Source organism: Rhizophagus irregularis, chromosome 18 (genome assembly GCF_026210795.1).
Source record: "Rhizophagus irregularis chromosome 18, complete sequence".
NCBI classification, from domain to species: Eukaryota; Fungi; Glomeromycota; class Glomeromycetes; order Glomerales; family Glomeraceae; genus Rhizophagus; species Rhizophagus irregularis.
The window spans coordinates 1905664-2194021 of NC_089446.1; the positions used below are offsets into that span (position 1 = coordinate 1905664).

At 28.1% G+C, this 288358-nt stretch overlaps 53 protein-coding genes across 56 annotated transcripts; 27 read left to right on the plus strand and 26 right to left on the minus strand.

Moving 5' to 3' along the window:
- Window positions 1-17521: 17521 nt before the first annotated feature.
- OCT59_010068 (uncharacterized protein) lies at window positions 17522-19587 on the plus strand (the record flags this gene model as incomplete). Its single annotated transcript, XM_025314779.2, has 2 exons — window positions 17522-17740; window positions 17899-19587. The coding sequence occupies 2 exons, from the start codon at window positions 17522-17524 to the stop codon at window positions 19210-19212; spliced, it is 1533 nt and encodes a 510-aa protein (XP_025184496.1). The 3' UTR covers window positions 19213-19587.
- A 10570-nt stretch (window positions 19588-30157) lies between these two features.
- OCT59_010069 (uncharacterized protein) lies at window positions 30158-31276 on the minus strand (the record flags this gene model as incomplete). Its single annotated transcript, XM_066132787.1, has 1 exon — window positions 30158-31276. The coding sequence occupies one exon, from the start codon at window positions 31274-31276 to the stop codon at window positions 30158-30160; it is 1119 nt and encodes a 372-aa protein (XP_066000400.1).
- A 404-nt stretch (window positions 31277-31680) lies between these two features.
- Window positions 31681-32919, minus strand: OCT59_010070 (uncharacterized protein; the record flags this gene model as incomplete). The annotated part of the gene is made up of 1 exon (XM_066132788.1): window positions 31681-32919. One exon carries the CDS (start codon window positions 32917-32919, stop codon window positions 31681-31683), a length of 1239 nt encoding a protein of 412 aa, XP_066000401.1.
- A 946-nt stretch (window positions 32920-33865) lies between these two features.
- OCT59_010071 (uncharacterized protein) lies at window positions 33866-34387 on the minus strand (the record flags this gene model as incomplete). Its single annotated transcript, XM_025329545.2, has 1 exon — window positions 33866-34387. The coding sequence occupies one exon, from the start codon at window positions 34385-34387 to the stop codon at window positions 33866-33868; it is 522 nt and encodes a 173-aa protein (XP_025184494.2).
- Window positions 34388-56555: 22168 nt separating this feature from the next.
- On the minus strand, window positions 56556-56984 carry OCT59_010072 (uncharacterized protein; the record flags this gene model as incomplete). Its single annotated transcript, XM_025324790.2, has 1 exon — window positions 56556-56984. One exon carries the CDS (start codon window positions 56982-56984, stop codon window positions 56556-56558), a length of 429 nt encoding a protein of 142 aa, XP_025184492.2.
- A 19033-nt stretch (window positions 56985-76017) lies between these two features.
- On the plus strand, window positions 76018-76221 carry OCT59_010073 (uncharacterized protein; the record flags this gene model as incomplete). Its single annotated transcript, XM_066132790.1, has 1 exon — window positions 76018-76221. One exon carries the CDS (start codon window positions 76018-76020, stop codon window positions 76219-76221), a length of 204 nt encoding a protein of 67 aa, XP_066000402.1.
- Window positions 76222-76934: 713 nt separating this feature from the next.
- Window positions 76935-78353, plus strand: OCT59_010074 (uncharacterized protein; the record flags this gene model as incomplete). Its single annotated transcript, XM_066132791.1, has 4 exons — window positions 76935-77039; window positions 77109-77235; window positions 77384-77771; window positions 78101-78353. The coding sequence occupies 4 exons, from the start codon at window positions 76935-76937 to the stop codon at window positions 78351-78353; spliced, it is 873 nt and encodes a 290-aa protein (XP_066000403.1).
- Window positions 78354-88581: 10228 nt separating this feature from the next.
- Window positions 88582-89241, minus strand: OCT59_010075 (uncharacterized protein; the record flags this gene model as incomplete). Its single annotated transcript, XM_066132792.1, has 1 exon — window positions 88582-89241. The coding sequence occupies one exon, from the start codon at window positions 89239-89241 to the stop codon at window positions 88582-88584; it is 660 nt and encodes a 219-aa protein (XP_066000404.1).
- A 1718-nt stretch (window positions 89242-90959) lies between these two features.
- Window positions 90960-92249, minus strand: OCT59_010076 (uncharacterized protein; the record flags this gene model as incomplete). The annotated part of the gene is made up of 1 exon (XM_025310243.2): window positions 90960-92249. One exon carries the CDS (start codon window positions 92247-92249, stop codon window positions 90960-90962), a length of 1290 nt encoding a protein of 429 aa, XP_025184489.2.
- Window positions 92250-92475: 226 nt separating this feature from the next.
- On the minus strand, window positions 92476-93058 carry OCT59_010077 (uncharacterized protein; the record flags this gene model as incomplete). The annotated part of the gene is made up of 3 exons (XM_066132793.1): window positions 92476-92646; window positions 92727-92764; window positions 92833-93058. The coding sequence occupies 3 exons, from the start codon at window positions 93056-93058 to the stop codon at window positions 92476-92478; spliced, it is 435 nt and encodes a 144-aa protein (XP_066000405.1).
- A 2417-nt stretch (window positions 93059-95475) lies between these two features.
- Window positions 95476-96345, minus strand: OCT59_010078 (uncharacterized protein; the record flags this gene model as incomplete). Its single annotated transcript, XM_066132794.1, has 2 exons — window positions 95476-95862; window positions 96049-96345. 2 exons carry the CDS (start codon window positions 96343-96345, stop codon window positions 95476-95478), a joined length of 684 nt encoding a protein of 227 aa, XP_066000406.1.
- Window positions 96346-102439: 6094 nt separating this feature from the next.
- On the plus strand, window positions 102440-105502 carry OCT59_010079 (uncharacterized protein; the record flags this gene model as incomplete). The annotated part of the gene is made up of 9 exons (XM_066132795.1): window positions 102440-102597; window positions 102706-103454; window positions 103558-103700; window positions 103775-103877; window positions 104016-104722; window positions 104801-104892; window positions 104975-105089; window positions 105171-105341; window positions 105422-105502. 9 exons carry the CDS (start codon window positions 102440-102442, stop codon window positions 105500-105502), a joined length of 2319 nt encoding a protein of 772 aa, XP_066000407.1.
- A 203-nt stretch (window positions 105503-105705) lies between these two features.
- Window positions 105706-106556, plus strand: OCT59_010080 (uncharacterized protein). 2 transcript variants are annotated; one of them, XM_066132796.1, is made up of 3 exons: window positions 105706-105865; window positions 105930-106236; window positions 106306-106556. In XM_066132796.1, the coding sequence occupies exons 1-3, from the start codon at window positions 105754-105756 to the stop codon at window positions 106316-106318; spliced, it is 432 nt and encodes a 143-aa protein (XP_066000408.1). In that variant the 5' UTR covers window positions 105706-105753; the 3' UTR covers window positions 106319-106556. The 2 variants fall into 2 exon arrangements, with proteins under 2 accessions (XP_066000408.1, XP_066000409.1); XM_066132797.1 differs by having other exon boundaries at window positions 105930-106556.
- A 324-nt stretch (window positions 106557-106880) lies between these two features.
- On the plus strand, window positions 106881-111201 carry OCT59_010081 (uncharacterized protein; the record flags this gene model as incomplete). The annotated part of the gene is made up of 7 exons (XM_025334017.2): window positions 106881-106902; window positions 107176-107792; window positions 107975-107996; window positions 108070-108129; window positions 108215-108447; window positions 108542-108640; window positions 108741-111201. The coding sequence occupies 7 exons, from the start codon at window positions 106881-106883 to the stop codon at window positions 110832-110834; spliced, it is 3147 nt and encodes a 1048-aa protein (XP_025184484.2). The 3' UTR covers window positions 110835-111201.
- Window positions 111202-117559: 6358 nt separating this feature from the next.
- Window positions 117560-118588, plus strand: OCT59_010082 (uncharacterized protein; the record flags this gene model as incomplete). The annotated part of the gene is made up of 1 exon (XM_025330118.2): window positions 117560-118588. One exon carries the CDS (start codon window positions 117560-117562, stop codon window positions 118586-118588), a length of 1029 nt encoding a protein of 342 aa, XP_025184483.1.
- A 16505-nt stretch (window positions 118589-135093) lies between these two features.
- Window positions 135094-135324, plus strand: OCT59_010083 (uncharacterized protein; the record flags this gene model as incomplete). Its single annotated transcript, XM_066132798.1, has 1 exon — window positions 135094-135324. One exon carries the CDS (start codon window positions 135094-135096, stop codon window positions 135322-135324), a length of 231 nt encoding a protein of 76 aa, XP_066000410.1.
- Window positions 135325-136533: 1209 nt separating this feature from the next.
- OCT59_010084 (uncharacterized protein) lies at window positions 136534-137955 on the plus strand (the record flags this gene model as incomplete). Its single annotated transcript, XM_025310242.1, has 1 exon — window positions 136534-137955. The coding sequence occupies one exon, from the start codon at window positions 136534-136536 to the stop codon at window positions 137953-137955; it is 1422 nt and encodes a 473-aa protein (XP_025184481.1).
- Window positions 137956-139706: 1751 nt separating this feature from the next.
- OCT59_010085 (uncharacterized protein) lies at window positions 139707-141416 on the plus strand. The gene is made up of 2 exons (XM_025330117.2): window positions 139707-139735; window positions 139819-141416. The coding sequence occupies exon 2, from the start codon at window positions 139829-139831 to the stop codon at window positions 141311-141313; it is 1485 nt and encodes a 494-aa protein (XP_025184480.1). The 5' UTR covers window positions 139707-139735; window positions 139819-139828; the 3' UTR covers window positions 141314-141416.
- Window positions 141417-141672: 256 nt separating this feature from the next.
- On the plus strand, window positions 141673-143245 carry OCT59_010086 (uncharacterized protein). Its single transcript, XM_025314775.2, has one exon. It carries the CDS (start codon window positions 141715-141717, stop codon window positions 143110-143112), a length of 1398 nt encoding a protein of 465 aa, XP_025184479.1. The 5' UTR covers window positions 141673-141714; the 3' UTR covers window positions 143113-143245.
- A 232-nt stretch (window positions 143246-143477) lies between these two features.
- On the plus strand, window positions 143478-144860 carry OCT59_010087 (uncharacterized protein; the record flags this gene model as incomplete). The annotated part of the gene is made up of 1 exon (XM_025314774.2): window positions 143478-144860. The coding sequence occupies one exon, from the start codon at window positions 143478-143480 to the stop codon at window positions 144858-144860; it is 1383 nt and encodes a 460-aa protein (XP_025184478.2).
- Window positions 144861-145407: 547 nt separating this feature from the next.
- On the plus strand, window positions 145408-145821 carry OCT59_010088 (uncharacterized protein; the record flags this gene model as incomplete). The annotated part of the gene is made up of 1 exon (XM_066132799.1): window positions 145408-145821. One exon carries the CDS (start codon window positions 145408-145410, stop codon window positions 145819-145821), a length of 414 nt encoding a protein of 137 aa, XP_066000411.1.
- Window positions 145822-146586: 765 nt separating this feature from the next.
- On the plus strand, window positions 146587-148727 carry OCT59_010089 (uncharacterized protein). The gene is made up of 2 exons (XM_066132800.1): window positions 146587-148292; window positions 148365-148727. The coding sequence occupies exon 1, from the start codon at window positions 146635-146637 to the stop codon at window positions 148078-148080; it is 1446 nt and encodes a 481-aa protein (XP_066000412.1). The 5' UTR covers window positions 146587-146634; the 3' UTR covers window positions 148081-148292; window positions 148365-148727.
- Window positions 148728-148795: 68 nt separating this feature from the next.
- OCT59_010090 (uncharacterized protein) lies at window positions 148796-150427 on the plus strand (the record flags this gene model as incomplete). The annotated part of the gene is made up of 1 exon (XM_025324786.1): window positions 148796-150427. One exon carries the CDS (start codon window positions 148796-148798, stop codon window positions 150425-150427), a length of 1632 nt encoding a protein of 543 aa, XP_025184476.1.
- Window positions 150428-151554: 1127 nt separating this feature from the next.
- Window positions 151555-153270, plus strand: OCT59_010091 (uncharacterized protein). Its single transcript, XM_066132801.1, has 2 exons — window positions 151555-152725; window positions 152807-153270. The coding sequence occupies exons 1-2, from the start codon at window positions 151575-151577 to the stop codon at window positions 152967-152969; spliced, it is 1314 nt and encodes a 437-aa protein (XP_066000413.1). The 5' UTR covers window positions 151555-151574; the 3' UTR covers window positions 152970-153270.
- A 699-nt stretch (window positions 153271-153969) lies between these two features.
- On the plus strand, window positions 153970-155436 carry OCT59_010092 (uncharacterized protein; the record flags this gene model as incomplete). Its single annotated transcript, XM_025331656.1, has 1 exon — window positions 153970-155436. The coding sequence occupies one exon, from the start codon at window positions 153970-153972 to the stop codon at window positions 155434-155436; it is 1467 nt and encodes a 488-aa protein (XP_025184473.1).
- Window positions 155437-156579: 1143 nt separating this feature from the next.
- Window positions 156580-157682, plus strand: OCT59_010093 (uncharacterized protein; the record flags this gene model as incomplete). The annotated part of the gene is made up of 1 exon (XM_025314771.2): window positions 156580-157682. The coding sequence occupies exon 1, from the start codon at window positions 156624-156626 to the stop codon at window positions 157680-157682; it is 1059 nt and encodes a 352-aa protein (XP_025184472.1). The 5' UTR covers window positions 156580-156623.
- Window positions 157683-158708: 1026 nt separating this feature from the next.
- OCT59_010094 (uncharacterized protein) lies at window positions 158709-159044 on the minus strand (the record flags this gene model as incomplete). Its single annotated transcript, XM_066132803.1, has 1 exon — window positions 158709-159044. The coding sequence occupies one exon, from the start codon at window positions 159042-159044 to the stop codon at window positions 158709-158711; it is 336 nt and encodes a 111-aa protein (XP_066000414.1).
- A 35-nt stretch (window positions 159045-159079) lies between these two features.
- On the minus strand, window positions 159080-160503 carry OCT59_010095 (uncharacterized protein; the record flags this gene model as incomplete). Its single annotated transcript, XM_025331655.2, has 2 exons — window positions 159080-159431; window positions 159488-160503. 2 exons carry the CDS (start codon window positions 160501-160503, stop codon window positions 159080-159082), a joined length of 1368 nt encoding a protein of 455 aa, XP_025184471.2.
- A 3682-nt stretch (window positions 160504-164185) lies between these two features.
- Window positions 164186-164802, minus strand: OCT59_010096 (uncharacterized protein; the record flags this gene model as incomplete). Its single annotated transcript, XM_066132804.1, has 4 exons — window positions 164186-164232; window positions 164318-164449; window positions 164571-164690; window positions 164796-164802. 4 exons carry the CDS (start codon window positions 164800-164802, stop codon window positions 164186-164188), a joined length of 306 nt encoding a protein of 101 aa, XP_066000415.1.
- Window positions 164803-165680: 878 nt separating this feature from the next.
- OCT59_010097 (uncharacterized protein) lies at window positions 165681-166488 on the minus strand (the record flags this gene model as incomplete). The annotated part of the gene is made up of 5 exons (XM_066132805.1): window positions 165681-165709; window positions 165896-165953; window positions 166035-166166; window positions 166260-166382; window positions 166456-166488. 5 exons carry the CDS (start codon window positions 166486-166488, stop codon window positions 165681-165683), a joined length of 375 nt encoding a protein of 124 aa, XP_066000416.1.
- Window positions 166489-167520: 1032 nt separating this feature from the next.
- OCT59_010098 (uncharacterized protein) lies at window positions 167521-169154 on the plus strand (the record flags this gene model as incomplete). The annotated part of the gene is made up of 6 exons (XM_025310241.2): window positions 167521-167575; window positions 167863-167958; window positions 168024-168464; window positions 168540-168597; window positions 168664-168830; window positions 168903-169154. Exons 2-6 carry the CDS (start codon window positions 167935-167937, stop codon window positions 169152-169154), a joined length of 942 nt encoding a protein of 313 aa, XP_025184469.1. The 5' UTR covers window positions 167521-167575; window positions 167863-167934.
- Window positions 169155-169889: 735 nt separating this feature from the next.
- On the minus strand, window positions 169890-172037 carry OCT59_010099 (uncharacterized protein; the record flags this gene model as incomplete). The annotated part of the gene is made up of 1 exon (XM_025314769.2): window positions 169890-172037. The coding sequence occupies one exon, from the start codon at window positions 172035-172037 to the stop codon at window positions 170103-170105; it is 1935 nt and encodes a 644-aa protein (XP_025184468.2). The 3' UTR covers window positions 169890-170102.
- Window positions 172038-174949: 2912 nt separating this feature from the next.
- OCT59_010100 (uncharacterized protein) lies at window positions 174950-178791 on the plus strand (the record flags this gene model as incomplete). Of its 2 annotated transcripts, XM_066132806.1 has the most annotated exons (5): window positions 174950-177348; window positions 177675-177727; window positions 177906-178005; window positions 178092-178376; window positions 178464-178791. In XM_066132806.1, 5 exons carry the CDS (start codon window positions 174950-174952, stop codon window positions 178789-178791), a joined length of 3165 nt encoding a protein of 1054 aa, XP_066000417.1. The 2 variants fall into 2 exon arrangements, with proteins under 2 accessions (XP_066000417.1, XP_025184467.2); XM_025334016.2 differs by lacking the exons at window positions 174950-177348; window positions 177675-177727 and having other exon boundaries at window positions 177980-178005.
- A 380-nt stretch (window positions 178792-179171) lies between these two features.
- On the minus strand, window positions 179172-182261 carry OCT59_010101 (uncharacterized protein). Its single transcript, XM_025314768.2, has 11 exons — window positions 182051-182261; window positions 181741-181937; window positions 181575-181663; window positions 181448-181486; window positions 181041-181382; window positions 180847-180963; window positions 180595-180746; window positions 180437-180527; window positions 179949-180347; window positions 179774-179866; window positions 179172-179696 (listed from the first exon to the last, which is right to left on the minus strand). Exons 2-11 carry the CDS (start codon window positions 181911-181913, stop codon window positions 179515-179517), a joined length of 1677 nt encoding a protein of 558 aa, XP_025184466.1. The 5' UTR covers window positions 181914-181937; window positions 182051-182261; the 3' UTR covers window positions 179172-179514.
- A 1297-nt stretch (window positions 182262-183558) lies between these two features.
- On the plus strand, window positions 183559-187931 carry OCT59_010102 (uncharacterized protein; the record flags this gene model as incomplete). The annotated part of the gene is made up of 5 exons (XM_025331654.2): window positions 183559-186663; window positions 186732-186756; window positions 187004-187103; window positions 187199-187453; window positions 187532-187931. The coding sequence occupies 5 exons, from the start codon at window positions 183559-183561 to the stop codon at window positions 187929-187931; spliced, it is 3885 nt and encodes a 1294-aa protein (XP_025184465.1).
- Window positions 187932-195283: 7352 nt separating this feature from the next.
- Window positions 195284-195619, plus strand: OCT59_010103 (uncharacterized protein; the record flags this gene model as incomplete). The annotated part of the gene is made up of 1 exon (XM_025310240.2): window positions 195284-195619. One exon carries the CDS (start codon window positions 195284-195286, stop codon window positions 195617-195619), a length of 336 nt encoding a protein of 111 aa, XP_025184464.2.
- A 7247-nt stretch (window positions 195620-202866) lies between these two features.
- On the minus strand, window positions 202867-204416 carry OCT59_010104 (uncharacterized protein). Its single transcript, XM_025314766.2, has one exon. The coding sequence runs from the start codon at window positions 204365-204367 to the stop codon at window positions 203006-203008; it is 1362 nt and encodes a 453-aa protein (XP_025184462.1). The 5' UTR covers window positions 204368-204416; the 3' UTR covers window positions 202867-203005.
- Window positions 204417-204654: 238 nt separating this feature from the next.
- Window positions 204655-206118, minus strand: OCT59_010105 (uncharacterized protein; the record flags this gene model as incomplete). 2 transcript variants are annotated; one of them, XM_066132809.1, is made up of 2 exons in its annotated part: window positions 205160-205169; window positions 205241-206118. In XM_066132809.1, the coding sequence occupies 2 exons, from the start codon at window positions 206116-206118 to the stop codon at window positions 205160-205162; spliced, it is 888 nt and encodes a 295-aa protein (XP_066000419.1). The 2 variants fall into 2 exon arrangements, with proteins under 2 accessions (XP_066000418.1, XP_066000419.1); XM_066132808.1 differs by having other exon boundaries at window positions 204655-206118.
- Window positions 206119-214909: 8791 nt separating this feature from the next.
- OCT59_010106 (uncharacterized protein) lies at window positions 214910-215325 on the minus strand (the record flags this gene model as incomplete). The annotated part of the gene is made up of 3 exons (XM_066132810.1): window positions 214910-215025; window positions 215091-215176; window positions 215321-215325. 3 exons carry the CDS (start codon window positions 215323-215325, stop codon window positions 214910-214912), a joined length of 207 nt encoding a protein of 68 aa, XP_066000420.1.
- Window positions 215326-216020: 695 nt separating this feature from the next.
- On the plus strand, window positions 216021-216458 carry OCT59_010107 (uncharacterized protein; the record flags this gene model as incomplete). Its single annotated transcript, XM_066132811.1, has 3 exons — window positions 216021-216109; window positions 216233-216367; window positions 216449-216458. The coding sequence occupies 3 exons, from the start codon at window positions 216021-216023 to the stop codon at window positions 216456-216458; spliced, it is 234 nt and encodes a 77-aa protein (XP_066000421.1).
- Window positions 216459-218461: 2003 nt separating this feature from the next.
- Window positions 218462-219564, plus strand: OCT59_010108 (uncharacterized protein). The gene has a single exon (XM_066132812.1). The coding sequence runs from the start codon at window positions 218963-218965 to the stop codon at window positions 219311-219313; it is 351 nt and encodes a 116-aa protein (XP_066000422.1). The 5' UTR covers window positions 218462-218962; the 3' UTR covers window positions 219314-219564.
- Window positions 219565-222318: 2754 nt separating this feature from the next.
- Window positions 222319-223848, plus strand: OCT59_010109 (uncharacterized protein; the record flags this gene model as incomplete). Its single annotated transcript, XM_066132813.1, has 1 exon — window positions 222319-223848. One exon carries the CDS (start codon window positions 222319-222321, stop codon window positions 223774-223776), a length of 1458 nt encoding a protein of 485 aa, XP_066000423.1. The 3' UTR covers window positions 223777-223848.
- A 5869-nt stretch (window positions 223849-229717) lies between these two features.
- OCT59_010110 (uncharacterized protein) lies at window positions 229718-231169 on the minus strand (the record flags this gene model as incomplete). Its single annotated transcript, XM_066132814.1, has 1 exon — window positions 229718-231169. One exon carries the CDS (start codon window positions 231167-231169, stop codon window positions 229718-229720), a length of 1452 nt encoding a protein of 483 aa, XP_066000424.1.
- Window positions 231170-233283: 2114 nt separating this feature from the next.
- OCT59_010111 (uncharacterized protein) lies at window positions 233284-234738 on the minus strand (the record flags this gene model as incomplete). The annotated part of the gene is made up of 1 exon (XM_066132815.1): window positions 233284-234738. One exon carries the CDS (start codon window positions 234736-234738, stop codon window positions 233284-233286), a length of 1455 nt encoding a protein of 484 aa, XP_066000425.1.
- Window positions 234739-246249: 11511 nt separating this feature from the next.
- On the plus strand, window positions 246250-246602 carry OCT59_010112 (uncharacterized protein; the record flags this gene model as incomplete). The annotated part of the gene is made up of 2 exons (XM_066132816.1): window positions 246250-246328; window positions 246409-246602. The coding sequence occupies 2 exons, from the start codon at window positions 246250-246252 to the stop codon at window positions 246600-246602; spliced, it is 273 nt and encodes a 90-aa protein (XP_066000426.1).
- Window positions 246603-248211: 1609 nt separating this feature from the next.
- Window positions 248212-248628, minus strand: OCT59_010113 (uncharacterized protein; the record flags this gene model as incomplete). The annotated part of the gene is made up of 1 exon (XM_025314762.2): window positions 248212-248628. One exon carries the CDS (start codon window positions 248626-248628, stop codon window positions 248212-248214), a length of 417 nt encoding a protein of 138 aa, XP_025184456.1.
- A 3649-nt stretch (window positions 248629-252277) lies between these two features.
- On the minus strand, window positions 252278-253862 carry OCT59_010114 (uncharacterized protein; the record flags this gene model as incomplete). The annotated part of the gene is made up of 8 exons (XM_025314761.2): window positions 252278-252298; window positions 252382-252546; window positions 252640-252813; window positions 252894-253007; window positions 253077-253209; window positions 253300-253526; window positions 253619-253714; window positions 253797-253862. 8 exons carry the CDS (start codon window positions 253860-253862, stop codon window positions 252278-252280), a joined length of 996 nt encoding a protein of 331 aa, XP_025184455.1.
- Window positions 253863-257565: 3703 nt separating this feature from the next.
- Window positions 257566-258558, minus strand: OCT59_010115 (uncharacterized protein; the record flags this gene model as incomplete). Its single annotated transcript, XM_025324785.1, has 2 exons — window positions 257566-258075; window positions 258304-258558. The coding sequence occupies 2 exons, from the start codon at window positions 258556-258558 to the stop codon at window positions 257566-257568; spliced, it is 765 nt and encodes a 254-aa protein (XP_025184454.1).
- A 792-nt stretch (window positions 258559-259350) lies between these two features.
- Window positions 259351-260781, minus strand: OCT59_010116 (uncharacterized protein; the record flags this gene model as incomplete). The annotated part of the gene is made up of 1 exon (XM_066132818.1): window positions 259351-260781. One exon carries the CDS (start codon window positions 260779-260781, stop codon window positions 259351-259353), a length of 1431 nt encoding a protein of 476 aa, XP_066000427.1.
- A 6674-nt stretch (window positions 260782-267455) lies between these two features.
- Window positions 267456-268913, plus strand: OCT59_010117 (uncharacterized protein; the record flags this gene model as incomplete). Its single annotated transcript, XM_066132819.1, has 1 exon — window positions 267456-268913. The coding sequence occupies one exon, from the start codon at window positions 267456-267458 to the stop codon at window positions 268911-268913; it is 1458 nt and encodes a 485-aa protein (XP_066000428.1).
- Window positions 268914-280276: 11363 nt separating this feature from the next.
- OCT59_010118 (uncharacterized protein) lies at window positions 280277-281038 on the minus strand (the record flags this gene model as incomplete). The annotated part of the gene is made up of 1 exon (XM_066132820.1): window positions 280277-281038. The coding sequence occupies one exon, from the start codon at window positions 281036-281038 to the stop codon at window positions 280277-280279; it is 762 nt and encodes a 253-aa protein (XP_066000429.1).
- Window positions 281039-282857: 1819 nt separating this feature from the next.
- OCT59_010119 (uncharacterized protein) lies at window positions 282858-283376 on the minus strand (the record flags this gene model as incomplete). Its single annotated transcript, XM_066132821.1, has 1 exon — window positions 282858-283376. The coding sequence occupies one exon, from the start codon at window positions 283374-283376 to the stop codon at window positions 282858-282860; it is 519 nt and encodes a 172-aa protein (XP_066000430.1).
- Window positions 283377-287595: 4219 nt separating this feature from the next.
- On the minus strand, window positions 287596-288051 carry OCT59_010120 (uncharacterized protein; the record flags this gene model as incomplete). The annotated part of the gene is made up of 1 exon (XM_025331653.2): window positions 287596-288051. The coding sequence occupies one exon, from the start codon at window positions 288049-288051 to the stop codon at window positions 287596-287598; it is 456 nt and encodes a 151-aa protein (XP_025184453.2).
- Window positions 288052-288358: the final 307 nt, after the last annotated feature.

Here is a 288358-nt window from a genome sequence, read left to right on the forward strand (position 1 = left end):
AAACGTTTTAATATTGGACAATCAAATAACCATAACTCTTCTGCTAATCGCAGTAGACACCGTTCTCGTTCTCAATCTAAAGATCGTTCTAACTCTTGACAACGTAACCGTTCTGCCAATAATACTGGTCGGAACAATAATAATACCAATAATACTTCTTCGCCCAATTCTCTTAACTCCAATAATTCTACCTAGTCTGCACAACGACCTCAATCTAATGAGCGTAAAGGCAAAAACCGTTCCGTTTCCTTTTCCACTTCTCAACGTAATAGTACCTCTACTTCCAACTCATCTGGCCATAAACCTCCCTTGGTGGATCCTAATTGTTCCCAAATTCAAGAGATCCTTTCGGTGCTCAAAAGCCTTCAAGAAAATATGACTAGTGTACGTGCTAGAATTCATGCTCTTGAATTAGCTGATCAGAGAATGTCTCGGCTGGAACTTCGTGTTTTTGGACATATGCAAGACGATGTTCTCCCACCTGATCCCAATGATTCTTCACATATGCTTGTTGACAATCACCAATGCATCCCCCTTATCTAACACAATCCAACCCGCCCGCCTCGAACAAGCCTCTTTACTGGCCCCGGTTCATCTCTCCAATGGTTCCTGTTCCCCGTTCCACTATTTCTTATTCCCCCATTCCCGAAACTGCCGATGAAGCTACCATCAATAAAGAACGTGCTGAAATTTATTCCTTTCAACGATCTTTACTAAATAACAAATTTGATCACTTATCCAGCTCTATTGAAAGATTCATTAGCTCCATTTCTGGTGGCTCTTCATCGGACTTAGTCAATAAAACTTCGTCTGATTAATTTGTTATCCTTCTCTTTCATTCCGTAATTTCTATCATAGTGTAATAATGATGAACAATAATATAGATTATGATACCTTTGTGTGAAATCCCCCTAACCCCGTTGATTTTAGTGATATTTTTAATGATCCTTTATCTGATACATTATTTTCTTCCTCTTCCTCTACTTCACCCATCCCCAATTCTTTTAATATTTCTTCTTTTTAATATTAATGGTCTTAAAACTCCTGGTCAAGGTTCATTTAAAATAGACCAAATTTTTTCCTTCTTTTCTCACAACCATATTTCTTTTGGTGGTATTGTTGATACTCATTTATCACCTAAACAAATGAAATTTTTATCTAAGCGAGTTTGTGATTATACTTCTTTCCATTCTGATTTGGATTCTACTAAACACGGCCGTTCTTCTGGCGGTGTTTCTTTGTTTATACACAACTCTTTAGCTACCCACGTCCAATTTTATCAATTCCATTCTTCCCGAATTCTTTCTGTAGACTTATTTTTTAAAGGCAATGTTAAATTGCGTATATTTGTAGTCTATATTCCCCCTACAAATGATCTTGTTCTTCGATACGAAGTCATTGATCAATTAATTTCTCTTATTTCTCAAACTTCTTCACAAAATTTTCACTATGCTATTTGCGGTGATTTTAACATGAATTTGGAAAAATTTTACCCCATATTTTTGCATCAACTTCAGGTTGCTGCTAAAAGAATTCATAAATTATTTCATTATTTGCTTTCTCATAATTATGAGGATTGTACCCCCCTTAATTTATCTAGTACCTTAGGTACTTATCACCACTTGGACACTATTACCCGAATTGACTTTGTTTGGTCTTGCCCGCTTCTTCGTCGTTATATGTTAACATCAACCATTTTTAATGCCTATGATTTACACATTTCTGATCATAACCTTATTATCACCTATTTTGACGCCTCTTTACTGTCAGATGCTATTAAATCTGCTCATGCTCATCAACTTTGTCGTAATACTTGACGCGTTTTTAAATACGATTCTATTTCTACAGAACAGTGGACTGCTTTTGCTATTGACTTGGATAAGTTATGTCCAATTGATCCACTTGTCTTTGATGCTTGGCCTCTTAATCAGAAGTGTGAATATCTTCATTCTAGGATTATTAAAGCTGCAAAGTCCCAGCTGCCCTCAATTACTGTGGGTAATACTTATGCTCTGAAGAAGCCTAAATATCTAGAAAGTTTATGCCAGTCTTATCGATTTTTGTCTAAAGTGGCTAAGACTATCCGTTCCCTTCACAAAAACCCTACTTTATATTCTGTTAGCTTTGAGTCCAAATGGTCTTCATATTATATACGTCTTAATCAACTTCTTTTTAGTTATAAACAAATTTTTGTTACTCCTATTGTTCTTCCTCCTTCTCTTCGTGATGAATGAATTGACGATTATGCTAATTTACTTCAAATGTTAGAGAATATGACTTTGCTTTTGCGAAGCCTACTTTTGCTTAAAGAAAAAGAATTCCAAGCTTCCTCTATTCAGGCAAAAATTGATGCTCAGAATGATAACTTCACCAATGATATCTCTACTTTTATTGAATCTGCCTTGTCATGAATTAGACGACGAATCGTTCTTGATCGTGTCTTTATTGATCATCCAACACGCCCTACTTTATTAACTTCTCCAGATGCCATTGATCAAGAAGTCATTGAACATTTTCAAAATTTTGTTCCAATTACCTCCACTCCTCCTTCTTCCATACAGGATTTGCCTGAACGATGGTCTAATGCTTATGCGCCGCTTGCTGATGTCTCTCCAACTATTTTTGATTCACTTATGGATCCTCCTACCCTTGAAGAATGAATGGTCTTCGACGATTTCCTCTATGCCTAATGATAAAGCCCCAGGACCTTCTATGATCTCATATGAGATGTTGAAACATTTAGGACCTTCTGCTTCTGCTCTTCTTTTTAACCTAATTTGCGCCTGTTTATCAGACGCAAATATCCCTGATTTATGGAGACAAGCTACTGTCTTTCCTATTCCCAAACTGCATGAATGGAAATGCCAACTTAAAAATACTCGTCCTATTACTTTATTGGAAGTGATTCGCAAGGCTTTGGTTAAGCTTTTTTACAATCGTCTCGCTTCTTTGCTCGCTTCCCACCATGTTCTTCAAGGAGGAAACTTTGCTGGTTTACCTGGAGGTTCCTGCCGTAATCCTATTATTACACTGGAATCTATTACCCATGATTCGGTAGTTACCAAACAACCTTTATGGATTCTCTCTCAAGACATTTCAAAGGCGTTTGATTCAGTTGATCTATCCATGTTGCGTTTTGCTCTCCAGCGCTTACGTTTGCCACAAAATGCTATTCAATTTCTACTTTTCTTGTTTATGTCACGTTCCAATCGTGTTATTACTGCACATGGCCCTACTCCATCATATAGAGTTAGAATTGGGATTGACCAAGGTGAAGTTATCTCTCCGCTTTTATGGGTTATTTATTTAGACCCTTTGCTCACCGCTCTCCAAAATGAGAAAAAAGATTCTTACCGTTTGGTTTCTCCAATGGCTTCCGATTTTGTTTCATCAAACTCTCGTTCTCTAGATGTTTTAGAAATCAATAATTTGGTGTTTATGGATGATTCTACTCTGATTTCTTCTTCTAAAGAAGGAATAGAACATATGTTGTCTATTACTGAAGAATTTTATTGTTTGAACAACACTTCAGCTAACCATGATAAATATGTTTTAGCCACCAATGCAATTGCTACTTCTCGCGATTTATCTCCTATAGCCTTTAATTTGATGACTTCATCACTCAACACTACAACCAATATTACTGTTACTCCTATTCTTATGTCCTCATCTTTCTGTTTCTTGGGCGTTTGGTTTAATATTAATGGCTCTAGGAATTTTATTCGACAACAATTTAAGTGAGAATGTAATTCTTTCTCTGCAATTCTCCGCCCGGCAAAATTGACTGTTCAACAAGTGGTATATCTTTATAATACTGTTTTAATCCCAAAATTGGATTATCGAATGCAAGTTACGCATTTATCTGAGGTTGAATGTTCTACTATTACTTCTTCAATTCGTGCCTTAGTTAAACACAAGGCCAAATTATCACGTTCTGTTCCTAATGTGGTGTTATATTTAACACAAGCTTTGGGTTTGATCAATTTATTTTCGTTTTAACAACAAAGTCATTTTACTAACTTATTTTTATTAGCAAATTCTTCTTCTGTTTTTATGAAGTCACTTTTTAATTATAGGTTGAGATTTATTGTTTAATTCCTATTTCTCCTTTGATGGTTTTGGATTGGTCTTGTTGGTCTTCTCTTATAATTTTTAAACAAGATTACATCGCTAATACTTTAGCTTCATTGCTCTCAACTCCCTTCCGTCTGTCGCGTACTAATTTATCGCCTGTGCCTGATTTAACCTATCCTAATGGCCATACTCCTATTTATCAATGTCTTTCCTTGGATGTATTTAAGGCCAATTTAACAAGACTTCGAAAACGTAGCCTTTTTTACCTTTCGCAACTTTTGACACCCCAGGGAACATATTTACTCTCTTGGTCTGTCATATATGCTAACTCTATTCAAAAGCGTGATAATGCCCGTCTTCCCAATTGGTACAAAAATCTTTCTGCTAATGTCACGATTCCAGATAAACCTGGTTTATTGAAAGATCAATTTATGACTAAACAACGACCTGTGAGCCAAATTGCAAAAGAACTTGCTCCTTGTACTTTTCCTTCTGGTTATAAAAAGAATTGGATTGTCACGATGAATGATGATGGCTTCCCTATATTCGGTAAACAGATTCAGATCCAACCCAAGCATTCCACCTGTACTATTGTACATTGGACTTCAGACTACTTATCTCGTCTGAGCGACTTGATAACTCTACAACCTTGTCCTGGCTGCAACTTGAATATCAACAAATCTTCCTACTCAAAGAAATTTGTTGCTACTAGCTCTGTGTCTTGCTCCTATTCGGCCTCTCTTCATCACTCATAGATTTTATCTATGAAGAAATCATCCATTATGAGTCACACATCCAGCTTGACTGCTACGGTGTCATGGGCGGAAATCATGGATTTTGTTACTTTAACTTGTAATCCTTCAGTTTGCTCAGTGTTAGCTACTAATATTCCCAATATTTCCTTTAATACTGTTGACATAGCTTCACCTACTACACATTTAATTACAGCTGGCGAGGTTGCCGCATCATCATCGGTCATGTTTTCTCCAGATTCACATTATACCTTTTACACTGATGGTTCTCTTATTAATTTAGGAACTAGTGATGTTTCTATGGAATGGGGCTGGGTTCAAATTGTCAAAGATTCTGGTTTTCTTAATTCTATTGCCACTTATAAGCGGGGTATTATTCACGATTGGCTTTCCTCTTCTCGAGCCGAAGCTGCTGCTATTTATGCTGTTTTATCAGCCTCTCCTGCCAACTCTGTTGTTCATATTTATACAGATTCACAGTCTTCCATCGAGAGTTTGAAACATTGTTTCTTATCTGATTATTCAAATTCTCGTTTTTATTATAAGACTACCAATTTTGAACTTTGGGCTATCATTCAACAACTGATTGTGGATAAACAACTTTCGGTTTTGCCTTTCAAAGTTAAAGCTCACTCTAATTTTTATTGGAATGACTTTGCTGATTCTCTTGCCAATACTGCCCATACATCTGACGACGCTGTTCTCATCTCCCGTCTCGATCTCGCCGCGGTTCATGATTATATTATGATCTATGATGACGTGGTCTGTGAATCCAACCCAAGACATCTATTCAAACAATATCATCAAATGTTGTATATGAAAGACCTTTTAGCTCTTTCTCACTTCCGTTTTATTTTTCTCTTAACGGACTCATCTCAATATATGGTTGATTGGACTCTTACTTGGCATACATTAATGTTCCAACCTAAATTTGATAATTCTTTCACCAAGGAGAATATCTCTAGATATCACACATTAAAATTTCAACTTTTTCTGGAAGACCTACCCACTTTGGAATCATTGAAAAGGACACGACTTGATTTATACGTGGAAATTCTAACTTGTTGTTCTTGTGAAGACCACTTAGAAGATTTTATGCATTTATTTTTATGCAAAAAATGTCGTGTTAAATTACACCATATTTTAACATCTTACCTTCACCACCTTACCCAAAAAATCAAAGAAGCGGGTGATAATGCCAATTGTGACTATTCTTCTTTAGTGGATAGAATTACTTCCCTCCCTTGTTGGTCTTTCTCATCTAGCAGTAATGCTATTAATCTACAAAAAATTAAACATTATTATTTTAGTTACAATAAAAATAATATTATAGTTATTAACTACTTTACCTTTTTTGAAATATCATATAAATTTAATACCGTAATTAGCTCTTCTGCAATATTTTTTCCAGTATGAGAACCTTTTAATTCAATAAAATCAAGAGTTATTTGTTGAAGGTGCCAAGAATTATCAATAAATGTACAGTATTTCCATATATGATTTGACAACAGTTGAAGTCCAAATATCTAATGATAATGATAATTTTCCTAAAGTTTTCTTTAAAATTTTTTGAATAGTTATTCGTATATCTATATGATATTGTATAATATCACGTCTAATTGTATCTGCCGATACAAGATGAAATCCACCAGTAACTTTTTTAAGAATCCATTTAAGCCATCCCTCAACAATTGTAAATGGAAGATCTTCAAGAATAATCCAATTTGTTAACCATTTTCGTAGATTTTCTTCTTTACTAGCCTATATTAAAAAAGTTGTATTTAATTATTTTTACTAAATATAATTATCAGTTATCTGTTATATAATTATTAATTAATTACCCCTGTAAAAATTTCACTGTTACTATTTATCGATAAACCAAATTGTTCTAATGTATGTTGAGTAGTTGATAAACCAAGAAGAGACACGTGTATTTTTTTAATATGTGTCCAAAGATTTGTTGTTGCACCTTTAACAACAACATATTTGGCATTACAATAATTGCATTTTGCAGTAATTTTATTGTCTTGCCCTCTTTCTTTAGTGAAATACTTCCAAATATTAGATTTAGATTTTTCGGAAGTTTCTGTATCTATACGCTATATTAAATTATAATAACAAAATTTATATTTAATTAATATAATTTATTTTAAAATAATATAAATATAAATTTAAAAATTACCATTTCTAACGACATATTTAAAATGATAATGCAAAATGCTTTCACAAGTATATTTAAAGTTTATTAAAGTAAAGATTTTTTTCGATACAATAATTAAAAAAAAATGATGATCTTTATTTATTTACATTTATCGATAATATGTCATATGTGTAACTAAATTCAAATCAATCAAATCAGATCAAATATTTGAAATATTTGATAAGTCAAATCAAATCAAATAAACTCATTATTTGAATTTGATTAAATCAAATAAACATAAATTTGAATTTGAATTTGATTTGTCAAATTCAAATCAAATATCAAATATCAAATCAAATTGCGAATCCCTAGCTATTATAGCACCTTAATTTGTACCAATCATCACATCTCTATATTTTCCTTGTAACCAGTTTAGAAATTCTGGTTCTGTATTGATAGGTGCATTACCATTATATGGATTATTTACAGGAACAGGAATAAATCTACCAGACATTTTATTTTTCATGACATTGCACCTCATAGCAGCATTAAAACCAGCAAAAGCTAGTGGATGAGCCATCTCATTAACAGCTCTAAGCTTTTGGTAATAAGAGTCTGGTGGCTCTTGTCCATCATAAAATGATAACTGTGCAAGACCTGGTGATATAGTATGCATGACATCTTGTATTGTAGCCATGTTTGGGGATTGTTTTGTAATGCCAATATTTGTTGTTGCAAAATTAAAATATTCTGGACCTGTGCTTGCACCTGGATTTGTGAAATCCTATATTGTCTTTGCCAGTTTCGCGCCTGACGTATACAACCTGCATGTCTTCTTCTCCAGCACTCTATATCAGCATTATAGCGTAACATCAGCCTGTGTGCATTCCTTCTATGCTCAGCTATCCGGTTCTGTTGGTTTGCTATCTGATTCTGCTGATTTACCAGCTGATTCTGTTAGTTTGCTAATTGAGCATCTTTGCGTCTATTCAGAAAATGTATATCTAAATTGGCTATTTGTATTCCTGCAATACGTGCTTGATTCTGTTGAGCAATAGTTTCCCAGTGCCTACAAGCATTTCTCTCATATGTAAAATCATCACATACTCTTATTAAGTCTTGATTAAGAGTATTTGTACGATCTAAAGATTCTCCAAGTAGTGTCTGCAATCCTTCTATCTGATTTAGTTGGTCTACTCCAATTTCTTGCATTAGAGCAGCTTGACGAATAATTTCATCAAGATTTTGTGTGGTAGCATTAAAGACATCATCTATGTCTTGTGGAATTAGAATCCTATTCTGATTAAAAAATAGTCGAATCTCGGACAAATAAATATTTACATACAAAAAATCATATTGTCTTTATTCTTATAAATTATTTAAATGCTGGAATTCTAATTAAATCATATAGAAAGTATTGCTGAAACGCCAAAACAGTTTCAGCAAGTTACGGCAGTTTCACGATTTTAATAGGTTTCGCAGTTTCGGCATTTTTTGATGATTTCACAAAACTAGTTTTGGCAGTTTCACATATGCCATTCTGCTGAAACCCTCTAGTTTCGATAAGTAACCTTAGTAGAGGATCTTCGTAACTTTTTCTCTGTTCCTCTATCTTCTGGGGTTAAATAATTAAAACAAATTTAAATATTTTCTTCATCTCTATAGGGTTTCTTGGCAGTTACCTAAGATAATTTTTCCCTTTTTATTTACTTTTGTTTAATATTATGTTATTTGATAATATTGAGTGATTATGCATCTTGATAAAGGTTTACACGAAGAAGATTCTGACGATGACGAGAATGACCCTTGCCTTATCCTCCAGCTCATTTCTCTTCAAGTTCAATATTCTCGCGACCTTCCTTATGTTAGAAAATATCTTTTATTTCATAGAGCTCATTATGAGCCTTTTATTAACACTCCTTTTTGAAATACTTTATCATTACCTACTCAGAAATTTATTTCTGATGTATATGCAGAAAAAAGGATATTCAGTTTACTTTAAGGTTGCTTGTTTAAATCTCTTCAAAATCCTACAATTAGTTTCGTTAAAATTTTACTATAGATTTATTATAGTTTCAGCAGAGTTTCAGCAATTTCGGCATTTATAATAAGTTTTGGCAGTTTCGCCTTTCTTTAAAATTTCACCAGTTTTTTAATATAACTTTAATATAGTTTCAGCAGAATTTCGCTTTTTGGCGAAACGTCATCTTGCCTAAACCCCTAGGTTTCGGCAAGCAACCTTAGATCGACCTTTGATTATTCTGTTACACTAATCAGTTTATCTACAGATATTTTTATTGATGACTCATTTGAGAGTTCCCTTTCTGCCGATCTGAATTCCCATGATGTAGATCATTTGGATAGTTCCTTTAAAAATATAGGTTCTTTAAATATTTCTTTTGGTGATATTATTTCTCTGGCAATTAATTAATGTTGATGAAAATGATTTAATTGAGGATGACCTATAATAGCTTAATTTTTGGGTATCATGTATACTGCATGTAGTCTTCTTCCAGTTCTATCAACTTTTTTTTGTTCTTCCTCTCCTGTTTTAGTTTCCTATGATGATATGAGTTTGATGTATGTATCTGACTCAGATGATGAATTCTCAGATTCTGATGATGAATCCTCTTTCCTGTCTTTTGATAATGAAACTTAACGTATTATGAAACTGAATAGTTAGAGTTATTTTTCTGTTCAGTTTGTTTTTCCTTTATTCCGCTTTATATATGGCCTCCTTCCTTTAATTTGGATTTGACTGATATCTCTTTAAAACAACTTCCTGCTCCTTTGCCTCCACCCTCATTCTTCAACTTAAGGGTCACTTATAGACGTTAGTCATTTTGGAAGCTTTTTATACGATTATTGGATTTTGGAGCGGTCTTAGTTCCTCCTTCTTTTTTGTCTGCAGATTTTAAATTTTATGATAGACTGTATTGTCTTCATCCTTCCATTTATGATCAAATAATTCGCTTTGCGTGTTTATTTGAAATATATGCTAGACTTCTTGTATTTACTCACAGAATATTGAGTTTTCTGCATTGTATTTATATAGTGTCGTTTTCTATTAAATTTCTTTTTATAGTTAATATGCGTTACTCTTCCTCAGCCGATGTGCTTCCTTTCTCGCTACAAATTTGCGATCTCAGCCTTTCCAGAATTTTATTATTTGCTGAGGTCATCAGAGTAGTTGAATAGTTCTTGTCTGAACTTGTATTTTAATCTTTGTTGTCGTAGGTTGAAATTGTTTAGACTTGGGTAGTTGACCTGAAATTTTGCTATTTGTGGTTTAAAGTTGGGTTATACAAATTAGGAGTTTATAGTTTAGTTTCTTCTCTATATGTACTTTTTTATGCGACTATTTCATTTTTGTTTTTTCTTATGTTTGTTATTTCTTGTATATGTTTTGAGTGCTTATAATAATTAATAAAGTATGACTGTTAGATCTTCAAATAATGTGAGTTGTATCAGTATTGTTTGGGGTTCTGTAATAGTAACTATAGATAAATTGTAATTATATAGAATAAATTTCAATGATAAAATGTTTTGAATATCCAACTGGTGTGACTATATAATAGAATGTAACTATAATGAAAGTGAATTAACTGTATAATTCATTTCCCTTTTTTACAAAAAAAGAAAAACATTCAATTAGAATGTTTCTTAAAAATAAAACAAAAAAATAAAAGTTTTATAATAAAATGTATGAAACTTACTATTTTTCAAAATTCCAAGTTCTGGAGATCAGCTAAATTTGCAAAAAAAAGAGAAACATTCAACTAGAATGTTTCTTAAAGAAAAATTAAAAAAAATGGAAATTTCATAATGAAATGTATAAAACTTACTGTTTTCCAAAATTTCAAGTTCTAAAAGTCAGTTGAACTTGCAAAAAAAAAAGAAATGTTCAGTTAGAACTTTCTTAAATAAAAAATTAAAAAAATAAAGTTTTACAACATCTATTGTAAAATTTACCATTCTATTCTAAAGTTTGATACTTATATAAAAAGAGAAAGAAAGAAATATTAACATCATTTCTTTAAAAATAAAAAAATAAAGTTTCATAACATTTTATTGTGAAACTCACCATTTTATTTACTTGAAAACTTGTAGACCTACAAAAATAAAAAAGAAATATTAGTAAATATTTTTTAAAAAAAAATTAAAAAATAAAGTTTTGTACCATTTTGTTGCAAAACTTACCAAAAGTTTGATAAAAAAAGTTAAACTATTTTTTATATTTCAATTTTTTTCTGTAAAAGGCTTATATTTCCAGAATAAATAATCTTATATTACAGAATTTATCAAATTATTGACATTTTCTGTAAATAGATCTGTAAAAAGCATATATTTTTATTAAAAACCTATTGTAACTTGCTACAAATTTCTTCATAAAGTTATTTGTTAGCTTTTCCCTTGATAAAATTATACTTTTTGATATTTTGTATAATAGTTTTAGTGTTTTATTTAATAAAGTTTTATTGCTCATTTACAGGAAGAATGAAAGGGTTATGGAAAAATAAAAAGAAAAGGAAGAATAAAAGAATAATAAAAAACGATTAAAAGAGAAGAAGAGAATAAAAGAAAAAGGAAAAATGAAGAGGAAGAGGAAAGTAAAAGGAAAGAGAAAAATGAAAGAAAAAGGAAAACGAAAGGGTAATAAGAAACAAAAGAAAAAGAGCAAAAAAAATCAAGCTTTATTAAAAAAAGCTACTATTATGTAATATATATGATACATTATTATATAAAACATGTAATGCTTAATATTAATTTAAATAAATGTATATAGTAGTTAGATCGTGAGATATAACATATTGTAAGTTGAGATAACTGGTTCAATTTTTAAGGTAAGTAAAAATAAATATAATTTTTTTTTTTTCTGCAGCGCATTTGAAATTTTATTAAAGTAAAAAAATAAAGAAAATATATACAAAGTAAAATTTCCTAATAACTACTACTCTAATATAATTAAATTACAAACCACTCGTTATACCAGTAGTACCTCACATATGCACTGTCGAGTGATCATTTAACTCCGTAGGTAAACTTTGTTTAGTAACGAGACATCTTACCCATAAAGGCCCTATTTTCAATGTCTGGTGATCACGGGACTCAAAAATAAATATAATTTAATTAAAATATATATATATAATTATATATATATGCGTTAACATTGAATTACGTGCATAATGTGTTAAGTTACATATTAAAGTTGAATAACACATTATATATTAATACTTTCTTATCTTTATTTTTGTTTTATTTTTTCATTCCTTTTTATTTTTGTTTTATTTTTTTTATTTTTTTTACTTTTTTTTACTATTTTTTATTAATTATTAAATCAGTATTAAAAATAACCAACTTTTTCTCTGTGTGAAAATCATTTAGAATGATTTTATCTAGTTGATTTTACTCACAATTAATTAATTAAATTTATTAAATTTGATTGATATAAATTTTAATATTTTTAATTTCGTAATTTGCATATAAATCCTCTGTAAATTTTTTAAAATTTTTTATATTTTTGCACTAAAAGTTTATAGTAATTTATTAATTTTTAATAGATTACATATATCATTGATTGAAAAAAATAAACTCATATTATTCAAAATACTAAATTTTTTGATAGGAATAATAAAAAAATGAGTCACAATGATAAAGAAAAAGAATATGTAAATAAAAAAGGAAAAAAAAATGAAGGTAAATGAAAGATAGAAATAGGAAGAGTGAAAGGTAATAAAAGAAACAAAAAGAAATTGAAGGAAAAATAAATTGGAGTAAAGGAGAAGTAAAAGAAATGAAAAAAATGAAAAAAATCAAGTGGAAATGAAAAAAAAATGAAAAGAATGAAGGGATAAAAGGACTTAGTGTAAAGAAATGAAAAAGATGAAATGGAAATGAAAATAATAAAGGATAGTATAAAAAAATAAAAAAGATAAAATGAAAATGGAAAAAAAATGACAAAAATGAAGGATAATATAAAAGAATAAAAAAGATGAAGTGGAAATAGAATAAAAGTGAAAAAAATGAAGAGTAGTGTAAAATAATAAAAAAAACAAAAGCAGAACAAAAAAAAATGAAAGGAATGAAGAAAAAATAAAAAATAATAGAAAAAATAAAGAAAGGAAAGAATAAAAAAAGCAAAAGAAATAAAGAGATAAAATGAGAACAAAAAATAGAATAAGAATGAAAATGAAATAAACAGAGGTCTAAATAAAAACTAAATCTATAAAATAAACAAAGAAATAAAGTTAATAGAAAATAGAAATTACATGTAATAAATAAACAAAATAAAAATATACTTTAGTAGTTGCAGAAAAGAATTGAAAAAACTAAAAAGTGTGAAATATAAAATGTAATATAAGAATAAAATAAAAATAAGAAATGGCCATATAGTATTGGATATATATATCTTAATTGCAAAACCAAGAAAATTAAAGGATCTAAAAAAATGAAATAAAGTTAGTAAAAAACAAAATGCAAGAAGCAAAATGAAGAAAATATACTTTGAGTGCTATGTAAAAAAGTGAAAGGACTTAAAAAAAAAGATTATTTAAGTACATTTAAAAAAATAAATAAACATAAAAAATGATTGGCATATTAATTAACCAATAAAACTTAAATGAGGTGATATTACCAGGTAAATTATATAAAAATATATAAAGTTAATCACTTTAGATAAAAAATTGCTAAATGAGTGCCTAAATCACCCTAGGTAAAGATTAATTATAATCAAAAAATAAATATATAGTCAAACCTTGATATAGTGAACTCTTGATATAGTGAATTTTTCAGACAACTATAATAAATTTCCCCTCGCTATAACGAATTAACCAATTAAATCTCTTAAAATCTTCACTATAACCTTATAGCGAAGTTGAAGTCTGGACCCTAGGGTTCGTTATAACAAGGATTGACTGTAATCTTATTAATAGTAAGACATATTTTTAAATTAATAAATTATTTATTATAAATATATAACTTTTAGTATTTAGTTTACAAATAAAATATTATTACATTAAATTATTTTGAATAAAATAATAAAATTTTTTTTGTTATTTTAAATTTTTTGTTTAAAAAAAAATTATTAAAAAAAAACTGACAATTTAAAAAAAAATTTTTAATAATAATTAATAGTAATAATTACTATTAGCAATGTTATTATTATTAATAAAAATTTAATTTGTAAAGTTTTGTATTTTATAAAATATTAATTTTTATATTTTATATCAGGTTTTTTTTATAAATCATCAAAATCATCAAATTAATATTTATTTTTTTTCAAAAAAATTTATTTTAATTTAATATGTAATTCATTTATGAAATGCAATATAGATGTAAAAATTAAAAGAATTTAATATTTAAAAAATATTTTAAAATGTATAAATAAGCTATAAAATATTATAAATTACATTTATCAATCTAAAAAAATATTAAAAATTTATTTAAATAATAAAAATGCAGAAAAAAAAAATAATTTTAAAAATTTTTAAATTAAATTAAATTGACTTTATTATCTATTAGTTTAAATAAATTTAGTTTAATTTGTACTTAATAATTATTTTATTAAAATTGTATAATTTTATTTTTTTGATTTATTTTAGTAAATTGCATTCTTAATCTTTAAATATAATTTTTATTTTTGGATGTATGGTATTTTTGTATTATATTCTTTACTTTTTGAATATTGCATTGAAAATATCACATTAAAATTGGTTTGTAGTATTATGTAATTTTATCTTAATCCTAATTAATAGTTCATAAAGAGTCATACTTTTTTAAATTAAATATTTATTCTTAGCTTTATATATATTTAGTAATGCAAAATTTAAATTAAGACGTAAAATTTACTAATAACCATTATTCTGTTTTATATATCTGTTTTTTAAATCTCCTTCAAGATACTAAAGAGGTACTTTATATTATTTAAAAAGGTATTTTTGATTATTTTTAAATTTTCCGTATATTGTGCAAGGATAACAATGGCTTGTATCCTGTGGCTAATTCAGTTGATAAAAACTTATAATGTAATACATTTTTTTTTTGTGAATAAATAAAACAAAATGACCAGAAAATTACCCGTTATCATTTTTTAGAAAGTACCGCTCACATGAATGATGAATCTCGTAATAAATATATGGAGAAAAAAACCTTTTTTAATTATCCAAATTAATTTTGCTAGAACTAAAAATAACTCAAACAATATAATATATTTCAAGACAATATATTTATCATCCAATGATTATTCTTGTTATCTCAAATATGGAAATATTATGACCAAACTTTTTTTGTTTTCTATCCTTTTTTAAACATCGATTGTGCACAGCCGGAAGAGAAAAATAACCTGTTCTTATCTTGCTTGAAAAATGTCTTCAAGCAAACTGCTAATACCACAGATTGCAGATTTTGTCTCAATTGCAACAAGTTTGCTATTGTTGTACTTACGGTTTTTGGTAACTAAATGCGGATGTTCATTCATTTCTGTTTGTGGCTTTTTTTTTTCTCCAAACGACGAGCATATAAAGTTGAGACATTGACGTAAATAATGGATACGCAACAAGAATGAATTGTACGACATGACGAGCTAGAATATGTTGTATCAAGATTCATATTTCCGAAATTGGAAAGATTTACTTAGGGCGCGTATTAACCGTTGTACTACATTTTGTGTAAAACGTAATATTTTCAAATCATCAAGAAAAATTGTCCCGAGTAGTGTAACAATACTAAACCAGCGATGAGGAATAATGACAACTTTTTAATGTATTATCTTCAGGCTATGTTAAAACTTATATTAGACCATTAGGTGTTGTATTTGAATCTTTAGTGACAATACTCTCATTATTTTTTCATATTTATTTAACTTTGTTGTCTAAAAATCATTTTATTATTTTATGCTTGTGTTACTAGTTTTTTTAAATATACCCAATAAAGGCATCAATGTCTATACACTTTAATCGGATATATCTTATCATCATCATCAACTATTTTTACCTAACAGATTTATTTTAATTTTTAATGAATCAGAATAATTTATTTAGCAAGTTACAAGCGTACATAATTGCATCTTCTGTTAGATAACTTTATGTAATTTTGAGAACAAGAGCCGAAAGTTATTATATCGCAAATTGAATTAAAAATTATTTTTTTTTTTTTAAAAAAAAAAAAAAAAAAAAATGGGCGTTTTAGAATCACTAGACGAATATGTTGAAGATTATCCTTGTACTAAAACTTATTTTTTTTTTCTTGTCGTGATATTTTCGTTTCTCAAGGCACATAAAAATTAATTTCGGCAAATTGGATTTCAAATTGTTTTCGTCATGATAATGGTTGTTATCAATTTTACCCCGCATCTTTTTCCCCATCCTTTTTTCCCCACTTACAATTAATTGTAATTATTATAATTTACTATTTTGTGATAAAAAATAAAATGGTAGGTGATTATAAGGAATTATTTAAACTAAAAAGACCCTAAAAATTGACCAGTCAATGCAATTTATGACAATGCAAAGCAAGTATTGATCTAAAGATCATTGAAAAATTATTATTCTGGCTGATTATAAAACGATATAAAACAGTCAACTTTTTATCCAACCCCCAGACAAACCCCCCTTTTTTTTGAATTTGTACTATACTGTGTATTATTTTTCAAACATTGTATAACTGGTCATATACCTGCCCGTGTTTGCAATAAAAAGGCCGCGAACTCTTTGCTCTCTAGTTCTGGCATTTTTTGTTCGCTCATCACTTCATTGGTCTTTTAACTATTCGCGTCTTTACAGTGTTTCACCAGGTAATTTTCATTAATTCATTATTGTTTTTTGTGTTTTATTCGCTGTGGTTGTGATCAGTGTAAACTTGTGTTTGCAAATGAGGCTCGGATTTTTACAAAACGTTGCGTCATATTAACAAATATATAATTAAATTCTTTTAGTTGTCAGCACTAGCGAAGTGTATTGATCTCTTCGCTACCTTCCAACTCATCTCTCACTCCGCAACACAATTTCATATTTGCATATATGCCTTATTGTACATAGCAACAACCTAAACTTCATTATAATTCAAGCAAAAACTTAATTTCAAACAATAGAATTAGCATCTTTTAAAAAAAAAAAAAATTAAAACCATATTGCACTAAAGCATACTAAAAAATAAACCATAGTTCCTTTTCCACTTTACATTTGTTCCGTAATCTTCTGCATTTTTTACTTTCTTTCATACTAGTTCATTTCATTTTATTCCCTATTATATTATTAGGTCACCTTACCAAATATCAATTCCTAATTGTTATATAATTCGTAGCATTGTAACATTCACACATAAAAACTCCTCTTCCCCCTCCCCTAAAAAAAAAAGAATAATAATAATAATTCCATATTCTATTAATATCATTTTCGGCATTTTAGTAGAAAAAGTTGTTTGCCTTCAAATATCGGCTATCAACTTCCTATTTTACATATTGTAATTATTATTCCCGGCTTGCTTCGATCTCTTTTGCATTTACCGGCTTCTTGTACATAAAATTATTGTATAATTTCAATTTCCATAACTCTTAATCATGATTAACGAAGAAATATCAACGATTTTTGTTGTCGGGTTTCCTGATGATATGCAAGAACGTGAGTTTCAAAATATGTTCATCTTTTCACCAGGGTTTGAAGCTGCAACCTTAAAGATTCCTCAAAAAGATTCTTCGGATGATGATGCATCTGCCAATGGTAGCTCTATTGGAAATGGAACAATTAACGGGAATGTAAATAATGCAAGAAAGCAAATCGTATGTAATTTATTTTATCACTATTATTTGTTTTTCATTTTATGATTATCTATATTATAGAAACCCATTCCCAAGTTTTAAGGATTAATTAAAACGAAACTTTTATCAGTATATTTGTGCAAATTACTCATTTTAAATCCTTTGTTTTGCTGTCTCAGATCGGCTTCGCAAAGTTTCGTACTAAACTTGAAGCACTTGAAGCTCGAGACATTCTTAGTGGAAGAAAAGTCGATGCTGAAAAAGGTTCCGTTCTCAAAGCTGAAATGGCGAAGAAAAACTTGCATACCAAACGTGGCCTTTCGAATGAACAAAACACTCCATTCTCTCTACTTCCTCCTACTAAGCGCTTTTCAACTCCAAACACCATTAATACCACTTCTACCTATGATGCTTTTCATTCTGTGCCTCCTTTTGCAGCCCCACCGCTTCCAAGTGATTTATTGTCTCCTCAAGATTATGGGTATGATTTTTATTCAGACGTCAGCGTTTATACTCCCACAACTCCTACTACTCCTGTTTTTGATCAAACTCCTTTCTCTTCTACCCGTGGCTCTTTTGATGCAACTAATGGTGCTATTGGTGGTTTGGTTGGTGCACCTTCACGTCCTCTTAACGGTGTCAGATATGGGAAAGGCATTTTTGATGAAGATTTGAATGGTTACTCTCTTTCATCAAAATCAAATCCTGTCGAAATAGTTTCTAAAACTGCAAAGAACCAGTCAAATGGTTTTAATACTGCTTTACTTGTTGGTGAAGAGTTGCCCCATGCAATGTCTGCTCTTTCTATCAATACCACTATTTCACCATCGGTCGTTTCTTCATCTCCATCAATTCCTTCTCCTGGTTTTCGTCCTCCTAATCCGGCTGACCAAAATCCGCCATGTAATACTCTCTATGTCGGTAATTTACCAATGAACACCTCCGAAGAAGAACTAAAAAATATGTTTTCATGTTGCCCCGGTTACAAACGTATGTGTTTTCGTACGAAACAAAATGGGCCAATGTGTTTTGTTGAATTTGAGGATGTTCATTATGCCACTCAGGCAATGAACGAACTCTATGGTAATCTACTTAGCAATTCGGTCAAAGGAGGAATTCGGTTGAGTTTCTCAAAGAACCCATTGGGAGTAAGAAGCAATAATAATGGAAGTCATACGAGTCTTAATAGCTTTAATGGAGAAAGACGAGGCTCAACCTATAGTCTCAGTGATCGCAGGGATTCCACTTTCAGTTTGGATAGACGAGATAGTACTTACAGTTTAACTGATCGTAGAGATTCTTTTAGTTTGGAAAGACGGGATTCTACTTTCAGTTTGGGAGGTAGAGATTCTACTACTTTTGGTCATGCTGACCGTATTAATTTGGAAAGAAGAGATTCTTTCTTTACTCCTGAAAGAAGGGATTCTTTGAGGGATGCCTTCTTTGCTCCGGAAAGAAGAAATTCTTTTTCTTTTGATCCACAGTTGGCATAATAATTATTTATTAATTATCAATTTAATTTTATTTTATTTTATTATCATTTTTTTTTTATACTTTCTAATTACCTGTTTCTTGAATACAAATATACAAATATTTTGTAACTCCTGGTTCTTTTATATTTTTTACAAACTTTTCACGAAGGACATTGGAAAATATTATTCATAACGCATATATCATTTTTTTTTAGATTATTTTATCTTTAAACACATAAATGGATTTATGAAAATGGATCCCAAAATTGAACTCTTTTTTTATTGAATGTTACATTTATTTTTTTTCATTTTTTTTTTAATCAACTGTTTTTTTTTCTTTTTTGTAAATTTTCCCTTTTTTCCCTTGTTTTTCTTTTATTTTATTTTATTTTTTTTTTACTTTTTACCTTTGCATTTACTGAAAAAAAAAAAGAAAAGAAAGAAAAAATTACCAAAATTTTTTTTTTTAATTATAAATAATAAAATCTGTAGAAATTATTGTGAATTCTGTATATGGAGGTTAAAGTGTTAATTTATAAATAATTATTTACAAAGTAAAAATAAATATTTATTTTTTATTTTTAATTAAAAATAGTTTGTTTACTGCTATTTTAAAATATTTAATAAATTATATTTATAATTAAAATCAATTATTTAAACTAAATCTATTTTACTAAATCCAATTATATTAAAAGTACTTTTTCAAATAGCTATTTTAAATAACCATTTGACTAAAGAACTTTTTTATAAAATATTTAGAAATAAATTCATTTAATTCATAAATCTCACAATAATATTATATAAAATTATAGTAAAAATTAAATTATTTTTATATTTATTATTTTTTTTTTGTTTATTTAAAGAAAATTTATATAAAAAAGAAAATTGAAAATTTTACAACTATTTTTAGTAAAATATCTATTTAGCAAAATAGTTTTTAAAAAAAAAATTAATGAAATATTTATGAAATTAGTTTTAATAAAAAAAAAATATTTTTTATTTCTAATTTCTATTCTGATTGGTTATTCAGAATTTAAAAATTTCTTTTTTTTTTAAGTTTTTTAGTTTCGTCTTATATTGAAAATATGCAGATATTAGGTATTTCATTTTATTATTTTTTTTTTTTTATACAGATGGTGACCAAAATTATGTGGACACTTTGTTTTGCCAAAATTATACTGATCATCACGTGTTATTATGATGTAAACAAACAATGATTTTGTACTTAAGATCACAATAAATCAATTCCCTGCGCCACATTTTTTCTGGAACTTTCAGAAAAATAAAGCCCTTACCCTAAAAACTCGTGGTGCAATCATATATGGTTACGATTGTAGACATTCATGTCGTACAATTGCCAAACAACTGGGGTGTGAGAAATCAACTGTTAATAAAATAATTAAATGTTTTCATGAAACACATTCTTTAACACCAAAAAAACAAAGTGGCCGTCCACCACTCTTTGACTTACCAGCTCAGCAAAAACTTAAGGCTTTTGTTAAAGAAAACAGTGAAAATCGCCAACTTTGTTCCACAAAACTTGCAACTGTCAATGGACGTCGAAATAAAGCAATCTATTTCTGAGTACTATACGTCGCAATCTTAAAAAAGTTGGACTCACAGCCTGTGTTCCTCGTCATAAACCTGCAATGACAAGCACATCGAAGCGCTCATCTTAAGTTGTACTTTTATAAACATGAAAATTGGATGGTAAGACAATGGAGAAGAGTTCTTTTTTCAGACGAAAGTACCTTCACACAATTTCAAAAAGTTTGTCAAGGAATGGTGTAGCGTGAACCTGGTAAGAGTTAAATCCGATTGTATTGCTGTTACTGTAAGCGCAGTCAAAATTTAGCAAATGTTATGAGGGTGCTTTTCCGGCCAACAGTCTTTGACCAATTATTTGATTAAATGGTTCAGTTACTGACAAACACATGTTAAGGTTATTAATGATTATGTTGTGCCTACCTTACACAGATATTTTCCACGGGGTAATGGAATCTTTCAGGAGGATAATGCTGTTCCACACTGTGCAAAAGTTGCTGTGTTCACGCGTAAAAATGCTGGGATTATGATGCTTGGCCCAGTTACCAGATCTCAATCCAATTGAAAATCTATGGGCTGAAATGAAGATGATAGTTCGTCATCGTTTCCTACCACCATCTAGTATTAGTATGCTTATAGAGTATGTTAAAGATGCATGGAATGACATCCCTCCTGAATATTATAGAAAATTAATTGATAGTATGCCTCGAAGGATTGATGCAGTTATTTTCGCAATGGAAATAAAATTAATTATTAAATTTTTATAAAATTCAATAAAGAAAGGCATAATAAACATGTTAAACTTAAAATTTTATTTTTATTATATTTAACATATATAAGTTTTTTAATTTTGAAAAGTGTCTATATAATTTTGGTCACCATCTGTATTTTTATTTTTTTTTTGTTTTTAATTTCTTTATTATTTTCTTTTAGATTTTTAGAATTTTCCAATTTTACAGTTAAAAGTTTATATTAAAAATATGCAGATATTATTACATTTTTTTGTTTTTTTTCTTTGAGTAAATTTATTCATCGCACGTGCGATGCATCGCCACTTTCCTTTTTTGTAAATTATTTATGTTGATCAACCTGCTTATACATCGCCATCCCCCTTAAAATGGCAATGATAAACATAAAAATTTGCATCGCACGTGCGATAAATAAATTATTTCTTTTTCTTTTATATTTATATTTTTTTTTTGCTTCTAATTTTTTTATTATTTTTTTTAGGTTTTTTTCCTTTATTTCATTTTTTTTTATTATTTTTTTTATTTTTGTTTTTATTGATAAACCTATCAAATACTTTAAATATTCAAAAAAAATTTATATTATTAGACATTTAAGATTATTATATCTGATTTTTATTTTTTTTTTTAATATAAAAGACATATAAATATATAGTACATTCAATGCATTCTATTACAGTTAATATATCTAATATAGAATTCTCTTTTACTTTTATCCTTTTTAAGCTTTTAGATTTTTTTATTTATTTTACTTCTTTTTATTTTTAGAATTTGTTTTAACTCTATTTTATTGTTTATTTTTATTTTTATTTTATTTTTTATAGGTATTAGATTTTTCAGTTTTTTTAAGTTTCAGTATTTCCTATTTTTTTTTAGATTACTGATTTTCTTTGAAATAGGAAGTATAGCAGACATCCCTATTTTATTACAATTTTGTTGATCATTTGTCAATCATTTGTATGATTTTATCACATAATACAAGTGCTGTTTGTTATTTATTAATAGATAATAGGGAAAATTTTTACTTAATATATGGTAAAATAGAATAAAATAAATAATTTACCCTTATATTTTCAAGATCTAAACAAAAAGATTTTGTTCTTTTATTAAAAGTCCATTAATAACAAATAATTAGCTAAATTCTCTATAAGCAAAAAATCTGTATTATAGGCCAAAACTCTGTATTATTTTTTTTGTAAATTATATATGATAAAAGGAATGTTTATGCAAAGTTTTAAGTTTCGGCCTTGCATATTCAGCTTTGGCCATCAATTTTTGTTCAGTGATCAGCCAAAATTTCAAATTATCACATATTAATAATATAGTATATAAAATTAAAGAATTATATTATAATTATGTAATTAAGTTATTATGTAATAATTAAGATGCCATACTTTTGATTTATTTTGTTAGAAATTTACTTTACTAGATACTTTTTTAAAATTTTTAATTGTTTTTAATAATAAGAAAAATATGATTGGCAAATGATGGGCAAAGTGATATAAAGCATGTCCGCTATGCTGAAATAAAATAAATGAATATATTATTTTTGTTAATTTTTATTTTTTATTTATTATTTTTTTTGTTTTAATTACTAATAATCTTTTATTTTTTTTATTTTTTTTATATTCCTTTTGTTTTATATTCTTTTTTTTATTATTTTCTTTTATTTTCATTTTCTTTAATCATTTTCTTTTTTATTTTTTATTTTATTTTTACTTTCGATCCTTTTTCCTTTCGTCTTTATTTTTTTTCTTTTTTATTTTTATTACTTTTTTTTATCTTTTTATTTCCTGATTTTTTTTATCATTATTATTAAAATTTCTAAATAAAATAAATTTGCTATTTATTACCAGTAGTGATTTTTACCAGTATATGGTGGTGTGGCTGTATTATATAATATACTAAACTGACACATCCTATTGATGTTCATTATGTTTTTTACACTGATGGCTCCCTTATACGCTTAGGTACTCCTGAGGTTTCTGTGGGAAGGTTTCAATATATATGGATTTTTAAGCCATTATTTTTAGCTTAGATTTGTGCCATTCACGCAGAACCCCGAATAATACTAATATAACTCACAAGTAAATTTTAAGTACTGAAGTAAAAATACATTTTATGACATAACTCTGTCAATATTAAAGCTAAGAATTCGATTTTACTATCATTAGAATCCTCTTATCGAGACGAATCTAATGATATAAAATTTATTAAAATCGAATCACTGGTTGTGTTAAAAACAGGGGTGGGTATGTAGGATAATGAAATTTTGAAAATACCCCTGTAATATGAAACTTTTGAAAAATTTTAATATGTATAAACTCTACGCAAACTCAAATATGAGTTGTAAGGGTTGATCACCCTATCTCAGTGGTATGTGACTGAGACCCTCATTAAGCCTGAATATGGTGAGGTTGCAGGTTCAATTCTGCCGATCACGATAACGACCACATATTTCAACAAAGAGTCTTGATGTCCTTTCCACATTCCTTAAGAGGTCATTGGTAGGTTCAGGTGGTGACTTGTCTTAGTGGTCACTGGTAAGAACTATACCACTAAGGGTATGGCAAGCTTTACTGCATGGGGTTTGTCATGCTAGATGGGTACCATAGATGGTAAAGTCAGGTTGCAATATCTTTATGGTAGTTTACCTTCTAATAGGTTTAGACTACCTGTACATTTCTGAATCAATGGTATCGGTCCTAAAGTTGCTTGCTGAAAATGAAAAGGCCATTGTCAAAATGGTAAAAATAATTTCAACATTTTGACATGACAAAATGACAAAATTATTTTATTATTAAAATTAACCAAAATGCAAATGATGAAATGAAAAAATAATTTCGACAATTTCGACATGACGAAATTCACTAATTTTGACAAGCAACTTTAATCGGGACATAGGTATGGGTTTGATTCCCCACTGTACTCAGCTCCTGGTTGGCGATCCTTGCAGGCGATGTAGCTACTATAAAAGGTGCGTTTATCTTGGCATTCCTTCAAGCTTTCCTATCCCTACACTTAAGGCCTACGTTGGGTTTGAACCTTCACAACTACCACTAGGGGTTCACAACTATACTATTGGTAGTAGGTAATCGCGGGCTGTAGTGGCCTTTAAGTGAGACCTAGTACCTAAGATGGTGGTATGGAAGGGTTAGATGGTTACTTGACGTCGTGAAAGCCATCGCTTTGTACTATTGCTTAGGGAAGCTTGGGAATAAATATACTGGTAGAGCTACTTTACAGTGGGTGAATGGTTAGTAGAAAAGGTCACATGAGGTTGGGTCTTGGCCCAAGATGGTTTCAAAACGTGCTATACGACCCCACTTAATGTTAGTATCCTATATGGTGCTGATAAGCATAGCGAATATGCTTTTATCACTTTGCCGATCATTTATTGATATCATGTCACATTAATTTTGAAGCTATGGTTAAAGCCATAAAATTCTTAGCCAAACTATACTAATGTCTTTTTAGTAGTATAATTTATGAAAAATAAAAAAAATTATATTGTTAAAGTTAACCTTAAACTGAAATTTTCAATAATTTGATATTTGCCTATATTTGCCGATCATCTGTTAATTTGACTTTGGAGCTTCGGGCGAAGCCACAGATTTATGGGCGAAACTTGAAATTTTCAAAATATATTATTTAGGTATTCAAGAATCAATAGCCAAAATAATTATGTAGAATTTTAGGTAATCAAAATGTTATCATTGAGCAAATGTTTATGAATATTATTAAAATATACATAAACAAAATTTGTAAAACTTTATTAACTGTTTAAAGAATTTTTTTTGATAAATTTAATATGCAGTAAATTTAAATGAATGTTAAATTGTCTGTAAAATTATTATTATGTAGGATTTTCAACCAAAGTAATTATAACGAAGTGATAAAATTGAATAAATGATCAACAAATGATCGACAAAATTGTGATAAAGTAAAGATATCCGCTATGCTGTACTGACCACTTTAGGGGTTGTGACATGTGCGATGGGGTCCTTCTTAGGATGACCATTCCTTCCAGAGTATAATAATATATCCTCAAATGTAAGTTGTATCAGTATTGTTCAGGGTCCTATTCACGCTCTTATATGAATCCTCACCTTTATTACAAAACTAAGAACTTTGAGCTTTGGTCTTCAATTGAACAGCTCATTTTCTCAAAACATCTTATGATCATAGCAAAGCTTATGCTGTCAACTATTGGAATGATTTAGCTGATTCGCTTGCCAATTCTGCATATATTGCTGATTCAGCAATTCATATTTCACAATTTGAATGTACCTATAGCCATGATTATGTTCTTCTTTATAATAATCTGCTAATAGAAGTTAATTCATAACATTTACTTAAACAAATCAATCATTTAAGGTTCATGTCTCAACTTGCAGAATTATCTGATCTTACTTGAAGAACTTTAAATTATGATCTGATTTATGATGCGTCTTAGTTTAGCTCATCACACTGCTTTCAAGTACCAATTGTTTTTGGATGACTTGCCAACTATAGAAAAACTTAAATGTTTACGGCCAAATTTATACATTAATAATCTGTTATGCCATTCTTGTCTTCATCATTACGAAGATTTAATACATATTTATATGTGCAAATGTTGTCGTAACGCCAATCACAGATGCAGCTTATGATGTCAATATGTTTGTTCATAGTCTTGTGTGAGATTATATCCCCACGCACTTTTCCAAAATTTTTGCTGATCTGGCAGTGCCGCACTCTTAGAACCCTGAACAATATTGATATAGGTAAGCACTGGTAAAAAAATGATTTATCCTACACATATCTTACACATATTGGGTACTCAAAATGTAGAAAATCATACACAAATAATACACATATCATACACATATCGGGTACTAATATATATATCATACATATATCAGGTCACTGATATGGTATACTATATATATAAGTTATTCGATATGTATATTTATACGTGTATTATTTCATGATGATTTTCTACATTTTGAGCATTCGATATATGTAAGATATGTAGTGATATGAGTAGATGTAACCATTTTTTTACCTTGTTAAGGCATTGATTTGAATCATGTAACAGTTATTTGAATAACTCGAGTATATTTGAGTATTCGAATAAGCATAGTGGTTATTCGAGTATTCATTTAGCCAGATATAGTATAGTTAAAATTCTAATTGGGCATTAAATTCTTAAATTTAACTGAGTTAAAATCATAATTCAGGCTAAAAATTATGTAAATCATTACTATAAAAGGAAAATTTAACTTATTCGAATATTATTCGAATACACTTTATAAATTTAAATGAATACTCGAGTATATTCGAATATATTCGATTCTAAACACTAGGTAAGGTCCAGGAAAAAAATTTACTATTAGCTGTACACAGCACTTTTGACTATGATCAGTGTGCATTTATAATTCCTAATCCTGAAATTTTTGCAAAATACGCATTCTAATCCTCTAACTTCAAGTCAGTTTTTAAAATTTTAATTAGCTCTTTTATTAGTTTTATCAGTACATTTTATTAAGATTTTTCAATTATCTTTTCAATAATTTCTTCTCTTCCAAAATAATCAAAATAATATTCTTACTAATCTTAAAATATTACCCAATAGAAATTTCTAATGTCTCCAAACATGCTACATGTCTATTTAAATAATCTATCTACTTCATATCTGCGGTTTAATTTGATCTTTCCCACATATACATTCTACTTTTTTTGCATTAATAATATGAGCAACGTATTTATGTTTAGCCAATCGTTTTTTACCATATTTCTGATAAAACATTATGTATGAAGATTTTTTTTTCAAAAAAAAAAAAATCCAAAAATGTACTAATAATAAGCTAATCCAATATCTTACCATCCTAAAATCCAATTAAAATTACGCAAAATCAAATTCTAACCTTATCAAAATTTTTTGATAATTGTACGCATTCTCAAATTTTAACATATTAATAGCCACTAAGATGGTAACACATCTTCAGCTTCTACCTATATTAGTATTGTTTGGCTTTTTTTATTAGGCTGTGAGTTTTTACTTTTAGCTTTTCGTTTATTATCTCATAAAATGTTTTGTGAATTTTCAGTTTCTTCTTCTTAAATACCAGCTATCAAATATAATATCATTGAGGTTTTCATTATTGCCATTTTTGAATTAGTGTGATCGGCCATATTTTGCTATATAAATAAAAATATTGATTTTGGAATTACAAAAATAACTATCATATGCACATATAAAGTAGTAAATCTTATTTGATCTACGTAATGCTAAGCCACTGTTGCATCACCTTCAACATGATTTTTTATCATGATCACGTTCATTTTGATGATAGCATATAAACTGGCATGTACCGATTTCATAAATTACAAACAATTACAAACAATTACAAGTATAACTTACAACAAATGCCTCAAGAATTTAGTGAAGATTTATACTGGTGTATAATTTACCTTCATGCAGGTGTTGTAAATAAAATAAAAAAGATATATATCTGTTGGGCATGTGTTATAAATCCTTTCAAAGGTGTACCTGGTTGAAGAAAACTATTTAGTAGAAGGGACATGACTATACTTAAAAGTCTTGTCAGAGAAAAAGTAGACTGGTACTTAGACGAATTGATATATGAAATGGAATGTCTAAAGCTCTTTGGAGATCGCTTCAATATTTAGAAATTACTCAAAAAAAGGTAAAACATTATATTTTAAGCAATTGATGTAAATTATCTAAAAAAAATTTTTTATATATAGTTGCAAAAAGCAGCACTAGAAAGGAATGAAATTGTATGAGCACATTATTTAGCTACAATTGGTGAATATTATACCCAAAATCAGCTTATTTTTATTGATAAAAGTGCTAAAGATGAAAGAAGTTTGTCGAATATTCCCTCAGAAATACATCTGCTCAAAAAAAAGTAGTTTTCGTATGAGGAAAATGATATACCATTTTACCTGCACTTATAATGGAAGGATTTGTTGCTATTGATATATTTGAAGGATCTTGTGACAAAAAAAAATTTGTTGATTTTGTTTTTGATCAAGTTGTAAGTAATAATTATGCTAATTACAAGAATTTGAGTTATTTTTATAATGTGATTGATAAATTTGTTACTATTTTAGGTGCCAATAATGAATCTGTATCCAGGAGACAATAGTGTTATTGTAATGGATAATGCAAAAATCCATCATGATAATGAATTAGTAGCTTTGTTAGAGGGATTAGGATGTCAGGTTGTTTTTCTTTCACCTTATTCCCCTGACTTTAACCCATTGAAACTGCATTTTCAACCATAAAATCATGGATTAGATATAATTGTGATTTTATGAAAGCTTGTAATGATCCTGTATATGCATTATTAGTTGCATGTGGTCAAATTACACCCCAAATGGCAAAATCATATTTTGAAACATCAATTTATATTTAGAATAATTAGTTTTAGAAAATTTTATTTAGAAAATTGATTTATTAGAAAAAATAAAATGTACAGCTTCTGTTTATAGAAAAATATCAAATTTTATTATTATTTGTTATTATCAAACATTCAATACTTTTCTGCCACCCAATTTTTACTACTCCTAATTTTTGCAATTGATCATCTGATAAATCTTTTATTATATCTACAGTAATTTCTTCTTCAAGAAAAGCATTTTCAAAGTTAGAATATACATTACAGTTATATTTTTGATCTAAACTATGGAAAAATTAATTGGATTATAATGGGAGTAGAAGTAGTAGGTAATTTCTGACTTACTTGTGTTTGTGTTGTCAAATTATTTTTATTGCAATCTAGCAGGATTGAGTTGCAAATGCTGATTATCTTGAATAAAACATGGTGTTGTATAGCATAGCGAACATCCCGATTTTATCACAATTTTGCCGATCATCTGTAGATCATTTGTCGATCATTTAATCAATTTTATCACTTCGCAATAATTAAGTTAATTAACTTCGATTGAAAAATTCAACATAATAATATATACTCAAATTTTGCATACAGTTTAATATTAGTTTGAAATTACTGTATATGAAATTTTATTTGGATCGCATTACTATTGGATAACTTTTACTAGTAGAAACTTTTAAATTTTAAGCATTTTTATTAAAATTAAAAGTTTCTATTAGTAAAAATTATCCAATAGTAATGCGATCCAAATAAAATTTATATACAGTAATTTCAAACCAATATTAAACTGTATGCAAAATTTGAGTATATATTATTATGTTGAATTTTCCAATCGAAGTTAATTAACTTAATATAATAGCATATTTACTGTTATGTTAAGTTAATTAACTTAAATTGGAAAATTCTACATAATAATATATGCTCAAAATTTCCAAACAACTTATTATTGATTTGAATTTACTGTGTATCAAATTTTATTTGGATCACATTATTATTGGATAACTTTTATTAGTAGAAACTTTAACTTTTAATAAAATGCTGTCATATTAAGCTAATAAACTTTAATTAAACAATTCTGCATAATAATATGGCTCAAATTTCAGTTACAAAATACTTAATATTGATCTAACTTTACTGATTTATGAAACCTCATCATCATTGAATAAGATTTATTAGTAGCAACTTTTTAAATTTTAATAAAAATGTATTTTTATTATAAATTAAATAATATTACATATAAAAATCAAAATATATTCTAAGTTAAATAAATTATAAGCTATCATAATTTGACCATTCTTGATATAAAATTTCAAATTGATTATCTATATTTTGCTCTAATCTTTCTAAAATACTTTGTATATTTTCATCATTATTTTCATTTGAATTGTTATTTATTTCCTCTTCAACTAAAGGTATTTCATTATCTTTTAGTGGAGTAGTTAATCTTGCTGTTAAGGTATTAATATTTTTTTGAGCTTCAAATGATAAATAATTAAAACAATGATTACATTTATCATTATATAAAGTTAAACATTCTTTATGAAAACCATGCCCACAAATTAAAACAATACCATTAGATGAATCTATATTATTAGGTAATAAACATTTTTCTGCATCACAAAAATTATCATTAGCAGGTTTATATGCTGTATTCCATGCTAATGGAAGAACTTTTATATCTACATTAATTTCAAAGCTTGGAAGCATAAAACTTGGATATTTACTATTATTAATTTGGGTTGTATTTCCAATATTATGATAAATTTTATCAAAAAGAGAAAACAAAAATAAAGAAACTTTTCTTTCTAAATAATTTAATTTATCTTGAGAAATAGTTGGATTTCTTGAATTAATAAAAGATTCTTTAAATGAATTATTATTTCTTTCAGCATCAATAATTTTTGCTTTTTGAATAATTTGCAGTGCATTATTTGATTCAGCAGTTTGACTTCTAATAGAACTGTGGAAATTTTCAACAAAATAATCATTAAAAATAGGTAAATTTTTTTTCAAAACATTTGCCATTGGATGATTATTAAGCTCCCAATAAAACACATCACTTAAAAATACAAGTGGTGCTTTATTATAATTATGTCTCCTTAATCTTTGAAATAATACCCAAACTCTTACAACACTTTCTAAATATCCCTCAAAGTATCCACTTCTAAAAAGTACTGCATATATATCTAAAGTAAGTGGTATAGAATTATCTAACAAATCAATCATCATTCTATATTCTGCATCTTTAGAATTTTTAAAACGATTCATAATGACTTTTCTAATCTTTTTCCAACCATTAAATGTTAAATCTAAAATAAGATTAATTACAGTTTGTTTTGGCTTTTGAGACAATACTTTTTTATCTCCAAATAAATCATGATACAACATCTCAAAGAAAAAATGGTAAGTTTGAAACAAGGTTTCTCTACTATTTAAAGAAATATGAAGTGGTCCAATCATAGGAATTAAACTTAATATTTGTTTTGGAATTCCAGATGCAATTCCTCTATTAATTCTTAATGTTATAGCTCTTCTTATATTTACTTGTCCTGGCCAATCAGCAATTATAGGAATAATGTAATGATCTAAATAATCAGTATTTTCTAACCTTTCAAATACTTTAAATAAAAGATTTGAACATTCAATATAATCTTTAGTACTATGTAATGGGTGCAAAATAAAATCTACTAATTTGCTATTATTTAATGATCTTAATTCCTGATGTTTTTGAATGCGACCATCATAATTATGAACATTAAGATTTTCAATTCTATTTTCATAAGAATCTTCAATTAACAAATTTTTCCATAATTCATTTTGCTTTCATAATAACTTTTGCCTATTTGGTTCATAAAATAATTCTCAAACTTTTTAATAATTAATTTAGAGTCAATTCCTTTAGGATTATGTATTAAAATATTATTTGAAAAACATGGTATTCTTGGAATATTAGGATTAGAATTTAATAATATTGTAACAAAATGAAAGATATTATGTGTTTCCAATAATGATGGCATAGTACGTCGATGAATATTATGGTAATCATCAATATTCAAAACAAACATTTTTTCTATATTTTGTAAACAATAATTATCAACAGATTGTTCATGTTCATCTGAAACAATTTTTTTTTGTCGATTTACTGTCATTCTTGATACTGATAATCCAAGATTTGCAAGTGTATCAATAGAAGTAGCTGATGCTCCAGAAGTTTGTAAATATGATCCAATATCAGCCTTAATTCCATTAATGTATTTATTATTAATACTAGCTAAAAAATAGCATAAAGAAACTAATTTTTTCTTATTACTATTATTTGTTTTATCAGATTTAGTTTTAGGATTAGTTCCTTGATATAATTCATCAAAAAAACCAATTAAATCTGCATCTTCTGTTTCTAACATATTATTAAATTTATCAGGATCATAAATTGTTTTTTGTTCTAATATTCTTTGATTTTTATAAAGAATATTAGACATTTTTTTAATTTTGTTACTTAAACTAATTTCATCTGTAATTGTTAATTGTGATATAATTTCTTGATAATCTGATTCAAATTGTTTTAGTTCTTCACCATTATATAAAATATCTTTTCTAAATGAATAAGTATGATTTCCCATTGTTAAAATATTATCATCATCCTTTTTTTTGGAAATTGGTGCAGTATATTCTTCTAACATATTATAATCAGGATCATTATCTGTTTTTTTTCTGCACAAACTACAAATTTTAGCAGTCTCATCTAAATTTAAAATTGGTATTAATCTTTTTGGTATCTTTTCAAGATTAAGGTTTTTTGATCTCTTATTTGCATTTTTTGATTGGCTTTTATATTCATCATGCTTTGGATGAGAGCAAGTTTCATTATGTTTTAGGCTATAAGCCTCATTAATAATAAATTTATTATAGTGAGTTTGACATAATTTCATGCCAACTAAAATAGTTTCTTTTTGTGTTATTGGAATTTTTGTATTATTAGTCATTGTCCTAATTACTCCTTTGCAATCAGTTGAGTTAAAACTGCAGGACATTTTTTTTGAATAAAATTTCAGAAATTTAAAGTTAAAAAAGTATTATTTTGTATTAAGTTAAAAAAAATAATATTTTTTATATTAAATTGAATAATAATATTTTATATTGAAAATGATGTTAATTTTATAAATATTTCTTGTGAATTTTTTAAAGGACTATTTATAAAAAAGTGAACCATATAAATTTTAATCATTTTACTTTATTTATTTATTTTATATTGTTAATGAATTAATTCTTAAAATAGTTCATAAGATGTGCCAAAAATTAACCTTATTAACCTTATAACAATTGCAAGTCTTTATTTAATGATAACTTCTTGATTATTAAAAATTATTCTTGGTTATTTTAGCCATTAATTCTTGAATACCTAATTAATATATTGTAAAAGTTTCAAATTTCGCCCGAACATCTGTGGCTTCGCCCGAAGCTCCAAAGTCCGATTAGGAAATGATCAGCATATATATCAAATATTGAAAATTTCGGCCTAAAGCTAACTTTGGCGCCACATTTTATTTTGCTACAAAATTTTTATACTAAATTATTAATATATTATACTATTAAAAAAACAATTTAAAATAATTTTTTAGAATATTTATGGCCTGGAATAAAGTCTCAAAATTAGTGTGATATCACATATAATATGATCGGCAAATGATCGGCAAGGTGATATAAGCATGTTCGCTATGCTGTGTTGTATGTATATTACATTTATACATTTTACATAAAGTAGAAATTACTTTGGACCTTTCTCTCTCTTCCTTTGATAAATCTTCTTCACGAATGGCACATGATTTTTTCTTCTTTGTATATTGCAATTCTTCAGAAGAAACTTCACTTTCATCAGAACATTAAGAAATAATAAATGTTAAAAATTCATTTGTTATATACTATTACACTATAAGTTGTGTAAAAACTTTACCTTATTACGTGACTTTTTTTTCTTTGTCAAATTTTTGCCATCCTTTTATACTCACTAATAAATTCTTGAAAATCTGATTCATCTTCAAGTTCATTTGAAGGTCCATGTGCATTTACTGCCTTGTATGATATTGTATAATCTTTTGATTTGACTTTTTTTTTCAAAGTCTTTTGAACTATTGAACTTATTTTTTCCATAACTTTTTTATATCTAATAGGTTCAATATTCAAAGTTTTCGCCATAGGTACCTTTATATTGTTACTTTTAACAAGTATCTGCACTTTTATTTCTTCAAGATTACTATCTTCATAATCAATTTCTACATCATCAACATCCTCTCCCTTTTCAGAATCACTACTCACCAAAAAGAATATTCGATGATTCTCTTTTTTATCAACATTTTCAACTTCTTTTTCATTTGATAAATCACTTGGAGTGATGGTTTTTCTTGTCAATACTTCTGTACCATTGAGTTTTGCTATTACAAGTACTACAAAAGGTGTAGGAAAATGATTTTTCAAAGTTACTATTATAACCATACTTTTCATTAGCGTCAAACAAAAATTTATTTGCTTCTGGAAATAATGAATCTGGCTTGAAAATGCGCTGGTATATTTGTTGTGCACGTTTTGGATTTTTAGTTCTTGTAGATTTTTATTTTTATTACATTTACATGACTCTGGTTGTGGAAACTCAAAGTAGTATAAGCATTTTTGACAAGTATAACATGTACCTAAAAGGTATTTGCAATTGAGTTCTGTCATTTGAACTGGTAATTTTTAACTGACGCAAAACTTTTTTTTCGCGTAGCATTTTTTATTATATAGAACTAAATTAGGGAAATGATCAGGAACACAGATAATAATGAACCAATAATCACTCAAAAAATTGGTTTCGGTTGTTTTTGGTGTTTTATCAGAATAATTTTAATTGATGACAAATCACCTAATCACACTAATTTGAAAACGGTGATAATATATGTCATGTTTTAATACCCGATATGAAAAAAAACAAAGAAAAAACGTGTATCATTAAAAAATGCAACTATTATTTAATTTTAAGGACAGATAATAAAAGCCACAAGTCACAAGCAGTAGATCATTCATCATTATTATATGATATACAAATTTATTCGAAAATATCTGAAAATATCCATAAAATCTGTTTATCATCCAGATATTCATATAGCTGTATAAGTATCCAGATAGGTCATTCATGGATCTCAAGGTTTTCCATCAACTACTCCCATTAATACTGGTCCCTCTCCTATAATTGAGGATTCCTCGCCCATTCAAATGACCATCAAGTTTATACCCATTATAACCTCTACACCGCTTTATCCTTTCCATCTAGTATTGTTATTGCTTCTAATGGTTCCCTCACCTCACATCATATCCCATCACATAGTCAAGAATATATCAATGTTCATGTTACTCAAACTAACATTAAAAACAAAATGGATCTTCTCGATTTTGATACCTTTGTGCGTAATCCCCTAACCCCTTTGATATTATTAATGATCCTTTATCCAATTCTTTATTTTTAAATTTTCCTAATAATTCTCTTATCTCTAATTCTTTTAACATTTCCTTCTTCAACATTAATGGTTTTAAATCCTATGGCCATGGTTCTTTTAAAATAGATCAAGTCTCCTCCTTTTTTTCCCAGAAGCATTTTTCATTTGGCGGTATTGTTGATACCCATCTCCCCCTAAACAAATGAATTTTTTTCTAAGCGAGTTAGTGATTATTCTTCTTTCCATTCTGACCTTGATTCCTCATGACACAGCCATTCTTCTGGTGGTGTCTCTTTATTCATTTACAACTCATTAGCTACCCATGTTCAGTTTTATGAATCACATTCTTTCCATATTCTATCAGTAGATTTATATTTCAAAGGCAATATTAAGCTTCATATTTTCGTAGTTTATATTCTGCCTACTAATGATCCTATTCTTTCCTCTGAAGTTATTGATCAATTAATTTCTTTTATTATCTTCACTACTTCATAAAATTTTCATCATGTTATTTGTGATGATTTCAATATGAATTTATTAAATAAATTTTATTCTATTTTTTAACATTGCAAGCCGCTGCTAAATGTGTTTATAGGTTGTTTTATTACCTTTTATCCCATGACTATGAAGATTGTAGATGTAATGACTTGTATCGACTATGTTTAATCCTGCCCTTTTCTTAGATGATACATGTTAACTGCATCAATTTTTGATGCACAAGACTTACACATTTCTGACCATAATCCTGTTATCATCTATTATGATGCTTTATTACTTTCTGATGCTATTAAGCCTGCCCGTGCCTGTCATAACACTAGACGATTTTTAAATTTGATTCAGTTTCCCTTTCTCAATGGGATAACTATGCTGAAAAACTGGATTCTCTTTGTCAGATTGATATGGTTCAATTCAATTCATGGCCTCTTAACCAAAATTAAAGCAGCTAATGCTGAATTGCTATCTATTACCATTGGTAATACTTACGCTCCAAAGATTTAGAATCTTTAATTCTGTCTTATCAATTCCTCTTCAAAGTGTTTAATACTATACGTCTTCTTCATAAAAATACTTTGCTCTATTCTTCCCATCATAAATACAAGTGATCTACATATCTTATTTGTATTAATATGATTTTATCTACCTACAAGAATACATTTACTTCTCCTTTAATTATTTCCCTTCTCTTCATGAATGCAGAAACAATGATTTTTCTGATTTACTTTCTTTGTTGAAGCAAATGACTTTACTTTTGCAAGGAATTTTTTTGTTAAAAGAAAAAGAAGTAAAAATTGATGCTAGAAATGATAATTTTGAATCTGACACCTCCACCTTTATTGAGTCCACTTTTCATGCATCAGACACAAATAACTTTGGACAGGGTTTGTGGACCATCCTACTCATTCTACACTCCTCACTTCTCCTGAAGACATTGATAAAGAAGTCATCAATCACTTTCAAAATTTTGATACTTTGCCAGATAGATGGTTGGATGCTTACAAGCCACTTGATAATTTTTCGTCTAATATTTATGATTTTTTTATAGACCCTCCCAGCCTAGATGAATGGTTATTTACAGTGTCTACCATGTCAATGATAAGGCTCCATAATTAAACTATGTTATGTTTATGACACTGTTTTTCGATTTGCCACCACAACGAATGGAAATGTTAACTCAAAAACATGTGTCCAATCACTTTGCTTGAAGTGATTCGTAAAACCTTGGTTAAACTTTTCTCTTCTATCTTGGCTTCTCATGATGTTTTACACGGGGGTAACTTTGCTGGTCTTCCCAGATTACTTTGGAATCTATTATTCATGATTCTATGGTCACCAAATAACCCTTGTGGATCCATATCAGCAGATTTATTTCATCACCTAAATATGCATTATGCAAGTACAGCAAAGTTATGGATGCATTGCACGATATCCATAAAGATGTGTGATTAAAAAAAATCAATTTTGATACGATTTTAATTTTGGCTGGAATTAACATAATTTTGGCCAGATTTATGATATGTAGATCAGTGTAACATCATATGATAACGCTAAGGCACTCCAATAAAATGTTTTTTTTTTATTTTTGCTTCTTTTTAATTTAATTTCTAATTTTAAAAAGTACACAAGTAGTATACGAGTCTTCAAGTTAAAACTAAAAAATTGATTTTTAAATTATAAATTTAATCTATTACAGTATTTATAAAACTTTAAATTTAAGTATAATAAGAAACATAAAACATTTTGAATGCTCAACACTTGTGACAAAAAAATAGTGAAATATAAAGATAACCATCCAAAATCTTTTTAAAAATTCACTTTCAAAATATCTTTACAATAAGTCTTCTCAAATGAACCTATATAAGCAAAAAGGGAGAATTTAGAACAATAATTATTATTTAAAAAACTTAGATCTAAAAGGTAAAAAGAAAAAAAAAAAGAAATAGAAAACTAGCCAAAAGAATAAAAAAAACTCCAGCCCTAAATATTCATACAACTCACAGACTGACATACCTTAAATCAGATGGGTTGTAACTATGTCAAATGGGTTAAAACACGGTTTTTTTTTAAAATATTTTTTTTTTTAACATTGGCAAGTTAAAAAAAAAATTTTTTTCAATTGATCTACAACTCACCTGATGTGAAATCTTGTGTTTGCTGATCAGTTTAGTATTACGCAAAAGGACCAATGAGGCAATAAAGCAATTTTATCCTGTGAATCAAATCCGCCTATATGCCTTTCTCATGATATCTCAAAGGCCTTCGATTCTATGGATTTGAACATGTTATGTTTCGCTCTACAACGCCTTTGTTTACCAAAATCGAGTTATCATAGCACATGGCCTATTCCTGCATATAGAGTTCATATTGGTCTTATTACTATTACTATAATCTGAAACTCTTTCTCCTTTTCATTTTTACAAAAATTTCTGTACTAAATTTTTTTAAATTTTTTCACTTTATTAAAATTTTTTACATAAAATAAAAATGTCGAACATGGGAGACTCAGTTAGAACTTACTCTGAAGAAGACTTTTTACAGTTTATTTCAGAAGAATGGGAGTCATTTTTATCTTACACAACTTTTCAGCTTGGACGGTTTGTTGAGAACGGCTTCCTAAAAACTTTGTTTGATAAAAACCCACAGCAACCTGTGGATAAAGCACAGCTTTTAGTAGATATGTTTGGTGAGTCTTCCAATCCAAACAACTTCGCTCAACAGGCGGCAGCGATGAATATACAACCAACCACCCTTTCACTTTTATTTTCTATAGCTCTTTACGCTTTGTCCAAATTGTAGGATTTCTTTGCGACCCACGCCTATACTAGATTTGGTGATATGGGTGACTCAGAATCAGAATGTCCCTCCGCTGATGACGAATTTCTAAAACCAGTATATGTTATACCCCAATACTGCCAGATGTGGAAATGACCCCTGTTGATCAAACTGTGACACCCGAAACTTTCTGGAAGAAAGATAAACAAAAGGCGCGTGTTACAGATGATAAACAAGTCATATACCAATCATATACGGCAAAACCTGAGGCACAAACCCCAGACAAACAAAATACCTTATTTTTGGGGGCAAAAACTTCCACACCTGGGGCCACACATATACTGATCGGATAACGAGAAGCCAAAGATGAGCGAGAGCAAGTCAGAGACATATTGTATACGACATTCCGTATATCTGGGACGTTGAAAAAATCTTAGGAGAATTAACGTTATGGGGCAAAACTATTAAGTTGTCATTAAAACGGCAACACAAATACCAGACTCTTAGAGTCAAAATAGTTTTGAACTCATTTATCCTTCCCCAATTTACCAAATTCTGGACGACTGGCCTAGAAGGTATACCTATGAGATGGTTCCCTGCAAGTTGGACTTTACGAGAAAGAAAACAACGTGAAAAGTTCCAAGCTGTCATTCACGATATTCCGGAAGACATGATGATGGTACCTTGTAGGCTGACCGTAAACCACAATCATTTTTAATGACGTGCGGTGCTAGCGCATTTAAAATTATAAAAACAAGTAAAGGTAAGAGGAAGCTTGTAGGATATTTTGAGAATTAGGATTGGCTGACAATACCCTAGGAATTCTGCAAGCTTTCTGGAAGAATTCTCAGGAGTTGTGATGGTGTCGACACTCTTTACCTACCTTGAAGAAAGTACCAACCAAACAAAAGGCAAAGAATGTTCCTGACAAAAAGCCCAGGAAATCCGTGCAATAGTCTGGTAACGTTAACCTTAAGAAGAAGGACCTGAAATCCTCGACTAGTACTAAAAAGCAAGCCAACTCTACTAAAAACCTGTTGAAGGATCCCAAATCCCAGAAGTCGAAGTCCAATAAGAAGTCTAGGGATAAAGGAGGTAATAAGGATAACTTGGTGGTTTTAGCAGAAATTTTATCCTTACTGTGAAAATTAGTTTAAGTATTCTACTCGGCTGATGCTGGGTGGTTGTCATCCTTTTTTTTCTTAAAGATTTAGTAGCTAATAGAATAATAGATTTTATTCAGAATAGGCAGAATAATTTTTTTTTTCAGGAACTATCACTAAATTAGTGTTTGAGTGTCTTTTGTTCTATTTGGTTCGTAGCTTGAGTTGTGGCTAAGCCTGTGTTCCTTGTGGAGCGAGACTGGGTGATCCTTTGATTCGTTTGAGAGGTTGGGTTGATCTTTAGCTTGGAGTAATATGATCTTACTATGTTTGTATCATTTCCTATGTATAGTGCGACCCCAGTAACGGTCTTCATTTTAAAAATAAAAATAAAAATAAAAAAATATTACTATAATCTAACTACTACCATCATATAATCTAGATACCATCTAGTCTAACTACCACCATCATATAATCTAGGTACCACCATATAGTCTAACTACATCACCATATAATCTAACTACAATTCCCTTATACTTAGAAAAAATGTAATTGAATAATGGGTAAATCAGTAGTAGAACGATACCTAAAAAGCAATATGTATACAGCAGACAATCTTCAGCTGCACAGTCTCTGATCTTATAGCATAAATTCTGGTACTACTATTGTAAGAACGAGTTATGGAAACAGCATAAAGAAGCTGAAAAAGCATATGACAGGGCAGTAGATGAATATAAGAAAGCCACAAAGGTTTACTATAAATCAGTATTACGGATTAGGAATGAGAACATTGAAAAATTTTTTGGAAAATATGATAAAGCTTGTAAAAAAAGACATACCAGGTTTGCAGAAATGGTAGCAGTAGAACAAGCTATTCTCCGTTGTAGCTTTGTAACAAGAGAATCTGATTCAGGAGAGTACATCTGAATGACGTACACCATCCAATTGCTTAAGGATGGGCTAACTCCTGAAGACATAGAATATGGTAGTGATGATTAGGATTAGTTTAGAGAGGCGGTATTAATCCATCTTCTTTTTTTTTTACCTTCATAAGGTGGGCAAGCAATTAATTGAAAAAAAATATTTGTTTACAAAATGTTACAATACAGACCATCACTAAGACGTTTACTAAGTCAGATAGAATACAACATAGATGAATGGATAAAGGAAGTAATGTGGTATTTAGATATAGCATATTTAAAAGCTTTAGATTCCAAATTTAGCAATGAAAGTAAATGTAATGAGATGCTAGAAGATGGTATATGTATACGCCCCTCACTTTATCGCTAATAAGATATTCTAGGTAAGCCTTTTATATTTCTTGGTGCTTCCTGAGATTTTCCATAGTTTTACCAACAACGAAGTCATTGATTTCAGCCCATGTCACTGGTCAAAATTAATACTATCGGGTACCTATCGGGTACCTGATATGTGTACAATATATGTGATATATGTATATTATATTTAACAATGCTACACATATCAGGTACCCAATATGTGTAGTAGAAATGTAGAAAAACGGTGACACATCATGTACATATCACATATACATCTTACACATATCGGGTAGTTAAATATTGGTCACATATCATAGACTTATTGGGTACCCGATATATTATGATATATATCATATAGATATCATACAGATATCATACAGATATCAGATGGATAGATATAGGATAATGATTTCGTATTAATACTAGTAAATTTATTATAATTTAATTCAGGCAAAAAAATTATAAAATGCAATCATAATTTATATATTTTTTTAATTTTAATTCAAAACTTTATTACAATTTAAATTTATTTACACTTTTTAATTAAAAAAAAACAATTATACTAATTATACTTGAATACTTGAATAAATATATATAATATATAACTTCTACTAAAAGTAGCATAAAAATAAAATCACTTGTTTGCTTATACCTGTTTGATTATTAAAAGAAGCATTAATGATAAATATATTAGTAGGAGAAAAGAGAATGTTATTAAAAAATATTAGTATAGATATATAAATATAGAAAATATTAGTAGAAACATTAGCAGAAAGAAAAAGTTAGTAGAATAAAAAATGTTAGTAGAAAGAGAACGTATATCAGTAGTAATATAATATTAATAGAAAATATTAAATAGTAAAAATGTTAATATAGTAGAAAAAAATAATAAAAAATATATTAGTAGGAGTATTAGTAAAAGAAAAGAAAGAAACGAAAAAAAAATGGTAGAAAAACATTAATAAAGAAAAGAAATATTAGTAATATATACCTTTTTATGCATTTCTAGATATAACAAATAAAAAAAATATAAAAATATGTATTTCTGGATATATTAAATAGATAAAAAATTGTGTTTTTAAGTAAAAAAAAATTGAGAACGAAGAAAAGGTTTTAATAAGATAAACAAAAATGCGAAATGTAAATATTTAAATCATGTGATCACATGATAACAATATTACGTAACGTAACTTACCACATGTTATTTTATAGCCTGAATACATTTATAATTAAATTTGGTAAAATTACGTCGTAAAACAAAAATTTCTCAATCCAAATGACCCCTTCGATTAAAAAATTATCAAAAAAAAAATCTTTCCAAATGAACCCTTAGAAAATTTCTCATCAAAAAAATATTTGAAATGACCCCTCTAGTTAAAAAACTTTTTTAAAAAATTTCTTCAAATGAACCCTTAGAAGATTTATTAAAAAAATCTCAAAAAATCTTCCAAATGAATTCTTAGAATTTCTTTATTAAAAATAAAATGTCCTAAATGATCCCTTTAGTTAAAAAAAATCCCAAAAAATAATTTCCCCAAATGAACTCCTAGAAATTTTCTGTCAAAAAATGTCCCAAACGATCCCTTTGGTTAAAAAATTCTCGAAAAACTATTTCCCAAACGAACTCTTAGAAAATTCTCTATCAAAAATGTTCCAAACGTTCCCTTTAGTTAAAAAATTCTCAAAAATAATCTCTCCAAACGAATTCTTAGAAAATTCTCTATCAAAAAATGCCCTAAACGATCTCCTTAATTAAAAAATTCAAAAAATAATTTCCTTAAACGAACTCTTAGAAAATTCTCAATCAAAAAATACCCTAAATGATCCTTTTAGTTAAAAAATTCTCGAAAAACCATTTCCCAAACAAATTCTTAGAAAATTCTCTATCAAAAATGTTCCAAACGTTCCCTTTAATTTAAAAAATTCTCAAAAACAATCTCTCCAAACGAATCATTAGAAAATTCTCTATCAAAAATGCCCTAAGCGATTCCCTTAATTAAAAAATACAAAAAATAATTTTCCTAAACGAACTCTTAGAAATTTCTCTATCAAATGATACCTTCAGTTAAAAAATTCTCAAAAAATAATTTTTCTAAACAAACTTTTAGAAAATTCTCTATCAAAAAAATTCTCTATCAAAAAATGTTCCAACAGTCCCTTTGGTTAAAAAATTCTCAAAAATAATCTCTCCAAATGAATCATTAGAAAATTCTCTATCAAAAAATGCCCTAAACGATCCCCTTAATTAAAAAATTCAAAAAATAATTTCCCTAAACACACTCTTAGAAAATTCTCTATCAAAAATGCCCTAAATGATCCTTTTAGTTAAAAAATTCTCGAAAAACCATTTCCCAAACAAATTCTTAAAAAATTCTCTATCAAAAATGTTCCAAGTGTTCCCTTTAGTTAAAAAATTCTTAAAAACAATCTCTCCAAACGAATCATTAGAAAATTCTCTATCAAAAATGCCCTAAGCGATCCCCTTAATTAAAAAATACAAAAAATAATTTCCCTAAACGAATTCTTAGAAAATTCTCAATCAAAAATGCTCTAAATGATCCTTTAAGTTAAAAAATTCTCAAAAAACCATTTCCCAAACAAACTCTTAGAAAATTCTCTATCAAAAAATGTTCCAAACGATCTCTTGGTTAAAAAATTCTCAAAAATAATCTCTCCAAATGAATCCTTAGAAAATTCTCTATCAAAAAATGCCCTAAACAATCCCCTTAATTAAAAAATACAAAAAATAATTTTCCTAAACGAACTCTTAGAAAATTCTCAATCAAAAAATGCCCTAAACCATCTCCTTAATTAAAAAATTCAAAAAATAATTTCCCTAAACGAACTCTTAGAAAATTCTCAATCAAAAAATGCCCTAAATAATCCTTTTAGTTAAAAAATTCTTGAAAAACCATTTTCTAAACGAATTCTTAGAAAATTCTCTATCAAAAATGTTTCAAACGTTCTCTTTAGTTAAAAAATTCTCAAAAACAATCTCTTCAAACGAATCATTAGAAAATTCTCTATCAAAAATGCCCTAAGTGATCCCCTTAATTAAAAAATACAAAAAATAATTTCCCCAAACGAACTCTTAGAAAATTCTCAATCAAAAATGCCCTAAATGATCCTTTTAGTTAAAAAATTCTCAAAAAACCATTTTCCAAACAAATTCTTAGAAAATTCTCTATCAAAAATGTTCCAAACGTTCCCTTTAGTTAAAAAATTCTCAAAAACAATTTCTTCAAACGAATCATTAGAAAATTCTTCTATCAAAAATGCCCTAAGTGATCTCTTTAATTAAAAAATACAAAAAATAATTTCCCCAAACGAACTCTTAGAAAATTCTCTATCAAAAATGCCCTAAATGATCCTTTTAGTTAAAAAATTCTCGAAAAACCATTTCCCAAACAAATTCTTAGAAAATTCTCTATCAAAAATGTTCTAAGTGTTCTCTTTAGTTAAAAAATTCTCAAAAACAATCTCTCCAAATGAATCATTAGAAAATTCTCTATCAAAAATGCTTTAAGCGATCCCCTTAATTAAAAAATACAAAAAATAATTTCCCTAAACGAACTCTTAGAAAATTCTCAATCAAAAATACCCTAAATGATCCTTTTAGTTAAAAAATTCTCGAAAAACCATTTCCCAAACAAATTCTTAGAAAATTCTCTATCAAAAATGTTCCAAACGTTCCCTTTAGTTAAAAAATTCTCAAAAACAATCTCTCCAAATGAATCATTAGAAAATTCTTTATCAAAAATGCCCTAAGCGATCCCTATAATTAAAAAATACAAAAAATAATTTTCCTAAATGAACTTTTAGAAATTTCTCTATCAAATGATACCTTCAGTTAAAAAATTCTCAAAAAATAATTTTTCCAAACAAACTCTTAGAAAATTCTCTATCAAAAAAATTCTCTATTAAAAAATGTTCCAATGGTCCCTTTGGTTAAAAAATTCTCAAAAATAATCTCCCTAAATGAACTCTTAGAAAATTCTCAATCAAAAAAATGCCCTAAACGATCCCCTTAATTAAAAAATTCAAAAAATAATTTCCCTAAACGAACTCTTAGAAAATTCTCAATCAAAAAATGCCCTAAACGATCCCCTTAATTAAAAAAATTCAAAAAATAATTTCCCTGAACAAACTCTTAGAAAATTCTCAATCAAAAAATGCCCTAAATGATCCTTTTAGTTAAAAAATTCTTGAAAACCTATTTCCCAAACAAATTCTTAGAAAATTCTCTATCAAAAATGTTCCAAACGTTCCCTTTAATTAAAAAATTCTCAAAAACAATCTCTCCAAACGAATCATTAGAAAATTCTCTATCAAAAATGTCCTAAGCGATCCTTTTAATTAAAAAATACAAAAAATAATTTTCCTAAACGAACTCTTAGAAATTTCTCTATCAAATGATACCTTCAGTTAAAAAATTCTCAAAAAATAATTTTTCCAAACAAACTCTTAAAAAATTCTCTATCAAAAAAATTCTCTATCAAAAAATGTTTCAACGGTTCCTTTGGTTAAAAAATTCTCAAAAATAATCTCTCTAAACGAGCTCTTAGAAAATTCTCAATCAAAAAATGCCCTAAACGATCCCCTTAATTAAAAAATTCAAAAAATAATTTCCCTAAACGAACTCTTAGAAAATTCTCAATCAAAAAATGCCCAAATGATCCTTTTAGTTAAAAAATTCTCAAAAAACCATTTCCCAAACGAATTCTTAGAAAATTATCATCAAAAAATGTTCAAATGGTCCTTTAGCTAAAAAATTCTCAAAAATAATCTCTCCAAACAAATCTTTAGAAAATTCTCTATCAAAAATGCTCTAAATGATCCTCTTAGTTAAAAAAATAATTTTTCCAAACGGACTCTTAAAAAATTTCTCAAAAAAATCTATCTAAAAGTTTCTTAAATAAAATCCCTATTAAATATTATTCAAATGGACTTTTAAAATTTCTTAGAAAATTATTTATAAAAATTATCTAAAAAATGAATTTAAATAAAAAATTTTAGTTGAAACGGATTATATACAATACAGTACGTTGTACAAAATAAAAATCTTACGTATTAAAATTTACATATCGGGTACCTGATATGTGTAAGATAGATCAATGCCCGATATACAATATCAGTGACTAATAGCTTAGCTATCGGGTACCCAATATGTAAAAATACCCGATATTTATCCGATTAGCCACCGATATATAGGTACCCGATATGTACCCGATAGAATTGATTTTGACCAGTGTGATACTGTAGCGGTTAATCAGGATGTGTGATTCGTAATAGATGATTTCTTTATAGGTAAAATCCATGACTGACGAAGAGAGGCCAAATAGGAGCAAGACACAGAACCAGTAGCAACTGATTTCTTTGAGTAGGAAGATTTATTTATATTTAAATTGCAGCCAGGACAAGGTAGTAGAGTAATCAAATCGCTCGGATGAGATAAGCAGTCTGAAGTCCAATGTACAATAGTACAAGTGGAGCGTTTGGGTTGGATCTGGATCTGTTTACCGAATAAGGGAGGCCATCATCGTTCATTGTGGAAATCCAGTTTTTCTTGTAACCAGAAGGAGGAGTACAAGGGACAAGTTCTTTTGCAAACTGGCTCACAGGCCGTTGATCAGTCATAAATCGATCTTGTAATAAACCAGGATTATCTGGAATAGTAACGTTAGCTGAGAGATCTTTGTACCAATTGGGAATACGGGCATTACCACGTTTTTGAATGGAGTTGGCATATATGACAGACCAAGAGAGTAGATGTGTTTCCTGAGATGTCAAAAGTTGCGAAAGATAAAATAGACCACGTTTATGAAGTCGTGCTAAATTGGCCATAAACACATCCAAAGAAAGACATTGATAAATGGATGTATGGCCATTAGGGAGATCAGCGAAGCTAAGGTATAAGCAATATAATCCTGTTTAAAAATTAAAAGAGAAGACCAACAAGTCCAATCCAAAACCATCAAAGGGGAAATGGGAATTAAACAATAAAATTGAATAAATCGCAACCTATAATTAAAAAGAGATTTCATAAAAGGGGAAGAAGAATTTGCTAATAAAAATAAATTAGTAAAATGACTCAAAGCTTGTGATAAATATAACATGACATTAGGAACAGAACGTGATAGTTTAGCCTTGTGTTTAACCAAGGTACGAACTGAAGAAGTAATAGTGGAACATTCAGCCTCAGATAAATGCGTAACTTGCATTCAATAATCCAATTTTGGGATCAAAACAGTATTATAAAGTTATACCACTTGTTGAACAGTCAATTTCACAGGGCGAAGAATTGCAGAGAATGAATTACATTCTTGTTTGAGTTGTTGTCAGATAAAATTCCTAGAGCCGTTAATATTAAACCAAACTCTTAAAAAGCGGAAAGATGAGGACATATGGATAGGAGTAACAGGAAACCTGACGAAACTTATTATAAATGCCGAAACTGCTGAAACTTTGCCAAAACTATAATAAAACTATAGTAAAATCTTGGAGAAACTAATCGTAAAATTTTGGAGAAGTTTAGGCAGGCAACCTTAATAAAGACTCTGGCTCTGATGTTTCGACCTCTGACACTGAACAAACAAACAATAAAAACAACCCTTCCAAACGTACGCGTACACACACTGATAACTCTATGGAAGAAGACTACGTCGCTGACTCAGCGGCTGACACTGGAGGCAGTAATACTACTCCTCCTCAACAAAATAATGCTGACAATTTTTCGTCTCCCTCCCAAAGATACTGCTGCGCCTTCTGCGCCAAGTTCTGTCACGTCTGGTACTGACGCGTCTATTCATGCTCTAAAGGACAAAGAAACTTCTCCCTTAGACGCGTCTCCTAATAAGGATATTATGGATACCAATGATACTTCTCCTCTTCCCCTCGACATGCCCACTATTTCCATTCTTAGACGTGAATATCAGGCTGCTGCAGCGCCTAATGCTTCCCCTGAATTTGTTAAAAAATATCCTACTAATCGGGCTATGATTAATGCTGTCAACAATCTCCTTTTGGAAACTTATCACTTTTACACTGGTCATGCCTGCATGTCTAGTTCTGGTGACCTTAAAAGATTGGTCATCCACTTTAATTCAACTAAAGAACGTGATGCCTGCTTTTCTCTCCGACATGATGATCTTGCCGATCTCCAATTTTTCCTGCACGACCTGCAGCAACTCCGAACTTATGAAGATCTTAGTGCTATCCAAGTCACTGACATTCCGTTCTTCATCAAGAAAGATGATATTACTGCTCTTTTCAAAAAATATGGCAACATACAATCCTGTCACCTTTATACACATCCCAATGCTAAAGTTCAACAAGCTCGCATCGTTTATGATGATGTTTCTTCTATCCAGCATTGCAGTGGGCGATTTATTGTTATTCCACTTATTTATGTATTACGCAAAAGAAATCGTGACATGAATTCGTAGCAGTTTTATCTCAGCTCCCTCCTAACACAAAAGATGTGCATTTAGCGCCCTTGGTATAAGCAATTGGTGCTATGGCTGTTAATATTCCCCTGTCCCTCAACTCGTATAAACCTAAAAGATGGGCTTACATTACTTTTAATTCACAACAAATGATGGACACCGTAATGGAACAATCAATTGCCTTGCAAGGTCATAGACTCCAATGGGAACTTCTCGAGAATACCAACAAGCTTTGCCATAGATGCGGCAAACTCGGCTTCGCTCCCCATTGAACAACTCTAGAGGTCACTCACGCACTCGTAACCCTATTGCACACTTAAAAGAACGTTTCAATATTGGCCAATCTAATAACTATAACTCTTCTGCTAATTGCAGTAGACAACGCTCTCGTTTTCAATCCAAGGATCGTTCCAACTCTCGACAGCATAATAACTCGGCTAATAATACTGGATGGAACAATAATAATATCAATAATACCTCCTTGCCCAATTCTTCTGATTTCACTAATTTTACTCAATCTGCTCAATGAAATCGATCTAATGAGCGTAAAGGCAAGGACCGTTCAGTCTCCTTTTCTACTTCCCAATGTAATAATATCTCTGCTCCCAACTCATCTGCCCACAAACCTCCCTTGGTGGATCCTAATTGCTCCCAAATTCAAGAGATCCTTTCGGTGCTTAAAAGCCTTCAAGAAGATATGGCTAGTGTCCATGCTAGAATACATGCTGTCCTTTTCCGGCCCAGTTCTCCCTTTTCCAACGGTTCCTGTTCCCCATTCCACCATTTCCTCCTCACCCATCCCCAAAACTCCTTTCAATGATCTTTGGATAACAAATTTGATCATTTATCTGGCTCTATTGAAAGATTCATTAGCTCCATTTCTGGTAGCTCTTCCTCAGACTTAGTCAATATGACTTCGTCTGATTAAATTGTTATCCTCTCCTTTCACCCCGTAATTTTTATCATGGTGTAATAATGATGAACAATAATATAGATTATGATACCTTTGTGCAAAATCCTCCTAACCCCGTTGATTTTAGTGATATTTTTAATGATCCTTTATCTGATACATTATTTTCTCCCTCATTTTCCACTTCCCCATTCCCAATTCTTTTAACATTTCTTTTTTTAATGTTAATGATCTTAAAACTCCTGGTCAAGGTTCTTTTAAAATGGACTAAATTTCTTCCTTTTTTTCTCATAACCATATTTCCTTTGGTGGTATTGTTGATACTCATTTATCACCTAAACAAATGAAATTTTTATCTAAGCGAGTTTGTGATTATACTTCCTTTCAACACGGCCATTCTTCTGGTGGTGTTTCTTTGTTTATACACAACTCTTTAGCTACCCATGTTCAATTTTATCAATCCCACTCCTCACGAATCCTTTCTGTAGATTTATTTTTCAAAGGCAATATTAAATTGCGTATATTTGTAGTCTACATCCCTCCTACAAATGATCTTGTTCTTCGTTATGAAGTCATTGATCAATTAATTTCTCTTATTTCTCAAGCCTCTTCACAAAAATTTCATCATGCTATTTGCGGTGATTTTAATAAAATATTACCCTATATTTTTGCGCCAACCTCAGGTTGCTGCTAAACGTATTTATAAACTATTTCATTATTTGCTTTCTCATAATTATGAGGATTGTACCCCCTTAATTTATCCGGTACTTTAGGTACTTATCATCACTTGGACACTATTACCCGAATTGATTTTGTTTGGTCTTGTCCGCTTCTTCAACAATATATGTTAACAGCTTCCATTTTTGATGCTCATGATTAGAGATGGGCATATAACGGTTATATATGTTATATAACGGTTATATAACATATATAACATTATATAACGGTTATATAACATATATAACGTTATATTCATAAATTTGTTAATTTGACTATTTTAATCAGTAAATATAAAAGATAAAGTAAAGATTAAACTATTACAATCAAAATTAACATTGTTAACTATACATTTAAATGACTTTTATAATTAAAATTACTTAAATTACAAATTAAAAAATTAAAAATTTATTATACTTTTTAAAATTAAATAAACTCTATTTCAAAACACCTAGAAAATAAAACTTTTAATTAAAAGGATTTAAATAAATCAAATTTTATAAAAATTAAGCTAGTAGTTAATTAGAAATTAGCTGTTAAAAATGATAAATAATTGTTTTTTATATAATTAATATTTTTTAAATACAGATATGTGATTATTATCATATTTTTATATATTTTCACTTTTTTTTCACATTATTTATATGTATTTTTATATGCTCTTCAAGTTTATTTAAGGCACCGAAAAAGGTTATAAATCCAAAATTTGATTTTATCTATATAAAATAAGAAAAAAAATCAAAAAAAATTAATTTTTCTTAAAATTTACCTTTAAAACTTATTTTAATATTTTAAGTAAACTTGTAAAGTATATGAAAATACATACAATTTTTGATTTTAAAAGTTATATTATTGGTAAAATTTTAATAATTAAAATTTATTATATAATTATATAATATTTAATATAAAAAATTTATTTATTAATAATACATAAAAAATATAAAATATAAAATTTTCAATAAAATAAATAAATAAACTATAATCTTATATAATATAAAATTTATATTATAAATATTTAATGTTCAATATTACTTTCTTCAGATTCTTCAATTACTATAATTTCATCTAAATTTTCTAATTCTTCTTCATTTATATTATCATCATTTAATTTTTGACCATTAGCTAAACGAAGATTAGAATATATAGATACTAATTTAAAAGTTCTTTCATTTGTTAATCTATTTCTTTTTATATTTTGAATAAAACCAAAATTTGACCAATTTCTTTCTGAAGCAGCATTTGATGCTGGAATTGACATTAATTTTACTGCAAACTTACTAAGAACTGGTACTTCTTTTTGAAATCCATTCCACCAATCAATTGGATCATTCATTGCTTCTAATTTCCAAAATATTGAAGAATTAAATGGTCCTGTTTTATTATTATACCATAATAATTCTTTTACTAATTGACCACTTAAATCCTGATTTACAAATTTTGATGTTTCTTCCTGCAATCATTGAAAAAGGATATTCATCTGTTAAATTTTCGACCATGATATCTTGGATCTAAATAATAAGCAATAACAATTGCTGGATGATACATTTTTTCCCAGCGTAGTGTACATTTATCAAGAATAATATCTTTTAAAGAAGTATTAGTTAACTGTTTAATTTCATTTTTTAATTTTGTAAATCTATAATAAAAAAATATTACTTATTATTATATATATATTAAATTAAAAATAAAAAAATTTTAGTAAAATTACAAACCTATTATAAACTAATGATAAATTAGGTTGATTACTTTCAAATTCTCGTATAATTTTTGTAAATGGCTCTAATAATTGACATATTTCTTCAATATCAACCCAAAATCCCTCAGTATCTATAAGTTTGGAATTAAGTGATGATGGTATTGATTTTCTAACACATTCTTCAAAAACAACATTCTATAATATAAATATATAATAAATAAATAATTTTTAAACTTTCAAATTTTTCAAAAATAATATATAGATTTTACCTGTAATGCTTTTTTACTAGCAAGAAAAGATTGTAAACAAATGTGATGTGAACCCCATCTTGTAATTACTGGCAAATTAAATTTAATTGTTTTTCCTATTTTTTCAATTTGCAATCGTTCTAAACAAGCATTTTCAATATGGTGCCTTTTAAAAAACTTGATAATTTCCTGTACTGGTGTAATAATTTCTTTAATTAAAAGTCAATTCAATAACGGATTTAATAAGAAGATTGATATTATGTGCAAAACAACCTTAAAAAAAATTAAAAAATTTTAGAAATAATTTTAAAAAATTAAATTAAATAAAAATTATTACCTAAAAATATTATATTTGGATAATCTTTTTGAAGAATACTATGTGCTTTTTTCATATTACTTGCATTATCGGTAATTACTGCTGCAATTTTTGATATACCAATTTCTTTAATAACAATATCAAACTGCTCAGCAATATATTCGCCAGTATGTGAATTTTCTTTAGATTCTAATGCTTTCCAGAAAATTGGTTGTGGTGTAGTAATCATAAAATTAATTATAGGTTGTTGATGTATATTTGTCCAACCATCGCTTGTAAGACAAATATAATTAGAATTTTTTATTTGTTTTTTCATATCAGCAGAAACTTGTTTATATTCTTTCTCAAGTAAAGTTGTTGACAATGATTTTCGTGAAGGAGGATGATATTCTGGATTAATTTTATGTAACGCTTGAATAATAAAAGGATTTTCAATAGTTGCTAATGGAATTCCACTAGCGTAAAATGCACGTGCAATTGCAGTATCAATTTCTTCTTTTTCATTACTAACATTATCTTCAGTATTATCATTATCAACATCAGAAGATTCTTGTTCTTTGTCTTTATTTTTATATTGATTTTTAACTTCAAGTGGTACATTTAGACAATTTTTATTTAAATGAATTTTCATTCTTTTAGGTTGTCCAGTCATTATAGTATCACAAAAATTACATGTTGCTGTATAATGCTGCTTTGTTCCAGCTTGATCTGTTTTTCTTTCAGTTGATTTTTTAAAATAATCCCAAACAGGGTCAAGAGTACGTGTCATAATAAAAATTTTATAAAAAAATTAAAAAAATTAAAAAAAAATAAAAAAAATTTTTTTTACAAGCCGTGGGTAAAAAAAAATGCACATATATATATATGGAAAATTTGTGTAAAAGTTTAATTTTATATTAAGTTAAAGCATTTGATAATCAATTTCCAAATTTAAATGGTGATACATTTAAGATCAGCATTAATTTATTATATAAAATAAAAATTAATAAAAAAAAATCAATTTAAGATATTATCTTGTGATCCAATGATCAGATTTTAAAGATCTTTTTTTTATTTTATAGCTCTCAATGCACTCTTCAAGGTAAAAAAAAGATCATTGAAATAGGATTTGTAGATCACGAGATATTAGCGTTAAATTATTATATAAAATGAAAGTTAATATTAAAAAAATCAATTTAAGACATTATCTTATGATTTAGTGATCAGATTTTAAAAATCTTTTTTTTATTTTATAGCTCTTAATGCCCCCTTCAAAACAAAAAAAAGGTCATTGAAATAGGATTAGTAAATAACAAGATAATTGCAAAAAACAATTTTTTTAAATAATAAGTTTATTTGATATATATTTTGACATCTAATAATTATAAAAATCTAAAACACATTACATTAGATTTAATTCACAAATATGCATTAAATGTAATTATTTTATACTTCTAGTACTAATAAATTTTAAGATATCTTTAAATGTTTTAAAATTTTTAAATTATAATAACTTATTTTATATTGATATTAGAGGCATAAAATTATCGATATTTGATTCAACTTAATAAGACAAATCTAATAATATATATTTTATTTTTTTATAATTATTAGATAGTAAGATATTATACAAAATAATTATATACCTTAAAATACCTCTTGGTTATATAACCGTTATATAACCGTTATATATGTTATATAACATGTTATATATGTTATATAACATTTTGTTATATAACACGGCACATCTCTACTCATGTCATGATATGCATATTTCTGACCACATCACCTATTTTAACGCTTCCTTATTATCAGATGCTATTAAATCTGCACGTGCTCGTCAGCTTGGTCGTAATACTCGACGCATTTTCAAATATGATTCTATCTCTACTGATCAATGGTCTGCTTTTGCTGTTGAGTTGAACAATTTTATGTCCAGTCGATCCACATGGTTTTGATGCTTGGCCCCTTAATCAGAAGTGTGAATATCTTCATTCTAAGATTATCAAAGCTGCTAATTCCACATTACCTTCAGTTACTGTAGGCAATACTTATACTCCGAAGAAGCCTGAAGACTTGGAAAGTTTATGCCAGTCTTACAGATTTTTGTCTAAAGTGGCTAAGACTATCCGTTCCCTTTACAAGACCCCTACATTATATTCTATACATCATGAAACCAAGTGGTCTTCATATTATATACGTCTTAATAATCTCTTATCCCTTTATAAACAAACCTTTGTTACACCTATTATCCTTCCTCCTTTTCTTCGAGATGAAAGAATTGATGATTTTGCTAATTTACTTCAAATGTTAGAAGTTAACTCTTGCTTAAAGAAAAGAATTCCAAGCCTCCTCTATTCAAGCTAAAATTGATGCTCAGAATGATAATTTCACTCATGATATTTCCACTTTTATTGAATCTGCTTTATCACGAACTAGACGACGAATCATCCTTAATCGAGTTTTTGTAGACCATCCATTGCACCCTATTTTATTGACATCTCCTGATGCCATTGATCAAGAAGTTATTGAACACTTTCAAAATTTTGTTCCAATCACCTCCACTCCTCCTTCTTCCATACAGGATTGCCTGAACGATGGTTCAATGCTTATGCGCCACTTGCCAATGTCTCTCCAGCTATTTTCGATTCACTTATGGAATTTCCTACCCTTGACAAATGGTCTTAAACGATTTCCTCCATGACTAACAATAAAGCCTCAGGACCTTCTATGATCTCATATGAGATGTTGAAACACCTAGGACCTTCTGCTTCTGCTCTACTTTTTAACTTAATTTGCGCCTGTTTATCAGACGCAAATATTCCTGATTTATGGAGACAAGCTACTGTCTTTCCTATTCCCAAACCGCATGAATGGAAATGCCAACTTAAAAATACACGTCCTATTACTTTATTGGAGGTGATTCGTAAGGCCTTGGTTAAGCTTTTTTACAATCATTTTGCTCCTCTACTTGCCTCCCATTATGTTCTCCAAGGTGGTAATTTCGCAGGTTTACCTGGAGGTTCCTGCCATAATCCTATTATTACTCTGGAATCCATCATCCATGACTCAGTAGTCACTAAACAACCTTTATGGATCCTTTCTCAAGACATCTCAAAAGCATTCGATTCTGTAGATCTATCCATGTTGCGATTTGCTCTCCAACACTTATGCCTGCCACAAAATGCTATTCAATTCTTACTTTCTTTATTTATGTCACGTTCTAACCGTGTTATAACTGCGCATGGCCCAACTCCGCCATATAGAGTTAGAATAGGAATAGACCAAGGTGAAGTTATTTCTCCACTCTTGTGGGTTATTTATTTAGACCCTCTACTCACAGTTCTCAAACAAGAGAAGAAAGACCCTTATTGTTTGGTTTCTCCAATGACTTCCTATACTACTTCATCAGATTCTTGTTCTCTTGATGTTTTAGAAATTAATAATTTGGTGTTTATGGATGATTCTACTTTAATCTCTTCTTCCAAAGATGGAATGGAACATATGCTGTCTATTACTGAAGAATTTTACTGTTTAAACAATACTTCAGCCAACCATAACAAATATGTTTTAGCCACCAATGCAGTTGCTGCTTCTCGTGATTTATCTCCTATAGCCTTTAATTGACTTCGTTACTCAACATTACTCCCAACAATAGTCTTTCTCCAGAGTTTCGCCAACTTTTTAATAAGACTTTCATATAGTTTTGGCAAAGTTTCGCTATTTCAGCATTTCGCCAACTTGCCAAAACCCCCTAGTTTCTCCAGCAACCTTAGTCTTTATTATTATTGTTTCATTTGTCTTTGCGCTTAGCAGGGCCCCTTTCGGGTTGCTGCTAGCTTTATTAGCACTTTTATTAGTTATGGTAGTAGAATATAAGGTTGTGTTAGTATGAAGAGATAAAAATTTCTTTTGCGAAATTTTTGACCAAGGATCTACAAGAAAGAGTTGGCAGATCGGGATCTCAAGTCATACTTTCGGCAGATTGGCCCATTTTTCAGGGGCTCAAAAAATCGTTTTTTGTAAATATCTCGGCATCTAGTGGTCCAAATTTGATGATCATTTTTTAAATTATAGAGCTAAATGAGGGCTACAAAATAAAAAAAAGTTCATTAAAATTGAATTACTGGATGCTGAGATATTTACAAAAAATGATTTTTTGAGTTTCAGCAAAAAGGGTGTTTTTGGCCAAAAGTCCATTATGACTATACCATTTATCAAAAGCACGTTTTGTATTGCTCAATACATTATAGAATTTACATAAAGGTACCAGTAAGATACACGCATACATGCATGTACATAATTAACCAAATTCATGATGCAAAACGGAAAACGTGTTCTCTCCTTTTCACTTGATAACTCAAAGAATACCTTCTCAATATCTGAAATACTTTTTCCTATTTTTCTTTTTTCTCCAGTTGAGACATGACATTTTTTGCAATATGGTAACTCATTTTCTACCTGTATTAAATCCTCTGATATACCACATATGTTACAAATTTGAGGAAAAATTCTGGCTACAAAGTATGGTTTCTCAATAACTGAAGTACAAGTATGTTTTTTGTTGATTTGTACTATTTTGAATAATTCAGCTATAGGATCATCTTTATTGTTATTTTCTTTTTCACTATCTTCATTAACGTCTATATCTCTATTATTATTCATCATTATTAACGTCTATATCACTTTCTTTCCTACTTTTAGAAGAACTCAACTCAGAAAGGCCTTTAAATGTAACACCACAGGTATATTCTATTGATTCCAGAAAAGATTGAAGTAGGCGAAATTCTTCCTCTGATATTTTATGACGAGCATATAATACACGAGGTTTGTTACACTCTACACATTTTACAATTGTTCTTACATTTTTTCCATATTGAACAGTTGGACTAAAGTCCATGCCATTTCCTCCTTTTTTTTCTACATCTTTTGATTTATTTCTAGGTTTCCTATTTTGTAAAAAAGGACAATATTCCTCTGTTGTTACCTTTTCATATGCCTCTAAAAATGAAATATAGTGCCACGGTCCTATGGTTCTACACCATAAAAAGACAGACTGGTCTGTCTTAGTGTAGAACCATGGTCTTTCAGTCCTGTATTATAATAAGACTGTCAGTCTTTTTAAGGACTGCAGTCTTTTTAAAACTGATCAGTCTTTTTTCTTTTTTTTTACAAATAAAAAAATTTTTTTCCTTAACTTTATTAGGAATAGCCTTGTTTTATAAATATGAACACTAATCGGGATGTTTTTAAATATACAAATTTTTTTTTTTACAAATGATCATCACATGTGTCATGCACTTACTATTATTGTATTAGTGATAATAATCATGATATCTCGTCATCCAGTGATTATAAAAATGTGAAACTACTACCATTTGAATCGTCTCAATAAGACGTGTCAAATGGTATCAAAATCACGTCAGCAAAACTATTTGATAACAAATTCAATAATTGCTGGCTATCTATTGATCCTGAAAATATGATTTAGCTACCATTCGACGCATCTCATTGAGATGATTCAAATGATAGTGGTTTTATCATTTTATGATCACTGGCTGATAAGATATTCCATTTAAACACTTTTTTTGAAGTTTTGGAATTTCAGCATTTTGACAGGCAACTCTACAAGTGGGAAGAAGTGATTGTCATTATTTATTGGTTTAGAATTGGTCAGTCTTTATATTATTTTATAAAGACCTTCATCAGATTAATAGATTTATTCAATATAAAAATCATTTATTATTTGAAGATTGATATGAGGACTGGTCGGTCTTCAGAACTGGTCCTACTGAACCACAAAAAAATGCAAGAACGCAGTCTGATCCTACAAGTCCTAGGACTGACCGGTCTAGGACCGAGTAGGACCGAGTAGGACCAGTAGGACCGATGACCATCCTTATCTGGAAAACATGATGATATTAACCCAGAAAGAATAGACTGTTGTGCTAGGGTGTCCAGGATGGAGTGATCACACTTTTTTCGCATTTTTGCTATTTTTTCACATTTTTGGTGTGACCGCATTTTTTGGCAAAATTTCACATTTTTCACACTTTCCGCAGTAAATTAGATTTGATTGGCTGTAGATCTTATAAATCGATCTATTTTTTTTTCGTACAATATAATCAACTTTTTACAAAGATGGTTAGCACTCATGTACGTTTATCTCAAAGTTCCATATATCGAGAAAATTATATTCTTCAAGGCAGTGTATTGTGGTGTCGATTTTGTAATATAAAAGTTGACCATGAAATAAAATCCATTATCGATAAACATCTTAAACTTTAAAACATAAAAATAATAAAAAAAATGCAATTATTTAATTCAAAGAACCATACCTTCATTAACTGGAAATACTTTGAATGAAAGAGAAAAAATTAATATTGAAGTTGTTGAAGCATTCACTTTTGCAGATATTCCATTAGAAAAGATTGAAAAACTCAAACCATTTTTGATTAAATATTGTAAAAATGGTATGTAATTTTTTAATTTATGTAATATTTTAATTCAATAATTAATTAATGAATTAATTATATTTTTAGGAGGGTTAATTACTGGAGCAAATCAGCTTCGTGAGAAATATCTTCCATTATTATATGAAATAGAACTTCAGAACTTAAAGAATAGTATTATTGATAAGATTATTTGTATAACAATTGATGAAACAACAGATCGTTGTGGTCGTCATGCTGTTAATCTTTTATTTAGTTTTGATAATCAAACTAAATTGGCTAGGACTGAATTTTTATCTATTGTAAATGCTTCATCTATTTCCCAATTTGTCATGGATATACTTCATTTTTACAAAATTCCTTACAAAAATATTATTTTTTTTATATCTGATAATGCTTCTTATATGAAATTGGCATATTCACATTTATCTCCTTTTTTACCAAGAATGAAACATAATTGCTGCTTAGCACATATTCTTAATTTGATTGGGGAAACATGGGTTGATTTTAAAAAATTTGAATTAGTTGATAGATTGGTTGCGAATTTTAAAACAATATTTGTTTATAATTCACAAAGAAAAATTCGTTGGAAGGAACATTTATCACGAAATAATATTGAATCTCCTACTTTAGCACTATTACCAGTAAAAACACAATAAAATTCATGGTTCTCATGTTTACATTGGATTAAACCTTTATATCCTCATGTTATTACATTTATTAATGCAGAATATTCTATTAATCATGATTCAAAAGCTATTCAATACCTTAATACTTTTTGTCAACACCAAAATCATATTTTATATGTTAGAATTTTTATTTGTTTTATTACATATAATTGTGGCAGGTAAGAGAAAATTATCAAAGTAATTATACAATTGATAATGTTACTAATCATTTATTGAATTTAATTAGATTGGTTAATGATTTGGAATTCTTTAAAATACGAAACAAAGCAATAGCTCCATTTGTTTATTCAAGAATAGTTAGCCTTCAAGCTTTTCTTTTATCAGGAAGAAGCACTCCTCCAATTTCAAATGAATTAGATCAAATATTAGCTGAAGCAAATTGTGATGAGGAATCATTTGCCATGATATTTTCTCAGGCTTTTTCTTTGGCATATGAAAAATGCGAAAAACACTTATCTCATCATCCAGCTTTATCATTATTTAGAGCAATACAATGCTTTGATCCAAGATTTATTCAATCTAATATAGCACATCATAATATGACAGATTATGGAATTATTGAAGTGCTTCATTCTCCTACTGATAATTTAATCCAAGAATGGGCTATTTATTGTGGGCTTAATGAATCAGTTGAGGAATTAATAGATTTAGATGTATATTGGCGAGGTAAAACACATTTATTACCAGAACTTAGTGCTTTAGCTTTAGTATATATTTGGTTACCAGTGTCTGGGGTAGATGTTGAACGTAGTTTTTCTAGCTATAAAAGCATTTTATCAGATAAAAGGATTGCACTTAAAGAAGAAAGTATTCAGATGCTCAATTTTCTTTATTTTAATTTAGGTGGTAATGTTAATTATGATTTATTAGATAGCGAATAATTAAATTTACTGTATTATGTTAATAAATAAAATAAATAAAATAATAAAATTTGCGCTATTATAATATTATTAATTCCGGCCAAAATTACACTAAATCTGGCCAGAATTAAAATCACACCAAATCACACTTTTTGTCTAAATCACACTATACTTTTTGGGTCATCGTACCATGAAATCCTGGATACCCTATGTTGTGCATGAAGGATTATGTCACTGCAACCAGATTTTTGTGAACAATGGTCAAAAAGAACCATATTTTTGAATGTTACCTAAAATTTCATTGTGAGTGCAATTTTATAGAATGATACTGGGGCTTTGCAAAATGAGAGACCAGACGAATATGCAGTTATAATTTTGCGGATTTAATGAGAAAAGTTCCAGAAGTTCTTGTTGGTGTCTCTATAACAGCCATTCGTAAGTTTGCACGCAAATCGTAAAGGTATATGAATGCATACAACAAAGATTAATGGATTAATGGACTAGTAATTTTTTTTTGTTTATTCATAATTCACCTTCATTAATGACTTTCTTAATTAGTTAATATTAAACTAATATGTATTTTTAGTAATACAATACCATGTAATTCAAATATTAAAGAAATTCAATGAATAAAATTTTTCATTTTGACATGTATGAACAGTGTAACTTTTATTTATTTATTTATTTTAAGGCTGGCCAGGAGAGTACATTGATGAGTTTTTAGACTAATAAAAATACGTAACCTAATTGAATACACAATATAGAAACATTGCCTAATAAATCGGACCCTTACTAGAATTTTTGTAAAAAATAACTATTCTACAACCCAACCATTGAGAATAGCAAAAACGGGAAAAAGAGGAAAAGAACATTTTAGAATGTAAGTAACTAAGCCCTAAAATGCTAAAATTCTAACAGAAAGAATAATACTAATTAGATTAAACTAATCTACGTAACAGGGACAAAATTTCTGCTAAAACCACTTAGTTGTCCTTGTCATGGTCCTTGCTCTTCAAGGTATTCTTTGCCTTCTTCTGAACGTGTGAAGCCTTCAACTGGTTATTATTCTGTTTGTTTGGTTTCAAGGACGGAACTTTATCCTTCTTCTTAGGCTTATTACAAATCGAAACTTTACCTGTATTACCAGATAACTTCTTGATCAGGGCATTTTTAGCCTTTGTGCTTTCTTCAGATTAGAAATGGAGTGTCAACACCATTTCAACTCCTTACCAGATGGCAAAGTAACTGGGGCTGCATTTAAGGCTTTGAGTGTGGTCTCCCAATTCTTAAAGTAACCTACCAGTTTCCTCCTTCCTTTACTTGTTTGAATAACTTTAAATGCGCTAGCACCGCACTGCATTAAAAATTCACATGGTTTACAGTCAACCCACAAGACTCACAAGGTAACTATTATCAATTCTTCTGAAAATTTCATGCATAATGGCTTGGAACTTCTCACGTTATTTTCTTTCTCGTGAAGTCCAACTTGCGGGGAACTATCTCACAGGTATACCTCCCAGGTCAGTCATCCAATATTTATTAAATTGGGGAAGGGAGAAGGAGGATAAAGCTATCTTAACTTGAAGAGTCTGATACTTGTGTTGATGCTTAACCGAAGACCTGATAGTATTCCCCAAAGTTTTAACTATGCTATAATTTTGTTGCAGGTCCCAGGTATACGGAATATTGTAAATTATAATGTCTCAAATTCGCTCTTACTCCTCTCCAACAGCTTCGTATCCAGTCAGTATTTGAGTGGCCTCATGTTCAGAAGATTTCTTATCCTTTTGGAAATTTTTAGCTGATATTTTTGCATCAGGTTTTGCCATTATTGATTGGTGTTTGACTTGTTTATCATCTGTAATATGCATCTTTTATTTATCTTTCTTCCGGGAATTTTCAGGTATCACAGTTTGATTAACAGGGATCATTTCCACATCTGGCAGTATTGGAGGCGTTTCAAGTACTGGTTTTGGAAAGGAGTTAACAGACTCAAACTTTATGGCCGACATCACTATAGGAACACCGTGAGAGCATAACTATGTTATTTCTTGCGGCACAAGGTCAGATAATCCAGAATATTCTTTGGGATGAATGAAATCGATTGGGGTCAATCAAAGTAAGGATTGGAATATTTGCCACAATAAGATGTTTAAATTGTTACCAAGAGGGATTATTCAGAAATCAACTTTATTGAAGATGATGAAATAGGATATATCTACAGATATAACATACCATGTAAAACTAGCAATATGCCAATCCTTCCAGCAACAGATATTAATGGCACATTTAACTTTGCATTAGCAAGAATCATGCAGAAAGTAGAAAATTATACAAATCATGGATCAGGTTGGAATATTCATGGAAATTTCACAATTCCAACCAGCCAATAATAACAACAAATGCTTCCAATAAGCAGCATTACGTATTAACCAATATCATAAGTATGAAAATGAGTTAAACTTTGAAGGTATTTCTGATGAGATAATTCTAAAAAGGTTTGAGTGACAGAATCCTCTGCATCTGTGAATGGCGCGATGATGATGCAGAGGGCCGTAAAATAATTGATTTAATCCTTATCAGTAATGGGGAAAAGTAGCACACTTAGTAAATAAGTGTACAAAAAATGAGCATGCAACATTTGTCTGTTGATGGTGTATTTTTTCACTTCACACATCGACAATAAGTTCATGACAAATGTATTGTGATATGTCATGGATTAAAGAAAACCCTGTTACAGGCAGACCGTAAAGTAAGAAAATGATATATACGAATTCAAGAACTGGAAATGCTGCATGCAAGTCCCATATTACTTTGTTGCAGACTTTGAAGCAACTAGTAATGGACATACTACCCCAGATGCAGACAAAGATAAGAAAACCAAGAAAGTAAAAGAGCAAATCCCTGCTCGTACTCATATATTAAGGATAGATATGATGGTACAAGTGAATCACAGAAGATATTTACAGGAGAAAATGCAGCACAGAATTGTAATTGAAATGCTAAATGAGGCTGAAGCAATCCGTAACAAATTCAGAAATCCAATGGAAATGATGTCAAGAGCAAGCAAACTTAATAAACTGCTGGATATGTCACAACCAACGTATTAAGGCGCAGCACATAGAGGATGACTTCCCTAGCGTAATGGCCGGCATTACGCAACTTGACTGAAATTAAGTGTGGCACACATGTGACGAATAATGTGTGACGAATAAGTTTTTACCTACTCGAAAAAAACTAAGTCCCTCAGATACTTATAGAAAATGGAAGCGCAGTGGGGTGTGACGGTTGTGACAAAAAATGGCACGTGATTTTTCGTGACATTTTTTTCAGGTTATGCTGGGAAAGTCATAGAGGATTTAATCTTGACTTATCCATAAAACCTCACGAAATGCATATTCCTATAATCTTCCAGGATATGATGGTCATATAATTATTCAAGAGATTGGTGCAATGGGATGTGAGGATGATATTGACCCTATCCCTTATAAGTTATAACATGGAAAAGTATATGGCATTCAAGTTAGGTTCCCTCTGATTTATAGACAAGCTTACAATTCATAAAATCAAGTCTTGATAAATTAGCATCCAACCTAGGTGCAGAAAAATGTAAAGTACAAGAATGTAGTAACCTACAACACTTATGGTGAATTGATGCAGGTAGATGCTTTGTACACCCTGAAAACTTTAAGATAACACAAAGTCAAATACCATCTGAATTGCTTGAGATTTATCTTAAGAAAGGTGTCTACCCATATAAGTACATGAATGACTGGAAAAAGTTTGAGAAAACTAGTTTACCACCTAAAGGAGCATTCTATAGCAAACTTGAGGAAATCCACATTAGCAATAAGAATACAAATATGCATAGTATTTATTTATTTATTTATTTATTTTATGTGAAGCCGGCAGGGGATACAAAAAAAGGCATGATTCTGAAGTAATACAGCCCAACTAAATCCTACCATCGAATTCCAGAGGAGCTAAGGCCCAACCCAAACTTCTTGAAAAGAAAAAGACCTGCACTACTACCACTACTGATAATAATCCAGGCGAACACACTGGGTAAAAAAAAAAGGGGGGGAAAAAGTGGAGAGGACAAGTCCCTTTCGGTGCAAACACATAAACCTATTCTATCCTAAAAAATAATACAATTCTGAAATTCGTAAAACCGCTAATTAAAGCATAGGCTAAACTAGTTTCTGTAATAAAGTTAAAATCTCTGCTAAAACTGCCTTGTTATCTTTAATCTTCGAGGTATTCTTTGCCTTCTTCTGATTCTTCGGGTGTTTCTCCTCCTGGTTATTATTTTTAGGGATTTTCTTCGAGGATGTGGGTTTATCCTTCTTCTTAGGCTGTTTACTTTCCAAATTTTTATCAGACTTACCTGACTTTTTTGTATTCGGTGTATTTTTAGCCTTCGGTTTACTTTGTGCTTTCATCAAGGTAGGAATAGAGTGTCAACACCATTTCAACTCCTTACCGTCAGGTATGAAAAACTGAAATATGCACAGTATGTATGGGAAAAAGCAGGATGTAAAACAATGCGTGATTATCATGACATTTATCTCAAAACTGACGTCCTTCTACTAGCCGATATATTTCAGAATTTTTGAGAAATGGCCTTGAAAAAATATGGCTCAACACCAGGCTTTGCATGGGATGCACTATTCTTTATGACAGGGCAAAGATTAGATCTTATAACTACTGACCAGGATATGTATATGATGGTAGAACAACGATTACATAGTGGAATCTCTATGGTAAGTAAACAATATGCTCATGCAAACAATCCGGATGTGGGAGAAGATAAATGGATAGCAGATAAACCCAAGTCAACTATCTTATACTTAGATGTGAATAATCTGTATGAATGGGCTATGTTGCAATACTTACCTACAGGGAACTTCTACTGGGTAAAGGGGGAGGATGAGTTAGCTGCCATCCAATACCAGATGATTCTTCTGAGGAATATATCCTTAAAGTTAAACTGGAATATCCCCAAGCTCTAGAGCAAATGAAGGTTAAGAAGGAATAGCTTAGTAAAAAGCAGCAGGAAATAATAGCATACTCGAGATAATGATACACACCCATATTCAATAAGGATGAATATGTAGTCCATTATAGAAATCTCCAGTATTATATCAGCCAAGGCTTAGTAATAAAGAAGGTCTATAAAGCCATAAAATTTGAGCGGACTCTATGGATGAAACCATATATAGAATTTAACACTGCTGATTTTGAGAAGGATTTTTATAAACTCATAAATAATAGCGTATTTAGCTGCTGATACTCCCTGTACTTCCATTGACACTATTGACATGGCTTCACCTGCTCCACCTTTACTCACGGCTGGCAATGTTGCCACATCATCATCGGTTGTGTTTTCTTCAGATTCGCTTTACACCTTTTACACTGATGGTTCCCTTATTAATTTAGGTACAAGTGATGTCTCCATAGGTTGGGGTTGGATTCAAATTGTTAAAGATTCTGGATTCCTTAACTCCATTGCCACTTACAAACGAGGTATTATCCATGACTGGCCTTCTTCCTCTCGTGCAGAAGCCGCTGCTATTTATGCTGCTTTATCAGCCTCTCCTGCAAATTCTGTTATTCAGATTTACACCGATTCACAGTCTTCTATTGAGAGTTTGAAACGTTGTTTCTTATCTGATTACTCAGATTCCCGTCTTTATTATAAGACCACCAATTTTGAACTTTGGGCTATCATTCAAAAACTGATCGTAGATAAAAATCTTTCAGTTCTGCCTTTCAAAGTTAAAGCTCACTTTAATTTTTATTGGAATGATTTTGCTGATTCTCTTGCCAACACTGCCCATACATCTGATGACGCTGTTCTTATCTCCCGTCTCAATCTCGCTATGGTTCATGATTATATTTTGATCTATGATGACATGGTCTGTGAATCCAACCCAAGACATCTGTTTAAACAATATCATCAAATGTTATATATGAAAGACATTTTAGGTCTTTCTCGCTTCCGTTTTATTTCTCTCTTAACGGACTCATCTCAATACATGGTTGATTGGGCTCTTACCTGGCATACGTTAATGTTCCAACCTAAATATGATAACTCTTTACCCAAAGAGAATGTCTTTAGACATCACACGTTGAAATTTCAACTTTTCCTGGAAGATTTACCGACTTTGGAATCATTGAAAAAGACACAACCTGATTTATACGTGGAAATTCTAACCTGTCGCTCTTGTGAAAATCATTTAGAAGATTTTATGCACTTATTTTTGTGCAAAAAATGTCGTGCTAAATTACATCAACTTCTAATATCGTACCTCCACTACCTTACCCAAAAAATTAAAGAAGCGGGTGATAATGCCAGTTGTGATTACTCTTCTCAAATTGATAAAATTACTTCCCTCCCTTGTTGGACCTTTTCATCTAATAACTGGTCCTCCTATAGTCTGGTCTGTAACTGTTTGCCTACCGCCTTTCTGGAAGTCTTTGAATACTTTGGTATTCCTCGCCTCACTGCCATGAATGTGGTTGCCGCCATACATAACAATTTTGTCAACAAATTCCGTAAACAAATTTGGAATCCGTGTTTGTATGATAAAGGATTATGGAACATGCGATGAACATTTCTTCAAAACTTAAACAATCTTCAAGGCCTATTTACCTTACTCATCTTTACCACCTCTGACCCATGTTGATTCACATGACTCTGGAATTGGTTAAAAAACTCGATGCAATATGGATTATCTTGGTTTAATCACATTTCAGGTTTTATGGGTCATCTAACAATGCTACTTAATAACCGCTTTTGCAGGATGGAGTGTCAATTTTAATAGTGGACGCATCATGCATTATTATGTTAGCATAGTTGCTTCTACTTTGGTTGGAATATATCAAGGGGAAGATCTAGGAAGTGTTAGTATTAGCGATTTTTCTTTTGAATTTTCTTTTAATTTTAATTTCTTTCTAAGAGACTATATAGCTTTGTTTTTAGTTAGTTTTTATTTTATTTTCTTTTTCTCATATGTAATTTTGTAAAGTTTGATAAATAATTAATAAAGATAAAGGCTACTATGCCATGTTTGACTGAAAGTGTGACTTGGATCCCGATCTGCCAACTCTTTCTTGTAGATCCTTGGTCAAAAATTTCGCAGAAGAAATTTTTTATTCTTCATATTAACATATCTCTTATTTTACTACTAACATGCCTCCCAAAGGTAACAAAAAAGCTGGCAATAACCCTAACGGGGACCTGCCAAGCGACAAGACAAACGGAACAAAATAAAGACTCTGGCTCTGACGTTTCAAACTCTGACAACAAACAAACAAACAATAAAAACAACCCTTCCAAATGTACCCGTACGCTCTCAGATAACTCTATGGAAGAAGACTACGTTGCCGACTCAGCAGCTGATGCTGGAGGCAGTAATACTACCACTCCTCCTCAACAAAATAATGCTGACAATTTTTCGTCTCCTCCTCCCAAAGATACTGCTGCACCTTCTGCACCTGGTTCTATCGCGTCTGGTACTGACGCGTCCATATATGCTCCAAAGGACAATGAAACTTCCCCCCTAGATGCGTCTCCTAATTAAGGATATTATGGACACCAATGATACTTCTCCTCCTCCCCTTGACACGCCCACTATTACCATTCTTAGGCGTGATTATCAGGCTGCTGCGGCGCCTAATGCTTCCCCTGATTTTGTTAAAAAATATCCTACCAATCGAGCTATGATTGATGCTGTCAACAACTCCTTTTGGAAACTTACCATTCATATACTGGCCATGCCCGCATCTCTGGTTCTGGTGACTCTAAAAGACTGGTTATCCACTTCAATTCAACCAAAGAACGTGATGCCTGCTTTTCTCTCCGACATGATGATCTTGCCGATTTCAGGTTCTTCCTACACGACCCACAGCAACTCCAAACTGATGAAGATCTTCATGCTATCCAAGTTACTGACATACCATTCTTCATCAAGAAAAATAATGTTACTGCCCTTTTCAAAAAATATGGCAACATTCAATCCTGTTGCCTTCACACACATACTAATGCTAAAGTCCAACAAGCTCGCATTGTTTACGATGATGCTTCTTCCATCCAACATTTCATTGACAAGCAATGGGCGATTTATTGTTACTCCACTTGTTTACACATTATGCCATGTTCCGTTACTCTTGATCGAAAGAAATCACGACGTGAATTTGTTGCTGTTTTATCTCAGCTCCCTCCCAACACTATAGATGTGCATTTAGCACCCTTGGTACGAGAAATTGGTGCTATGGCCATTAATATTTCCCTGTCCCTCAATTCTTATAAACCTAAAGGATGGGCCTACATCACTTTTAAATCACAACAAATGATGGACACCGCGATGGAACAATCAATTGCCTTACAAGGTCGCAGACTCCAATGGGAACTCTAACAAACTCTGTCATAGATGTGACAAACTCGTCTGCGCCCCACTGCATGCCCATTGAACCAATGTAGAGGTTGTTCGCGTACTTGTAATCCTGTTGCACACCTAAAAGAACGCTTCAATATTGGCCAATGTAATAATAACAACTTTTGCGGAGCCTGAGATCAACCAATCAAACTTGATTTACCCGATATAACAAGCTACTTTTAGGTAGCGTTAGTAAGACCTTTTAGCTCTTTCTTGTTTCCGTTTCACTTCTTTACTAATGGACTCATCTCAGTATATGATTGATTGGGCTCTTACTTGGCATGCATTAATGTTCCAACCCAAATATGATAACTCTTTCACTAAAGAAAATGTTTCCAGACATCATACGATGAAATTTCAACTCTTTCTGGAGGATTTACCCACTTTGGAATCCCTCAAAAGGACGCAACCTGATTTATATATAGAAATTCTTACCTGCCGCTTTTGTGAAGACCAACTAGAAGACTTTATGCACTTATTTATGTGCAAGAAACGCCGTTCTAGATTACAACAAATCTTGACATCATATCTCAACCATCTTATCCAAAAGCTTAAAGAAGCAGGTGATAATGCTAATTGTGCTTATTCCTCTCAAATTGATAGGATCACTTCCCTCCCTTGTTGGACTTTCTCATCTAGTAACTGGTCCTCCTATAGTCTGGTCCAAGGCTGTTTGCCCACCGTTTTCTTGGAATCCTTTGAAAATTTAGGTATTCCTCGCCTTACCGCCATGAATGTGGTTGCTGCCATTCACGTTTGTATGATAAAGGCATATGGGAATATGGGATGAACATTACTTCAAAACTTAAACAATCCTCAAGACCTAAAGGTTTGCCCAAATCTTCTTATTTACCTTACTCATCTTTACCACCTCTGACCCATGTTGATTCACATGACTCTGGAACTGATTGGTTAATGAACTCGATAAAATATGGATTATCTTGGTTTAATCACATGTCAGGTTTTATGGGTCATCTAACGGTGCTACTTAATAACAGCTTTTGCAGGATGGAGCGTCGATTTTAATAGTGGGCGCGTCATTCGTTATTATGTTAGCATAGTTGCTTCTACTTTGGTTGGAATATATCAAGGGGGAGATCTAGGAAGTGTTAGTATTAGCGATTTTTCTTATGAATTTTCTTTTAATTTTAATTTCTTTCTAGGAGACTATATAGCTTTGTTTTTAGTTAGTTTTTATTTTATTTTCTTTTTTATATATATGTAAATTTGTGAAGTTCGATAAATAATTAATAAAGATAAAGGCTGCTATGCCATGTTTACCCAAAAGTGTGACTTGAGCGATCATCGTACTTTCTCTCCCGTTGGGCTCTAACATTATATGAAGTTATTATTGAAATCTTTAGTTTTGCCCAAACTCCTTACGGCTTATATTGAGTTAGGACCGTTATCATGAGTCTTGGAGTTACCAATAATACTGTAAGATGGCAGTTCCATACGAATGTTCCCTGGGCTTTCTGAAAGGTTGAAAAGTAGTGCGTCTTGGTTCCTACACCTTTAAAGTCTAACTGGCCAAGTAGACAGGCCGGACTGGTATTTCTTGGAAGAAGCTCTTGCCCAACGTATTTCTTTCTAGTTGATGTTGTTAACAAGAGTGTTAGTCTTCTAAAATAAGGAGATGGAGTTGAGATGTATGTTTGGTGTTTTTTTCCTGAAGTTTATGTTTTTATTTTTTGCTTTTCGTTTTTCTTGGTCGCTTTTTTTGGTGTAATCTTATTTCTTTGGGAATGGGGATACTGGAAAATTTGATCGTCATGGTGGTTTGGTGTTACTAATTTTCAAAATCGACGAGTGATAAGGAGTTACCGCAGTTTTTGTAGTATGCCAATCATGGTGGTCACATGTTGGACTATCATTGGATTGACTTATCTAGGTAGATCTTAGGCTAATGGATCGTTCGCAATGAGGTGGGTATCCTCTGTTAGGGATCATTTAAAATGAGGTGGGTGCCCCTGTTGGGATTGCACAACACTAAAAAGTTCCCCTAGCGGCTGGACTGCACAACACTAAAAAGTTTCCTGAGGTCTTTGTGAAATAGGTTTGTTATTCATAGTATGTAGTCAAATAGAGGAAATTGAATTTTGTGTATTTTTGATAGCGCTAATGGTATTTGGCAATGGGATTCTTCAATCTTTAAATGTAGTGGGAGGTCTCGCTGGGTACGTATAGCATAGTCGATTCTACCAGGTTTGAGATATAATTCAGGGAGGTAGCCATAGTTATTTATATAGAGAGGGTGTTGGGTTTATAATCTTAGCATTTCTTTTTATGTATTTCTGGAAGATTATTGTTCTTGTATTAGATTAGTTCTGCAGTTCTTTTTTGAATACCTGGTCTTCTCTAAAGTAACTTGTGGCAAAAATTAATAAAATTCAAGCGCAGCTTTGTTAAACCGAAAGTGTGACTTATGACATGTTTTGGAGATATCCGGGGTTCTGTTAAACCGATCACATGATGTTATACAATCCAAAAAAGGGGGACGTCTAAAGCAGAGTGACTTCAAAAAAAATTTATTTTCTAAATAAAATTTTTTGCAATATATATATACAACCTTTTAAACATATATACTAAGTGTATTTGGCCTGCTCTGCAAGTTTACTTAGAATGACAAAATGAGTTTTGAATGCCGTTTTCGATTTATTTGACTTTTCATTTTTGTCTATCCATCTTTGGATATGATCAGCAAAAAAGCTTTTGCTAAGAAAACCAGTATTCAAAATCTACCTTTTAACCTTAAGTAAACTCGTAGAGCAGGCTAAGATACACTTATTTTATGATTTTCAAGTTTATGTTAAACTTGATTCATAAAAAATTAGTTTACTCATATTATATCGAATCACGTGATTTGACTCCGCTTTAGACGACCCCTGAAAAAGGAAATTCAACTCCTTATAAAAATGGAAATTGGGTTACACGAAATTCAAAAAAGGAAATTTTCGTGCAGATCGTTTGATTCTGGCCAGAATTATCATAGCCGTTCATCAGATTCAAACCAACTAGAACCATTCCGCAGAACTGAACCAAAACCGAACCGCTCAGAACCATTTTTTTGAGCAAACTGGTTCAGAACCGGTTAAACCGCTCCATCTCTACTTGAGTGTGACCTCCCAATTCTCGAAATATGCAACCAGTTTTCTCCTTCCTTCGCTTGTTTGAATTATTTTAAATGCTCTAGCATTGCACTGCATTAAAAATTCACATGGTTTACGGTTAGCCCACAAGGTAGTCATTGTCATATCCTCCGGAATGTCATGAATAACGGCTTGAAACTTTTCACATTGTTTTCTTTCTCGTAAAGTCCAACTTGCAGGGAACCATCTCACAGGTATACCTCCCAAGTCTGTCGTCCAATAGTTAGTGAATTGGGAAAGGGCAAATAAGGATAGTGCTATTTTGACTCTAAGAGTCTGATACTTGTGTTGTCATTTAATGGAACACTTGATAAATGATAGTATTACCCAAAATTTTAACTCTGCTATAATTTTCTGCAGGTCCCAGGTATATAGGATATCGTAAAATATTATGTCTCAGATTTGCTCTTGCCCATCTCCGACAGCTTCATATCATGTCAGTATTTGAGTGGCCTCAAGTATAGATGATTTCTTTTCCTTTTGGGAATTTTTGGCTAGTGTTTTTGCACCAGGATTTGCCGTTATTGATTGGTTCTTGACTTGTTTATCATCTGTAACACGCGCCTTTTGTTTATCTTTCTTCTGAGAAGTTTCGGGGTCACAGTTTGATCGACAGTGGTCATTTCCACATCAGGCAGTATTGGAGGCATTTCATCTACTGGATTTGGTGTTTGTAATCCTATTTTGTGATTGATTATTCGATGTATCAAGCCCATCTTCAAATGACTCATATATTTCACCCATATCACCAAATGTCATGTAGTACTTGATCGCAAAAGTATTCCAAGACCTGGACGACACATAGAGCGCTATGAAAAATATTAGTGAGAGGGTAGTAGGTTGTATATTTATAGCTTGAGCTTGTAAAGTGAAGTTCTCAGGGTTGGCAGCTTCACCAAACTTCCTTATCAACAGCTGGCCTTTATCTACTAGCTGTGATGGATTTTTATTAAATAAATCCTTTAGGAAACTGTCCTGTATAAAAGAACCTAAGAGTTCCTTTACGTTGTAATGGAATAGTTCGTTATATCCAGAAACATAGTCTAGAGTTTGTTTGAACTGTTTTCTACTTTTATCTGTATTCATTTTTAATTATTTGTAATAAAATTTAATAAAGAAGGTTATTTTTTAAAAAAAAAATTATTACACAGAAATTTTCGTAAAAATGTTTTTCAGGAAAGAGTTTTTTGTGATTTTTGGAACTCCTTATATGATTCAATATAAATAAATTACTTTAAAATCTATATTAATTTTAAGGAATTAAAGTTATTACCAAAATAGGTATTTAAACTTGCTTTTTTACTAATTCTTGAAAAATTCAAAATATCATGAAAATCATAGGGTGGTCTTACAATTTTGCAATCTGCTGTAAGCCTAGGGGGTAATCTATCTTATAAATAAGTAGAGTCTTATTAAGAAGAAAGATAAATAAAAGACACACATTACTATTGATAAACAAGTTGTAGACTAATCAAAAAAACAGAATATTTTATAACAAACGTCCATTAAGCTTTTAGGCAAAAAATGATTAGAGGGCAAGCAAATCTGCAATATAATCATATCAGCTAATTATCGAAATTGGATCAAATTTTAAACTCCAAATCATAATAATTTTGATCAACATTACACTACACCAATTAGTAAAAAAAAAATTAAATGATCAAATTTAGCGAACTCACCCTAAAATAAAAAAAAATATAAAAAAACGCGTCAAACCGATGAGAAGAGCCAAAAACTGATGAGCTTGAGTAGCAGAAGGTAACTGGCGTCTTGCGATTTTAATGTTGACCATTACTAATGGTAACTTTTAAAAATTTATAAAATAATATTTATAAAGTATTTAAAAAGTATTCTTATCGTTATACTTAACTTTTTAGATTATTGTAGTGGTAATATTAATATGTCAAGCACTATTCCACTCATAACTACATCAGAATTTTCCTGTTCCGCTTGTCAAAAAATATTCAAGAAGCAAAGCGGACTTTCACAGCATTTGACTATTGTGAAAAAATATAACATTCCGCGAAATAATTTAGATAATTTGTCAGAAACAAATAATAAGAATTTTAAAAATATCCTGGTTTATTTAATTCATTGCAAACTTCCAAATGGGTTTAAAAAGGGAGGTCGCCAATTAGTATCTTTTGCTTGTACTGAGCATCAGTTTTTTGATATTTTCAAAGGATATATTCACCATCGTAGCAATAAAAATATTTACAAATGTATTTTCCGAGGCACTATTGGATATCAAACATTAAGTGAAATCTTGAATAATCTATTATGGGGTCGAAGATTTTATGATGATCTGCCTCAACATTTAAAAAATAATCCATTAGCTATTGTGCTGAAGGTATAACCACTAAAAGGCGCAAATCAAAATATAATCCTAGAGAAGTTACTATTGAATGGAAGATTAAAGCTAAAAAGGATGCAAAAGAAAATTATTGTGAAGCGGGTTTTATATGTATGCATTTTTGGGTAAAACAAATTTAAATAGATATTTTTATAGAATTTTTAAATTGTTTTATTAGTGGAAAATTTATTAAAATTTTTTATCACACGTATGTATATATAATAAATAAAAATTGATTTCTAAATATATTTTAAGTACAACGGTAAAAATAAATTTAATTCGTGATCCAGATGTTGATCAGTGAAAATCCATAGATAATCAATATACATTTGGGGATAAGTGATCTTATACAATACAACGCGTTTTAGAATCTTTCATTTCCTCATATAAACTTATGCCTAAACATAAAGAATACACAGTTACATTAATTTCTTCAGGCCTAATAGTGGACGCTCTACATTATGGGCTTTTTTGTCATAATTGGTGGATTTCTAGACCTTCTGAAAAACGCGAAAATCCAATATTTCTTCACCCTATTAGATTACATATGAACTCTAGTTAATTTAAAAGACCAGGACTTTATTATTGAGGTTGTTGAAACCTTTTCAAATTATGGTCAAATACCTGGATATATTTGCAAATGAAGCATTACTAAAGGATTTACCATTTCGTGCTTTCCTATTTCCTTTAGGAAAATTAAACATATGAGTATTGGGAATTGGAAAATCTAATAATAATGAATAGAATTTTGCTGGAACGGGATATAAGACTTCTTTTATATACACATATCGAAAAAAAAGATGTGTCTTTGTCCAGGAATTAGAGGATGATTATTGTCAGGTCACGATATACTTAGGAAATAAAATATGTAATATTTATGTTGATAATAATCCAGAATTGGTATGGAAAGAAGTTGCAATTTTACAACAATATGAAGGAAAAGAATTGTTTGGGCTGGAAAATAACAAAATACAACAATTGGTTTTGTCAACACCTAGTTGTACATTAGAAAAATGGAATGATGATGACGTGATGAGAAGTATTCACATCATCTTAGACGACATATTCCAGCAATTATCAACTGGCAATTGTTATTTAATGATTGGCGTTCTGAAACATCTACTATAATAGAACTGCAAACACAATTTAAAAAATTATATCCATTTAATCACAATATCAATGATCGAGAGTTACGTGCATGGAAATCAATGTTGAAAAATGTGGGATGTACAAAAATTACTCCCTTTACTAAGAAACAATCAGAAGTTAGTAAATTGATAAGAATAATTGAATAATTAATTAATATTAACTAATATTTGTTTATTTTAAAGTGTGAGTTTTGGTCTAGATCTTCCGTTCCAACTGTTGATCAAAAAAATCTGATGATGCTATATAAGCAAAGATTTATTAATCCAATACCAGTTCATTTTCGAGATTTTTTGGGATTCATTTCGGGAGGCAGTAAATATTAACAAAAATGGGTATGATGGAAAAACTCATATTTTATCTATCATTGCTAAAAAATTTCCTTACGAGGAAATTAAAAGTAATTTGAATGTAAGTAATTTGCGCTTTTGACTGGTTTTTTGATTATCAATAATTACTAATGTAAATTTTTTTAGGTATCAAATGATGCAATTCATTATGCACGAAATCATGCTCTCATACATGGTGCTGGTAGTCAAATTTGGAATAAACCTGTAATAACACGTGAAAAATTATCAAATGAGATGCAAGAACAATAACAGGCTTTTTTAATGGATAAAGCACATGTCGTAATGAGTTCATATAAAACAGATGCAGCAACTAATGAACCTGTGCATTATCTTAAGCAAACAAAAACAGCACTTTGGAAAAAATATCATGAACAATATCCAGATGGAATTCAACGAACAACATTTTTTACCAAGCTGGAAGGAAATAATATATTTATCGTGAAAATTTGGGTGGTTTGTGTTTAACCTGTCAAAAATATGGATATGAAATTTTTTCAGATCTTATTGAATACATTAACAAGTATATTACACAATCTTATATACAGGTATTTATTTTGATTTATTAGTAATTTAGTAAATTTAAATACGAAATACTAAATTATTAGTAAAACTAAACTTTCCTTTTTAACATTAGAAACAACTAATAGTACGCTGTGAAAATCTGAAAAGATTTTTAAAATGTGATTATGAATAACATTTTCATGTAACTTCAAATGGCAAGACTTCCCGTTTACTTTATGCTTTTAACCAATGCACAGAATCTCACACATTAACATGTAATGAATGTCAAGAATTCTTCAACTTTTTCGCTGATATTAAAACTCATAGTAATGAAACAAATTATAATGATCTTCTTATCTTGCACATCAAACAAGAAAAGTTTATTTGAACGCCCAATTTAATGCCAATTTGTTAGCATTAGATGAAAAGACTGCTCTTTTTCTAGTTGATTACAAGATAAAAAGTTGGTCATTGCACTCTATTTTAGTATATACAACAATACCCACTTCAACCAAACTTCAAGTACAAGCATTTGACCATTGGTCTCCAGATACCTGACAAGATTCTTGGTTTATGGCCACTTCACTTCACGCTGTTCTTGAAACATTAGACTCACGACCAGAATCTGTTATTATAATGTCTGATAATGGTGGTCATTACCACAACGCGAATTAATGATGATTATGGCTTTTTGGCCAAAATGGTATAATGTAAAGGTTAAGAAATGGGTTTTTCTTGAAGCTGGTGAAGCTAAAACGGCTATAGACTCTCATCATGCACAGGTAAATTAATATCCAATTATATGTAATTTTGTAATATATACACTAAGCTAATTTGGGTTGTTATAACAGATTTCACATGCAATAAATCGTTATGTTCGGTTGGGATTTGATATTCAAACAGGAAAAGATATTGAAAATGCAATTCAAGATATTTGGGGAACTTCTGTAGCTCAGTTGGTACCTAATCGAGATCGTGGTATATTATATAATTATAAAATTAGCATCATGTATTTTTATAATTGTGTAAATTATTACAACACAATATGTAAAATAAATTTTTTTTCATTATTAATTACATCTATCATTTTATTACAAAATTGTAATAAATGATATTACCAATAAAGGGAGTGGAAGTAATACGTTGCCAGGCAATTCAAATTGGTTTGAATGGCAATGGCCAACCTCTGGAGATTTTGAGGGATGTATATTGGCACAGTCTATACCCAATCTTGGACCTTGGACTACATTTACTCCTACACAATTAGAAAAATTACAAAAGCGTGAAATTGAAAAACCTAATCCAAATATATCCACCCCTACTATTTCAAATTCTAATTGGGAAATTCCACCTCCTAATTCAGAACGTATGTATCATGGAAATTATTTTGATTCTTTACCGATTGCTTCACAAAATTTCCCATTTGCACTTTTTCACCTTCAATTTTGTCAGTTTTATTCTTTTCATATTCTTTCTTGCAATAGGATAGTATTAGTAATTAATGAGATACTACTGTAATAGATATTCAGTTCTTGTAAAAAAATTACAATCTAGAGGAATAGAATTGAATGGAAAGGAAATAAAGAAGAATTAGTAATTAATCTAGAAAAAGAATTAAATAAAAAAGTAGAACGCAAAAAATTGGGGAAGATTAATTAGCAATGATTAATGCTTTCGTTCAAAGTTTTTGATATTTGAATTATATAACATATATTATATAGAACCAGAAAGATGTTAGTAGATGTAACAAACAGCCAAACTATATGATGGTATGTTTTACACTCAATTTATTATACCAAAGATAATGAACATTTACTTACCTATTTGTTTATTCGTTATTTAGTGATGTCAAGGAAGTATATCCACTGCAAATCGGCTGGGCTCTAAAGGAGAACCAAAAATTCGGTAAAAAGGAAGCAGGAAAAAGGATGACAAATCAAGTGAGAGCACTATTAGAAGGATATTTTATGGCAGGTAATGCAGATAAAAGTAACCGTTATACCGCTCAAGATATGCAACGTGAGTTGGAAAAGTGTGCACAGGAAGGTGAAATTGATAAAGACAACGTTCCAAAAGTTACCACAATTCAAAATTAGATATCAAAAACTACCAGAGAGCATCGTGAAAAGGCTGCAACTAGAGTTTTGAATTATAATAATTTGTAAAATTAGGAATAATAATAAAGATATTGCCTTAAAAGGTCATTCGTTACTAACAATTAAAAAACATAAAATTTGCAAAAAATGAAATAATAATAGGTTTATTGAGTAGTGTATAACGTCTTTTGTGTCATAACAACCAGTGCGCATGTAACACCCTAATTTTTGTTATTATGATTGATATAATAAAAATTGTGGCACAGCTTACTTATTGAATATTTAGTATATATATATATATTAAAATCGGTTAAATTAATTTTAATTGGTTAAAATTGATGATTTTTAAATTGTAATTCCGGCCAAAATTTTCTTAATTCTGGCCAAATCCATAATTCCGGCATAAATTTAATTAAATTTAGAAAAATACATGTCAAATGTAACATTATATTTATATAATATAACACTTTAATTTAAAAAGCAAAATAAACTTATTGATCATTTCTACAGATTTATTAAAAAAAAATTCATTACTCAAACTGAGTTTTCAAGTTGGATCTTCATTTGAAATTAATGTTTTTTTATATTACAAATAAAAGAAAATAAAGTTTTGAAAATCTATACCATTACGTAAAACATCAATAGCTTCACGAATATCAAACGAAAATTAACAACTTTCAATATACAATTAGTTTCGACCCACTGAACAATTCTCACTTAATGCACAAAGGCGATTCTCTTATAACCAAAGTACCTAAATTACGCTCTGAATGTATTAAATGAATAGATAATAAATGAACGTTAATATTTCCATAAGTACTGATTAAAAACTTATGAAAATTGAAATACATATGGAATCGACCTCATTGAACAATTATCACTTAATACACGAAGGTGATTATCTTATGACCAAAGTGTCTAAATTACGTTCTGAAGTAACTGATTGTGTGCAAAAAATTGAAATTAATTGTGTTATGAATAACATCAGTAGCTTCATAAATATTGGCTAACATTTCGTATAAATTGAAATTCAAGTAGTTTCGACCTCGCTGAACAATTTTCACTTAATAAACAAAGGCGATTTGCTTATGAATAAAGTGCCTAAATACGCTCTGAAATTACTAAACGGAAAAAATAACAAATTTAAAGTTAGCATTGTTATAAAAATACAAATAACTTAACAAACTATTAAATGAAATTTAATGAAAATTAAGTTGCAAGTAGTTTTGATATCGCTGAACAATTTTTACTTAATATATAAAGGTGATATGTTTATGTCAAAATTGCTAAAACTACTACTTTAAAAAAAATTTGCGTACTTAAGAAATAATATAAAATTTTGATTTTTTAAAGTTTATGCAAAATCTGTTTGAATAACCAATATTGGAAGCTTAGAAAAACTTTCTTTTCTCGCAAAATTACATATATTTCTGTTGTTAAAACTACATTTTTCTTCTTACCTTTAAAAGGATCTCAAAAAAAGTGTGTTTTTTAAAATAAACTTCATGTATATGTAAGAAAAAAAAAAATATTAGTAAAACGAAAAACTAATTTAAGAAACTGATAGAGCACATGATAATCTATTAAATTACTTTATTTGGTATGGTGTTGTATATTATAATTGATGATTAATTGTTAAATGATGTAATTCAATTATGGTTACACAAAATTTTATTATTATAAAATTGATCTACATGTTACATGCGCGGTGACTGATAATAAATCATAAAATGAATAATTTATAACCGGCAATTAAGAAAGTTCATAATAGTTTTTTCCCAAGAATCTGCCATCACCACTAGGGATGGGGATCAGTTCGTTGGCTTTATTTCAGTTCTTCGTCAGTTCCCGCTTCAGTTCTCATTAAAGTAAAATATGAGCTACATGCGTCAAATTTAAGACGCATGATTAGGAAAATTTTGATTGGTCATCAAACGATGGTTGGTCCGTGATCATCATAATTTTGATGACAATTCGATTTGGAGTGGTTCCTTCGAACTGGTTCAGAGCCAATTCCGGTTTGATTTTTAGAACAGTTTCCAGAGTAGTATAGAAATGCCAGTTCTGGCTCACTTTCCTCGGAGTCCAATCCTGGTTACCTTTTTCTTGCTATCCCCTTGTTGCTCTCCCACCGGCTGTGGGTCCAATCCTGACAACCTTTTTTTTGCTATTCCCGTTGCTCTCCCACCGGCTGTGGGTCCAATCCTGGTCACCTTTTTACATTTTTCACCTACTTATATCACCTTTTTTATATTTTTACCTACTTATATCCTACTTATCTCATAATCTAATTCACTTATATCCTACTTATTTCATAATCTAAATCGTTTATTAATATTTTCACCTACTTACCTCCAACCGAACAAGAAATAGGATTTCAAAGCCAACAGAGCCAAAAAAGGTAAGGAAATATTAACCCATCCAGGAAACCAGCCATGGAGTCAATAGAGCGGAATAGCAAGACAAGCAATTTCCCTTATACCGAGAAAAAATGTAATTGAATAAAAGGTAGGTACCAAGTAACTATACAGATAAATAGTACATAACATGGTATATACCGCAGAAAAGTTAGCAACAATCTTCGGCTGCACAGTCTCCGATCTTATGGCTATCAATAGGGAGATCCTAAAAAGCCAACAAAACCCGCACGCAGTATCAGTAATCCCTGAACTTGTAGGCCATATCCTGGAATACATTCCAAGTAGAAATTTCAGGACACATCTTCTAGAAGTCAGCCCAATCTGGAGAGCTGAAGCTGAACGAGTACCCTGAAAGCGGCATAAAAAAGCCGAGGAGGCATACGACAGGGCAGTAGAAAAGAAGGAAAAAGCAAATGATGCTCTTGGCCAATCATTGGAGGAGGAGGGTATCCTCCGTGAACTTGAATGGGAGGCATATCAAAAGGCTTGTAAAGAGAGAACAAATGCCGCAGTAGAGCATATTATGGTAAAAGAAGCTATTCGCCGTTGTAGCTTACAACTATAAGTTACTTAAGGATAGAGAATACATCGGGACGAGGATGTGCTCAGTGAAGCGGATAAAAATCCCGATGACTCAGATGGTGAGGAATAGTTTAGGAAGACAGTACTAATCTGTCTCCCTCTTTTTTTTACCCTCATATGGTAGGCAGACAATTAATTTTATTTTCAGAAAAAATCTAATTGAATAAAAGAGGAGTATAAAAAGTTTACAAGATGTCAACACATCAAGCAAGAAGTGTCCAACACAGACAAGTCACCCGATCAGTTATAGCTGAACTCAAGCAGGTACCTGTCAAATCCATCTCATATCCCCACTCAAATGCAAAATTGCAGGAATATGAGGATGAGATCTGCCAAATCTGTGAAGCACAAGCGGTGGTAACCAATGAAGAGATAACCCGCATAATGCAAATCGATCCAGACCCACATTATGAGGTAGTCTTTGAACGTCGTGATCAGGTACGTATAGGAAAGGAGTTAACAGACTCAAACTTTACGGCCGATATTGCTATAGGAACACCTGGAGAGCATGACTATTCTTCATTTTTCACAGCACACAGTCAAACAATCCAAAATATTCTTCAGGATGAACGAAATCGATTGGGGTCAATAAAGGTAAGAATTGGAATATTTGCTACAATAAGACGTTTAGATTCTTACCTTGAGGGATTATTCGGAGATGGCAACTTTAGTGAAGATGATGGAGTAGAGTATATCTACAGATATAACATACCATTTAAAACTCGCAATATGCCAATCCTACCATCAACAGATATTAATGGTACATTTAACTTTGCATTAGCAAGAATCATGCAGAAAGTAGAAGACTATGTAAATTACGGATCAGGTTGGGAATTCTATCGTGTAGAAAAAATATTTATAGAAATCTCGCAATTCCAACCACCCACAGGAGCAGGACATATACCACTCCCAAAAGATCTTGCCACGAAAAAGGGAGTAGTAAATCCAGCTAATGATGATGACAAATGCTTCCAGTGGGCAATCCTAGCAGCATTACATCCAGTAGAAAAGAATGCAGAAAGAATTTCCAAGTATAAGGAGTATGTAAATGAGTTAGACTTTGAAGATATCGAATTTCCAGTACAAGCTGATGAGGTAATTCTAAGAAGATTTGAGCGACAGAACCCAACTATTGCCTCTGCATCTGTGAATGGCGTGACCACCGCCTATGTCCAATATATGTTACCGATAGGGATGATGCAGAGGGCCGTAAAATAATAGATTTAGTACTTATCAGTAACGGGGAAAAGCAGCACTATTGCTGGATTAAGAATATGAGCCGTTTAGTAAATAAACGTACAAAAAATGGACATGCAATATTTGTCTGCTGATGGTGTATCTCCCACTTCACACATCAACAAGAAATCCATGACAAACATGTAGCAATATGTCGAGGATTAAAGAAAACCCCACAAGCAGACCGAATGCCATCAGTAAAGAAAGGAAATGATATATATGAATTCAAGAACTGGAAACGCCGCATGCAAGTCCCATATTACTTTGTTGCAGACTTTGAAGCCCTAGTAATGGACATACCACCCACAGATGAAGACAAAGATAAGAAAACCAAGAAAGTACAAGAGCAAATCCCCTGCTCATACTCGTATATTAAGGTAAGATATGATGGTGTAAGTGAATCACAGAAGATATTTACAGGAGAAAATGCAGCACAGAAATTTGTAATCAAAATGCTAAATGAGGCTGAAGCAATCCGTAATGAATTCAGAAACCCAATGGAAATGATACCGTTAACAACCCAAGAGCAAGTAAGTTATAATAATGCAATAAACTGCTGGATATGTCGCAACCTCTTAGATGGAAATAAAGTAAGAAACCACTGCCATATTACAGGAAGGTATCGAGGTGCAGCACATAGAGGATGTAATCTTGACTTATCCATAAAACCTCGTGAAATGCATATCCCAGTAATCTTTCACAATTTATCAGGATATGATGGACACATAATTATGCAAGGAATTGGTGCAATGGAATGTGAGGATGATATTGATCCTATCCCTTATAACATGGAAAAGTATATGGCATTCAAGTTAGGTTCCCTCCGATTTATAGACAGCTTACAATTCATGAAATCAAGTCTCGACAAATTAGCATCCAACCTAGGCGCAGAAAAATGTAGAGCACAAGAATGTAGTAATCCACAACACTTATGGCGAATTGATGCAGGTAGATGCTTTGCACATCCTGAAAACTTTAAGATAACACGAAGTCAAATACCACCTGAATTACTCGAGATTTATCTTAAGAAAGGTGTTTACCCGTATGAATACATGGATGACTGGAAAAAGTTCGAGAAAACTAGTTTACCACCTAAAGGAGCATTCTATAGCAAACTTAATGAAACCCACATTAGTGATAAAGAATACGAATATGCACAGTATGTATGGGAAAAAGCAGGATGTAAAACAATGCAAGATTATCATTACATTTATCTCAAAACTGACGTCCTCCTACTAGCCGATATATTTCAGAATTTCCAAGAAATGGCCTTGAAAAAATATGGGTTAGATCCTCTCTGGTATTATTCAACACCAGGCTTTGCATGGGATGCACTATTCTTCATGACAGGGCAAAGATTGGATCTTATAACTGACCAGGATATGTACATGATGGTAGAACAAGGATTACGTGGTGGAATCTCTATGGTAAGTAAACGATATGCTCGTGCAAATAACCCAGATATGGGAGAAGGTAAATGGACTGCAGAAAAGCCCAAGTCATCTATCCTATACTTAGATGCAAATAACCTATATGGATGGGCCATGTTGCAATACTTACCTACAGGTAACTTCCACTGGGTAAAGGAGGAAAACGAGTTATTTAACATTCAAAAACAAATAGAGAGTAATAAAATACCAGACGATTCTTCTGAGGGATATATCCTTAAAGTCAAACTGGAGTACCCTCAAGCCCTCCATTCACAACACACAGATTACCCCCTTGCACCAGAATGAATGAAGGTTAAGAAGGAATGGCTTAGTAAAAAGCAGCAGGAAATAATAGCATGTTCAGAACAACGATATACACCCACGGATAAGCTCATCCCTAACCTATTTGATAAGGATGAATATGTAGTTCATTATAGAAATCTCCAGTATTATGTTAGCCAGGGCTTAGTAATCAAGAAGGTCTATGAAGCTATAAAATTCGAGCAGGCTCCATGGATGAAACCATATATAGAATTTAACACCGCCGAACGTGCTAAGGCTAAGAATGATTTTGAGAAGGACTTCTATAAACTCATGAATAAACTGTCGCAATCATGGTCAAAATTTGCAAAATCAGGTCAATAATTTGAATCAACAGATTCTAGCATTACAAAATAACCCTCCGATAATACAACAACTGATAATGGCAGGATATGCACCTAAAAAATTTAGAGGAGCATCTGGTGAAGATCCAGAACTTTGGCTTCAAGAATTCAGGCAATGGTGTGAGTCTGCTGGACTTGATCCTGCTGCTAATGCTAGAACTCGTGTTAGGATTCATGGGGTCTTTGAGACTTTACTTGAAGATGATGCTAGAGATTGGTATGAAACACATATCAAAGGAAAAAATTGGGAATGTGTAAATCTTCTGGATAATCTTGGTGTAGCTAACCTTGGTGCTGTTAATGGTATGAATAATGGTGCTATAGTAGGTGTAGCTGCAAATCAATTTCGTGGAGGGGCTGGTGTATTACATGGACAAGCAGCTGCAGTTAATACTATTACTGGTGCTAATTTTATACCTGATCATACTGTATAGGATGAAGATTGGTCAATAGCCGAGGGTCGTCCTACTGATATAGCTGTTAATAATCCTAATGCTAATAATGGAGGTACAATTGTGGCTTCTGGAATACGTATTGGACAATTAATATATCGTTTTAAGCATTACTTCCCTACTATAACATCTGAAAAGTCTAAGCTTGCATTTAATGCTATTGTTCAGAGTAGTGATACTGTAAGCCGATTCTATTCTAAATTACGAAGAATGGTTAGACTTGCATATCCAACTCTTCCAGAGGTAAATCAGAATGAATTAGTATGGCAACAGTTCTTAAATGGTCTTTCTAGTGAAAATAAGTTGGATGCGCGATGTATTGGTTTAGAAAATTCAGTTGCATCTATTCTGAATAAATTGGAAGAAGTTGAGAAATACAGGACAGATATGCCACCTACTCCTATAGTTACATATCAGGGTCCAACTTTAGCGGATATTGAGAATCTTATAAATTCTAAAATTCCTATGACTACGGCTAGATCATCTGCAGTACCAGTACCATCTTCTAGTCCATTTTCAAGTCCTCAAAATGATACATCATTTCAGAGATTACTTGCTTTAGCATATAAATTAGGTCTTCCAAGAGATATCGATATAAGTAAAGTAACCCTTAGTGATCTTGAAATATTTATTGATACAGAACTTAATAAAAATTTACCATCTGACCATATTTACCGTGGTAATCAGGTATTTGGTATAAATTCAGGTACACGCAAACCAAAGAAATCAAAGAAATGCTCAAGTTGTGGAAAATCTGGTCATACTAAGAGTTCCTGTCCAAAATCTAAGAAGAGAAAGAGGAAAACAAATTATGCACATGACTCCTCTGATTCCTCTAACTCTTCTGACGCTTCTGACTCCTCTGACTCCTCTGATAGTGATTCAGACTCTGGACATGCCTGCTATGGATTAAAAAAAAAGCCTACAGAAAGGAAACGTGTAGATAAAAAGCCTACTGATAAGAAAAAATCACAACTTGAAAGGCAGCGTATTATTTTTGAGGTTTTTATACAACTCTTAAAGCTTCTGGTTCAATCCTTCGTTAATGCTGTACCAAAAGAGACTGTTATATCTGCTTACAATGCTCTGAATGCTGAATTCATTAATTATAAAGAACCAGTACTCAGTCAGCTTAAAGGAGAACCCTCGATAAAAACACGTGAAAAAGTTTGGGATAATGTTAAGGACCTTTTCACATCTATCCTTCATCCTATGATTTCGGTTGTAACTAATAGTATGGCTGCAAATTTAATCCGTAAAAATGATGATGTTATATGTAATAATGACTTATGGTCTTCTATAGCAGGTATTGGAATTGTTAACCGCAAGTCTGCTAGTGATGTAGTCACTATTAAGACTAAAGTAGTCGCACCTGAGAGTGAAAAATCTTTAGTTATTCCTACGACAATTTTTGATACTGGTTTTGATAGTTCTCTGATATCTAACAATATTGTAAAGTGCCTAAATCTTGACGTTGATAGAAGTAATGCTCCTGACCTTAGTGGTGTTGCGACAAAATCTGATACTATTGGAACAGTATATGGTCTTGGTATCCTTGTATATGATTGGGAGAACTCTAAAAAAATCGAAGATGACTTCATGGTTGTTAAGAGTGATAAGGACTTTTTATTGCTAGGTGTACCTTGGATTGATCATGCTAATGTCATTCTAGATTTCCAAAATCGGCAACTGACCATCCCTCTATCATCACGTAAGAAATTACCATTCCAATTTCTCTACATAAACGGAAAACTAACGTGACTTCCTTGCAAATGGATACTATTGACTTAAAAAAAATTCACACTCTCGAGGAAGATTAACCTGTCATCTATGTGGAGCAAATTTTGATTTTCTCTCTAAGTTAAAGCGTCATCTTGCTAGGAAAAATCCATGTGTTTCCCAAACTTCTGCAGCAGTGGCAGGCAGTGACAGGGCAGTGCCCAAATTTTTTCGGAAGTGGCGGGCAGTAACAGGGCAGTGCCCAAATTTTTGGCAGTGATTAGCCTTTACAAATATTACATTTGCCATGTTACTCTGATTTCTAGGTCTTTACGGGTTTCTATGAGTTTTTCAATGGCATTTCTATTTTTAAAATATCGACTATATCTGATATCTATCATTTGAAGGTTTGGTAATATATGCAGAATTTCACTTAGCAAATCTCTAACGTCACCTTTTCCACCATAGTATTGATAATCTATTATGCTAAGTTCCTGGATATTGGGGCAAGCTTGTAGCATTTTTACAATACAGATAGGCCATAATAATACTCCATTCATATTAAGCTTTCTGATATATTTTCCACATACTGTCCCTGGTTTTGTGAGATGTTTGTACATTTGGAACTCCTTAATATTATAGCGGTTATAAAGGTCTGTTTCACCCCATAGGAGAGAGTTTGCTACTACAGCCCATTTTCGACACACTAATGCATAATTGCAAAGATAATGCCAACGGTAGTAAGTACCTTCATATGAAGTTTTGAATATCTTTTCTAAAAGTTCGAAAGGTAAGCTATTGTTTGTCATGGTATCTCATATGAGATATTGATGAAGAAGTTTTATTTAATTAGATTTTTTCTTAGGATAAAATAATTTGAACATTTCTTTTCTATCAATAGAAAAAACCAGACATGCTTACTTTTAGTGAACTTACTCCATCTCTTACTGTTACTGAATTTAAGATCAATGTTGAAGGGCTTGATTACACCGTGCTTGGTCATAAGCTTGAACCTACTAAGGATGTTATTGCCATTAATAGCAACTTTATTCATAAAGCTTTTGAGGGTTATGAACAGTACTTGTCTAAACCAAAAGGTGAGAGACGATGCAGAAGAAGTACACCTGACAATCCATTAAATAGACGGCGACGTACTGGGGATGGTAGCACTTTTAATGCTTGCATTGAGTTTGTTATCATTTTAGCTGATTCTGTACATACCATTCGTTATTTTCCTAGATCTGGTAGTATACAAGTTTTCGGGTCTTTTGATCCTGTTGCTATCTTCTTACGTTACCTTTCTGAATGTTCCCTACCTGAGTTTTCTTCTGTAGAACTTGTGGGTGGAAATAAGGCTCTCCTGTGTAATTACAAATTTGTGATTAATATCAGGAGTAATAAGTTTATTCATCTTTCTACCTTAGCATATGCTTTAGAATCTGTAGATGGTATTCGTGAGATTCTCCCCTTTCCGATAAAGTATATTAAGAATGATGCGGGTGATATTCATTCTAAAATTGTTATAGTCTTCACATCAAAGATTTGGGTACATATCTGGCCTAAATCTGGTAAGGTTAATATATTTGGCACTAAGACTGAATTGGCTGCTGATATGATTTATAAGTTCTTACAGAAGTTGTTTTCTAATCCGAATGATTTTGGGGATTTTATTTGTGATGTACCTATTCCAGATTGTGAGAGGTAAAAAATGGTTTCACTGGGAACTAGAAACCCTCTATTTGTAAAATCCAGCAATCACATTCCTGGCTTCTTGTTGGCATAAGACATTCGTCACATAGAGTTATAGCCAACTCATTTTTTAGTCTATCCAGCTGACTCTCGGTGGTCGGTGCAAGATTCTGATAGTATTCATTGAATTCATTCTGCTCTACTTCATCTATGTCTTCATCTGTGTCTTCATCTCCTTTAATATGGTAGATGCTGAATTCATTTCTATATTCATCATTAGGATTCGTGAATATTCTTTGTATATTGTAATCTATAATGTTGAATGTTGTAGGTTTCTTTTTTGATAATATTTCTACTAAGTCTAATAATGCATATACTAATTCTTTATCCTCTGAGAAGTTCTTAATGATATCTGAAAATCTTTCATATATTGCCATCTCATCTGGTAGAATAGAATATCTTATTCGTGATAAAAGTGATGGATGTATCCATATATCATCACCTTCTAACATCTCATCAAATATTTCTACTAGCTCTTCTAATCCAGATACTAACATACTTTCTTTGCTAAATTCGGAATCTAAAGCTTTTAAATATGCTATATCTAAATACCACATTATTTCCTTTACCCATTCTTCTATGTTGAGTTCAAACTGGCCTAGTATACGTCTTAGTGATGGTCTGTATTGTGACATCTTGTAAACCTTTTATATATGAATCTTTTATTCAATTACATTTTTTCTCGGTATAAGGGAAATTGCTTACCTTGCTATTCCGCTCTATTGACTCCATGGCTGGTTTCCTGGATGGGTTAATATTTCCTTACCTTTTTTGGCTCCGTTGGCTTTGAAATCCTATTTCTTGTTCGGTTGGAGGTAAGTAGGTGAAAATATTAATAAATGATTTAGATTATGAAATAAGTAGGATATAAGTGAATTAGATTATGAGATAAGTAGGATATAAGTAGGTAAAAATATAAAAAAGGTGATATAAGTAGGTGAAAAATATAAAAAGGTGACCAGGATTGGACCCACAGCCGGTGGGAGAGCAACGGGGATAGCAAAAAAAAGGTTGTCAGGATTGGACCCACAGCCGGTGGGAGAGCAACAAGGGGATAGCAAAAAAAAGGTAACCAGGATTGGACTCCGAGGAAAGTGAGCCAGAACTGGCATTTCTATACTACTTCCCAGAGTGTTTTAAGTTCAGAATCTGCTAATATTAGAATCGGTTCAGAACCGCTCTGTTTGGAACTTCCCCATCTCTAATCACCACAAAGACAAGTTATTTTTTTATTTTTATTGGATAGGAAATTAATAATTCATTTGAAAGCTGTGGTTTTTCTGCTATAAAATATTGCGTAACATTTTCATTTTGTTACACTAAATGCAGTGATATCTTCTTTACAGAAACTTTAAGTTTTCAAGTGATATCATTTTGATATCATTTTGATATCATTTCAATATCGATTCAATATCGATATGATATCGAAATAAAGTATTATCACTTAATCAATATCGAAATGATATCGAAATGATAATAGAAATGATATCGAAACAACATCTTTAAGTTTAATTTAAAAATGTCATTTCGATATCATTTTAATTATCATTTTGATATCATTTTGATATTGATTTAATATCGAAATGATATTAAAGTGATAATACTTTATTTCGATATCGTATCGATATTGAATCGATATTGAAATGATATCAAAATGATATCGAAATGATACCGTTAAGATAAACTTAACAATATCGATTCTATATTAATTAAAAATGGTAAGTTTCTGTAAAGTTATCCACAAAAATGCCGATTAAATGAATTTTGTTAAGTGATTTACAAAATTTCACCCCATTTTTAAATAGTAATTTTCACTGATTTATAGCCAGATCTCGAATTAAACTTATTATAGAGTGATGCGAATTTTGTCATACTGATTTATAAATAAATACACAATATTTTTTTTTTATCGCAATAATTGCCAAAAAATGTTATTGCGCTTTTCAAAATTGTGCTACCCCCTGCAGATCATCTAATTAAAAAGATTATGAGATTATGATTACAGGACGATTACTGGACAAAAACTGGACAATTTTGTCCGGTAATTGTCCTGTAATTGTCCTATAATCATCCTATAATCGTCCTATAATCATAATCACTCGGTAATTGTCCAGTAATTGTCCAGTAATTGTCCAGTAATTGTCCTGTAATCATAATCATCAAGTAATTACAACGTATACAGAATTCTGAAAACTGCGATAATATATTTACAGAAATATTCTATATAAAACATTAAAATCTATAAAATATGAATATATTGAGGTTTAGGATATGAAAGAGAAATATTATTTTAAGTATAAAAAAAAAGCCGATTTTCATGTTCCATAATCTCTCGAATAGCTGAAGTTTTATTTTAAAACTTTCCACCATTCTTAAGAGTTTTACGAAAAAAATAAGAAACATGATTATGATTTTTCTTTTCGACACCACTGCATGAAAAAGAATTTAATCCCCACCTTTGATGTTTAAGCATAAATTCCCAAATATGCGACACTAAGACATGAATATAAGGAGTTAAATCTGAGGATCGGTAAAGTCCTTGTACTAAAATAATATTAGTCTCAGGATTCACCACAGTTTTTTTTAAAAATAACTCATACCATTCTTTTGCTTTTAAGCGAAAATAGTGTGGATTTGTTTCTCTTTCTCCCAAAAGGTCATACAATTCAGCAAATCCATTCCATAAGCTTCTAATTAATGCAGCATGTTCTGGATCAAAAAGCTTAGCCAAATTAAATTTTCGAAGAACACAAAGCTTATCATTTCCCATCAGGGAAGTATAACACCAATTATCAGTATCACGAATCTTCCAAAATTCAAAACAGATTTTTAAGGTTTCCATCTCTTTAATTATAATATTTCGTGTTATATCATTAAATAATCCCTCATTTTTGATTTCTTGTAGCACTAATTCCCATAAACGATCAGTAATATGCAACATAATATGGAGTTTATCTGGCACATAATGGTCAAGTGGAATCATATTAAAAAGTGGAGGTGAGTGATGACCTGGATATGCTTTTGGATTTTCATTCAAAATACTCATTTTTTTACTAATTATCCATTCAGTTTGCCTATCTCCACGTTGATTCTTAGCTATCTCACACCATGGACAAAAATAATTGGAGTTTGCCGCGTTAAAACCCAAGCAGGTGGCAAGAAACTTCCAATCAGAGCTAAAATAAAGCTTAAAGTTCCAAACTATATTATCAATGACTATTCCAATACTACTCAGCTCTTGCAATTCTCGAATAAGAGTATCTGCTGCAATTTTTAAGGTTGAATAATTTTCAATTCCTGGAAAAAGAACAACTGTATAATGGTAATTTGACTCAAAAAGTTTTGCTGAATCATCTAATAAGGCTACAGTGATCATAACGTGTTTTACCTTTTGTCCAACGTTACGACCATCACCAGAGATACGAAGATGAATAATTGGCGATGCTGGATCTAATTTTTCATTTTGAATATATGCTGGTACTATATATTTAAGAATTTTTTTAATACTCCGATATGCACCTTTACCAATTGCACTGTTAACTTGCTCAACAATTATCAGATCAGTTATATCAGGTTCTTCTGAAAAATCAGGTGTAATAGTAGGAGTTAAGTCAACAAAATTAATTGGTATTAATTGTTCCATGTGTGCATCAATCTCTTAATGAGTTTGAGAAACAGCATACTCCCGAAGTAATTTTGATTCCATAGCTGCAAAATAGCGATATGCATCCCGTGGAACATTTTCTACATCTTGTATACAAATCACTGATTGCAATTTTTGTTTTATTTTGTACAGTAAATTCCAATGTCTTTAAGACAACGCAGTCTTTAGGATTGTAGTAATTTTGAATAGAATTTTTAAAGTTTATTTATGCACATTTTGCAAGACCTTTAGCATGTCTGATTTGTGTAGTTTTACTTGATTCATCATGTAGTTTTAATGCCCATAGTTTGCTTTTGCGATTTCTATCAATACATTTTAATTGAAGTCCATAGAGATGAACTCCAGAAACTGCAGTTTTCTTATTTGGAGTTATTATCTGATAAAATAATTACATATTAAATCATTTTCTTTGCGAGCTTATACAAAAAATAAAAATATAATTGAATTAAAACTTACATTATGTAATTCAACGGAAGCATCAAATGTAGATTGAACTGAAACAACTTGGTGCTGAAAATTATTTCCAAAACAAATTAAGTAATGTGGATTACCTTCTATATACATTGAATAGTTTGACAGTTATTAGACCAGCCCCAGGTAGTTTTAATAATATAATTGTCAGGCACAGGAAAATAATTAAGCGCTTCTGTAAACTTCAATTGTGCAACTGGTGGGTAGACACCTTCTTGAATAACAGTATAGTTAAATTTCTGGTCATCATAACATATTATTTCAGGTGAAGCAGGATAGTTTTCCTGCTCATAAGGTCTTTGTTTAGAATTTGACATTGAAATACAGTAAAACGCATAAAATAAAAAAGTTGATGTTAAAAAATTGTGCAACAGATCGCTTTAGTACTATGAATAACAGAAAATCTGAAAAATACTGCATAGTAACTTTTGGTGACGCTAAATGTGTCAGATGATTGACCATCATTATTATTGGCTATAAAAATTTGGGGTTATCTCAAAAATTTAGGGTTACGGTATAGATTAGCGCATATGTAGTTTATGATATTTCATATATCTCATATATCTGAATTCCGCAGAAAATATTAGTAAAGTTAAAACATTAGAAAAATCCTATCAAGTTGTCGGTTAAGCACTGATATAAGTATCAGATTTTCTGAATTTATTCTCATTTACCTTTTTCCAGTTCATTAAATTTTGGACTACTGATCTAGAAGGTATAATATCCATACAATAATTCCTTGCAAGTTGGATATTTTGTGAAAAAAAACAAAAAGAGAAGTTTTAAGCTATCATTTATAATATTTCAGATACTATAACAATAGATTCCTTATAGGTAAACTGTAAATTAACTGACTTTTTAATGCAGTATGAAGTAAAATAAAACCTTAGAAATGCTGCAATCTTTATTTGAAAAAAGGAATTAAAATAGTGTTGACACTTTATTCCTAATTTAAAGAAATCACCAAAAAAAGCTAATGACTAATTTAGTAGAAAATCTGGTAATATAGATCCTAATTAGTCTAAGAAGGATCACAAGTTCTCAAATTTATTCAAAATTAAAGATAAGTTAAAGGATCCTGAATCATGCAAATAAGAAGATTTTAAGGAAAATTTTTACATTTTTAGACTCAGTCTAAGGTATTAGTCTTTGATTAAGTCTGGTCTGTCTGTGTACCAGAACCAATAAGTTCTAGGACTTTAACCGGACTGTAACAGACCTTTCCCACCCTAATTAAATGACACAAATGATATGTCATTTGAAATTATGTCATATGAAAACAGGGCAGACATACTTTATATCACTTGCTGACCATTTGCTGATCATATAGTAATTTGACTTTAAAGCTTCAGCTGAAACCACAGAAGTTAGACCAAAACTTGAAACTTTTATAGGTTATAGCTTAACTGTTTTAAAACTAATAGCTGAAGTAATCTGAACTAATTTTAGGTAATCCACGAGTTATGGCCAAATTAATACTTGCAATTATATTGATTTAATTTATATAATAAATATAAATTTTCAAATCATTTCTTAATTGAACATGGTTTAAATAAAAATTATTTTGGTTTTATACATTGTGGAATTTGCAAGAAAAATAGCCCAAATGGATTGAATCAAGTGATAATTAGGTCACGTGATATAACAGGTTAAAACAAATTAGAAAAGTGAAAGAAAAATTAACGCGAAAGATAATGCACAAGAAACAAGAAAGATGAAAACAAGAAAGGTGAAAGAAAGTATATTGGAAAGAAAGAACAGTTATTTTAATCGTTAATGGGAATATATTTTGATATAATAACAGGTTTATCAAGTTTATTAATAGGAATAATTAGGAAAAGTAATTATAAGTTGGAAACAATTGATAATTGTTTGATTATTTTCTTTACGATAGGATATTTCTTTATAATGTAATATTTATTGAAAGAAAAGATAAAAAAAAAGAAAAGATAATACAAAAAAAAGCATATTAAAAAGATAGCATATTAAAAAGATAGCATATTAAAAAGATAACACATAAAATAGAAAGAACATAAAAGATAGCATGTAAAAGATAGCATATTAGAAAGATAGCACATATTAGAATAGAAAGTATAAAAAAGTTTGTATAAAATAGGAGCAGAATTCACAGTTCAGAATAACTCAATTTAATTATTTGTTAATAAAGTATATATAATATTAATAAAAGGTAATAAGTTGATTAGGTTTGCCCTAAACTTAAATTAATATTCGCTTAATTAATTTTAATTGAATAAAATGATAATTATATGATGAATAAAATATACACTTAAATTATTGAAGTTTTGAAGTCAAAATAAATAGAATACTTCGTAGCGAGAGCTATCGAAGTTTGAAATTAAAGTAAAAATGGATAAAATTTGAGGATAATTTAGAGAAGTTAATTTATTTTATATCGTTTGATGTTTTGTATTACTAACGTGATTTATTTTATGTAAACCAAGAATGTTGTTGCTTGATTATTATATTATTTGTTGTTTAAATTTGTTTGTTCGTTCTTTTATTCATTCGTTCATCCATGAGAATGCTAATTCGATGTGGCAACTTTTTATATTGATGAAAGAGGGAATCAGGGGATCTCAGCAATAATGTGATAATATGAAAATGTCCACCCTGTTTCATGTAAACTGTAATGCTAGCCAAAATTATTTAGTATAATAAATCTTTATTATTTAATAAAAGAAAAATTACTTAATCACAAATTTATAATTTATTATTAAAATATATTAACTGGAGCTTCTAAAGTCTCATTAAACAAATCAAGTAACTTCCATTTAGCTAATAAATTATCTGCTGAATGAATACTTTGTCTACCTACTTCAAATTTATATGTTTCTTCGCCTATAACTTCTGTATTATCTATATTAATTTCTGCATTAACCATTTTAATCCAATTTTCAATTATTTTAGTCCATTGTTCAGAATTAATATTATCACTATTATTAGTTTTTTCAAAAGTATCATTAACATTACATTCATCAATAACAGAAGTTTCTTCTAGTTCTTCAGTATCACTATCATTAAAAGCATTAAATGTGAACTCATTATCATTCTTGGATTGGTTCAGCAATATGTAATCGTTTATATTGCTGTTCAGAAATTTCTATATCATCACGTTTTTTTTTACAAAATATATCACTTCGCAATTGAACTATAGCCAAAACTTTCTTATACTACAAAATAAAAAATATATAATCTTTTGTTAATTTGATTTTGCATAATATAAATTTTGGTAAAATATACTTATATAGTACATGTAATTTATTTTGGCAGGTTGAATGTAAAAAACCCATATTTGACTAAAGACATTCCCATTAATGCAGATTCCAAAAAGATATAAAGCTAATTTTGAGAGTTCAGGTGCAATCAATAATATTTTCTTCAAACTGATTATAAGTTTTAGAAAAATCACACGTTGATATGATAAATAATTACGAAGGATTCTTTTTGGTGTTTCATTAAACCATGCTTGATAGTAATATATAAGCCCATTGTCCAAAATGCATATAAGAAATATTTTTAGCAGAAGAATTAATGAAGAACAATTGAAAGTAATAGTAATGGCTGTTCCTACTGTTTCCAGCATGACTTTCTCTTTATCAAAGGGTAAAGTCTGGTGGCACTGGAATTTAATTCCTAGCGCTGAATGAACTTTAGCATTCCAAGTACACAAATTTTAGCTTTCAGTATTTATATATAGACTGTCTTTAATGATGTATTGAATGTTTTTGACTACTCTTAGCGGAATAAAATAAAAAATAAATAAATAAAATAAATTGTTGAAGTTTTGAAATCGGTTAAAAATTTTGTACCACATCAAATTACCTCAATCCTCAAAAATCTAACACTACCAATTTAGGATTCAAAAAACAACAGTAACGAAAAATTCCCAAGAAATCACAAAGTTCAAAGAGCAATATCAATGAAAGCCTTTACTTCAGAAGATAAGTTTCTTTGTATTTCCTGCTCCTATGTTATCACTTCACTTTTTTAGGACGACACCTCACCCTACTTGGCCCTTTTTGAGTTATCACTATTGTCAACAAAAAGAAATAACTTTTTGGGCGAGAAATTTGAAAAATACTATTTGAAGTTTCCTAAAAATTATATTCTTCAGTTTATAAAGGAGTGAATAATCAGTTGGTAATATTGAAAATTGAAATGCATCAAAACTCCACTTTTCCTATACACTTAATGAACTCTTCCACCTTTTTTCTATCCTAATATTTTTGGAAATAGTGATCAGTGGAAAGAGTTCCAATTCTGCTTATAATTTTTTTTAATTATAGTGAAAAGAAAGGTTTAATAAAGATCATGCACTTGAATTTTATTGGAAACTTCTACTACAAAAGTTCATGTGCTTGAATTTTATTGGAAAAAATGAAAGATCACATGCTTGATGAATTTTATTGGGAAAACCTTTATTACGAAAGATCATGCACTTGAATTTTATTGGCAAAAATAAAAGATCACGCACCTGAATTTTATTGGAGAACTTTTACTACGAAAAATCACATATAGACAGCACTTAAATTTATCAGGAAAACTAAAATTCTTGATATATTAGTATTATTATATGATTATTATATTTTTATATATTTCTATTTTTATTATTATTATGCGATTATTGTATTTTTAATATCATATTTCTATTTTATTATTATTATTATATTTTTGGCATGTAATTATTATATCATTTCATATTATTTTGCAATATAATTAATATATATTTGGCGCATGGTGATTATATAAAATTTAATCATATTTCTAATATATAATTGCTATATAAAAATTAAATTTCTCTAATACATGTAATACATGTTCAATATATGATTGCCATATAAAAAATCCAAAACATTTTTAACATATTTTTGTTATATGTTTGCTATATAAATAAAATTTTATAGTTAATATGTTTGATATATTGTTGAGCATAGAGTTAAAACAAAAATAACAGAAATGCAAAAATGATATGTCTGTTATATTGTAAAAATATTGCTAACATATTTGGCAAAATCAGAAGTTTCTGTAAAGTTATTACCAAAATAGGGGGTCGTCTAAAGCCGTGTTCGATCATGTGACTTGACATTTTATAAATAAGCCATTTTTTTATGAACTAAGATTAATGTAAGTATGAAGGTTATAAAATAAGTGTATTTTGGCCTGCTTTACAAGTTTACTTAGTTAAAAAAAACTGGTTTTAAACACTGTTTTTGACTTTACATATGAACGAATAATCTTTGCCGATCATATCCAAAAAATGGGATGACGAAAATGAAAAAATTCAAATAAGTCAAAAACAGTGTTCAAAACCCATGTTACGCACTAAGTAAACTTGCACAGCAGGCTAAAATACACATATTATGTGTAACTTGAAAGTTTTATGTATTGGCGAAAAAGTTTTATTTATGAAAAATAAATTTTTACAAGTCACGTGATCGAACACGGCTTTAGATGCCCCCCAAAATAGGTATTTAAACTTGCTTTTTTACTAATTCTTGAAAAATTCAAAATATCAAATTTTCAAATTGAAAATCATAGGTGGTCTTACAACTACAATCAGCCTGTAAGAAATGAAACCATACACCCAAAATCGAAAAGAGAAGACATTGGGGAATACGATAACAGTAATATTCATAATGGAATTCAACAAAGAAGGCTATAAGTGTGGCCAACACATATTTATTGTGATTGGCAGCAGTATTATTAAGGCAATAGAATTCCTTAGTTATTATCTTTCGTTGAGGAGATTAAGGTAAAGTCATCCATAAATACAAGATTATTGATATGCAAACCATTATTGAAAGAGGTAGGAAAAGGAACCAAAGAAATAGGAGCAGGAGAATGAAGCAAACAATATGGATCCATCATCTCTTTCTTCAAAATTGTTAACGAAGGGTTGATCAGTAGTACCATTATATAGTCTAATTACCACTATTACTATAATCTAGGTACTACTATATAGTCTAACTACCACTTTTATTATAATCTAACTACTACTTTACTTTAATCTAATTACCATTATATAGTCTAACTACCACCATATAATTGAAAAAATCAACTGAACAAGAAACAGGATTCCAAAGCCAACGGAGCTGAAAAAAGTAAAGAAAATAGCAAGGCAAGCAATTCTCTTATACTTAGAAAAAATGTAATTGAATAATGGATAAATCAGTAGTAGAACGATACCTAAAAAGCAACATGTATACAGCAGAAAAGTTTGCAACAATCTTTAGCTGCACAGTCTATGATCTTATAGCCATCAACAGGGGATACTTCTTGAGCAACTAATGCAAGAAGCAAAGTCTGTTGAAAGTCCCTGAAATCGTATCTTGTATCCTTGAATATATTCCAGTTAAGAATTTTGAACTGTATCTTCTTGAGGTCATCAGTCCAATCTGGAAGGCTGAAGCTGAGTATATACTTTAGAAGAGATACACTCAAGCTGTAAATGAGTACAGAGAAGCTACAAAAGTATATAACAGGTTACAAAAGAGCATAAAAATACTAGAAATGATTATGTTCAGGCAGAAGATAATACTTGTAATATATTTGATATAAATGAAGAGTTTGAGCAAGCTGAAGAAGCCTACACACAGGCTGAAGAAAAATTTGAGAAAGCTAAAGACACCTATGACCGGACTCATCAAAAAAGACGTGACAGGTTTAGAGAACAAGTAAAAGTAGAAAAGGCTATTTTCTGATAATCCCATATCAAAAGCAATCCATAAAGATTTACCAGAAACATTGAATTACTTGACGTAGAAGATGATGAGGAGGAGTTTTAAAGGTGATGTAGAAGTTTAATTTTAGAAGGCAATACTAAGTATCCATCTTCTTCTTTTTATCTTCATAAGGTGGGCAAACAATTATTTTTATTCCAGAAAAAAAAATTGAATAAAAGAGGAATCTCAAAAGTTTTACAATTATGTTGACATACCAAGCAAAAAGTGTTCAATACAGACAAGCTATCTGTCAGTTCTAGCTGAACTCAAGCAGGTACCTGCCAAGTTTACACTCAAATGCAAAAGTGCAGGAATATGAGGAGAAAATCCACCAAATCCATGAAGCACAAGCAGCGGCAACCAATGAAGAGATTGCAAATTGATCCAGACCCATATTATGAAGTTGTCTTTGTACATTATAATCTGGTGTTGATTTCCTTAATTCGTCAATCTGATGGTTGAAATTAACTAAAAATATTCTAAATGCTATAATTTGTTCAGACTTTTTATTTTTATTTTTTATTTTTATTAATGGGTTCCAGTTAGAAACCTAACATGGACGCGATTATAAGTAGAAAATTACATATAAGTCAAAATTGACAAAAATACTAACTAAATTACACGCGAAAATAATCTACTCAAACCGGTGGGCAATTAACATGAAGAAAGTATAATGTGAGATACTAAAATTAGACCCCATACCACAAAAACCCAGATAACGCCACTGCCTCCCATATTTCGCCTGGTAAACCTAAGTTTTGGTAAGTTGAAGCCGTACCCCGCAGATTATCAAACTGAACCGCCAGCCCCCGCCCCTGAAAAATCCTCCCACACCTGGTCGATAAAAATAAATTCTCCAAGCGACTATATTACCAAAGTTAATAAACTACCTAAGAGTAAACTAAAGGGAACTTTTTAGTGTCGTGCAATCACCGAAAAGGACACCCACCTCATTTCGAACGATCATCCCTCCAATCTAAACTAAACTGCAGAAAAAAACCCACGTGATAGTCCAAACATGTGCCATCTTGACCTCACCTGATCAAAAACTGATCACCAAGATCTGCACCCCTTAAATTACACCCAACTCTCTCAAAAGAAAAGATCTACAAACCACCTGATGTCGATCAATTTTGGGATACCACCCCCTACCCCCCAGAAAAACTCCAAAAAGCAGAAGGCAAAAAAGAAAGACGAGAAAAATTCACCAAAAAAAATAAGAAAAATTCATAACGTAAAACCAACCTCAAATACAAAGAAAAAAACCTAAAAAGAGAGAACTTCACCAAACTATTACCAGGAACAACACTTTATTATTAAGAAAGCGAACTTTCACCACTGAGCGAAATGGAAATTTCTTCCTTGTTCAGACTTTTTATTAACTTATTTTTTATTTTTTTTGATAATTTCATCCTTTTCTATTGCAAAGCATCTATATATATAATCAATTCAGAATACTTTAATTTATAAGAACTGGTAATATTATATTAAATAGTATTATATTTAAAATGAATTCTTTATTAAGAAAATAACTTTTTAAGAAATTTTTTAACTAATTTTAAAGTTAATCACATTTTGTTCTACTTATTTTAAAAAATAGAGAACAATAAAAATTTTAATTTTTAATAAAAAGTTCTTAAAAGTTTATTTCTCTAGTAAATAATTCAAATACTAGTAACTTTAAATCTAAAATATAACTTATAACTTATTTTATAGATATCTGAAAATTTATTAGATTTTATATTCATATAGCTTATAATAAAAATATAGAATTTAAATATATCATAAGAAGTAAAATTATTAAATGCAAAAACTACAATAACTTTAAAATAAATTGTTTTAAATATTGAAATGATACAATTTACAATCTTATAATTAAATTTTTATTAAATTTTTAATTCTAATCAAAAGTACTACAATCAGACTGGGATTATATAAATAATTTCAAAATAATGCATATGCATTTATTGAGGTAAAATAATTAGAGATCATATAAGTTTAAAATCAAATCAGAGGATGCATTTAAAAAGAATGTATATAATAGGTGTAATTATGTAAAGTATAATTATAGAGGTCTGACTGTAATATTTAATAATTTTTATTTAATTACATGTATAATGCTAATATAATAATTTTTGCTACTGGTAAATTTTAGCAATTTTTTTAAATTTAATAGTAAATACAATTAAATCACTCTTTATATAAACACTTTTTTATAAATATCTATTTTTGTTTAATCTACATATTATTTTTTAATAAATTAATTTCTATATAATTACAACTCTATACAATTACTGTTTTTAACTAAATCAATCAAATGAATATATAAAAACCTAATTATATATAAAATTATATTTTTAAAATAATAAAAAGAAGGTTACTTATATATTTATAATAATCTATATTATTAAATGTTATTATATTATTTATATTATTTTATTAGAATTAATTACTTTTATTTTTAAAGTTTTTATATTTATATAATTTTTTTTAGTTTTTTTTTTTTAATTTTAACAATTTATTATTATTATTAGTTAACTTTAATATAAAATTATAACTTATATTTAATATTCTTAAATCTTAAGTATTATATTAAATTTTATTTAAAGTATATAAAAAGTATATTGTATAAGAAGTGATTTTACAAACTAGAAAATTTTCGCGCTACCAAAAAATTGGTGTAACAAACAGTTGAATTAATTTCATTGGCCAATTTATAATGAGCTCATACTAGCATTCATTTTGTGATGTTTATAATCGGTTACGTCATTGACTATTTTAGTCATGTGTAATAGACAGTTTCCTCTATAATATCACATAAACATAATTGCATAAACAAATTGTAACGCAATTTAAAAAATTCGAAAGTCGAAACGAGTCTGTTCGTTTTGTATATTTTCCTAATTACTTTCGTTTGTATTGCCATTTACTTAATTCCTGAAGAGAAAGTTAATAATGGAAATAAGTCCTGACCATTATTATGAAGGAAAAGATGGTATTCCAGTATTCAAACCTACTTATGAGCAATTCAAGGACTTTAAAGCATTTATAATGGCAGTCCGACCTTATGGCATGAACTCGGGAATTGTGAAAGTAATTCCTCCAAAAGAATGGTAAGTATACGTAAATATTATGTTTTGTTTTATCTATTATATATTATTGTCCCAAAAGTAGTACTTTAACATTTTACAATTTTTTACATCTATTTTTATACATTTTAGGACTGATACACTTCCAAAAGATCTTTCGGTACAATTGGAAAAAATCGTAATTGATAATCCGATTAAACAAGAATTTACGAAGGTCGATGGTAAATGTAGAGTCAAAAACATGGATACAAATTCGAAATTTTCTGTAAAAAAATGGGCATTGTTATGTAGCCAACCCGATCATGCCACTCCTATTTACGAATCTCAATTTTTACCAACAAAACCGATCAAAAAGACCGGTAAAAAGAGAAAAATTTCTTCGGAGTTAGAGGAAGGCTCTCAGTCATCATTAAAATCAAAACTTCCCTACGCTAATAAATTTACAAGAACGGATAATATTCATAATATTACATCTAGACCACGTGATATAGCTGCTGCAGAAAAAATTCCAGAAGTTACACGCGTCTCAGCACTTGTTGCTACATCATCCAATACTTCCAAAAATGCGCGAACAGAACATCCCATCATTTTAAACGAATCTGATGGGTGTGAGACTGAAGAAGAAGTAGAAGAGGTTCTTTTAACTTCTGAAAATATGTCTGATACATCCATGAGTATTCCTAAAGATATGTTCGAACACATACATCCTAAAAAAGCTGAAAAGGCTGAAAAACCTAATAATCAATTAAAGCCAAAATGGAATTACAAAGTAGTGACTCGAGGACTTCCATTTGACAACGATGATTACATAAGAGACCTCGAACATAAGTATTGGAAAAATTTAGCCTACTTTCCTCCATATTATGGAGCAGACTTGGATGGTAAGCTGAATTTTTTTTATTAATATCATATAATAAACTCATTTTTATGTAGGAATTCATAAAAAAATTTCGATATTATTATTTTTTTTTTTCACTTCGCTAGGTTCTCTTTTCACTGATGCAACCACTACTTGGAATATAAATAAAATCGACAACCTCTTGAACCTAATGGACCCAATTCCTGGTGTAAACAAAGCGTATCTTTATTTTGGAATGTGGAAGGCCTCTTTTGCTTGGCATGTCGAGGTAAATTACTAAATGTATTTATGTTATTACTTCAATACGTTATCATAATGCACTTTTTGTAATGAACTATATAGGATAAGGATCTCTATTCGATCAACTATATCCATTTCGGCGCTCCAAAGTTTTGGTATGCTATCTCCCCTCAAAAAGCATCTACATTTGAGCAAAAAATGAAAGGTATTTTTTTTTTTTAATTTGTCATCCGTATAGTTACACGAAACAAGCTGTGTAACAATTGATAAGAAAAGTTTATTTCGGGTGGTTCTATCATAAATTCAATTTCACGATTTTTTGTAATCCAAAAAACTTCTTTAGGATGGTTCCCCGGGTATTACCATGAGTGTTCGGAATTTTTACGCCATAAAGAATTCATGGCATCACCTGAACAACTTAGGAACGGTATTATGCCATTCGGAAAAATGGTTCAAAGAGAAGGAGAATTTATAATTACTTTTCCTCGTGGATATCATGCTGGTTTTAATATGGGATTTAACTGTGCCGAAAGTGTAAATTTTGCCTTTGAAGATTGGATTGAAATGGGTGTAAAAGCAAAATCGTGTGAATGTAATCCTGATAGTGTCACTATTGATGTGAAAGGTATTTTCGGGCATTTGAAAAAACAACCCATTGTAGAAGGTTCATATCCAGTTGATAAAAATATCGAATCTTCAGTCGTCGAAACATTACCTCGTACGCTTTCAAAGATAAAAGGATCACGGAAAATGGCTTCTTTGAATACTCCAAGTCCAATGGATCTAGATGGGCCAGTTTCTTTAATGTATCCCGAACACAATTATGTTGCGTCATCGCCTGATTCTGACATGATTTCATCACCGACAACACGTAAAAGAAGCTCATCTCATGAGGTGGCGAAGATGAAATCACAACGTAAAAAGAATTCGCCAAAACCTACTACAGTGAATAATAACACTCCTGGAGTAGGCTCTAATGAGATTAATCATAACAATCATAGTTATAAAAAGAAGGAAAAAGTTGAAAAAAATTGCAACTATACTGATAGAGTAAATATATTTTCATTGTTAAATTTTTCCTGTCAAATTAATACTCATACTGATAAGATTAATGTCTTTATTGCACAGTGTGCTTTATGTCCAGTTGTCGGTGTAAAATCTGATATTATGGATGAAAGATTTGAGATGGTTCACAACAAGGAATATCAATTAGTTCATCGGTAAGTGCAAAAAAAAGAAATAAAAGATTTGTATTTTTCTTCGATTAAGTTAATGAATTTTTTGTTTTTTTTTTGGATATAGATTTTGTGCACTTTTTGTCCCAGGAATGTTCATTTCTGCTAACGAAAATTATGATAACAATGAAGTAGCGACCGACTATAGGGATGCTCCATTTTACAAAAAATATAAAGATCTGGTTAGCATTTTTCATAAGAAAAGTTTGACCTTTTCTTATTATCTTATGTTGATTTTAAAATTTCTATTCTCTTCGCATTAGAAATGTGAAGTTTGTAGCATTCCTTCGGGAAGCTGTACCCTATGCCCATATCCTAACTGTAAAAGATCATATCATGTATTATGTTCTATTGATATTGATTGTGCATTATACGAACGTCAAGATGCTGTTGGTGGAATACATTACGAAATTTGGTGTCCTAATCATATTCCGGTAAGTAATTTATGTTATAATTTTTTTTTAACTGTGTGTTCCATCAAAAAGCATAATCATCTAACCATCTATGTTCATAGACTGAAGAATATCTTCTTGAGATCAGTAGTAAAGTTCTCCCACCAGAATACCAGCGAGAATGCGAGAATTTAAATATTTAATCAGTAAAATAAAATTTCTGTAATGAGTAGATAATTTATAAATTTAAACCTTACTATTTGATTGTTTATTTGTCAGTTTTTGCATTATAATCACTATAATCACAAAAATTATTAAAGTGTAATATTGCGGACATCTTTTCATTCAACCATCACGTGACGTATTATTATATAATATATATAATATGGGATGATCACCATACTTTAAATCTTTTGCTGTGTAGTAAAATAAAAATATTTATTCTTTTGTAAACATGATATTTTCAAGACGAGTAGCGCTTTTCTCCTTCGATGCAGGCTGGTGTTTTGGAAGGCTGTACTCGACAAAGTTTATAAATAAAAGAAATTTCTCAAGTAATTTGGTTGGTAAGCGTTATTGTTTATTATTTTTTGTTTATATTAAATGTCGTGACGATTTTACGCTTTATAGGAAGAAAGCAATTTTTGTTGTTGGCAAAAGATTATAAAGATGCAGAAGCGTATTCGCGTAGATTATCAGTTCGAGAAGAACATTTGGAGAAAGCTAAATTAGCAAAAGAACGAGGATTTATTATCGCAGGAGGAGCAATTTTAGAAAATCCAGAACCAAATGTTGTGAGTAGCGGGGAGGGGAAAATGGTAGGAAGTTTATTTATATTTGAGGCGGAGAATGAGGAACAGATTAGGAAAGAAATTGAGCGAGATCCTTATGTTATCAATAAAGTATGGGAGAAATATGAGATTTCACCATTTAAAATGTAAGTTAAATTATTTGGGATTTATAATCATTTTAATGGATTTAATAATAAAATAATACTCTTAAATAGGGCCATTAAATGATTAAATGAGAAATCTGGAGTCTATACTTATTAAGGAAATTTAATAGAATAATTCTCAATGAATTCTTTCAAAGGTCGCTTAATCCTTGCTACTTACTGTATAAACTTAAAAATATATGAACCAATCGGGGAAAATAAATTATTACTCTGTTAAGTTAAATGCTTGGCACAGTTGTTCAAGTTGAATTGGGCAAATAATGATTGATAAATAAACACATGGCAAAATTAAATTCCATAATCAAAGATTGAGTTGACGACCTTGTTTACATGTGATTCGTCAGAGAAAGTCATTAATTTTGTTAATTGTCGAGCGGATTTACATTTATTGTTAATCGTTAAACTCGCTTGTTTATCATAAAATTTGTGTTATTATACCTGCGTTTGTGTAAATAATTTTAATTATTTGATTTAATTATTAGAGTTACCATGTTTTTCAATTACGGTTTTTTTTTCTTTTAATTATTCATTCTTTTTCTATTGACTTACAGTAAAAAAAAAATTTCGCCACACTTCAAAAACGTGGTTCCTTTATGTATAAACAAACTATACAATTCCGTTAAAACATGACTGTTGATTCTACAAAGAGTAAGTAAACGTTAATTACTACGAGAGCCATCCCCGCAACAATACGTAAATAACCTAAATAAAACTAATTGTTTTTTAAAGAGTTTTATATAAGAAAGATATAGTTCTCCCTTTCAACTTTGATTTAACTTTGATCTTTCATGTGTAAATAGGCATATATTTTATTTTTAGTAATAAGAAATAAGTAGCGTTAATAAAGCTTTATTTAATACCTCCATTAAACGATCTTAATTCCGACTTATCCTTTCCGCCTTTTACCTTCTCTTATGCTAGACACTCTTTATATTTCTCAACGGGCAGCCAACGCCATTATAGCAGACGTTGCTCCTTACCGCATCTCATCTGAAGCCTTATCGGCAATAAATAATTTCCTTGATGAATTCTTATATTTCCTAATAGATTCAGCTAGGTCTTTAGACCTGATTAGAATAAAAGATGCCATTAGTCAAGTTTTACCAACCAGTTTGGGTAAAAATGCTATAGTTGAAGCCGAACTCGAGTTAAAAACTTATGTCGAAAGTGGTAACTCTGATCACACAAAAGAAAAAACTATAGAAATTAATCCTTTTCCTTTACAAAAAGTATTTGAACAATTTAGAGTTAAATGTCAATTCTTTAGTACTCTTGGTGAACGAGGCGCTGATGATCGTGATCCTGATTCTGTACCTGACCTATATGCATCCGAAGGGATACATATTGCTCCAAGCTTAGCTATTTATTTAACTGCTGTTTTGGAATATGTTGGTGAATATATATTAATATTAGTTGCAAAGGCTTCTGAAAAGCAAGGTGTGGAAGTTGCTAGATCACAAGAGGTTTATTCTGCTCTTTCTGAAGATTCTCAAATTTTTCCTTTATTCAGAAGGACAAATTTAAAAGAACAAATGGAGGTAATTCATCAAAATATTCTATCTAGATTATGTAATTATTACATTTACGGTCAAGTTAAATGCTTGCGATTAGTGGATTAGTGAATTAGCGAATAAGTGAATTAGTTACCTAATTAATTGGTTAGATTTATTTAATATAATTAGCTAACATATTTTTAATTAATTTATTTAATATATTATAGTCACAACGTGAAAGTACTACAAGTATGTTCATTTTTCCTAAAGTTGTGATATTTTCATGTAATGTAATTAACATGAAATTTAATATTATTAACAGATGGTAATGAATACAATTCTTCTACTACCTCTCAGTTATCAACACACTTACCTAAAAGTGGTAAACTGAGATATTAATCAAGATTTTTTCGGTGTGTTTATTTATACCATTATACCAATATCATCCGATTTATATAATTTTTTAGGATATATACAATCTTCCACTCCACGTAGTCCCACTAAGTCTAGTTCATATAATGGAGGAATTAGACAAACATCTTTGGATAATAGTTGGCCTACTTCCCCGGTTAAATCACTAAGCGATTATAGTAGACACAGTTCAGAACATAAAAATGTAGGTATGCGTTCAACTAAAAGTATGCAGAGCTTACAAAGACAAGGAGACAAGGAACCAGATTTAAGAAATGTATCGAGTATGGTAGGTCTAAGGTTCGCAATAATATATGGATTGTCTTATTATCGAAATTCAGATATTTAAAGTATATTTCAACACAATTGTGTTTGATTGTTAGGAGGATAATAGAGAAAAAATGAAGAGTTTTGAAACGTTGATTTCTAGCAATCAAACGATGAAGGTTTCTTTAACACCAAATCGATTGATAACAATTGAGGTAGATTATTAAGTTTTTATTTCTTTTTTTTTCATTTTTCTTTTCTTTTTCTTTTTTTTTTTAACTCGAAAGAATCTATGGAAATTCACTATCTGGGCAGACACACAAGAGGCCACCAAAACTTGCACCTCGTGAACCTGTTTCCCGTGAGCGAATAATTCAAAAATCAAATCCCACTTCCCCTAAATTTGAAGATTTTGATGACGACGACGATGAGCTATTTGGAAAGCGTAAATCCAAAAAGGATAAAGAAGAAAGTTTATGGGAATTTTTAAAGAACACAAGTCCAGATGATGTATTAGGCGAGAAAACAAGGAAAAAAAGATCAAAAACCCCCAGTTCACCGGGAAATAATCCTCGTTATACTCCTCTTATGCCATCTTCCCCATCTTCCCCATCTTCCCCATCTTCACCTTATCAGTCTGATCGTATTAATGCTACAATCAATCAAACTTTATCATTTTCACAAGCGAGTAATAATCAATATCAAAATCGGACTAACTTTTCATCATTGCATCATAGTAAGTCTTTAGATCATACACAATCCAGTTATTATCAACATTCTCAAGCTAGCAAGAGTACAGGAAATATTCAAAATTCTGCGACAAAAAGTCTTCCACCTGTTCCTAAACCAAGGCCGGATCCTTTGGATTTGATTGATGACGATGACGATTTATTATATCCTCAAGGACAAAAAAAACCTAAGCGAAGACATGAAGCTCAGGACTTAATTGATTTCTTGAGTACATCACCACCAAAAGATCCTATTTTAAATAATGGTGTTGGTTCGTTAGATGCCGGTAATGTTGGAAAGAAGAAAGAAAAGAAATTGAAAAAATTGCTTTCAAAGCTGAAAAAATCCTCATTTGCTGATGAATCAACAAATCTTAGTAGTCAAAGACTTACTAATGCTAGTATAAATAGTTTATCTACCACAAATACATATGGTTCTAATTCAACATCCAGTACATTAGTTAATAAACCGGCTAGATACATAAAAATTGAAATACCTAAAATTCCACCAAAGGAAGATAATCGAGAACAAAGTATTTTTGATCAAGTGGAAATTCAAGGAAGGCATGCTCGTCAAATTTCAAGGGCGAGTTTAACAGGCTCAACACGTAGTTTACAATATACCCCTAATAGATCTACATTTTCAAGCACCGGTGGAATGAAGAGTCCAACTATTTTGGAAAGGAGTAACAGTGAACAGGACGCAGATAATTATGATGAATACGTGGGAATAACAGATAGGTCAAGAAAATCTCAAAAATCAACAAATATATCAAATATTCAACAATCTCCTCCTACAAATACTTCTACTTTATCACAATCAAATGCTAATGATGTTCCAACATATCCTGCACATAAAGTTCCTTCCCCTATCTCACCTTCTCGACAAAAATCTTATAATACCAATAACAATAATTTTACTAATAAAAACAATAATCAAACATCATCACAAGGAATAAATAGAATTACACCAGCTTTGCCTAAAGAGCAAAAAATGGATGTGTCCGAAAACTTATTACCACCAATTTCAGCTGCAAAATCATCAGCAACAAATAAAAGAAAATCACAACAAATATCAGTGAAGGCTTTACAGAATTTCACTTCATCAGAGGAATTACCACTAACTAACAGTAATAATATTAAGGAAAATGAGAATATTGAAGTAGTTCAAACTAAACCTGAAAAAATAGTAATATTCAAAGAATCTATACATAATAAAGCAGTTGTTCAAACAAAATCTAAAGGAGTAGTATTATCAAAAGAGCTTGTACAGAATAAAGAAGTAGCTCAAAAAGAATTAATGGTATCCAATGAATATACACAGAATGAAATAGTTCAAATAAAATCTAAAGAAGCAATAGAACCTGTACAAAATAATGAAATTATTTCAGATGTTGGTTTCTTAGTATCTATAATTGAAGCTGAAATAAAAAATGTGCAAGAAGAAATAAAAATTAAGACTCATAATGAAGAAGAAGAATTAGAGGAAGCTTTTATTGTTGAATGGTTATTGGGAACTAATCTTACCTTTAAAAATGCAATGTCATATGTAGATATAATGCAGGAATATGAAGATGATGAGATTCCTGAAATGGAAAAATCTGAATATGAAGATGCAAATGATATTGAATTTATAGATGATTATGATGATAATAGCAATATTGTTCAAATTAAAACATAAATATAGTTAAATTGGAAGTTTAATTTTTATTATTTCCAATAAAATTTGTAGTTTGAAAAAAGTAAATAGAGCTTAGCTTTTTAATTTACTTTATTATTTATATATTAGGTAATTTATTTTGTAGAATATAACAAATTTTACATTAGTTTATTTTAATAATTATTATTATTTTTAGTATTTCTTTATTATTGTATTATTGTATTACATTTTCTTTTTTAAAAAAAGTATTTTTTTTTATTTTTTGCTACAAATACAAATATTATAGTTTTAAATAACAAAATGGTTATTTTTAGACCAATTATTATTATATATATAAAAAATTTTAAAGTTCTTTTTGTTATATAAATATAAAATGCATTTATTAGATAAATAAATAAGATTTTTATTATCATAATAATTGATTTTTTTTTTAATCCAATTATTTTATTAAATATTTAGCAAATTTATATACAAATATAAAATTTTATAATTTAAATATATACTTGAATATGCAATACAAATATAATAATTAAATTAAGAAATAGATCATTACTTAATAAAAGAAAATAATCAACATTTTATCCCTTAAACTATAAGCAATTGTGGCCAAATTACAATTTTACCAAATTTCAGCTCTCATCTAATTTTATGAAAAATAAAGCAATTTTAATAAAATTTTTTTCAGAATAATTTAAATTATATATTATGTAGCAATTATTATCATTTATAAATTATATATTAGAAAATCATTATCCATTGATCAAAAGTTGTATTTTAAAATAATCATAAAATTTTAAAAAACTTTGCACTTAACTTTGACGATTTTGTTAATAATTAATTGTAGCTATATAAAAGCTTAATAGAATATGTAGAATTTGGTATGAAAAACAACTTTTGTTAATATAATTTTTGATATTTATAAGTAGGATTTTAACTTTATATAGAATCTAAATGAAAATTTTATTATTCATTTTAATTATATACTCATAAAAATTAATTTTTTTTATCTCTATTTTGTTTATTAGAATGCAAAATTTTTATAATGAAAATAAAAGTTATAATAAATATTCAAATAGAGAAAAAATATGATAAGAAAAGTCTAGATTTTATTATATAAAAATTCTGATACTATTTTTGCTGGTTAATTTCTCATCCAATTTTAATGATCAACTGCACATTTAACTCATACAATTTATAGCCAGAATGTAGATCAATTTGGCTACAAAATTATGTGATGATCTGGCCAAAATTAAAGAATTTTTTATAGCGTCATTTATTCTAATTTAAAAATTGCAGGTAAATTTGCTCGTAAAACAGTTTAAAAGATAATTAATTTTATGGTTTATAATTAATAAAAAAAATATTTTCAGAATTTTTTATAAAAAAATAGTATATAATGGCCTTTTTTAATTCAAAAAATATTTGTATTATCATAGTGGAAAGGGATTCACCAATTTTACAGCCAATCAGTAGCGAATATTTTTACAATTTATTTAACTATATCATTTTAGAAATACCTTTCAGATATAGATAGAAAAAGTCTGACTCATTTTATTAGGGTTTGTTCAATTTTAATAAATCAGATTTTAGAATCAAATTTAGTGGATAAATTCATTAAGAATCATTACAATAGAGATAAAATTACATTGAATCTCAATCTTTTGCTGCATTTGCGCTGATTATAGACTATTATATGCATTCTGGCATTTCTCTTTTGAACATATGAATGATATATTAAGTAAATATCCATTAACAATTTTTTAATGATTTTAATAATTTTAATATTAGCTTATAATTTATTAATTTTGCACTTTTAAGTTCATTACCAAACAGCAACAGGAAAATTGAATCTGAACTTATACATCAATTAATGTTTGATAAATAAATCAAAAATATCATAAATTCAGGTATTGAAATAAAAGGTCTTGAATTATTAAACAGTTAGCATACTATTAAGTCCCTTTCAGTTACTGATGAATTTTCATCAGATGAGATGTATCGATTTTAACTGAATTCATAAAATATTAAAGATTTACAGATTTCTGGCAAGAAAGACTTCTCAGATGAATTTCTCAAGTCGGTATCTCATAATATACTACTTTCAAATAAAATGTTAAATTTAATAGTTAAATATTACAATGTGACTTATGAATCATTTAAATTTTAGAGGCCTCTTGTAAAAAGTTTAAATAATGATATAATAATTAAGGTTAAAATTAATCAATTCAGAAGGTGTCAAACTGGTTCTGAAGTCTTTAGATTATCATTATCACTATAACATATAAAAAGTTCATATGTCTTAGCAAAATTTATTACAGATGATGAAAATGTTAATACCTACCCAGATCAAATTCAGTATTATTTTACTTACGTAATAGACACAGGTCGAAAAGTGAAAAATTAGGCATCAATCAGTCACCAATCAGTCACCAATCAGGCACCAATCAGCTACCTGATTGGTGACCGATTGGTGCCTGATTTTTCACTTTTCAACCTGTGAGACTTTTCAGATGATCCTGTCAAATATTTTCTAATATATGTTTATTAGTATAAATATGCAAATTCAACCAATATTCGATACTATTTCAGTAAGACCCCAGACAATTATAATTAAGGTCATATCTTTTATGCTAAAAATTTATCCTTGTCATCCTGAACTTACTTTTAAAGCTATAGATACAAAACTTTGTAATAATAATTGCCCTCCTATTATCTATAATTTTGTTACTTAAAAAGTAATATTTAATAATAGTAATTTTTATTTTTTTGTATATTTCTATGTATACCGATAGTGAAAAAGCGTATATTTTTTTGCCAAATTTTGCCTGTGTAATGATACTTATCTCAAATTCTAATCAGTAGATTTACAAGATTTTGGTATCAAAAGATTCTTCTTTTCAAAAGAAACATTTTTTTCTATAGTAAAAAATAATATTAACTTAATAAAATTATATGTTAAAAGAAAAATAAAGTTTAAAACATAGTAAGATATAACCTCAATTATAATTATCTGGGGTCCTATTTCAGTAGTGATGAAATTTGTAATATTGAGTTGTAGAATACCAAATTTTATCAAATAAATTGTGATTGTATAATACCTGTGCATCATATTTTAGGTAAATTTGTACCAGTAAGTTACAAAATTTCAAATTGGCAAAATACAAGAGAGTACAGTCAACTCCCTCTATAGTCACTCCCGTTATAGTCACATTCTACTATATAGTCACACCAGTTGAATGTTCAAAACACTTTATTATTAAAATCTATCCTATATAGTCACAATCTATCTATAGTCACTATCACACCTATCCTCAAAAATCTTATATTAAAAAGAACCGTTTATAATCACGGTTATATAAAGAATATATTAAATAACTTGGCATCTAATAATCGTACAAAGATGTGTCATAGCTTGTTAGAATCGTCTCACTGAGACGAATCGAATGGTGGTAGTTTTATCCTTTTCCTTTGCTAATGTTTACGCCAGACCTCACCCATTGCCTCTTATGGAGACTAATCGGTCTGTGCCCTATCATCTTCAATGGGCAACCATTATACCGAGTTTAACGACCTCGTAACAGCACCATATAGAAGACATCTCCCATCGGGCCATTATAGGCTGATCTGAAGCTAGGTACACGCCGCCTACTCATCCTATACCCATTGTACGATACTGATACTCAATTTATTTAACGACCTTTAGAGAGCATCTACTTTCATGGAGGGACTTTCGACAGGTAACATCAACCATCTAAGACTCTTCCATACCACCATTTTATGTGACAAGCCTCACTCAGCCACTACAGCCCGCGATTACCTAGCACCGATAGTACAGTTGTTTACTCCCCAACCTGGTATACTTTCAGAGCTGACCACTGGACAGGAAGTAGCAGGCTTCTGTCCAGGATCGCATATGGTGGGTATCGAACCCCATAACCATGCTACCTGTTCTGCGCACGAACACCTTGGTTGGTCTAAGACGAACAGAAGGTCAAACTACCACTAAGACATTGCACCCTCAGCTTTACCATCTAGGACGACCATCTAGCAATTACTGACCCCTTTAAGTGGTATCGTGGACACCACCTGAACAGGAAGCCCTCCCAGCGCATATAGTAGTGACCCCGCGACAGGACTGCGCATGGCCAATCGGCATAGGGAACGTTAGAAGGACACCATGACCCTTAGTTGAAATGTGCGGCCTAACCTTAGTACACACTAATTCACCATGATGCAGTCCAACTACACTAATCCCTGTACCTTCACGCTATTGGTTGTAGCGTCGCAGTAAATTCTTTTTATTTCCGTGGTCGTAGGAATCGAACCTGCGACCTCACCATACTCGGCTTAATGAGGGTCTCAGTGACTAACCACCGAGATAGGTGGCCGACCAGCAGCTTTTATCCTTTTCCTTTGCAAGCCGTTTACGGCCAGACCACCATTGCCTCCCGCGTACTAATCTCGGGTCTAAGGCTCCTATCATCTTCAATGGGCAACCATTAAACCGCACTTAATTCCTCAGGTAACAGCTCCACTATGAAGACATCCCCCATCGGGCCATTTTAGGCCGATCCCTGGTTTGCCTGAGCACACGCCGCCTACTCATCCTATACCCATTGCACGATACTGATACTCAATTTATTTTACGACCTTTAGAGAGCATCAACTTTCATGGAGGACTTTCGACAGGTAACATCAACCATCTAGTACCCTTCCATACCACCATTTTAGATGTACCTAAGAATCCACCCATTTCAAAGGCCACTACAGCCCGCGATTACCCAGTACCGATAGTACAGTTGTTTACCCCAAGTAGTATACTTTGTAGTGACCACTCAGACAGGAAGTAGCAGGCATCTGTCCAGGATCACCCCTTATGGTGGGTATCAACCACCAGGGATCACCAACCAGGACCCAAGGAGTAGGGAATCGAACCCTATAGCCACCCGTTCTGTTAAATGCACGAACACTTTGGTTGGTCTAAGACCTAACAGAAGGTCAAACTACCACTAAGACATTGCACCCTCAGCTTTACCATCTAGGACGACCATCTAGCCATTACTGACCCCAAGTGGTATCGTAGAGTGACCACCTGGACAGGAAGTCCCCTCCAAGGTATAGTAGTGACCTCGGGACAGGACTGCGCACATACTAATGGCCTCATAGGGAACGTTAGAAGGACACCATGACCCTTAGTTGAAATGTGCGGCCTAACCGTACACACTAATTCACCATGATGCAGTCCAACTACACTAATCCCTGTACCTTCACGCTATTGGTTGTAGCGTCCGCAGTAAAATTCTTTTTATTTCCCGTGGTCATGGGAATCGAACCTGCGACCTCACCATACTCAGGCTTAATGAGGGTCTCAGTGACTAACCACCGAGATAGGGTGACCAACCCTAGTTTTATCCTTTTCCGATCACTGGCTGACGAGTTATTCAACAAAATGTTAAACATCGGCATTATAATATTTCTTGATTTACGTTTACTGCGCCATTTAACATTTTGCTAGATTTCTCGGTACCTAGTGATTGTAAAAAGATGATTTATAGCTCGTTGGAATCGCCTCATCGAGACGAATCGAATGGTGGTAAGCTCATCTCTCTGTGATCAATATTGACGAAGTTATTACTTAAAAACCATTTAATATTTTTTAATTTCGGAAATTGATCTAGTGATTGGATTTCGATGTATTTTATACCATTAGATTCGTCTCATCAAGACGAATCGAATGGTAGTAAGATCGACTTTCTAGGATCAATATTAACAGAGTTATCACACAAAAACCATTAATATTTTTTTAATTTCGGAAATTAATCTAGTGATTGGATTTCGACGTATTTTATACCATTAGAACCGTCTCATCAAGACGAATCGAATGGCGGTAAGATCATCTCTCTACGATTAATATTGGTGAAGTTACGATACAATAAAGGTTTAAGTATAATTCTGGCTAAAATTATGTTAATTTTTGGCCGGAATTATGATATACAAATATAAGAAATTTTTTATATAGTCACATCTCTTTATAATCACCAAATATGGACTGTCCCAAATGTGTGACTATAAAGAGAGTTGACTGTATTTAGCTATAAATCCAGTTAGTAGAAAATATCAATTATAAACTTATAAGTTTTAGACATAAATTTATAATAAATTAAGTAATTAACTATAAATTTGATGTTGATTTTTTCTGAATTTCTGAATTTTAATGACAAATCATATTTTCAAAAGTTAATTTTAATGACTTTTTTATATCAATCAGCCTTCAATCAAATATTATGAATTTTTGCTGAATTTTTATTGAATTGTCAATTTTCAATAAATCTGAAGTATATATTTAAATATTGGGCAAATTTTAGATTGATTTGCCATTTTGTCCAATTTTTTTTTTTGATTTCAATCAGCATCAATTAGCTATCAATCAAATATAATGAATTTTTGCTGAATTTTTATTGAATTTTTATTGAATTGTTAATTTTCCATAAATCTGAAGTACATATTTGAATATTGGATAAATTTTAAATTGATTTGCTATTTATCTATTTTTTTTTTTAATTTCAACTAGCATCAATTAGCCATCAATCAAATATGATAATTTTTTGCTAAATTTTTATTAAATTTTCTGATTGGTATCAATTAGATATGCTGATTTGAAAAAAAAAAACTCTTTTCTCTGAAATAATTAAAACATAACAATTCTGCAGTAAAAACGAAAAATTTTTTACTTTTGTTTTTTTATTATGGAAAGCGTTAGAACTACTATTAAAATAGCTGAAAATAATTTTTTGACTAAAGAATATGAACAAGAACCATTTTTATTACACACATATCAATATTATATACAATATTGTGAAAGTCTTTATTCTTCATTTTTTAAAGGACGAAATACAGAAGTTCAACGTAATATAATACGGAATAATTTTGGCCTAAATGATGAAGATATTAACAGTTGGAAGGGAAGGGCTTTACGTTATCAAATGACTCCAGAAAGTTTTACATTTTTCCTGCATGTTGCTATGTATTCCACTTCAGAAGGCTTCGCCGCAGTACAAGCTAAGAAGTTGGAAAACGACAAAAGTTTATCTATGTTATTAAAACAACAAATTAAAAAGCGGGAGGAACTGGAAAGACAGCTGGAATTTTTACCTAGAAGTTACAAGAAGTCCAAAAAATCAAAGAAATCAAAAAAATCAAAAAAAAAGATTTCAAAAACCCAACTCGATTCCTCGAATAATTCTGACTCAGAAGAGTTAGATTATGACGCAATACCTTTTCAACCGAATTTAGAAGCTGATGATGATGATCTAATGGATGATGATCGAGATTTGAATATAAATCAGCCGATCGATAAGTCTCATGACGTTCAAGATCGGCCGATCGCAGAATCATCTGGTACACAACCTAATGTTGATAAATCACTTTTGGATTTTAATCTGAACACAGCCACACCATTAATAGTCGATATTACACAGCCGCAACATGTAATACAACAAGAAAATATTAGTATGGATTTGACAAAGTCTTCGAAGCAAAAAAAAAAGTCAAACAAAAATTTGGTTAAAAATGTAATAACTGGACATATACCTACCGATGATGATACATCGCGAGTCAGAGACATTTTGGTGTATGACATTCTGGTATCCTGGACTCCTGAAGATATTCTGAAGGAACTTTTGAAGATAGAATTAAGTACCTTTCAGTTAGCCCAATTCGAAGTTAATGAAGATCCGGTATGGACTACAGATTTAGGAGGGATACCAGTACGATGATTTCCAGCAAGGTGGACTCTCAAAGAAAGAAAACAACGTGAAAAGTTCCAAGCTACGATTCATAAAATACCAGATTCAATGACTCTAGCAGCCTTATGGACCGACCGTCGCCCACATTCTTTCCTTTCTGCGATCAAAGGATTGAAAAGTTTTAAAATTGTACAAACAGCGAGAGGGGAACGTAAGTTACTTGGTTTTTTCGAAAGGTGGGTTGATATGCGCGCAGCATTAGAAAATCAGGTAATTTGGGAAAATTATAATCTGTCATGAAATCGACACGCTCCTCCGACGCAACCAACAAGGTCACATGGTGATAAAGCCAATAAGAACTGAAATCGAACTTCAAGAAGTCAGAAGACCAAGAAAACTCAACAGAATTCGAAGAATTCTAAGAAGAAACTAGAAGAAACGACGTCCAAAAAGCCTGATGAGCAAAAGAACAAAAAGGACAAGTCCTGTAGTAAATTAAAGGATAAAGTTTTGGTGGAAATTTTAGATTTGCTGCGTAAATTAGTTTAAAAATATTTTTTATTAATTTAGGTTTTAGAATTTATTTTTCATTCATTTATATTTTTTCTTGCCGTTTCTAGCTTATTAGGCGGTAATTCATTTGGTAGGTGGGAGTTATTCTAGCTTATTGGGTGGATTTTCTGCTTTATGAGTGGGAGTTTAGTCTTTTTTTGTAATTTTTTCGTAAATGTGTAGCATCGTAGGTATACTTCTACGTGTTTAGTTGTATACTTAGATTTTTTGTATGATTCGTGCTGCCCCAAGTCTTTTGGACTTATGGCCTTTTATCTACAAAATTAATAAAAATCGTCCTTGTAACATCATTAGCTTCACAAAAAAAAAAAAAAAAAATTAGATATGCTGATTTGTAATATTAGTCAATTTTGATCTGATTTTTGGCCGATTTTCATATGTTTAATTTTTTTGATTTTGATCAGTACATACTTTTTTATAATTATTTATTTTATAAAACTGACTTAAAATATTTAATTTTGCAGTATATTTGTTAGTTTATTAAAATATAATATACAAGATTATATAATAAAAAATTACAAATATACAAGTACAAAAAATTCTAACATAATTAACTAGTAAATCATTTATTATATACCAGAATACTTTATATATGTACTATTAAGTAGCTAATTTAACTTAGTAAGTATTAGCATTTAAATGCCTTCAGTTATTTTTAACATATGGGGACTGGTCTAGCAAAACAAGGGGTTTGGTCTTAAAAAAAACTTTTTAAGTTTATATGACAATTATATGTTAATTCCACTAAAAATTACAAATATAATAAAATTTCAAAAAAAAATTTTTTGGACCTAACCCCTTGTTTTGCTGGACCAGTCCCCATATATATACTTTATATTCAATAATATTATATAACTACAAAACCTATTACATTATGATAACCTTATAAAAAATATTTTTACTAAAATATACTTAAAATAAACTTAAAATTTTATTTTATACTTAAAATATACTAAAGCATATGGGCTGATTTGTCTACCTTTAATTAAAATATTATATTTTTATTATACAAAATACTATATACTATACAGTAAATTGGAAATGAGTATTAAAAAATTTTTATTTAATGTTATTATACTATAATTTGGTAAATATTTCTTTTAAATTAATATAATTCTTAGCACTTACTATATATATTAAAAATTTGTATCTCAACTTAAAACGTAAATATCTCCAGATCCAGTGATCCAATTGGCAAGCTCTTTTTTCGTTCATATAGACCAGATCAAAGGCTTTCCAAAGAGCCTAAATTTATAAAAAATGGATCAGTGGATCCCAAGATATCTGCATTTAAGCATGTTAAAAAGTTCATACCTTAACTTTAAACGTAAATATTTCCAGATCTAATAATTCAATCGGCAAGTTCTTTTTTCTCCTATAAAGTCAGAACAAGGGCTTTCCAACGAGCCTAAAATTATGGAAAACGGATCAGTGAATCTTGATATATTTGCATTTAAAGTTGGTAATACAAACTCTGACATAAAATAATTATTTTTATTGTTTAAAAATATTTATTATGATACCATCTTTTATATGATATTTTTATTATACTTTTATAAACATTTATAGCTACTAAGGCTATATAAATTTTTATTTTACTTTATATTTTTTTTATTAAAATATACTTACTTTTTAATAATATATGTTAAAAATTCCATATATATGAAAAATGGGTTTTTTATTAGTGAAATGGGTTTTTTTACAGCTCTTTTACATTTAATAATTTAAGTTTCACAAATGTAAATTTTTGTTTAACTTATTATTTAGTCAAGTGATCATCAATCAGATGATTTTTTGGTATTACAAAACAATTTTGAGTAACAAAAATTGTGAAAATTAATCAATAAATCTTTTTAATGCAGAATAGACAAATCAGCCCATATGTAATAGGCAAAAATTAAATATCATTTAAGTATAATTTAAGTATATAATAATATACTTAAAATATTCTTATTTTAAATATCCTTAAAATATACTAAAATAGGCAAAATTTAAATGTAAATTAAATATATTTTAAGTATATATTAAATACAATTTAATTCAAATTTTGTGAAAATTCAATTTTCAGTATATTTTAAGTATAAAATAAGAAAATTAAGTATATTTTAAATAAAATTAAATATATTTAAATATATTTTAAGTAAAATTTTTTTTATAGGATAAGATGACATATCGACTAATTAATCAAAACTATATTAGATACTTTAATAGCCAATTCTACTATAATCAAAATTTTTTATTATACAAAGTTTAAATCAGTCTATTACTTTTTTTATAAATCATTTAATATAAATAATACTTAAAACTTTAAAAGATTCCTATAAACATTAAAGTTATTTTTTTTATAGAAATCATTCTTAAGAACTGTTACAAAATAATTATGTTCTTTTTTTTCCAAATTTTTTATAAAATTTAAATTTTTACAGTTTTTTTTTGTAAAGAAAAAATATATGAAATTTATTTAGTTCTTAAAATAAATTCTTAGAATTTCATATTAAAAGTGAAATATTTGAATGTAATTTTGTCCTTTAATCTTTTATAGACTTATTATAAAAATTTGGAGGTAAATCCATGTTTTGATAAGGTAAAATAATTTTATAATATTGTATGTTAATTAATATAATTACAGATAAAATGCTAAAGGTTTCTAAAAGAAAAAGTCAATCACGCAAAGCAAACCAAATTTCTGTAACACATAAAGAATTTCTCAGAAAGAAAAAGAATTCTTGAAATTAAATAAGCACTTATACTAATGAATTGCTACTAATCTATCAAAATATCATTTAACTAACTAATGATAAAAAGATGATTAAATATACATGTTGTGTCTCAGATTGATTCTTGTCTCAGATTAAAACTACCAATAGGATGTGACGAATTATGTATATACACGTGATGATCTACATAGTAAAATTACCATATATGTAATGCACGTGATCTGATGTTAATCTCACGCAGCGTGAGTTTTAATCTGAGGCAAGAATCAATCTGAGACACAACTAAGGTTGCTTGCTGAAACCTAGGGGTTTAGGAAAGATGGCGTTTTGCCGAAAAGCAAAATTTTGCCGAAACTATATTAAGTTATATTAAAAAACTGGCGAAACTTTGGAGAAAGACGAAACTGCCGAAACTTATTATAAATGCTGAAACTGCCAAAATTCTGCTGAAACTATAATAAATCTATAGTAAAATTTTGACAAAACTAATCGTAGGATTTTGAAGTGGTTTAGACAAGCAATCTTAGGCACAATATACATGTCATAAAAAGTTAATTGAAACAATTGAAAAATTACCAGATGATTAATTAAAATCTACTGTTTATTTACTTAATACTATGCATTATTTAAAAAGACCAAATCAGAGTAATTTATTTTCACCATTTCTACAAAATAAAGCTCTGGATTTTGTAAACTCCTCTCTTTACAGAGCAGATCAAAACTCAAGTTCATTGATTCAAAACAATAAAACACTTCAAAAGCAAATAACTAAATTAAAACATTCTAATACTAAAAAAAATCATAAAATTAGATAACTAATAAGTTCATTATCACAATATAAACACAAGCATCACTAATATATATCAAAGTTCATGTTACAGCTCGTAGGTTAATTTACAACCTCTTAAAGAATCTATTAAAGCAATGATTATGAAAAATAAATCACAATACACAAATGAGTTTATCAACATAGTAATACAAATTTCTCAAATAGGCCAAATTTCTTTTTGAAGTACAGTTCAAGCCACACAATATTTTTAATTGGAAAAAGGTCACTACTATTAAAATAATAATCTATTATTTGTTGGAATAAAGAGATTAGTGATGCATGTAAATAAAATTTTTAATCAGAGTAATACCTTTAAATTTTACTCCTTTGGCAATTGGCATAATGGTAAATAAATCAATTTGAAGTTAACAAAAAATTTTTGTTCTTTGTATTATATTCTGGAATAATAGAACAAATACTCCTGATTTTCGATTACTTAAAATGAGGAATTTAGATTGTTGTACTGGAAATTCTGTTGTATAAGCAATATATGGCATTTTTAAATATTTTAAAATAAAATTTTACTAATGCTTGACTTTTGTATCTGATAATACAAATTACATAAGTAGCCCAGTAAAAAGTCCTGTACTGAATTCATATTAGGTTTGTATTGAATTTATACATGAGCCCGTTTGGTATGAAAAATTGGACCATAAATGGGATAAAAGTAAAATAAATATGGCCAAATTTTATACCGAATAGGCTCATTTCATAATTGGCCTATATTTGGTACAAGAACTTTTTACTGGGTAGTAAAACTGGAGGAGCAGTGGTACTATTTAATAAATTAACTGGAGCTGAATCTTATCAGATTTCTTGTAGTCTATATGTAGTGTATATTATTATGAATAATTTTGAAAAAGTATGTTTTGGAAAATTATCTAGTATAAGTAGATTTTACAAAAGAAGCTTCCTGCAAACTTACTTTATTTAACTGGAAACTTCATGATGACTATAACAAAAGTAATAAAGAAACTCCTAATTCTAATCATGTTTGTATACTTTATCAAGAAAGAATTCAATATAAACTACCTAAATATTAATAATCAATTAGATTCAGATGGCTTTATGAATTGACATATGCAGAACAATATCTGAAACATGAAGAAACATATATATAATTTGTTAATTAATTTTTACCTTATCTTAAATCTCAAAAAAATACATAAAAGACTTATATTAAAAAATGGAAGTTATTTGAAACTTGGCTTCATGATCTATTCCTTAATATTCAAATTAAGGTTTTAATTCATTTTGGCAAAAACTTTTATCGACCTTTTGTAAAATTTGTTACTGGATATAATCAGATGTCAATTTTTGTGATTTGAATAACAATGTAACTAAAAAATATTGTTGAAAATCCCTATCATTTTTTTGAAAATGAGCTTTTAAAAAGTACTAATTTATTAAATAATAATCAATTTAATGAACTTAAATAAAAATTGAACTAGATACATAAAAAGTATTAGAACTTCACCAAAAATAATTAAATTGTTAGTTACATTTATCACTAAGTATTTGTCAATTAGGTGAAAAACATGGACATAATTATCTCTACTTTCACTTAAAGCTCCGCATGAGCCGGTTTAAGCCGAGCCACAGTCTGGCTCAGCTCAGCTCGAAAAAAAATTCTGTCTGCAGTAATAAGCCGAACCATAAAAATTTCGCTACCCCCTGTTCAAAGGCAGTTGGCCGAGCCATTTTCGAGCATGGCTCGAGCCAAGCCAGGCTCGAGCTTTATCTTCAGAAAAACGTTTCGCAACATTTTTTTATTAAAGAATTAAAAAAAATGTTGCAAAACGTTTTTTTCTAAAATAATATTGTGAAAAAAACGTTTTCGCAACGTTTTTTTATTAAAGAACTTAAAAAAACATTGCGAAACGTTTTTTTCTAATATAATATTGTGAAAAAAACGTTTTCGCAACGTTTTTTTACTAAAGAATTTAAAAAATGTTGCGAAAACGCTTTTTCTAAAATAATATAGTGAAAAAACGTTTCACAACGTTTTTTACTAAAGAATTAAAAAACGCTGCGAAACGTTTTTTCCAATATAATATAGTGAAAAAAACATTTTCGCAACGTTTTTTATTAAAGAACTTAAAAAAACGTTGTGAAATATTTTTTTCTAAAATAATATAGTGAAAAAAGCGTTTTCGCAATGTTTTTATTAAAGAACTTAAAAAAAACGCTGCAAACGCTTTTTTTCCAATATAATATAGTGAAAAACGCCGCAATGTTTTTATTAAAGAATTTAAAAAACGTTGCAAAATGTTTTTTTCTAAAATAATATAGTGAAAAAAACGTTTTCGCAACGTTTTTTACTAAAGAATTAAAAAAAACGTTGCGAAATGTTTTTTTCCAATATAATATAGTGAAAAAAACGTTTTCGCAACGTTTTTTTATTAAAGAACTTAAAAAAACGTTGCGAAACATTTTTTTCTAATATAATATAGTGAAAAAAATGTTTTCACAACATTTTTTTATTAAAGAATTTAGAAAAACGCTGTGAAACATTTTTTCTAATATTAGATAATGAAAAAAACGTTTTCGCAACGTTTTTTTACTAAAGAATTTAAAAAAACGTTGCGAAACATTTTTTTCTAAAATAATATAGTGAAAAAAATGTTTTCGCAACGTTTTTTACTAAAGAATTAAAAAAAACGTTGCGAAACGTTTTTTTTAATATAATATTATACAAAAAACGTTTTCGCAACGTTTTTTGTATGATAACTCAAGCCAGCTCGAGCTTTTTGAGCCAAGCCTATTACTGGCTTGAGCTTTTTGAGCTGAGCCTATCACTGGCTCGAGCTCATTTCAAGCTGGCTCGCGAGCCACTGAGCCAATTTAATTGTGGCTCAGCTCGGCTCAGATTGAAAAGCTCAAGCCAGCTCGTAAGCCGGCTCGGCTCATGCGGAGCTTTACTTTCACTTCGAGAATTATGTTATGCAAAATTTATTGAAGCAGATATTAGTAGCAAAGGAATTAATGATTTTATTATCCAAAAGCTAAAATGAATTTTAAAGCAATTTACAAATTAAGAAATAATTTTTATGATTTTTTCAAGATATTTGAATTCATTAAATATTGCATTTGATATACAGTTAACCCTTGTTATAACAAACTCTAGGGTCCAGACTATACATATAGCCAAAACCTCTATAAAGCTGAATAGAGTTTTGGACTTTCAGTAATTTAATTATAATAAATTATTAAAAACTATTTAGAAATCCATCTGAAACTCCAAAGACTTTATATTATAGTTTCAGCTAGATGTAGAGATTAATTTTTATCATTTTTTAACTTAATTTTGATTTAAAGACGTGTTCAAAAATCACGTGAAAAGGTTTCAGCTACAAGTATAGTCCAAACTTCAACTTCGCTATAAGACTATAGTGAAGATTTTAAGAGATTTGATTAGTTAATTCGTTATAATGAGGGGAAATTTATTATAATTGTCTGAAAAATTTACTATATTAAGGGTTCGTCATATCAAGGTTTGACTGTATTGTTATTCATCAACAATATGTAGAAGATTTTTTTAACAAATAGAATTTTAAAACACATCAAAATATGATAAATAGCTTTCAACAATTAAAACTTCAACTGTCTACTACTTCCTTTACTAAAATTAAATGTTTCCTTTTTTGATTTAATGAAGTTTAGAACTAAAAAACATCAAACTTTAAATGAAATAACTTCTCTTTATAACCAAAATTTTAATGAAAAAAGTGATAATAAAGATCAAGACCTTGAACAAAAAGCAAATATATTGTTTAAGAGATTATTTGACCGAAAATAATTTTAATTTTATATATTATAAAATAATATAAATATTATATACAAATATTCTATTATTTTATGTATAATTATTCCAGTTTTTTAATTCTAATTGTTGTATAATATTAAAAAATCTCCATTATCTAAATTTTAATAGTTAACTGATATAAGTTTAATTAATTAATTGGTATACTACCCTAACATCATGGTATTTTGTAATTTTATAGTTTAGTAAATCAAAAAAATTAGTATTCCCATTGATCACTCCACAATAGTATATATAATTCATGCAAATAAAAACTAATAAGATAATTGTAATTAAGATATAATATCTAATTATAAAATGATAAATAAAAAAGTTAGATTAATCAGTTGTATAGCAAAAGTTATTTTTTATTAAATTATGAATAGTATCATATTAGTTATTATAGTCCTATTATATAAAAGTGACAGAGTTAAAATTAAAGCTAATGTATTTTTCATCAAATATTTATTATAGCACAATATAAAAAATATGAACAATACTAAAAATCTTTAGTTTTTCTAAGATAATCTACCACCAAATATATAAAAACTGTCTATATATAAAGAAAATAAAACAGAAATGAAGAAATAAAAATAAAAGATAAAACTATAATAATCAGTTTATAAAAAATTAAAAAAAGAAAATTTTTATATAATTTCAGTAAAACTGAAATTGATATCTTTGTCTCAATATTTCAAGGTTTTAGGTGTATATAGATTAAAAAAGATGATGCTAAATGTATTATCCATCCATAGTTTAAACTATTCAATATACTATTAGTTTCAATAAAATGCCAAATCTGAAATACAAAATTATAATTATACTGAAATAGAAGAATTGTTTTGAATCAGTAATTGACTATAAAGAGAATGGTAATGCTTGAAATGTAACTAAAAAATATTCAATAAAAAGTGTAAACAGGTCTAAAAGTATTTATATAATAGATTTCTGGAAAGAATTATTCATTTCCATTTTAGAAAAAGTTTTAAGTATAAGAAAATTAGAATTAAAGCTCTAATCGAGTCAGTTCTAATCCGACAACCCGGACTGAAAATTCGGATTGGTCCAGTCTGGGTTGATGCTTTAATCCGGACCAAAATATTTGGTCTGGTCTGGTCCGGTTTCAGATTATAAATCTAACCCAGGCTGAAAAAATGGGTTGGAACTGGATCAGACTGATAAATATTTTCGCAATGGTTTATATTAAAACCGTTGCGATTATTTAATTATTAAATAAAAAAATGTTGCGTAACATTTTTTTTAACATATTATTATAAAAAAAACGTTTGCATAATGTTTTTTTAATTAATTTAAAGAAAAAATGTTGCGCAACATTTTTTCTAAGTATATTTATTAAAAAAAACGTTTGCGCATCATTTTTCTAATTAGTTTAAAGAAAAAACATTGTGAAACATTTTTTCTTATCATATTTAATTAGAAAAAATATTTGTGCAATGTTTTTCTAATTAGTTTAAAGAAAAAATGTTGCGAAACGTTTTTTCTTATCATATTTAATTAGAAAAAATGTTTGCGCAATATTTTTCTAATTAGTTTAAAGAAAAAATGTTGCAAAACGTTTTTTCTTATTATATTTAATTAGAAAAAACATTTGCGCAATGTTTTTCTAATTAATTTAATGAAAAAATGTTGCAAAACGTTTTTTCTAAGTATATTTATTAAAAAAAACGTTTGCACAATGTTTTTCTAATTAGTTTAAAGAAAAAACGTTGTGAAACATTTTTTCTTATCATATTTAATTAGAAAAAACGTTTGCGCAATGTTTTTCTAATTAGTTTAAAGAAAAAACGTTGCGAAATGTTTTTTCTTATCATATTTAATTAGAAAAAATGTTTGCACAACATTTTTCTAATTGGTTTAAAGAAAAAACGTTGCGAAACATTTTTTCTTATCATATTTAATTAGAAAAAACGGTTGCACAACATTTTTCTAATTGGTTTAAAGAAAAAATGTTGCAAAACATTTTTTCTTATTATATTTAATTAGAAAAAACATTTGCGCAATGTTTTTCTAATTAGTTTAAAGAAAAAACATTGCGAAACATTTTTTCTTATCATATTTAATTAGAAAAAACGTTGGCGTAATGTTTTTCTAATTAATTTAACAAAAAAATGTTGCGAAATGTTTTTTCTAAGTATATTTAATTAGAAAAAACGTTTTCGCAACATTTTTCTAATTAACTTAACGAAAAAATGTTGTGAAACGTTTTTTCTAAGTAATTGCAACGTTTTTTTATTATAGGACCGGACTGGATTGGACCAAAATAACTGGTCTGGTCTGATCTGGTCTCAGATTCTCCTTTTAATATAAACCGGACCAGACCGAAATGAACTAATTTTTCAGTCTGGTCTCAGGTTACTCTTCAACCCGTAGTAGATGAAGAAAGAGCCTGCCAATAGATAGTAATAGTATCATTAAGACCTAAATTATAAGCTATTTATAAGTGTGATAAAAGTACTTTAACTCATTCAAAAGCATTTTCTTATTCTTATTCTGTCTTTCTTTCTACTTTTCAGTTAGTACTGCTAATAAATTATGGATTTTAGCTCAAAAAACACAAAAAATCTTAATAAAAACTAAAAAAAAGGGTTTTAATAAAGTAGGGGTATTTAAAGTATATTATATTAAGAAAAAATAAAAAAAATAAAAAAATATTTTTTTCAAAAATATGGTTTTCCTATAGCATAGGGAAAGTTTGTTTTTATTGGTTATAATCAATGTATATCACGTTATTATGATTGGCTAAATAAAATAATACGTGATAATACTACACGTATTACAAATCATCCTATGAGTCATTTTCAACTCATCTGTAGGGGTTTTAACTATTCAATATGGTCCAAAAAAATCATGGCCCATATTTAGTATGAAATTGTAATAATCAAGTGATTCGTTTTCTTTAATTCATTTCATTAGCATATGAGAAAGCTCAAAAAAAAAAAAAAAGAAACATATAAATATACATATCTAATAATTAGACAACAATTGTGTCATAGTCATTATATGAGTATTGTTGAACTTTACGATACTCAAAAGTTAGAAGTTCTTTTTTTTTTAGAACCAGATAAAGAAAATTCAAATCATAAATATTAAAATGATTGAAAATTAAATTTTTTTATAACTAATTTTTTATTTATTACATACAAAATCAAAAAGCAATTCATTTACCAAGTAGGTTACTATGCTTACAAAGGTTCCATATGAGTGGCATGGTAATTTAAAGCTTAATCCTATCCATTTTAAACAAATGATAGAAAAAGCAGACCCATATTTATAAGGTCTTTTTGATAAATTAGTAAAGGCATTAGTTTCTGATAAAAAATCTGTATATAATAAAGTTGAAGCAAGAAAAACAATTGTAAGTCTATGTTATATCATGGCTGAAATGTAAAATAAGTTTATTAATGATTTCAAGTTAGAAATTGGATTATATTTATCAGTATTGGATGCAACATGTGTTGCAATTAATACAATAAATAGTATTGGATTTTCTGCTTATTATATAATAGTTAATAATTTTAAACATAAAATTGCCAATGAACATTCATTAAATATCAGAAAATTTCTCTCTGAACATGTAAGTAAAAAAATATATTTTTTTTTTATTTGAAGAACTACTATTAACCAAAATTTAATTACCAATCAGAGTGACCATTTGTACGTTTATAATCTAAATAATTATCATGATATACATAAAAAAAGAAGACCAGATGCCATAACTTTATCTACTGCCAAACATATGGCCACTTGAATCTGTAAGCAGGTTTCAGGTTGTGCACCAATACCTATTATTTTTAACAACGTGTCAGTTCATAATCTAGTAAATATTGATGCAAGCAATAAATTAATTCAGGAATATCATGGAATATTTGATATTGCATATACTAAAGCTCTAAATGGTCTGGATTGATCCGGATTGAAGAGTAATCCGAGATCAGACTGAAAAATTAGTTCATTTTGGTCCAGTTCAGTTTACATTAAAAAGAGAATCTAGGATCAGACTGGACTGGACTAGTTATCTTGGTCCAGTCCAGTCCAGTCCTATAATGAAAAAACATTGCACATTTTTTTTATAATAATATATTAAAAAAAAATGTTTTCGCAACATTTTTTCATTAAATTAATTAAAAAAATGTTGCAAAAATGTTTTTCTAATTAAAATTACTTTGAAAAAATGTTTCGCAACATTTTTTCATTAAATTATTATAGAAACGTTGCGAAAATATTTTTTCTATAATAATATATTAAAAAAAAACGTTTTTGCAACATTTTTTCATTAAATTATTATAAAAACATTGCAAAAACATTTTTTCTATAATAATATATTAAAAAAAAATGTTTTCACAACGTTTTTTCATTAAATTTAAAGATGTAATATGTAATTATTTTTAAAAGGTTGTAAGGTTGCAACTATTACAACATACATACAACACTTTTGTTGTAATTACAACACAATATTATAATCGTTATATAGTATAATAATTACTACTAGTATTGTAATTATTATATAGTGTTGTAATTATTTCTAATTATACAAATATGTATTATAATACATTAATCATTTTTTTTATAATAATATTTGTTTTATAAAAACTTATTTTTGTAATTTTTATTTTTCAAAAAGGAAATTTTTGAACAATCATAAGTGTTGTAATATTACAACACTTTAACTTTAAAAGTAGTAATAGGTTGCAACCCTTATTATTACAACACAAAATAGTAATTATCAATTACATACTACATCTTTAATTAAATTAATTAAAAAAATGTTGCAAAAACGTTTTTTAATTAAAATTACTTTGAAAAAACGTTTTTTTTAATTAAAATTACTTTGAAAAAACGTTTTTTTTAATTAAAATTACTTTGAAAAAACGTTTTTTTTAATTAAAATTACTTTGAAAAAACATTTTTTTAATTAAAATTACTTTGAAAAAACGTTTTTTTTAATTAAAATTACTTTGAAAAAACGTTTTTTTAATTAAAATTACTTTGAAAAAACATTTTTTTAATTAAAATTACTTTGAAAAAATGTTTTTTTTAATTAAAATTACTTTGAAAAAATGTGTTTTTTAATTAAAATTACTTTGAAAAAACGTTTTTTTAATTAAAATTACTTTGAAAAAACATTTTCTTAATTAAAATTACTTTGAAAAAACGTTTTTTTTAATTAAAATTACTTTGAAAAAATGTTTTTTTAATTAAAATTACTTTGAAAAAATGTTTTTTTTAATTAAAATTACTTTGAAAAACGTTTTGCAACATTTTTTCATTAAATTATTATAGAAATGTTGCGAAAACATTTTTTCTATAATAATATATTAAAAAAAAATGTTTTCACAACATTTTTTCATTAAATTAATTAAAAAAACGTTGCAAAAACATTTTTTAATTAAAATTACTTTAAAAAAATGTTTTTTTAATTAAAATTACTTTGAAAAAACATTTTTTTTAATTAAAATTACTTTGAAAAAACATTTTTTTTAATTAAAATTACTTTGAAAAACGTTTTGCAACATTTTTTCGTTAAATTATTATAGAAATGTTGCGAAAATATTTTTTCTATAATAATATTTTAAAAAAAACGTTTTCGCAACATTTTTTCATTAAATTAATTAAAAAAAACATTGCGTAAACATTTTTTTATAACAATATATTAAAAAAATGGTTCACAACGTTTTTTTATTTAATAATTACAATCACAACGGTTTTACAGCTATTTTCTAAATTATTAACTCCTCCCTGTTATTTTTAAAAAATTTTTCAGATACAGTCAGCCTGAATTACTGTGTCTGACGGCGTTTGACTGCGTCTAATTGCATCTGACTGTGTCTGAAAAATTTTTTAAAAATAACAGGAAGGAGGTCAATAATTTAGAAAATAGCTGTATTATAAAATTATTGTGAAAATGTTTATTTAGTCCAATCCATAAAATTTGGTCTGGATTAGATTTATAATCTGAAATTAGACCAGACCGGACTGAATATTTTGGTCCAGATTAGATTTATAATCCGAAATCAGACCAGACCAGACTGAATATTTTGGTCTGAATTGAAACATCAACCCAGTCCTGACCAATCTGAATTTTTAGTTCAGATTGCCAGATTAGGACTGGACCGATTAGAGCTTTAGCATACACTAATCGTAAAAAGTAATGGCTTATTAATGAACAATTAGCTATTGATACTTTTGATCAAATTGAACTACTCACAGTGCATTGTTATAATGATGCCATTGCTGAATAAAAAGAAGAATGTTCAATGAAAGAAGTATGATTAATTGGGTTTCAAGAAAAGAATTTGCATTCTCTGAATGATTATGTAACAACATTACAAATGATCTTGGATATTAATAAAGATACTGAATACTTACAAAATCATATTGCACTATTAGTAGCAGATTGGCCTGGACAGTTATTTGTTCGTAAAGCAATAACAAATTTGCATAAGTTGGATTCACAATATTCAATACCAACTGGGATTAACTCATTTATTCCAATTTTAGGCCCTTTTCACATATCTCTAAATAGCAGAGAATATATATTAATTATATATTATACCTTCTTTCAAAAACTATTTCATTTTGTATTTGGTAAAAGAAAAGTATTAGCAAAGAAACCCAAATCTTGAAAAATTAATTTGCTTCTTGATACTATTTTAACAAAATTTGAAAATACCTGTAAAGACATAGAATACCGTAAGGTTATTGACTTGTTGGATAATATAATTCCTGCAACTTTAGATGTATATTTTATTCTTTTTTGATTTGGTTTATTCAATGAATATATAGAAACAATTTTTTAAAATTTGGACATTTACACTTAGATGGAAATGTCATAATTATAATAAAGTACCATTAGCCTTCTTATCAGATAGTTTTTATTAGCAAGATACAAACCATCCATTTGCTGAAGCTGTAAAATTATTTTTAGTAAACTTTAATAATTATTATCATATTTTTCCAAAATTAGTTACTTTTTTTTTACAAGGATTTCGGTTAAAAAACTTGGGAAGATGCTTAATTTTGAAAGTTTTTTTACTAGTATTTTATATAAAAATCTTTTTATCAAAGTACAAAAAGTTGGTAGGGGTGCTTAATTTTGGGGGTGACTAATTTTAGAAAAATACAGTATGTTGAGAATATGTATAGTAAAATAAGATCTTAAACACCAATGTTAACAATATAATAAAATAAGCTTATGTGATTAGTATTTTATTTTGCCAACTATTTTTTATTTCTATTTGTTGTTTTATGCAATATACACTTTTAACATTATTTAATCTTTATGTAAAGAACGAAACCATTGTAAATTTAAAGATACTTTTCAAAAAATAAAGGCATATTCTTACAAGCCATCATTGTTAAACATTCTGGCAGAAAAAACATTATTATTTTTATTAGACTATTTTTAGAGAATTTTTAAGAATCATGGGAAAAGTAGTAAATTATATAAATCAAAGAAAAAGATACAATGTCAATTAGCTACCTTGAGAGAGACTGTTAATACAAATGTCTTCCAATAGAATACAATACAAATATGCCTTTATTGCCAAATTCTTGTGATCATTGCCGTAAAAAACTTGATGATGGCGAAGTATTGATTTGTGGGTATACAGTCAACTCTCTTTATAGTCACACATTTGGGACAGTCCATATTTGGTGATTATAAAGAGATGTGACTATATAAAAAATTTCTTATATTTGTATATCATAATTCCGGCCAAAAATTAACATAATTTTAGCCAGAATTATACTTAAACCTTTATTGTATCGTAACTTCACCAATATTAATCGTAGAGAGATGATCTTACCGCCATTCGATTCGTCTTGATGAGACGGTTCTAATGGTATAAAATACGTCGAAATCCAATCACTAGATTAATTTCCGAAATTAAAAAAATATTAATGGTTTTTGTGTGATAACTCTGTTAATATTGATCCTAGAAAGTCGATCTTACTACCATTCGATTCGTCTTGATGAGACGAATCTAATGGTATAAAATACATCGAAATCCAATCACTAGATCAATTTCCGAAATTAAAAAATATTAAATGGTTTTTAAGTAATAACTTCGTCAATATTGATCACAGAGAGATGAGCTTACCACCATTCGATTCGTCTCGATGAGGCGATTCCAACGAGCTATAAATCATCTTTTTACAATCACTAGGTACCGAGAAATCTAGCAAAATGTTAAATGGCGCAGTAAACGTAAATCAAGAAATATTATAATGCCGATGTTTAACATTTTGTTGAATAACTCGTCAGCCAGTGATCGGAAAAGGATAAAACTACCACCATTCGATTCGTCTCAGTGAGACGATTCTAACAAGCTATGACACATCTTTGTACGATTATTAGATGCCAAGTTATTTAATATATTCTTTATATAACCGTGATTATAAACGGTTCTTTTTAATATAAGATTTTTGAGGATAGGTGTGATAGTGACTATAGATAGATTGTGACTATATAGGATAGATTTTAATAATAAAGTGTTTTGAACATTCAACTGGTGTGACTATATAGTAGAATGTGACTATAACGGGAGTGACTATAGAGGGAGTTGACTGTAGTTATCATTTTAAGTATTATCAAATGATAGAATATGGTTGTCATCATTGTGACGAATACTACAAATGCAAAATTTATAGTAATGTGAACTCTTTCTTAGATCAATTAGAAAAGGGATCAAATGTTTTTACTTTTGATGAACAAGACAAAACTTCAACAGAAGAAAATGAGACAGTGGAAGAAGTGGAAATAAATGGAAGCCAGGAAGTGCATACAGAACTTTTAATTGCACTTATTCATGTTAATACCTGGTGATATTGTCTGTAATTTAGTTAAAATGTATTAACTATTGTAATGTGTTATTTTTTTTCATGTATAAAAGACAAAATTAAATAAATTACTTATTCTTGTAATATTTTAAAACAAATACTCTGTTTAGAATAACATTTTGTAAGTTCAGTTTGAAATTTACTAAGAATAACTTCAATTTCAATCCTATTGCCATAATTATAGAAAATACTTCATATAAAATCTCTGAAACATTGGATGTCATTGGATGTTATTAGTTCTAGAGAAGAAAATAGATTTAAAGAACATATTTGTAAAGTTTCATTATGTGTCATTTAGTAGTATTTGTGGCTTATCATATGGTCGATTATAATTTAGTTGAATACTATTGTAAAATACATATAAATAATTGTGTAACAATTATTACCAAATTTAAACTTTCCCTATGCTTTCTCCTATAAACCAGTTATATATAGCCACTATTATACCAAATACTTAATATATATTTTACTTTTATTAATAATTAAACCTCTTTACAATAGATTTTCACATAATTTATGATATGTAAATCATAAAAAACATTTTTCTTTTTTTTAAAAAAGTCTTATATTTTAATACTTAGTTTTAATACAAACTAACCAATAAAATAGTATAGTAGTAGTACATTTATTAAGTAATTGTAGTTTATGATTACAGTTACACCCCTGTATATTTATCATTTTTAACTAAACCAACTTGGTGACTATAAAAGGGTCTAACTGTAGTTAAAAAGTTAACAAAATTTAATGTACTAGTTAACAAAAAAATAAATAAATAAATTAGTTATCTAAAAATTTATATAATTTTTTATGCTTATATTAATTATGTCGATCGTGTGACACATGACAATGACAAAACCTAAAATTGTTATGAACTTTATAAAAACATAAGTGAGTGCGATAAGAAACAAAACCATAAGTTGGATTTTTCAAAAATATAAAAGAAATTTATAAATAATTATAGGATATAATTAAAATTCTTTGCTAATAAGAGATTTCTTTGAGATAATTTTAATCGATACATATATGCTAAAATGAGGCTGAAATCTTTGAGGCTTTGATTGTGTTACAAAGCATTTTAATAAAAAAATTTATTTTGTATTTGAACCCATAAGTGGATAATGCCTCGTTTCTTTTTTTAAACCACATTTTTTCTGTTTAAAAAATTTGGGAAATAATAAGTTAAATTTTTTTAATAATGACAGCTTCATCTAGACCAGATGCAAATCAAAATAATTCTCCGAGAGGAAAATCCTTAGAAAATGATTTAAAACAGCTACTTTATGATAAAAGGTTCTTTGACATTAAGTTAAGATGTTCAGATGAAGTTGTCATAAATGCTTGTAAAGCCATCTTATCCAATCGTTGCAACGTATTTAATAATCTTATTTTTGATGAGTGTGGAAAAATTAATAATGATATTAAATTTTACGAAATTAATTCAACAGCAATGAATATTTTACTTGAATTTTTATATACTTCTAAAGTTGAAAAAGAAAGATTAACAGTTGAAAATGTTGTTGAAGTTTATTATGCAGCAATATATTTTGAATTAGATGTTCTTCAGAAACGTATTATAGAATTTATTAAACAATCTTTGGAAGAAAGAGATGAAGATTTAGGGAAAAAACTTTTATCCCAATTTGTCGAAAAATTTTCCACAGATGCAGATAATGAGATGGCTCAGGTTTTGGTCGATTGGGTTGCAAAAATTAAATTAGTTCCTATAGATGACTCATTATCATTGTTTGGATTAAAATACCTTTTATGTAAGACTTTCAGAGTTAGAAAACCTTTTGCGACTACAGAATTTTCTATCTGGGAATATGCCATGAATAAGGTTAAGAGAATAGTTATAAAGACAAATTCAACGATGCAAAATTATCCATTTAATATGGATTATGAACCAAATGTAATTCAAGAAATTAAAGATCATTTAAAACCATTACTTCCTTATCTTGATTTGTGTCGAATGGAATCAAATGAAATCGCTGATTATGTTGAACCTTTGGATATTTTTCCTACACAGAAATTATTGGATACTTATCGTCGAATGTCTCAGCAGTCTCAGTCTCAGTCTCAAGGAAGTAGAAATTTGGAAACGAATGAATTAGCATGTATTCGAGGAATTCCTATTTTTAGATGGATGTTGCAATCCGATGATACGAGTATAAACATTTCAAAAGATGGATTTAAACTTGAAGTTAACCAGCTGCAAAATTCTGTTAAATTTAGAACTGGAGATATCATTTTTAAAGGTAGCGGATTATATGAATGGGATATTGTAATCAAAAAATTGAGTAAAATTATTTATATTGGCATATGTAGTATTGATGAGGATGTTAATAAAAATGAAATAGATTATCATGGATATTGTGGGTGGGTTCTTGGTTCTGATGGTTACGTTTATCATAAGAAAGACTGGAAATGGTATGATGCAAGATTTAAAGAAAGTGATATTGTTACCGTTCATTTAGATATGACAAAGAAATCATGTTCTTTCTCAGTTAATGGTATAAGACGACCAAATGTTTCCGAATGGACAAATATTTCTTCTGAAGTTCGTCCTGTTGTTTCAATAAGACAAAGTGGCAAGTTACATGTACAACCTCATATTTAAGAATTTTTTCTGTATATTAAAAAAGTAAATGTTTAAAGAGAATAAATACTTTCTTTGAACTTCCAACATCGTCAACTTGTACCTCCTTTTATACTTTTTTTCTCTATAATAAATTTCATAATTCGTAAAGTTAAATAATTTATTTCTTGACTGAATCAAAAAAAGGTGAACGTTATTTGGTCGTGGCGAATGTTTAGGGTTTGACGGTTTGAATACCACACGACTCATAAAAAGTAATTTCCTTAACTATAGTATATCTCCTTGATGACCATTATTGAGCCTTGGAGTGGAACTATTTCCTTCCTTTTTCAAATACTAAACAGCATAGTACTTAACAATATATACTGTATATGTGAAAGGCATTTTAGTGATGAAAAGAATACCCTTATTAGTTGAACTTATCGGAAAAAGCTTCTCTACAAAATGAAAGATCTCGAAAACTCTTCTCGATAATCCTGATCAAAGATATGAGCAACTTATCGGGAAATGAGTTACGGTGCGAATTTAATATGACGTATAGGATTTTATTGTTTAGGATCGTTAAAAAATCATGAAGCCACATTCTTTAAAGAATGCGTAAATATTTATTACCGTAAACACAAACAAAAATGCGAATCTAAATCATAATAATCAAAATTCACGATGAAAAAAAAAAAATGTTTTATATGATGCCTCTTCACCCCCAAAAAAGTGTGTGGCTAATATGTTTTTGATTAGGGAATATAAATTATATGTATTTTTACTTTCATTTTTATTTTTCACAAAAACGAATTTGAACTCTTTGATTTTAAGAATTCGGATGACATTTAAATTTTTATGTATATCAACAAATACCAGATTCATGTTCGGATAGTGTAGCATGGTTAATAAGTTCACGGTAAGTGAAACATTCAAAGAGAAGTTTTTTAATTGGAGAAAATTTGTAATATTGAAGAAATTTGAGAGGAGAAAGTTCAAAAATTTTCAAAGTAGAGCCGGAGAAGTATTTAATAATGAATTAAAGTTATTGATGAAACGATTTTTTTAGCTTCAAACAAATTGAATTTGCAGAAGATAATAATGTTGTTATTATAATTGCTAAAGCTGAAAGTGAAAGAATTATTTTAAATGTTGAATATACTAGAAGAGATTATCCTTTTTTTAAATACTGTATTTATCAAATTTTACTTTTTATTATTAATTTTGTTAATCCTTTGCTACTCAATTAAACTTTTTAAAAGACTGTGTGGTTAAATTTATGGAAAAAAAGGAAGAGAAGGTATATGGCGTAATTATAAATCGGCATTTCCGACCGCATGTATACACTGATTATAACAGATAACTTGTTAGATTTCTATTTGACACCATATAATAATAATCCAGTATTAGATACTTGTATGATTTCATAACTAATTTTACTTTTAACAATAGTCATTTAAAGATCACATAGGTTATTCCAATTAAAGTTTTCACATCTGTCGAGAGATAATTTAACTTAAAATAAAAATTTTTTTGACGATCGAGATAAACCCTTTTTTTCCAAAAATGCTGTATAATTTGTACTACAATTATAAAACGATTATTGCGATTGTAGTTAATAATACCAAATTTAGTTGGATTGTGTGCTGCTGTAACTATGCATATAAAAAAATCGATTAGTTACTTCATTTGGATAGCTCTGTATTTCTGTGTATGGGAAATTTGATTAGATGGATTATGACTATCAGTTATCATTGAGCATAAAAAAACATTGAATAAAACAAGAGTTAGATGCAATATGAACCATTTACCGCTGAATTTGGTAAGTATATATATATTTCTTTTTTGAAAAAAAAATCGTATAAAAAAATCGATTAAACAACTTAAAAAATATTTTTTTTTTAGCCAAATAATAATGGCATCTCAATCTGATAACCCTCCTAATCCACCTAATTCATCTAATTCATCCCAACCTTCTCCCCAACCAAAATCTTTAGAAGGTGATTTGAGAAAATTATTATATGACGAAAGATTTTATGATATTTCTTTAAAATGTTCGGATAACATTGTATTAAATGCTTGCAAAAATATTTTGGCAAGCCGTACTGAAGTATTTAATGAATATATCTTTGATAAATCAAAAAAAAACAATGCAAATCAACAACGACAACAATTAGAGTTTGATAAAGTTAACTCAATAGCGATGAAACTTATTTTAGAATATTTATATACTTCAAAGAATGAGAAAGAAACTTTAAGTGTTTCTAATGTTATAGAAGTTTATTATGCTGCAATTTTTTTCAAATTAGATGACCTACAGAATGATATAATTGAATATACTATGAAAATTTTAAGAGAAGGTGATAAAACAGATGAAACAATAACTTATGGGACCGAAGAATTGAACGAATTGGCAAAAAAACTTTTATCAGAATTTATCGAAAAATTTTCATTAGATGTGAATAATGACATGAGTAAATTATTAGTTGATTGGGTAGCTAAAATACAGCTTTTCCCTGATAATGCTGATGGTGATTCATTATCATTAATGGGACTTCAACATCTTCTAAATAAGACGTTTGAAACCAAAGATCAATTCGCTACTTATGAACTTACTCTTTTCGAATATACTCTAGTCAAAACTAAACATATTATATTAGAAGAGAAGACTGGCTCAAAAAAGCCTTATGATATGAATTACGATTCAAATGTGATCGAAAGAATTAAGGATCGTTTAATGCCATTACTTCCATTTATTGACTTACGCATAATAGATCCTGATGATGTTGTATTAAAACTCGAACCTTTAAAATTATTTCCACAAGAAATGATTACAAATGCTTATCGTTATAGGATAGAAAAAAAGCACGAACTGCTTCAACCTATACGCGGTCGGATAACTTTTAGATGGAAATACGAATTCGAAGGTAAAGAATCTAAGGAATCCAAAAACCCACCTCCGCCCCCAATTATAACCAACAACGGATTTACCGTAGAAGTTGATTCAAATATTAAAAATTACCAATCTATAATGGGAGATTTAGTTATCAAAGGTAACGGAATTCATAAGTGGGACATTTCAGTTGAAAATTTAAATGATACTATTTATATTGGAATATGTGGTAAAGATGAGAAATTTGATAAACCTGGGGATAAAACTTATCAATATGGATGGGCACTCGGTTCGGATGGCTATGTTTATAATAAGAGAGATTGGAAATGGAATAACGCCAAATTTACAGTAGGCGATGTGGTTAATATTACCGTAGACATGACCGCTAAACATTGCTATTTTAGTATAAATAATCAAACTTTTTACGAAGTTATTGGTCATGCTTTTCCTGATGAATTATATCCTTTTGTTTCATTAAACAAGGGTGGTAAATTACATATAAAATAATTATCATTTCTCCTTACCAAATTAGAGATTTTTCTTTTATTTTAACAAATATGTATTTGATTATATCTTTTAAATAAATAACGATAATATTTAAACCTTCCATAAAAAAAGTAAATTTCATATGATTATCAGAAAGCTTTGTATTATGTATTAAAAAAACGAGTTTTTATTATTTCATTGTGTAAAGATACCATTGATTGTGATCATTGCATGTCGTTCTTTATTTGATATAATATTTCCAAATATGGTATCATTTCACTGAATTATTTGTTTTCCAAAATTAGTGTGGAAAAAAAAAAATTTTTAAAGGTTGAAAATCTTTTCCCTCAAATTTAAACTTTTTTTTTAAAAAAAAAAACCACGAGATTTGTATAACTTAAGTTTTACGTTTTATAAAATAAATGACAATTTCAGCAGAACTTGAGCTTGAGTCTATAATGATGGTTTCACCACGAAGAAAATTAGAAAATAATTTGAGAAAATTATTGGAAGATGAAAGATTTTTTGATATTACTTTAAAATGTTCAGATAGTCTTACATTACGTGCGTGTAAAAATATTTTAGCCGTTCGTTCTGAAGTATTTAATGACCTTATCTTTGATAATGTCGATAAACCAAAAAAACAACTTGAATTTAATAAAATTGATTCAGTGGCGATGAAATATATATTAGAATATTTATACACTTCTGAGAATGAACGAGAAACGTTAAGAAAAAATAATGTGATAGAAATTTATTTTTCATCAATTTATTTTAAACTTAATGAATTACAAAAAACTATAATTGAATTTACAGAAAAAATTTTAAGAAATGGAGATGAGGAATTAGGAAAAGATCTTTTAACAAGTTATATTGAAAAATTTTCTTTAGAAGCGGATAATGATATGGCCAATCTTTTAGTTAATTGGGTAGCTAAGATACAATTATTACCCCATGAAGCTGATAGAGATTTATTATCATTGACAGCATTACATTATCTATTGAAGAAAACATATTGTACCGATAAGTCATTTGGAACTTATGAGCTTACACTTTTTGAATATACTCTTGTCAAGGCGAAATATACTGTATTAGAGGAAAAAATTGGTTTGAAAAAGGATCCATATGACATGAAATATGATTCAAATGTAATCGAAAGAATTAAGGAACGTTTAACGCCCTTACTTCCTTATATTGATTTACGTATAATAGATCCTGATGAGATTGTAAATAAACTTGAACCTTTATTTCCATCGGAAATGATTACAGACGCTTATCGTTTCAAAATAGAAAAGAAGCATGAAAAATTACAACCTATGCGTGGAAGGTTAATCTTTAAGTGGAAAAACTTTGGGAAAGATCTTTGGCAAGCTGAGAATAGGTTATACATAAGTAACAATGGATTTACCGTAGGAGCTGATTCTAAACTTAAAAACTACAAATCTATCATGGGAGATTTAACTATTAAAGGGAAAGGAATTCATAGATGGGATATTTTAGTTGTAAACTTGAATGATACCATTTATATTGGAATATGTGGTTTTGAAGAGGAATTTAATAAACCTGGTGATAAAGGGTTTCATGGATGGGCCCTCGGTTCTGATGGGTATATTTATAATAAGAGAGATTGGAAATGGAATAGTTCTGTATATAAGATAGGTGATGTTATTAACATTATTGTTGACATGGACTCTAATCATTGTTATTTTGGTGTTAATAATAATATTCGGTATGAAAATTTTGGTCATTCATTCCCTGATGAAATTTACCCCTTTGTTTCTCTAAAAAGAGGTAGTAAATTACGTTTAATATCATATTAATCATATTAATAATGAACAAATATTATATATAATTATATAAATTTATATATATATATATATATATTGTATATATCAGATATATATATTTTTTTTTCACAAATTAAAAATTTTGTAACTTATTTTCGATCGCGTTACTTTTGATTTTTTATGATAAAGTCATTTGATGGTCGATTAAATTTAAATTTAGTTAATACATAACTGATAACGACTTATCTTCATATGAGGGATCACATATTAGTAATTACACAAGTTAATCAAACCTTAAAACTCTTTGAAGAAGTCTTCCCCTAAAAATTCATTATAAATGGTCAAAGATCTTTTTTTTTTTAAAAAAAAAAAAAAATCAAGACGCAATTTATCCCACAATGACAAATTTAACCAAACCAATAACGAAACAAATTATTAAGACACGAGGAGAATCATTGGAAAATGATTTGAGAGCATTACTTTATAACGAAAGATTTTTTGATATCAAGTTAAAATGTTCTAATGGTATCGTTTTGGGAGCATGTAAAAATATTTTATCCGCTCGTTCTAATGTATTCAATAATTTTATACAACAAAAAAATATGAATAATATTGAATTTGATAAAATTGATTCAAATGCAATGGAATTTATTTTAAATTTTTTATATACTTGTGAAATTGATCTTGAAAAATTGACGATAGATAATATTATTGAAATATATCACGCGACAGAATATTTTGAATTAGATATTCTTCAAAAACATATTATTGAATATACTAAACAAATTTTAGAATATGAAAATGATGATACAGGAAAAAAACTGTTATCAAATTTTGTTAATAAATATTGGTTCAATAATGATAATGAAATTTCACAAGTTTTGATCGATTGGTTAGCAAAGATTTCATTGGTTCCTGATGAAGCTGAAAAAGATTCATTATCATTGATGGGATTACGATATTTTTTGTGTAAAACTTATGATACTAGAAAACCTTTTGCAACATTCGAACTTGATATTTTTGAATATATCATTATTAAGATTGTCAAAATTATCGTAAAAAGTTTAGAAATCAAAGATAAACAAAATGAGAAAGAAATTATTTCCAAGAGAATAAATTATTATTTAAAATTATTAATTCCTTATATTGATTTACGTAGAATTGAATCCGATTATATTATTAAAAAAATTGAACCAATGAACGTATTTCCTTCTGAAATGATTACAGATGCTTACCGATTCAAATTACAAGAACAAAATAAAATATTTCGATCTATTCGTGGAATTCCAATATTTAGATGGAATGATAATAATTTACATGATAACTTATATATTTCTAAAGATGGATTCACCTTACAAGCTGATCAAAATCTTGACGCGTATAAACATGTGATTGGAGATTTAATTATCAGAGGGAAAGGAATTTATGAATGGGATATTATAATTGAAAAATTGTGTAAAACTATTTATATTGGTATTTGTGATCATAAAGAATTTAATCAAGAATTTTGTTATAATAATCAATATTATGGTTGGGTTCTTGGATCAGATGGTTTTGTTTATAATAAAAAAAAATGGAAAAAATATACAAGTGAAAAATTTAAGGAAGGAGATAAAGTTACGGTACATTTAAATATGACAGATAAAACTTGTGCATTTTCGGTTAATAATTTTAGGAATGATGATGTTACTGAATGGAAAAATATTCCTTCTGAAATTTGTCCTATTGTCTCATTGAAACAAGGTAGTAGATTACGTATACAACCTCATTTTTTACTATGAATTATAAATCCTGTATTAAATAAATTAGTTATTAGCCTTGTATGATTATTATAATAAAAGTATCACAAAAAAAAAAAACCTTATATAAGTTTTCAGGATTTTTAATGTTGTACCGTTCGCGCTAATTATTAAACGGATCGGAAAAAAGTGGTAAATAATAAATTGATTTTTTTTTTCGTTCTTCAACAATATTATTTTTTTATTGTAGCTGACAAAAGTCGATAAAATAATTAAAATTGATATAAAATTTACGTCTCGTTTTCTTTCTAAGGTGATAGTGGAAGAAGAGGTGATAGCGGGTTATATAAGTCGTGGGAAAGTTAACTAAATAAGATTTGAGATAAGCGAGATTGCCATGTGAAGTGAAATTGATTAACCATATCTAGCATAAATTATATCATAATACAGACATTAATCAAACGTTAAATAAATAAAGGGTATTGAACTCCAAGAAAAATAACCAAGAAAAATCAAAAAAAGTTTTACCTGAAAACCTATCGCAATCAATCTTTCTAATCCTTCTTTCTTGGATTATTTATATATACAAATGCGCAACACATATATATTACTTTATTGGTGTTACCAATTGATTCGTTGGTGTTTGAAATCTGTGATTTCTAGTCATATTGTAAATGCTCTTATAGCAACTGGTTGTTCAGGAATGGTGATTGGCACCTTAGTTTATGGTACCAGTTATTGTATTATACGTAATAAAAATAATAATAATAATAATAACAATGAAGCATTAAAATTTGTTGAAGATGTTTTACACGATGCTGCTTTAGAAACATTAATGAGCTTTATAGGAAAAGTAGTGGCTCCAAAAATTATTAGATATAAAACATCTAAAGGAATTGCAAAAATAATCACAGCAAGTAAAAAAATCTCTTACTTAATATTAAAGGAGATTACAGAATTTATCACATGTTTCAGCAAGGTAACTTCTCTCTTGTTGAATTAAAAATACTATAAAGATTTTTTAGTAGTAACATAAATTATCTTTAGTGAAAATATCAAAAATGATTAGAAATATTATCTGATACTATTATTTAGTTGAGAAAAATATGATTAGACAAATAAAGTATCATACATTCATACTGATATATGTAAATAACCAAGTATGAAAACAAACTTGGAACTTAGAACGTAAATAAACTTATCATTAGCTATAAATAATCATAACCTTTTTCTGATAATCACTTAAAAGTCGTGTAACACTAATCAATGTTCATATGTAGTGTGTTTGTACAGTATATATATATATATATTTATATATATACAATCCACAATCCATCCTTTTATAATATTGAAACTTTTCACATCTCCGCTTAAATATTTACTTGGTTCGTTCGAATTTTTTTTTCTTTGTACAGTTTACTTTTCAAAAATTCGTGTAACCTCTATTCTATTAGTATTCTATTACGTTATTACAATGTTAACAATATATTGTATTATTGTATCGCTGTCGCGATTTAATTAAAATTAATTAGAATAAATTAAATTTTACCAAAAATAAAATAATACATTTGATATTTTCTCAATATAATTGATGTCCACGTGGTTAATCAACAGGAATAACAGGAATTTTAACTTTTTTTTTAAAAAAGTAAACAAATAACATATATGTCTTCAAATCATATGCTTTATCATAAAGATTTCTCATGATAGCCAAATTAGTTAAGCCACAACATTTTCTCCAACCTATTTTTTTTTTCCTTTTTTTTTCGAAAGAAAAAATTTTTTTCTTTTACTTTTTTCTTCGATAGATAATATCATGACAACATTATTCAAATCAAAAAAAAATCATAATAAACCATCTATACGAGGAAAATCATTAGAGAATGATTTGAGAACTTTACTAAATGATGAAAGATCCTATAATATTTCTTTAAAATGTTCTGATGGAGTTACGTTACGTGCATGTAAAAATATTCTAGCAACTCGTAGCGATGTATTCAACAATCTTATCTTTAATAAATCAAAAGCAGAAATTAAAAATATTATATTTACAAAGATTAATTCTACTGTCATGAAGGTTATATTGGAATTTTTATATACTTCAAATATTAAAAAAGTGGATTTAACAGTTAAGGATTTTATAGAAATGTATTATGCAGCAAATTGTTTTAAATTAAATGAACTCCAAAAAGATATTATTGAATTTACCAAGAAAATTTTAAATGATGGAGATAAAGATTTAGGTAAACAACTTTTATCTCAATATGTTGAAATCTTTACTATAAAAAGTTATAATGGAATGTCAAAATTATTGATTGATTTTGTGGCAAAATTTAATTTAAATCCTTTAAAAGATGATTCTTTATCATTATTAGCTTTAAAATATCTTTTATCAAAAACACTTGATGTTAAAGTACCTTTTGCCACTACAGAATTTGAATTATTTAAATATACTTTAATCAAGATTAAAAGAATCATTATTAAAGATTATTATTTACCTAATCAAGATTCAGCATTTATTATGGATTATGAACCAAATATAGTTAAAGATATACAAAAACAGTTGAAACCATTATTACCTTATTTTGATTTACATCGAATGGATTTCATGTGCATCATGAAATATGTCGAACCTTTAAATGTCTTTCCTTATGAAAGATTATTAGATGCTTACCGTTGTAAAATTGATGAAAATATTTCTGCTCAAGAAATTATTAATAACTCAAGATTAATTCGTGGTGTTCCTATTTTTAGATGGCAAGCTTATCATGAAAGATTCATCGAATTAAATTATGGTTTTCATGTTTCAAAGGATGGATTCACTGTAGAAGTTAGTAATATTAATGATAATTCTATTAAATCTATGATAACGGATATGATCATTAAAGGAAAAGGAATTTATGAATGGGATATCGTAATCGAAAAATTACATAAAACTGTTTGGATTGGATTATGTGATTATGATAAAACATTAGAAGAAAATGTAATAATATATATTCAAAAATATCATGGTTGGCTTCTTTGTTCTGATGGTTATGTTTATCATAAGAAAGATCGTAAATGGTATGATGCTAAATTGAAAGAAGGTGATATTATTACAATTCATTTGGATATGACTGAAAAATCTTTTGCGTTCTCAATTAATGGTAAAAAATATCCAATTGTTTCTGAATGGAAAATTACTTCTAAAATTATTCCTGTTGTTTCATTAAGACAAGGAAGTAGATTACGAATACAACCTCATTTAAACGAATTGTCTTAGAGATATTCAACCTTTTTTTTTTTTTTCTTTTTTTTATTACTTGAACATTTGGGTTAATATTTATTTTATAAATAATTTATGTCAAATAAAATTTTCCAACCATTTTTATTATCAAAAAAAATTATAAAATTGTACCTTCATATTTATGATTGTACCAAGAATTTTATTTAGGATAAAAGTGGTAAAGGGAATCGAGTGTAACGAAACCTACTGTAAGTTTATTTTGGTTCATCTTACAATTAATTATTCATTCATTCATGCCATTCAACTTTATCTATTATTAGGAAAGTTAGTAAATTTTGTCCCACCAAAGTCGTCCGTTTTCCGAGATCTTCCATAGAATTCCTAAATAAGAATTTACTGAGCATAATAATATCCTAGAAAAAGTTGCCGTTTGACAAAAAATCTGCTAGGATTGGAAATTAAATAATATTATTGTATAGTATACGTTGTTTGGTCATATTTTCAGTTGACTTATTATGTATTAATAAGGTCAAAAAACAAAGCAATAAATTTTGTGTTTCTGGAATATTTTACCCGGATCGCCAACTGAACTACATGAAATTATCAAACAATAACATACTGCGGTTTGTATTAAAAAAAACAAAAACAATATAATAAATTAAGGGATTTTTTTATAAAAAGGCATTTTTGTACGGAATCTAATGAAACATCCTTCAATTGGATCCATTTAATTATTTTTTTCTTATTAAGTATGGGTAAACCTAGAAAACAAAGATGGTGTGCCAACTACTATCCACCTGATCCGGATAAAACTGACGAAGATATTGTAAATGATTATATCTATAGGTATAATATAAATAAAGAAAAATTCTATAAATTGTTGACTAACTCGAAAAAAACTCGACGTCATAAAAGTCAAGAGAAATCAGAAAGAAATGGAACCATCAAAGTTAAAACACCTCCCCGCCCTCAGAATAGGTTTATTTTATATAGGAGATTTAAATCACGTAGCCCCAAATTTAAAAAAAGGCGAAAGGAGGATAGAAAAGTTAAACTTACATCAAAAGAAATAGCAATTCTTTGGAAAAATGAGACGGAAGAAGTAAAAAAGGTTTTCTGTGCTCTTGAAAGGATGGTCAAGATAAAGCACAGGGAGGTTTATGGAGATGATTATAAATATAAAAAAAAGAAAAGAGGGTCATCGATCTCATCTGACAATTCTTCAACCGAATCATTACCATATTATCAAGCTTCCCAATCTTCAACAGATTCATCCAATATGAGCTTGCACACACTTGGAGACTCTACCTCGTCCAACTTAAATTCGCCGAATCAAAACATGATGAATGATGCCATTCCAGGAGATTCGCACAATCACAACTTTACTAATAACGCTCATGGAGATTCTACCTCTCCCAGCTTAAATTTGCCGAATCAGAACTTGATGATTGATGCCACTTCTGGAGATTACTTGAGATCGTACAATTACAACTTTACTAATAACACTCTTGGAGATACTACCTCGCCCAACTTAAATTTGCCGAATCAAAACATGATGAATGATGCCACTTCTGGAGATTACTCGAGATCGTACAATCACAACTTTACGAATAACACTCTTGGAGATTCTACCTCTCCCAACTTAAATTTGCCGAATCAAAACATGATGAATGATGCCACCTCTGAAGATTACTCGAGATCGTACAATCACAACTTTACTAATAATACTCTTGGAGATTCTACCTCGCCCAACTTAAATTTGCCGAATCAAAACATGATGAATGATGCCACTTTTGGAGATTATTCGAGATCATACAATCACAACTTTACTAATAACATTCTTGGAGTTTATACCTCGCCCAACTTAAATTTGCCGAATCAAAACATGATGAATGATGCCACTTTTGGAGATTCGCACAATCACGACTTTATTAATAACATCCTTGGAGATTCTACCTCGCCCAACTCGAGATTGCAGAATCCAAACTTGATGAATGCCGACGCTTTTAGAGATTCTACCCCACCCAACTTGATTTCGCAGAATCAAAATACAATGAATGATGCGACTTCTGGAGATTGCCCCGGCTTCACCTACATTCTTGAAGATTCTACTTCATCGAGTTCGCAGAATTACAACTTACCTAATTATGCTTCTACCTTACCCGACTTATTCTATGATCAGGATAATTTAAACAATTATGCTAATTCTACCTCACCCAACAATGACGCATTTGGATTTTACACTCAACAGTCTTCCAATTTTGATTCAACGGATCCTTTTGAACCTGATTATATGGTTGATAATACATACTTATATTTCGACTTCATCGTACGACAGTTACTTGAATCAAATCTGAAACAAAGTGTTTCAGGGTATCTATAAAAAAAATCAAACCCAACTGAAAGTCTATAAGAAGTCAATATAATAACTTAGACAAAAATATCAACCAAATCTTTTTTGAAAGGGTTCCTTTGAGTCACCGGGCATATGGACCGATTCGGATATTTGAACATCGCAGATCACGTAAGGAATTTTCCGTTCGTCTTATTCAGATTCCAGATAATTCACTAATTGTTTTATTTCTTCTAATTACAATTAAAGGTCGATGGTCAAATGTCCGAATCGGACCGTATGCCCGGAGACTCCGAGGCACCCTTTCAAATAGATTTGTTTGATACTTTTGTAATTTATTATATAAACTTTGCATAGAAATTTCACTTCTTGTGCTTACAAATTATATTACAGATTGACTCTAAGATTAAATTATACGTACTTATTTATAGAAATGCATAGCTTTTCCTCTTTTTTATTTTTTTATTTTTTTTTGTTCTTTTATAATTTATTTTATATTTATTAAATATGCATTTATCATTCTTTTTAAATAGAAAAAGTTGATGCTAAAAATGTTGACTGCGTAATGAAGCTATAAAGAAAAAATTTCATCACCGATAAAAAATATTACAGTAAATAGATTCTGTGATCTAAACCAAATAAATATAATTCAAAATAAAATAAAACGGGTTTTACGCGCTTTTTCCAAAACTTGATTTAATAATGTTCATTGTGTTACCAAAAAAAAAATTTAGCTATTTACGTTGAAGATAAGGCGCAATTATGTAAAAATGATATCATAACTTCATTATCTTTCATTATCAACCTTTTTTGTCCAAATGAGAAAATCATACTACGCATTGTATACTATAAATAAAGATTTTCATGGCTACGGCCTACTATTTTTAGAATTTGGAGAAGTATCTCCGAGACCGCCATTAACTTGTAAGGTATCAATAATCCTTTCATAAATTCTTAATAAGGTTAAAAAATTACAATGTGATTCCTTTTGAAAAAAAAGATTATTAATTTTAATTGGTTTCATCTTGTAAAACTGTAAAGTTAAAGTAACACTGCATATCAATAACGAGATCGACGCGTAATTTTATAATTTATACACCGTAGAATTCCCGCTGAAAATTCTCAAATTTTTTTCTTTTTCTTTTTCTTTTTTTTTTTTTAATAGATTACGATTACAATGGAATATACCTTTACCAATAGTTTCCAGTCAGATGACGAAATTATTAATGGAACAACTTATGCATTTTCTTTAGATATGAATACTTTGTTGGGTAATTCACGAACGAACAAACGTGCAGAAAAATTCCAGAGTGGAGAATTGAGTCGTCCACCAAAATGTCAAAATGCGTTTATTTTATATAGGAAGGACAAGATGGCCAGTCCCGAATTTAAAAATAGACCAGCTGAAGATAGAAGAGCTTGTGACGTTTCGAAAGAAATAAAAGCTCTTTGGAATAGGGAACCAGAGCATATAAAATCACTTTTCCGTGCTCTTGCGAGAAAGGCTGAACAAATACATTCCGAGAATTATAGACAAGAAACTGAAATTTTGGAACCTGAAGAACAAATATATACCATTGATCAAGCATTTACCGAGCAATTTCAGCACATACAAGATAACAATATGCAAGATTTATTCGATATTAATACACGTCAAATATATATTCTATCTAACTCTAACCTTAACTTTTGTGAGCCAATAATTTTTGAATACTATTCCTCCGAGATTGGAATAGCACAACAAGCACACGATTATCCTTCCATGGTCGGAGAAAATGGAACAGCGCAAGAAACAATTACGGCAGCACAACAAGAATACTATTATCCCTCGTGGGATGGAAGGGTCGAAACAGCACAAGAAACACACGATTTGATTGTAACAGCAGCACAACAAGAATACTATTATCCCTCGCGGGATGGAAGGGATGAAACAGCACAAGAAACACACGATTTGATTGTAACAGCAGCACAACAAGAATACTATTGTCCTTCCGGGGATGGAAGGAATAAAACAGCACAAGAAACACACGATTTGATTGTAACAGCAGCACAACAAGAATACTATTGTCCTTCCGGGGATGGAAGGAATAAAACAGCACAAGAAACACACGATTTGATTGTAACAGCAGCACAACAAGAATACTATTGTCCTTCCGGGGATGGAAGGAATAAAACAGCACAAGAAACACACGATTTGATTGTAACAGCAGCACAACAAGAATACTATTGTCCTTCCAGGGATGGAAGGGATGGAACAGCACAAGAAACACACGATTTGATTGTAACAGCAACACAACAGGGATACTATTGTCCCTTCGAGGATGGAAGGTATGAAACAGCACAAGAAACACACGATTTGATTGTAACAGCAACACAACAGGGATATTATTGTCCCTTCGAGGATGGAAGGTACGAAACAGCACAAGAAACACACGATTTGATTGTAACAGCAACACAACAGGGATATTATTGTCCCTTCGGGGATGGGAGGTATGAAACAGCACAAGAAACACACGATTTGATTGTAACAGCAGCACCACATGCGCTTTTAAGATTGAATCAGTTCAATTAACGTAATGATTTTTCCCTCTGAGAAGTTAACATTAAACAAGATCAATTGATTATCTGTTGAATAACATCTTCCATGTCGGTGTCAATACAGGATGGTAGGTCTGTTTTGGCAATGAATATGGAGGATATATTACTCAATGGGTAGTTGGTTGATTTTGCTATGTTGCTTTTCATAGAATATAATGAATGGTGATGGTAAATTTTAATTTTATATTGATTAGTTTTTGGATCATTGGTTTTTTGGGAATTATATTCTTATTAAAATTAAATAAACATATAATTATTTCACTCTTTATATTTATATTTATTTGCCTTTTTATTTTAATTTTATTGAAATGTAATTTGTTCTAATATAAAAATAAATAAAAACATCCACTTCGAAAATTATAATATAAAATGATTGGTTTTAAATATCATTTGTTTTAATGTTAAAAAAATAAAGTCGCAATTTTTATATATTGCCTGCGAAAACATTATTCAGAATCAGCGTGTAAAATTATTCTTTATTCCTTGAGATCGTGACTTACTGTTAATTTTTAATTAAAATAACTACAAGAGGCTAAAATAATTAAGCCAAGAATTCTTTTATTTGCATACAAAATTGTTATAGATTTGGTGACGTGTTTGATTAATTAAAATGAAAATGATTTATTAATAAAACTTAAATAAAAACTCGGAGTGTTGGTTATTTTTGGAAACAAATGCTTTTATGACCCCTATTTTTGAATGAAAGAATTCTGTGACTAGATCTTCAAGGATGTGATCTTATTTTAGAAAATAGCGCTTTATGATATCATGTGGTGTGTTCGAGTTATAAAGTAATCATATGTTACACATTCGAATTCAAACAATAACCAAGCTGCGGTATGAAAAGTCAAATAAATTATAAAGGACGACTACTCGATGAAAATTCCTAAATTTTCCTACAAGGTTTTATCATTATCCTCTTAAAAAAAATTATCCTCTTAAAAAAAAATTTTTTTAAAAAATTTTATTTAGCGATGGGTAAATTTAATCAACGCAACAAATCTTCTGCGCATAAGAGAAATAATAAAAAATTTGCGCCTGATCCTTGTAAATCAGATGAGGATATTGTTAAGGACTCGATTCATCTGTTTTATTTAGATATAGATGAGTTACTTACTAATCCAAATACAACTCGTCGTTATAAAAAAATGTTGAGAACCGGAATTGGAAATCCACCACGTCCTCAGAATGCATTTATGTTGTATAGAAGGAATCAAATGGCTGGTCCTCTATTTATAAATAGAGCACCTGAAGATAAAAAAGCGAAATTTATTTCAGGTGAAATAGCAGGTTTCTGGAATAATGAAACAAAAGAAGTAATGAAAACTTTCTATGCTCTTCAAAGAATGGCGAAGAAAAAACATGGACAAATTTATGAAAATTATAAATTTATAAGAAATTTTAAAAATCAACTAAAAATTCGAAAAACTGAAACCTATGAAGAGTCGTCTGTATCATCCCGTTCTTCCTCAACTGAAACATTTCCTGAATCGTCGCCAAATGAAGTCATAGCTTCACCCAATTCAACAAATTATGTATCGCAATCCTCAACGGAATCTTTTGAATTCGACTCTATTATTAGTTCCATTTGTGACAATATACAAGATTATGATATTATTTACGACTCATTTGGCCAACCATACTTATTTAATACTAAAACGGATCAAATTTGTTTTTTACCTAACATCAACTTTGATAATTATCAAACGAACGAAATGATGTTAAACACTTCCCAGCAACCATGTATTATTCAACAACCTGAATTAGCAAACATTCCTCAATCATATAATGAATTAGCAAACACTATTCAACAACCTGAATTAGCAAACATTCCTCAACAATCATATAATGAATTAGCAAACACTATTCAACAACCTGAATTAGCAAACATTCCTCAGCAATCATATAATGAATTAGCAAACACTATTCAGCAACCTGAATTACCAACCATTCCTCAACAATCATATAATGGTCCTGAATTTATTCAACAACCTGAATTAGTAAACATTCCTCAACAATCATATAATGAATTAGCAAACATTATTCAACAACCTGAATTAGCAACCATTTTTCAGCAATCATATAATGGTCCTGAATTTATTCAACAACCTAAATTAGCAAACATTCCTCAACAATCATATAATGAATTAGCAAACACTATTCAACAACCTGAATTACCAACCATTTTTCAGCAATCATATAATGGTCCTGAATTTATTCAACAACCTAAATTAGCAAACATTCCTCAACAATCATATAATGAATTAGCAAATACTATTCAACAACCTGAATTACCAACCATTTTTCAGCAAGAACGAATATATGACTATCGCCCTGATTTCAACCTTTCTCAACAAATACTTTATAATATGCTCTTTGAACAAAGCCCTCCCAAACAAGATGGTTATTCCCCTGGATGTTCTTACAAAAAGTCAACATAGCAAAGTATCAAAGGTATCAACTTAAATATCTGAAATAACGCTCTTTGACTCAAATCAACATAGCAAAGTATCAAAAACACAACTAAAAATATACAAGACTTTCAGATTTTTAGTTGATTTTTTGATACTTTGCTATGTTGACTTTGCGTAGAACATTCTAGCTGCTCAAAGCCAATACTTTACCAACATATCCGATAAGTTCTCAAAGATATGAGCGACTTAAGCGACCTATGATAGCCGATCAACGCCTTATGTTCTTTTTTACTTAGTAATGCAGAATTTAGTTTTCTTTTTAATTGATTTAATTAACAAATTGCGCTCTGTGAGTATCGTGCAATTTGTTAATTAAATAAATTAAAAATGAAACGAAAAAAAAACTTTATTCTTATATTTTATATATACAATTTATATTTATCTATTTTTATTGGAGTGTAATTTCTATTTTATTGGAATGTAATCTTTTTATTAAATAATAAAATATCATTTTAAATAGAAATTATAAAAAATATTTATTACGGATTTGTCGAATGTGTTGCTGCACAAACGACATTTTATTCTAAAATCCGTATGCATTTGTTTTTCTAATAAACATTTCGAATTTAATAATGATATACACTTTAATGATTATTCATAGTATGAACAAGCAAAGTATGCCTCAGATAAAAAATATGTTGATCCGCATTATGTTTTATAGCCTTAAATTATGGAAAATTTCATCTCTCTAACACGGATATCCGTCATTTTCACGAGAAATAATGGAAAAATATTCGGATAAAAATTTTTACAGGGTATACATTTTCAAACAATGAAAAAAAGTGTGGTGCTTACGTCAATTACGTGACGTGGTTTAAAATTAAGCACAAATAATAAAAATATTAATAGTTGATCTCTCACATATTGCCACCGGCGTACAAGATTTCAACCATGACCTTAGTAAGGAAAAGATTGATTAGCTACGAACGAAGATATGATCAACCTTTCATGCTTTGTGTTATGTTACATAATAGGTTATTCAACAATGATATCGGAAAACTAACTACGAAAGATAAAGTAAATATATGATCAACAACAATAGCATGCTTCAGACTATTCATGCTGAATTTTTTTTTTTAATAAAAAAAAATTGCTTCCGAAAAAAATTTCGATAAAAATATTCTTGAAATATTTTTAATTTTTTTTAATTGACAATGGGTAAATTCAAACAACAAGAAGGACGCATCAAATCTTTTGCGCATAATAGAATTGAGAATGAAAATAAACCAGACGAGGATATTGTTAAAGAGTTGAGTCATCTACTTTATTTAGACATTGATGAATTACTGATTAATTCAAAAGAAACTCGTCGTTATAAAAATCTAAAGAGGAGGGGAATTACCGAATTTGAAAAACCCCCACGTCTTCAGAATATATTTATTTTATATAGAAGAAATAAATCAGCCAGCCCTGAATTTAAAAACAAGCTAAAGGTGGATAGAAAAGTTAAACTTACATCAAAAGAAATAGGAATTCTTTGGAAAAATGAGACGGAAGAAGTAAAAAAGCTTTTCTATGCTCTTGAAAGGATGGCCAAGAAAAAACATAGAGAAATTTATGGAGATAATTATAAACCTGAAAGGAAGAAAAGTCAACCAAAAGATCGAAAAAATAAAAATAAAAAAGAGTTGTCGATGTCATCCTCCTCTTCCCCAGCCGAAACATCTTTGGGACCACAGATCCATACTTCGCAATCTTCAACGTTAGATGAACTTCCTTATCTACAGGATGATGATTCGCAATCTTCAATGGATTATGCCTTATCCGACTTGTTGTTTGAAGAACCTGCATCTCCTCACTTATCTAATAACATTTCCCAATTTCCAACGAATTCTACCCTATCAGAGTCGAGAACTAATGACATTGTTTCAACGAATTCCATCCCACCCGACTCGAGATACCTAATTAATGATATTTCACAAATTTCAACGAACTTTACCCCACCCGACTCGATTACACCTTCAACACAATATTTAACGAATTCAACGAATTCTTTTGGATCTATTTGTAGTTATACACAAGATTTTGTTATTCACTACTTGTCAGACAAACCATATTTGTTAGTTAATATTAAAACGGGGCAAGTGTATTTTCTATTTAACTCTGATCTCAACTTTTATAATTTTGTATATGATTATGAGCAATCTCAACAAGTAAATAATTCCTTACAATCCAATCCAGATGAAGGTTGTTATTATGAAAAATCAACATAGCAAAATATCAAAAAAACAACTACATTCCCGAAATCAATCACGCGGATTTCAGGAATTTACTTGTTTTTTTGATACTTTGCTATGTTGATTTTTCATACGACATCACTCATTATCAATTATAGATGGTTTTTTCTGAGATTAGTATAATACTTTGTTAGTTAATACTACGTTCTGGTAGTAATGGCCAATTTTATTTCACCTTCTAAATAGATGAACTATCTCTTTATGCTTTATCTTTATTTTATTTTATTTTATTTATTTTATTATTATCAGTTTTCTACTTTTTTTTATATAATTTATTGGAACGAATTTGTTAATTATAAAAATAATAAAAATATTATTTTAACATGAAATTTAAAATAAGAATACAAGGTGTTACTTTCAAAGTAAAAAACTATTTTTTTGTTTTTTCTGTAGTTTGGAATGAACAATATATGCAGTAAATTCGTTCTAAAATCAGCATGTAAAATTATTTTTTTTTATATCCCCGAGGACTACGAACATTATAAATTTTAACAACCACAAGGGTATTATATTAATTATGAATCAGCAATAGCCGTATTATACTAATATGCTGTAGCATTTCAATGTAAATTCACTAAATTGACTATAAATTTAAATTGTTTAGCAGTAAATTTTATTTCTTTTCCTTTAACTTTTTATAAATTGCCGCTACATTGGAATAACTTTCAAGTTCTTACCGGTCTTTCATATAATACACCAGCAAAATCTAGATATGTCACATATGTCACATGATTTTATAGGAATTTTATATTTTATTTTATTTAAATACATAAAACAAATTACACTTTGAAAGAGATCTGAGTTGGTCAATCTGTAATCGTCCAAACTTTACCGGGAGAAATTCCTCCTCATGATATAATATAGGATGGATTTCTTTCGGTTAAACATAGTTATTGTCTTACATATTTTAATAAAAAAAAATATTAAAAAAAAGGTAAATACTGTAAGTATAAAAGGACAATTATTTATTAAAATCAAAGACAATCATGAGTAGTAGTGTTGCTAATTTAAATCATCATACATTTGAGCAATGTTTGCTAATTCAAAATCATTATATGTTTGAGGAATGTTTTCTAATTCAAAATCATTATATGTTTGAGGAATGTTTTCTAATTCAAAATCATTATATGTTTGAGGAATGTTTTCTAATTCAAAATCATTATATGTTTGAGGAATGTTTTCTAATTCAAAATCATTATATGTTTGAGGAATGTTTTCTAATTCAAAATCATTATATGTTTGAGGAATGTTTTCTAATTCAAAATCATTATATGTTTGAGGAATGTTTTCTAATTCAAAATCATTATATATTTGAGGAATGTTTTCTATCAACATCATTATATGTTTGAGGAATGTTTTCTAATTCAAAATCATTATATGTTTGAGGAATATTTTCTATCAACATCATTATATATTTGAGGAATGTTTTCTAATTCAAAATCATTATATGTTTGAGGAATGTTTTTTAATTCAAAATCATTATATGTTTGAGGAATGTTTGCTAATTCAAAATCATTATATGTTTGAGGAATGTTTGCTAATTCAAAATCATTATACGTTTGAGGAATGTTTTCTAATCCAAAATTATTATCTAATTCAAAATTATTATATGTTTGAGGAATGTTTGCTAATTCAAAATCATTATACGTTTGAGGAATGTTTTCTAATTCAAAATTATTATCTAATTCAAAATTATTATCTAATTCAAAATTATTAGAATGTTTGCTAATTCAAAATTATTATTTATTTGAAGAATGTTTGCTAATTCAATTTCCTCATACGCCTGAGGAATGTTTGCTAATTCAAAATTATTATTTGTTTGAGGAATGGTTTCTAATTCAATATCATTATATGTTTGAGGAATGTTTGCTAATTCAAAATTATTATTTGTTTGAGGAATGGTTTCTAATTCAAAATCATTATATGTTTGAAGAATGTTTGCTAATTCAATTTCCTCATACGCCTGAGGAATGTTTGCTAATTCAAAATCATTATATGTTTGAGGAATGTTTGCTAATTCGATTCCTTTATATTCTTGAGGAATGTTTGCTAATTCGGTTCCTTCATACTCTTGAGGAATGTTGATTCCCTCATATATTTGAGGAATGGTTGGTTCGTTTGTATTTCCAAAATTGGGGTTAAAGTTAAGATTAGAGTTAGGATTAGAGTTAGAGTTAGGGTTAGGGTTAGGGTTAGGGTTAGGGTTAGAGCTAGGGTTAGATGTGTTTATTTGACCATCATACTGTTGGTCATATGGCAATGGTATCGGAAGTGTTTCGATTGGGGGAGAATGGGATGATATCAAAGATCCTTTTTTATTTTTATTTTTTCGATCTTTTGGTTGACTTTTCTTCTTTTCAAATTTATAATTATCCCCATAAATTTCTCTGTGCTTTTTTTCGGCAATCCTTTCAAGAGCGCAGAAAAACTTTATCACTTCTTCCGTTTCATTGTTCCAAAGAATTCCTATTTCTTTTGATGTAAGTTTAACTTTTTTATCCACCTTTAGCTTGTTTTTAAATTCAGGGCTGGCTGATTTATTTCTTCTATATAAAATAAATATATTTTGAGGACGTGGGGGTTTTTCAAATTCGGTAATTCCCTTCCTACTTAGTCTTTCGTAACGACGAGTTTTTTTTGAATTAATCAGTAATTTATCAATGTCTAAGTAAAGTAGATGGATCGATTCTTTAATAATATCCTCGTCTGGTTTATTCGGGTCAGGTGGATATTTTTTTTTATTCCTCTTATACGCGGGGGATTTGTTAAGCCTTCGTTTTTGTTTGTATTTACTCATCGTTAAAAATAATATTTTTTTTTTTAATAATAATGGTAAAAATTTTTTTGAAAATAAATCATCAGATGTCGTAGATGTCGTTTAATTATATAGAAAAAAATTGCTTTTGTTTGAATTACTTTTAAGACGCAGCATTGTTATTATTTGAATGTAAACACGCAATTAGTTTTCCGATCAGCGCTTTCAATTATGATGTAATAATATAAATAATATAAATTAACCCCTTTTTCGACGGACCACATGATGGGACTTACATTGATTTTTAACCTTTTCGGGAAGGATCTTTTATTCATTAATTTCTTTTCATCCATTTTCATTTTGAAAAGCGACTTTTGATCAAAAAATTGCTGTGCATTTTTGATTGACACAATTAGATGTCACATGATAAGTCACCAATGAGGAAACGTCACGATAATACTACTATAATTCGATATTGCGATCGATACACACTACACAGCCATTCAGTGGTCAGAATGTCACATGATAATGTCATCATTTTATTTTCATGAATAAGCAATCCAAAAATAAATTTATTGAAATATAACATGCCATCGATGAGAATATTAAGACAGGCCGGGAAGAGCATCTTCGAAAAAAAAAATAGTCAGAAATATTGTGTTAGTAAGGTCCAAACAAAACCATAGATTTCCACGCATAGCAAATTTTTTATTGAGTTCAGGTTGGATCAATTATTGATTATATTGATTATATTGATTATATTGAAAGCATACTATATATGACACTTTTTTCATTTTTCGTCTGATGGTGGTAAATAAAAACAATCATTATTATCATACTTGTTTTTTTGATAAATTGAGTACAAAATAATTGTTATATTTTATACATAGTTCTTTAGTTATTTTGTTTAAATAATTATTGGTTTACAAAGTCAGAAAATTTGTTGTTGAGTTCAATTCCAGGACAGAGAAATTAATTTGATATCTTTATAAGTAGTTACGTTCATAATTTATTTAAGTATTAGATATTTACTGTTTTGATTGATAATATGATGTTTATTATTACTTGATCTATATGGTGCGTTTAATACAATCTTTATGAAGTTTCTCGTATGTTCTTTATCTTTAATTCAACCATTCATTGGAAATTGGACCATATTCACGAATTATTTGAACAATCACTGCATATCTTATATTGCTGCGCAAACTTGTCACGTGAACAAGATATCAGTATTTTATAATTTCAATTTTAAAGTTAACAAGGTTAGTTTGACACATTAAGTATTTTAAAAGATTGTAATATGGGACATGGACCTTACACCTTACAATATTTATACTTACTTTATTATGCAAGCATTTTCTATACCACCATTCTCTTTATCTTCCCGCTACTTAACAAGAGAGATTCCATCATCTAAAATATTGTACCATTATTTATAAAAGATATGATTGGATGAATTTCTATTTAACTTCAAATAAGTATTAGTTGTAAATCATTGTCAATCAAAAATGTCCAAAAAAAAATAAATTTTTTTACAGGTTTAAACTTAAAATATATAATGATAGCATATATTTAATAATTATACGCACATTTTTAGAACCACTTTTTAAGATAAGATACGCGTTTTTAGTTAGATTACTAAACCAAATTCAAATTATTTAATATAATAACACGAATTTGCCACACACGCACTAACCACACAATAATCACTGCCAAGCCATAATCTAAATCTAGTTCAAATGATAATAGTGCAGTAATGGTCCATTGTTTTCTACATAATTCGGAAATAATCGTTTATATATAAATTTATTTCAAAAAATTAAAATTTTTGATTCATCTTTAAAATCTTTTAAAAGATGTTTTAACGATAATTTTCCCAAAAATCACGTGACTTATGATGTAACTTATACAGTATATTGTATAACGTTTCTCAATTAAGCTTAATTAAGTTTAATGACACAATAAGTACGACATTAATAAAGGGTGGCTGGTTGCTTTCTTTGCAAGTTAGTGCAGTGATTGCCAAGAAATACTAAGAGATAAGCGAAATACAAAGAATTAAACAACCGAGTTTAAGGACTTCTTTGAAATACTAATTTGATAAATAATTAATTGTAAGAATAGTGTAAAAGGAAATCAATTTTTTTTTCTATAATATGGTATCAGATTATATATCTGAAAGATTATATTTATGATTGAAAGTTATTAAAGGTGATTGATAGACATGTTTATGAGAAAATTTCATGTGTCAAAATAATTATTTGTTCTATTCTAAACAATTATGTCAATATAACGTAAAAGGACAAAAGTTTTTAACTTATAATAAATACATCATTTTTACGTGGGGATTTTTAAAAACGATCTTCATATTAAATATCACCTTATTTAGTTACCGTAATTGTATGATGTCATGCGTGTTTATCGAAAAAATGTTTATAAAGGCACCGAAAGTTTTCTACTTTTCAAAAAAAAAAAAAAAAAGTCACAACTAAAGAAACAAAATTAAAAATTAAAAGAAACAAATTCAATAAACTAAATTCTAAACAAAAATGGCTGTTACTTTCTCTGATATTTTTAAGATCGCTTTCGCTATCATTCTTCCACCTTTGGGCGTCTTATTAGAAAAAGGATGTGGTCCTGACCTCTGTATTAATATACTCTTAACAATTCTTGGTTATATTCCTGGTATGTATTTAATTAATTAGAATTTAATTGTTTTTAGAAAAAAAAAATCAATTATTAATGAAAAAAAAATAATTTTATAGGTATCATTCACGCTCTTTATATCATCTTTAAATACTAATGTGTAAATTAGTATAAAAAATTCACATTGGTATAAAAAATTATTATTAAAATAATTTCTAGAACTATTATATATTAATTCACGCTCAAATTCACACATTTATTTTGTATTTTTTGTATCATTATAATAATATATACATATATTTATTCTCTCTTTTTCATATATTATCTACTTATCATGTAATTTTTTGGTAATTTTGATAATTTTTAAAGAACTTTATTGGATAATATATATAATAAAAAGTAAAAATATTTTATTTGACCAATTAAATTAATCTTATTTGATATTCAATTAATTACACAGTCCATTTTGCCGAATGGACATTTGTAGCGATTAACATTTATGAAAAATATTCATCGCTCAATGAAATAAAAAATTATTTTGGGAGTTTTTTTCCGGGATATTATAAATAATTTTTCGGCGAAATGTTCATTCGCCAAAATATCCATTGGGCGAAATGTCCATTAGTAAAAATAGCTTCGGCGAAATGGAATTCGGCGAACTTTCCCTTCGGGGAAGTACCGATACCATCTATAGTATACTTTAAAAAATATAAACTAAATGTAAGCAAATTAACAAATACTTTATTTTTTTTACCTATAAAAAAAAATGCTAAACTAAAATATGAATTACAACTTCGTTACGAAAATACAAATATTAGAAACATACAGTATGCAAAGGAGTAGCTACAATTATCTATTCTCCTTACATCTACTGTATCTAATTCAGTGTTTACCTTAACATTTAATGCCTATTTACGATATAAGATAATCGTTGATTGATATTTTTATCTACTTCAATTTACTCTTAGTTTTCTTGGAGTCTTGAAACAATCAGAAAAAAATTTGAGTGTAGTGGTGAAGAAATTGAGCATGATGCTGAAGAAAGTCCGCCAAATTCCATCAATTCATTTATTTAGGATTAATGTTCTGAATATTTAAAATTTGTAGGTTGTCCTTTATGATAGTCTGTGAAAATGAAACTCAAATGAATAGAAGATTAAGAGAAGTTTAAGAGAAACAAGATCATAATTCAAAAACAAATTTATCTTACCTTGTGCTGACAAATTGATATCGAAAAATGCAAATTGATCCACCAGCACGCCATAACCTTGCGAATTGGATCCATAACCCGAGATGTATAATGCCAAAGGCTTAAATTTTTTTGCTCTCTGATCGTTGAAATCTATAGCTCATATCAATTCTGAGTACATGTCACGAAGTGTCTTCGGCATTTTAAATTTTTCGAGAAGATACTTCCGATCTGACACTCCTTGGAAGGATCTAGCTCCTTCGATTGATTGCACCAAATTCAAGAAGTCTTTTAACGGAATAAATAATCCCGTCAATCTTGCGACCGGTGAGTTTCCTTGCTTGTGTATTCACTTGCTGCCCACGATTCTTCCGATTAGCACTACTTAATAGTCCTATAAACAGTTATAAACGAATTAAAAAATGGGAAGTTGTCAATAATTTATTGTTTATGGTAGTAGAAAGTAGTTAACTTTTTTAACTATTTAAGCACGCCTTACCCTTCATCAATTCAAAATGAAAAATAAAGTGACATCTTTTCCCACCTCTTGTATCGAACTATACACTTTCAATTTTAATATGTGGTCAATTCTTTTGAGCTCAGATGTAAGATGCTGAAGGGACCGACTATATTGATAGATCAGTATAGCATATTCTTCTTTTCTTGCTTAATATTACGAACAATTCTCTAGAATGAGAATATAGTCTCATCATTTGCTCTATACATTATATCATACTCGTTTGTGTACCTTTTGTTTTTTGTTTATGTATGAAGTTACATACACGTGCAACTGTGAACCAATGTTCTCATACAACTTTACGAGTATTTTCATCCATTCTTTATGTGGTGCTTATGGATGTTGTATTTTCCTATCTTCGTCATTACAGCTGTACGTAAGTTTTCTAGGGAGTTCTTTCCGTATTTTCCCAATTCCTTGACAAAATCGTATGAAATAGATGGTATTCCAATTCGATCTTCTGTTAGCTTTCCACTCTAATTCGGTAAATAACGCTTTGATTGTTTCGTCATCACAATCATCACAATCAACAATGTAGGAATGGCATAACAAATAATAATTCAGTACCATGAATTACAAAATAAAAAGAATTAATTTCGAGAAACTTACTGTTCGTAACCTAAATCTTTTGTGAGTTCAAAGAGAACAACCTCAACAACTTTGCCCGTGCTCAATCGCAACTTCATAAAATCAGGTATAATATCATGTGCTTTTGAAAAGTGGCCTTATCTACTTTTGAGGGGTGTATCTTCCTCGTCTTCATCTCTATCATCTGTATTAGTTATCTTCTTCATCCGTCTCATCATGATCAAGAGACGATTCATTATCAGATGATAAAGTAATAATTTCCCAAAATCTGCTTCTAAATTAGTCTGGTAACATGACTTCTCCCTCTCCTTTGATCAAAAATAATGTTATATTATTTGCCTATTTTCTTCTGGTAAATTTTATTTGAAAAGCAAATTCCATTATTATTATAAACCATTAATGACATAGAATTTTTTGTTCCGCAGTACGGACAAAATACTATTGATCTAAAGTTATTTAAACTAGAACAAAGGTTTAATATTTGTTGTATTTACCTCTGATGCAATTGAGACAATAGGGAGATTCGTTCCGCTTATGCTTTATTTTAAGAATCTACAAAGAGTGAAAGCGGGATGGGAATATATAAATCCCTGAATTTATTTGCTGATGAATAGCAATAACTGAGCAATTCACTTTAATATAAATAATACGGTATATCTCACTTCTCTCGTTGTATATTTTGTCTTCCAAATTCTGTAAAACAGATTTGACGATTTTTTTTTTCGCGAGATTTTTAAAAAACTCGTTAGCCTCGTTACTAAAATCCTATAGAAATAAGGGATGAAATGAAAAGCAATATATTCATAGTTAGATATGTTTTTGCAGATTAAACATTTAAAAAGAATGATTTTTATCTACCGGAGTATGTAGTCTGTGCGGATAGATGACATTCGCATTCTCTAGGTGTCTGGTATATTTATCTCGTACAATTTGGTCTTGTTGTTTGAAAATTGACCGTGTAACGGAAGTAGTATGCTCCCCCTGTAACAATAGAAAAGAATTGAACATAATTATTAAACATCAAAAATATTTAACTGATCAAAATACTCCATACCACTAGAACTACGCGTCTAGCTATAGCCTCCATCCTTTGTTGTTCTACCGACGCGATATTCTCCCAAAACTTGACGATTATCTGTGATTTCTTTTCTTTCGGAAATCGCTACACTGTTGGCGGTGTGTTAAAAAACTCAGCAGAGACCATTCATGGTTAAAAGTGAAATAAGCAGGGTCGTCTACAAGGATTCCTAACGAAAAAGACTTCAGCACTAAAAAAACCATCCCAAACGTGTCGAGAAGGGAGTATAAAATAGCCTTCCATTATTGTGAACGCGTTCTTACTTCCCGGATAAAAAATTACCCGATTTGTTCACTCCGAACACTTAGTGTTGTGACTTGTGACTTGGTCTGTCAAGTCCATTGACTCGTCAAACTAAACTGAACTGAACTGTGACTTATTTGATCATCTTTAATTCCCAATTAGTAATATAATTAAATTATGGCTTACTATAATTATTTTTGTAATGACCAAGAATGAGTGAATGAATTCGGCTTAATATTGTTATACAATTGTGATCGGTGTAGATTATAGCAATTAATCGTGGCGAAGCCAAAAATCATCAAAATTGCGCTGAATCAATTCATCATATAACTTAGCCTACTATAGTATTTATAAGGAGAACAATATATTATTTATATTTCGATTTACGGGAAGATAATGAGGTATGATAATAATCAACTTAGTCAACCTGAGATCATCGAAGAACTTCAGCTGAGCCGATCAAACATCATTCTTCGGATCTAGAAGCAAAACTTGAGTATTAAATTGTAATTCGGGTTTTGAATAATTTTGCTATTTTATCTAAACAATATTTAATGATAATAGTAATACTAATCATATTAATAGATTAAATCGGTTAACGATTTATAAATAGTAAAGTATTAAATTAAATATTTCATTCAAGAAAGGAAACGGGATTTATATTGACATGTGAATAAAGTCAACAAACCGATAATTTAGCCACAAAATTGGGAAATTATTAAAGGTATTGTGCCATGAACGTTTCACAGTATACTTTTTTTTTTTAAAACAATGTTTGTCGTGACATTTTATTTGGCGTTAAAAAAAATATTTTAAAAAAAGAAATTAAAAAAAAGTTCGTGGTCCAATTTAGGTAAAATGTTTGTTAAATTCATAACCCAAGTTAGAAAATAATCTCTCGTCAATTAGTATCATAAATTGTCATAATCTTTTTTTTTTCTCATATGGGATCTTTGGTTTCGATTTTTTTTTTCTTTTCTCTTTAAACCAAAGTTTTTTTTTTCACTCTTTTTTACCTTTTAAAAAATATTTTAATGGTACAAAAAATTGATTATTATAAAAAAGTATTATATTAGTTCAAAAGATTATTACATTGGTAAATAACACGTGAAATTAATCTTTTGAACGTTTTATTTTTAGTTATAATAGAAGGTTAAGCGTATAATTCAAATATCTTAATATCTTGTAAGAAAATACTTTGAAATATTAAAGATGAGTGATAATCCTATTCCTTGGGTAAGTTGATCATAATGATAATGATCATTCTTTATTACTAGTAACTGATCCTATTAATAATACAGGTTTACGCCAATCAAAAAAATTATACTAATGGTTACGGAAATAATAAATATTCTGGAGGAAATTATAAGAAATCATCAAAACGTTCTAATAATAATAATAATAATAATAATAATAATAATAATAATAATAATCATAATAATAATCATAATAACAGAAAAAGTAACCAAAATCGTTCAAGTTCATATCAACTACCGCCAAAATATATTGAATTTAATCTATTAAATATTTCTATTGATGAATATCGTGAATCGGTCGATTATAATGTTGATGATTACAAATTGAGATTTCGTTATAAATATTTAGAAGAAGGCATATCAATCTTTTTAAATGATAATAAATGTAAAATTTATATTCCTGTTGATAATATTGAAGCAATCTCCAAAATACAATCAAATGCTATTGTTTTAACCTTGAAAAAAGATAAAGATAGAAAAAATTCGGTAAGTCATTCAAGTCAATTTCAAATGTTCTAAAAAAGTGAGAATTATTTAATCATTGATTTTTTTGATGATTAGATTCATTATAATTCAAAGGAAGGTTATAATATAGATGATCCTATCCGTGAAAACTTATGTAAGATAATTATATATATTTGATTCATTTTCTATATATAAGTTTTTTAACTAAAAATTTTCACAGATAAAGCAACATCAATTAGTATGATGGCTCAAGATTCAACTCCTCAACAAGTAATTGATATGACTACTTTACATATTCAGTACCTTATTGAAATAAATAACAGGAACAAACCAAGATTTCCCATTTCCAATTGGGGAAGATTTAACGCATCAATTCCATGTGTTCTAGTAAGTAATTTTATCGTATTTGTTAATCGTATGATGATGTTATTATTAATTATCCTTTTTTTATTACCTTAGATGAAAGAAGATGAAATCCTTTTAAAATGTCACGTCGGCCGAGATATTCGTATATTAAACTTTATTCTACCAATTAGATATGAAGAAATAAAACGAAAAATACAAGAAGCCTTTGGAATTGCCGAAATATCAAAATTAAAATATAAAGATGAAGATGGTGAATTTATTACAATTATTGATAACGTCGATTTTGATACTGCTTCTAAATTATATAAGAGAGAAAATAAACTTGAAATTTGGGTTATTGAATAATAATTAATATTGGAGGAATAGTAATAAATTTTTTTTTTTAAAAAAACATTTATTATATTTCTTTCTATTTTTTATACATATATTTTATTTTTTTATATTATTACTATTATATTTTACTATACTTAGCTTATGAAGATTTGCAATTTTTTATATTTTATCATACTTATTCTTTTTATATTCTAGATATTGAGAGAGAGAAATTTAACAGAATTTATTGATAATTTTTAATAGCTTTTTTTGGGTAGTTTAAATAAATCATATTATTATACAGAAGTACATTTTTTGTTGTCAGACACTAAATTGATAATTCTGGCCCAAGTTATTAATTCTGCCCAAATTTAAGATTAGAGATGCGTAATTTGGATTAAGCATTAACTATCACATGATTTAAATATTATATCACAAAATTCAACAAGATATACATACACTTTTCACCTCCCGAACGAGATGAAAGTAAATGTGAATTGAGGCCAAATTACAGTATTCCAAGGGTTGATACGGTAGTCCGGCACAGTTCATGTATATGGCATAAAACATTTTGCATCCAATCATCAATTAAAGAAATTAATTACACTTCATCTATCTATTCTTCCCTGCGTTCTGGAAGAATGTTGGAATTAATAAGTCGCATAACTTTCAAAAATTCATTCTCTCTCTTTATTTTTATTTGTCATAAGCTTTCTTATTTATCAATTTAGCTCAAAAGATTTCTTGTTCTAATGGAACGGTCGTGTACTACTGTACAAAATAGGAATTTTTATTAAAGAATTCGAAATACAGTATACAGTATAGTCATTATATTGACAAATAATATTTATAAACGGTATGGTTTATATATTCAGCAGTAAAAATACAAATATCACACTGTTAAGTTATTACAAATTTAACTATATATTAATAAGAATTTTCAACTCAAAGAAACGAAGTAACAAAAATAAGTTGCTTTCTTTAATGAATATTTTTAAGCGTTTCTTCATTATTGTTGTAGTAATACTTTAATTCATTCACATATAATTTTAAAATATTTTCGATATCTTCACCTGCTGGAATTATATCTAAAGCACGTAATTCTCTGAGACGAAATTGTGCAACGTGACTATAATATCCATTGTTTTGTTCAGCAGCTTTAAAATAGAATTTAATGGCCTCTTCAATATTTTCTTCCTTTCTTCCTATTTGTCCTCTTTCATAAGCTTCACCAAGAAATGTTTGACCCATAACTAATCCATTTTCCGCTGCATATTTCAACATTCGAATCCCTTTCATTTTTTCATTTTCATCTATACCATCTTTATTAATTAAGATTCTTCCAAGTTTGGCTTTTGCATATAGATTATTTTTATCAAGTTGTATGGCCTTCTTAAACCATTTTTCTGCTTCCTTTTCATCTTTAATTTCATCATCACTTTCATACAGTAATCCAAGATGGTATGCGGATAGACTATCTCCTAATTCGCAAGATTTTTCATACCATTTTATTGCTATGTTTAATTTTTTTCTAGATAATTTCTTAATATTAAAATCATTTGGTCTGGATAATTTAATAAAATTTTTCCATTCAAAAGGTTTTATAACGTAACTACTATGATATATTATTGCCATGTTTCTCATTGCTATTCTGGCTAGTTCTTTACTTGTTACTTCACTATCTATTGCTTCTTTATTTACAGATAGTTTCTCCGTTGCTTCTTTGTCTGCACCTGAATCATCTGTTGCTTCTTTATAATCATTCGTTACTTTTTTGTCTGCAGTTGCTTCTTCTGTTACATTTTTGTTTGTAGTAGATTCTTTTGTTATGATTTTACCTATAATCATTTCTTTCATTGTAGTCGTTTCCTCTGTTGCTTTCTTTCCTGTAGTCCCATTTTTTTCTGTTGTTTCCTGTTTTACAATTACATCTATTACTTCTTTAAACAATTTTTTAGCTTTTTGTGGATTATAAAATGACTTACTATAACCAATAGAATACAAATACCCTAGACATAGTTTTGCTTCTATAGATCCTAATTTTTCAGCTTCTTGACACCATTTTTCGGCTTCTTTATACCATTCTTCAGATTTTGGGTCCAAATCTGTAGAATTTGAATAATTCTCTTTAATTCCTAACATATAATATCCAAATAATGTCAATTTATGAATAAAACCATCTTCACTTATTACATTTTCTTCTAATTCTTTTAATTTAATATCTTTATATATATCCATATTTCCACTTTTTTTGATTAATACTTTATAAGTTCCAAGTCCTTTCATGAGTGTACCATTTATTAAATGTTTAATGGTATTATCCCGCATCCATTCAGGAAATTCATTAAATTTTATTCCAGTCCATCCTGTACCAGATAAATTTTTTTTACTTTTACCAGTAATAATAAATAATGAAACAATCTTATTATTAAACGGATTAAATGGTGATTCTTTAATTTTAGTTAAAACAAGCCGTTTTGCTTTTTCAGGATTTTCTGATTTTTCTTCGTGTAAATCGATTCTAGCCGTAGATAAAATAATTTTTGGTATGGATAATTCCTTATTACTAGGAATCAAACATTCATAATAACCTAAAAAATTATCCTCTAATCTTTTTTCTTTTTGTTTAGCCATTAAATTCTTAAAATCATTACTAAAACTTGGCGAAACCTTATTTAATTTATTTTTAACTGATGAAACAAATTGTTCTTTTTTTCTTTTTATGGACATACTAATACTAAGTTTAGATACAGAATATGAGAGAGATTTTATTGAAAAATCTACGGTTGAATTAGTTTTTGTTTTAAATGATATGAAAGATTCATTTTCAAGACTTATAGAATCAGGAGATTCAATATCAGAACTTGAAGAAATTTTCGGTTCAATATTTTTATTTTTTGACTTTCTTTTAAACATTTTTGCTAAAGAAAAAAAAAAAAATTTTTTTGGAAAATTTGTTTTCAAACGAATGAATGAAATTCAATTTTTCTTTTAATACAAATTTCCAAATTTAACACTTTATTAACCTTAAAGGGGAGGGATTGCGGAGTTACGGAAATTATAATTCGATTAATTGGTAAAGATCGGTGCTTTTAATGTAACAAAAAAAAAATTTCAGTTTTTAATTCAAGTATTACCGTTTTGCTGCGGTCAAGATAAAGTTATTTTAATTTAACGCGTTATTGTATCTATAATATTTGAGTAACCAATAAATTTAATTATTTATACTGTATATGCTGTTTTATTATATTATCATTAGCATGCGATTAACTTTATTAAATTCTTGAATTTTTATTTATTTATATAAAAGTAATCATTTTTTTAATAAAAAACGAGATCGGCAGTTTTTAAGATTGTCGATAGCAGTCATCAAGTCGAATTTATTTTATTTTATTTATTTATTTATTTATTAAAAAATCCGTAATTATGTTTTAATATGTATAAGTAAATATATTAATGTCTAATGTTTTAAATTTTGCAAAGATAAGCCGCGTAAAAAAAAAATATGGTATTATGTATGATTTAAAAAATCTTATCAAACCGAATTTTTACTTAATTTGTACTGAGCATTTGTTTGTTACTAATTTCTAAAATGGTATTAATGTTCGTATTACTATTTTTTTTTTAAAAAAAAAAATATAATATTTATCTTACAACAATTACACTTGACCCATGTTTAAGACAAAAATTCTATTAAAGCGCATATATTTCAAATTTATCCAAAAATTTACGGTTAAAATGATATTGAATACGATATATACCTCCGATGTTGTATAGAATAGTGTAAAAAACCATACAGTATAGATAAAAGCTATACTGTATAAATAAAAAATTATACTGTATAGATAAAAAATTATCCTGTATAAATAAAAACTATACTGTATAGATTTTCGTCAACTATACTATACATCGGAGGTGTATATCATACTCAATATCGAGAATCAGGAGGTATTCTAGGCGCACAACAAGCTATACATTGACCTCTACAACTTCCTCTGTAATCAATTTCTATTATTTCATTTGATTTAATGAGATAATTAATGTTAACAAATCTGTTAGATTTATTTTTAATAGATAAATAAAATAATTACTATTATATATCGTAGAGCAAACAAAGTTGGACTTGCTAGAGCAATGACAGTAAAAGTGGTTAAAATGTTGATTTTCATCTTGTTGATTGTTTTCATCTGTTTTGTTGATTTTTTACTTCTTTTTTTTTTTGTAAAAAAAATCTTCGAAGTTAAGAACTTATTTATACATGTAAAAGTCAGTATAAAAGTTATGTCATAATGAATTGCTTAGCGAGACGAATGTTTAGATTATTAGAATGCTTAGTGAAGGCTTAGACTATAAGTTTAAATGCTTCAAAAAATAAATCTCTTCTAAAAAGAATATACTTAAGTCGACAGAATTAATGGCCTAAAGATCGAATGATTACGTTAATAATAAAAACTAAAGCACATCTTTAAAATTTGTATTGCGACTTAGCCGACCAATTTAGCAAAGACATACCCTCATATATATAGAGATTCTATACATAAATATTAAACAAAAAAGGTTTCATCCATTGGTAACAAATAGCATTCGAACAGAATTCTACAAGTTTATATTTTCTGGTTTTTATTTCAAAAAAAAACTCAGAAACCAACTTGATAATGCGTAGCAGTTTGTAACATGTATTATGTATATTTCTATCAAAGATACAATATACAGTAACTCGATTTATAAAAAGGTTAAAAGATTTTTTGGGAGAATTTAACAACACGTGATTCTTTCCTCCTAACCTTTAACACTAATAATTACATCATCTACTGATCTACACAATCCAAGTAATTAGCCAACAATGTGTGGCTATCCTAATTCGATATTTTTAGTAAAATTTATCCTTTATGCTGGTTTTGCAATATCACATGAATACCGACAACTGTTTATATTAAGGCAATGTCGTAATTAGTACTGCAACCAACTGTATATTAGTTTCGGCGTTAGATTGTAGACTTGTAGTACAATTTTTCAAATTAATTTTGGTTTAGTTTTTAAATTTATGCTCCGAAGACTAGAAAAATACTTTTTTGATCCGTTAAAAGAATTCGCGAAAAATTCATTATAGATTATTTGTATATTAAACAAACAAAACAAACATTCATTCAATTACTACATATTATCAATCTAATCTAATCTGTAATCTGTCCCCAAAAGTTGTACACCCATACTCTTTTAATATTACAGTACAATATTAAACTTATTTTAACACTAAAACAGTAGTGTCACGACATTTGAAAGCAAATTTGGATATAAAAAGATAATCTAAGCGGAACATAATATATTGTTTGTGTATGGCCCGTGCATCTTTTTTTTCTTTTTGACTCGTTTTTGGCAAAAATTGAATGCTAGTATCCAAAATAAATCCAAATTAATTGTTGTGAAGTTTATTAAACTCCGACAACATGCAGTGGATTTGAAGCTAGACTTAAATTGGTAATCTCACAGCGCACTAAGATTTTACATCTTCTAACCTCAATCATTACTCAAAAAAAAAAAAAACTTTATTAAATTACTAAAACATACATTCTCTTTCATTAAATTCTAAATTGACGTTTATTCATTTATTAAAGTCATTATGATTATCAAAATCTTCCAAAATCTTTATAATGTTTTCTATCTTTTTTTTTTACAAGCAAAATAAATATAAATTCAGGATGTTTCAGTTCTTTTCCAGAAGATTATCTCTCCATTTTTCAATTGAGTGAATAAAGTTATTCGTGGCACAGTGTAAATGGTGCAAAATTTCCTTTTTTTATAAAAAACAAAAATATTTTTAAATTATTATGGATGGTAATAATATAGAACAATATCACTATATAGCGGTAAGCCCATCTGGTGGAGAGATCGCAACACTCGATCGTAATGCCCACAAATTAGTAATTTGGCATGTTACCGAAGGAAATGCAATAGAACACAGATCTACATATCCGTTACGACATAATATTACGGAAAATAGTATCAATTGGTCTTTAGCTATTTCGGATGAAGATTCTGATGGAAATACATTGATTGCGCTTTCTTGTTTTAATTTCAATAATTTGGAAGATGATGAAAATGAAAATTCTTCACCATTAACGCCATTAACGGAGGTCATTGCAGCTTCTGAAAATGATATTTCGCAAGTAAATCCGTTCTCTTCTAGTTCAACTGAACGATTAGTAAATAATGAAGCTTCAACTAGCGATAACGCGAATTATGAAGGTATTATAAATTATTTGAGTTCCATCGAACTACGTACTACTCGAATAGTATCAATTTCATCAGGATTAAAAAAATGGCCTGAGATCGAAGGTTTTTACGGATTTTTACAATTCTTTAAAGGAAGTACGTTGCTTACTATATCAAATAATTTTGGAATTATAAGAATATGCAAAGATGATTCAAAAGATTTATCAAGTGGATCTAAATACATTCATAATCTTTTAACCAGACAAACTAGATCAAGAACTATTGATTACCACAATAGATCAGATGATTACGAAAAGAAAAGTTATGAAATAATCGGATATCCTAATAATTTTGTTGAAAATCTTGAAATTATGTATGAAGAGGAACAAATAAATTTCATTAAAAATTCTATTATGTGTGGAAAATTGATCATTCAAAACGAAGAAAATAATTTAGAAATGTATAATTTATTAAGCAAAAATATGGAAATGTTATATTATCATTCCAAATTTCAAACAGAATTAACAAATAATATTTTAGCTATTTCAAAGAATGCAAAATTATTAGCGGTTACGATCAATAAAAATTCAGTGGCATTGTATTTAAATGAAAATAGTTTAAATATTGCATGTAAGGAATTTTCAATGATTGATGGAAAAATAATTTATATGACATTCTTTAACGATGATGAGAAATTGTTATTATTAGAGAAAGATGAGACTAAAAATAATTTAATCATTTGGAATATTTTTGAAGATACTGAGAAAATATATTCATTTGATAATCAAAGATTTCAAATTTTGGATTTATTTGGTACTATAGCATATATTGATAATTCTCGAGATATAAATGATAATCAATTTATTAAATTATTTGATGAAGAAAATCCAAATGAATTTGAAATAAGAAATAATGACGAAATATTAATGATTAATTTATTTGAAGTACTTGAATCATTAGAATTATCAGAAATATATAATACTAGAGGTTATGACCAACATGAAAGAAGAAAGAAGGATACTGAACCATGGCTTGATTCAGATCATTATCAAACATTCCGTTGGCTTGATAATAACGAAACAACAAGAATTTCATATGGATTTTATACGATTCAAATTTGGAAAAATAACGAATTAATTTATATTTATTCCGCTAATTATAATAATGTGCAAGAAAGTAGTGAACCATTGAATGACAACAATGTTAATGAATTTGTCAATGGATGCTTTACAACAGAACACGTAAATGATGCATATAATAGTTTGATCTTTTTTTGTAATTTGAAGTTATCAACAATAAAAATTAAAAAACTTAAAGTTGATGAATTCATTGAAAAAACAAAAAGAATTATTCATAATGTTATTAATAATAATCCAAGTCTTTGGAGGTTATTAGATGTCAAATATAATTTAACGGAAAATCTTATTCGTAGTCAATCGAATGATATTATTGAACTAATTCTTAATTCAACTGAGGAAAATACTAAATTACATATTCCTCAACTTTATGATTGGAATGGACGTAAAAAAACGAGACATGAACTATTAATTGCTTTGGAAAATAATAATATTAGAATTATTCAACGACTATTAGATTATTATTCTAATAATGCGATGGACAATGCAGGATGGATGATTACTTTAACTCAAGCATTACCCAAAATAAGCGAAAAATTCCCTGAACTTATAAAAGAATTGTTTAATAATCCAGTATTTTATGAGAAGAAAATGCATTTAGCAAAATCTAGGATTAAAACAATCTTATCGTCAAATCCTTACTCTACATTTATTGTAGATACAAGATTACCTACGAAATATAAACTTAGAGATAAAATTCCGAGAGATTTAAATGATAATCCAATTGAGATTGAAATATATATGATACCTTTACCGGATTTTAATGAATTCCTAGAAGGACGTAAACAAACCATTAATTGTCCTTTTTTCAAGTTGGTGGCACAAAAAAATTTAGATCTATTTTATAAGAAAAATTCTACTCTTGAAGCCACCGTAAGGTTTAATTGGAAAGTTCATGTTTTCCAATTTATGATAAGATTACTATTTTATATTGTTGATTTTATTATTTTTAATGCGCGTTTAATTTTTATTTCTTATTTTATTGAAAAGAGAGCCGAATTAAAAGTAATTCTATTAAACATATTTCATCTTTTATTTCATTGTATTAAGTCTTATTTCAAGATGGTTGATTTACATATTTTAAAAGATGTCAAACCAACAAAGTATCAACTCTTTTATGGACTTTCCAATATTTTACAATTATTAACCCTATTTCTATTCGCTTTTACCAATTTTTATAATCTGAATGATTCAATACTCTTAGGAGTATCATTAAATTTTATTTCAATTACGATATTAATTGTGTGGATAGAATTGGTAAGAATTTAAAATTTCAAAATTAATGTATGATAATTATAACCATTATTAATTTATTATTTTTTCATAATTAAGTTTTTATTTTTCAGATTTAATTCCGGCAATTATTAATTTTATTATATATATTTTATTTTATGAAAAAATTCATTAACATAATTCTTATTACTATTCATTTTAGTTGTTGGGAAATATATTATAATTATCGCTTATCTGGTTTCAACAATTATTCCTTATTTTCTTACATTGATGATAATGATTGTTGGGTTTAGTTTCTCCTTGTAAGATTTATATTTACAATTTGTTATTTAATTTTAGAATATTATATTATATAATAATATATATTAATGTCCTAAATTTCTTTTAGTTTTGTTATTTTTACTAGCGCGAAAGAATTAGGAATTGGACCCGAAGGAGAGAAATTTATTTTTGTTGAAACTGGTTCCGGTACAAGAAATTATTCGTATGCATATATAGAAAAAGAAACAAATACACCTAATTTTCTTGAAACTTTGGAAATGGTTTATCTTTGGTTATTTGGAAGCTGGGCGAATGTACAAGATTGGAATTATATTAGTGTTAAAATATTGGCTATAGTTGCAAGTTTCTTTTTAATTTTGATCATGACAAATATTTTTGTGGCATTGATGACGTAAGCAATTTTTATAACAATTATGTCAATATATATCAGATATATAATTTAAAAATTAACATGAATTTATTATTGGTTTTTTTTTAGGGATGATATTAATAGGGCAATAAAATACAGTGAAATAACATCTTTTAAATATAAGGCTGATTTCATTCTAGAATCTTATCTTTACCCTTTATTTGTAATAATTGAGAAATTTTACTCTAAAAGAAAAAAAGAATTTACTTTTGAACATACTTTTTATTATCAACCAACTTTTCATTTATTACTTGATAGATACATTTTTTATATTAGAACTGATAGAAAAAGTTGGAAAACGGAAATTTCTAAAGGTACAGATGAATTAATTGAAAATATAAATGAAAAAGTTAGAAAATTAGATGAAAAACTTGATAGATATATATGTAATTCATAAATCTGTTGTATTTTTCTCCTTGTAATGAATCAACATATACTTATTTGAAATATAATAAATAAACAATATTTAATAATTTATGAATTATATCTTAATTTTTCATACATGGAAATCTGGTGACCGTAAAGGTTATGTCAAATGACTTCTTGTGAACATCTGAAATATCATTGAATCGAAGGTGTTACTTTTCAACGCCTGCGGCCTGCCACAGATAATTGTGAATACAGAAATCAATATAGCGAGGTTGCTGTTTTGGATCTCAAATTCGTTGGCACATTACACCAATTCGGCATTACACAGATTTATCATATGTTAATACGAATGTTTGAACACTATTTCACTATTACGCCTCCTTAAATATCCCTACACTTGAGCTTGATTTTGAATAAAAATAAACATAAACATTAAATGTGTATATATATTAATTTAAAAATGTTTTTATATTATAAGATCACATTACATTCCATATTTCTATATATCATAACAGGAAATAGTGATGGTTTCTATATAACATCACCCTTCATCACGCCTGGCAACGTCTCATCTTTACTAGATGTTTTAGTGACTCAATTTTTTATGGTGAATTTTGGCCAGGAAAATTCATAATATATCAAATAACTATAAATTAAACTAATTAAATTAAATAAACTTTACTATTGCATACCATAATATACTAAAGAGTAATAAGTAATGCCTTAGGACCTTTGATCAACAAACGTCTCATTAGAATAACCCTTGAATTTCTTCAAGAGATAACCCAGCAGTCTCAGGTACCATGAAATAAATAAAAAACCAACTAAAAATCATAAATATAGCGTATAACCAAAATGTTCCCGTTGTAGTTATTATTTCGGTCAACGGAAGGAAAGATACTGTAATTAATAAATTAAATAACCAATTCGTTGCTACAGGAATTTAAAATAATTTATTTTAATAAATATTTAATGTGGGGCAATATATATATATACTCGGGTAAACATACCTGTTCCTATTCCTGATGCTCTACCGCGTACATTTAATGGGAATATTTCACTCTGTATTAACCAAGGCGCATGCCCTAATCCCAAAGCATAAGCTAAATTCAAAATAGAACCGTTTAGTTTCACTCTCAAACGTTTTACAAACAATCACTTAAAATTACTAAATTATGCACTCACCCATGACATAAATGATCAGACTAACTAAAGTAAACCAAGTATAAATGGGCTTCAAAGATGGACAATTCTCATAAAATTCTTCATCGGTAGAATTATCATTCTCTTGTTTATTTCCATTTAGTGGTGAAAAGAAATTAATTTTACCAATGCTAGTTGCTGTATTTTTAGTGTTTCTGGGTAAACAAGTCCCGCCATCACGTTTAGAAAATCCACACCTATCATCTAATAAGCAAGCACCACATTTGTCTCCATAATCTATGCAATTTGGTTGTTTGGGTGTGAATCCTGTTGTGAAATAAAATCCTAAACCTAATAAAAGTAATCCCAATATTGTAGCTATTACTGTATATATAAGTATTTTACGTCGACCCACTCCGTCGATTATATATAATGCAACTCCTAAAGTGTTAATGAGAGAAAATCAAGAAAGTCAAGGAGAAATTAATTTATTAAAAAAGAGGTTACAAAATAACGTAATTATGTATTACCTGTCATAAGGAAATTAGTCAGGGAAACCACAAGTGAAAAGACAATAGCATCTCTAATATTAACGAATCCGGCCATTTTCATTATGGTTCCCTAAATTATAAAGTAAAATCAGTATACTTCTCTCATTAAATATTTAAAACTTGTTATCAAAACTTACACCATAATACATTGCAGTATCAAATCCAGAAACTTGTTGAATAGTTTGTAGTCCACATGCAATTATGAGTGGTTTTAAATTTGGATAATGAAATAATTGTTTATATGATCCTGCCTCATCTACCGCTATTGTCTCATAAATTATATTAATTTCTATGATATAACAGAGAGAATTAAGATTTAATTAGAAAAAAAAACACCACTCCATTCCTACCTAGCAATTAAAAATAGGCACTTTTTATGTATGAATTACCTTTATCTATAAAATCATGTGAAGAGTCTGGATATATTTTTTTTAAAACACTTTTCGCTTCTTCATTTTTCCCTTTTTTAATAAGGAATCTAGGACTTTCAGGTACAATTGGCATAACTACAATATGTAATAACGAATTCGGGCAAAGTTAGAATGTTTTTATATTCTATTAAATTCTAAAAAAAAATACTTACTGAATAATTGAATTAAAGGAGGAATTCCAGAGATACCAAACATCCATCTCCACCCTCCAAACTCTACAAAAACAATTCCTATGAGATAAGCGATAACTTGCCCACCAGTAATGAATAATACATTCAATGTTACCAATCTTCCCCTATATTTTCTTGGGGAAATTTCACTGATATAAATGGGAACTACCATCGAAGCTAATCCTACTCCTACGCCAATTATCAACCTTCCAGTAACTAATAACGAATACGTATTTGCTATTGATAATATTATTGCACCACCTAAAAATATTAATGCTGAAAATATTGACGTTATCCATCTTCCGACCCAGTCCGATAAATATCCTAGTAAATCAATTGGAGTAAATTTTTGAATTTGATAATTAAAATTCAATCAATAATTAATTTACCAGCTACAGCTCCGCCAAATACAGCTCCTAACGTTGTGGCTGTCAATTTATTTAAAAATTAATTAATATTGCATGTAAAAAATTTATTGATATATCAATATTTGGTTAATTAAAACACGTTACTTACCGCCAACTACTATTCCCTTTTGTAATGCAGTCATGGTAAAATCTTGTTCAAGCAGTAACATAGCACTACTTATAACTCCAGTATCATATCTAAAAAAGAAGTAGTAATTTAGTTGATCTCATTAAACATTAATATCACTCCCTTAAAAGAAGAAAAATTTAACTACCCAAACAAGAATCCACCTATAGCAACGACTACAGCAATGAAATAAACGTATAAAGCAACACCTGCTGTATCTCTATCTTTTGATATTTGTTCGGTATGTTCAAAATCTCGTGAAGAAATTTGTCTTGGAGAGGAAGCATTGCTTGATTGTTCTAATTCTTCCTCTTCTTCCATAAGCGGCTGATAAGAGGTATCCAGCTAAAAAAAAAAATTTAAATTCAACATCAATTACTAAAATTACCAAATTATCACAAATAGAGTTTGTGTTGGATTTAATTTTTTCTTTAAGATAAGAGAAAGAATTTACGTACATACGTTTAAATTCAGTTTACTCATTTTTTATAAGTTATAGCTTATGACAAAAATAGCTGGGGCTTAGATTATGGCTTTCAATAAAATATGAATTCGAATCTGTTAGCTTTTTTAATTTGAAGAATTTTTTTTTGTGATAAATGATCGTTTTCATCAAATATATAATAATATATTTTGAAAATAATTGAAGAATTAAAGAATTATATTATTAAAGAAATAAACTTGAAGAAAAAACCCTTTCTGAATTAGATAAATTATTTTTTAGATAGATGATTGATAAATGAGTCCTATCTCACATGATCTTTCCGAAAAGGGAGTGTACTTTTTCAGTTAATACATGGCTATGGCCTATGGGTAACTAGTAACTAGTCCTAATGTGGTATGTTGTTATGCTGAAATATTTGGGTAGAATTAGTATTGACCAGATAATTCTGGTAAAATTTTCCGAACATCTTGTCATCGAAAACACACATGTGCTATGTTTGTAAGATGACATATCTAATATCTGATATGGTTATTTAATTTTGATCTACCAATTCATCATCAAGTGATTGAATATAATACAATAAGAAACGTCAAATAATGAATTGATAGCAATTTCTTAAGGGTAAGGTCCCGTAGGGGATGAATTTCCAAATTCTATACACGTATATTTGTTGTCAAACATGTAAATGTTGTCTTACTTTTATTTGTAATAGTTTTGGTTATACTACTCTTCTAGTAATAAAACAAATAATAAATAATAGCAATTTCTTAATATAAATGTTCATCTATTAATGCTAGAGACAAATTTATTACTATTCAATACGTCTTATTATGTTACTATGCTGAATTCAATGAGTTGTTACATCTTTCTATGATTACTAATGTGCTAATATTCTTGACATATTCCCAGTAAAATATATAATTGTTCATCCCTTGTAATATTCATTAATACTCGGCGAATTTTTTCAATAGATAAATATCAGCTGCGGAATTATTACGAAAAGTGATCATGTGAACATATAAACTATAAATGTTATTTGTTCGCTAGCAGTGGGTTTCTACGATTTCTATAATCTATTTCCAACTTCTTTTGTAATTCTTATTATTTCATAACAAATCACCTGATCACACTAATTCGAAAACCACAATAATTAATTAATTCCGAAATTTACACAAATAGTACCAGTACCCAGATATTGTAGGATATTGTAGGATAATTTTGGCCGCAATCTATTCCTATTTATAATAAGCGCAGTTAAAAATAGCTTTCGTATTTGACCAAAATTAATTAGTCACAAGGTACAAGATTCCAAATCAAGTTAATTTTTAAAAAGTATTTGGGCGTCATGACGTTCATCTCGTGATCTATATACTAACTAATTTACCATAAACAATAAATAGACTTAAATTAATTTCCTAAAATATTAAATTAAATATAAACACCGTTTTTTTTTTAAAAAAAAAAAAAATTCCGGTCCTTTTACTTTTCTTAATAATTTTGAGGCGCAGTATTATATAGTATATGGCTTCAACAAGTGGTAACAACGTAAAACAACGCTATAATATAGCTATAAGTCCATTCGGTAAAGAGATCGTAATTTTCGATTATGTTTCACATATTTTAAAAACCTGGCGGTTTACTCAAGATATGATAGCGATTCCCACTAATTTTGAATGTGAATTACGAGAAGATATTGGAATTAAAACAGAAGAGATCAATTGGTCTTTAGCTATTTCGGATGCAGATTCTGATGGAAATACATTGATTGCACTTTCTTGTTTTAAGTTTATTAGAACGAATAATGATAGTTCCAAAGAAATTGATATAATAACCAATAATAAAAATGAAAATGAAATAAATGAAATTAATATGCAACAAAAGTCAACTAAGTATGATTCAAAATATTCTAATGAGAAAACTGCTCTTAATGACGAAATTTCTGATGAGAATAATATAAATAATATAGCCATGAAAATATTAAATTCGATTCAAATAAATTCTACTCGAATCGTATCAACATCAGGGAATAAAGTATGGCACAAGATCAAAAATTTTTATGGATTTTTACAATTTTTTCAAGGAAACATGATATTAATTTCAAATCATTTAGGAATTGTAAGAGGGTTATGTATTGATAATAAGTCAGATATTGATGATTTAACAAATCTTTATAATAATAATTACACTTCATCAAAAAGAAGATTAAAATTAAAAAATGTGAATGTTTATGAAAAATATTGGAAACCAATATATATAATAGAGAAACCATCTTATATGGATAATGATAAGAGGAAATCAAAATCAAAATATGCTAGATATTATGAAATATGTTTTGATAGAAAAATTGATAAACCTCTTTTTATATATCAAGATTTATATTATCCTAGAACATTTAATAAACAATTTAAAAAGCATATAATTAATTATCATGAACAATCAGAATCTTATGATAAAGAAGAGAAGAAATTTTATGAAATATTTGGATATCCTAGCGATTTTATTAAAAATCTTGAAATTTTGAATGAAGAGGAACAATTAAATTTCATTAAAAATTGTGTTATTTGCGGAAAATTAATTATTCTTAACGAGGAAAATAATATTGAAATGTATAATTTATTAAGTAAGAATATTGATATGTTATATCATCATTCCGATTTTCAAACAAAATTAACAAATAATATTTTTGCAATTTCAAAGAATGCAAAATTATTGGCAGTTACGATTAGTAACGATTCAATAGCATTATATTTGAATGAAAATAGTTTGAATATTGCGAATAAAAAATTTACTAGTAATTCAATAATTAGTAGAAAAATAATCTATATGACATTCTTTAATGATGATAATAAATTGTTATTATTGTTAAAGAAGGAGGATAAAGAGGATAAGATCTTAATCATTTGGAATATTTTTGAAGATTCTGAAAAAATATATTCAATCGATGAAAAAGTTCAAATAATGGATTTATTTGGTATTATAGCTTTTATTAATAACTCTGGTAATATTCAATTACTTGATGAAAAGAATCTAAGAGAATTTGAAATAAAAAATAATGACGAAACTCGACAAGAATTATTAAAATTATCGGAAAGTATTACTAGAAATTATAATAAACGTGAAAAAAGAATAATGGATAATAATATTTTTGATATTGAACCATGGCTTGATTCAGATCATTATCAGATATCTTATTGGCTTGATTATAGTAAAACATTAAGAATTTCATATGGATTTTATACGATTCAAATTTGGGAAAATGATGAATTAATTTATATTTGGTCCGATTACAATATTGATAATTATAATTTATCTAACAAAATATTAACACAATATATTGAATTATTGGATATATCACAAGATGATAATGGGAATATTACTTCAAAATTCAGATGTATTGATGTTGAACATGAATTACAAATTAGTAAACTTGTCAATAACGAATTTTTAACAAAAGATCACGCAATTGGTGCCTATAATAGTTTGATCTTTTTTTCCAAGTTAAAGTTAACAAATATATCATATAAACTTAAAATCGATGAATTAATTGAACAAACGAAAAGAATTATTTATAATATTATTATTAAGAAACCAAATCTTTGGAGGTTATTAGACGTTAGATATAATTTAATGGAAAATCTAATTTACAACCAATCAAATGATATTATTAAATTCATTCTTAATTCAACAGAAGAAACTAAAAAGAATGCTAAACGTAATCAGAAATTACATATTCCGCAACTTTATGATTGGAATGGGAATATAAGATCGAATCATGAATTATTAATTGCATTAAAAGAAAATAATATTGAAGTTATTCAACAAATTACAAATTATTATTCATGTAATGCTATAGAAAATACAGGATGGATGATTACTTTAACTCGAGCATTACCAGAACTAAATAAAAAACTTCCTGAATATGTAATTAAATTATTTAAAAAACCAGTGTTTTCTCAAAAACAAATGCATCTGAAAAAATCCAGAATTAAATCAATCTTGGCAACAAACCCATCTTATAATATATTTATTGTGGACACACGATTACCTTCATTAACGAAAAAAGAATATCAAAATCAATCCTTTTCTCTCAGAGATTCAGAACATTCTAATGATTATTTAAATGATAATATTAAAATACGTATGATACCTTTACCAGATTTTAACAAATTTGCAGAAATAAGTGGAATTAAGCAAATTGGTTGTAGTCCTTTTTTTGATTTGATGTCAGAAAGGCATTCAAATTTAATTTATAACAATTCCACAATCGAAACTATTATAAATTTTTATTGGAATACTCATATTTTTAGAATAACTTTACCTAAATTAATATTATATGTCATATATTTTATTGGTATTAATGTACATTTGTTACTTTTTTCTTTTTATCCTATATACAGAAACATTTCTAAACATTCTAATATTGGTGGTACCCTTGCATCTTTACAAAGTTTAAAATTTTTTAATTTTATGGGCTCAGAGACTAAACGAACATTTTATTACTATATTTTTCATTCGTTCAGTTATGCTTTGCTAATAATAACATTATATTTATTTGATGAGTTTAGTGATTTAAACATAGTCGTGATTTTGGTTACATTTACAATGTTAATTTTATGGGTAGAATTTGTAAGTATATTTTCTTAATATAATTTGTTATATTTTTTGTATCATAACTAATAATATTTTTGATATAGTTTTTGTTCTTAAGAATAATTCCAGGTAAAAATTAAATTAGATCTCTCCAAGCCAATTCTTTGTTTAACATATCGTAATTTTTATTTATAATTCTGGCCAAAATTTATAATTCTGGCCTAAATTATATATATAATTTTCCTGAACTAAGCAAGGATGAGTAAACGAAGAATTGAGTTGGAGTGGCCTTATTATCCTTATTATTATAACAAAAAAAATTTTATTTATTTATTTTTACTAATATATTTATTATATTATATTATATATATTAAAGTTGTTGGCGAATATATTTTTATTATAACCTTCTTGATATCAAAGGTTATTCCATATTTTCTTACAATGATGATAATGGTTTTTGGTTTTGGCTTCTCAATGTAAGAATATTATTATATAATTATATATATATTTATTTATTTATGTGTTATTGTGTTGTTATTTATACTAAATAAATACTTTATTAATTATTTAGGTTTATAATATTTAGTAATGCTGCAATATTAGGGATTAAACCACAAAGTGATGAATATCAATTCTCAAATATAACAATACAACAAAAAATTGATTCCCCTAATTTTTTTGAAACATTGGAAATGGTTTATCTTTGGTTATTTGGAAATTGGGATGATGTTAAGAATTGGGATTATATTCCTATTAAAATATTAGCTCTATTAGCAAGTTTTTTTATTGTTATTATTATGCAAAATATATTTGTGGCATTAATGGCGTATGTACTTTATTGAATTATTATTTTATATGTGTTTTGAATTATCAATTATTAACATAACATTTTTTTTTTTAATAGTGAAGATATTTCTACAGCGAGGAATTATAGTGTAATAGCATCTCTTAAATCAAAAACTGATTACATTATACAAGCTCAATATCAAAATTATTATTATCTTCGTAATTTTGGATCGTATTTCTATTTAAGTACAGAATCTTCTTTTAATTTTAGGTTTTATCATTTAACAACTTTTAATTCAACTTATAATAGACACATTTTTTATACTGTAAATAGAGATAATATAAAAAATTGGATAACAATCGATGATGATACTACTTCAAATGATTCGGAATTTTCTGGAAATATTAATGAATTAATTGAGAAAATATCTGATAGGCAATTATTTCTTGAAAATGAGGTTCATAAATTAAATGAAAAATTTGATAAATTATTAGTGTTATTAAGTAAGAAACAATAGGAACTTTTATCTAGTAGTTCTTTCTTTATATATATATATATATTTATTTATATATAATGATAATGTATTTAAAGTATTAGTTTACTTTTCCCTTTGCGCAACCTATTTTATATATAAAATAAAATACATTCAATCACATGCGCGGAAATTTAAAACGATGTACGCTGCGCCTCGAATTTTACTCAGCTTACTCAGCTGAAAATTTATAAATCTGACTAATGAGTCACGATAAAAATGAGATTATCATACGTCATTATCTGGATTTATTATTATTACGTAATTAACTTAGTACGCGTTTCACGCGAAATTGATCTATTTAGATTCAATTAATATAAATACTCTCTTCAATTTCATCTTTCATTCTCACAAAATTAAAAATTCTGCTAGCAAGATATAAAAATATAAAGGAACGTATTTTTTTGGTGTATAGTATGATCTTTCGGTATGTTTGATCTTTGGCAATATACAGTATATAAAGGAACGTACTTTTTTGGTGTACAGTATGTTTGTCAGTGAACACAACTTGAAAGTAGTTAGCTTTTGGGGAAAGCTTATGGACAAACTCAAAATGTAAGTCCTTCACGTTCTATACCATGTCTGGCGAAACTAGGCCTTCAACACTCAACCTAGTATAGTTTCTGGTTTAACCTACTTCGTTCCTTGCTGAAATCAGTTCTGGTAACGTATCAACTAGGCAATCTTAGAAATATCAGTTAATGACTTCCTAGCATTCGTCTATTTCGTGTCTTACTACACCGGTCCTAGCAACGCTCGCAATTAGTCAATCCTAGCAACATCAACTGATGACTTTGCTAGTATTCGCTTACTTCGTTCCTTGCTAACACCTGTTGGTAACGCTCGTACCAGACAATCTTGGTAACATTAGTTAATGTTTTCTTAATATTGTCCTACTTCATACTAACTGCAACTGCATCTTTGGCAATGGTAACAACTAGGATAAAATAGATTCTAAAAATGGTCTGAATGTTATCCTTTTTCGTGGATGTGAAGCTTTTTTTTTAACTAAATCATCCTTAGTTGGTAAAGACGCTTTTCATCCTTCCAAGACTCATGAAACTGAAACTGGTCGGCATGTCACATGTATTATTAACATGTTTTTTTATTCCATTAAAAGGGTGAAGTTAAAGATTATAGATGATTCTGAAAAGATTCTTAAATTTTTTAATAAAGTTACGTGAAAGTAGTTAGCTTTTGGGGACAAAAACCGAAACTCAAAATGTAAGTCCTTCACGTTCTATCTATACCATGTCTGGCGAAATTAGGTCTTCAACACTCAACCTATATATAGTTTCTGGTTTAACCTACTTCGTTCCTTGCTGAAATCAGTTCTGGTGACGTATCAACTAGGCAATCTTAGAAATATCAGTTAATGACTTCCTAGCATTCGTCTATTTCGTGTCTTACTACACCGGTCCTAGCAACGCTCGCAATTAGTCAATCCTAGCAACATCAACTGATGACTTTGCTAGTATTCGCTTACTCCGTTCCTTGCTAACACCTGTTGGTAACGCTCGTACCAGACAATCTTAGTAACATTAGTTGATGTTTTCTTAATATTGTCCTATTTCATACTAACTGCAACTGCATCTTTGGCAATGGTAACAACTAGGATAAAATAGATGCTAAAAATGGTCTGAATGTTATCCTTTTTCGTGGATGTGAAGCTTTTTCTAACTAAGAACTGATTATCATCCTTAGTTGCTAAAGACGCTTTTCATCCTTCCAAGACATGAACTGAAACTGGTCGGCATGTCACATGTATTATTAACATGTTTTTTTTTGTTCATTAAAAGGGTGAAGTTAAAGATTATAGATGATTCTGAAAAGATTCTTAAATTTTTTAATAAAGTTATGTGAACACGAAAGTAGTTAGCTTTTGGGGAAAGCTTATGGACAAAAACCGAAACTCAAAATGTAAGTCCTTCACGTTCTATCTATACCATGTCTGGCGAAATTAGGCCTTCAACACTCAACCTATAGTTTCTGGTTTAACCTACTTCGTTCCTTGCTGAAATCAGTTCTGGTGACGTATCAACTAGACAATCTTAGAAATATCAGTTAATGACTTCCTAGCATTCGTCTATTTCGTGTCTTACTACACCGGTCCTAGCAACGCTCGCAATTAGTCAATCCTAGCAACATCAACTGATGACTTTGCTAGTATTCGCTTACTCCGTTCCTTGCTAACACCTGTTGGTAACGCTCGTACCAGACAATCTTAGTAACATTAGTTGATGTTTTCTTAATATTGTCCTACTTCATACTAACTGCAACTGCATTTTTGGCAATAACAACTAGGATAAAATAGATTCTAAAAATGGTCTGAATGTTATCCTTTTTCGTGGATGTGAAGCTTTTTTTTTTAACTAAAAAATGATTATCATCCTTAGTTGCTAAAGACGCTTTTCATCCTTCCAAGACATGAAACTGAAACTGGTCGGCATGTCACATGTATTATTAACATGTTTTTTGTTCATAAAAAGGGTGAAGCTAAAGATTATAGATGATTCTGAAAAAATTCCTAAATTTTTTAATAAAGATTTTTGGCATATTCCAAAGAAAAGAAAAGAAGAGAGAAGCAATGATGAATTCAAGTAGTAGAAAGAAGATTGGTGCAGTGGAACCAATTTACCAATTTGGTAAGGAGAGAGAATTCTTACTTTTCAGGAATGTAAATAAATATTTCATGGACTAGCAGTATTTTATTAAGGAAATTTCTTGGTCCTATGGAATATACTGTGATACGCTATACAGTTATTTATTTAATTCTATTATTACATATTTAAATTACATATATTTAAACTGACCAATTTTTTATTTAAATATACAGTAAATAATTGATCATAACAAAATTTTTAATTTTAGACGGATATGGGCCAAATTTAATAAAGCCTAATATTTCTGATTAATGAAAGCCACAGGTGATACTCGAAACTCGATAATTGGAGGGTGGGTATTTTTATGTTTAGTTCAGTTGATGGTGGATAGTCTGCTCTCGTTCCGTTCCGTTACGATACACTATATTCTTAATTGGGATTTTGGTAGTAATTTGAATCTATTGTCGTTCCCTGATATTAGGTGAGTTATTGTGTTCAATTGAGCTTTAATTGCAGTGAAGGCTTTTTTACGATTTAGTTAACATATTAGTACATCCTTGAGTCACCTAGTGTTTAATATCGAAAATGTTGAAAAAATTTATTGCTGTAAATAATTACATTAGAAATTAGAAGACGCAGCTTACCATTAATATACATATTTCGGATAACTTAAATATGGGAAATAATCATCTGTATTATCCTTCCATTGTGCCTAAATTCTGAATAGTCAAAACGAAAATGATTTTAATGCATGCAACATAAGATTTGTTACACTACAGATTGTCATTTTTAATTCCGACAGATTTATTATTTTGACAAATTCGACATCATTACCTAAAATCGCGCAATTTTTAGATGTTTGATTGCAGCAAACTGAAAAAATATATCCTAAATTGTCTATTTGATAAGATAAGATATTCAATACACTGAATTTTCCTATCCATCTGATGTCCATATGTGATCTGCGAGATAATCTAATTTATGTAAATGAATTTAAATACACGGCTTACAACAGAAAATTGTATTTATATATATGTTTTTATGAAAAAAGAAATAGAGAATATTTTATTAAATAAACATTTATTACATTTATTCCAATTTGAATAATTATTATGTATGCTGATAATTCTTAGACGAATATGATATAAATTTATTTTATTTTTATAATAGAATCTTAGGTTTAAATATTGAAGAATAAATTATACATAAACATTGTTTTTATTATATATATAAATATATATATATATACTGGCTACTACTTGTCTAGGATTTGTCAACTCTTATTCGGAGATAATCTAGAAGTCAGAATATGGAAAGATAATAAAAATAGACCCTTACCCAAGAAGGAGACATCAATCTGTCTGACTATTATTCCTGTTGATAGATGTCGATATACAATAGCAAGATTGATGAATTATTTAATCGTTTGGCACAGCAGACGTACAATGGATGCTCTCTTTTGAGCAGCAATTCCTTTTTCTCTTAAAATTATGTCGCTATTATAAATAATTCGGCAAAAAACAAAAATTGGTACAGTGGCCTACAAAAAGTCAGTGAGTACCCGTAAAATATAATAATCATTACACAAATATGCTCCAATGTAAAGTTTTTTTTTTATTAATTGACTCACCTTTTGTATTATAAGTTAAGTTGATTACCAAGTTGAATTATGCTTACTCTGAAAATTACATGAATTTCTGATTAAAATTAATTGTTATATTTTGAAATTTATTAAAATATTTAGATATTTTAATGGAAATCTATGGTAATAATTTAGCATTAAAATATTTGCTTTAAAACACTTAATTTTTTTTTAATAAAATTATTTGTCATAATTTACAGCATAATGATCACGAAGTATCATCAACATTAACAAAATAATTAGCAAGTTACACACATTTGGCAAAGATATTTGGCATCTATTAATTATTTGTAAATTGTTAAATAAAGAATAAATCATGATCTTATATTATGATTATAATAAAAAAGTTAGAAACAAATAGTCAAAATTTCCAACATTCATACAAAAAAAATTTGGCTAAATTTAATGCACTAGTTTTGCTAAATTCCGGTAAATAATCTGGTAGTGATCTACAAATGATCGGCAAATGCCAGTAAAAATGTTGTAACTTGCTGATCATTGCGTTAATACTGATGATAGATACTTCATATAATGTTATAAATTATGGAAAATAATTTATTTAAAAAATAAAATATGATCAAATAAGTTAGTTTATCGTTGTATTAATACTAAAAGATTTCTATTAAAAATCTAATTTTTTTCCAATAAATTTTAAATACAAAAATCAATTTTAATTAGAAGTTCGTGTAATTTTCAGAGTAGGTGTAATTCAACTTGGTGATCAACTTTACTTATAATACAAAAGGTGGGTCAATTAATAAAAAAAAAACTTTACATTGGAGCATATTTGCATAATGATTATTGTATTTTACAGGTACTCACTGACTTTTTGTAGGCCACTGTACATTCTACCTGTTTTATATAATCGTATTCCACGTTTTTTCAGTAAATGTGGTATATTATATTTTTATACATAAATATTACAGAATTTATAACCTGAAAATTATTGTGTAAAAGATTCACGAAGTTTTTATAAAAATTATGAAAATATAATGGATAAAATTTTTACGGGATGTTATTAAGAAAGTAACTGTTAGCCATTTTAATGTCCAATATGGAGAATGTTAAAAATTTTTGCTAATTCAAGTTATTAATAATTTTTTTTTTATATACTACCTGAGATCTTACTTAGATTTTGCTAAAAACAAGTCAGTAACAATACTGTATAAGCATACATTTTTACATCTAGAGTATTCTTAGTCAAAAAATATACTACTCTAGCTAAGAAAAAGTGTTTCTAGTTAATCAATTGCTGATAACAAAAGCTAATATTTTTTATTTTAATTAACAGGAGGATGATTACCTTTTTAAAGAAAATCGTAATTTTTATTAAGTATATTGAGGTGTATGTAATCACATTTCACACAAACTAATGTTATTACTGGATTACAAATACAAATATAAAGTGTACAGTGTATTCATAAGCTTGGTCCTAGAGTTAAGACTAAGATATTAAGTGTATTAGGAAAGGTGTGTTCTTATGGAAATTATATTTATAGAATTAAAAATTACTACTAAATGGGTAATATTACTTTTACAGAGTTGACTATTAATTGTCAAACAAATGAAATTTACAATATACTACTATATTTGTATAATTATATAATTAGTTAGTCAATATATGCGGAAAATCATTAATTCTAGAAGAATTCTAGAATTTTAGATTTTTCTGTCAATCCATTGTTAAAAATATTAGATAATTCGTTTCCTTTTTTAAAAAACAAGTTAAAACCGTAGTCTATTTATTCACATAATCGCTATATCAAACTTATTTTAATTCTTATTGGATCCTTAAAAGAATAGATTTCAAACCAAATTTGATTTTTCGTCATTTTAAAGAATTCTTGAATTCTTTTTTCTTTCGATAATGACTGAAACTTTAAATCATGATCTTCATTATCATTTTGGCTACAATGTTTATTTACAGAATATTCATGTACAATATGAATTATTTCATATTGTATATATATGCTAAGCTTTTGTAGATTCATTTTAGAATTAGGGGATTGTAATACAAGGAGGACATTTTTCTCTTCACTATAAATGGCTACGATTGATAATGCCGACCAAAAAGATTTAAATTTTTAAAGCGGTTTATATCAACTGAATGTATTATATGCAATTATTAAATGGAGTATGTTATAATGAAATTTTATTATTACTTTAGATTCATCTTCAAAAACCAAATTTCTATAATGTTGAATTTAATATAAGATATACAATATATAATAATTTTATTTTAAATCTTTATCATGAAAATCAAATGTTTTTGAATCTTAGCAAGTTTTGATTGATATAAAAAAAAACCCAAATATTTGTATCATTAGTATATCATGTGAATTAAACCTTTCAACTATTACCAAATACTGCAAGGTTTCTTTTAAATCGTTTTCAAATATGATCTACGTTCATATAAATAATCAAATAAGCCTTTGCAGGAGTTTTGACAATTTAAAATGGTTATTAAAGAATAAGAAGCCAATTATATGCCTGATTCCACATAAAAAAAGTACTTTAAAGAAATAAAAATAAATTGTTAATGTTTGATTAACTGTAAAGTTTTCTATTTAATTTCTAATCATATAAAATTAGGATGATAATTTCACGTGAAATTATTACTATATAATAAACAGAAATTAATTTAAGGTTGCTACACAAGCTGAGTTAATAAAATGATATTTAAAATTCTTTTATATGTTCTTTTTTTCTGGTTTTTTTTAAACTGATCAAATATTGCATCATTAAAAATTAAAATAGAATCTATTATTCACTATTTTTAGTGAACAAGTTGCATTTGTTGAAATCGAAGCAAGTTAAAAAACTGTTATTCGTGGAAACTGGTTTTTTTTGCACGTTATTTCGGAGGATTTGTTCCGGGAGATATTTTCTAAATCAAGAAAATTTTTACTTCATCTATACTATATTTTAATATATATTTGTTCTTTTTTTTTTGCCGAATATATTGGATATATTGATATTATAATTTAACACTAAAATAGTAGGTATGTATATATCAAAACATTATAAATAAACCTAAATTTTCTTTACCCTTGATTTTCAAAAAAAAAAACATTAAATTTAAGGTTTATAATATGCAAGAAATTATTGAGGCGAACCGCAGAACATTGCGGGAAAATATAGATCAGAATAGATTGGAATTTTTTCCACCTCCAACTTTGGATCCTGTCATTACTCTTGATCGTTTAAGCTATGTTAATCGACGTCATCCCAGAAATAAAAGTGTTACTGGTTTTGGTATTTTAAGATATTACGTCTCATTACAAGGGCAAATTATAAACTGTGATGAGGCTGTAGTCGGTAGGGTAGCAACTGAAGTATGGAAATCTGCTACCGCGGCAGAAAAAAGAGATTATACAAATTTATCGAACCAGGTTAAAGCATTAATCGCTAGCCAAAATAGAAGCTAATTTTCTAAGAAACCATTAACCATAAATCTAAGCATTATCCGCGTTCAATTTTTCATCTTCATCTAAGTTTTTTTACGTATAAGAACTCTTTCCCTGATTTTATTTAAATATTAGATAGCCTGGTTGCTTTCAGTTTTTAATTATTTATTGTTTAGTTAGATTTAAATCTTTCAGGGGATTTTTGGGATTTTTTTTTTTTAAGGATTTATTCGTACTTTTCTTTTGATTTTTAAGGTCTTTTTTTTTGTGTTTTTTTTAGGCTTTTTTATTTTCCGGGTTTTAAGGCTTTTTTAGTGATTCTTATGGTTTTAAGGTGTTTATAGGGTTTAAGATTTTTTTTGGGACTTTTTTTTTCTTCGACATTTCGAAGTTTTTTTTTTTGATATATTATTGGGTATTGTTCAAGTAGTAGGTTTGAAATTTTTTTAATAAATTGATTTTTTATGGTTTTTATGCTTTAAAAATTATCATTTATTTTAAGTGATCTTACAAAGTTACTAAGTTACTCGTATTACTTAGCAAAGATTGCAAAACTAGTTTAATCATCTCAGATTAACATACAGTACATACTGTTTCACGCTTTCTTACAGCCAGTAGCGATAGCTCAATTTTCTTAAAGTTTTCTAGAGAGCTATTTAATTAATCGCACACAAATAATATAATTCTTTTGTTCAAGGTTTGCAAAAAGATTATAAGAATCATAAGATCTCTTTGTTCGTTCTTAAATGAGAAGTACAATATAAGCACTTCCTAAAGTACCCGGATAATTTATAAATATCCCGGTTTAAATTCGCGGGAATTACATTATATGCCGATCATAAAAAATTAATTCTTTGCGAATTTATCGAGTTTGTAAGTTCTTTATGTGTAAATTAATAACGTATATTTCGAATAATAAATTTTTAAAGAAAAAGCGGAATTACAATTATAAAATTTATAAAACTTTTGTTAAATTTCTAACTGGTGTTTAGTTGCAATAGATCTATGTTTATGCAAGATTATGCATGTGACCACATTTATAATGCATTAAACTGAGAGTTTTCTTTAAAGATTATTGGAAAAAAAGTGAACTTGTCGAAACTTGTACATATGTAGTAAGAAATACTATTTTTTAATATTACGAAATAGTTGAGAAAATAATTTATCTATGCTATTAAAGGATTATGGACACGAACTTTTTTTGGGGGCTATAGATCTTTTTAAAACAACCCAAAAATATATTTTTATACTATGATTTAATAATTTATCTATAGGGTGAATCCGGATAAGAGAGTCCGATTTTATTACAAAATAAGAAAAACATAGAGTCTAAGCCATCGTGTTACCCATATTTTTTTTTTTGTGTCCTCATGTTTGATTGTGTCGCGAAAAAAAAAACGCGATAATATCGAGCTACTTGTTTTTGTTTTATTTATTTATTTATTTTTTTTTTCCATCGATTTACTTGATATATTCGAAATATTGTAATATTGTAACAGAAAAAAAAAATTAAATGGTAAATATTTACTATGATCGACACATAACAACAATACGTTTTTTTATCCTTTCTTCTTTTCTTTTAAATGGTACAAATTAAGTTTCTTTTGCAATATGTTCTGCGAAACTAATAATAGTAATCCCTTCTTTTTTCTTTTTCTTCTTATTCACCTGATTTTTTTTTTAAAACAAATAAAATAAAAATAAATAATTTATATTAATAAAATTAAAGTTTTGGAAAAATTAAGTTATTCTCTTGGGATTCGAAGTTCGCAAAAAAAATATTTTTTTTTTTCAGTTTAAAAATCACATGAAGATTAAAAAAAAATCCGTATAATATAATACGATGATACGAATGATTGGCTGAAAATAAACCACGTTATGTCTTTCGTTAAACTTAAGACAATTATGGTCAAATCAAATATAAAAGATAAAAAACAAAAAAAAATTCTGCATAATTTATAAAATAGAATATTCTAAAAAAACAGTAGTTCTGCGTGCACTTAAAATTAAAAGGTAAGTAATTTTTGTAAATTGGCCAATCATGCGTAGCATATGAATAAAGTTCTTCGTTTAATATATAATTACTTTATTTTGATCAGCAATGATTGAAAATAGGTAAATTGGTTTAAAAATTATATCACAAGCAATAGGTACGTGCAGAAACAGCCAATGTGCCAAGGAATAATTATCACATGAATTAATATCAATTAGACCAGGGTAACCCTGTAATTGCATGATTAAATTTTAATTTAATTTTTTTTTTAAAGCAGAAAATACGCCACCCGACATTAAATCAGAAAATATTCACAGGTCGAAGAGATATGGTTTACATAAAAAATTTTCTGGGGAAAATTCTGATAAATGATCATTTTTCTAGTTTTCATTCCAAAAAAAAAAACTCCGACATGTGATCAAAGATCATCCATTTAATTTCCATGGAGTATATCATATGCACAAAATAATATCTGAAAATTATCAGTTCAATTTTAAAGTAGAAAATTTATTTTTATTAAAATACTAATTATAATAAATTGAAAATATACGGTACATATGTGTCTTAGTTTTAAAAAGTAAAATTTATGCTATAATATCATAATTAAAGTGGTTAAGCTACCACGGCGCAAATGTATGCGCTTGAAACTTATATGACAATTTGTGTCTTTGATTTTTTTCTTTCCCAATTATGGGTCACTATAAAATAATCAACGTTTAAGCTATGTTAATCGAAGAAAAAAATAAAAATTCCCAGAAATAAAAGTGTGAGCAGATGTAGACTTTTGCGATATTTCGTTCCATCGCAAAGTAAGACCGGAGAATTAATTCGAATATATGAGATCGAAAACAAATCGACGAATTATAATATAAAAAGCGAAATTGAATTATGTGGTAATAACATTATTTCATTGGGTTAATTTATTCCTTCTTACTCTTGATTACAGAACGTTTCAAAAGTTTTAACGCGGTTAAAAAACTTTTAAATGTAATCAAATCTATTATATGCGAAGGTAAGAACGAAAAATTCGTTGATCGTATGTTTTGATGATTCTTTGCGCATAACTTAGATCTTAAAGTTTTTCTTAGGTTTTTTTTAGATGTTTTTAAATCTTGATCAAGATTTACATTTTTTTTTAATTTTTTTTTATTTTTCATAAAAGTCCGTTCAGTTTCTCTCGCTTCTTTTTATAAGTTATTTAGATAATAAATTTGGTGTTTTACCAAATTCTTTTTGCAAACTGAAACGAGCACTTGACAAAGAAATTTACATACGTAGACAATAGTAACACACCCAAAAAAAGACTTAGTTTCAGCCATTTTGCAAGAACTAGGTAAACAAAGGAAACAAAGTACGTCATTTAATTTTAAAATCATAATTACAAAAAACCCTTTAATTATTTAAATGTTTTATGTAATTTCTTTTAGTAAGTAATTCATTTTATAAACGGGGGGAATTATAACCGATATAGTTTCTCTTTAATAATGCGCTTCTTAATAATTTAATTTTTTTCTTAGATAATATGTAAGTTATTCTAAGAAAAACTAATTCTAAATATAAAAGTCTACAAGGGTTTTGCAATCCCATATGAAATTATGTGTGATATGCAAAGAAAAGTGGTGATATCGAATAAAACTTCATAAATTCACAATATTCTACAAAATTTGTTTATAACTCGATGAACTTAGTTCTAACCTTAAAAAAATCAAAAAAAATGGCCAGTTTAATTTCAATTTTCAAACTATCCGTTAAAAGATTATGCATGCGAGATTAAAGGTTTTACTGATACTGTTTAATGCGTTATTTGTTATGCGGTAAATAAAAATAATTCTAGTACATGTCAAATTAATTATAAACGTAATTTTCACGAGTAATTCGCGTGATTGCATATTTAGCTGCAGCTAAAAGCCGAGATGTTTTAACTGGTACTTGACAGCTGAACTATTAAAATGTATATTAAATATCAGATGTATTATGCACGCTATGCGTGTGTCTAAATTATCTTTCTTAATAAATTTATAACTAAAAAATCTAATTTTGATATTCTCAAACTATTTTGTAAATAACGATTTAATTACGGTTCCATTAGTATATTGAATGTATCAGATTCAGACGAAAGGAATTTTAATGTCACATCACAATGACACAATGAAAGCTGATTAATCACATGATGACATGATTGACCGGAAACAATTTTACCCCTTTGTCCGTTTCGATCATTCAAATTTATCTATTAAGAAGCAATTTTTTTTTCTTTGTGCTCAATCTTTGCCTCGAATATCAAAAGAACTTGTGAAAAGGAATCATAAATTATTTTCTTCTTTTTTATAATAAAAAAAATATTCTGCCAAAATTACCAAAATCCAAATGTATCATTAATTTTTTATCATGAGATTTTAATTTTTGATTTGATTGATTGTAAAAAATTTTCTATATAATATATTATATAATCTTGTATGAGTTATTGAGTTTCCTAAGTTGCGTAAATTTTACGTATAATAAATATATCAAAATTCATTAAGTATTATTTACAGTAAGGCTGAGTTTTTTTTTTCATTGATAAATAGCTATTTTTTATCATGATCTACAACAATATTTATTTCCCTTTCATGCAAGTAATTAAATACCAAATGTTTTTGCGCGGGCTGTACCTTTATTACAAAATTTACTATTTATAGTTTTTTTTTTATTTCCCTTTTTTCTTTATTTTTTTTTTAAAAAAAAAGAAGAAATTAATGATATTGATCTGTTTAGACCACGTGTAATAAAATAAAACGCCTGTACATAGATTTCGGTGATAAAGAAGTGAAACAGATTTTCTATCGCCATTCTATATACATAATTAAAATAATACATTTCAAATCAATATAATTATTATCATTTTAAAGTTTATATTGTTTATATTTATATAAATTTAATTGGAAACTTAAAAAGAAAAAGAAAGATCAACAAAACACTTTTCATAGTCTATCCTTTTTAGGATTATTCAAAGAGCAATAAAAAATTACGTAGTTCAGCCAATGCTACAGCTGAAACTTTATTATCAATGTTTAAAATATGGATTCCTTTTTAATACATATCATATAAAATCGTTATAAAGCGAAAAAAAAAAATAAAGATCAAAGAAATTTTATTAAAAATTATAACAACGATGATCATAAAAGTAAAATTTAGAAAGTCCGGAAAGTCCGGAGCTCCGTTGTATCAAAATATTTCTTTTATGAAAAGAGTATTTGCTTTCTTCAGCCAATTTTTTGAATAAATCACATGTTTAGAAATTTCTCGGAGATATTTCCGCGTGAAATTTCTAAATTTAAAGTGTATCCGAAATACAATTTACTATTATTATATCATTATGCATGCGAAAAAAAAAAACTATTTCATATATAAATTATATAAATTCATCTTTTATCGTTCACTTCATATATTAATTTTGTCAAAAAGTAATAATACTTTTTAATATTAAATAAACCAACATCTTGAGTTGGTTTTTCTCTTCCCAATTATGGGCCTCGATACTATATTCGGACGTCTTAACTATGTTAATCGATGAAATCCCAGAAATAACAGTGTTATCGGACGTGGACTTCTGATATTTCGTATCATCGCAAGGCCCAAGTGAAACAAACCATTACCGACCGTGGCACCCCACTCCCGATTACCTGAAAAGAGAATCGAGTTATTATGCTTCAACAACTTTATTTCATTGGTTAACTAAATTCCTTCTCGCACTTGTTTCAAGTAATGCATATGATTTGATTCTCTTTTCCACGATTTTTTTTTCCTTCTCAATTACGATCGTATCAAATTTTCTTCTCATGAAATATTTTCAAAAAATCTTTCTTGTAAAAAATTTTTTTTCGTTAATATGTATGAGTGTAATAACGTACTTCTTAGATGTATAATTGATTATTTTTTTTTTTTACCATTTGATAAATTGTAAGCATTCAGTTCATCATCCACTTTATAATAATAAGAAAACGATATTTAATTGTTTTAGAAATATAGCATAAATAATAAAATATAAATTTTAAGTTGAAAAGAATAATACACATTGCAATTTTTGAAATTTTGAAAAAAATTCTTTCGTGTGTCACGTGATCAATGCATCTTATCTCGTGATTCTGTGCAGAAGTTAATATTTCTTTGTGCAATAAAACAAAGGCAATCGGAGTTGAACTTTTTTGCCTTTTTCATCATTTGACATATTGAAGTAGTGATACGACGATTTTTTAACAATTGAAAGTATATGCTATAGTTTATAGTTTTGAAATTTTAAATAAATGCATTAATAAATTTTAAAGTAATTCCATTATTTACTTATAATAGAACTAATTACAAATATGATTTAATTAACATTTCCTTTTCTGAATTATTTTTTTCACTGAATTATAAATTTATTAAACCTGTCCTATAAAAAAATTTTTGATCAGATGTTAGTTTTTTTTAGTTTTTTGGAATAATTTTAACGAAATTTTTTTTATAGTGCTGATGATAGATGCTGTAATGTAAAAACATAAATTTATAAGGTAATAAGCATGCAAAATGTAAGTGCTACTGCAACTTTTTATTTTAGTAATGTTAAATATATACATTCATTTTTTTTCAAGCGGTCATCACAAGATGTATGCTGAAAGAATTTTCTTACATGGTTACCACATAAGTATACCGTCAAAATCAAGTGGCTGATTCTTACATGCTCGGCTAAAGTACATTTATTAATCATTTGCAATATCTTTGAAGAGAAAGAAGAATAAAGGCTGAAAAGTTATTACTTGGCTTTTTTTCACAAGGATTTTTGATCTTTGATTATGCAAGTGGGCGAGAGATTAATCTATTCTGGCATTTTATTTCGATATACTGTATATATCTTTTTTATCTTTGTTTAAACCGTTAATTAATCGTACAAAAAATATGTCAGAGCTGCAATGACTCATGTTTAGATATGTTACAAATTTTGCCATATTTTCTATATGTTGTTGGATTTTTATTGTACGTTCTTTTCGTACTAATTGTAAAACCTTGATATTTTGACATTATGTCTATGTGATATGTTCAATATATCACAACTAATTTTTTTTTAAAATTTATAATAATTATAGTTTTGCATTTATGGAAAAAAAACACGGAATAATTTTTTTTTTCACTAAATTTGTTAAGAGTTCGGAATTTTTTTTTACCTTAAGTTGGCGCTTTGAGATAGTCAAGTTTCAAGTTTGATAAGATATTGTTCAGCCATTTTATTTTTTTAAAACACGTTGAAAAAAAAAAAGTATTTATATATATATAATATATATATTATTTTATTTATAGTTACTGTACATCAAATTAAAAGAAACTTTGTTTTTTTAATCACTCCTTCATCAAAATATTTTTTTATGATCATTTTAAAATCATCTGTAAAATATTTTTCCTCATAAGTTATAAAAAATGAGCGGTTTTCTACCTTTCCAATTCTCAAAAAAATCTATCAGACCATCAAGAGTAAAAATAAAATTTGCACAAAAAGTGATTTCGTGTAAAGTTTCTGGGGAAAATTTAACTATAATTTTTAATATTTCATCACATTCGAGTTCATCCTCATTATTTATTGATAAATTCAACTTTATTAACCGCGAACAATTTATTAAAATTTCTTTTATTCCATGTAAATCTTCAAGTTCAACTTCAATGATTAATCTCTCAATATTTGGACAATTTGTAGAAATTGCTTTAATTAATTTTTTAGTATAATTAGGATCTTGATTACACATTCGGCATATATCAATGTCTAAAATGTTTCCATTTGATTTCTCAATCAAATCACATTCTATGGAGAATGGTAAAAATACGGTTTCAAGATATTGAAGATTCGGAAAAGATGCAAGAGATAAAGATACTTCCCATTCACTTTCCCTAAATATATCCATCACATTAAATGCACTAAAATTTTTAAGTTCCAAATGTTGTAAATTTATTAACGATGGAAGAAATTTAGGTGAGAGTGAAATGATCCATGGTTCTATAGAAAATTTTCTTAATGTACTAGCTTTTCTTTCAATTACTTCGCTTAATCCTAAACATTGTTTTTCAAAACTTTTAAAATGTAAATATAATGATCGTAAAATTTTTTGGGTATCAATGAACCAAATTAATCCTGGAATATCGTCATAGCATTCAAATATGGATAATTCTTCAATATTTTGACAAATTTGCGACATTGCAAATAATTCTCTTGAAGTAACAAAATCAAGATCCATTATTAAGGAACGAAGTTGAGAAAAACAGGTTGGTGCTCCATGAAATTGAGACAAAGGTTGTGTTGTTTGCCAATTAAAATATTTTATGTCCTTACAATTATTTATAAATAATTTATAAATTTCTTGTTCCAACAGATATTTTTTGCCTGTTTCTTTATATTTATTAAATCCATCTTCTTTTTTAATTAAGTTATTTATCATATTATTAATGAAATTTGGTGGAACTTGTGATGAAAAGCTAATATAGTTGAACAATGGTTGGTTTGAAAATTCTTGTATAGTAGGTAATTCAATATTATTATCCAATAAAAGTTTTTTTGAAAATGTTGGTAATAAATAAAATATTAAGTTATAAAGTTTACGATTAGAAAGTGAATCCCAGTTACCAATATCAAATTCGAAAGGAACTTTCCATAATATTGGCATAGCTGTACGACACCAGTATCTATTTACCAAAATACATGAATATAGAGATGATGCTTTCTCTCTCAAATCATTAAAAATAATTATAAGACAATCTGCGATTAGACGTGACATTATTGTATTCGTAAAACGAAAGAGAAAAAAAGATAGGATTTTAAAAAATAATTTTTTTCTTTATCAGACTCTAAATTTATTTTGCTAAAGGCGTGTAACGATATTCATATGATCTGTTGATCAATACATAGGTTTTTGATCCATAATCGGGTTATAAAAGCAAAAGATAAACATGATTAATAATAGATTTATTTTCATATTTTGACAGGTTTTTATTTAAAAATACGTTATTAACGCAATTAAGTAAACAAATGCAAGTTTGGCGATATGCCGACAATTTATAATTATTATTGTTGTACGAATGGAACATCCTCGTCTAGTAAATTTTCTTTGATTATTCCTTCTTCATAATATTTTTCAACAATCCTTTTGTATTCCTTATCTATGTCACCAATAAATTTCATAGTAAATGCGAGTGGTTTCTTATTTCTCCAATTTTTAAAAAATATTTCCAACCCTTCAATTGAAAATTTCCAATTTTCATTAAAAGAAAATTCATATAAAGTTTTTGGTGAATAATTTGTTAAAATTTCTAATAATTTATCACAATTATTTTTTTCTTTGTTATCTGTTGAAAGATTTATCATTTTTAATTGTGTACAATTTAAGAGAATTTCTTTTATTCCATCTAAATTCTCAAGTTCAGCATTAATAGTTAAGTTTTCTATCTTTGGACACTTTTCAGCGATCGCTTTAATTAATTTATTGGTATATTCTCGATTTTGATCAAATGTATGAAGTATATTAATTTCTAAAATATTTCCAATAGATTTTTCGATTAACGCATGATATTCACAAGATGCTAAAATTGCGGTTTTAAGGTATTGAAGATTTGGAAAAGAAGATATTAACAAATGTTTCTTCCATTCACACATTTCTATACTTTCGGTTTTATATGTTTGTTCGTTAAGTTCTAAATATTCTAATTTAATTAATGATGGAAGAAATTTGGGCGAGAGTAATATAATATTTGGTCCTATGCTAAGTTTTTTTAGTGTAGCAGCTTTTCTTTCGATTACTTCACTTAATTGTAAACATTGTATTTTAACACCTTTAAAATATAAACTTAAAGATCGTAAATACTTTTGAGTATCAATAAACCAAATTAATCCTTCTGGAATGATATTACAACAACCAGATATGGATAATTCTTCAATATTTTGACAAATTTGTGTCATTGTAAATAATTCTTTCGGATTAATCATTTGTAGATCGATTATTAAGGAACAAAGTTGAGAAAAACATGATGATGCTCCTTGAAATTGAGATAAAGGTTGTGTTGTTTGCCAATTAAAATGTTTGATGTCCTTACAATTATTTATAAATAATTTATAAATTTCTTGTTCCAATAGATTTTTTTTATTTTTTTCTTTATATTTATCAAACCCAACTTCTTTTTTAATTAAGTTATTTATCATATTATTAATGAAATTTGGTGGAACTTGTGATGAAAAGCTAATGTAGTTGAATAATGATTGGTTTGAAAATTCTTGTATAGGTGATACAATATCTTCATCTAATAAAAGTTTTTTTGAAGATGTTGGTAATAAAGAAGTTATTAAATTATAAAGTCTATGATGAGAAAGTGAATCCTCGTCACCAATATCAAATTCAAAAGGATCTTTCCATAATATTGGCATAGCTATACGACACCAGAATCTATTTACCAAAATACATGAATATAGAGATGATGGTTCCTCTATCAATTCATTGAAAATAATTATGAGACAATCTTCGATTAGTTGTGACATTATTTTGATATTTTGTCTAACTGTGTGTAATAATTGTAATAATTTAATAATTGATACGCAAACTCAGGATTATGGGTTTTATGTAGTTTAGCCCTGTACTGCGGTGAATGATCAAAATATGTGGTTATTGTTGTAATTATTGTTATTGTTGACGATCAACTGACATTATATTTCATATGTAAAAATTATTTAATTAATGACAATTAAGGACATAAAAACAAAGCATTTTTAAATAGGAAACAATAGTTCATAAGTTATTACTGTAATTGTTTATTTCTTTCACTTTTATTACGTTATTATTTATTATTTATTTATTATATTTTGATTCTTTATACGTTGTTTTGATTGTTTATTAGTAGTAAAGCCTTGGCGTATAACTTTAGAATTTTAATAAACATATTTATTTTATAAATAAAATGATATAACATACGGATATAATACTAAATTCTCTCTTTTTTTTTTAATTCTTCGTAGCTTTGGTCAATATCTTTACTCGTATTTAATTATCCAAGATGATGATGCTGGGCGAAATCGAAATATTTAGTCATTTTGACGAAACCGAAATATTTAGTAATGCAGGGGCCGTAAAATTATTTTTTTAAAAGACGAAATTGCCGAAATTCAATATTCCATAAAATTTCCATGGATTTTTAATTATAATTATAATAATTACATAAATATAAATAATATTTTTTACCTGTATAAATTTTGGCAAGGGTGCATAAAATTTAAATTTATTATAAAAATTTACAATTTTACGCATTATATAAATTTACCTGAATGCACATATTTTTTTTTTTACGCATCCCTAATAATAATAAAATTACTTATAAAAATGAAACTTTAAATAATACGTCTACAATATCCCTGTAAAAAAAGTTGTTCCGTTTTTTATTTTCCATCTTTTTTTCGTAAATTGCTCATATTTCCGGAATTAATATCCTTATATCATGAAATTTATCGAATTATTTACCTTTTCCGTGAATAGATCCGTGAAAGGCTCATTTTTGCGGAGTTTTTACAGAAATAACGGATAAAATTTTTTATGGGGTATTCTATAATAAAACAATGATAAGTTAGCAATTTTTCGTCATAAATATCAATTAACAATCCTATATAAATAAAAGTGAAAAGTAAAAACTCATATTTTTCCTGAATCCGTTAATATTATAAGCCAATGTCTAAACTTAAGCCAACTCCTAGACCCGAAGCTAATATATAACCCTAAGTCAATGCAAAATCCTACATAATTAAAAAAGAAAAATAAGATTAGTATTTTTTTTCCCTAAACTGTCCCCAACCCTAAGTTAATGAAGCCAACTCCTCAGGGAGTAAAATTCAAACTCAAAATTATGTGCGGTACTAGCACATTATTTACCATAATAAAGTGAGCTGATGACTATATCCGCACATTTAGCCACAAAATTTATGATTTATGTGCGCACATGCACATCCAAATAAAAATTGAGGGCAGATTTGAACACATATATAAAATTATATTGTGCGCAAATTAATTACCATGCTCGAAGCGAGCATTCCGCACATCAATTTTAGACACTGCAACTCCTAACCATAAACAAAATTATATTGTGCGCAAATTAATTACCATGCTCGAAGCGAGCATTCCGCACATCAATTTTAGACACTGCAACTCCTAACCATAAACAAAATTATATTGTGCGCAAATTAATTACCATGCTCGAAGCGAGCATTCCGCACATCAATTTTAGACACTGCAACTCCTAACCATAAACAAAATTATATTGTGCGCAAATTAATTACCATGCTCGAAGCGAGCATTCCGCACATCAATTTTAGACACTGCAACTCCTAACCATAAACAAAATTATATTGTGCGCAAATTAATTACCATGCTCGAAGCGAGCATTCCGCACATCAATTTTAGACACTGCAACTCCTAACCATAAACAAAATTATATTGTGCGCAAATTAATTACCATGCTCGAAGCGAGCATTCCGCACATCAATTTTAGACACTGCAACTCCTAACCATAAACAAAATTATATTGTGCGCAAATTAATTACCATGCTCGAAGCGAGCATTCCGCACATCAATTTTAGACACTGCAACTCCTAACCATAAACAAAATTATATTGTGCGCAAATTAATTACCATGCTCGAAGCGAGCATTCCGCACATCAATTTTAGACAATGCAACTCTTAACCCTAAACCAACTCCCTAATCTAACTCTAAGCAACGCCTAACCCTAAGCCAACGCCTAACCCTAAGTCAACGCTAACCAACTCATAATAACTACCAATTAGAATTTTTGTTTGTCATTCTTTTTTTCTTTTGACAGGATTTGATGAACAAGTAGTATGATTATGTCTTTTATTACTACAATAACTACACTTATTTTGATTCCGCCCATTAGTGATTTTATTAGAGTCATTTGAAATTTCTAAAGGTCTTTTAAATCTGGTATTACCTGGCGGTCTTCCCTTTGGATGTCTTATCACGAGATTTCTAACATTTTCCTGATCAAATTTTGATAGGTTATTCATATTCTTAGGCTGGTCTAATTCTTAAGCCAACTTCTAATGTTAAATTTGTATTTGTTTCCGCAGTATTAATAAAGCAGACTTCATTATCACTTAAGTCGCTGTCATTTAAGAAATTCTTCAGTAAAAGATCACTATTAGAGCTATCACTGGACATAGATTCAATATCACTCATTGACATTGTTAAAGCCGTAAATAAAGTTGCTTGCCAAAAATAAAAAGATCATTGCCGAAATGGTAAAGATAATTTTGACATTTTGACATTTTGACATGACGAAATTATTCTATTATTAAAATTGACCAAAATGCAAATGACGAAATAGAAAAATAATTTCGACAATTTCGACATGACGAAATTCACGAATTTGCAGCTTTAGCCGTAAATAATAAATGAGAGAAAAGAAAAATAAGGAGAGCGTGAGAAAGAAAAATGGAGCTTATAAAAGCTTATTAAAACGTGATCGTAGGTAAAAAGTTTTGGATAAATCACGTGATGATCACAAATATCTGACAAATAAATTTTATGCTGGGGGTGCATAAAATGCACGCACAAAATTTAAATTCCCCTTTTTTATATAACTAAAATTAAATTAAAAAATTATTACTATATGATGAAACCGAAATTTTTGGCAAAAAGAATTTAGGCAAACATCACAGATCCAAGACCTTGGTTGTTTTAAAACCGAAATTACCAGGATCATAATATAATGGTAGAGTCCGAGTTTGCGGATAATCATGTAGGTATTTCCGTTTTTATTAACTCAACCGAGTTGTTAACTTGTATTACCGCCATTATGCAATTCCGCCGTTATCTTATTATGACATGTTTTACATTTAGTTGATAAAAAGGTTATTTAAAAAATATTTTATATTTAATAAAAGAATGAACGAATATTTATCATACAGTATATTTCGGAATTCTAGATAAGTTACTTTCTACATTTTTTACTTGAGAATCAACATTAGTTGGAGCGAAATCGACCAAACAAATTGGATTTACTTTTAGTTAATAAGAATATTTCCATATCCGTTATTGTTTTATATTTGTTTCTTATGATTGGCGTGATTTTAAACATAAAATTTTATCCAATATTAAAAATAATAATTATGATAAAAAATACGGTTATTCACTCGACGACCGACAGGAAGTTTGTTCGACACTTTTGACCAGCATGTAGGCTAAAAGTGTCAGGTAAATCTGAGGGGAGGGAATCAATTTTCCTAAGCAGAGTTTTCCTTGAATATTAAGATTTATCCTATCCTATTTATCCGGATTTATATCCTGTTATTTTGAACGAATCTAAAACTCGTGAAATGGGTAATAAATCGGATTATCCTAATATTTTCATAATCAGCTCGGTTCTTGGATAATTATTCGGATCACCGATACCTTATTTTTGACAGGATATCCGGAACTTAAATTTCCAAATGGATTATCCTTAATCCGGTGAAAAGCTCTATTCCTGTGGAAAATAATTTGTGAAATTTAAATATATACAAAGGAATATGTTTCATTTTAATAAAGAAAAGGAACATGTTACATTATAATAATAATGTAAGATGATTATACGTGAACGTGCCACTCGCTCATCATAGAGCAAATTCGTTTCTTTGATTATTCCTATTATTCCTTCATTTTAAAGAATTGTCCAGAGTGTGAAAATTTTGTGGTCACGGTGTCTATATCCACTCACGTGATCTTCGGCCAATAAATTCTCAAGTTTGTTCCGGTTCACAAGTCACAACTGGTTCCGTTCCCTAGTATTATGCTAAAAAATGATGATTGTGAATAGAAGAAAATTTTTAAATTGTTATTATGAAAAGTCTGTATGACGTTCCTGCAGATCTCTAAATTTCGCGGACCATCCGATGAAATAGATGATATGGGCGATAAAATAAACGATGAGCACTTTTTCTAGTATAAAACGGGTTGTGTTACCTAATTATTGCATAATTATGAAATAATTTTACGTCACGAGTCAAAATATATTACTTTGTTATATGTGTTACAGTATAATAACTGCATAAGCCACTTTCATTATCTATGCAATCTACAACACACTCACGTGACTTTTTTCTTGCTTTGTAAACTTCTTTAGATTTGATTGTTAAAGCAATCTGCTTTTTACTAACTACGAAAATTTCAAAGCGAGTATATAATATTTCATAGTTTGGAAGGTCTATCTACCATAATTTCGATCTTGTTAATTTTTTTTCATCTAGTTAGGTTCAAACTCAACCATCTGTCAATTCTGTCAATACTTCTTTAAAAGTTCCTCTTTCTCAGCAACTTTCTATCGACATTAATTTTCGATTCAGTAAATTTTTGTCGATTTTGCTTCAAACTGATTATTATTAAGTAATACTTTCAGTTCAACCACAATATTCTCTTCCATAATAATATACAGTGATATTAAACTATTTGTTGTATCAATAGCAGTCCAAACTCCGAAGAAACCGGAATCACTTGTCGTAGTAAGTTTAAGCTGTGTTGGTAAAATTAAATGCCCGAAGGACCAGTGTTAGAGCTACAGAAAGTCCTTCTACAGTTGCGGAGCAACTTTCTAAGAAAGTGTTTATTTACCCAAGTATCAACACTGAGTAGAAGTATGAAATTTAGAACGTCCCGAGATTTTCAAAGAGCATCCATAGAAACCAGAGTTTGAAGAATTTCCAAATTCATCAATAACAAATAAACATCACATACTATGTTGGGAACTGAACTAGAAATTTTAATCAAGAACTTGGAACCAAACACAAGAACAATTAGATTTGAAATGCTAACTAAAGGTTAGAATTTGAGTTAAAAATTAGTTATATATATATATTTATTTCTTATTAATTAATACGTTAATTTCATTTTTTTTTTGAGCATTAGTATTTATCCTCTTAAAGAAGTACCAGTGTAAGTGGTGGATAAAGGATTAACATTAAAAAATCACGACCTCTACAATTCGAGTTCAACATTTTTTTGCTATGTTATTAGTAATAGCGCGCAATCTTAAAATATTTTTGAACGGTGCTTCTGATTGAGCGATCTAGGGAGTGTTTGTAATTTTATACTTTATATTTTTTTTAATGTCTTCTTCTTAGGAGACTATTTAGCTTTATTTTAGTTTAGGTTTTCGTTTGTTTTCTTTTACCGTAAACGCAAATAAATTATAAATAAAAATAATGGCTGCTATACCCATGTTTGCCCTAAAACTTTTTTTTTACATACTATTCCTTTCTATGCTATACGTTATGCTTTTGTAAATTTCTTTGTACTATATATCAATGAAATTAATTAAGTTTGGAACATCCTTCATTGCAATAACATAATCAATAATATTGTAAATTTGTGTCATTCAATAAATAAGGAATGAAAGCTGATAAAACTTAATACTCCCCGATATTGAGATAAATGCTGTTCCGCTTTCCAATGAAAATCTCCGATGACATTCTTATAATTATTCAGTTAATAAAGTCTTTGATCAAACATCATCTTATTGACATTATGCGGATTGAAATTTGTGAGGAAAGGTTCGTGTCCTGTAAAACTAAAATATAACTATAGATAAAATACGTTGAAAAGTAATTGAAGGAGTCGCCTGCATTCTATAACTTTGTACAAAATGTAGGGTGTCTCAAGCCATTGGCAACATATATGTGTTGAGAATATTGAAAGAACAATATTGGAATCCAAAATCTATTCTCTAAAATATTCATCAATGAACTCACTATTAGAGAGAAATGGTCAAAATTTTTTATTCATTGCATCGTAATTAATAATGAACCCTTCTATAATCTAAGATTAAGTTTAAATGAAAGCCTTTACATAAATATATTCGGGGCTGATAATTTCAATCTATAATTTAAATTCTTTTATTAAAATTTTAGACATTGTTTATAATAAAAATGATTGTAATGTGCCTTCCTTTTATAATATTAAAGAATTGAAAAGAAGAAATATTTAATATTTTTTTTCATTCTTCCCTTCCTACAATAAAATGAATGACGAAGATAACAAAAATACGAAATAATTTCGGCTGGAATTATCCAAAAAAGGAAGGATATTGATTTCTACATCGTGTCTTTTATGCAGAGCTCGGGAGAGCATAATATGAATATTATCTCAAAGTCTCTATTACACATGTATTCTAACTAGAAACAATAATTTCTATAAAACTTAATCAATTACTAAATTCGATATCGGCTGGAGACATTTTCGATATTCCGTTGAACTTTTAAATATGTTATGCACAGCAAGTTGAAAATTACCAACCAATGGAGTATGAACATTATCGTCATTGTAAACCATAAATTCATGATGACCAATTACAATACTAGATCTGATGAAAACATAATACCACCTTATCAGGTTTGTGATTATCTTTATTAACCGATGTTGATCATATGATTATATTGATAAACTGGTTTTTTTTCCAGTTTCTCTTAATTTTAATGCATAAATGACAAAGTTCCACTGTTTAATTTTACCCTTTTTAGATAAAAAAAAAGTTCGGTACATCCGTTCAGCCCAAGAAACCAAAAAAAAGAGGTCATCTTAATAAAAATCGCATGAATCATATGCCCTGAATGCATTTCGGAATCGTTGGCGTGTTCAAATGCGATAAAGTTTTTTTTTTTTTTTTAGAGAATTTTTTTACACGGCGCTTTTCATTCATATTAATGAATGGCAGCTAATTCATTCATGTCAATGTTAATGAATGGCAGCTAATTAATTCATATTAATGAATAGCAGCTAATTTTTCTTTATTTTTTTTTTAAAAGAAAAAAAGAGAAAAAAAAATAAGGATATTGACAATAAAGAAACCAAAACCATTAATAACCACAGTTTGTACGTGTTATCGATTCTATAAATTCTCTTGGTTTACATTAAAATCTATTCGAGAAAAAAAAAAAATTTTAAAATTATGTCTAAAATTATTTAATTATCTTCCTTAATTTAAGATTTAATATAAGTTTTTTTTAATGACTAAAAAACAAATATGACATTTATAATTCCCAATTATAGCCTGATGAAAGTATTACCGGTAAATTACTTCGAATAATATCGACTTCGAATAATATCGATATGAATACAATCGACGATTTTGTTGTATACTACTTATGATAGTAAAACCTTATTTCATTGGATTGATTTATTATTTCGTACTTTTTATTACATAACTTTCGAAAATTTTATGTAGTTAAAATTCGTTCGCTTTGAAAATATAGTGTATATATCATTTTTTACCCCTTTTTTTTATAAGAGTGATAAATAACAACATACTTAAAAAATCGCTACTTTTTTTTTTATATTATCATTGAAATATTCATAATGAAAGTATAGCAAAGATAATATCAAGAATTTAAGTTTATGCGATGTAACAAAGGTTTTTAATTTTACAAACTTTTGCATACAATTTTTATTTTATTTTGTAAATCAAAAGTCATGTGAAATTACGTGCATTATCCAATCGAATTATCGTACGTATTTTTTTTTTTATTCCAAAACCCTCGCTTCATAAATCTCACTTTCGCAAACCTTAACTGTTAACTGCTACATACAATATTATAAAAATAGAATAATTCGTCAAACGTTACAATTAGTCGAGAAATTAATATGTAACAATTATATTTTATTAAGTTTTTATGAGATTTTTTTTTTTTTATGAATAAATTTCCTCTTTAAATAATGTTTTAAGTTTATTACATATAAAACATCTCCAATTTATAATGAATTCAAATTCCGTGTAGTGCTTCCGATTTTATCCGGATCACGGGGTTTCAAATTGGTTTGGGAACACGTGATCCGAGATTTCACATTTTCACATTAGATGGTTTGACCAGAATTATGATTTCTAACTGATTAACCGTCTAAAATCGGTTAATTAATCGATTAACGTTAATAATTAATTACAGATTGAATAAAATTACATTGTCCGATAACAACTAATCTTGTGAATCTGTTACGTTTACGAAAACACATCATTGTAATACTTTTTAATTAATATCTATTTTAATTACTTATGATTTAAATTTAATATTAATAGTTTATTAATGTTCTTATGACCTTTTTCAACAGCAGTTGCAACTAGTGTACCTAATATCCGGTTCGACCGTCCGATTTACCGATAACAAAGAAAAATCTTATATTCAGGAAACCCTCTATACCCCGCAGGAAGGCGATAAAGGGTATAGCGAAATTAAGATAACCGTCCACGTTCAAGTGAACTACAAGTCAAACCAATGGAGTCGTTACTATTGAATTCATCGGTTTGACTACTCCATCAATCGAACTTGACTAATTACAGCAGCAACAGAAACGATATTATTAACAATAAAAGCTACAAGAGAATTGCAGGTTGAAATAACAATATGAACAACATCAACAGAAACTTGAAGACATCATAGAGTAACTATTAAAGATATACTATAGTAGCAATGATTTTTCATATCAGACATACAAAGAGATTAACAATATCAAGACCGTCGGTGATGTGTATCATCGTTACAGACTGGTTCATCGTTGAGTGGCTGAAATTGCTGCTAGAATTATAGAGTTTAAAAAGGATAGTGTTATTAGCATTTAAAATATCTCTAAATAATTTTAAAATGATAGTAACACTAATAACTTTAGAAATATGTATGATGTCATATTTCCAACAAATTTAACATTACATGATTACTTACTTCATATGAGCGATTTGTGCCAGATGATAAATGACGTGCACTGACGCGTTGATTATGAACAATGAAAGTAAAAATTCAGATATTGTGTAAAGTAAATAAATATAAACTAAATTTTTTCAGTCTTTAGGTATTCTAAAAAATCAATAGTTGAATTCGAAATTTGAAAAATCATCTTGAAGATTTGTAAGTAAAGCAATTTATGAAATTTAATCCATTCTTGTTTCGTTATAATTACATGATATTACTTTAATAATGATATTGCTTTAGTAAAGTATTTGGAACGTTTGTCCTAAAGTCTTTGTCAAAATTTTATCCATTACACAATTTACGTCTAGAATTTAGAGTTACAAGACATTTGGTGTGTAACGAAAATTTTGTCAGCTGATCAAATGGTTTTCTAAAGATTGATAATCATTTTTTTTTTCACTTGGCTCAATAACTATTTTTTCTTTGCAAAAAATAAAATTAAAAAATATGTTGACGTAATATTATTATATCTTTATGATAATTACTTTTTCCTTTTTATAATTTAACAATTACGGTAAGGCTTTTATATTTCTAATTGTTTTTATTTACTTTAATGTTAACGTTATACCTTTACACAAGGCTCTTGCAAGAATCCTTTTTATAAGAGAGCTTTAGTCCTAAGTTAAACTAGAATCAGTAGCAGTAAAATTATCGCTCATTTAGAGAAAGTACAATGAAACCAACTCAAGGAACCTTATATATCAACGATTTAGATCTAGAATTTTCAAGAGTTCCTGACATTCATGGATTGGATACTCATGGGTGGGTATATTATGGTATTTATGAGAGGAGTACTAGGGGGAATAGGCCTTAGTAGTTAGGTGGCATATTAAAGAAAAATAATAAACGTTTAATTTCCTAATTATTAGATGTGTTATGATGTAGTATGGATAATTTACTTTTCACAACACCAAAATTTTATAATCTTTGGATCTATTTTCCCGTTACTTATAAATTTTTCCGAAAAATTTTGCAAGAATCAAAATCAATGTCCGTTCTTATAGTGTGGAAAAATGTGAGGTAAAAATGGTTGTTACAGATATCTATTTATTCTCTAATTTTTAATTAATCAAATGTATGTCATTTGAATTTATATTCAAGATCACTTTGACGACTATCTTAAACGAAGGAAGAAGTTCAATATAACATCAGGTACTTACGATGTTCAGTTAATCTAATATTATTAATTAAAAATCTATATCTAGTTCTTATTTGCGAGATAATAATATGATCAAATAAAAATTGATGGTGAATTAGAGGCTGAAAAATAATATTGATCTGCCCTCTTATCTAATTTTATTAATTTTTTCTCTAATTAAATATAATAGTGCAAGTTTATTAAAACCTACAGCGATAACTGTATGTCCGATTGGCTTGAGTCATTAGATTATACATGTTTGGACATTGTAATAATCCAATTGACGAAGTCTTTATTATAACGACATTCTTTTAAAAATTTTCATATCGATATGGATCCCGACATATCGTTATAACGGGTCTGATTGAAAGGTATATGCTCTTGAATTTTGGAATTGATGACATGATTAAATATAGTGATTTGGTAATTTTCTTTGATATTTGTTTATTATTAATTATACATATCATTTAATAAACTTGGTGAAATAATAATATATATTTAGTAGTGAAAATATTATGTACCTTGATTATTTAGGACGTCAATGTAATTATTAATATTCTCTCTTTTTTTCTTACTATTTAGAAGTCTAATACATATAAAACAAGAGGTAGAGAGAACAGGAAGTTTTTTTGGCGTTAAAGAATATTCAAGAGGTAAGACGATGCTAGTATTTTTTTTTAAAAAAAAAATTTAATATCGGTATGACGTAAAAGAAAATCATTTATTAACTATATATTACTATTCAAATAACGTATAATTTATTGCATACATGAATATTAATAGTAATTCTTTAAAAGCTGTAGAACGTATTGTAATCCCTTTGATCTTTCGAACATAAAGAGAATTCTTAGCTAAAAAGGTACAATTTTTATTTAATTCCGCGCCTTGTTGAAAGCTTACATGTTTATATTCATTTTATTGATAATAAATATTTTACTCTATATTGTATTTTATATTTTACTAAACCTCTTTTAGACAAGTTTAAATGAAGGCAGTCACACGAACGGATAATGAAGTCCGTTTTTTTTTATATATTTGGACCGGAGCAATTTGTAAACTTTTTTTTTAATAAATTTCTTTAATGTATTGCCAAATTTGCATTTTTAACTCACTATTTTAAGTGGAAAATTCTTTCAGTAAAAAAGATAAGATTGATATAAAATTTAAATATAATAATGTACGTATAATAATATAATAATATACATATAATAATATATATAATATATATTTCAATGAATCTTATTAAATGAGAAATGATTAGGGAGAGCCAAATAGTAACATGTGATGGTTTATTTATTTTCTTGTGTGTTCCATATTTATATATTTGATTGTTCTTAAATTGATTGTTGCTCAGTTTTTTTTTTTTTTTTTTTGAAAAAAAAAAATTAAAGGAATATTGTGATCTTTTAATTTTTTGATCAAAATTGTTAATAAATATCAAATTTAAAAATTAAAACATCAATATTAGGAAAAAAAAAATGTATTGTTATGTTTTAAAGTTTGCTGATGGAGTTTACAGTTAAAAATATTCCGTTAATAAGATAACGTAATGCCGAATATGTAACAGGTCGGGAATTAAGAAATACTGTACAGTATCTACAGATTTCCCGTTGGCGGTAAAAAATATAAACCACATAACACCAATTACTGTAATTAATTATATATATTTTTTTTTTCCTCAAAAAAATTAAAAAATAACCTTACTTGAATTTTAAGAGGAATAGAAGTTTTATTTGTTACGCTAAATGATATAATTGCATAAATAAAGGAGATTCATTAGTTACTTCAGTTCCTCAGACTGTGCGTACATTGTACATATGTCAATTACCAGTTAAAAATATTTGTTATATTTAATTTCAGGTAATGAAACAAGTTTAACGGATTTGTCCGTAAAAGTGAATTCGGGGAGCGTTTTAATTCTCTCCTTTATTTTTTTATCTTTCATTTTTTTTATTTTTTTTTATTTTATTTTTTTTGAAAAAAAAAAGTGTTCCCTTTCAACTTATGTGATTAATTAAATACACATGCAACTTCATGCATATATTGTTTTTGATATTGTTCTTGCCTCTACAGTTCTACCAGTAAAAACCACCACCTTGATTAAAGTTGAACCAGTTAATTTTTATTATTTTACATATATATACATATATTCATACATATGAAAAAACAAGTTTAAAACTTGATTACTATAAACCAGTTAAACTTTCAAAGATTTATTTTTTTCTTTTAAAAAACCTCATATAGCATACAAGGGAATTAAAATCGGAGCTAGTAGTCCGTTTTTTTTTTCTACTTAAATAAAAAAAAATATATATATATAAATAGATATAATTTTTTTTTTTTAAAAAAAAAAAAAGAAAAAAAAACAGAAAAATTTTTTAAAATTTTTTAAAAATTAGAAACCTAAAAAAAAAATTTTCAAATCGACGTAATACGTATATATATATTATATTATATATATACATATATATGTTTATATGTTAAAAATGAGTGTTATGGAAAGGAACCGTTTAATCCAACAATATGAATTATTTTTGACTATGATTCTCGAAGATAGACAGCAGGTTTTTCCCCTACCAATTAGAGATGTTGGTACCATGATGAAACGTTTAAGTTATGTTAATCGAAGAAGTCCCAGAAATAAAAGTGTAACCGGACGTGGAATTTTGAAGTATTTTGTATCTTTAACATTACGAGATCGTAACGTTCATTCTTCCGTTATCGGGTTGACCACGGATTCTTTATGGAAAAGCGCTACATCACACGAAAGAGCGGAATACGTAATCATGTCGAAAGATTTGAATAAAAGAATGATGCGATTTAAATGAGAAATTCTTTCTCATGAAATATTTTCAGAAAAAAATTTTCTAACGAGTTGTAAGAGTTGTAAGAATGTTATACGTAACATCCTTATTAATTAAAGAAAGAAAATGAATTTTGAATCGACATTTTCGAAATTCGAACTAACTAAACGAAACGAGAAATATTATTCTTTTTATTTTTGTTTTTTTCTTTCAAGGGGGGGGGGGATTTTTTTAAATATATAAATAAAATCGATTATATATTTTCAATAACTTTCAAATTTTACAATGCAAACAATATTTTACAATTATTACAATCCACGTATATTGTTTTTTCTAATATGCCACTTAACGTTTTTTAGATTTTTTTAGACGACAATAAGACAACAATGTAAACAAGGAATTATTAATTCACGTGATTACAGTTTACCTAATGCTTGACTATGAATAAATTAATCTAATTTCACGTTTTATTCATTTAATCAAAAACGAATATAAAATAATTGGATTAGGCGTAATTTGGGAACAATCCCTAATTAATTATATTCATTCACAAGCCCTCCTTTTTTTTCGAAATGTGAATATTTCCTTGTAATATTTCACACAATATTAGATTCTCATAAATTGTTTATGGGTTAAACCGAAAAAGAACATTCGATATATTTAGGGCGTAATTGACGACGAAAAAGAAAACGAAAAGGTAGAAATTTTTTTTTTTAATTACATTTTTTATTATGATCTTTCTTAACTTTACAATACTCATTTTTCATATTATTGTATTTCTAGCTTTCATCTGATGTTTGAAAATTGAGAACCTTAACTCGATATATCTTATTTGTATAATTGTATTAGAAGAAAGGTAGAAACAGAATATCATTTCCATATACCGAACTTTTATTAGATTTAACGATAATGTATAGTAGGTAAATGAAAATTTACTTAATATAATGATACCGATTCTAAACATAGAATAATGATACTAAACAAAGAGATAATCATCAGCTTTGTTCCCTGATCTCTTAAAAAGTACTTCCCCATTTTTAGTATTTCTTCTCACTAATCATAATTCTTCCATAAAGATCGAAATTTAGGCTTTTTCATCATCAAGTTCACGAAAAGATTGGGCACTGGGTGGGTTGGATGACACAAAGAGGTGTACTACCTGATTATTCACTTATATACACTCACTTTACCGAATACAAATACTTTTTATTTTAATTTTTATAATTCGAAAGATACATATATAATAGTTTTATGCGTACCGAAGCTTTACATAAATTCAAGTGAGTGTACAACGCCCTCTAATAATAATAATTGCCTGCGAACTACCTCCTTGCCGACTTTTCATGAAACATACTATTGTACCCGCAAAGTTACGAAGTGGAGAGTAAAATAGGAATAAGAAAAGATAATAACTGATCTATAAAGATCCGAATTTTTCTTTTGTTTTCGTAAAGAAGATTTAACCACACGTATGTGCAGAACGATACTACTGTCACTTTAAATCTTCTTAATTCTTATTAATCAAATGATTGAACGCTAACAAGAATCTTTTTGTTTTCACTAATAAAAATAGGGAATTATGAAAGAATTTAAGACGCGCTAACTAATCAGCCAATCTTGGGACAACCATTAAATTTTCCGTTAACGCTAACTATAATAGTACATCTAAATAGTCATTGTCTCTATATTTTAGTAATATTAATATACCTTTAATAGAAGATAATGAGATCCAACAATAATCAAGGAGTGTGCACGATGCTATAATGTAAGAATTATCCAAACTTAATAAAAAATAATTATTAAAAGATGTATAAACTGTTAAAAAGCACGACAAAATCCGACAAAACCACTTTCATTATAAAATAATTGACCCATTTAAAATTCTGCCACGAAAGTTCGAATAAATGTACGGCCAGTAAAATTTTAAAAAAATCTATGAATCTATGATGGTCATTTTCAAAAATTTTTTGGTCGGGATCACGTGGACGCAGCACGTGACCAGGATTAACAAATTAAATACTTCAAAAACATACACTTGGTCATCCTTGTTTTACTAATAGATTTTCTTTTTTTGGTTAGTTCTGTTCTTTTTTTTAGTTCGTAAACTTGATCAATCGAAGAGTGAGGTCCTGCGCGTCGGGTTGTTTATCAATGATCTGGCTCTTAGATAGTCCCTTGGTTTTACCATGTACTATTCATGTACTACCACTCTTTAAAAATAAAATAAATAAAAAATTACCATATGTTTCTGCTTTTGTCCAAACTCGATAATTCCTAAATGTTGGATATTTTGCACATGATTCAAAAATTTTATATCCTGATTCTACAGACTTTGGTCAAACTTTTAAAACTTTGGTAATAAGATTATGACAAGAGCTGCCATGATTCATCGGCGCTATGATATCCTTTGTATAATATTAGTATTATTTTTCGGGAAAAAAACCCTAATGTTTCCCTCCCATCCTTCCCATGAAATAAATGGGTAATCAATCCCCTGGAGTGTGTCACTCATTAAATATTAACTATTTTAAACTAAATTAGTAATTTCCCGGCTATCTGTATGAGGCTGGGAAATAAGTAAACGAAGATTCCCGGTCATTTATAAACTCAGCTAATCACTCGCAATTTTTAAAAATTAGTATAAAAGTGATCCTGAGTGACACTTAGTGCGACAGGGGATTATTAATTTTATTTTTTTAAATTGATGGAATTAAAGAGTTATCCTAAATTAAAATCGAAAATTCGCCGCATGAAACTCAGTTGATCATTCGTCAATGATAATGAGAATGTTGAGTTACACCAATCCTACTTTAGTTAAACTCCTGGTGTAATTATATAAATATGGGTAAGGAGATGAAAATTCGTTCAAGTTCTCTCATTCATTTTTAATCGCCGTAATACCGTGAAAATAATAATTAAGCATTATATATATATAATATATATAAATATATATATAACAAATTACATCAAATCTAAACCAAGTTATAAAGTTTATTAGACTCAATTTTTGCGTATAAGAAAAAAAGAAAATGTCTAAATTCGATAAAGATACTCTTTTCTTGTTATTTGAAGAACTACAAGATGATTCAAAATCGCTCTTTTCATGTTTAATGGTTAATAGACTTTGGTGCGAAACTGCAATCCCAATATTATGGAGGAATCCTTGGAGTTATGGTATTAATTATGGTAACAAAAACTATTTGTTCATCATTATTGCTTATTCTTTATCTGATAATGATAAAAATATTCTAACGAGGCGAGGAATTCAATTACCTCCAATTTCACATCAATCACTTTTATTTGATTATTTGTCTTTCTGCAGAAGTTTTAATGTGAACATTATTAATAATATAATTTCTACTAGAACTACTTCAACTTTTAATCAAGTACTTTTACGACAAGCATTTTATAATCTTTTAATGATAAAAAGTTCGGGGTTGAAATTTTTGGATATGGTATCAATTAATCAACAAATATTTTATCTTTCGGGAGCGTTTCATTTTGAATCACTTTGTGAATTAAAATGTGAAACATCAACTGATTCATCATACTTTTTTGAATTAGCGCAGATCTGTCAAAATATACAAAGAATCATAATTAATAATACGAAATCAAATGCTAATGATGGAATTGTTCGATTAATTGAAATTCAGGAGAATTTAAAATATTTTGAGTGGAAGGATAATATAGATGATGATTTAACATTCGACCTTGATGAGAAATTTTTTCTTGTATTAGAAAAAAAAGCGAATTCTCTTAAGCATTTAATAGTAACTTTTAAACTTACTGATTATTATGAACACTTACAAAGTATATTACCAAAACTTAACAAATTGAAAACATTGAAAATAGATAATATTCTTTTACATAATGAAGAACAATTAAAAATGTCAATATATCATGATCTTGAAATTTTTAATACGGATTACATTAAAATCGACACAGCTGCTAGTGTAATTAAAAATAGTGGAGGTCATATTAGAAAAATCTTATTAAAATATTCTTATTATTATTATGAAGATGAAGATGAAGATAATTTTGATGAAGATTTTATTATCCTTATTCGTTCAATTTATGAAAATTGTCCTTTAATTGAATATTTATCAATTCCATTTTCAGCATCAAAGGAACGTTTCATTGAATTTGAAAATTTATTAATACGTTGTCAAAAATTAAAATCAATATTATTAATTTCATCAAGATATGGGAGAAAATTGGAAAATGGGGATGAAATATTAAAAATTTTAATTAGATCTTCTTCAAAAAATTTAAGAGAATTTAGATTTTTTGATTCTATTAAATTTTCTTTAGAAGATTTGAAAACATTTTTTGAAAAATGGAAAGGTCGACCCGCAATTTCTATAATTACTTCTAATCTTATTTATAGGAGGACCGATTATACAAATCTTATCAATAAATATAAAAATGATGGCGTGATTAAAGAATTTAAGTATGATATAAATCTTAATATTTTTTATGATAATTAATTAGGCAAATGTTTAAATAATTAGTGAAATAGTTTTTGTAAAAGTTCATGTAGTGGGATAAGTTCAATTTAATAAATTCAAGAAAATTTTTCTTAAATATAAAAGCAAAAAATATAATATAATTTATTACTTTATTTTACTAATTGAATCTTTATATTCTTCTCGGTTAAAATACCTTCGTAGAGCTGCATACATTACCCCGAATTTTATTCAAGGAAAGCTAAGTTAGATTGAATGAATACTAAGTAAGGAAGGAATTAATAACTTGGCCAAAATTAGCACCCAAAATATCAAAATTTGTACGAGGATCGGTTCCCGTGTGTTAAAAAGTTTTAGTTAGAAGCAGGTGTCAAGTAACATAATAATTTATTATTGCACGGGCGTGCTTATTAATGGTATGATGTGGCACCCAGTGCCACATCTCATAAGCACCCGTGCGATAACATTAAAGAATTTTTTTATTTTAATTCAAAAAAATTTTGTATTTAGATTATAAATATTAATACATTTGAAACGAAAGCCTTTCAAACAAGAGGTAATATTGCACAATATTCACGAAATCCATTTGATATAATTAATTGCCTTATAGGAAATTTGATTTAATTTTCCTTAAATTAATTGTTATGTAGCCTTCCAATAAAAAATTGTCAAAATAAAATGAATAAAAATTTGCATGGTTGTTAAAATAATATTTGAATTATTATATGGGTTTTGTTTTTTATCTCACCTGCGTTATGTCGCACCCCTATAATATGTTACATATAAAAGTCAAAAATGACATTCTAAATCCTTTTTGATATATTAAGAAAACTTGTAGAACGGTCAAAAATACGTATAGTATAAGGTTTCTTATAGTACATAAGGTCTCACGCAAGGATTTTTTAAAAAATGGGAAATCTTAACGAAGTCATGTGATAAAAATGATCGACATAATTAATATATAAAAATTACCAAAAAAGGGAGATGCGACATATTGCAGGTGCGAAAAAAACACATTCCCTTATTATTAATATATTAATAATTACAAAATGAAAATATTGAGCACAAATTATAATCACATTATTTCAATAATAAAAATTGTTAAAAATCACCATAACTTTCTTGTTAGTTATTACCTAAGGTATAAATTTAAAAATAAAATATATAGCAAAAATATATTAGAAGACTCAAGTACTCCCCCATGTCTACTATCAACTGACATTAATGATATATTATGAGTGATTAAACTCATGCAGAGGTATTGTCATATTGATAATAAGACAGGAGAATAACTGAAGCACTCTAGGTGCACAAATCCCTTATACATCCCAGCTTAGTCATTTCCACTTACCAAAATAATAAAAAAATAGAAATTTTCCAAGCCTTTTGAATGTTAAGAAGATATAACCACTTTTACATAAATCATAGAATCTAAAAATAGAATATATGGTAAAAAATATATTAGAAGACTCGAGTACTCTAAGTAAGCTTTGTAGAAAAGACAGATTCAAGCCCCCATGCCTGCTATCAATTGACATTAACGATATATCGTGAGTGATCAAACTCGTGCAGAGGTACTGTCATATTGATAATAAGACATGAGACCCACCACCAAAGGGAAGGGCCCCACATACAGAAGTCTGCGATATAGCTTGAGATATTATTATTTTTCTCATTAAGGTAACCAGACTTCTAGAAGAGGAGGATAACCGAAGCACTCTAGGTGCACAAATCCCTTATACATCCCAGCTTAGTCATTTCCACTTACCAAAATAATAAAAATAGAAATTTCTGAGGCTTTGAAGGTTAAAACTTTTACATAAATCATGAAATCTAAAAAATAAAACATATGATAAAAATGTTAGAAGACTCGAGTACTCTAAGTAAGCTTTGTAGAAAAGACAGATTCAAGCCCCCATGCCTACTATCAACTGACATTAACGATATATCGTGAGTGACCAAACTCGTGCAGAGGTACTGTCATATTGATAATAAGACATGAGACCCACCACCAAAGGGAAGGGCCCCACATACAGAAGTCTGCGACATAGCTTGAGATATTATTATTATTTTTCTCATTAAGGTAACCAGACTTCTAGAAGAGGAGGATAACCGAAGCACTCTAGGTGCACAAATCCCTTATACATCCCAGCTTAGTCATTTCCACTTACCAAAATAATAAAATCCCAAGAAATTTATTAATGTTTAAGTAGAAATCTTCCTAATAAATAAAAATATTAGTTATAATAAATAGAAAATGATGAATATTACGAATATTACCGAAAAAGAATAAAATTTTGGTAAAAGAAATAAAAAATTTCGGTTTTTAAAAACCGAAAAATAATAAGAAAAAAAGTAAAATTTCGGTTTAAAACCGAAAAAGAAATAAAGAAAAAGAAATAAAAAAAAATAATAAAATTTCGGTTTTAAAACCGAAAAAGAAATAAAAATTTAGAAATAAAGAAAAATAATAATATCGGTTTTAAAAACCGAAAAAGAAATAAAAAAAAATAAAAATATCGGTTTTAAAAACCGAAAGGATAAAAAAGAATAAAAATTTCGAACCGAAAAAGAAATATTAAAGAAAAAAAAGTAGCAAATATTTGTATTTAAGAAAATAATATTTGAAGACTAAAAGTTTCGAAAACTAAAAAGTCTAATGAGAAAAAAAAGCGATTTTATAGATAATTTCTCTCATGGGAAAATCATTAAAATCATATACTTGTGATTAGTATGATGTAAGGTTGTTTACGCGCCATATCGTTACGCGTATGTTGATCACGTTGGTCAATATTACTCACTCTTAAAATTATAGATGATTTCGTTGAGGAAATAAGATCAGTGATTCCCAATAATCATATCAATCATATCTAAAATTATAAAAATTTAATTTCAGCTGTTTTAAACATTACTAGTCCTGTTCCGCACTTTATCTAACAGAACGTTAACTTTTAATAAAAATTATACACTTAATACGTCAATAATATATAATGTAAATTAGAATTACTAGTCCGTCTACGATTTGTCTTTTGTCATTTCTTGCTACTATTTTTCTTCGTTTTCTTTTACTAAAAATTTCTTATACTCTGTTATTAACCTCAATTTAGCTGATGATATCCCTTCATTTCGCGCAAATCACTTTCTATTTGATTATTAATCTTTTTGCAAGAGTGGACAATATAACAATTGTTGGAGATTTTCAGTTTATGATCAATTTCTTTTACAACAAGAATTTATAAACTCTTAATGAGAAAATGTTCAGAATTGAAGTATTTGAATATGATATCACATAGACACCAAATAATTTATTTTCTAGGAGCGGTCCATCTTGAATCACTTTGTGAATTCATCAACTGATCCTTCATACTTGCGTATATCTGCAGAAATATAAAGTGACGGAATTGTTAAATTAACTGAAACTCAGAAGAATTTAAATTTTGGGTGGATGGGTGAATGATAATGAGTCATGATGAAAGACAGTTTCTTGCATTAGCAAAAATACAGTCATTTAATAACAACCTTTTTTTATATTGATTTTTAGGCACTTTCAACTAAAACCATTACTGTAAATTGTTGAAATTTATTTAGAAGAAAAGGAACTAAAAACTGTGATCTTGAAATTTTTACATTGAAATTGACGCAGCTGCTTGTATTATTAGGAATGGGGAGTCATAATAGCATGAATTATGAATAGCATGAACTACACTCCCCAAAAAAAAGCTCGAACACGTGACATTCAGAATTCAGCCAATAATATCACCACTTCTAGATACCAACATCGCCTCCTTCGGGTCGCGGTTTGGTTTGTAGTGTTAGAATTGCTTTGGCGGAATTTTTTTGTTTTGACCTTATAATTTGTTCTGCAACCTCGTACATTCGGTGTTATAAAAATAAAAATAAAAATATTACCTAAACCAACATACCTAATACTAACTCTAATCTAGTTCTAGTGATCAAATAATGGGTGACAATTAGCACTAAAAAATTCTAGTCCAGTGAATGTGTGACAAATATTTCACTATAATCATGTGCTTGTGATTTTCTGCCTAACATTTTACACATTATATCTACATTTAAATTATCATACGAAAATAATTGTAAATTAATTCAGACGATCATCTAATTTATAAATTCATTTGGAAAAAAAACTAGGCGAATTAGCTGGAGCGAGTTTCTTGACAAAAATATTATTCTGAAATACTATTAAAATTATAAATAACGTCGTATATTTTATTCTTTTTTTTGTCTCATGTTTTTTTAACATATCAACTATATTATTACCAATAATAAATATTCTTTTTATCCAAATTAGCGTTAATAAATTTTTATTTCGTTTTCTCTTTTCTCCTTTTTTAAATTTTAAGTATTTACATTTTATATTCACTCACTCCACAATAATTTCAAAATTAAACAATTCTTTTCCTTTTTTATTAAAAAAAAATTAGTTGGCTAGAGTATTCGATCGGCCATTGGCGAGAAATGTGAGCAATTTTTATGATCGAATATTCGAATTATTAATGCAATTTATGTGTAAACTCATCAGCGAAAACTGCTCGTAAAATTTTTGGATGCTTTGTTTAAGACTTCCCATATATCAAATTACCAATTATCTAATGCAAATTTTTCTCTGAAGTTCTTTACTAGTTTTTATAACGCGTAATATGTAAATAGTATCACTTTATTTATAATATTATCATTTACGTGATTTAACCTGATAATGTTTTAGAATATAGATACTTGATTTTACATCATTGTTAGAATAACATGCAAAATTACTGCAAAATTATTTATTTATTTGAAAGTTTGATAAATAAAGTTTTGGTAAAATCATCAAAAGAAATAACCAATTTTTAGAAAAATTCATTATTTCCAACTCAAACTATTATAAATTCGGGATCACCCAAAAAATCCTGACAACCATAATATGATTAATATCGACAGTCTATAAAAATCCTGACAGTCGACTATCGGGATTTTGTTTCAACCGGGATTTGGGTTTATCGGATTTTGGTGTCGGAATTGTAGGCTGTCGATATTATGGTTGTCGGGAATTTGTGGTAAACCCTATAAATTCATACAGCGCAGAAAAATAAAAAATAACAAATAAATTAAGAAAGTGAATACGAATTCTTTACATATATAATAATATAAACATGTGGTTATGACTAAACTATTTATTTTAAATTTGATAATGTATTTTTATATTTATTAATCGATTTCGCATATTCCTTTCCTTTGTACAGTATATAGATCAGATATAAGTATTTTAAAGGATTTCTCCAAATTATCCAAAGAATTCATTCTTATTTCAAATTGCTCAATAAATGTAGATTGGGGCACTAACGAATTATTTATGCTGTTTATCTGGGCGATACTTATTATGTCTAATATATAGAAGTTATGTTATTCATTATTCAAGACCAACATATTTGCAATATAAACTTGTGCAATCAAATAGAGAATAAAAATTTATATAATAAAACAAGAAATTTAACATATTGATAATATTGATCAGCAGATGCTCTATAATTCTTTTGAAGCACTTTAGTATTGTGATATATGACCAGTAGATGAACGATCATACTAGAAAAAAGCGCTGGACGTGATTTGATTGACATATTTTTGATATAAACTTCAAAATAAATATTTGTATATGGATTATTCCAAAAATATAGAATTGTTAACGGAATATTAAGCTTGATCGCAAAAATTCAAATACTCAATCTTACGTTATTAATAACTATGACTACTTATATTGCTATAACTATAGGTTTGGCTTAATCCCTTGGGTCCTTTATGTCTTCTTATTATTTGTAGTTAAGTCTAAAGCAAGTAGTACCCCTTATAATAACAAACAAAACTGAAGTACTGTATGCATATCAGACTTTTAAATATAATATATATATACAGTATATAAATTTTTTTATTTGTAATAAATTGATTAACGAGTATAAACATGTGGTCAATGATGATAGTACATATTTTTTTTAGATTCATACCTAAATTCTTTAATTACTCCATTGTCTTTGTATTTATTGATCATTTTCATATAGTCATCTCCCTTACACATAGGATTAGATGTAAGTATAGAAAGTGCAGGCCGACCCTTCCAATTTTCAAAGAATTTCTCCAAAATTTTCAAAGAAAATTGAAATTCTTCAAAAAATCTAATTTCTCTTAGGTTTGTTGGTGCTGATCTAGTTAATATTTCTAATAATTCTTCTCCAGTTTCTTCTTTATCACTATTTTTTATTCTTATTAATACAAACTTCAATTTTTTACACGATTTTAACAACTTTTCAAATTCAATGAAATGATCCATTGTTGATGGAAATAGTAATGACAAATATTCAATCAAAGGGCAATTTTTGTAGACTTTACGAATAAAATCAAGAGATTCTTCATCAACATTTTTTATATACCATCCGTAATCACAATATCTTAATAGGATTTCTCTAAGATGTCCTCCATTATTTTCAATTATAATAGAAGCTTCGCTTAACGAAATGAAATCAATATTAAGGGTCTCAAGTTCATGATGCGCCAACATTTTTAATTGGTTTTCAGAAAAATAAATATAACCACTATTGATTATTAATGTTTTTAATTTATGAAGTTTTGTGAGTACATTTTGTACGATTGTGTGTTCAGAAAGATCAAGGAACATTATTAAATGATTAAGAACATCAGCTTTTTTTGCTAATGCAAGAAAAATTTCTTTATGAGGATCTTTTATAAAATCATTATCTTCAAAATCATCCTTCAATTCGAAATACTTTAGATTTCTTTGATTTTCAATTAATTTAACTAATCCATGATTGACACTTATTTTTTTGTTTATAATAATGAGTCTCTGTATATAATGACAAATACTAGCTAATCCATGAAAGTATGGAGAATCAATAGATGTATCACATCTTAATTCACAAAGTGATTCAAGTCGAGCCCTAGCTTCTGGAAAGTAAAATATTTGATGTTTAATTGATTTAATATTCAAATACTTTAATTCAGAACATTTCCTCATTAAAAGTTTGTAAATTTCTTGTTGCAAAAGAAATTGATTATATAAATCTGAAGTTCCTATAGTAATTATATTATTCAATATGTCTATATCAATACTTCTGCAGAAAGATAAATAATCAAATAGAAGAGGTTGGTGTAAAATGGGAGGTAAGAAGATTTCTTGTCTTATTAGAGATTCTTTAATATCTTCTGATAAATAGGAAGTGATAACAGAGTACAATGAATTTTTATTATGATAATTAATACTATAGCACCATGGGGTCTTCCATAAGGTCGGAATAACAGTTTTGCACCAAAGTCTATTAACCATTAGGCATGAAAAGAGGGATTTGGAATCTTTTTGTAATTCTTCAAAAATTAAAAAAAGAATATCTTTGTTAAGTTTAGGCATTTTTCTATTCAATAAATAAAGAAAAAACGTTTAATATCTGTTATAACTAGAATATTATTGAAATATATAATTTCAGAAAGACAAATAAAAGGAATAAAAAACTCCAAATTTTATGAATGAAACTAAATTATAAAACGGAACCAAACTCCGGGGCCAATTGGATCATTCTGTGAGACTAAACGCTTGTTCAAAAATAATATTTCATTTAAGAGCGCTAATCACCCGATTTAGTAGGGATTTACTAATTATTATTAGTGGACTATACTAAAATTTGTTCATAAAAAGTAATTTTTATTGTTCCATATGAAATATATTTATGCATGTAAGTGTTCATTAATTATCTAAATTTATAAAGTTTATTTTTTCTGAATTTATTTAATTTATTTGAAATTGGTTCATAATTTTTTATAAATTTTATTTTATTCAATGAGAAAAACTTTCTTATTCAGTTATTATACACGGATATAAATAAACTTTTTCATGAATTTTAAATACAAAATATGACCTCCCACACGTGACTTCATAAATTTACTACGCCAAATTATTACAAAACTCTAGGCGCAGCTAAAAATGCTACTCCAATAGTACTTCAATTAAATTTCTGCTATAAAAATCCGACGTTATTGTTATTGTTTTTTATGCATAGACATAATTAAGAGTCATATTGCCATATAAATTGCATTAATCAAGAACAGAAATTGAGACATGCTATTTAAATAATTTTAGAAATAAAATAAAAGTAATCGTAAAAGAATTTATATTTTCTACTTATTTGTAAACATAAAACCGTAAGGTTATTTTCCAAAGAATTTTATAAATTAAATTTGAGAAATTTTTCTTTCTTTCTTAATATACAAAGATTATCGCTATAAATACCAAAATTAAATATTCTCTGATCTGACACCAAAATCCATAATATTAGAATATGTTAATATTGCTCTAATAATTTTTTTGCCGCAACAATCAATCTATATCACAGAGTAGTAGACATTTGCATTTCTTCTACTTCGTGTCACACCCTCCGCGTTATTCGTTCCACTATACGTGACCTTGAGGCGCAGTATATATTACGCCTTCGAATACTACAAATGATTCTTTTTATTCAGCAAACATAATTTATGTTTAACAAATTTGGTTTTTATTACTTTCAAAGTGATTGCTTATTTAATAAATTATTTAATTTATAATTATTTTAAAGTTTCATTTAAATCAATATCATAAATATGTTTTACGAAAGTGCGACTATCTTTCCAGATATTTTTCCAATCGAATCTATTTTAGTTTTAATGGTAAATTTAAGAATTTTTCGGATCTGCATCATCCATCAAATCATGAAAATTTGACGAGATTCTAAGCTAATTGGATCGATAAGTCGAATGAGTTGGTATATACAGCAGGTAATATAAATAGTGTACATTTATTTCTTAAGTCCAAAATATCGTGTTTATTTGTGAATAAACTTTTGATGCGAATCAACTTATTTTCAATGTTACGCTGAGAAATCTTTACTTGATTGCACCAGTTTGTTTATATTACAAACATGATCGATCTAACCTTGATCGATCACGCGCAGTCGATTTTTTGAAGAATTATTGTTTTTGTCGTTGTTTTAGTTCTTAACATTTACAGCGTTTAAATAATCAATAACTTATCGTTTTTTATAGAAAAAAATTGTACATTTGGACCTTAGAAGTGCAAATATTTTATTGAAATATGACGAAAATGAAAAAACGTTAATGCCAAAAATATCCAATTTCCTTTGGAGCAGAGATTTTTATTCCGGAAAAACTTCAGCGTATCTAACAATAATAATTATTACGATTTTAATCGATTTGATTGAAATCAATCAATGATCGGTTCGATTAAGAACTTTAATTAGATGCTTTAAACATAAACATTTATTGTATTTCCTTTATTTAATCAGTAATTTTGGTTATGATAAACTGATAATAATGATTGAATTGTCGGATACTTAAAAGTCAAATACTTAATTTACATTAAAATTTGATAAATACAGTTAAGGTTTTGCTAAAGATTTTTTTTTTACTTGTAATAAACTTACAATTATTGATACTTATTAATCGAGAGGAACCATGAAAAATTCATTATCAAATTTAATAGTATATATTTCTTTCAAAATCACACCTAAATGCTTTAATTACTCCATTTTTTTTGTATTTATTGATCAGTTTTATATAGTCGTCTCTCTTATATTGAGGGTCAGATGTAAGTATAGAAAGCGCAGGACGATCTTTCCAATTTTTAAAGAATTTCTCCAAATTATTCAAGGAAAATTTAAAATCGTTAAAAAATCTAATTTCTCTTATATTTGTTGGAGCTGATCTAATTAATACTTCTAACAATTCTTCTCCCGTTTTTTCTTTATCATTATTTGGTATACTTAATAATAATGATCTCAAATTTTGACAAACTTTTAATAAATTTTCAAATTCAACAAAATTTTCCATTTTTGATGAAAATAGTAATGATAAATATTCAATCAAAGGACAATTTTGGTATATTTTACGAATAAAATTGGGTGAATCATCAAAGTTACCAAATACAATATATTCATAATCACAATATTTTAATAGAATTTCTCTAAGATATCCACCACTATTTTCAATTATAATAGAAGCTTCACTAAATGAGATGTAATCTATATTAAAAATCTCAAGTTCATGATAGGTTAACATTTTTAATTGATTTTTAGAAAAAGGAATATAAATACCACTAATTATTAAGGTTTTTAATTTAGAAAATTTTGTAAGTAAATTTTGTATTATCGTATGTTCATAAAATTCAATATATTGAAGGTGTATTTTTAAATGATTCAGATCATCTGCTTTTTTTACTAATGCAAGAAAAATTTCTTTATAAGGATCTTCTATGAGAACATCATTTTCAAAATCATCCTTCAACTCAAAATATTTTAAATTTTTTTGATTTTCAATTAACTTAACTGCTCCATGATTGACACTTATTTTTTTGTTTATAATAATGAGTCTCTGTATATAATGACAAATACGTGTTAATCCATAAAAGTATGAAGAATTAATAGATGTGTCACATTTTAATTCACAAAGTGATTCAAGTCGCGCTTTAGCTTTCGGGAAATAAAATATTTGGTGTTTAATTGATTTAATATTCAAATACTTTAACTCAGGACATTTACTACTTATTAAGAGTTTATAAATTTCTTGTTGCAAAATAAATTGATTATATAAGTCTAAAGATCTTATGGAAATTATGGCATTCAAAATGTCTGCATCGAAACTTCTACAGAAAGATAAATAATCAAATAAAAGTGGATGACGTAAAATTGGTAATAAGATTTCTTCTCTTGTTAAAAAATCTTTAATATCATCAGGTAAGTAAAAAGTAATAACGGAGTATAATGAATTTTTGTTATAATAATCAATATTATAGCGCCAAGGGTTCTTCCATAAAATAGGAATAGCAATTTCACACCAAAATCTATTAGTCATTAAACATGAAAAGAGAGATTTTGAATCTTCTTGCAATTCTTCAAAAATCAAAAATAAAATATCTTTGTTAAGTTTAGGCATTCTTCTATCAAAAAAAATAAAAAATAAAGAAAAACCAATTGTACCTATAAATTTCAGGATTTTTGTTCCTTTTATATTTCTTGGTTTTATAAATGGATTATTCTGTACGACTACAACGCTGATCAAATAATGTTTTACAACATTAAAAAATTGTTTTAGGAGATAACACACAATGTTAATTTTCAGTGATCCTTATTCATATTGTTCATGAAACTGAATTTATTTATATATGCGTTCTTATAAAATTTATTTTGTTCAATTAATTGTTGATTACATTTTTTTATATTCATATTAAAAAAATTTCAGGTACGAAAAGAGCGATTAAGATGAGTCAAGAATTGAAGATAAGGTAACTCGAGTCAAAGCAACTCCGCACGATGGTCTTCTGATTTTCGGTTATACTAGTGAAAAAAAATTTTTTTTGAATGTTAAATAAAACTTTTTTGGCTATGATTGATTTTGTTCTCTTAATACATAATATTCAGTATCGCATATTTACATTTTACGTTTCTTTCACCATTAATAATTTAAAAATATAGAATCGACAAATTCTAAACTTGATCACAATATATCTATTTATATGTTTGAAAGAAAATTTATTAGGTGAAGTTAAAATTTTAGTAAAAACGTAATCTTGACCTGTCGTCGTTGTCAGCATTACAATTGTGTCAGGTTATGATAATTGAGTACGCTCTGAAGCGATTAGGTAACTTGCTTAAGGTTGACCAGGTTTTTTGTGGCAATTGTATCAATAATGTTATCCAATAAGTGATTTACTAGCATAAAAAGACGTTTCCTTCCTTCTTAAATTTATTTAAAATAAAAATTCAAATTGCTAAGGGAGTCAAATTGATTTATCAAATAAATTTATTTATCGGAGAGGCGTAGCGAAGGACATTCTATTGTTATGCAATAGACGATTTGATAGTTAACCCATGCAATATTCCTTTCTTCCAAGTTCCATCACCTACGTCATCCTTTTTCACTCCTGCATTTCCTTTTTTGATTATATACTTTGTAACACTGATAATTCGCTATAATACAATATGATAATTAATATAATTACTCATATCAGTCATATTAATAAAGTTACGCGAAAAAAATTCCTCATGCAAATGTGCAAATAATAATTCCTTATCATAATCTTTTGTCATGAGTATATAGTTAAATAATGCAAATATGTTGGTTTTCTTTATCTTTTTTTTTGTCTTCTGTCTTCTTTTTTTAGGCCTTCTTTAACTTCTGTTTTCTCTCTGTCTAGGTCCTCTTTATTCTTAGGCCCCTTTTCTTTACGTCTTCCTTTAGGTATGTGGTTGTTTTGTGTAGGTGTTTGTGAGTTTGTGTGTGGGTGGTGTGTATGTTTGTGTATTTCCTTTCTTTTTCCTTCCTTCTCTCGTTTTCCCCTTTTCCCTCTCGCTTTCTCATTTCCTTCGGCTTTCCTCTTTCCCACTCGCTTTCCCCTTCCCCCTCGTTTTCCCCCTCTCTCATTTCCCCCTTCCCCTCTCGTTTTCCTCTTCCCCTCTCGCTGTCCCTTTCCCTCTCGCTTTCCCTTTCCCTCTCGCTTTCCCCTTTCCCTCTCGCTTTCCCTTTCCCTCTCGTTTTCCCTTTCCCCTCTTTCCCTTTCATTTTCCCCTTCCCCTTTCCCCTTTCCCCTGATCAATGTTGCTGCACCTCAACGTGGTGATCAGGTGACAACAAGTTTTAAAAGACTTGGCTAAGTCAGCAATAAATGGTAATTACATATTACATAAGTTATAAATCGATTTGTTCATTTTATTAATTTATTAAATTGATTTTATATAAACAATTAAACATAACTGAATAAATAATTTGATATATCTAAATTTATAAGACTATTGGATTATTGTAAAGTTTTTCCATAATAACATTATTAGGATTAGCATGTTGAAGAAATTTTTAACATTCAAATTTAAACAATGATTTTTCAATCATATTCCTTTTTTTGTAACACTGATAATTTGCTATTTTTCATTATCAATTTTTTGTTTAATGTTGTAACTTTAATGGTTACCGTTTTCCTAGTAATAACTGCTTTTTTTTGCTGATGTAAGAATATTTTTTAAATAAGGATCATCTGCGAAATCATCAAAATTATCCTACAATTAGCCTTGATATATTTGACAATTACGAGCTAATCCATTAATTTAGGGCATTAAAGTTGAAGAACTAATAGACGTATCACATTTTAATTCGCAAAGTTATTGAGCGCGCTTTAGCTTCTGGAAAATTATATATGATGCTAAATTGAATTAATATTCGAATAGACAAACACTTCAATTCAGGATATTTCCTTATTAGAAGTTTGTAAATTTCTTGCTGCGAAAGAAACTGATTTTTTAAGCCTGAAGTTCCTATAGAAATTATAGAATTTAATGACCACATCAAACTTTAGTAGGAAGATAAATAATCAAATAAAGTGGTTGTTGTATAATTGGTAAAAAAAAAATTCTTTTCCTTTTTTAAAACATTCTTTAATATCATCATCAGATAAATAATAAGTAATAACAGAATATAATGAATTTTGTCATGATAATTAATATTATGGCGCCAAGGATCTTTCCACAAAGTTGGAATAGAAACTTCGCACCAACCATAGAGCAATTAGAACATGATAAGAGATTCTTCAAGTATAAAGAGAAGAATATCTTTGTTAATTTTAGACATGATTGAATGATTTTTTACGATATTGAAATGCTGAATACAGAAAAGAATCAAACCTGAATAAAACTAAATTTATATATAAATTTAATATGGTGCTGGAAGTCTATACTAGACCATCACGTGATTTTGTTTCAATTTTCCATTCTATATCATGTGACCTGAAATTCAGCCAATAAAATACCGGGATTTCTTGTGTAAAGTACTATTATAAACAAGATAAAACATAAGAAAAAGTAGATTTTCAGCAATAAAAATGCAGTTACCATTTTATAAAAGTCATATAATATATAAAACACCAAATTATTCTGTGCGACAGGACCCTGAAATATGGCAGAAATATAAGATCAGGTAGTGGTCAGGTTCGAGTTTTCGTACATCAGCCAAAAAAAAAAGATAAATATCTTTTCTTTTTTTTTGATAAGAATTCTATTACCTTTTATTGGACACTGACAAATTATCATAATACCGGTGCGCAGTGACTGCGCACACCTAATAGTAATATTTCGGGTCTCCTTCATTTGACCCCTTATTGTAAATTAAGATACATTTGCTTTCACAACGTTACATACAATACGCAACCATATTAATATTTTTTAGCTTTTATATAGAATAACTTTTTTATAAAAAATTTGGGTAAATACAAAACATGAACGTTTTCGAATTTCACGTAACTTTGTAAATTCACTGCGCATGAAATTCAAGCGAATTATTATTTTACTAAGAAATATAATTATTATATTTTTATAAATTAATACCATAATCACTTGAAAGTATTGTTATCATTATTTTCATATATAGTTATAAGATTTAAGCAATTGGTAATAACCGGGTAATATAAAATTTATTTTAATTATCAAAAAAAAAAAAGAATTTATATTTAATATACATAAAAATATTCAGAAAATTATAAATATCACCATATACGTACAGTATTATTTTAAATTTTTTTTTGTTTCATTTAATTAATATAAATATATTAACTATATTATGGGATTTATAATAAATGAACGCATGGTACTCATTTCCTAATAGTCGTTCGTGATTTTCCTTATTGATATTTATTTTTTATGGATGATGTTTATTTAAAAAGAATAAGCTATCAGTAGTTTAAATTGTATACAGGACGTTAGTCTCCATGGTATAGACCAGTCATTTCACGAATCAGATCAGCCTCGATCTCATTATCAATCACAGCTCCGACATGATGATATCTACGGCTTCCCGTAAAATAACTATGAAATATTTAGGTAGATTGGTTCACGTAATTTCATATGGATTAGTTCAGAAATACGTGGAATTCCACACATTTCCACGTAGAATTTACAGGGTATTGGAAAATATTGGAACTATTAGATTTCACAATATTTGATGTGGATTTCCATGTGAATTTTACGTGGAAAATTTTCCAAAATAAAAAAATATCTACTAATAATTTTAATAATTTAAAAATATAGAATTGTTTAATATTAAACTTGATAACAAAAAAGAATTTTTCTAACTATCACCGGGGGTGATGATCACCGGTGACTGAAATTATGACGATCGACCAGCATTAAAAAAATAGTGCCGGTAAAAATTGATAATTCTGGCCAACGGTGATGATCACCCTGGTGATTTGAAGTAAAAAACAACAAAAAAAGCCTATATTAATAAAATTTTGGCAAAAACCTTTTTACGGTAATAAACATATAATAATTGATCGAGAAAAATTCGTCATTTACAAACTCGAACTTAATGTTTACTATACTAAAATATTTTTTACAAATTTCTATAAAAGAAAATTAATGAAGTAACAAGGAAAAGTAGAAGAGGGTTGGTAATACTCCGAAAAAGAAAAAATTTTTAAATTTTATAAAATAATTTGAGAGATTTTGGGTTAATTAGGGTTAGATTAGGGTATGGGATTAGGGGATTAGGATTACTATAAAGAAAAAATTTTTTACAGTAATAATATTATTTGATGTCGGTAATTTGAATGTGACTGTCGGTAATTTGAATGTCGATTATTTTGTCGGTATCAGTATCACTGATAATATATTTGTTTTTTCGCTTTAAAATTTACAAAATTTATGATTTGCATTTTTACAATAAATCATTAATATTTGCGAAGTGATTCTTAATTTATGCGATGTATTATTAAATATTAATAAAAAAATAATAATAATAAAAACATTTATTTTGCTAAAAATTATTAAATATTAAAAAAAAAAAAATTAATTTTTACAATAGAAATTATAATTTTGCGATATTTTAAAAATTATTGCATATTTATTACAAAATATTACAATAATATTATTACGTCTATAAAAAAGTAATAAAAAAAAATAGCGTATCAGGATAGTAAGTATCGGGATAATGAAATGTATTGTCACATCCAATATTTGGAAAGGTCTATTCAAAATTATAGAATTATTCAAATCCATAAATTTCAGTTAATTCTAAGTTTTTTGTTAACATATATGTTATTCCATAAGAGATTACTGGAATGGAATTATAATTAAGAATAACAAAATCCATATTTATAATCTTTTTCATGGATTTATCCAATTCAAAATTCATTCGAGTCATCCGTTAGAGGTTCACAGATGATTCGGATGATCCGTATATATTAAACAGAAAAAAAAAAAATTTCAATAAAAAACATTGATACCGTATTTAACGTAGTAACATCGCCATTCCAAACTAATAATTAGTATAACGTCCTTTATGGCTCAAAAATTTGAGGGGGAGGGGAGGGAATAATTTAAACAAAACAAACATGACATTTAAACATATTAAAAATTTCAGAAATTTTCGGTAAAGTCGGAAATATTCAGTACCACTCAATTTTAGAAAAGAGAGGGGGTGCTTTAAACGGTTACGGTACATTTCGCCGAAAGCCATTTCGTCGAAAGGACGTTTCGAAAATAGGGCCAACATTATGCAGAATTATAAGCCAGATATTATTTTTCGGCGAAATGTCCCGACATCATGTTAAATAATGTACAAACATCATCCTACATATATCAAACATGATGTCTAGACATACCATCATTATGTCTAAACATTATATTTCATGATGTTTGGACATCAACCTTTTGTCAAGGACGGCTTTCCATAAAGGACGGCTTTCCAATCAAGCTTTCCTTTTAGGAAATTTATATCTTCATTTATATATAAATCAAATATTTTAATATTTTTATATCGAGGTGTTTACCATTTTCTTCCTTCAAACTCGGTGATTTATAAAAAAATTTTTTTTCTTGATAAAAGTCACGATTTAAAAAGAAAAATTTTGGTAAAAGCTCAAATTTTTAAAAGATTTATAAAGAGTAAGTTACAAAATTTATTTAATTAATTTATAATGAACGATCTTTTATATTTATTTTTTTTTTTTTTATAAAAAAAATCTTAGATTTTATATAATATCAAAATGTTACAAAAGGATGATAATGATCCCATTAAAACCATGAAATTTCAATTTGAAACTACGATTTGGGAACCATGAATAATCTTAAAGAATTTAATGGATCTATTGACGTAAAAAATGAAATAGAAGAAAAAGATTGTCTTTGGAATAATACAGCTATTATTGTTTGTATAGCGGTCGGTATTGGTGCTATAGCCATTGCTGCCGTAGTAACGTTAGCAATGATTATAACAGGTAATTCAATTTGATTGTCATTCTTAATTTTGTTTAAATATGAATAAATATTGATATTTTCTTAAGATCAAGACCTTACGGCTGTTATTAAGGTTACACCACGATTTCCCGACAACCTTTTTTCCGACATATGTATATTTTACCGACATGACACATTCCCTAATGGACATTATACCGACATGTTAGTTCTCCCGACATGACATTATCCCGACAACACATTTCCCGACAGACATTTTCTCGACATGACATATACATTAAAAAAAGCGATTTCCCGAATTTCCCAATTATTTAAAATAAAACATATGGAGAAAATTTTTTTATTTGTTTATTCATATATTTATTTTAGTAAAAATTCGCAATTTCATGTACACTGTATATTTCATTTTAATAGTGCAAATTTTTAATAAAATAACTTGCAGCAACCCGTTGTGTCCCTACAAAAATTTATTTTAGTTGCATTTATTTATTTCCAGTTATTTTTTTAACAACTTTTTAAAAAAGAATTTGCCATAAGACAATTGTCTTATTAAATATATCCATGTCTTATAAAGTACAACGGTTTAAGAAACCTTTTTTAAAAAAAAAATTGTTATAAAATAGTTATTTTTTAAAAAAAAATGATAATAAATTAAAAATAAATTTAGATAAAAAAGTAAATTAAAACGGTTTTAAAAAATTATTAAAAAAAATGAAATAATTATTAAATAAATAAATATATATATATATATAAACCATGCTGGTCGTGAAAAATCACATTGAAAAAAAAGGAAAATAAAGAACTGTTAATAACAGTCATTTATATTTATATTTATAAACTAGGGTAATTTGGTATTGTTAGTGAGTTATAATATAATTATTGCATTATTCAGTAATTATTTATATATATTTTAAGTAATATAATAGGGTTTATATTAAAAAGTTGATTTGTATTTTGTATATTTATCAAATAATAAATTTTATGGTTTATTTTGAGTTTATTAGTTTTATTAAAGAAATATTATATTTAATGATCAAAATGAATTAATCCTGTAACATGTTAAATGGTAATAATATAAAGATAAATATAAATATAATAGTTTGTATTGATTTTAATAAAATATTAGATATGATGATAATGTTAAGTATATGTCAAGGTTGCATGGGATGATCTCCCTCCTGAATATTATCGAAAATTAATTGATAGTATGCCTCAGAGGGTCAATGCTGTTATTTTCGCGAATGGATATAGAATTAATTATTAAATTTTTGTAAAATTCAATAAAGGAAGGCGTAATGAACATGTTAAATTTTTATTTTCATTTTATAAAACATATAAAAATTTTTTAATTTTGAAAAGTGGCCGGATCATTTAGGCCACCATCTGTATGTAACATGATCTGTCCATGTTATTTGATTGGCGGTCGGGTCATATTATACACAATTCTTTATTGCTAATATAATTTTCCGGTTAATGAAATTTTAATCACTTTTTTTACAAAAAAACTTAGTTTGTATTAATAATAATTTTTCTATTCCCATCCTCTTGGAATGAATGATGCAGCTATCCAGTTATTTTCAGATTTTGTAATTACAAATTTTTTTTAAATGAATATTATTCCTTTTTCAGTCAAAGCCAATTTTTTTTCCATCATTGTAATTCTTTTATTTATTTAGTGTTTTTAATAATTTTTTTATCACTATAAAAATTTGTTTTTAAATTTTCTATTAATAAAATAGTGGCAAAAAAAAAAAATAATAAAAATTGATATGAAAATATAGAAACATAATATGGATGAAATTATATTTATTTTGTAAAAGATATTTTGCGATGTGATTTTAACATGATTTATATAAAGAAAAAAACTCCATTAATCCATTTATATTTTGAAACAATAAAATGATATATCTTTTTTATACTGTATATTCATACTGTATGCTTATAAAAAAATAAAATCTCCATATTTTTTAATATTCCACATTTTAAAGTACTTAATTAAATTCATATATTTATTATTAAATTCAAATAATAGAATAGCATCTGTTTTTTAATACTAATATATTTCATTAATTTATAATGTTTCATACATTGCATTTATTTATTAAGTTTCATTTATTCACATTTATTGTTAACCTTTTGTATACATGCAATTTACTTTATATATACTGCCTATTATCAGAATAAGTATGTTAATTATGTAATCATTTATGAACTTAATAAATAAACGCGTTAAAAAAGAATCAGAATAAGTAAAAATTGGCAAAAAATCGGATAGCCAATTTTTGGCTACATCTGTCCAATTTGTGACTTTTACAGCCGATTTCATAGATCGTTAGTGTATTACCAATATAAAAATGTAGATTCCATAATCCATATACAATTTTTTTGTATGGTAAAAAATAAAGAAAAATTTATATTGTAATATTAAATTTAATTTTAAATAATAATGCTTTATTAAGTAATATTACTAAATAAAAATTTAAATTTTAAAAATACATTAAAGAATGTAAATTTATTTGCAATTCAGTATAGTATGATCATAAAAAATATAAATTACTCCACTGCATTTTCATGAAAATTGGATTTTGACTGCTAAACAACTTTTAATTAATAAAAGAAGTCGATTTCCTTTGACCAAAATGTTCAAAATACGTTCTGAAGTGACAAAACAGAAAAAATAAAATTCATGAATGAGTACCGTTGTGAAAAATGTGAATAACCCTTCAAGTATTAACTGTACCTTCATGAAAATTAATATCCAAGCAGATTATGACCCACTGAAAAACTTTCAATTAATATAAGAAGTCAATTTACTTTGACTAAAATGCTCAAAATACGCTCTAAAGTGACAAAACGGAAAAAATAAAATTCGTGAATGAGTATCGTTGTGAAAAACGTGAATAACCCTTCAAGTATTAACTGTACCTTCATGAAAACTAATATTCAAACAGATTATAACTCGCTGAACAACTTTCAATTAATATAAGAAGTTGATTTACTTTGACTAAAGTGCCTAAAATACGCTCTGAAGTGACAAAACAGAAAAAATAAAATTCGTGAATGAGTACCGTTGTGAAAAACGTGAATAGCCCTTCATGTATTGACTGTACCTTCATGAAAATTAATATCCAGGCAGATTATGACCCGCTGAACAACATTCAATTAATATAAGAAGTCGATTTACTTTGACTAAAGTGCTCAAAATACGCTCTGAAGTGACAAAACGGAAAAAATAAAATTCGTGAATGAGTACCGTTGTGAAAAACGTGAATAACTCTTCAAATATTAACTGTACCTTCGTGAAAATTAATGTCCAAGTAGATTATCACCTGCTGAACAACATTCAATTAATATAAGAAGTCGATTTACTTTGACTAAAGTGCTCAAAATACGCTCTGAAGTGACAAAACGGAAAAAATAAAATTCGTGAATGAGTACCGTTGTGAAAAACGTGAATAACTCTTCAAGTATTAACTGTACCTTCATGAAAACCAATATTCGAACAGATTATTACTCGCTGAACAACTTTCAATTAATATAAGAAGTCGATTTACTTTGACTAAAGTGCCGAAAATACGCTCTAAAGTGATAAAACAGAAAAAATAAAATTCCATTGTGAAAAACGTGAATAACCCTTCAAGTATTAACTGTACCTTCATGAAAATTAATATCCAAGCAGATTTTGACCCGCCAAAAAACTTTCAATTAATATAAGAAGTCGATTTACTTTGACTAAACTGCCCAAAATACGCTCTGAAGGTAAAAAAAATTTGTAACTTAGTACTATCATGTAAAAATGTAAATAACTCCAAAAATATTAACTGTACTTTCATGTAGATTAATATCTTAACAGCTTCAAACTTGCTGAACTACTTTTAATTAAAGAGCAAGATTTACTTTGGCCAAAATGCTCAAACCATAATTTGAAATATGTGTAAACAAACTATAATATTTGTTTATATTTAAATTCTGAGTTATTAAATTTAATATGTTTGTGTTTATATTTAAGGAAAAAAAATAAAATTTTACTTCTATTTTATTAGGTATTTGTAAATGAAAAGACAAAAAAATAATCAGCTGAAAAAATAAAAAAATTCTTTGTTAATAACCGTAATACATGATCACATGTTGCAATATTAAAATCGGAAATCCTATATTTAAATTGGTAATACGTATTACATATATGACCGATAGGCCAAATTATATCTCCTGCTATTACAATTGTAAAATAATATTAAAATTATGAATAAATTAAAAGTTTTTCTAATTTGAAAAATGCAAATCTTTCTGAATTACTCAAATTTTCAAATCTGTTTATTATATAGTATAATCAATAGTTAATTTTCACTGCAAAATCTCCTAGGAATGGATAAATAAATACATATAAAATTTACTACCCAGTAAGGTTTTTTTGGATGGTTCTAACCTCTACTTATTATTTATTTTATTTATTTTATTTTTTTTATAGAGAGAAATTGTCATAATACATGTATTATTTTAAAATTAACATTTTAAAAATTAAATTGAAAAACTATAATTTATTAATTAACAATAAAATGTTTTTTGTTAAAATTATTTAAAAATTTTTTAAATTATAGCGAAAATGCTACAACAGTAAATAATATTATAATAGTGAAATTGATCAGCAAACAAATGAAAACATGCAAATATTGAATGATGTCTCAATTTAACAGGTATTTTCAGTGGCACAGGAAGAGTTTTTGCGAAAAGTTGGCATTAGAAGTTTTTTTCATTGTCATTGTCATTGACATTGACATTGACATTGACATTGTCATTTTTACATAAAGTTATATAAGATTAATTTGAGAGTTTTTTACCAAAAAGGAAATTTTTTTATAAAAAGAGAAATGATTTTCAATTTCGAGGCAATTCAGCAGGTGTTTTAATAACAAATTGAGAAATGATTTCCATAGAAAATCTCGTGACAAAATTTATAATAAATTTAAAAATAAATGATCAACAAATGATCAACAAAATTGTTACTAGTTTTATAAAAAACGCCCAATAATATCTTTTTATTGTTTTAACATGATACATTATAATAAATTACTTTTTGTAAATCATCTCAACATGTCGGGAAATTTCTGTCGGGATATGTCATATGTGTTGTCGGGATAATGTCATGTCGGGAAAACTAACATGTAGGTATAATGTCTATTAGGGAATGGTAAAATATACATTCGGGAATATGTCTTGTCGGGTAATCGTTGTCGGGCAAAGGGTATGTCGGGAAAAAGGTTGTCGGGAAGTTGTCCGACATTGGATTAGTAAGTGTCACAGTTTAATCGGTACAATCAGTTTATCAATCGGATCACATTTATGGTCCAAGAATATTAAAGGTAATAAGCTTATATTAGAAGAACTAGAGGAAGCGGAAAACCCGAAGATCGTATTGAAGAAACCAGAGCAAAATCCAAAGTTCACATTGAAGAAACCAAGGTTCGTATTGAGGAAATCAAAATACGTATTGAAGAAACCGGAGAAACCGAAGTTCGTATTAAAGCAACAAAAGTTCGTCAGAAGATTGTATTGAAATTATAAACTTGTATTGGAATGGTAGAAACTTGAATCAAAATTTTGATATATAGATTTTTTTTTTTTTGATATCAATTAATGATTTAGTTCAATAAAAATTTTTATGCAAATAATTTAGTATTTGTCATAAATACATGTTCTTTAATTTCAGCACACGTGATATTTGAGAAAAAGATCAGGAACAATTTTAGGCTTTTAATGATTGTAATATAATGTGAAATTTAAATTATCAATATAATAAATTTTACGTTTAATATTTTATCATTGAAATAAATATTGGTTATACAGTATTTTACTCGATGAACTGATACAATTAAAGTATCTAAAGCATAAATGGATTGTGATTGCAGCAAGTTCTTTAGCTATTTATGAACGAGCACCAAAGTGTTTGTTCTTAAACGATAACAATGACCATATTTGTGTTTGAGTTTTTATTCATTCTTCGTCCATTAAATCTTTTGATCAGCGTAAGGTATTATTCCAAAAAGTTTTGATTGTGTGTTGGACGCTGATTCAATTTTCTTGACAATCCAAAAAGCGGATAATTTTAAAATAAATTACCAAATCACGATGCACGATTCCTTCATTATGTAAAGTTTAAACGGCACAAGCTAATTGGTACGCAAAGTTATATTTATCATTCCAAGTAATATTATTTTAAGAGTACCAGAATCAGCATATTTCATCACTATGCTGATTGAGAATTTTAATTTTCTAATCGCGATTCGCGAATAAAATGAATAATTACTTTTATTAGATTACATTTTTGTATTTTTGTAATAAAACAACTAAACATTGAATTTTATAATTTAATATTTTATCACACCTGGTCAAATCTTGCGATTCCGTAGAATTTAATGATGTTATTATGAAATTGTATATCCCGTTGAAACTTGAGCTAGAATGTAAATATTATAAATTTTGAATTTGTACATAATTATAATACGAATATTAAATATTGCATTTAATTTATTTCAAAATATTCGAGATTAAAAAAAGATTTCAATACTAAATATTGTTCTGAATTCTTCCAAATTGCACGATAAACTTTTCCAAATCATCACAGCGCCTGAAAATCGCTAAAATGTTTTTGTTCATAATATATAAAATACTCTTTAGAAATACTAGCTTCCTCAATCCAGATATTCCATTCATTTGGATTTTTATATTATTAATAATCGTATAGAAAAGACAGAAAAGATGAACGTTTTTATTTTTTAAAATTTATATTTTAAGTAAATATAAATTCGTACAAGCAAATATTATATACGTATCACACTATTTATCTATTCCAAGAAATTTTTTCCAAACTAAAGAATCAAATGATAAAGTCGGAATACAAATTATGTTGTATTCTTTTTTATTGATTAAAAATCATATAACAAAATTATAAATCATAATCTGTTCACAAAACACAAATAACAAGTCAGGTAATTTATATAATAGATATAGATAATTGATTTGATTTCAAATATTTTTATACAGAAAATTAAACTATTTGTTTTTCTACTTAATAAGAAAAATACCTTCTGTTATCTAAACTACAGGATATATTACTAAAACAAATACAATTACTTCTGTGAATTCTTCCAATAGTAATCAATCATCTGATTTATTATTCCCAGAAACATTTATCATAAACTATAGTCAAATTAAAAGATTCTTTAAGAACAAGACCACCTTCTATTAAATGTAAATGTATATCGTTACAATATATCCCATTTACCCAGCCATCCCACCAAAAATATGGTTCATTATGAAGTGTACCATCCTCTGTATGTATAGAGAGAGAATATCCTATTGACCAATTTGCTGGAGATGTCTTTGATGAAGGTTCATCAGCTGTTATGTTGCAATCACTCGATATCTCATTTTGATGATAATCGAACCAATGAATGCATATTTTATTTATAGTCGAAACATATCCTCGTGGATTAAACGCTACTCTATGTTGGGGATAGAGATATGAATAGGAAGTATTGATAAGAGATAATAAAATTATCAATAATCCTAAATTTTGTACGAACATCATAATTAATAAATACTATTTTTTTATAAGTAAATTAATATTTTACCATACGACTCTAACTCTCAACTTATAATAAAATTTTGGCCTATATATACAGAAATTCATTATTAAGTCACGTGACATAAATGATCATAATAAAAAGTCTTGGCATTAATTGTAACGTTTTACCCCTTGTAATAGTCTTAGATTCACTACTCTTTTAGAAATAAAATAAATAAATTAATAACGTTTTACCCCTTTTTTCTTTTTAAAAATGGGTTTTTTTTTTCAACAATAATTCAAAGGAACGTGAAGAACTCGTGAAGTTCTATAAGGAAAAAGGAACTGTAAACAAATATAAAGGAGGACTCCGCCAGACCAGGGACGATGATTTTATGTGATTGCATAATATCACATAAAACGAATAATTATGTGGTAAATACATAATTTTAATTAATCGCATCATAAAATCACATAATTTGAATCTTCTTGTATTGAAACGCATAATCCGCAATAAAATACAAGTTTTTTTCAAAGTTTTCAGCAAAATACCAGTTTTTCCAAAGGTTCTAATCATCATCATGTAATGTTATGTTTCTTGTTATTAAAAATAAATTCGCATTTTAATGTTGGATAAAGCAATTTTTTACAAATAACATACATATTTCACCAAATAATATCACATAATGTGAGAATTTTTGAAAAAAATTAAATCACATATTTTAATTTTAGCACATACATAATTTATGTTTGAGCACATCATAAAATCATCGTCCCTGCGCCAGACGTGTGCGATACTTTTTACTCACCACATGTCTAGATCCGAAAAAAGATTAGAAATAATATTTAGTTGATTTTACTTCTGAGCCTATGATTGGTTCTTTCTCTGAAAAAACTTATTTTTGAGAGAGGGCACTGTGATCCCTGTTAGGAAATATAAATGATATACTGCAAATCAGTACTATGGTATCTTGATTTAAATTAACTTTTCTCTCTCTATTTTTGAAATTTCAAAGGTAATTTAAACACATACAGTATGTTTAAAGCACTCCTTCTCTTTTTTAAAATTGAATATACATACTGTATGTGTTTAAACTACCTTAAATAGAGGGAGAAAAGTTAATTTAAATCAAGATACCATAGTACTGATTTGCAGTATATCATTTATATTTGATCACAGTGATCAGAAACGGTATCGGGACATTTCGCCGAAAGCCATTTCGCCGAAAAATAATCTCTGGCTTATAATTCTGCATAATGTTGGCCTATTTTTCGGCAAAACGTCCTTTCGACGAAATGGCTTTCGGCGAAATGTACCGTAACCATGTGAAAGACATCAACCGACATGATGTCTAGACATCATGCTGATCAAATTACCAAATATAGTATATTTTATTTGGTAACATGATGTCTAAGACATCATGTCGGTTGATGCTTGTTGAATGATGTACAAACATTATTCTACATATATTTGACATGATGCTCTAGACATTATCCAACATGATGTCTGGATATCAACCTTTTGTCAAGGACGGCTTTCCATAGTTTCAGGAGATCAAATGAAAATCATCCCAAAAATCATAATATCTACAGATTATAATCTCAACACCAAAATCCCGATAAATGCAAATCCCGATTATCCCGATTGAATCAAAATCCTGACAGTCACAGAATCCCGATGATCCTATCTGAGATTCGATCAGATGAATTTGAGATTGTATGATGTGGCGCGAAATACCGTAAGTCGCCCTGGCATAAAAATAACCTTTTAATACAGTATGTTTTTTCAATATCGAACACGTTAGTTATTGATAATTGATAAATATGTTTAGTACATGCAAATATTTTTTTAAAAATAAATAGAATTGAATTAAATGAAATCTGACCGAAAAAAATGAACGTAAATTTCCTTTTTATATCTTAAAAATCGATTAGCCAGATAATTAGGGATTATTCACCCTATCGATTAAAATTTTATTAACAGAAATTAAATAAAGTGAAAAAATATTTACTTTAGTTATAAAACTAAATAGATCCTACCTAATATTGAATTATATTCGCTCCATAAAATTCACAACGCTAATTTCATCCTGAAGCTACTAAACTAAATAAATTAGCTGTTAATACTACTGTAATTTTATTAGTAATAAAGAAAGGATCCTAGATTATTAAGTTAATTTAAATTATTACTTATTAGTATTAGTAGAACTTACCGTGGATATCAACCAGATCAGGCGCCACGTTACAGTCGTTACACGATTCAAAATTATTTATACAGAGTGCATGACTAATAATAAATGTCACATTATAATCTAATGATAAGGATGATAATGATCAATACTTAATAGTTATTCGGCTTGAAATATATTTTTTTCTCCATATCTTGCTTTTATATAAAAATGATGTGAAAAAACCTTAAATAAATTAGATGGTGAATTGCTAATGAAGGAAAGTTTTATCATTATAAGGGAAATCGGCTTCTTTCAATTAATTTGCAATAAAGGAATAATCATAGGGAATGAAGCTCTAAAAAGTGTGTATTCTAATTATTGTCCAGAGTATAGCGAAGGTCATTCTATTGTTATGTACTAGACAATTTGATCTGTAACTCATGCAGTTTTCTTTTCTTCCTTCCTTCATTACAAGATTTAGCTTACGTAGTCCTTTAATATCGACGATTTTTAAAAAATTGACAAATGTAACGAATCAAAAAAAAAATCTGCTGATTTAAATAAAAAAAAAACCACACGTAGTAATTTAAATTACATGATAATGTTTAGTTAATTTTTTATAAAAAAAAGAAAAAATCTCCTGTATTCTAACTTTAAAAGAATATATATATTTCGTAAAAGAGAGAAGACTAAAGCAATTAGCGAAAAAAAAAAAATTTAAGATGTATTTATATATACATGAATGACCTTTACGTATTTATGTTTAAATAAGTATAATAATGTCGAAATTTGAATAATTCAAATTCAGTTTAATATTTTTTTTTTCCATTCATGTCAGCTTTTTTTATTCAAATTATCATGTATTCTTCCTTTCCTATTAATTAAACATCTTTAAAATGAAAATTTATACTGTATTAACGAATTAATAATTTATTATTTAAAGAATATATTGAAATTCTTATTACAGAAAATTTTATTGGAAAAGGACATAACAATAGATTGTCAATCACTACGCTCCGGACAAATAATAAAAAATTCTTTTAGATTTGGTCACACCGTTTCTAAAATTTTTTTTGTATTTAAATTTTAACATTGTTTTATTAAAAAAATCTTAGATTTAAAAATTATTTAATTAATTGTATGCTAAAAATTGTAAATTTTATATGTTTTATAGTAATTTTTAATTATATTTCAAGGGGCGTGTTCGTAGGGGGCAATGAATTTTAAAATCACGTGATATAACACGACTTTCGACATTTCCTCATTTAAGGAATAATTAAATACAATCATGCAATATAGTTTCGAGTTTGGAATTTGCGAGTATCATTTGCATTCATTTCATGAATCAGGAAAGTGAGAATAATTTTCCATAACATAAAATAATCATAAAATCTTTTTTATTTATAAAATTTATCACATAACGATGATCATAACGATTTATTTATTAAGGTGAACATGAAAATTTATTTAATATAATCATTCATAATTAGAATGACATTTTTTTAAACATCCTTATCCAAATACTGCATTTTTAGACAAAATTGTTAATATATTAAATAAAAAAAAAAGTTTTAACATATGCTTAAATAATTATTAATTCATTTACCTTCAAAATTCGGTCATTACTTCTATTACCAACGATTTCAATAGAATCAATAATTTTTCTAACTTCTGATATTTCTTCAGGGCTAAGTTGAATTTTTCCTGCTTCAAAATTTTCTTCTAAATATTTAACTCTTTTGGTACCAGGAATAGTAACAAACTCGTCACCCTACAATATATATATATATATAAAAATTATATAAATATATATTAAGAAAATTATTTATACAATATCATATTTTAAATTATTAAGTATATTAACCTGAGCTAAAACCCAAGATAAACAAAGTTGGCCCGCAGTTACACCTTTCTTAATCGCAAATTCATTGAATTTTTTAACAAGTTCCAAATTTTTATTGAAATTTTCACCTTGAAAACGTGGAACTGTTCTTCTATAATCATTTGGTTCAAAATCATCAATAGATTTAAATTTTCCCTAAAAGTAATTTAAAATTTATTGAAGTTAAAATATATTTTTTTTTTCATATAACACATTTTAATAAAGGGAATAATTACTGTTAGAAAGCCGCGCCCTAGTGGACTATAAGCTACTATAGTAACACCTAATTCACGACAAGCTTCTAACATTCCACTTTTTTCAATATCAAGAGTCCAAGGACTATATTCCATCTTAAAAAAAAAAAATAATGTTTTAATAATTTAATATTTAAATAATATGTCGATATAATAAATAATTACTTGAACTGCGGCAATAGGATGAACTTTATAAGCACGTCGAAGAGTTTTTGCAGAACATTCAGAAAGACCAATATATTTAATTTTTCCTTCTTTAACAAGTTCTGCTAAAGCACTGACAGTATCTTCAATAGGTCTATTAAAAATGTAAAAAACAAATAATTCATTTTTTATTGCGCTTGCATTACGATTGGTTCTCTCCGTTTGAAGTCCCAAGCAAACTTACGTATTAGGATCCACACGATGTTGATAATAAAGATCGATATAGTCTACCCCTAATCTCTTTAAAGAGTTTTCGCAAGCTTGACGAACGTATTCAGGTTTACCTGATACATTAAATTCACCATTTGGTCCTCGAGAGAATGCAAACTTTGTACAAAGAAAAACTTCATTACGGCGTTCTTTAAGAACTTTTGAAAGAAGGATTTCGTTGGCTCCAGATCCATATAAATCCTTTATATTACCAAAATTTGCGATATTCCGTTTTTTATTATTTAATTAATATTAAAAAATCATAAAATTTTTAGAAGGATTTAAATACAAACAGCAGTATCCCATAAGGTACATCCCATATCAATTGATCGATTCAATACTTTAATATTCTCCTCTTCATCAGCTGAGCCGTAAAATTCACTCATGCCCTTCCCAATCAAAAAGAAAATTATATTAGAATCACGTGATACGTAAGTAATTATGAACTATGAAGTAAGTATGGGGACACACCATGCATCCTAAACCGATTGCAGGGATTTTCACACCAGTTTTACCAAGTTCACGAAGAAAAGACATCTTTTTAAAAAAATGAGAATAAAAAGACATAAAATTAAATTCTTCAATAACTTTAAGCGCTTTAAATACTTAAATTTTTCTTAACCTGGAAAAATCGTTTATGCGTTTATACCAACTTAATTTAAAAGTAGCAAAGACGAACTTTGGAAAAATCATCTTAATCTCGCATGATCAAAATTTTTCATTACCAAATTTATAATTAAGTTTAAAATATTTATCCAAGAATAATATCCTTTTATCATTTAAAATCATTTAAAATTTTTGGTGCATTAATCACTAATCATCAATAAATTGCTTATCATTTCCAAAGAAATCATTTCCCCATGATTATACCGGATCAAAAATGATCAGCATAACGGCGTAAAATTACATTTAACCTAAATAATTAATAAAAAAAACCTATTATGTGCACGGATGATTAGTAATATTCTGCGAAATAAATATTTGAAGGCTTTATTTTAACCTTTTTTGATCTAGTGTGTCAATCCATACATATCCCGCAGTATAATCTTGTAAATCATTGATTGACCAAAGTTAATATCCGTTTACTTAATCGGATAATCGGACAATTGGATAATTATGTCCTGTAAGCCTCCTGATTTTTTATTGACTTGGGTCAATTTAAGATTTATCAGACTATGCTGTTGGTTAGTCATCTAATATGCAAGATATTTGGTCTGACAAATTAACAGATCGACATTCTATTTTGAGTTCTGTTTCATTATTATATTTATTTGTACGATTTAGATTGTAACTTTGATAACGAATCTCCTTTTTTTATCAACTTTCGTTGTTAGATCCCATTACAAAGATACTGTGTATGTACTTTTTATTTAGTTAAACTTGAATTAATCTCATAAAATCATCGCGTGATATAGTATTTATATTATAATTAATGACGAATGTATATTTATTATTAACTTTAAATAAGTTAGAGCTATTATTTATTTGTGTCTTTGTAATATGATAGCCTCATACGGGGTAATCGGGTAATTGGTTGCTCCAAATATTCCATAAAGTCTGATTATTAATCATAAGTCGAAAATATTGTGTTAAAATTTTATTATGAAAATGAATAATTTATATTTATTTTAGAAAGTACTTTGCTTTATTTAGAAGCATAAATCAATAATTTATTTATTTATTTCAAACCATTATTCGATTGATTCGTTGAAAGAATATTAACCTCTTACAGACAAAATCAGATTACCAATATCCAGGGATAACATTAAACGGTCAGCGTGATTAATAATACAGTATCTCGTTTAGTCCAAGAGAGCAAATCAATAATTTAAATGGTCGATGGGAATATTAATGATCTTTTAATCGATTTATTCTTTTTTTCAAAAAAAAAAAATTTCTTCCTCATGAATTGGTATAAAAATCCTTGAGATTGATTTAGAAACGTATGATATACATTATACATTATACAGTATTCAAGTTGTATTTAAAACTAAACGATAAAGGGAAAAGAATTTATCGTTATAATATAATCTGGAAAATTAAAAGTGCAGACCTCGAAGAAGATTTAAATGATGAATTAATATTTTTAGCAAATCATGTATGTAATAACGAAAATGAATTTAAAATTATTTTAAGAAGTATAATACAGTGACATCTTTATAAGTGCACCCTCTATAAGTGCACGCACTATATAAATTCTCTTTAAGTGCACGGTGGGCCTGGTCCTAACTTATAAGAGCTCTTAATATTTTACTCTCTATAAATGCACACCCTACCCTCTCTAAGTGCACATTCTACTATTTTTTTACTATGGTCCCAAGGAGGGTGCACTTAGAGAGGTGTCACTGTAGTGGGAAGCTTAATCATTAGCGAGAACAGTGAGGTAATTCTAGGGTAAACGAAAAAGTTAATAGATTAATCGTCGAATTTATTAACAATTTTAGTAACAGAAAAAAGATAGATAATGACTATTATCTAGAATTGTTATTTATTAAAAATTTTTTAGAAACAAATAACATCGAATTAATTGAAGGAAACGAAAAAATATACAGAGTCATGAAAGAAAAATGAAAAGATATACGAGAAATGCTAAAAGATGATAACGTAATTAAAATGATAAAATATAATTTTACATTAATAAACGAAGCCTTGATAACAAATGAATACAACCTGTTTTGGAATAATAGACTAATCACAGGAGGCTTCAGATTGTGAAGAAAATTAATTACGAATGCAACATAGAAAAATGAAATTTTGAACAGTGAGAAATTGGAAGATTTATTTATGTACAATTATAAAAAAGAATTTGATTGGGTGATGAATCTAGAGTTTATCAGCAATAGAATTAGTTTATCACAAAGACAATGTGGTGGCAAAGACATGATCAAACGCTTTTATAGAATCAAAAACTTATTAAAAGCACAACCCACTTATAAAACCTTATACAGAAGAAATACTAATAAGATCAATACCGATAGATGTATATGATGTGGAAAAAAAGAAATAGAAGATTGGGAACATATTTGGTTATGCGAAGACAATGAATTCTCAATCGATGACATTATACGAGAGTCACCATATAGGTTCGAAAATAAACTAGCTCCAATAAAAACGAAGAAGTAGAAATATTGAGAAATTATAATTGTGAATTTATAAATATACTTGAAAGTAGATCAGAAATTTTACTGGAAAAAAGTAGAAAATGGGAACTGATCAGAGGAATATATAACAAGAAGTTTGACGACCTATCGAAAGATAAAAAAGAGAAAACTTTGATTAAAGATCTTTGGATTTTCACATATGAAAAGATAAAAAACTGAATATGGATTTCACGTTGTGAAGAAATCAAAAGATTAGAAGAGAAAGAGCAAATAAACAAATCAGACCTTAAAAGAAAAAGAGAAAAACAAAACAATAATATAGATGAAATTTTGGATGCAGAATTAGAAAATAGAAAAAAGAAAAAAACACAGGAAAAATTAGATAGAAAAGAAAAAATAACAAAAAATAAACAAATTAATTTAGTAACGTTGGACAAAATGAAAGGATCAATTACAGATGGTATTAATATAGCTAAATCTTGGAATACAATAGTTAAAATAGCGATCGGATTATTTAGATAGATTTATAAATTTTAATTATTTTAATTTTTAGATAGATTTTAGTTATAGTTCGAAAAATACTTAGTTATAGGGTCTGGAAATTAATTTCCAAGTTCTAAGTGTTTCAATTTAATTATGTAAATTTTTATAAAAATTATATTAATTAATAAACGCGTTACTATTTAAAAAAAAAAATGCTGATTATGTAACACAAAAAAAAATTTCATATACGAAAAAAAATTTTCGTTTCTTTATAACTTTAGGTCTAAAATTTTCATCATAACACTATATTTTTTTAATTAATATGCGTAAAAAAACTTGAGATTTTGTAATCTTGTATTACATGATATACATTACACATTTTTTTGTTTTTCAATATACTTTTTTGTATTTTTTTTAGTGTTTTTGATCATTATATTGCAGATCATTAATTTTAATTATTTTGAAAACGGCAATAAATAAAATATAAAAAAAAAATGCAAAGTTTTATAGTGATTATTTTTTTTTTTAGTTTAACAAATCGGTGAATTACTTTATTAATTAAATGTAATAAGAAAAATTCTGGAAATATATGTATAAAAAAAATAAGTAATATTGTGTATGTAAACCTAAATCTATGTTATATAATTATATCTTTATTATTTCCTAGTTCTTTTCCTATCTCTTTTATTACTATTACTATTATTATTTTTATTATTATTTGAGGAGGTAGGATCGTTATCTATATTTTTATTATCAATGTTTAATTCATTATTTGGTTCTAGTTTATCGTTTGAATGTGACAGTTCTTCATTATTAGAATCTGTGGCTTGAACATCTGATGAAATATTTGTGAGATTTTTGTTATTAGCCATTGATTGTGCCGATAATCTTCTTGAAGATGTAGTTAACCAAGAATATAGAGAAGATATTGAATTATCTGTCAAGCTTCCAATATTAGTATTCGTCATAGTGATAAAATTTATATCTTGAATTTCAACTTGGAATTCAGAATTAACTAAAATCATTTCTTCCAATATCATAACATTTGGATTTTTTCTGATTTTTTTTGCCTTATTATCAATTCTTTCATCTGTCTTTAAATATCTACATTTAATATTAAATTTCTCGCCAACACTCCTTCTTCCAACAAATTCAGTGATAGTAAACTTAATACTTTTAAATAAATCATCATTACTTTGTACTTATGTTGAAATGTAACCTATAAGAAAAACTGAAATTGAACTAATCGGAAGATCATCTTTCGATAGCTGTTACCTAATTATTTTTATTTTATTTTTTTATTAAAATAAATAAAAATTAAATTTATTTATCATCATAATAAATATTTTTTTTTTTCTATTTTAAATAATTTAATTTGAAAGTTTATAAATTACCTCTAAAATATCATTATGAGGGGGTTCTTTGCAAAAAGCAAATTTTCCTGTAAATCTAAGTATGTCACCAGACGTAAAATCTGGAATCCACTTTGGAACTGAAGGATTTTTTGGAAAAAAGGCAATAACTTTTAGGTTCATTGTTGTATTATCTTCTTTTTTCACAACAACAATAGCTTCTTTCACAATAAAATTATTACTATCACGTTCAACAACTGAGTGAATTACACAGATAAAGGTGAGCTTTGCTGGCATAGTATTTATTATTATTATTTTTTAATTATTATAATTAAAAAAAAAATGAAAATTTATTTTTTTTTATGGTAAAAATTTTTAAATGTATCTTATTTATTGGTTTTTTAAAAAGATATTTGTATAAGCGTTGTTAATTAAAAATGAAATCATTTTTTATAATAAATAATTTTTATAAGGAAATATTTTTACATAATAATTATTTTATCATTATTTATCATACAACAAAAAAATTCTTATTATATTGTTTTTTTTTTATTAAGAAATATTATTTAAGAAATATTATATATATATTTTTGTTTTTTTTTTATTTATTAGTAAATAAAAAATGAAAGTGAATGGTAATTATTACGAAACATCAAAATTTTTCATATCATATTATAAATGTTTATTATATAATTATCATCATCATATAATTACGTAATTATTTATGTCTATCATCATTTTATTACATATTATGTTGATCATTTTTTTTTTCATCAAATTGATTTTTTTTATTGTCACTCTTTTTTTTTCATATATATTAACCCACCATCCGTAAAAAAGCTGACTGCAGATCCAATACTTGAAGCTTCAAGTATATGAATAAAAAATCTCGGAAAGATCTAAACCATATTTGGCCTCAGACTAACCATATTTTGAATTTCATGGTTAGTACGATCATCAAATTAATTAAGAAAATAACTACAACTAAAGTTAGACATATAACACAAAATTTTCGGCATTCTTTTCTTCAGGCTAAATAAGAACCTTTCACATATTTAATATAAATACTGTATGTGGTTATGATTAAATTTAATATTGTATATCATCATTTCTAGAATCACATCTAAATTCTTTAATTACTCCATTGTCTTTGTATTTATTGATCAGTTTCATATAGTCATCTCCCTTATATATAGGATCAGTTGTAAGTATAGAAAGCGCAGGGCGATCTTTCCAATTTTTAAAGAATTTCTCCAAATTATTCAAGGAAAATTTAAAATCGTTAAAAAATCTAATTTCTCTTAGATTGGTTGGTGCTGATCTAATTAATATTTTTAATAATTCATCTCCAGTTTCTTCTTTATCATTATTTGGTATATTTAGTAATAGAGATTTCAAAATTTGACAACCTTTTAATAACTTTTCAAATTCAATGAAATGATCTGTTGTTGATGGAAATAATAATGACAAATATTCAATCAAAGGACAATTTTGGTAGATTTTACAAATAAAATTAAGAGAATCTTCAACAAGATTATCATACCAATATTCATAATCAATGTATCTTAATAGAATTTCTCTGATATGTCCTCCACTATTTTCAATTATAATAGAAGCTTCATTTAATGAAATAAAATCAATATTAAAAGTTTCAAGTTCACGATATGCTGACATTTTTAATTGGTCTTCAGAAAAAGGAACATAGTCGTTGATTATCAACGTTTTTAATTTATAAAATTTTGTGAGTACATTTTTTATGATCGGAGTTGATAATATTAAATGATTAAGAACATCAGCTTTTTTTTCTAATACAAGAAAAATTTCTATATAAGGATATTCTACAATATCATCATTTTCAAAATCATCCTTCCACTCAAAATATTTTAAATTTCTTTGATTTTCAATTAATTTCACCGTTCCATGATTGATATTTAATTTATTGTTTATAATAATGAGTCTTTGTATATATTGACAATTATGTGCTAGTCCATAAAAGTATGAAATATCAATAGTTGTATCACATTTTAATTCAAAAAGTGATTCAAATTTAGTCTTTGCTTCCGGAAAATAAAATATTTGATGTTTAATTGATTTAATATTCAAATACTTTAATTCAGGACATTTCCTCATTAAAAGTTTGTAAATTTCTTGCTGCAATAGAAATTGATTATATAAATTTGAAAATCCTATAGAAATTATAGAATTCAACATATCTATATCAATACTCTTGCAAAAGGACAAATAATCAATTAAAAATGATTTGCGTGAAGTTCGAGGTATTAGGATTCCTTGACTTATTAGGTATTCTTTAATATTATCAGCTAAATAAAAAGTAATAATAGAGTATAATAAATTTTTGTTATAATAATTAATATTATAACACCAAGGCTTCTTCCATAAAATTGGAATAACAGTTTCACACCAAAATTTATTAGTCATTAGACATGAAAAGAGAGATTTGGAATCTTCTTGCAACTCTTCAAAAATCAACAAAAGAACATCTTTGTTAAGTTTAGACATGATTCTTTTATCCTTAATAATCTTTTCAAATTGGAGTATTTCAGAATAATTTTTTATGGTATTGAATTATTCGATTATAATAAAAAGAAAAAATTTAAAAAGGAATAAAAAAACCCTGAAAACTTATGAATAAAACTAAATTTGTGTAATTAAAACCGGAGCCAAACTCCGAAAATTGCTGATCAAATAATGTTTTACACAAATTTAACATAATGTAATGTGAATTTGATTGGTTGGTTTATAAACAAAAATTTTAAAAATTGGCGTATATCTTTAGAGTTTTGAGTTGATTCTTACATTACTGATAAAATTTGATTGCTATGCTCTTAGTAATCTGAACGGAATTCACAAAAAAAAAAAATTTCCTTTGACTGCCGCAGAGTATTTAATATACTGTAATATCATAATAACGAATTAAATAATTATTGGTCCAAAAAAGTTTTATCAAAGGGTTTACAACTAAGTTTTAATAATAGCAATATCAAATTTTCAAATATTATTTATTTTATAGTGTAACTGTTTGACGTTCGAAGCGTTATAATCGAAGTGATAATCACATGATCATCAATCGTACGTAATTATATCGTAATATTATTAAAGTGTTACACTCAATCCTAAAATTTCATTGGCCATACTTGATTGCGAAGTAATAGTTAAGAACATTAATCTTTGCTGAAACCTGCGAAACCGGGACTATATAGTAGCTAAATAGCTGCCATTTAATATAGTAGACGTATGGCTATTTTATGTTAAACTTGACGCAGCGATATGTTTTTAATATAAAAAATGTGTAGTTAAAGTGTAGGAAATGTATTGTTAATTCAAAGTAATAATATAAATAATGAAAAGTAACTGTATAAACGATTTAAATAATAGAAGTATCTGTATAATAAATTTGTAATATAATGTATTGTTTGCATTATAACATATTGTAAATTAATAAAAAAAATATATAGTAAACTCCAAGTAAATGTGTGTTCAATGCAATAATCATATAGTAAAAAAATATGTTATTCTATTAGAAAATTAAGTTAGTGTAATTTGATACAAGTCCCAATCATGTTCCAAAGTTCATAAAAAAAGAGAAGGGAAATTTTATCAAAATAAAATAAATCTAAATTAATAAGTGAAAACATTAAATGCCGTGATACTTACATTAATTTGTTTGTGAAGAGCCAGACAAATCAATTGCTTGCCTTTGGATTAAAAATGACTAAAGAATTTCATGAAGAATTACTAATGTTAATAAAATAACACTTAATTAACCTTGTCAATATTCATGTAATGCATAGAAAAATCCGAATTAAAATGTTGAAAAATAGTTTTTTTAGAAAATTTCAAAATTTTTCAAACTTATCTGGGATTCTGTTCGCCATTTTCAAAATGGTTGATGCAATATCGATCATTCGATCAAAAAAAAACCACTTTTACCAAAAATTTCCAAACCTAACAAATATATCGCGTCCTTCCTTAGTGGTTACCAAAGATTTCCCAGAAGTAATTGTATTAAAAGACTTATATAATAACTTGGTCCAAGTCAAGAAGAAGCAGTAGACAAGACAAAACCTAAAAAGAAAGACGTTTAATAACAATAACAGCAGAGAAACAGGCGAAAGGGAAAGAACGAAAAGAGGGAATGGGAATTAAAAGAGAGGAAAGGAAGAACGAGAGGGAGAGAAGGAAATGAGAAAAGCAAGAGAGGGTACGTTTCATTAAAAAAACTTTAAGAAGTATTTTAAACATAAAAATTTTAAACTTTTTTAAGTTTAAAAAAAAAGTTAAAATGGTCAGAGTGCGGTTATTAACATATCGCGTGATACAAATGAGCCCATTATATGATGTTAATATAATGAAGTGAAAATGAAATAGAAAAGGTGAAGTATGAAATCGCAAAAAAGCACAACCAAAAAAAGAAAAAAAGAAGATAGTTAGTTTAAGAAGATAAGTTTCTAAAGGAAAACTCATAGTGTTTTGAACTTAACGTTCTGATGCCAAAATCTAAAGCCATTAAAAGCTGAAAAGAATTAAAATGAGAGTTAACGTTAATTAACAAAAATAATATGACAATGTTAAAAAGATTACCGGATAGAAATAAGGACAAATTTATCCTGAACCGGGTCCAGGTTCTTTATCCTAAACCCCCATATAAATAAGTTTTTTCAGAGTACAGTTCACCCTCTCTATAGCGAATTTTTATATAACGAATAACTTGAATAACTTGCTATAATGATAGTGAATTTCTCACTATAACGAATTTTAATCTCCAGCCCATGGGATTCACTATAGTGAGGGTGAACTGTAATCGCCACGTGATTAATACAGTTGCGGTCTAGGATAATCTTTTTTTTTTTTCTGGGTAAACTCAGCGGACTAACCTGAACCCCGATCTATGATCTATTTTAAGGACACTCGGCACTCTAAATCGAAAAATCAAAATAAATATATACATAGATATCATTGATCAAATGATCAAATGACTCATGCAAAATAATCATGCATCGGACCTGATTATCACAATCATCAGTTTCCCACGAAATATTTCTATAAAAATCCCTTTTTTCACGCGTAATTTTTTTTATAAAAATCCTTTTTTTTTCACGCGTAATTTTTTTAAAAATATTCCTTCTTTTCAAGACAATTATTGTAACTTATAAACTTCTTCTTTATTGACTTCCGCATAAAAAATTTTATTTCTAATAAACGGAAATGGCGCTTGAAAGAATCAACAAATAAATGTAAACTTCTTTTTTTATTGACTCTGTTTAGAAACATAAGTCTTTCGGCCACTCCTACTATACTGATATCGTAATTTGATAGAGTTCTTGGAAATGACTTAACAAGACCAATAACGTATAAAGATCTAATGAATTAGAATATTGCGATGCAGTTACCAGAGAAATATATCGTCACTCTCCTACAACTTTTTTAATTGGACGTGTAAGTTTCAAAGCGACAGAGTTGGGGATACGAAGTAGAGAAAAAGATGAGAAAAAGGAAAGGTAAAGGAAAGGATGAAAGATAGGGAATATACCATACATAGTCCCACCCACACAACATCACACCCAGTCAAGATATTAACTCCCTATTTAGAATGAATATTATTAAAAAAATATGAAATTTACTCCATCCTAAAGCAACTTTGACTAGTCTTGAGAGGGAAAAGTTCGAAATGAATGTCAAGCTTTAATGTCTATTATTCTGCTGGTAAGTGGGAATGACTAAGCTGGGATGTATAAGGGATTTGTGCACCTAGAGTGCTTCGGTTATCCTCCTCTTCTAGAAGTCTGGTTACCTTAATGAGAAAAATAATAATATCTCAAGCTATGTCGCAGACTTCTGTATGTGGGGCCCTTCCCTTTGGTGGTGGGTCTCATGTCTTATTATCAATATGACAGTACCTCTGCACGAGTTTGATCACTCACGATATATCGTTAATGTCTGTTGATAGTAGGCATGGGGGCTTGAATCTGTCTTTTCTACAAAGCTTACTTAGAGTACTCGAGTCTTCTAACATTTTTATCATATGTTTTATTTTTTAGATTTCATGATTTATGTAAAAGTTTTAACCTTCAAAGCCTTAGAAATTTCTATTTTTATTATTTTGGTAAGTGGAAATGACTAAGCTGGGATGTATAAGGGATTTGTGCACCTAGAGTGCTTCGGTTATCCTCCTCTTCTAGAAGTCTGGTTTACCTTAATGAGAAAAATAATAATATCTCAAGCTATGTCGCAGACTTCTGTATGTGGGGCCCTTCCCTTTGGTGGTGGGTCTCATGTCTTATTATCAATATGACAGTACCTCTGCACGAGTTTGATCACTCACGATATATCGTTAATGTCTGTTGATAGTAGGCATGGGGGCTTGAATCTGTCTTTTCTACAAAGCTTACTTAGAGTACTCGAGTCTTCTAACATTTTTATTATATATTATTTGTTTTTAGATTCCATTCTTAAGCTTTTACTTTGCAGTAAGAATTGGTATGTTTTAAAATTTTTTTGGTTATCAACTTTAATATATAACAAATCTTATTTCTAGTATTTGCATTAAATTTCATTAAATCAAACTATTTATTATTACAAAACTATTTTATAATAGTCATTTGTTAATTTAATTTTTTAATTGATTTAAGTAATTAATTAGTTTGTTCAATCATCATCATTAGTTTAAATGAAAAAATGAAAAGGAAATGTTTTATTAAAGATGCAGTGATATCTAATGAACACTTATTTTATTTTTCAATTTTTTAAATAAGTGTGAATAAAATATTTGAAAATAAAAAAATATAGGTTGAAATAAATAAAAATTTATTGAATTTTAAAAATATTAATCATTACCACTCCGTTCAGCAAATAGTTTCGATGTAATTGGCTTTGGCAAAATAGATTTTGGAAAATGGATGATTCAGGGAAAAGAATCCAGCAAAATGTTCATTTGATGAAATGTCAATTTGGTGAAATGTCCATTTTGCAAAACATCCCTTTGGCAAAAATGACTTTAGTGGCAAAATGAACTTTGGTAAAATACGCCATAACCCATCATTATTAGTAAAACTAAGGTTTTATTAATAAAATATTCTCGAGTTATGATCATAAAATATATATTAACCATTTATTCTTTGAATTAATAATTATAAGTTTGAAGTTTTTTTGTGACATCATTATGAAGATATGAAGATTTAATTAAAGATTCTCCTTTTAACGTCCATTCTGGGAACTAATATTTGGAAAAATTTTTTTATATGTTCTTTTGTATAATATTATAAAGTAGTCTTATCAAAAGTTTCAGATCTTGCTATTAAAATTTTCTACGATATCATAGTAATTTATTATAATGAAGGATATAATAGAGCAATAACACATGCATTAAAAAAAATTTTATTAGTCAATTAGGCCAAAAAAAATTTTCTCGTACTGAAGTTCAGAATTACAATTAGTGTTGACCGGCACTATTATCACGTGATCATGATATAGTTAGGGCCGACATTACGATAGTCCTAGCCAGCATTCCCGATTACGTGCACTCGAAATTCTTGACTTGAATGCAGTTCAAGCTCTGCCAGAGACTTCATATTCTGTATACGTGGCGATACATTTATTTGACTTATAAAGAACGTAAAATTTGACGATCACTAATCGGATAAAAATCAAATTTGCAAAATCAACCCCAACATTTTCTTGCTTTATTTAGAATTTATGATACAATACTTGAAGTTAAAAGGGTAATTAAAAACTATTTAATTCGCCAGATTTGTGGCAATTATACTACTAATATGTTTTCAGAGGTCTTTTTATTGACTCATGAAGCAAAAAAGACTCGATTCAAATTAAGTACAAATTTTCTATAAACGTTCAAATTATCCCTTTTTGGCAACGATTGCAATAATGGATTTTTTATATTAAATATTGAGTTTCTTTGAGAAAAAGAAAAATTCCAAAATGATTTGTGATTCCCAATTCAATAAATAAACTAAATAAACTTATTCTGATCGATAGTTATTAAGGTTATTTAAAAATCAAGCGATAGGATTAATAGATGAGCGAGTCAAAGGAAATATCCCTATTTCTAGGTTCGGGCTGAAGTATAATATTGTCCAGTTCTTCCAATATTCCATTTCTTGTTTGTGATCAGTTTGGTGTTCAGTTTCAATAACTTTCCGCATTATCCGGCATAGCTCTAAAGTAGTGGAAGTATAATAATGGACGTAAAGTCACATGATCTACAAAATGTAAAATTTTTTAGAAAATTGATCACATATCGGATAAAAAGTCATTTATTATTTAAGTTTTTATGGTGTCAATGAGTAGTTCGGTTACACCTAGGGTTCAGGGTTGAATATTAGGCGGAACGACTCCTTTCAAAAGTTGGGGGTTGGATCAACTCGAGTTTAGTTTCGTCTTTGTAAACATTTGCCTGTAATCCCGGCTTCCGTCTTCATTATAAAAATAAAAATAAATCACATATCGGAGAAAAATGATCATTTATCGAATTTATCGGGATTTTACCCAGAATATTTTTTATAGGGTGTTTTTATTTTTAAGAATTTATTAACTTTAATACGTTAAACACTATAATTAGAAGCTATGCCTTTTATAATAGCAAGAATCATATCATGTTACTGCTTGAGAAATTTATATATGTTATACAATATTTATGTTCCAACTTTCAAGCGTAAAATTATATTTGTAAACAATGATTTTCTGTAAAACTTAGATTTATTATAGGATTTTTAAAATAATTATTAAAACTTTACACATCATTTAATACTTTATTTTTATTCGATTTCAAATATAATATATGCAGGAATTTTTGTTTGTCGTTGCTGTATTTGTAAAAGAACATTTTATCGAATGTTCGTAACAATAAAGTTTAATTACGTAATTCTGCATATATTGTTATTATGAACATCATACTTGTACAAAAGGCGTTTAATATTATTCGTGTCGTGAAACATTTGATCAGCATTTTGAGATCGCACAAGAATGACGATTCTCTTTAGTCGGAGTTTTCCGGTGGTTTATTATATAAATTTAGTTTCATTCATGGTTTTTTTCATATTTTTTTTTTTTTTTTTTCAGTTTCAAAATCAACGAAAAATTATTTTTTAAAAAACACATAATACTTTGAGATTATTCAGTTTTTTTACAATTTTCTTTTGTTTTATTCCGATAAGAGAATGTCAAAGCTCAATAAGGATATTCTTTACTTAATATTTGAAGAATTAGGAAAAGATTCGAAATCATTATTTTTATGTTTAATGGTTAATAAAACTTGGTGTGAAACTGTAATTCCAATTTTATGGAGAAATCCTTGGTGTTATGATATTAATTATGATAATAAAAGTTATTTATTCGCTATCATTGCCTATTACTTAACTGATGATATCAAAGAATTCCTAAAAATACAAAGAGGATTACCTCAAATTTCATGTCAATCACTCTTGTTTGATTATTTATCTTATTGTAGAAGTATCAATATAAATATCATAAACAAAATAATTTCTAATGGATCCTTTTTAGCATACAATCAATTTCTTTTACAACAAGAATTTTATAATCTCTTTATGAAAAAAAGTACTGAATTTAGATATTTAGATATGAGATCAATTAAACATCAAATATTTTATTTTCCGGAAGCTAAAATTCGTCTCGAATCACTTTGTGAAATAAAATGTGATACATCTATTGATTCCTCATATTTTTATGGATTAGCACGTATTTGTAATTATATTCAAAGATTTATAATTATTAATAAAAATATAGAAGCTAATCTTGGATTGATAAAATTAATAGAAGTTCAAAAAAATTTAAAATATCTTGAATGGAAGGATGATTTTGATGATGATTATTATACAGATCCTTATGAAGAAATTCTTCTCGTATTAGAAAAAAAGGCAGATATACTTAAACATTTAAAAATATTTTTTCAATATGTTGATTGTTTTGAGCATATATTATTACAAAAAGTACTCCAAAAGCTCTATAAATTAAAAACATTAATAATTAATGATGTTTTTATTTTTTTTAGTGATGAACAATTAAAAACATTTTCTTATCGTGAACTTGAGATTCTTAATATAGATTGTATTACATTAAATACAGCTTCTAGTATTATAGAAAATACTGGTGGACAACTTAAAGAAATTTTATCATCAAAATATTATGATACTATTTATCATGATGATTTTGATGAGGATTCTTTAAATTTTATTCGTAAGGTATATGAGAACTGTCCTAAAATTGAATATTTATCACTTATATTTTCATCATCAGTGGAACATTTCAATGAATTAGAAAAATTATTAAAAGTTTGTAAAAACTTGAAATCATTATTATTAGTTATATTTTATGAAAAAGAACCTGAAGATGAATTATTAGAAATAATAATTAGATCAGCACCAAATAATCTAAGTGAAATTAGATTTTTTGATGATATTCAATTTACATTGGAAGAATTGGAGACATTTTTTGACAAATGGAAAGGTCGACCTGCACTTTCTATGTTTACATCTGATTCAATTTATGGAGAAAAAGAATATGTGGCACTTATTGATAGATATAAAAATGATGGAGTTATTAAATATTTTAGTTATGAAAAAAATATATATTTTAATATGGAGACTGAAACTGATTAAAGGTTAACCAGGTTTATGTGGTTTGCAAAATTGGTCAAACTTATAAATATTTAAAATAAATACATTTTATATTTTTTTAAAAGCATTTAAATGTAAACTATAAAAAAAAAAAATTATCATTTTTAAAATTTTTTTAAAAATTTATTTAATAAAAAATTATTAGGTTGTTATTTAGGATGAATATTTTAACTTAACACTATTTATAATATAAGTTGTAAAACAATAAATTATCATATATATAATGAATTTATTTGCCGCTAGATTTAAAATTGCTTCATTGCTGAAAACAGTAGTGTCATATAAATAACTTGAAAAATGAGTAAATTTGTAATACGTTTTATTCTTATGACTACGCTATAATGACATTTCTTGTTACTTATAATAATATCATAAGTAATTATAATTTATATGAATAATTTCTACTTAACTAAATCCCTAGTATAAAATTTAAACTATACCCAATAAACCAGATTATTTTCGCTAATCTAATTTCCATTTTTATATAAAGGAGAATTATCTATATATCTATTATTATTATCTAAATTTTTATTATAACTTCTAATTTCTGCTTTTTTTCTAATTGTATTTTTCTTTCAAAGATTATTACTGAAAATTTTATATGAATTTTGTATATGTATAATTGGTAGTATAATTTTATCTATATAATTTTATATATTTTATATGAATTTATAAAAATAAACACATTGTAAAGGTCTTTAGCATATTCTATCTCAATAATACTTGATTTTTGACTGGAATACACATCCATACATAATTTACATCTTAAGCACTTTCAATCTTTATATATTGTAAGCACTCTTTTTTCTTTGTTTAATCGTTGGAATTTCTTTGATTAATCATTGAATTTTAATTCTTTTCACTCTTAATGTATAAAAGGTAGTTTGTAGAATATTTTCTTAACTGTTCATATATTTAAAGTTTCAATGAAGATTCAAAATTTTTCTATTAATAGTTTGCGAATAAATCTTCTCAAATATTGAATGGTGTCTATTTTCTTCAAAAGTTAATAGTATTTAATTGATAAATTCAGTTGATTTCTTTTATCAAAATATTATTGAATTCATCTGAGCTATGAACAATACTATTAACCCTCCTACAATTTTTCTTCTATTTTTCTTTCATCTCATCATCTTTGAATTTCAATATTTTGTTGCTATTTCTTCCATCTCATCTCCTTTGCGTCATCTTGAATTTCAATATTTTCTTCTATTTTTTCTATCTCATCTCCTTAGAATTTCAATTCGAAAACCAAAGGCCCTATTTATATAACTTTTTAATATAGAATAAATTCTTCTATTAAAATAATTCAAAGATACTTCATTAAATTGTTTTGATTTTCTCTTGTGGATTTGCAGATTTAATAAACACTTATCATTATATACTGTTGATGTATATCTGTACGTCATATCAGTAATAATTATTAAAGATTCTCTTTAAATTTCAAATATCTAAGTATATCATATTCGCATAATAAATCAATTATTAAATACCCGTACCGTTCCGAAATTAAGCAGTCCTTTTTTTACTATGAGGTGCTTAATTTCTGGTACTTTTAGATAAATTATTAAATTATCTTCTATTAGCACGAATTGACAATATAAAAATACTTTAATGATCATCCAATGATTGTCTAACGTTACTTTGTGACATTCATGTGACATGACGCGAATTTAAATAAGAACACTATGTATGGCAATAGCAAATTCATGAAAGTCAGTGGCTTAAAATTTAAATAATGATGTGTAGCATCGAATTGTCTTTTATTGTAAATTCAAAATTTTATTAATAAATTCGTTACAATTTAGTTGAAATTTAATGAATATTAATCTAATTATACAAAATTTAATGATAAAAGTTAACATTAAATTGATACTGGTTATTTTCGGGTACTATACAAAATGGGGTGCTTATTTTTGGGTACGCTTAATTTTTGAACGGTACGGTACGGTATATCATTAAAATATAGATTTGCACCACAACTGAGAACAATGTAAATAAACTAATCTCGTTTAACCATCTTTTTATAGAAAAGATAAAAATATATAATTTAAAAAATATGTTTAAAATATATATAATGTAAATAATTATGGAAATTCATTTAAAATTATTTATAATATTATAAATCTTTAAAAGGTTATGAAAAATCTGAACCAGAAAAAGTAAAATCTGTTTCTAATATACTATAAAAAGATTCTCCCTTTGCACCTTATGATTTTATCATAACTATAGTTCTTCCTGACAATCAATTTCAAAAAACAACTAATACGCAAAAAAATGGCCAAATATTATACTAGTAGTATTATAGCAATGGACTGTTAGCTTCTAAATATTTGTCTATTACCTCTTAGTTATCCTCCTTAACCAATGGATTCAAGTTTTTATGAACAATCTTTCTAATACCTATAGCCTCAAGAGGTTCAAGAGGTCGAGATGGAGTGTATTAGTAGAGACCTTGGTATAGTCTTCAGCATGGTGATCAGATAGGCAGATAACTATCAGCAATAGGCATGATAATTTGATCTTATTTAAGAGGAAATAATAAATTTAAATAGCTTAAAACTTTATTAAAAGAGGGTGATCTGAAAACTATGTTACTAAGAGATTATCTCAACCAAATGATTTAATTAGACATGTATTTTTTTTTTAACATAAATTAAACTTCCTCATAATATACAATTGAGTTTGTATAACAATTATATCTTGCTTCTTAATACCAAATTATAGTTAACTTGTTTAATATATTAAATATATTAATAATATTATTTATAATTTTGTATAAATGCCAAATGCTATTTCCATGTGAATCTGTCCAACCATTCAAAGTTAATAAAATTATAAAATAAATATTTGAATATTGAAAAATAAAGCGAAATGATTATGAAAAAGAAATGTAACACGTCAAGTATTATAAAATAACTTTTTGAAAAACTGTTTCCATTTAGGATTATATGTAATCAATTTATAATACTGCTACTTAAACTTTGCAAGGTGACTTTTTTCATTTTTCCTAATTGTAACTAATAAAATGATCTTTTAATTAAAGAAATATAACAAGATAAATATATATACCAAATATAACAAATAGACTGAAATGAGTATAAAAATACTGTTTTCTATTCAAATAGATTACTTATTAATAATATCAGTAGACCATATATAGAATAATTCATAGTCCTAACATGATCACAAATAAAAATAATTTTGGAAGTGACGTTCAAAAGGCGGTAGATGTTAAGCATAAGTTGACGAATTTCTCTGGACAGCCACTTGAGCGTTTAACCATGGAAGATTTAACGATTGCCCACATTCAAATGGGAGCGTTCTTAGTCAAACGGTGTCCTATTAATAATTATGCCGAATATTCTGCTCAATTTTAATATATTTTATTAATATTTTGTTAATAAATATTTTGATATCATCTTAGTAATTTATTTTATAATAATATATATATTTCTATTAACTCTTCAGTATATGTGCGTGAAAATACTTTTATAAATTCCATTTATGCACAAATTCTTACCACTGAATCACCTTTAATTTTTAAAAGGTGTTGATCAAATAATTGAAGGTTGTACTTCACCAGGTTAGTCCAATATTCTCCCATTGCAACCCTATCATTATCATCAAGGATGGAGCTGCTAACAGCAGAATCCTTAAGAACAATTAATTCTTGTTCAAGAGACGCCTCCTATTGTTAATATCAGTTCTTTTAGTGTTTATGAGAATAAACAAAAGGTTATTTAGGGTAGGCAGAAGGTATATGTGTATATGTAATATAAATAAATAAGAATAATATCAATTGACCAATTTAACTTCAAATCCGATCAGATGTGAATAAAGTATTGCACTTCCAAATGGCAAATACGATCAGACACAAATAAAGGATTATGACAATAAATGACAATAAAACAATAGGTTAGGTGTGTATATGACAATAATTGACAGTGAGATAACCAAAGATATAAATAATAAAAAAAATGTTTTTATTTAATATCGGTAAATATCTTATTGACTGGATACCTATCTAATTACATCGAAAAATATCACGTCTATTTATAAGTAAAAACACTAAACTAAAAATGTTTAAAATGTTTAATATATGCCATATATACCATATGTGCAATATATGCAATATATTTAATATATTTGATATATTAAACATTTCGAACATAGATCCTCCCGTTATATGACGTTGATCATCCAACAATAATTAATCGTCCCGGAAATTACCATTGATCAACGGTTATATCACGCGACTTCGTTACATTATTTTTCATCGTAACACTATGAATTTTGTTTTGTAGGTTCTCCTAAATCCTACTCATGAGGCTGATTTTGTAGACTTTTTCAAATTCCACTATAAATTTTTTGTTTAGAAATTTGAATGTTGTTTGTTATTATAAAAAATAATGTATATGATATCTAGTAATTAGATTCAATTATAATACTAATAATAGATTAGAAAAATTTGTTAAAAAACTTTCTTGCTATTTTTGTAATTCTTTAAAATTATATTTATGACTTGAAACTATAATTTTATGTTAAGATAAAAGCAGAAACATTTTATACTTTTTGTGAAATTACGATGAATTTAGTAGGAATATTTTAAATGTCTTGACTAATTTTTCTGGTAACCAGTCTTTATAATGAATTGTAATTCCCTAATAATCCTTTATAAATTTCTCCTCAGTTAGATGAAAAAAGTCTAAACTATTGATCTTTTATACATGTAGGATTTTAAAGTTTTCATTATCAAGTCACAAGTTCTTTTCCTTTAAGAAGAAAATAAGTTCTTTGATTAACTACTTGTCTTCATACTCCTCCAGTTTATCTTCCACTTTCCAATGGTGATTTAATGCCTAAAATACCTCAATATAATTTTTTTTTTTATATTTTTATTTTACAGTAAAAAAAAAATCTACTTAAAGATATTATTTATTTATATTGTGAAAGTTTTCCATCATTTTTGTTAATTACTGGCGATATTATTAATATAAGATATTGTTAATTATTAACTATTACTAAGTAAATGTCTAACTGAAAAATAAAATCAGAAGCAATCCAAGTTGCTGTGACTTCAATGTAACCATGCTTGCTCCTTGCCATCTAAAGATCAATGGTCAAATGAATAGATGCTACAGTACTACCAAGCAAATTCTTTTCTTCAAACATATCTAAAAAAAGCCTACTGAATATGTAGTTGATAACAAATTCCTCTATTAATATGAATAAAACTAATTGTGCTTGCCATATTTATACTTTCTAATCAAAATTTACTGTAAGAACATTCTTGTATATGTATGGTTTCTATTATTTAAGTTATTCATGAAATGGATTTTAGCAATTTGATTGTTTTCCTTTTCAACTATTATATTAATATTATCTCTTGCATGGTTTGTAGTAACAATTTGTGTGCTTCTAACTTTAATTCTTCATTTGACATTTTGTAAAATGAAATAGCATATTGTAAAAATGGTGTAAAAAAAGTAGCAAAAATAAAGATGAGAGAAGAGAGAACTAATTTTATAATGTTGATGTAATTATTTTTATAAGAAAATGAACTGTGAAAATTTAGCAACATTTTAAATAGTAATATATAACAAAAAAATCTCTACTTAGTCCTTGGAATAGAGTCAATCTATAATTAATATTTTCAGATAAATTCTAAACAATAAATTTTTAATGAAAGTGGCTTTTTACACTTTACTTAAGCAAATAGCTTATAGAAGTAAAACTTATATTTTAATTTGTAAACTTATTGATAAAGAAAAGAATGTCATTTGTTAAACAATTGCCTATTATACCTTAAAAGGAGCCTACCCATAACTCATCATTTTAAGACTAAGACTCACGAGCATCATATTTTTTGTTCGGCTTGGATAACTGTTTACTAAAAAGCTAAGTAATTATGTGTACAAACTAGAGTTCAACTACCAGAAACTCAATTCAATAACACTACTTTAAGTGCATCTACTAGAAACAGTACTTCTTGTATGCGTACTGCATTTATTTTCTTTTTATCAACTTTGGTGATAAAGATATCATTCCTTTAAGCAAACCATCTTATTTAACAATTTCACCTTCAGTTATACTATTCCTCTTGGTTTTTGTAATCTTTAATCTTATCTTCAGGACTTTGACTATTTTTTGATAATGAAAATCCAGGTCTTTCAATTTTTCTAATTTTTCTTTAACTATGACTTGAATATAGAAAAAGAAATAATAGTAGATTCATTTTTACATCATGACTATTTTTCTTAAAGCAAATGGATGATAGTAAGTTATATATAACAATATTAAAAGGAAGTAAGTTAATAAAAAATTCATATTATTATCTCATTAGTCATTATAATAAAAATATATATTTAGCAATTTTCTTCTTTCTGACAGTGTATGTTAGATTTACTGCAGAAGGCTGGTAGTTGCATTTCTTTAATAGTATTCGCTGAACATGTCAAAGTTTTCTTGATCATTAAATTTATACTATTTAATAAAATTAATCTTAAAAATTATAACAAAAAAAAAAAATGTTTTACGTTTCAGGTACGCCAATAAAATTCATCGTGGATTTATGGATTTTGGTAAGCCCATCAATGGTGATTTTATAAATCTCTTTGTAAGTAGCTAATTTTTTTTCTTCCATTATTATATCAAAAAAGATGGCTGAGAAAATAATTTTCTAGTTTTCTTTTTTTACTTAATTCTTGATTAGAACTTCTAAAGACTCGATCCAATCTCCTAAATCATTATATGACTTTGGCTTTCCCTTCTAATAGTTTGCATATACTTTTTGAGCTGTTTCACTGCATTTGCCATGACAGCATTTGCAGTTGTTGCTACTGTTGGTGTAACCAGAGCTAGCAATTATACAATTTCTGCATGGTGTAAATTATAGGTTCTGCCTCTTGTTTATATAATTATTATTATTTTTCCTACTACTAGTATTCTTGTGCCTACTAATTCATTCCTTTATTCCAAATCCAATTATCATCAGTCACATCATTCCAATATGCAAGAGGAATATCACAATAAATCTACTTTCAGAAAGTCATGATAAATCTGCTCAAAGGAAACAGAAGGATTGTCTCTTATAATGTAAAGAGTGTTAAAGAAAATTGATTAATATTTCTTTCTGTATCTGTCAAAAAGGTCAGCTAGGGACTATTGAGAAGGAGGTACAAGAAAGAGATAGCTTAGCTTATTTAGTGATTTTCTCTAGACTAGTAACAGTTGGAAGCTTGGCACTTATATGAACAGTTTTAAACATTTATTTTATTGTGTCAAAAATTCCTTACTCTAAATTCCTTTATAGACCAGATGTTCAGGAACCTTGGCACCTTGCCTGTGTGACTGCACCAAATGCATCAACTCTATGTATAGATTCTCTTAAATGTTTATAATTCAAATACCTCTTGACAATACCCACCTTCAAGTTGGCATATTTTGGATTTTTGAAAGCAAGCCTTCAATTTTTTTTGAGATATGGCAAAGCAATATCTTCATGCAATCAACTTTCTCTGAGGAGTAGTTGTAGGAGACAATGAGAAAAATGGAGTTATGGGTTGTTTACTTTCCCAAAGTTTTTAAGCCTCTAACAATTAATTTTTCTTCCAATATCACCTTCTTTCCTTTGTAGCCAAATGAAACTGTTGTTCCCTGTGTCTTATTGTAAAAACTTTTTTAGTGGAATATCAGGCCACTTATGATGATTTATGAGTCACATATAAATTTTTAAATAATAAGAAATTTACATAATTTATCTAGTAAAATATTTTTGTTTAAGAAATTTGATTATTTTCTCCTTTCGGTATATCAGGTTGATCTATAATGTTCATTAATCTTCCTGTAATAAATTTTACCACTTTTCTTAAGTCTCTAATATTATTATCATCTAAATATGCCTTCTTCTTCTTCTACAATAATAGGATTTATATAAGGTGAAAGCCATATTATTGTTTTTTTTTATCTATATAATCTTGTAAATCTTGATGAAATATAGTAGAAATATAGGAATTAGGTACTTAAGTGATTTTAACTTTTGTTTTGTATTTCATGATATTAATAAAAGCTTTGAAATCTTTAGGTTCATTTACATAATCTGCCCTTAGAATAAATTGTAACTGGTTATTAATTATAACTATACTGGTATAATTTTAATAGCTGGTCATCTAAACAAACTTTTAAAGACCCTATTAATAAATATTAATAAAATTTTTTTTGAAAAAGTTTTGGTTAAATATTTCTTCTTTCACCACTTTCCATTATTCTTGTACTAAATAATATGGGAAATTAGTAATGTGATTTTGGTAAACTTATCATTTTCTAATTAGTAAGGTTTAATACTAGTATTTATTGATTATTATACACGGAATTATCTGGGGTGTATTGACAGTAGAACTTAGACTAGTATTACGAGGTGAATTTTCTTTTAATGCCTGCGTTATTAAGCTTTTATTTAGGATCCTCTAAACCCATGTTGAATCATTCCTTTAACATATAATTGTGTTGGAGTTTGTTGATTTTCAGTGCGAATTTTATGGCTATTCCATGAGTACTAAATAATATGGGAAATTAGGATAATGTCCACCACTTTCCATTGTACTAAGTTTCTAAGTAATATGCATGAGAATTGGGAAATCAAAATCCAGTTGTCTCCTATTTTCCTCAAAATTTTAATTTCAGAGTCATCTTCTCAGGTTATTACTAAATTTAATTATTTAATTAATTATTTAATTTTTTCTAATATACACATTTTTTTTGTTATAGGAATTCATATTTTCTAATAGCGGTGAATGTTACCTATATTATTAGTACAAATTTAAATTTGATTTTTTTGCCATGAAACTGCTATTCTCAAATCTCTACTAATTAATGGTACTATGCATGTTATTTTAATGAGAAAACATATATGTAGTAGCATATTAATTATTATATTACAAAAGTAGTGGAGTAAAAATTATATATCTATGCTATACCGGGGATTGTAGTGATTGTTGTAACGGTAGTTGTAGTGATGGTTGTGATAGGGGTTGTTGTTGTTTTGTTGATATTTATTAACAATAACTGGTAGGATTTTTCAACAATAAATTTAGTAGCATTAGATTCTGTAGATTGCATATTAATTGGTTAGGATTTACATTGCTCTAATTTCTTTATTTCTTCTCATAACTGTTTGAAAGTCTATCCATTTGGAATGTAAATATTGCAGGGATTATTTAATTTTTAAAATTGAAGCTGGCAAAAGCCCTGAAATTATTACCATATAGTATTTGGCTATAAGTACCTATAAACTGGTTAATGAAACAATAAAAGTCCATTTGCATTGCAGGATTATTGTTCTTATATATGTGAATAATTAGTATATATTTCATCTTTGCTGAAAGGCTAGATCAGAAATTATGTCATTTTTTACATAGCAAAAAGGGTGCTTAATAATGGTCAAATACAGTATTGTATTGAAAAATGAGAAGATATTACTAAAAGAATTCATATCTAACATAAAGATATCGCCTATATATACTAAAAAAAAGGAATAATTATGTAATTGTCAAACTTGATTACATTATGGCTGTACTTTAGGGCTTGGGACTAAACATTACGTAAATCAAATCTTGATAAGTAATTTTTAAAGAATTCATATCATTGTCGCCTGTATATATTAACAAAAAGAATCATGTAATTGCCACATTATGATTGTACTTTAAGGCTTGGGACTAACGTTACGTAAATCAAATCTTTACTTGATAAGTAATTTTTAGAGTATTGAAAAACGAGAAGATATTATTAAAAGAATTCATATCTAGCGTAAAGATATATATATATTATATATTAAAAAAAAGAATAATCATGTAATCGTCAATGATTACATTATGGCTGTACTTTAAGGCTTGGGACTAACATTACGTAAATCAAATCCTGATAAGTAATTTTTAAAGTATTGAAGAATGAGAAGATATTACTCATTTCATGTCGCCTATATATATATTAAAAAAAAAAAGAATATGCAATTGCCACATTATGGCTGTACTTTAGGGCTTGGGACTAACATTACGTAAATCAATCTTTATTTGATAAGTAATTTTTAGAGTATTGAGAAATGAGAAGATATTACTAAAAGAATTCATATCTAACGTATCTATATCGCTAACGTAAAGATGTCGCTTATATATATATTTAAAAAAAAAGAAGAATCATGTAATCGTCAAACTGATTACATTATGGCTGTACTTTAGGGCTTAGGACCGGCCAAAAAGCCTCAATAATTATTCTAACCGGTTAATTTATATTTTGATACTTAAAACTGATAATACATATCAAGTGCGGTCTTTTATAATGATATTAATTTAGAACCCGAACAATTGACGCTCGTTTACTATTAACTCTACGTATCTCTTCAGGGCCAGAATTACATAATGCCGCCTGGAATTATCCAAAAAGGAAGGATTTACACATTATTTGATTTTAAAAAGTGCAATTTTTTGTATACTATTTATGGTTTCGTGACTTTCGTCCCACGTTCAAAATAATTGAACCAATTTATTTGATTGTCAAATTTTGTACGGTCAATTTTCAGTTGTTACTAACCGGTTAATCGCTAAATTACAAAGAAAATAAGCAATAACTTATATTAATTATATATTTCGTTTAAAATAATGATGTCATTTATGTATATTTATTTATAATCTTTTTGAATTTCATAATAAAAATAATACATATTTCATAATGTGAATCGAAGTGGAAAAATTTGGTATTTAATTGAATCGTAAAAAATCGATATATAAAATTGATAAAATATCTCTTATATTTTAGTAATAATGTAGTAAGTATAATAAGTATAAATCTTATGGCGATATGTATATAAACATAAAATTACGCGATAATATATAAAATATTTTTATTGAATTTTTTTTTTTTTTGAAATATTTTGGGATAATTTAATTGATAAATAATATTGTTTTCATATATTATATAGAATGATATTATTGTCATAAATTTTAATTTTAAAAATATACGTATGAATTCTTTAATAATAAAATTATTATACCTAATAGGAAGTCTTAATGAGTAAAAAATTTTTCTAATAAAATTTTATTATGAGTCCAAGAAAAAGCTTAGCAATTACAGTTAAGAGATGCTGTTTAAGCTATCATAAAAAATAGTTTTTACATATTCGAATGTGTAAACGTGAACTAATGATCGTCAACGGAAACGAGCGCGCAAATCTTGTACGAATTTTGATAAATAGATAGAAAATAAACTTGAGGTAAAAGAAAAATTGTAATGTAAAGGGAACGAGTAAAATCTAATTTAATTACGAAAAAATTCTTAATACATAATTTGGCTTAATTACTTTCAACCGCTTTTTTTATCCATTCGGATGCTTTAATTTCGTTCTTTTCGGTTCCTATTCCATGTTGATAACATTCTCCAAGGTTACGTATTGCATTAATATCACCTTTTTCAGCTGCTTTTTTATATAATTTAAATGCTTTGACTTCATTTTTTTCGGTCCCTATTCCATTTTGATAAAAATAACCAAGATTACGCATCGATTCAACACAACCTTTTTCAACTGCTTCTTTATATAATTCAAATGCTTTAATTTCATCTTTTTCAGTTCCTATTCCATGTTGATAACAGTATCCAAGATCATTTATTGAAATAACATGACCTTTATTGGCAGCTACTTTGTATAATTCAAATGCTTTTTCTTCGTTTCTTTCGGTTCCTATACCACGCTGATAACAATATCCAAGATGGCGCATATCGCCTGGCGATTGGTCAATATCATCCGTTTGCATTTTTACCTTTTCTTTATTTGATAACTTGTAGGGGGATAATACTTTGGATAATAAAAGCTTGAGAGATTTTTTCTCTTCCTCGCTTAAATGGTCCAAATTAGACGTAGTATTTTGTTGTTTGGACTGAGATTTAGCAGAATCTGGTGATTGTACGCACTTTTTATCAAGATGAGTTTGCATTCGTTCAGGAACAGCTCGTTTATATTCCTTGGAACAGTATTTACATTTGACATGGGGATGTGAATTGATAGTATTGCTTATTATTTCAAAATGATTCCAGACGGGCCCTTTTTTTCGTACCATTTTGTTCAAAATAAAGGATAATTTTATAAAGATAATTAAAAAAAAAAATGTAAGAAATAATTGTGAAGAGATAAGAAGCAAGTTAAGAAGAAAACGTTTAATTATATAGAAAAAAACTGGTTAATTTACAATTTTATCTAATCAACGAAAATGTTTTAAGCTTATAAACGAAAGTAGCAATAGAATAATCGTGCCTTTCATATGGAATTATTTTACCGGTTAATTAACGGGTCATGGAAAATTACATGGTTAATAATGGTCAAAATACTACCAAAATAATGATTTTCGGCAATGGATGTGTAACACAGATTTTCTTCATTACACAAAAAGAAATTCATTCTATTTTTCTTTACATATCTTACAAAAAAATGATTTTAATTGGTTAAAAAAGTAAAAAAAGATTTATTATAGTTTATCCTTTCTTTTTTCTATTTTTTCGTTAAAATTTAAAAGAAATTGTTCATATTAAGGAAATTAATAAAGAAAATTTTAATTTAATAAATAAAAAGTTAGTTACATGGCTTGTTTATTAATGCATTTATCTATTTTTCATTCTTTAAATTCTTTTTTTTTGTTGTAGATATTGATAGAAATTGTTGAAAGAATGAGTAACGTAAATACGTTAAAGAAGTTAAAGACAAAATATTATTTGTGAAAAATAAAAAAATGATGTACAGTACCCGCCAAATTTATTAATAATAACGGGATTAAGTAAAATTTGAATTGCTAATTGACCGGCTAATCGTAATACAAACGTATTTTTTTTTCTTTCCTTTTTTTTAAAAAAAAAAAAATCTTTTCGACGTTAAAGTTAATAAAATTATTTTTTTTTCTTTAGTTTATAATCTTTAATTAATATAATATCCATTCCCGAACGAATAAAAAATTTAGTTACATTACTTACTATATTTAAAATATTTAAATCATCGATACGTAATATTAAAAATTCATTTTTGAAGTCACACAAAGGATGATCTAATGCATTATTCAGGGTTTACCGGTAATTACTTTTATATCATAATTATTTTTTTTTTTCCTCAAAGAAATAAAAAATTTATGAAAAAAGGATTAAATAAGATTTATGTCCAGATTCAATAAGGATGTACTTTATTGATACTTAAAGAATTACAAGGTGATTCAATCTTTATTTTCATGTTTAATAGTTAATAAATTATAGTGCGAAGTTGTAGTTCCAGTAATCCTTGGCGCCATTCTATCAATTTCTCTAAAAATTCTTTGTACGACATAATTACGGGTAGTCTTACCACACCACCTCGGGTAACATGATTATATTACAGTTGATTTCATAATGTACGGGACACTTGGCAAATTTTTGCCGAGAGTTGTCGGCAATCAATTACACTTTGCAGCTGATTTCGTAATGTACAGGACACTTGGCAAATTGAAAAAAATAACGAACACATGATTTAAATAATATCACGTGACCCATTTTTTGGGATTCAAAGTGTAATTGATTGGCTGATTGGCTACCGACAACCACAACTCTCGGCAAAAATTTGCCAAGTGTCCCGTACATTAATGAAATCAGCTGTAATGGTGACAGTCACACTTTTAGTTATCATAAAAATAGTTTTTGCATAATCAAATATGTAAAGGAAATGTGTGCGTAATTTTGAACGAATTTTGATAAATATATAGAAAATAAAAGTAAATGAAAAATATAAATTGTAATGTAAAGGAACGAATAAAATCTAATTTAATTACGACAAGTTTCTTAATACATAATTAGGTTTAATTACTTTCACCCGCTTCTTTAATCCATTCAGATGCTTTAATTTCAGTTCATTCTTTTCGATTCCTATTCTATGTTGATAACATTCTCCAAGGTTACGTATTGCATTAATATCGCCTTTTCATCTGCTTCTTTATATAATTTAAATGCTTTAATTTCATTTCTTTCAGTTCCTATTCCATTTTGATATAAATATGCAAGATTACGCATTGATTCAACACAATCTTTCTCAGCTGCTTCTCTATATAATTCAAATGATTTAGCTCCGTCTTTTTCAGTTCCTATTCCATGTTGATAACAGTAACCAAGATCATTTATTGAAATAACATGACCTTTATTAGCAGCTACTTTGTATAATTTAAATGCTTTTTCTTGATTTTTTTCGGTTCCTATACCACGTTGATAACGATATCCAAGATGGTGCAAATCTTCTGGCGATAGGTCAATATCATCCGTTTCCCTATTTGATAAATTGTAGGATGATAATACTTTGGATAATGAAAGATTAAGAGATTTTTCCATATTGGACTGAGATTTAGTAGAATTTGGTGCTTGTACGCAATTTTTATTAAGATGATATTGCATTCGCTCGTTTATATTCCTTGGAACAGTATTTACATCTTACATGGGGATGTGAATTGACAACATTACTCAATATTTCAAAATGATCCCAAACGGGACCTTTTTTTCGTACCATTTTATTTTATTGAAAATAAAGGACGATTGTAAAGTGTAAGGATAATTAAAAAAAAATTGAAAGAAATAATAATTGTTGGGGGATAAGAAGCAAGTTGAGAAAAACCGATTATTTATATAGAGAAAAATTGTTTAATTTACAATTTTATCTAATCACGAAAATGTTGAGACATATAAACGAAATGGAATTTTTTTACTGGTTAATCAACTGTCATGGTTAATAATGGTCAAAATACTATCAATTTTCGGCAATGGAATTTTCTTCATTACACAACAGTAAATGAAAGTCACGCGTCCGAAATTTTAATAATCACCAAAACGATGATCAAAATTTGTATTGTCGATTTGCAATACCAATCTTTTCTTTATTCGACAGGTTCCGGTTTATTTGTTTTTCTTTGTGTTAATTAATTTCCTTAATACGCTATCATTTTGAATATTCAATTACGTAACGATTTAGCAATTCAAAACGCATGTGGAGATTTTATATGATTCAAGACCTAAGACTAAGACTAAGTGAAGCAAGTTTGAAAAAAAATTTCATTAAACATACGGCAATTTTATATAACTATAATCCCAGCCCATGTTAGCTAGCTTACATATAAAATTTACATCAATATAAATCCATATTTTAGTTCTTAAATTTACTAATATTAAAAAGTCTATCTTATTTACCAGCTTTTTAAAATAAGGTTTATCAATTCGTTTCTTATTGTATTATAAAAAAAAATATCAATGGTAAAATTGTAACACATGCCACGAAGTTAATTTTTTTTGGCCAGTATCTCATTAGTTGGATCCTTAATAACATTTCCGGGATTCTGCCCTAATTTAGATAGTAAAAATTAATTGGAGGATTTTATTAAAAACTTTTAAATCTCATTGTACACATTTTTTATTATTCCCGATAAAATGTATTTCTAATCTTATCTCTTCATGATCTTGGCGACGTTTATAGTCTTCCATTTGACAGAATAAAATTAGCCGCAATATTTTCTAACATTTTTTTTTGAGACAAATTAGAAGGATTGTCTAAATAATAATGAGTCTAAAATAAAGAAAATTATTTATTATATTAGTTTTAGTTAACCAGTTGAAAATAAATCTCTTACTTCGTCTAATATTGTCTTGAACTTAATCTTCAACACTCTTTACAATAGTTATCAATATTTCTATCTTCATCGACATTTTTATCTTCGTCAATACTTCTATCTTCTTCAACTTTATCTTCCAAATTATAATGTGCTGGTAATGAATTATTTAGATTAGTAGGAGTGTCATTTGAATTTTGCTTGTATCCAAAATCGTAATATCCAAAATCGTAATATCAGACTTTAAAGTAAGGGATAACCGGATAAGTCTCTTTCTTTGAACCTATACATTAAATGATGTTAATATGACGAAAAATAACCAATAGACCAGTTATCTCTATTTAATAATAATATTTAATAATATAATAATAATAAAATTAATAATAATAACACAAATTGTTCTGGAACGACTAATTTGGAAACTATAAAAATGTAAGGAATAAATATGGAACTACGTAATCATGACATAATTTAATACAAGTCGATTTACGATTATATCATCTACTTTAAGTCCATCATTATTCTGATAAGCTATAATTTTTTCTTCATTTATTTCTTTCTACAAATAAAGAAAATTTATTAAATTAGAACTTATTATTTATTATATTGATAATAATAATTTTTTTTCACCTCGGTCAGTTTATCTTTCAGATCATTAGGAACTAAAAACCCATCAACAAATTTATAAAGGCTTCTTTTTCGAATGCGTTTAATAATATCTTTTGATTTTTAAAACTCTAAAATAAATTTACGACAATCATTAAATATACTTTTATAAGTATTATAATTTAACTTACCGGATCGTTCGAATATTCGATTTTATTTAAGATTGTATCATCCATCTTCAAATATTCATTTGCATCAAAGATACTGTCAGATATTTTGAGAGTTGAATCCGCCTCTAAAAAAGTATCACGTATTCATATAATCTATTGTTTTACCTAATTTAATTCATACATGATCATCAATAACGCGCGAAAATTTCGAGTCTCGAGAAATCGAAATCGGATTTCATTCCAAGATAGTGACAAACGCGTGCCAATATCAAATATATATGGAGATCGATGCGTACTAAATTATGAAACATTTTATATACCAAGGTCATGACATAATGCGGCTAATGTCACATTTTAAACCATTTTCATCATGCTCCAGTTCAGGCTGCGTCTCCTGAATCCTTTTTATCAACGAGCGAGAAAGATGTGCGACGCCTAATAAACATTATAGATTAGAGAATCTTACTTATAATTACAGTATGTATGATCCAAATTCGTTACCCAAACAATGTTCGAGTCTATTGTGGCTAGCACCAGGATAAACATACTAATAAGTTGCTTGATATTACGTAATCCTTGCAAATGTTCGGTATCAATAAATTTAATTATCCAATTTTTAAATTCCATCAGTTCCTATTTACAAAATTAATTTCAAGTTACTTTAAAATTTGAAATTGGACCTTTAAAATTATTCGTGATGATAAAGCCATGCCGTTCCAATACGAAATTCAAAAAATTTTATTTATCCAAAGAAGAAAAAGGGAAAATAAATTTAAAGAAATATAATTATCAATTGAAGATAAATTTTTTTTAAAAAAAAGGCTTCAGAGTTGAAAACCCAATTTGGTTCGTTTTTTTATCATTGTTACACTTAATCAAATCAATCTATTCAGGTAGTGTTCAGACCCGTAACGGGTTATAACGGATATCCGTTAATATCGGGTTTACGGTTTTTAAATTTTAACTAACAGATCAATTTCTTTTGCAACAAGAATTTTATAATATCTTGATAAAAAATGTTCAGAGTTGAAAATTTGGTTTATTGACATAAAAAATGTTTATTAATGCTTTTTTTGAAGAAGTTGGGCTCTTCTTCGATACCGAATCCTTGGGAAGTGGTGAAACTTCATGTAAAAACGTTATTTTTTTACATTTTTTCTATTTTGTAGGAATCTGGTCAAAATTTATGGATTATGAACGGAACTGATAAGTTTCCAAAAATAATTCAAAATTTTTTTTTCTTCAAATGTACAATAAGATATGCCTTTTTTATTTCCTTTTTTTTATTTTATTTTTTCTTTTTAAGAAAACGTCTAACAGTTAATACTCTCTTATTTTAGATCTAAGCAACGAAAATAGTAAAACTTATTTTTTAAAAAAACGTTTCTATATATTATTATTTTTGTAGTATTCGTCTCAGGTCACCGATAAGTTTCGTAGATAATGTGGCTTCGTCCCGTGTTCAAAGTAATTGAACTAATTTTATGTGGCTAATTTTCAGCTGTACTAACCGGTTAATCGCTAAATTACAATAAAAATAAATAAATAAATAATAACTTATATTAGTTATATACTACTTCTAGAAGATCATTAAAGTCGTCGTTTACGTAGTGTTTATTTATTTATAATCTTTGGAACTTCATAATAAAATAATAAATGCATCAATGTGGAATAAAATTGACTATAGAATAAAATTCGATATATAATTGATAACATATTCCTGATATTTTAGTAATAAATGTAGTATAAGAAAGCATAAATACTATAGTGGTATATATAATGAAATTACGCGATAATATATATAATATATTTATTGAATTTTTTTCTAAAAGAAAATATTAGGATAATTTAATTGATAAATAATATTGTTTTTCATATTATATAAAAGTATAGAATGATTGTATTATCTTAAATGTTAATATACAGTACGTAGAATTCTTTAACAATAAAATTATTAATAAATACCTAATAGGAAGTCTTAATGGGTAAAAAATTTTTCTAATAAATATTTTAATTATTGTTTTAGTTATCATAAAAATAGTTTTTGCATAATCGAATATGATGTAAAGGAAATGTGTACGTAATTTTGAACGAATTTAGATAAATATATAGAAAATAAACTTAAAATAAATGAAAAATATAATTTAATTACGAAAAGTTTCTTAATACATAATTTGGCTTAATTACTTTCACACGCCTTTTTAATCCATACAGATGCTTTAATTTCGTTCTTTTCGATTCCTATCCCATGTTGATAACATTCTCCAAGTTTACGCATTGCATTAATATCGCCTTTTCATCTGCTTCTTTATATAATTTAAACGCTTTAATTTCATTTTTTTCAGTTCCTATTCCATTTTGGTATAAATATCCAAGATTACGCATTGATTCAACACAACCTTTCTCAGCTGCTTCTCTATATAATCCAAATGCTTTAACTTCGTCTTTTTCAGTTCCTATTCCATGTTGATAACAATAACCAAGATTATTTATTGAAATAACAAGACCTTTATTAGCAGCTACTTTGTATAATTGGAATGCTTTTACTTCATTTTTTTCGGTTCCTATACCACGTTGATAACAATATCCAAGATGGTGCAAATCTTCTGGCGATAGGTCAATATCATCCGTTTCCCTATTTGATAAATTGTAGGGTGATAATACTTTGGATAATGAAAGATTAAGAGATTTTTCCATATTGGACTGAGATTTAGTAGAATTTGGTGCTTGTGCGCAATTTTTATCAAGATGAAATTGCATTCGCTTAGGAACAGCTCGTTTATATTCCTTGGGACAGTATTTACATCTTACATGGGGATGTGAATTGACAGCATTATTTAGTATTTCAAAATGATCCCAAACGGGGCCTTTTTTTCGTACCATTTATTTTATTGAAAATAAAGGACGATTGTAAAGTGTAAAGATAATTTAAAAAAAAAATGTAAGAAATAATTGTGAGGAGATAAGAAGCAAGTTGGGGAAAAAACAATTATTTATATAGAGA

Excerpts from the sequence above, each read along its gene's own strand:
- OCT59_010080 (XM_066132796.1), top strand. The coding sequence starts at position 105,754 with ATGATATTTTCAAGACGAGTAGCGCTTTTCTCCTTCGATGCAGGCTGG. Across the intron at positions 105,866-105,929 it reads TTTCTCAAGTAATTTGGTTG|GAAGAAAGCAATTTTTGTTG; the intron begins GTAAGCGTTATT and ends TACGCTTTATAG.
- OCT59_010085 (XM_025330117.2), top strand. The coding sequence starts at position 139,829 with ATGGCATCTCAATCTGATAACCCTCCTAATCCACCTAATTCATCTAAT.
- OCT59_010086 (XM_025314775.2), top strand. The coding sequence starts at position 141,715 with ATGACAATTTCAGCAGAACTTGAGCTTGAGTCTATAATGATGGTTTCA.
- OCT59_010089 (XM_066132800.1), top strand. The coding sequence starts at position 146,635 with ATGACAACATTATTCAAATCAAAAAAAAATCATAATAAACCATCTATA.
- OCT59_010091 (XM_066132801.1), top strand. The coding sequence starts at position 151,575 with ATGGAATATACCTTTACCAATAGTTTCCAGTCAGATGACGAAATTATT. Across the intron at positions 152,726-152,806 it reads TGTCCCTTCGAGGATGGAAG|GTACGAAACAGCACAAGAAA; the intron begins GTATGAAACAGC and ends CGAGGATGGAAG.
- OCT59_010101 (XM_025314768.2), bottom strand. The coding sequence starts at position 181,913 with ATGGAAGAAGAGGAAGAATTAGAACAATCAAGCAATGCTTCCTCTCCA. Across the intron at positions 180,747-180,846 it reads ACATGATTTTATAGATAAAG|AAATTAATATAATTTATGAG; the intron begins GTAATTCATACA and ends GTTATATCATAG. Across the intron at positions 180,528-180,594 it reads ATACTGCAATGTATTATGGT|GGAACCATAATGAAAATGGC; the intron begins GTAAGTTTTGAT and ends TTTATAATTTAG.
- OCT59_010104 (XM_025314766.2), bottom strand. The coding sequence starts at position 204,367 with ATGTCACGTCTAATCGCAGATTGTCTTATAATTATTTTTAATGATTTG.
- OCT59_010108 (XM_066132812.1), top strand. The coding sequence starts at position 218,963 with ATGTTAAAAATGAGTGTTATGGAAAGGAACCGTTTAATCCAACAATAT.